Source organism: Camelus dromedarius, chromosome 12, assembly GCF_036321535.1.
Source record: "Camelus dromedarius isolate mCamDro1 chromosome 12, mCamDro1.pat, whole genome shotgun sequence".
In the NCBI taxonomy this organism is placed as follows: domain Eukaryota; kingdom Metazoa; phylum Chordata; class Mammalia; order Artiodactyla; family Camelidae; genus Camelus; species Camelus dromedarius.
The window spans coordinates 16777205-17044962 of record NC_087447.1 but is presented as its reverse complement, the minus strand read 5'-3'; the positions used below and the strand labels follow the sequence as shown (position 1 = coordinate 17044962).

Sequence of the window (267758 nt, the reverse complement as noted above, 5' to 3'; positions counted from 1 at the left end):
ACACTCTCTGTGGGCTGGCAGATCTGGACGTGGGCAGGAAAGGGATTCCCCATCCCCCAACCCACTTCCTTCTCCCAAGCTCCCCTTTCAGAGAAGTCTGTCCTCCTCTCTTGGGGGAAAAGTGAGAGGAGAACATTTCCAGTATTCTTTCCTCCTGGGGTTGGAACATTCCTTTCCTCATTGCAGCTAAGGGAGGAGATACTCGCCCCTTGCAGACATGCCATCCTGCCCTTTCCAGGATCCTTTGGAGGAAAGGCTGCTGGAACCAGCCAGGCAGGGTAGTAGTGTTTGTAAATTTGGGGGCCATGTAGGCCTGGTTCTACAGGCAGCTCCTACACTTACTGCTGTGCCCTTGACAAACTTCTTTCCCTGAGTTTCTCCTCCTTTAAAACAGGGTCTTTGTGGGGGGAGGGTATAGCTCAGTGGTAGAGCGCATGCTCAGCATGCACGAGGTCCTGGGTTCAATCCCCAGTACCTCCATTAAAAAAAAAAATAAACAAACAAATAATTACCTCCCCCTCCCATAAGTAAATTAAAAATTTTAAAATAAGATAAAACAGGGTTGTTGTGAGAATTGAATGTGACAGTGTAGCTCTGTTTGCAGGTATAATCATCAAATAATGTACATGGGAAGAAAAGTCCTCCAGCCCTCAGGCAGGGCGGGGCGGGGCTCACACCGGGCTTGGGACAGATCTCACTGCATTGGGGATGGAGTGACTAATGTGTAGGCAGATGTAGGACAAGGCCTTGGGGGAGAAAAGGCCCAGAATGGCCAAGAGAGACTGGGAAGACAGCTGTAAGAGGCCACTGTGGAGGCAGCTGGGAGGGAGTGTGGAAGGGGACCTGAGCCTGGGGTGTTCCCACAGCGGGGTTGGGAGGAGGGAAAGGAGGCAGGGAAAAGGGAAAGAGCCAGAGAAGGAGCAGCAAGAAGAAGGAGGATGTTCTGTTACAACACCCTCATCACCCCGCCCCCCATCAGAAGCACTGGGTTCTTCCCTCTCTAGCCTGGAAGCAACATGGGGTGCCAGTTGGCAAGGCTTATTGTGTCTCAGGTTAAAAGGTGAATAAGAAGTCAGGCCTCTGAAAGGCAGCCCCTGGGTGCTGGGGCAGTAGCATCCTGGCATCAGGACTTTCTGGGTCCAGTCTCTGGTGGGCCAAGCCTTTTCCTACACTTGGCTCCTGTTTTCCCATCTGCAGAATACCGGGGTTGAACCAATTTGCACACAGATTTAACTAAAACTAAAGCTTCATGAAACAATACTTTATTACATGTGTCTATACTGATCTTTTCTGTTGTGCATTATTAAAAAATGCTGGTTGTAACCCCTAGCTGATTGTGTGGCCCACTAATGAGTCATGCCCCTTGCTCTGAACACTGAACCCAACTCATCTGGAAGGTTCCTTCCTGCTCTGGCAGCCTGCAGTTCTGTTCCATTTCCTCTGGCCTCATGACCCCCGTCAGCCAAGCCTTTGTGGTTTTCTTCCTTATATCTTCAAACAGTAATCTCATATGCAGATGGAGGCTGGACTGAAGGCACTGCTTCGACTGCCCTCCCCACTCCGTGGGAGGTCCTGGCTGGTCCACTGTCTTGGCTGGGCGCTGCCTGCTCTGCCTTGAGTGCCGAGGTGTCCGTGGGTGGGGAGGGGCCCTGCGCCATGGAAAAAGGAGTGGAGTTGGGTGTCATCCGTGCTCCCCTCCCTACCCCACCCGACGGTTACCTGGGCTGGAGGACACCAGTCTTCTCTCTGGAGAAGTTGTTGGGAAGTGGAGCCTGGCTCCCAATTTGAATTCTAGACTCTTTCTGTGGCCCACCCTCTTCACCCTGTCTCCCCTCACACTGAACCCCTCCCTGGGCTGGTCCAGGAGCCACCATCGTGGGAGCTGCTGATGGATGAAAAGAGCTTTGGCAATGATGGACCTGGGTTCAAACCCCAGCTCCATCTCTGCCTGGCTGTGTGGCCTTGGGAAAGTTCCCTAACGTCTCTGAGCCTGTTTCTTCAACTAAAGTTTAGAGGTAGTAACACCCATCTCGGAAGATAAACAAAGGCAAGATGAGAGGTACAGAGTGCCTTGTATTGGTGCCTGGCATGAGGCAGGTGCTCAGGAAAACTCAGTCCTTTAAATCCCAAGGCCAAGCTTAGAACACAGTACACGACAGGGCATTGTTTCAACCCTAATTTTTTGGAATCCATTTAAAAATTCATCCTCCCTCGGGGCACGTTTTACTCCAATATGTTCTCATAAAATAATTTGGTTTGTTCGTCAAAACAGCCACCCAGGGAGCAGGGCGGGGCAGGCATGAGGCTTCCACAATCACAGAGCATGAGAACTTGCTAGTGAGCACCAGAGCCGGGCAGCTGAGCGCAGTCTCCACGTGCTGTTTGCTGTCCCCCTGCTGTCACCCACTACCAAAGCTGCAGAACGTCGTCTTTGCGGGTTGTCTTCAGAGCCTACAGCACTTTCTTTTGGTGCCCAACCCCACCTGATGATAATTATTGAGAGATCCATATCTTGGCTCCTATCCAAATTATTATGGAGCCAGGCACGAGGGCACCTCTGTGTTCAGAGATGGCTGTTCTGGGGCAGTGCTTCCCAGAATGTGAAAAGCCGTTCCTCTGGGGGCTCCTGTGTGCATTGGCTCTCAGTCGCTGTTGACACTGGGGCTCTGACAGCCGAGGTGACTTGCCCAAGTGCACACAGCTCCAACAGCAGAGGCTAGGAGCCCTTCACAAGGCGGCCTTACACAGCTGGGGCTTGGCACTGCCTGGGAAAACCTCTGGCCCCCCTGCCTCATGCTCCTGGCCAACTCCAGCTGCCCTCTGCTCTGTTTTGCCAATAATTTGAAGACTCTCCTCCCATGGCAGAGGTTGGCACTTGAACCTTGGAGCTTGCTTTGGGAACCCATGGGGCTGGCTTGTGGCTCAGTAGAGGTTGTGAAATTTCTCAGATTCTGAGGTTGTAAGTGCTGCTTTATGCTTACAAACTGGGTAATGTCTCTGGGCCTCAGTTTCCCTGTCTATATGTGAGGGGCAGTGCCAGATGGACCCTTTCCAAAGAACCTGTCCTCGCAGAGGGCAGTACGGCTGGGCAAGAGTTCAGGACTGGGTTCCATCCTTATTCTGCCACCGCCTTGCTGCTTGCTTTGTGACCTTGGTTGAGTTCCCTCCTCTCTCTGAGCCTCTCTGAGCCTGTCTGGTCTCATCTCAAAAGACAGCAAAGATATCCTTGCTTTGCTGAGGTCACAGAGGGGAAACTACTTTGCAAAGCTCAAAGGCCACAGATTTATAGAATTGTATCCTTATCCATGTAGTGGTTCTCAGGCTGGTGGGCCCAGAAGAGGGACACTCAGTTCTGCAGAAAAGCATGTGGGAAGGACTGAGCCACAGGTGCCGGGCTGCCAAGCTGTGCCAGGTAGCAAGCCCTTGGCAGGGAAATATGCTTCCATTACTCACTTCAGCATAGCCGGGTCCACAGCCTAGGCATGATTCTTGGGAGGTTTCCCTGGGCTCTGGCTCCTTCTGAGTCCCCAAGAGTCTCCCTGCCCCGGACTCTAGCCTGGTGTTCCCTGGGGCTCATTCTGGGAGTTGGGGTGTCAGGGTGCCTCCCCCCGCAGGACCAGCCCTGCCGTGCCAGTTCCGGCAGCCTGCCTGCCGGCAGCTGGTATTCTGTTGCACTGTGTACAGTGAGGTCCAGATTAGACAGTGAGCTCATCGCAACATGAATGGGGCCACTAGGACGGTGGCACTGGGGCTGAAGATCTGACTTCGGGATATCACTGGGGATCTCCCTGGACCCTCTCCCTCCCTCTCTCTGTCTCTTACCCTCTGTGTCTCTCAGGCTCTCTCTCTCCCCTCATCCCATGCACACACCAACACCCTCTCTTGGAGCTTGCTGGGGATTGTCATGGCAACCCTCCAGCAAAATTATCAAAACACTTTTATGCTGACAATCATACCAGACCAAGTGCTAATTCTGAGGCAGGAGCAGTTGGTAGGATGCTGAAGCCACGGGCTTTGTGTGGAGGGCTTGCTCTGGGGTAAAGTAGACAGGAGCAAGAGGTGAGGGTGGGGCCAGGAGGGAGGACCACTGGGAAAGGCTCTGTCACTTGCCTACCACAGCTGCCTTCTCCCCACCCCTGTGCCACATTAACATTTGCATTCCATCTCCACACACCTGGATTCATGTACACACATGTACGTACACACACAGACAGACACACAAGTGGACGAGTGGTAGCTGAGCCAAATACACCCAAAGTACAGATTGACCAAAATAGCAACATCTGGAATAACCATGACCTCATTCAACACTTGGAGGCCTGAGATCCACTCTGGGGAGACTTCTGGGTGAGCACAGGGACACAGCTGGCTGACCCAGGCTTCTAGCTGGCAGTAGGTCTGTACCAGGGCAGCAAAACAGCCATAGGAAGGGACCTGACCCTCTTGTCAGGAAGCAGAGAAGGACCGTGAACAGAACTGCCCTGACCTGGTTCTTCCCGCCTTGCTGTGCAGTCTCCATGGCTGGCTGCCTCTCTGTATCCCGGAACAGACTCGGCATCCCTGCTCCCTTCTAACCCAGGCCAGGGTACCACAGGCTCCCTTGGAAACAAAGCCCTGCTAATAGCTCAAGAACTGGTGGTTGCTATTTTTAAACCCTGGCTCTGCCCAGAAGCCAACGTGTGGGTGAGGATGATGGAGGAGGTGGTGGCACAAGCCCCTCCCCCGTCTGCTGCCATCTTCTGCCCCATCTGCTCCCCCAGCAGCCCCCTCCAGGGAGGCGAGCCTTCCCCCGCAGCCTCAGCCCGGGCTGCTTGCCACTCTCTGGCCCAAGAGGAAGCATCGACTTCCTGCAAATGGGTCCCCTCATCCACACATCCTTCCAAAGATTCTGGAATATTAGAGCTGGAGGAGCCCCCAACAAATCAGAGTCTAGGCTCCTCACTTCAAAGATGGGGGAAACTTCCAAAGAGTAGAAGCAGTGGGTTCAAGACCACAGGGTACATCAATGATGGAGCTGTTACTGCAACCTGGTTGTCTGACTTTAGCCACCTCAAAGGGACGATGAGATGGGCTATTACAAACAATGAGCACTGAATTCTGAGTCAGGCAGACCTGGCTTGAGTGCTGGCTTTAGCACTTAGCACCAAGAGTGACCCTGGTAGGTTCCAAAGCACCCTCAGTCCTCATCTGTAAAATGGGGTGAGGGGAGGATCCCCTTCAAAAGATGCCGTGAGGATGATTTAAGTGAGGCATGTGCAGAGCACTGTTGGCACCACACCAGGCACATAGCAGGTGTTCTATCTATGTCTTTCCTCTGCAGTCCCAGGGCTAAAGGCCTGCTGAGAAGAGGGACCATCCTGCATCCCCTTTAATGGACACCCCCTGCCCGAGTTGTCCTAGCCTATCCTGGAAAAGCTGACATCAACCCTGCAGGCAACCTAGCCTATCCTGGAAAAGTTGACATTAACCCTGCAAACTCAGCAAGGCCCAGAGGGCAATGAGAACCAGGCCCCCAGGTCCCGGGTGGGCCGCCAGGGTCCATCCTCCCATTCTGCCCACCCCTCCTGGACACAGGCCATTCTCACTGGCTCCCTCGCCCTCTGCACCCTACAGAGGGGAAGGCCCTGGCCCTTCAGCCTTTGGAGAAAGGCAGATGTAGGGGTGGGGGGTTTTGCTGAAGGAGGCTGATATCCTGACACCCGTAGGACCACCTTCAGGCACCAGCAGTGACACCCCACACAGCAGACATTGCTTACAGTTGCTTAGACATTGCCTGGTCTTGACTTCCTCTTTTACTTAGTGAGTCAGGCAGGGAGGATTAGCTGCCCAAAGTCCCCAGTGCCTTCTGGAGCAGGAGCCCCCCTGTGCCTTTCCTGACATCCCAACCATGCTGGGGGTGGTGGTTGGGTAGGTTTGGGCAGGAGGGAATAAAAACAAAAGGAACATGTTTTCATGCTTAAGACGTGCTTTGCATACACTGATCATTTGCATACAGCAAGGTATTACTCACGCTTTCAGGTGCAGACACTGAGTCTCAGAGCACATGACCAGCCCAAGGTCACAGAATGGGCCCGTGGTGGAGGAGGGTTAGAATAGGTCTGTGTTCTCCTAACCTGACAGCCGCCCTTGGCTGACTCCTGCAGGTGGGTCATTTGAAAAGGCCACCTAGGATTGGAGCTGGTCCCAGAGATATCCTGACAGAGGGAGCCATGTGTGGGGAAGGTCAGCGGTGAGACTGGGGAGCTTGACTGTCTCTCCCACCCTCCCTTGCCTCTTCCTGGAGGCCCCTTGTGAGCCCAGGACTTCCAGACAGAGCAGAAGCGAGGGGAGCTAACTCGGGACCCTTGCTGTGAAGCACAGGCCTCCTTTCCCACCTTCACCTCCCTGAGCTGGAGAAGGGGAGCCCCCCATCCAGGGAAGCTGAGACCTCAGATCCTCCCATCCGTGGCCCGCGAATTTGGGGCCCGGAGGAGCCGTGTGTGTTGGGAAGGAAGCTCTGGTGGAAGTGGTCCCATCGCTGGCTGCCAGGGCTGTGGGAGCAGGGATGGGGCTGGGAGGAGGGAGGCTGTCTGCAACTCAGCAACCATGAGCTCCTGGTGTGTGGGCACTGGCCTGGCTGCTGGGGAAAGGCAGAGTCTGCCAGGAAGGCAGACCCCACTGACAAGAACAAACAAATGAGAAGGCCTTGCAGAGAGTGGGACAGAGCAACCGAGAGGGAACCTTGAGCAGAGTGGCCGGGGAAGGCTGCTCTGAGGGGGCAGCAGTGGAGCTGAGACCTCTACAGTGCAGGGAGACGGGTGGCTTGGTCCAGGCCTTGCAGTGAGTTCAGGTGGAACCAGACTAGGACCTGTCTCTTGACTCCCACTCTACTCATCTCCCTCGTTCTAGAAACATCCTTCTCTTGGATTCTGACATGTTCTCCTGGTTTCTGTCTTGCCCTGTTGGACATTGCTTCTCTGAGTCCTTGACTGGTGGCTGGTCCCAGCCCTTCTCTTCCACCCCCTGCCCCATCTACACCCTGCCGACTCCCACACCAGCCCCTCCCTCCCTCACCTCTCCTCTAAGTTCCAGTGTCCTGCTGGACCTATCCACTCCGATGTCTAATGGTTCCCTTGTTTAGGACGATGCTAAGCCAATTAATAGAGACTCCAAATTAAGAGTAGTTTGCGAATATTCAGTTGGTGACTCTCACACATGATAGCTCCAAGGGAAGTGTTTCGGGTTGATAGAGAGCTCGGTTCTGCAGGGTCATTAAGGGACCAGACTGACTGCGGCACTGCTGTCTTTCACACGAAGCCTCAGGGGCTCTCTGGTCATTCCTCTCCCAGCCAGTGTGAGGGGGAAGAACGTGGAAGTCCTGGACAAGAATTTCCTCTTAAGCAAGTGAGACAGAAGCTTTTGACTTCTGCTTACATTCCAGATGAGAGCTTAGACATGTGGCCCCACCGAGCTCCAAGGGGAGCGGGGAAGTATGGCCCACCTGGGTGCACAGCTAGCAGTCTCCGCTGCCATCTGCCCTCTAGAACGGTGAGGACTGCCTGCCCTGGTGGTGGAGGGGGTTCTCTCGGGGTGGCCCCCTCATCCTGTGTCTCCCTGGCCCCTGGCTCTGCCCTTGGCAAATTCCTCCTTGTCTGTGGCTCTCCACTGCCGCCCAGCAGGGAGCTGAAAGTCTGTCCTCCTCAGGTACTTATTTAGGCTGGAACAATCATGGGCTTTTGAAGTCTGGCCTTGCGATTTTGTTGGTAATAACAATTCCTTCAAAAATGTAGTAGGTTTCTGGTCTTTCTGCTTCTAATCCATTCCATACGCAATAACCACACCCAAAGTTCCTTTCTTGATGTAGTTATTAAGTCTGTCTGTCACCCAACACATCTCTTTCTCTCTCATTGTAAATGAAAGTTACCCTAAGGACATCTGAAACAGTAGACTTGGATGACAAGGCAATACCCCTAATATAATACTTTGCCATAAGGTTGATTCCTTTGTTTGGCTTAATGTTTGGCCTAATAGGCCCTGAGAACGGCTCTGAGCCAAGATGGTCTGATCTGCTCTTTGGATAAAACCAGTTGGTTTTTCCGACCCTGAGGACAGTAATTTTCTATATTATCTCCTTTCCCCCCTCCCCCATCTCTTCCTGCAAACTAGCCAGTCTCTTCTTGTACTATCTTGCTAAAGACAGCATCGAGCAGCCAGCATATACAAATGTTTTTGGCTCTTTCCAACCATTCCTCTAGAATTGGAGGCTCAAGTAGACATGTGGTCTGCCTTCCAAATTATCACAGGTAATTTTTTAATAAATGTTTTGTTACAGCGTATAACAAGGGTCACCAGTTTTCCATTCTCCCATATTTGTTTCCTTGTTGCTCACCACCTGTTCGCTAAGCCATTGCCACAGGTTTTAGCATTTTTATACATAGCAACTTCCCATGCCAATTTTGGTATCACAGTATTGCTAAGCTGCTGTTAAAAGGCACTCCAAAATACAGTGGCCTTAGGATTATAGAAATTAATTTTTCTCTCACATAATATAGTTCTGATATGATCATTTCAGGCCTCACCCCGGTGGGTAGTAGATTTTGATGGATAACCCCCAGACTCCACAGTGGTCCTCCCTTCCCAACCTTCTCTTCCCCACCACATCCCCCTGTCAATCACTGGCACCACCATCTAACATTTGGTCTAGCCAAATATGTAGATGTCAACCTTGATTTCTACCACCCTCCCCTCCACACCCCTTGCTTCCCCTACCCCCACCATCGAATCCGTCAGCCAGTCCTCTCAATTCTGTCTTCATACAAATCCCAGATCTGACCATTTCCCTACACATCTCTGTTTTCTTCACTCTAATCCAAGTCATCAGTGTCTTATCTCTGGGGATAATGTAACGATCTTCTAAGTGGGCTCCCTTCTCCTTCCCCCAACCTTTTTCTCATTATTCTCCACCTAGCAGCCAGAGTGAGCTTTTAAAAACATAAATTGGAGCATGTAGCTCCCCTGCTCAAAACCCTCCAGTGCCTTACCATTGCCCTTAGGGTAAAATGCTGTCTCCTTAACATGGCCACGAAGGCCTTCCTTTACTGTCCCTACTTCTCACGCCCCTTGCTCTCTCTGCTTTAGCCTCATGGCCTTTTTGCTGTTCCTGGAATAAGCCAAGCTCCTTCCTGCTTCAGTGCCTTTGTGCGACATTCATTCTGCCCTAAACGTTCATCCTCCCACGTGTCGCCCACTGGGTCCTTTGTCCTCCACAGGGCAGACAGTTCAGTGGCATGGATAATCATGAAGGCTGACAGCTAAATCACATCTGTTTGAATCTCAGCTCTGCTGCTTAATAACTGTGTGGTCTGGGGCAAGTTGCTTAGCTTCTCTGTGCCTTGGTTTTCCCATCTGTAAATGGGTATGATAAAAAGTACTTGTTATCCAGGCTAAGAGGATTAAATAAAATAGTGAACACATTAAATGAGTTAATGCATAAAAAGTACTCAAGAGCATGGCATATATTAAGCAGTTAGTAGTACTATTATTGTCCTTCAGGGGGTGCCTTAAATATTACCCACTCTGAAGAACCTTTCCTGGCTGCCACTTTTCTTTGTGCCTCCATTTGCTCGTATGTAAAATTGGGAGAATACGAATTACTTCCCAGGGCTGTTACAAAGATTAAGTGGGATAATATATGTAAAACAAAGCTCACTGCCTGGCTTGGAGTAAAGCTCTCCAGATGGTAGTTATCATTATTGTTGTTGTTTTTAGTGCCATATCTAAGTGTTATTCTTCTGAGCATGAATGGGGGTGCCCGAGGGACTTGGAGGGTGCGGGTAGTGAGGAGACAGAGGAGACAATTAGGGAAGAGAACTGGAATGGGATAATCCGGTGTTTGTATTCGTGTGTGTGTGTGTGTGTGTGTGTGTGTGTGTGTGTGTGTGTGTGTGTGTGTGTGTGTCTGGTGAGAGGGGTGGCATGGATCCAGAGAAGAAATCCAGCCCTTCCTCCGACTCACTTTTGGGGAGCCGGGAGCCCTGGCTCTCCCTGCGGCATTGGAGCCTGGGAGATGCCTCCGCCCCGCGCGCTCAGCGCAGAACCCGCGGCAGAATAACCAAGCGCCTTGATTGTGTGCCTCTGGGGTTAGGAGGCGGGAGAGGGGTCCTGCGCCCCCGCGGCCACCACAGTTGGTCCAAACTTGGGGATCCCAAGGCCGACAGGATCTCTGCCCCTGGGCCGCCCCGCGCCCGTTCTCCGCCGCGTGCTCCAGGGCCTCGGATGCTCCCGGAACCCCCGCGGGCGGGGCCTGCCTTCCGGAGCCGGGTTGGCGGGCGGCGCTGGGGAAAGGGCCGCTACTTTCCCAGAGTGGCGGGGCGACGTCAGGCGGAAGGGCGCGGGGCGCGCACGCTTTAAATGGCATTCGCTGTCATCCGAGCTCGCAGCCGTGTGGGCAGGAGCCGGCTATATAAGCGGCGGGTCTGGCCGCCGCGGGGCAGACGGCGACAGCAGCGGCGGAGAGCGCCTGGTAGTGTAGCGGAGCAGCGCCCCCGGAGCCCCACGTCCCCCGACGGGCCCGCCCGCCCGCCCCAGGAGCACCGACCCGGGCCCGCGAGGGCCGCCACCGCTCCGCAGCAGATTTGGATCCCCCGCCCGGCGAGCCCCAGGCTGCTGCCTCCCGGGGCGCCCCGGCGCAGCGGCCGCCCCCGGAGAGCCCCGCCACCCCACCGCCTGGCCCCGAAGACGCCGGCAGCGCCATGGCGGCCGCCAAGCCCGGTGAGCTGATGGGCATCTGCTCCAGCTACCAGGCGGTGATGCCGCACTTCGTGTGCCTGGCCGACGAGTTCCCGCAGCCCGTGCGGCCCGCCAAGCTGTCCAAGGGCAAGGGCCGGCTGCGGCGGCCGCGCCAGTCCCGCTTCAAGACGCAGCCGGTGACCTTCGACGAGATCCAGGAGGTGGAGGAGGAGGGAGTGTCCCCCATGGAGGAGGAGAAGGCCAAGAAGTCGTTCCTGCAGAGCCTGGAGTGCCTGCGCCGCAGCACGCAGAGCCTGTCGCTGCAGAGGGAGCAGCTCAGCAGCTGCAAACTGAGGAACAGCCTGGACTCCAGCGACTCCGACTCGGCCCTGTGAGAGGCGCCGCCCGCAGCGGGACTCGCGCGCCCCCGCAGCCCCCCGGGGACCAGCGTGCGAAGGCCAAGGGGGCCTGCGCCCCGCACCACCGGGGCCCCAGAGTACAGGGGGCCGCCGTCTCACGAGCGCTTGGACCCTCGCCCGGCTGCGAACTGGTCCAGGCGCACCGCGCCACGCTCGCCTGGGGCCGGAGCGCGCGCCCGGGCGCCAGGGAAGGGGGGCCGCTTTTTTTGCCCTTGTAAATGTTTATTTTTTACCTCTTCCCAGTACGAACTCTGCTGTGAGTGTGTGCAGGGAGGCGCGCCCGCGCTGAGTCGCCCGAGGTCACCAGGGCTTCCCGGAGAGCCACTCCACGCCCTTGTCTGATGGTTTGCAACTCCGATTTTGCACATCGCTCCACCGTGCCCCCCAGCGCACACCCGTTCACACTCACGCCGACACACTCTCGCTGAACACTTTTATAATTGTTAGGCGCGTGCGGCCAATGGGACTTGGGGCGCAGCGCAGCTGCTGCTGTGGCCGGAGGATTGATATTTATTTTTGCATTGCGATAGCTGACAGCGTTTATTTAACGATCTTTTTACCTGGGTATGTCTGTGAGGCTCCCGAAAGGAGACAAATAAAGTCAATATATTTGCACAGTGCATTTCTCAAGGCTCTTGACTTCTTGAACTTTCGGGGCCCAGGATCCCTAGACTGGGGGAGAAGGGGGAGGGATTAGCTGGAACGGGGGCTGGGAATCCCCGGGTGGAGGTAACTCCACAAGCTTCGGTCACCGGAACGAGGTCGCGTCCCCGGTGCCCGAGTCCATTACCCGCCTCCCCAAGTGGATACACCCGGCCCAGAGCGCTCCTGCCTCCCGGGTCTGTTTCCCATTGCCGGTGTCTAGGATTGAGTGAAGCAGCTAGCGAGACAAAGGTTGGTTATGTGAGGACAGAGAGCGCCTGCCAGGGTGCAGTTGGCCTCTCAGGGAGACCGGGGTCTGGGTCATCTCCCCGCACCCACCGGGAAAACTCCACTCACTCTGCACCCTTTCCAGGTGGCGGGTGGGGAGATGCCCGAGCCAGCAACAGGAGACCCAGGCGGGGATATATAGGTGGCGGGATCCGAGGGAGGGCTGGGAGCCCGCGAGAGTCTGGGTGCGCACACCAAGTCGCGTGCAGGTGAGGGCCCCATGTCCCCGCGCTGACTCAGCATAGTTCCCGGTGCCCCTAAGCTAGGGGAGCCAACAGTGGCAGTTTCGATTTTTTGGTCCTTTTCTCCAGCTCTTCTCTTTGCCCTCTTCAAGGTTCCACAAGGAATCTGTCTTTGGTCAGATCCTGAAGGGCGCTTGGGTACCACGGAGTCTCCCTGTCCCCCAAACCCCGCCCCCTCGCGTCTGTTTACAGATGAAAAAACAAACCTATCGGAGAGGGAGAGGTCACATGAAGAGTAACAGCTGCTCAGACAGCTCTCCTGACTCTGCGTCTAGTGCTCCTTCAGTCTCAAGACTGTCTTTCCAGTGCTTTCCAGCAGCTGCCCGCATCCCTCCCTGTCTACACCCCAAATCCTCTGGGCTGGCAGTATAAGAGTGTCACCTGGCAGCAGGAGGTGATCCAGGTAATAACATTTGGTTGGCATGTCCCCACACTTGGGTCCCCCACCCATCCCACCCCTCCTGGATCACTCCAGAGTTGAATCACCAGGACCAGGCTTTCCTCTGAGTAGTTCAGAGAGACAAGCAGGGTTTGGGTGCTCTTCCTACCCCTCTCTCTTCAGGTCGCCGTGTGTCTGTGCTCGGGTGCCCCCTGGTGGTGGGGGGCTGGTACTCAGCTCAGCCCAGCCCCGCGGGGCATCAGTATTGCCTTGCACTTCACAGCGCACCTCTTTGTAGCCCTGGGCTCTGCAGAAAAGGAGAAGGAGGAGGAAACAAAACAAAGAAAAAAGTGGAACCCACAGGGCCTGAAAGAATGTCCTCCAGGCTGGCTCAGAGAGAGGCGACCAGGCTCAGGGCCTTGGGGACTGTAGTCTTTGGTGCTGTCCTATCTCCTGGGAACACAGTGGCCACTGCAGTCAGTCCCCAGCAACAGTCAGTTCATTGTGTTGGGGGCACGTGACCAAGGCACTTAACTGCAAAGGCCTTAGCATGTGAGGCAGCTGCAGGTGGATGCTTGGATTCCAGTCTGCAGTGGCCACGGCTAGGCTGATTTGAGCTCCTTGGGGTAGGAGGAGGGTGGCTGAGGCTCAGAACTCCCTCCCTGCACCTTCTCCCTATTCTCTTCCTCATCCTGCCCCTCTCCATCTCATCTTATATCTTTAGCAGTAGCTCCTGTTTCTACTCTTCAAGAGCCAATGCCCCAAACCTTCCCCTGGGTTTCACACCCTTCAGGCCTGAGATCCTAGCTGGGGATCCCTCTCTGGGCACCACGCCCCTGCCAGAACTCTTCTCCCTGCTAGAGAGCCTCTTCTCCTGTTCGCCGCCTTCAGCCTCTACCCCAGCTGGTGGCTTACCTGAAGGGTCTCCTCGAGTACCCTGGCCAGTATCTGGGGGTATTGTGGGGACCACATCTGATCACTCCAGTTCTTGCTCAGCTGCTGGCAGGTTCCAGCACCCTGTAGGTGCTTCTGAAAAGTTGATTGGGTTAAAATGAGTAAGGGGGCAGTGAGGAATATTGATGCTCATCTTTCCCACTTCCTGGTTTGTTTTTAAATTGTTCTAATATTTTATTACCTGAGAAATATTGGTTCATTATCATAAAAACAAGTTACTCATACTCCTTCCACCCTGAGATTAATATGTCAACCTTTTGGAGGTTATTCCTATATTATATGTGTGTGCATGTATATGTCTATGTGTGTATGTATATTTTTTTTATACAAAATGGGTTTATACTCTAAATACTATTTTTAAGCTATTTTTCTTTCTGACTTGGGTTTGTATTTATTATCAGTATGTATTGATCTACATAATGATTTTTATAAAATTCTATTAAATAGATCCTCCACATTTAATGAAGCTTATGTCCCACTCTTTGGTATAAAAGTGATGTCCTCTTTGTCCCAGCTTCTTAGTTTTGCCTATAACTGACAGTTAGTTCTAAAAATTGAATTCAGGAAGAAGTTTGGAAGGGATAGCGACATGGAGAGAGGCTGAGGGAGGGAGAGATCGGGATGCTGTAGTGTTAGAGGGAGCAGGCTGGATCTGGGGTGCTGTGGTCCCTGGGCTGCGCTGGGGCACTCTCCTGTTCCAGACATCTCTGCCCTATACAGGGAGATGGAGGGGAGACAGGGAGGGCTCCTCTGAGATCCCTGTGGAACTTCTGGGACTTGGCTCCTCCCTGTGGCTTGAAGGCTATCCAAAGCAGCACGCAGCTCCAAGGAGGTGGCGAGGCTGGGCTGGGCTGGGGTGGGAGGCCAAATAATGGGAGAGGAGGAAAGAAAGGGAAAGAGATGGACTGAGGGAGCAAGAGAGCATGAGAACTAGAATGATGGGAAGGAATGAGGCCCTCAGGGAGACAGAGAAACTCAGAGACATGGAAAGATGGGGATATACAGAATCAGGAGCTAGAAAATGACAAGAGACTGAGAAGAACAAGGCCCACCCTCGGAGAGAGACAGAAAAAGAGAGAGAAGGGGACCCACAGGGAGTAGCCAGGAGGGGAGGCAAGATAGAAAGTACTCTGGAGAATGGGCATTAGAGGAGAGGGAAATCTGGGTGAGAGCAGCTCTCTGGAGCTGCAGAGCTGGCGCGTGCTGGGGTGGCTGGAAGCCTGCCCAGCTGTCTGGATTTACAAGCTTGTCCGAGGAGACGCCTCCTTCCTTCTCTTCCCCACCTCGGCCTTAGCCCACAGTCCTAGCCTGGGCAACAAGTTTTCAAACAAGCTGGAGTCCAGAGGAGGTAGCACTGGACTCCAGCACTGACTGGCAGCCTCTTCTAAACATTCCTCCTTGGCCCTGGGGGAGATATTTATCAGGGTGTTTCTTGGACTCATTTAAAAGCCAGGTTGGCCTCTGCCGTCCGCTGTGTGCCAATCCTGGTTCCACTTGGTGTGGAGTTGAGATAGAAGGGCTGTCTGTGATCCCAGGGAATCCTGGTCAGTTGTGAACTTGGGAGTCCTCCCTCAGGGAGCACATTTGGAGTAGCCCATAGACCCACTGGGTGCTGGCAACATGGGGAAAGGATAAAGACCACCATTTGGTGAGCACCATCTGTGGGTATTCTACTTTCATCCTGAGAACATTTCTCAGGCGTTTTACAGATAAACTGAGGATCAGAGAGGTTAAGTTTCTTGCCCAGTGTCACACAGCTAGTCAGTAGTGAGCTGGGTTGCAATGTGTATTTTCTTTTCTATTCCAAAGCCTGTGCTCTTTCTAGAAAATCCCCAAATTCTTACTGTACCCCTTTTGGTACCCATGAGAATGGGCCTTGCAGACCTCCGGTTACAGGGGGTGTAACTGACCAGGCCAGTGCAGCTCTGGCTTTGCAATCCATCCCCTTCCTTGGCTCAGGCTGTGCCTCCCACCCCGCCCAGGCTTCTCCCCACTAACTGTGTACAAGGCTGGGATTCTAAGGCAGAACTGTTCTTAGGAGACACAAGGCTTTCTTGTTGGTGGACTTCGGCTTGAGGATTTCCCGATGGCTCTGCTGAAGCTTTCTTAGACTGCAGGGATGTCCACGGACCCCTTCCTTCCCTCTCTCTTTCTCTCAGGATCCCTCTTGACTCACAGCCTGCTGGCTGGCTTCCCCAGCCTTCTCTGGCTCCCTCTCTTATTTCCTTTCACACAGGCCCACGTCCTTATGAAATCCCTGCACACTTAATCCCATCTTGGCGTCTGCTTCTCAGAGAACCCGGGCTAGCACCGCCTTCCCTCTCCTGGCAGCTTCATGGTGCTGCCCTGCATCTTCCTCAGGCCCCCACTGGCACAGGAGAGGATGGCTGGCATTATTTTAGAGCAAACCGTAGGGGACATGGCAAAGTTTATGAAACAAATATGTGTTGTGAGGGTCTGCTGGCCCTGAGTTTCTGGATAGGGAACAGCATGCTGCAGCCTGCGTGTATATACAGAGAAAGAGGGTGATGGGCTCCCATGGGGACAGTCCTCTCAGCCTATCCTCAGGGCCATGTGACTCACGTAGCAGCCACCTGCCCATTCAGCTCCCAGGCCCACAGTGGAGACTGCAAATTGTCCACCAGCATTGATTTTCCCCTTCCTCCAGGGCACAGCCAGACTCTGTGTCCCAGATGCTCTTGCACGTAGGTCTGTCAGTGCGGAAAATTTTTGCCAGTGGCATATATTGGGAAGAGAAGCATGTTTCTCCCAGGCCTTGGCCTTAATGTGTCCCCCATGCTCTCTGTCCCCTTCCCACAAGTGGGAACATGGCTGTTCTTGCAACCCAGTGATTGAGCCAACAAGGCCGATGGCCTCAGGGATGGCAGAGAAATAAGATGGGAGGACCCCAGGCCCCTGAATGACCTTGTGGAACCAAGCAGCCTGCCTGTCTGGAATGATCATTGTGGTCTGTTATCTTCTTCAAGCCACTGAATCATTATTGGGTTTCTTTATTATAGCAGGCTTCCCTTATCCTAAATAAACAAAAATTCATGCTGGCATTGGGGGGCTGTCCTAACAAAACCTCTGCGACATAAGGCATTGGATTAGCGATTTTGCTGCATGGGAGGAGGGTATAAATATTGAAGGCTAGAAAGTTAGAGACCCTTGTTATACTGTGGAAAAGCATTTAGTAAAACCATTTTTATGACACTTTGGAAGGCTGATCATGTATTGACCAAGCCCTTAGCTCTAGGAGAAGTGGTTGGAAAGAAAGAGCTGGAATGTTTGTGTACATTGGCTGCTCTCTGTGGCTTTTAGCAAATTATTACAGGAAAGACAGGAGTGATGGGAAGGAATAGGGAATTCCTAGAAACGTGGGGCCTATAGAGATGAGAGCCACCCGTCTTCTACTCACATGGAAGGAGATCAGGTGTGGAGGCTCAGAGCCTTTCTTGAAGGACTTTCCAGCAAGCCCAGCACAGGATCCAGCCCTGGAGCAAGGTTAGACCCAGGGTATCATTTGCCCACTCCAACTCATTGTTGGAGAATCCACGTTTCCCTCTCCTTCCCTCCATTGGCCACCCAACATAGCCCAAATTAAAGTGAGAGGGCTGGGCCAGAGCAGGAAACAGTGAAACCAAACAGGCTTCATAACTATGATGAGAAAACATCTTTGGGTGTGATTCTTGGCCCCTAGAACTAGCTAGAAGCACCTCGACCAGAAGTTTATTGAGGGCATTGCCAAGGCAAGTAGGAACTGGTCAGCGATTAGGATTGTTTGAGCCCCAGGAAACCTCAAAGGAAGCCAGATTATTTCACACCTGCTTCAGATGTAGCCACAGAGGATGATGGGGAAAAGAGAATCTTCCAGAACCAGGTTGGCCAGATTAGCCTCCTCTGCCAGAGCATGTCCTCAAGGTTCATGCCAGCAGAATGTGCCTCCCTCTGCACCAGCAACTTCTGAGTTTTTCCCTTCTTCCGTTTTTCACATGGGAGTTTATACTGTGGTTTTCCGATTCCTGTCCACCACTGATTTGGGTTGGGGGTGCAGCTGATGTTGGGGGACACATATGAATTGTCTTGCAGTTTATGTCACTGAACCGTGAGGAGCCATGTGTGGCTCTGGAGAGGATTTCCTTTCCCCCAGGTATCCTGCACTTTGATCTGGAAGTGTAACCAGGTGAAGTCTGGGATCGACTTCCTTGGAGAGGGTGTGAGGGTGTCCTGTTGTGGGAAGGAGGAGCACAGGGATCTCTGGATGCCAGTCGGGCAGGCTGCAGTGGAGACTGCTAATAGCCCAGTGATATTCACTTTCTGCATCTTCCTCGGCACAGGACCAGGCTGCATTTTCCCTCCTGCACCATGATTAAGGCTGTGTTCTAAGTTCTCTGGAACGAGCAAGCTAGCGATGGGTGTCACACTGGGCCTGGGCCTTAAGACCAGGCCACGTCATCCCTCATGTTCTTCCCTGAAGACAAATGTGGGCCTGCCTTTGACCAAATGTGAGGGCAGTGCTGGGGATCTCAGAACACTGAGCTGCCTGTGCAGGTGGGATGTGAACTCTAGATGGGCCATTCGCTGAAAGAGAAATGAACTCCCATCTTCCTTAAGCCACTGCCTTCCTGCTGCGTCTCTGTATTAACCCAGTGAATACAGCGGCCTTTCCCTCAGTCCACAGCAGAGCAACGGGGCACTCTCCACTAACCTGACCCAGAGCAGGTTTTCCCACAACAGGAAAATGTCCCATCCTCCCCACCGGGGTAGAGACATCAGACTTCTACCTGAGATGTGCTCAGAGGTCAAAGGTGGGGGTGGTCAGGACCTGGATACGCCGGACACTAGCCCCAGCTCTGCTCCTGGCCCTATGGCCTTCAGCAAATCCATGAGAGCCCTCCCAGATTTAATTAATTGTTAAAGTTTATAAAAGACCCGAAGCCCCTTAGAGCGCTGGAGCCTTAGAATCCTCGCCCTGGGGGACATGCAGGCAGGCAGTGTGTGCAGAGATCAGACCTTCAACCCTATTCTGTACAGATGAGATGGAAGCACAGAGGGACAAGGCAGAGTCTTCTCCAAGACAACAGTGCCTCCACCCCACTCCTCTCTCCCAGCCTTGGGGAGAGTCTTAGAAACTCTGGGCTGGGCTATGCTGTGCTGAATAATCCAATCCATGCCAAACCCAAAATAACAGCCTGAGAGCCAACCAACTGCAGGCTGGGACCTAGCCAATGTGCCATTGCCCCACGGCCCTGCTCCTGCCCCCACCAGGAGCTGTCCTGGACCAGTTGGTTGGCCTTTAGGAAAACTCTGACCTTCCCTCTGATCTTGTGCAGAGAAGTCTGACTGAGCTATCCCCTGCCCCCATTGCTCTGAATGTGTGAGATATTCCAGGAGTGGCCAGACTCCATGAGCCTATTACTCCCAAATCCATGGCCCAGAGAACCCATTTGATTGGCTGTTATATGTGTTCTAAGGTTTATTGGTCAGCTGTTCCTTGGTCTGCTGTAGAATGTAATCCCATAGGGAGCTGCTGGGCACACTGAAGCTGCTTTGGACCATCAGTGAGTAGCCCATGTGTGGTACCAGAACTTGCTGAGCCCTACCCTAAGTACTGTGGGGGGCAAGACCCCTGGCCCTAAAGAAGCCTGATGGGGACACACACACACACACACACACTGTCACACACACACACACAGGGGCATATTTATAAAACAGTTCAGGATGAGGAAGAAGCTCTCAATTTGAGTTGGGGTAAAGGTTGGGGTTTAAATTCTGACTCTGGCTCTGAGTCATCTAGGTTGCATCCGGCTTCAAAAATGTAGCACAGAGTAGGCATGGCTCATATCACAAAGACATTAGTTACTGTTTATAAAGAAGACATCTGAGAAGGGTTGAGTGGCTCAGTGATGCCATCAAGGACCCAGATTCAAAAAGGATATCATAGACAGGGAATACAACCAGACCCAGCTCAGTGAAAGGCTGGATTTGAGAATCAGAAAGCCACCAGGAGCTAAGCCACTCTCTCCATTTCCAGGGATAAAAAGCCAGGTGTCTGCCAGGGGCTTGGCAGTAAAGATGAGTAAGGCTTAGAAAAAAGAAAGGACCCAGATTCTGACCATGTCTGACCATGTTCTCTGTCATCCTTGACAATGTCTCTCCCCTGCTCCCCCACCCTCACCTCATGGTTACAAGATGGCTGCCACAGCACCAGCATCACATCAGCTTCCCATCATGAGGAATGGGGCTGGCAAACAAAGAAGGCTTCACCTGGGAGCTCTTGGTGTCATAAAACAATAATAAGCATTTATTATCTCCCATGAGTTCTCTGGTCAGTGTTTGGGAGAAACTTGGCTGGGTGGTTTTGACGTGGAGTCACTTATGAGGTTGCAGTCTGACATTAGCTGGGGCTGTGGCCATATGAAGTCTTGCTGTTGCCTGGAAGCCTCAGTTCCTCTTTATGTGGTCCTTTCTAGAGGGCTTCTTGAGTGTCCTTATGACATGGTGGCTGGCTTTCACCAGAGTGCGTGATCCATTTGATCCAGTATGGGAGAAAATTATACAAGGGCATGAATCCCAGCAGAAGAGGATCATTGGGAACCATCCCATCTTGGAGCCTTCCTACCATATAAGTCTTCTCTGTTTTTTAAAGTTCTTGCCGTATTTACAAAGTAATTCATTGCAGCATATTTTGCATCAGTAAAGGCTGGAAACTATCAGCAATAGAGTTAAATAAATTGTGATTCATCTGTTAAGAATGGAATAGTATGAAGCAGTAAAAAATAAAGATCAAGTTATGTACTGATATGGAAAAGTCCTTAAGGTACATTTTTATATGAAAGAAAGCAAATTTAAGAGCAGTGTGCTTATTAGGGAAACTAAATGATTGTATAGGCATAGAGTATCTTTGGAATGATAGTCTACGAGGTTGGATAATGCTGCTCAGTCAGCCCTCTTGCAGAGATAGGGAAGTAGATGCCTCAGTCAGTTAACTGGCTGTCTAAGCAGTCTTCAGATAATTGAAAACCTGAATGAGCTGGGCTCAGTAGCCTGGGTAAAATGATCCCATGTCCCCATGAGGCCAGAGGACAAAGGCTAAATTGCAGGTACTACAGGGGAGCCTTAGTTTCTCTTGGCTGGATCTGCTATATGTTTCTCCTCAATTGGGAAGAGAGAACTGGAGACTTGGAAATGGGGGTGTAGGATCTTTTTGTGTATTTCATATTATGCAGACAATGCTCAAATTACATAGAGGATGCTGCCTCCACTCCTCTTTCTTCTTAGCAGAACCAAAAGCTTTGGAAGACTCTCAGCGAAGATGGAGCAACAGATACTGGATTTACTTTCCTGTCTGAAATAGCCAAAAAAAAAAAATCAGACAAAATATATATGAAACAACAATTTTCAAGTCACTGGACATCAGACAATTAAGGACAGTGATTCTTGAGATAGGAAATAAATCATGTGAGCTCTGGATTATTGTCTTGAAAGGGTTTCAGGACTGCAGCTCAGGAAGGAGGACCCAGGTGGAGCCTGGCAGGCTCCCTGAGAAGAAGAGAATTGAGAAGAGGGAGCTGAGTGCCCGGGCAGACCCAGGCCGCTGGAGTTTGCAAGGCAGAGTGCTGGAGAGGAAATAGCTGTGGAAGCAATGAGTTCCAGACACCTGCAGAGGGTCTCCCTCCAGGATTCAGCAGAGCACTGGTCAGGGAATGCATGTGAGGCTGGGGAAAGAAACACCCAAAAAGGATTAGAAGATACCCTACCTGGTGCTCACACAAGGCTGAGAATAACACCTCTTCCCATTAGCCAGACCAGAAAACCTCATAATTCACAGGGCATTAGGAAGAGTACTCAGAAGGGGCTTGCCTCAGTAGTAGGGATAAAATACTAGACTAAATACAGCTCTGGTCCTGTGTAACAAATCCCAAAGACCCAAAAGGATACTTCAAATATCCAGTGATCCGTATTTTACTGAATGCTTTTAGGAAGAACGGAGGGGAATGTTAAATGTCTTTTTGGCATCTATGGAGATGACCATTATTTTTTTCCTCTCTAGATGAATGAATAAAATCAATTATACTAATAGATTTGCTAATATTAAACCATCTTTAAAATCCAGGAGAGTTTTCCTATGTCAGTGTTATGTATTGCTCTTTTAATATGCAACTCGATTCTGTTAGATAGTGTATTTAGGTATTTTGCATTGTTTTTCACAAAGGATACTGGGCTGCAATTTTCTCTTTTGGGGGGCTACCTGAAAATGATAACTCTTGACATAGTTCTCTATTTCCTTGATAGAAATTACCTGTTTATGTATTTTTCTGTCTTTCGGATCAATTTTGATATATTACCTTTACTTAGGAAATGATCCACTTCATCTGTGTTTTCAGGTTCATTCACATTATGTGGAACAGATTATTCTCATGTAAGTCTCTTCATCTCTCCCATGTCTGTGGAATTCCCCCTCATCATTTCAGGTTGTGTGTATTTGCATTCACCTACCTTTTGCTTTTAGGTTTTTCCCCCTCAAAGAACCAGCTTTGGAGTTTATATATTAGTTACATAATATTTTCTATTATAACTTTTATTAATGTCTGCTTTTATCTCGAGTAGTTCTTCCTTTCCTCATTTTTCAATTTACTGTCTAATTTTTCGAGTTGGAAGTTAATTTTTTTCCACTCTTTTTTTCAGATATAGATATTAAGGCTATAAATTTTGGGGGTTTTTTGGGTGAGAGGGTAATTAGATTTATTTATTCATTTAGTTTTTTTTTTTTTTTTAACGGAGGTACTGGGGCTTGAACCCAGGACCTTGTGCATGCTAAGCTTACACTCTACCACTGAGCTATACCCTCCCTGCCAAAGGCTATGAATTCTCCTGCAACTACTCCTGTAACCATATTTCATTTTCACTTTTATGGAAATACTGCAGTTTTAGTTTGTATTTCCTTTTTGACTTGAGTTGCTTAAATACCAGTTTAAAATATTGTTCCAAGCAGAGAAATGTATATTTTTTCAGATTTAGTTATTAGTTTCTTTTTCTTTAATTTCACTGTGGCCGGATGTTTTCTATAGTATTTCTCTTTTTGGGAAGTTGCTGAGATTTTTCTCTGTGACCTTGTGAAAGCTCCACAGTCACATGAAAGTACAGTGTGTTTACTATTTTCATATGTCACTTTTGCCCAATAAATTATAATGTTAATATCTTCTGTGTCCGTGATACAAATAGGTATTCACTGTAATCTGTTCCCATATTCTACCTGGAGACAGGATTAGACTGCATTTACCAAACCTCCTTATAGACAGGCATGCCCATGAGACTGAGTTCTGTCCAACGAATGTAGGTAGAAGTGTGTGCCATTTCTACACCTAGGTCTTATGACTGCAGATACTCCTCTCACACATATCCTACTTTCTACTTGCTGGTTGAAACCTAGGTACGGTGGTGGCTCGGCTTCTGATGAAGACATAGCCTTAGATATGGTGGACTAGGTACTTGGAAGGAACCTGTCAGCCTGGAATGCTTACCTCTTTCTCTTTCTCTCTTTCACACACACATACACACACACACACAGAGTCAACAATCCTTACCCTAATGAATATCAAAATTGGCACCGATAAGGTGCTCCTGTAACTGAACCTAGTGGGCAGGAAGCGGGCGGCAGGAACACAGATGTTGTAGTGTTTCAGGCTGGAAACCTGGGGCCTCTTTGTCAAATAATAGGTGAAACCGTTTCCCGCAATGGTCTGAAAGGCACTTCAAGGCTATAACTGAAGAAGTTGGGAAGAGCTGAAAAGTTATGAATATTGGCTGCTCCTTTTTACTTTTAGCAAGATATTCAAAAAAAAAGAGATGACCTCCACACCTACGACCAGATTTCAAGCAAAGATGAAAGGGAATAGTGTCTAGAAATGAAGGGGCTTCACATGGTTGAAAAGACATCTACTTCTGTCTCCCAAACAACAGGAGATCTGACAGTTACAACTCAGAGCCTTTCTCAGACTGTTAAGCAAAACGTTTGTTCAAGGCATGCAGCCCCAAGGCAAGGATCAGACTAAGGGTGTGGCTTCTCAGGAAAGCCTCTTATTTCAGTAGGACTCCAAAAAGCTGCCATTAATGTGAGGGAAGAGGTGTGGCTGGAGCAGGGAAGCAAAGAAATGAAGCCAACTGAGAATTATGTGAGAAAGGAGCATCAAGTGTGGTTACTGGCTTATGAAATGACTGGAAGCAAATAGACTTTGATCTCTAATAAGTTTTCCAGAGAATTGTTTTTCCAAAGAGACCATAAAAGCCCATAATTGTTTGGGCCCCAAAACAGCCCTCAAGGAAGACATATTTTCTGACACCCACTGAGATGAGGGCAGAAGACAAGGAAGAACGTTCTAGAGGGCTAAACCAGAGAGACAGAGCATTCACTGGCAGGGCAGGGGTCTTCACAATTCCTGCCCTGGGACTACTGTGCGTTGCCCATGCTCTGTCTTCTGAGTCGGGGTCTTTATTGTGGTCTTGCTTTCTCTGTTTCATTATTGCCTACTGGTCAGGTGGGTGGGACAAAAGAATTGTCTTTTAGCTCACAGTTCCTCTGACCACAAGGAACCACCTCTGAATCTAGTGGAGAGGTCTGCATATCACTAAGAAATCACCAGCACAGTAACTGGATGGACTTTGGTGCATCCCCCACGGAGAAGGATTGAGTGTGTCCCTACTCACGGGCGAGTGAGCGTACAGAGGGATGGACTTTGGTACAGACTGATAGTGATCCCCTGAGATCTCTTCTCTCCATTTTCCTAGGCATGAAGCTGGACCACTACCAGCTCACCCCACTCCTTGGATTTAGGTTTATCCAGTAACAAATTTTCTCAAATAAATGTGAGTGCAGGTAATGCATGCCACTCATGGACCCAGGCCTGAGATTCAGGGCATGCCAGCTCCACCATCACTTGTCCCTCCTGCCAGGAGCAACCTGGATATGGCGGTAACTTGGATTCTACTAAGCAGATGTCGCTGCAGTCTCAGGGGATGATGGAACCACAACTTGGAAGGAATTTGGGTCCCTGAACTATTGAGTGAGCAGAGCTGGCTACTGTCCTGGATGGTCACAGGAGAGAAAGATAAAGTCGTTTCTTCTTTCAGGTACTGTGGTGTGAGTGTCTGGTGTTCAGCAGACCTGCCTTACTTTATGCACTGTCCTTGCTTATCTGCCCCTGAGACCCACCAACAGAGATGAACTCCAGTCTCCTGCTTCTCCTGTGCTCTATAATTAGTCCTGGTGAATGTAGCTGCTGGGTTATCTGCCGCACAGATATTCATAATAGTTATAGCTGCATTTAAGTGGCACCCTGTTACATAACACAACTCCTTTTCATTTCATTTAATCCTTTGGCCTGAATTGCACTTGGCTTGATTACAGAATAATGACTTCTGCTAATCATCATCATTATTATTTATTTGACTGGTATGTGTTTGTCTTTTGGTTTCCACCTCTTTGTATTAGGTATATCTCTTGCATACAGTGAAGAGTTGGTTTTTATTTTAGTTTGAGATTTAATCTAAAACCTATATATACTTTAAAAATTAGTTAAATACAGACCTATAACTAGTAAAGAGATTGAATCAGTAATCAAAAACCTCCCAATAAAGAAAAGTCTTGGGCCAGATGACTTCACTGGTGAGTTCTACCAAACATTTAAAGAGGAATTAACACTAATACTCAGAATCTCCAAAAATTAGAAAAGGAGGGAACACAACTTAACTCATTCAATGAGGCCAGTTTTACCCCAATACCAAAGCCAGACAAAGACACCACAAGAGAAGAAAACTATAGACCAATGTCTCTTAAGAATATATATGCAAAAATCCTCAACAAAATGCCAGCAAACTGAATCCAACGGCCTATTAAAAGGATTATACACCGTGACCAAATGAGATTTATCCCAGGAATACAAAGTGGTTCCACAAATCTAACACCTTTTCATGATAAAAACACTCAGCAACTAGGAGTGAAAAAGAACTTCCTCACCATGATAAAGGACATTTATGAAAAGCCCACAGCTCCTGTGATGGTGTGACTCATGCTTCCCCTAAGATGAGGGACAAGACAAGGATGCCCGCTTTTGTCGCTGCCATTCAACATTGCACTGGGAGTTCCAGCCAGAGCAATTGAAATTCTTCCTTAGGAAGGCTTCTTCTTTCTCTCTAGTGTTTACCTTCATAATTATAGCATTATACAGAACACTTAGTTCTCTACTTGATTAGAGTATCTCTCAGTGTCCCAGAATGAACAAAGAAAAATTGGCAGATTTCTCCACCTTCCCATCCTTTTCCTCAGTGTAATGCCGGATCATCTCTACACATGTTCATCTCTGTATTATTACATATTACTGTATTCAGTGTATTCAATTTACTGCTATTATTTGATTTCTCAGCTTACAATGATATTCTTTAGCTCCTAGCTCTTATAGGCAGGGCCATCAAAGAACATACTCTAATCTCATCCTCTTTCCACTGCCCCCCCCCCCCCCGCCATTTTTATCAGCTATGTCGTTTCTACACTGTCATAGCATATACGAATTTACATTCAGGTGTCCACATTTCTTTCTGTCTCTGCTCTACATTTAAATATATTCAATACTTGCTCATGGTCCTTTTGCTGTGGCTTCCTTGGTCACCCCCTTGGTGATCTGCAACTTGTTCTCTGGTGGTTTTCTCAAGATGGGTTCATGGGAACAATACTCCCTGAGTTCTTACGTGTCTAAAAATATTTGGAACTTTTACACTTGAGGAACAGCTTGACAGCATATAAAATCCTTGGCGTACACTTTTTTCCTTAAATATCCTATGAGTATTGTGCCACTGTTCTGGCATTAAAAATTGCTGGGACTAGCCTGATTTTATCCCTTAATGAATGACCTGATTTGTTTTGGGGACTGTCTGCTCAAAGGATATTTTCTTTATCTTTAAAGTCCCAAAATTTTATTAAGAGAGCTTTGGAATTTTCTGTTCTAGGTCGACTTTCTCTGGTACACATAGTACTTGTTATGTAAACTCAAATCTTTTATTTCAAGAAAGTTTCCTTCAATTCTATTTTTAAGTATTTGTTGTATTTCATTGTTTTGTTTTTCTTGTCTTGAGACTCCAATTATGTGTATGTTGGCTCTCTTTTGTCTTTTTTATATATTTATCATTTTCTCTCTAGTCTGAAAAAACACTTTCTACATCTGGTCTCATTCTGTTCACTTCCCTTGTTTATATCCTCCATCTCTACACTGTGTTGTGTCTAGGTCCTCCTTCCAATTGCTTCCTCTTTTCTGAAATTATTTTTTCTTATACTTCTGCCCTCAGTTCTTCTGGTCTCATTTCATCCCCTCCTGACATCTTGCCATCTCTTCACTGAGTTGTTATATGTCTGCTTTGTGGTCTTCCTCCACAGAGGCACTTGTTTGGTTAAGATTTGTTAAGTCATAAAACAATATTTGGTCAAATTTTTCATCTCTTCCATGTAACACTATTTTTTCTGGCCAGTGTTCTTTATTGGTAGGTTTAATGACCTTTCCCACCCTTTTCTGGAAGGATCTTTGAATTGATTCCATGCTAACTCAGTTTTTTAAAATTACATGTCATGGAATGAGTTGGATTTTCATGCCCCAGCTATTTGTAGAAAGTTCTTTCAAGGGGTGTAATTTTGCTGGCTCTTTCTGAGATTTGCTGTCACTAGGCTATTGTGCTATTTTTGCCGCATATTAGTTGCCTCACCCCACTTCCCACCACCCACAATGAAGCTTCTCCATCTCTACTCTATGCTTCTCAGATCTGTAGCTTGTGCTGAATACAAGGGATCCAGGTTTATTATTCTAGAGCAGTGGTTCTCAACGAGGGGCAATTTTACACCTCAGGGGATACTTAGCAATGTCTGGAGACATTTTTGGTTTTCAGAATTTGGAGTGGGGGTTGATGCTACTGGTATCCAGTGGGTCAGATCGAAGGATGCTGCTAGATATCTTACAATGCACCAGCCCATACAACAAAGAATTAGGTACCCCAAATGTCAGTAGTGCTGGGGTTGAGAAGCTCTTCTTTAAAATGAGCCCTCAACTAAATGTTAAGTTTTTTTTTTTTTTTTTTTTGCTGTACTTTTGAAATTGGCCAGTCTTGGGCTGACTTGCTATTCAGCTGTCCCCCAGCCCCCCAGCAAGCCATAACTGATGCACTTCATACCTTTTGTGTGAAATCTTTGCTTTTGCTAGTCTTTTAATATTTTTGAGTCTGTGGTTAATAGAGTCTGCATTATTTCTTCTGTTTACCTTTTTGCTTTTGAACATCCAGGAAATGAAGAGGGAATTTGCTTCTTTCTGTTTCTGCATTCATACCAAAAAAATCTCTGGGTGGATGCTTTAATCTAAAACTTCAGCTTGAGGTGTTTCAGTTTAACCAGAGAATGTGAATTCAGGCTTCAATACCACTGACAGCCTGTTTGGGATTATGAAATCTCAGGGAAAATCCCTTTCCCCTCAACTCAGTGATAAGATTTCTTCTAGATTTTAGTGGTGATGGTAAGTGGTGGGTTTTGCCTTTAGTTTCTCCCTAACCTGATGGAGAGGCCATTGGAGATCCAGCTTTGTGTGAGGCTGGGATCTTCCGTCCGTGCCCCACCTTGGGTGGGCTCTGGGAGTTCACTCTTAATGTTTCTCATCTCTATCCATCCATGAGAACCAAAGCCAAGGTGCACATGATTTGGCAAACGCTCTCAAGGTGGAAGGCAGCCTCCTGCCCTGCCTTCCTCTCTAGGTGTCTGTTTTCACTTATTTTTTGTTTCCTGAGCGTTCCATACTTTCTTGCGGGACTGTTGATTAACTTTTTTAAATTCTTATTTTAACCAGCTTTTTTAGTTGCTTTCAGCATAAAAGTCAGTTAGCAGATCTAGTCCATTGTATTTCCCCAAACAGAATCTCTTTCCTTACCTCTCTAAACCTCTATTTCCTCATCCCTGTGGGATGAGGGAATAATAACAGAGGTTATATAAGAACTTTCTGTGAGGATTAGTGAGGTAATATATGTAAACCACCCAGAACAGCGATGGCAGATAGCAGGTGCCCAGAAAATGTCCGTTTTTCCCCTTCTTTTCTTCCCAGTCCCTTCCAGTCTCTCCTTCCCCACTCTCTGTGGTAGGAGAGAGTCCTGGGGCAGGGAATCTCTGGTCCCCAGCAGGCCTTGCTAACCCACAGATCCTGCCAGGACTACCTCCTGCCCACACCTCCACTTCCTGGCACCAGTCCTCAGGGGCCAGCTCTTTAGCCTCACAGAGCTTTCACTGTTTCCTCTTGTTGTTTCCTCCCGAGCTGGAAAAGGGCCAGAAAAAATGTTTCTGGCTGTCGGCACCCTTCCCTGCCAGCCGGAAACCACTCTGTCTACAGAGGCATAGTCCTCTGGGAAGGTTTGCCAACTCTACAGATCTGGCCTCATATCTCTCTCTCTCTCCTTCCCTCTGCCCCTGCCCCACCCCAAACCAGGCATGGAGGGAGGGTTGATTTTTTGATAGCTGTCAATTTTCAAATAGTTTCAGATTTAGAGGGGAAAAAATGTACAAAAATAGTACAAAGAACTTCTGTATATCCTTAACCTTGATTCCCCAAATGTTCACATTTTACATCATTTTCTTTATCATATTTTCTGTCTGTCTGTCTGTCTGTCTGTCTGTCTGTCTATCCATCCATATATACACACACACACACACATCAGTAATATTATTATTTTCTGGACCATCTGAGAGATAGTTGCAAATATGAAGCCTTTACTCCTTAGTAACCGTTAATGTGTATTCCTAAGAATAAGGACTTTGTCTTTCACATCCACAGTCCAATTGTCGAATTCAGGTGATTAATATAAATATAAATAGAAATTACTAATATAGATATAAATATAAATACAATAATGTAACCCATAGACACTCATAGTTTCTTAGTTGTCCCAATAATGTCCTTCATAGCAAAAAAAAAAAAAAAATTATTTTCCTACTTCAGGATTCTATCCAGGACCACATGTTGCACTTAGCTATCAGGTCTCTAATCTGGAACAGTCCCACAATCTGCCTTTGTCTTTTGTAATCTTAGCATCTTTGAAGAAGACAAAGCAATTATTTTTGTAGAATGTCCCTAAATTGAAGTTTGTCTGCTGTTTCTTCACAATTAAATTCAGGCTATGCAAATTCAGGTTTGGCAGAAATGCCCCAGAAGTGATGTTGTGTCCTTCTCTGTGCCTCAATTCAGGAGGCACATGACATCAGTTTGTCGCATCACTGGTTATGTTAACTTTAATCTCTTGGTTAAGCTGGTGTCTGCCAGGTTTTTGGTCTTCTTTTTTACTATAAAGATGTGCTATTCCTCATTGTAATTAACAGGTATTTTGAGAGTATGTACATACCCTATTCCTCATCAAATTTTCACCCAGTGGTTTTAGCATCCATTGACATTTCTTGCCTGAATCAGTTATTACTGTGATATTTGCCAATGGGTGATTTAAAAAAACCTCCATCATTTCTTCTATATTCATTAGTTGGCTTTCTAACATAACAAAGAATTTTCCTCCACCCTCCATTTATTTATTTGTATATTTATTTATACCAACATGGACTCATGAATTCCTGTTTTATTCAATACCTTATAATTGTCACTATCATTATTTATATGGAGGCCCAAATTGTCCCAGACTTGGCCAGTGGGAGCCCAGGAGCATTTTAACTGTTCCTCCTGTATCTAGGAACAGGGCCTGTGTTTGTTTTGCTCACTGCACATCCTAGCTCCTTGCTAACATATTTTTTTTAAAATGAATGAGAGAATCCTTATCTAAAGGGTCAGTAATAACAGTGTAACTATCATAGGGTTTTTGCAAGAAGTAAATGAGCTTAGAACACCAGTTATATTAATAGCAATACTTATCCCCCCCTTAACTATGGGCCAGGTTCTGTTCTAAAACTTTGAGATATATTAATTCATTATACTGATCCCATGAGGTAAGTAATGTTATTTCCGTATTTCACAGAAGAGGAGATTGAGGCTGAGAGAGATGGAGCATCTTGCCCAAGATCACAGAGGCAATATGCAGCAGACCCAAGATTCAAAACCAGGTTTGCCTGCTCCACAGCCTGCATTCTGACCACTCTGCCATATTGCCCTCTTTCCATCTCGTGAGAGTGAGACGATAAATTAATGAGCATGCAATAGGAAAGGTCTGGAGAGATTGAGGATGAAAAGACATCCAGAGAGACCAGCATGAGGGAGGACACACAGATGGCAGAGTGCAAGGCATCAAGATCCAAACCCCTGAATAGCCCTCCCCACCTAGTTCCCCAGGCATCATCTCATTGACCTGAGCTGTCCTCTCCGAGCCTCGCCCTTCCAATCTCTGTGCTGCCTTCTACCAGTCCTGCTACCCCTGCCTTCCCTCCGCCAGGCACTACTTCACTCTGCCAGCAGCTCTGGGTCATAGCTGTCACCAGTGTTCCTTGTCAGTTAGCCCCTGCCACTGGTCCATGACTTTGACCATTAACCCTCTGCTTCTTAGCATTGATCACTTCTTCCTTTCTTTCTTTTCCTTCTTTTTTTTTTCTTTACTGAAATATAGTTCATTTACAATGTTGTGTTGATTTCTGGTATACAGCATAGTGATTCAATCATACATATATATATTCTTTTTCATTATATGTTATTACAGTAAAGTGAATATAGTTCCCTGTGCTATACATTAGGACCTTGTTGTTTATCTGTTTTATATATAGTAGTGTGTATCTATAAATCCCAAACTCCTAATTTGTCCCTCCCTTTGGTAACCATAAGTTTGTTTCCTATGTCTGTGAGTCTCTTTCTGTTTTGTAATTAAATTCACTTGTATCTTTTTTTTTAGATTCCACATATAAGTGATATCATATGATATTTGTCCTTCTCTGTCTGACTTCACTTAGTATGATAATCTGTAGATCTATCCATGTTGCTGCAAATGGCATTATTTCATTCTTTTAATAGCTGAGTAGTATTCCATTATGTGTGTAGATCGATTGATCTATCTGTCTGTCTGTCTGTCTATCTATCTATCTATCTATCTATCTATCTATTTTCCACATTTTCTTTATCCAGTCATCTGTCTATGGACATTTAGGTTGTTTCCATGTCTTGGCTATTGTAAATAGTGCTGCTGTGAACACTGGGATACGTGTATCTTCAAATTAGAGTTTTCTCTGGATATATGCCCAGGAGTGGGATTGCTGGAGCATATGGTAACTCTATTTTTAGTTTTTTAAGGAGCCTCCGTACTGTTTTCCATAACGGCTTCACCAAATTACATTTCTACCAACTGCGTAGGAGGGTTCCCTTTTCTCCATATGCTCTCCAGCATTTATTGTTTATGGACTTTTTAATGATGACCATTCTGACCAGTGTGAGGTGATAATACCTCATTGTAGTTTTGATTTGCATTTCTCTGATAATTGGTGATATTGAGCATCTTTTCATGTGCCTGTTGACCATCTGTATGGCTTCTTTAGAGAAATGTCTATTTAGGTCTTCTACCATTCTTTGATTGGGTTGTTTGTTTTTTGTTATTGAGCTGTATGAGCTATTTGTATATTTTGGATATTGCCATTTCAGAGCTATTTATTTGATTATGTCTGTCTACCTGGTAGACTCTGAGCTCCATAAGAACAGACATCACGTCTGCTTTTGTTGCCACCATATCCCGTGGGGCAGTCTGGCACATAGTAGGCACTCAGTAAGTCTTTGTTGAATATATGAATGACTTTTGCCCTTTACTTTCTCACCCACTGTTTCACTGACTTTTCCCCAGGGTTTTGCAACAGAGCGTCCTCAGCTCTAAGGAACGAGGGTGCTCTTGATGGTTCAGAGAAGAAAAGGGCCTGTTTCCAGAATCCCACACCAGGCAAGGAGCAGAGCTAGCACCCAGGCTCATTCCACCTTTGTGACTTGTGTCCCCCACTGCCCTTGACCCCAGTGTCCATGTTCCCAACTCCATGGAAATAGCTCTGGACTTCTGGAAACCCATGCAGAAGGACTCTGGGCAGTAGCTAGTTCTTGGGAAAATGAAGTCATTTATACTCCTAATACATGGTTTTGAAATTTACACGATTGAGGTGTTTTTGGTGATTCACACCAATGCCAGGAACGGCCGTAAAACGCATCTCAAACTGTCGGCTGTGTTTGGCTGTGCAGTCCTGCAGGTGACCAGAAGAGACCTTTCTGGGAAGATTGTCTTATGCCTCCCAGGAGGTCTGGACCCACCTGGTAGTAGTAGGCGTCATCGCTAAACCCAGCAGATTAGGCGTATACCCTGACACAGGTGATTTGCTGTCACTGACAGGCACAAGAAAAGAGTTTCTGCAGTAGGTTTACTGGTAAGGCTAAGTACAGACTGAGTATAAATGAAAAGGAAAAGTTCGCATGTAACCCAAGTAACAAGCCAGGACCAGGGGAGAACACCCAGGAGCAGGGTTTTTCTGCATCAGAATCATTTGGGAGCTGGTTAAATGCAGACACCTCAATAATGCTAAATCACAACCTCTAAGCAGATTTTTTATCTTTTTTTTTTTATTAGCACCCATCCACTCAAAGTGATGTTGATAACACTGGACTTTGAGATCTAATGTCTTAGAGAAAAGACTGCACAATGTGACCTGGCATGAGACACAGCCAGTGCCAAATATATGGGCATAGACACAGATTTTATGAGATAATCCAACACTATCCCAGGCAGCTAAGTAATTGTCATATGTGTTCTGTGCACAAAATGAGTCTGAGTGGTAGGTTTAATGTGTCTGTGTTCCATTTATGGATTCCATATGCATGTATCATAGAGATTTTTTTTAAAAATGTAGATGCCTTGTGCTTTGGTTGGTTTTGATATATATGCTGGAAAAGAAACCTCAGTATATATAATAATAGTTTGCAAAGTAATGATGCTCAATCAAATACCATCCCCATGTTATTAATAGTTTAAAGTTACTTTGGTCTGCCTTCAACCTCTGCAGTGGACGAGAGTAAGGCAATTTGATTGCACTTGATATAAAAGGGAGCTCCCAGATCAGGAAATTAAAGAGAAACATCTAATTAAAGGGAAAATGCAGAGAGATTGAAGTGGTTTCGATGACAGTTGAGGGAGCTGTTCTTGAGTCCTCAAAAGAATGAGGTCCTAAGGATAATTCACTCCCCAGGTTTTCCTTGAATTAGGCAATATCACAACATTCAGTATTTCTTCATTTATTAAATGCAAACTCCTATCCCAGAACTTTCTATCTTTTTTTCCTCCAGGAGATGTATAGGATCATTACAACATGGGGGATTCGAGGGAGCCGAAGTGCCAAGATAATAACCTGAATGAAAGCTCCATGAAGGCAGAGAAGTTTGTCTCCATTGTTCACTGTGGTGTCCCCAGAACTGAGAACAATACCTGGCAAACGGTAAGTGTTCAATACATGTTTGTGCGATGGCCATTATGAGATTCCACAAGGCAAAAAGAGAAGGAGACTTACAGCTCAAGATACACGCCTTTGAATTTAGAGTGAGGATCACATTGGTAGGCTGACTTCCTGTGGCAGCCAGCTATATTAGAGTCCTCTAGCTGTGGGACATTAATGTGATGGCCGGGTTGGTTCCTTATGAAGACTCCAAGGGAGAATCCATTCCATGCCCCTCTCCTAGTTTCTGGTGGCTTCCAGAAATCCTTGGAGTCCCTTGGCTTGTAGACATCTATCTCTATGAGAATACAAATAAACTTTCATTTCTGTTAATGGCAAGCTAAATAATTTGGATAAATCCTCCTACTGGTGACAACTTAAAAAGCTGGGTGAAATATACATTCATTTTGTTAAAATCATTAAAAAGTTGACAAGATGAGGATGAAGTATTGGACCAAAATCTAGAATGTGAAAACTCAGAGAAGTAAGCCCCTCACTCAAAACTATCTTTGCAGTGAGATCATTTGGTAATCTAACAGAATTGGTTACAAAACCGGTAACTCTTTTCCTTTAAGTTGGAACCTCAAATATCTATAACTTCAGGACAAGGGTGAACTTGAAGTAAATCAGCCCTTGAGCAGACTTGCAACTCAGATTTGCTGCACTGGAGCGCCCAGGGACTCTCAGTCCTTGAACTCAGTTAGGGTAGTCCCTGACTGTTAATGCTTCCAGGTGCCCAGCAGAAGAACCTGACCTAATGCAAGCAGGCCTCGGTGCAGTAAGCCGGGCTGGATCCCACACCTCCTCTCAGCTCCCTCCTCCCTTTTAGTGTCACCCTGTGGTTCTAAGGCCAAGCCTCACCCTGACCCATGGGCTGATGCTTCATGGGACCTGTTTTGCTTGCCAGGAGAAACAAGGAGTCCTGGGAGCACACACAAAGGTAGTGTTGGAGAGGAGGGTACTGATGCTACAAATAAAACTTAAAGCAGCCACTGGCCAAACCCCTCAAAGGTACCTCCTTCCACTAGGGTCTTCTAAATAAGGGCCTTCGTAGCAACAGGTTGGCAGGTGTCAGTTCTTAAAAAGGTAACCTTTTCAGCCAGCACCTGCATTTAATAGGGAAGATACGCAGATTTTGAGAGAAGTTAAGAGAGAGTTCAACACAAAGCAAGGTGAGCAAGGTGAAGCTTGCTGATTGAACAATGACTGTGCACCAGGCCCTGGGCTGTTTCCACGCCCTGGATGTTATCTCATGGAGTCCTCCCCAAGACTTTTCAGTTCTGTTTTATTCCCATTTTACAGAGGGGGAAACAGAGGCTCAGAGATTTGGCATGACCTTCCCAAGACCCCACTGTGAACAGACAGTGGCCTTGCCATTGGAGCTTAGGGGTGTGTGATGCAGAAGGCGTGCCTGGGCCTGGGAAGTTAGGGGTCCAGCTAACCATCTAAGTGTACTGTCTGCTGATATTAGTTACATTCACAGTGTGCATCCATCCCTATGCTCTATCTCTAGAAATTTTTTCATTTTCCTAAACTGAAACTGTCCCTATTAAACACTAACTTCCCATTCCTCCCTCACCCCCAGGCCCTGGCAACCACTATCCTACTTTCTGTATCTATGAATCTGACTAGTTGTAGGAACTTCATAGCAGAGGAATCATGTAGTATTTGTCCTTCTGTGACTGGCTTGTTTCACCCGGCATAATGTCTGCAAGGTTTATCCATGCCGTAGCCGGTGTCAGCATTTTCTTCCTTTTTAAGGCTGGATGTCTGTATATACTACGTTTCTTTATCCATTTACCTGTCAGTGGACACTCGGGTTGCTTCTATTAGTCTTTGAGTGTCTAGAGGACCAGGGTTGGGTCTCCCAGCAGAGCCTGGCACACAGTAGGTAATATCAGACTTTGGGATTTGTAGAGATGTTCTCCTGGAGCTTGAGCACAGAAGGTGAGAGAGGCCACCATCATCCCGGGGAGGACGCCAGGGAAACACAAGACAGAAGTGAGTGAGAGCAGCTTTCCAACTGGTTCCTCTGCCTCCACTCTTAGCCCTCCAGTCCCTCCTCCCGACTGCAGCTAGTGCAAAGATGACTGTGTCAATCCATTTTCAGAACCTTCAGTGGCTCCCTAATTATCCTCAGGATAAAGTCCAGGCTTTTTTATGATAGTCCATAAAACCATGACAGCCCCATCCCGTCTCCATTTTCATCTCATAGCACTCCTCACACTGGCTGAATTCAACTTCTGAGTCATAAAACATATCAAGTGCAGGTCCACGCAACTCTGCTTGCCGAAACACTCTTGCTGGGGCTAACTCCTCTTCCTCTTTCAGAGTCAAAGTCTGCTATTTGAATCCTTGCCTCACTGGGTGAGAGATAAATGACGGAAGTGTATTTTCAACTGCAAGTAACAGGAGACTTAGTATACAGTGGTTAATTGGGAAGAATTGTTTGTTGATTGGCATCACAAGAAGTCTAGGGTTGGTTAATCCTGTGGCTCAGAGATGGCATCCAGCCCCACGGTCACACACTTCTGTGATGCTTGAATACTTTGAATGAGCAGATATTACTTTTATAATGGTAAACAACAATAAGAATCGGTAAATAATCCTCACACTGTGTCTTTCTGACCCCGTCAGGGTCAAGGGTGCTTCCCACGATGATAAATCACTGATGTTCCTATCTTAGAAATCGGTTTCTCAAACCCCACATGAAGGTGAAGACCAGACCCTGGGTTTGGTGACTCCATGGAGTCACTGTCTCTCTGAGTGTGGCAGGCAGAATCATGTCCTCCCCCGCCCACCGGCACACACCCAGGGTGTCTGCGTTCCAATCTGCAAGGCCTGTAAATAATGTTACGTTACATAGCCAGGGGGAATTACGGTTGCAGATGGAACTAAGGTTGCTAATCAGCTGACTTTACGGAGAACAGTCTGGGTTATCTAGGTGTGCCCAGTGTAATCTCAAGAGTCCTGACTTGGGGGAAGAGGGAGGCAGAAGAATGAGAACCAAAGAGATGGCATTGTGAGAAAGACTTGATTGGCCATAGCTGGCTTTGAAGGTGGTGGAAGGGACCACAAGCCAAGAAATATGGGCCCTTCTAGAAGCTGCAAAGTACAAAGAAATGGATTTTCCCTTAGAGCCTCCAGAAGGGAATGCAGCTCTGCCGACACCTTGAGCCTAGCCTAGTGAGCCTTCTTTCAGACTTGTGAACTCTAAAATAATACATGTGTGTGGTTTTAAGCCAGCAGTAACTTACTACAGCGGCGACAGGAACTGAGTATCCTGAGCATCCTGCCGAAGGAACTCCCAAAAGTTGTTTGGAGACGTTTCTCTGAATCTAACCCCAGTCTCTGGTTGTGGAGTCAGAATGACCTGGGTTGGAATCTTGACCTCACCACTCCCCAGCTTTGTGACTTTGAGCAAGTCACTCATCTCTCTGAGCCTCCTTTTTCTCATCTGTAAGGTGGGGAGGATAATACCTTCAGGGTTGTTGTGGGTAGCAGACGACATCATTTTTGTATGGTGTGTAGGATATGCTCCATATATAATGGGCATATATGTCACTGGGTGGGAAGAGTCCTCTCTTTACTTGCCTCTAGGAAGCCCAGCTTAAGTCAATCGAGGCCTGCCCTTGGCCTGCCATCTCGTCTAATGTTTTTGTAAGGCCTCCATGAAGCACGGTTAGAAGACATAAATCTCAACGTAGTACAAGTTCATACAGGTCACTGTGTGAGTGATAGAGGCTCTCCTGAGATGCTGGCAGTGTGGAGAGGGCAAGGGGCGCAGAAGCTCCCTCCTGGGCTTCCCGCTGTCAAGGTCCCGTCTGGCCATGCCCACAGGTGGATTTTGTTCCCTCCCAAGTAGAGAGGCACCATATCCCCCATTGCCCCGGCCTTCTGAGGTGGGGAGAACTTGTTTTTCTCTCCTGCTTGAGACAATGGTCACTAGCATTGCTGAAACACCTCATCTACTTAATGTCTCAAAAACCTGCATGAAAAGGATGAAACTTCCTGATGGAAAAGGTGGAGTTTTTAGCAATAAAAGGGCAACTGCTCTTCTCTGGGCTCCGTGCCCCTCCCGTTCTCCAGCGCCAACTGGTCCGGTAAGGAGTTTTCATGCCTTTAATTACTGGGCACACCTTCAGCCCTGAGTGGGAGAGACTGAGATTTGGGGTTTCAATAGGAAAGCCTTTTGGTTCTAATTACTGTTGTTATTATCATTTCTGGGTAAGAAATGTTTATAGTTGTTGTCCTTAAATCTGGGTAGGGGGCCAGGCAGGAGCCCTCAAGAGCAGGTTCTGGGTGCTTTATATCTGGCCAAAGTAAGATCACTTGTGGTTTCTCTTTCATCCAAACCTAATGCAGACTGAAGTTTGGTGAGACACAGGCATTCTCATAAGGGCTGGGGACTGGAGGCCTGGTGGTTTGTGGCAGTTTTGGCCTTTTATTACTGGGAAAAAAACTGCAGGCACTCAGGAAGCCTAATGTGTCCTGTGTTTGATCTCCATGTTGGTATAAAGAAGTCATTTTTCAGAACATTCTCACTTATCCCCTCAAATGTAAGTCTCTGTCATGGCGAGTTGAGACCACTCCAAGTTGATGTCCTCTCTTTTAAAATCCATATGCTTTGTTTCTAATTAAAAAGGAAATATTTTTCTCAGTGGAGAGAATATAAAAATACAGAAAAATAGAAAGAACAACAACAAAAATCAATGTGCCACTTTTGTTAACAGTTTGCTCTTTTCTTCTTCCAGTTTTTCTTGATATTAATAGTGGCCTTATTAGTTAATTGTTAATTAATTAGTAAGGTTAATTAACTGATAATATATGAAAATATGTATTAATGTTAACCTTATGGTACATGTACTATCTTATGAGCTTTCTTCACTTAAAATGGTGCTGTAGCAGGATGCCTCCTGGTGTTTAGAATTACATGGCCTGTCTCATGTGGTCTTGGGAGGCAGGGTGGTGCTGCCTGGGCAGTGACCTGCTAGCCCAAGAGAAGTGGGAGGACAGATTGGCATGGATTTTCCTGATTATATGCCTGTTTCAAAATGTTAAATGTTATAGAAATGTGTAACTTAGATGAACAAAATCCTGGTAACCCTGAACCTCAGAAACAATCTCCACTACTTAGTATATGTTATTTCCAGATTTATCTACCCAATTACAACAATCTACAAGGATATAGAAAAATATTATTTAATCAGAAATATGATCTTCCTGTCTAGAGAACTGTGCAACTTCCATCTCGTGATAAATCTCACCTCGACAACACACATAAATCTCTCTTTCGTCTTAATGCCTCCTTAGAATTCGATTGTTTGGCTATACCATAATGTATTCATTTCATCCCCTGCCAACCACATTTGTGTTTTAGAAATTTTTTCTTCACATAATGTTGTAATGGATACTCTTTACACCTGAACCTTTTTGCACAAGTGTGGGATTTCTGTTCGAGGAATTCTTACCAGTGGTTTGTGAATTTGAGATTTGAATATAACTGCCAAACTGCCACTTAGAAAGGTTGGAGGAATTTGTGCTTTCATTAGCTGTCTGTTTTTGCTGCCCCTTTATCATCATAGAATATTATCAATCTTTTAAAAAATGTTGCCAATTGGATGATTTTTGTGATTGAATTACTATGGTTTTCTTAGCATTTCTTTTCTAATTAGTGAAGTTAGGGTGAACATCTTTTAATAGGCATATTGGGTACTTTCATTTACTCCTCTGAGATCATGTATCTGTGTCCTTTGAATAAGAACTTTGAGTCCTTTGTTTTTTAGGGATGATAATCCTTTGCTTGTGGTTTGTTGTAAATATTGCTGTTGTCTGTTATTTGATTCTTTTGTTTTATGAGCATCTATTAATCACAGCTAGTAGTTTTTGAGTGTTTACCAAGTACTATTTACTAAGAAAATTGCTCCACATGAATTATCTCATTCAATTCTTTCAACAAATTGTTGAGGTCGGTACTGTTATTATCACCCCCATTTAACAGGTGAAGAAATTGAGGCTCAGAGGTTGAAGTCACCTAGAGAGGAGAGGGTGGAGCTGGGATTTGAACCCAGGCCCCACTGCATGGCTTCCTTTACAGAACATCTTCTAGGAGGTTATTTAACCTCCGGAGACGTGAACCCTGAGATGGGATCTGAGTGCAGTTTATTTGGGATGTGATCCCAGGAAAGGGTGAGGGGGTGGGGAAATGAGATGAGGATGGAAGGACACCAACCCAGACTGCATTAAGGAGCAAGTCACCGCCATGGGTAACTGGCCTCAATCAGGCGGGGGACCTTGGGGAGCCTGGGTAGCACATCACATAGACCCCATGAGGGGCAACAGGCAGGGTATTTATCATCGATTCCCTGTAGCACTGGCCAAGGTCAGGTCCTAGAGTACATTAACTCCCTGCCACTTCTGACCTGCCCCGAACAGTTTCCCCTAGGTCTGGAGGGAAGCCCCAGGCAGAGCAGTACAGATGCATGCTGTGTGAAGCCGTGAGTCAGGGGGTATGGAGTACGGGCAGGAGAAGAAGGATCTGCCACAGTAGCCAAGTTTATCTCTTTTTTGTTTAAATAGGGGTATTTTGATGAATGCTTACAATGAAGGAAAGTTCTTTTCTCCCCAGGCACCATTATGTACACCCTCCCAATTTTAGCCATCTCCTCCTTCCTCTCACCCCACGTCCGCAGTATTACATGGGAAGGAATTCATCTTTCTTGCTCTTACTCTGGGAACTTTGCCTTCCGGGGTCCAGGAGACCAGCCTAGCAGCTAGGCTCTGGGGACCCTTTGCTGACGAGCCTCTCCCAAGATGTCTTGGCCAAATGCCCAGGCGGGGAAGGGTGCAGCCTTGGTGCCTGTGGCCGCAGCTGGTTTAGATCAAGATTTTGAAGGAGGGAGGCTGGCTTTTCTCTGCCCCAGCCCCTCTCCCTTCCAGCACACCGTCACTATCTTCTTTCTACTTTTTACCTCCAGTCAAAATGTTCTCCCTAAAAAGGAACTGAAAGAAGAGGGCCAGTTTCTGGGTCTTGGTCTGTGTGTGACTTTGAAGGTTTGGAGTGGCCAGAATCCATGTGATGGGAAAACTTTCGTTAACGCTGGTGACATAGTCAGGTCACTGGGGCAGAAGGCGGGACCGTCAGTGGGCCTAAGGGGTCTCCAACACCCCCCTTTCTAATTCACAGGGTGACAGAGCCTGAGCTCCACCCGGCATGGCAGTAGCGAGGGAGCTGTGGATGGTGGGCAGCACCCTTGGCTGCCCTGTTCTTCGCCTTCATCTTCCCAGGGCCACCCCTCGCACTCTCCTCTCCCACCCTTGTGACCACTTCCCCCTGTTTCTAAACTTTTCTCCATGCAATTTATCACCACTGTAAACTACTGGCTTTCCTTATTCAGGCGTGTGTGTGTGTGTGTGTGTGTGTGTGTGTGTGAGAGAGAGAGAGAGAGATTCTCACATGGAGGAGGGAGTAGAGATGTGTCTTCTGAGAACGCGCATCCCCAGTGCTCAGGACTGGACCAGGCATGCAGTAGCCTGAATTCTCTACTGGGGGCCTGGGAGCCAGGGGTCTGGGTCTCTGGTCTGAACTCAGCCACGGGGTTGCTGGTGGACCTGGAAGTCCCTCCTGTCATGGTCAGGTCTCCCTGGAGCCAACTCTGAGGAGGAGCTACGAGCAGGGCCACAACCAGGGAGCTACGAGCAGGGCCACAACCAGGGAGTGATGCAGGATCCACCACCCAGGACAGGAGGGAAGAAAGCAGGGGTAGGTGGCAGAACAATGGGCATAGCCCACCACCTGCCAGGTCACTCCGAGGGTGGGTGGCCTTACAGTGCTGTCTAAGGGGGGACTAAGGAGCAGGCCTTCACCCACTTCGTCCATCAGTCAGCCTGTGGGTGCAGCTGCCCAGGAAGGAGCTGGACGCTGGGAAGAGGCCCTCTTCAGCTGAGGAGCTCCCCAAAGAGGGCTGACCGTGAGGGGTGGAGCAGTCCCTCAATGTGGGGTCTGAGGGGGCAGCATCCACCCACAATCTCTGGTGCCCAGATTGGCCCATCCCTCAGTGGGGATGATTGCACCTCCTCTTCCCCAAGCACTCAAGGGACTTGAGAAGGCAACCGGAAGCAGAGCACAGGTTAAAAGTTCTGTAATAAAAGTGTGCCAGGGAAAATACAATCCCTACTTGGAATTAATTAGAGAGAAATGGGAGGCCAAGTTTGAATTAGAAACTAGTCTTAAAAAAAGAGAGAGAGAGGATTTCATTGCTTTCATTTAATTCACTCATCTAGAAATATCTATCGAGCACCTTCTACGTGCTGGGAACAGGAGATACAGTCCTCACCTTCATGAGTGTACATTTTAGTTGGGGAGACAGATAATCACCAAATCAGTGTACAGGATCCGTTAGGGTGTTGGTCATCACTATGGAGAAGCTAGAAGAGTGACAGGGGCTGGGGGACTATTTCAGACGCTGAGGCAGAGAGGCCGCTCTGAGATCTGAGCACAGGGAGGGAGGAGCCATGAGCCGGTGTGAGGAGGAGCTAGTGCGAACAGGTCAGTGCTCAGGGCTTCCTGGCGGGAGGGAAGGCATGGCAGCACTTTGGACTGAGATCACGAGGGGACTCGAGGGGACGTGTGTACCTCTTTAAGGAACATGCTGAGTAGATGGAAGTATCATGCCTGAGTCACTTTAAGTCACCCATTCAGTGTGGTTCTTAAAGATAATCACGAGGGCCCTGGTGAGGGGCAGGGAGAATCAGACTGGGTTTGGATTTCAGCTTCTTAACGCACTGACTATGGCTTGGGCGATTCTGTAACCTCATGGAGCCTCAGTTTCCTCACCTGTGAAACTAATAAGAAGAAAGAACACAAATCACCAGTGTCAGGAATAAAAGAGTGGGCATCACTAGAGACCCTGTGGACGTTAAATGAGGAAGAGAATACTATGAACAGTGTTATGCTGGTATAATGAAAATTTAGATACAAAAATTTCTCTGAAAGACATAAATGGATTCAAGACGAGAAAGAAAATTTTAACAGCCTTTAATCAATAGAAGAAATTTTTTTAAAAATCTGATTCTCCGCCTGTTTCTGGCACATGGTAGGTGTCCAGTACACATGGCCATTATCATGTGCTTACTCCAAACAGTGACGCAAATATTTCATCATCTTCAGAAACACTTTACATTATAAGGGGAAAAAAAACCCAAAAACTCTGTATAGCTTTGCCATTAAACTCTCTCCTCCATCTACTTCTGCCCCTACTGGCCCCAAAAGACATTATCGGCTTTATTTACTAGACTTGATACTAAAGACTTTTACTTGTTACTAAAAATATGTTACTTGCTTGCCTTGGGAGAAGATGCCCAGATGAACGTACTGGGGGCTTAGACCACCTGTAAGTACAAACAAGAGGTTTGGGTGTGCAGAAGCCAGAAGCATAGGTTATGCACCGCTCCTGCAACTCTCCATGTACTTGACAATGACCTAGCAAGGCTCTGTATTCAGGGATGCTGCCGAGACACAACACTGCAGCCAGACTCTGAATAAATTAGCAATGACCAGAGTTAGTGGTGTCCAAAAGGACAATTCTTTGTTGATCTTGCCAAGATATTCATTTCAAAGAAGGCGCTGGCTCCCTTAGGAGGCCTTTCCTGTCGGTCATGTGCCTGCCCTCACAGGACTGTGTTGCACAATTGGCTTTCCAAGCAGAGGTCAGGTCCTGTCCCTTTCCTGTCATAGCCTTGCCCAACTGAGGGAAATTGTTCCAGGCCTGGGCCACAGGACTTAGATGTGGAAAGCAGGTGACATGTGTCTGCTGGGCTGAATAGAGGCTGGTGGGAAGTGGCAGGGCCTCCTATGGGACCACCTGGTGCCAGGCCCCCAGAGGGGTGGCCCTGGGCAGGTACAGTGAGGGTGGGGTGAGAGCCTTCAGATCACAACCTGGGGGAAACCCAAAGCTGGGGTCCACAGACCTTCAAATCAGAGAGAAACTCAAAGTACTGCAGGGTTGCCAGGGACCTGTTCAGTTTTATCCAATTTCCCATTTGTGAGATGGGGAGACAGGCCCCAGGGAGAGAAAGGGAGTTAGCCACTTTGGCACAATGAGTTCTTTCCAGCTTCCTCCAGAGAGCCCTCAGCCAAGCTAGTGGGAGTTGTCCTCATGTAGAGGGTGAGCCTGGATTGAGAACGTGAAACAGTGTAGTGAGAGGCTGGCTTTCCCACGGAGTCCTGTGCAAAGTGGGGAGGGGCTGTGTGCAGAGATTCCCCGAGCACAGCATGGCCCCAGGGGGCCTGGGCTTTCCCCAGCCCTGCACTTCCCATTGGCTGGTCGTCACAAAGCCTGCAATGCCACGGTCCACATGCCTTTTCAGGAGCTTCTCTGCTGCTCTGTTTCAAATGCAACCTCCTAGGGGAACCGAACATGCCCAGACTCTTTTTGAATTCTGGTTGTGCCATCAACATCCTTTTCCCCTTTTTTTCCTGTGGGCAGCAGCAATCAGGTGGGCCCTGCCTCTGCCTACCTCCCAGGGTGGTTTGAAGGATCACTCAAGATAATGGCAGGCAAAGTGCTTTGAGAACTGAAGTGCAGCGCCTGCCTAAGAGGTGATTGGAGTTAATGATTTATGCCTGGAGGCTGTGTTTCTTGGCAGGAAGCTGGCAGAAGGGAAGGAGACCAAAATGAGATGGGAAAGCCAGAAGCCAGCAGCCGAGTTTCCCAGGAGACCCACCTGGACAATTTCCTTAGGCTGGGTCTGCCACAGGGGCCTTGATTTCCAGCTTCACCTACACACCCAGCAGCCTCTCCCCTTTCTGTTTATTTCACAAACCAGGCCCCAGCCTGGCACTGGCCTCAATATTGAGAACAGGGTTAGGAGCAAAGCCAGGCTCAGCAACTGCCCTCCAGGTGGGGCCTGGCAGAGAGGCACACGGCAGACAGGAAATAGAAACACAAATCGTATCTGAGCATCCCAGTTATTGTCATTGCTGTGAATGTCCAGCTGCCTCCTCAGCATCTCCCCTTGGATGTCTGAAGTCACCTCTAACTTAACTTGTCTGAAGCCAAGCATTTCATTTCACTCTCCCCCAATCTAATTAAATGACATCTACTGGGTTGCTAAAGCCAGAGGCATTTTTATTTCTCCCCCTCTCACAGTCATCAACGACTTCAGCAAGCCCTGTCATTTCTATCACTTCTCTTCAGGAAGTCCTTCTTTTACCGTCAACGCTGCCAGCCTTCAGGTGACAGCATCTCTCATCCCAATCACTGCACACTCTCCTAATCAGTCTCCCTGCTGCCTCTCCCTCCCATCTTACCTCATCTACCCTTTATTCAAAGCAAAATACGGTCCTCACACATAAATTGGATCCCATCAACCCTCCTGCTTATAACTTTTACCTGGCTTCCTGGTGCTTTCTGAATAAGATCTATGCCTCCCTGACCCTGGTCGTGAATCCCTTTGTGACCTGGCCCTGGCCCACCTCACAGACCTTATTGGTCTCCCCTCTCTGCTCCCTCACAGAGCTCCAGCCACTCATTGTGGCCTTTCATTGGTGACAATGCTGAGCTCTTGCTGACCTCAGGGCCTTTGCACTTGCTGTTTCCTCTGCCTAGAAAAGCCCTTTCTCTAGAGCTTCACTGGGCTGGTTCCTTCTCTTTCTGTGGGATCAGTCTGAATGCCACCTCTTCAGGTAGGTGATGCAGACCCCTCCCTGCCCTTCTTTCCACCAATTGCATCCCAGCCCTGTTTGCTTCCATCACATGGATGTTGCAGTTGTCATCCCTCATTCCTTTGCCTGCTTGTTAGTTGGTTGTCTCTCCCACGAGTGAAGGGACCTTGTCTGGATGATTTGCTGGGCAAATCCCATGGTCAGCATGTGACATTCCCCCTATAAACTTCTGTTAACTATACAAAGGAATATATTCCCTCACCGCTCCCATCCCAGAAGAGGTAAATAAGTTCTAGTGATACCTCCACCACAAGAACTGGCATGGTCTGGGCACTGCAGGACCTGGGACCCTGTTCCCTCTCTCTAGTGTCCTGGTCCCCTACGTTCTTCTTTAAGAAAAGCTGTGTAATGGATTCTTGATTGCCCCCCCCCACTCCGTCACTGCTGTAGGGGCACACACATCAGGATTTGCATACATTTATTCATGCATGCATGCATTTATTCTGAATTTCCTGAGAACCTGGAGTCACAAGACCTTGGCCTAGGTGTGACCTCTGCCACCATCCCACAGTGTGGTTTTGATCAGAGATCTCTGTCCGAATCTGGGTTTAGTTTGCTCCTGTGCCAAAGGAGAGATGAGGGGTGGACCTGATTGGCCAACTTACTGACTCCAGCAGAAGGAGCTTGGTATGCAGCCCAGGTGGACTACAGGATGCCTGATCCCCAGCTGAGTGAAACCTGATTCTCGGCCTCACTCCCAGCAAGGAGACGACTTTTGATTTCCTGCTGGCCAGTGGTTGGTGTCCAGCCCAAGCCGGTATTTGGGAATGGAGGGAAGTGAGACAGGAAGTAAAATCTGGGTCAACAGTCCATCCAGCCTCCCCCACTCCACCACCCACATTCCCAGGCTCGCTCTGCCTTCCTCTGAACTGAGCTTCCTCGCAGACCACAGAGGTGGCCCAGGTCCCGTTTGGTATCTGTCCCGATCTGTGGGAGGATGGGGACCACAGGGCAGGAGGCCCAGCCAACTTCCCGAAAAAGGCTCACATCTCTTCCCAAGTAAACAGAATCCAAATAATCCAGCATTTTGAAGTTCAAGGCCAAGGCGAGGCGGAGGTCCCAACAGAAGTGGGTCTAAGGCTGGGATATGGCGGGAACAATGATGTACATTTGGCAGGCGGAGAAGATTTTTCCTTTCTGGCTCTTCAGGCGGATGCTTCTTCCCGCCACCTCCTGCAGGGAATTTCCTTGGGCCAGGGACCTGCAGACCCTGGAAGAATATGCATGGAAACCAGTTTCCCTGGTTTCTGTATGTGGGTCAGATCTGCATCACCACTCTGATCCCAACAAAACAAAACAGGATGGATGAATTCCCCTCATGTTCTAGCATCAAGCAAGAGTTTTCCATACTGTGAAATCCTTTCTCCTACAGATTTGGTCTTCTCACTAGAAAGTTTCTTCCCCCTTTCAAGGACAGTGGTTTATGAAACTAATTCATACTAAGGTGTGAGTGACTCTCTGCTGGCTCTCACCTGCCCTGTGTATTTGACTATGAACTCCTAGAGTACAGGGGTTGTTTTACTGCTCTTCTTAGTTCTGGTGCCAAGTACGAGGCTTGGTACAAAGCTAGTGCTGTGTGTGTAACAGTAAAGACGACAGCAATAGCAATAATAAATAACAACAGCTAACAATTACTGGGTGTTTTCTAAATGCCACACAATCTGGTAAGGGCTTTACATATGTTACCTTATCTCATCTTCACCCCACGTGCTAGGTACTGTTCTTATTCCCATTTTACAGAGGAGGAAACTGAGGCTCGAGGAGGTTAAATAACTTATCCAGAATTTAAAGTGGTGGACCTAGGGTTCAAATCAAGGCAGTCTGTCTCCAAAATGCACACTCTTACCCAACAAGCTAGGTAAGTTTGAACCAAGTTTTTTGTTTGTCTATTTTCTAACTTTATTTATTTATTAATTATTGAGTGAACCAAGGTTAATTGGGCTCTCTCTAACAGTTTTTCTTTAATAACATTTAACGACCACCCCCCCAAATGTGAATTTTAGGCTTGTTCATAGGCTTTCATGGGTGGGTGGGGTGGGATGTTTTTCCCAGGAAGTCCCCAAATCCCGGAAGTCAGAGCAATTCAGGAGAGGACTGGAAGGGGCTCTCTCCTGCTCCCACCTGAATGGTGAAAATCCAGGAGCCCCTGGGATGCCCAGCTTCAGGGCGGGCCTGGAAGAGGCTCAGGCAAGCCAAGCCTTTGTTGGAGGGCAAGGAAATTCACTCTGGGTTTGTTCTAAGCCCCCGTTTTCAGGAGTTGCCTCTTCCCACGGCTTCATGGTTTCCTTGGGCTCACTCAGCGCATGTGTTCAATCATGCCTCTACTGGTCTGTCTACCCCACCAGGCCATCTGGTTCACCAGAGGATCCCCAGGCAGGGACACGGGACCTAGCTCACAGTAAGTCCTCAGAAAGTGGCAGCTATTTTGGGAGTTGGCCCTGGAGTCTAGCGTTTCCTCCCATTCCTACCCTCTCTAGAGCCCCGAAGCCTCGAAGAAGGTCCTAACCAGGATGGTCTTCACCTAGACCTCTCGTTGAAAGGGGAGCCTGCAGAGATGCAGCTGCAGAGATGCACATGCCTATAGAGGCTGCCACCAGGCCCTGAGGCACAGCCTCCAGGCCTATCTCCATCACCTGGTTCCTGGCTCCTCTCCTCTAGGAAGCCCTCCCTGGTGAGCCCCACCCACATGCCCTGCTTCTGCCAGTGGGCTTCCAGGAGGTTCTGGGTGGCCACACATACCTTGTGCACTCCTGCTCTGCAGAGAAGACAGGAGAGAAAGACAGGCTTCCTTAGGGCTCAGAACGGGGCTTTCAGTTCGAGATCACCGTTCCTCTCCTCCTCTCCCTCTTTTCCACACAGAGGCTCTCCCATTTATTCTTTCCCTCTCCCTCTCTTTTTCTTCCTTCTTTTCTCTTCTTGCCTTTTTCTCTTCTTCCTTCCAACCCCCTCTATTTCCTGAGCTCCCAACCACTCTTCCCTACCAAGCCTCCTATTGCTCTGGTCCCCCAGGCAGCCATAGGGCAGGCGGGCCATTGCCCCTAGGCTGGTCCTCACTGGGCTATGACTGGTGACTCACAAATCTGGCTTTTGGGGGTACTGCTCTAAGGTTGGATTTAGCCAAAAGTCAGGAGACTTCTAGCAGGTTCTGGGGTGGGCAGGCTGCAGGCCTTGCCATTAGTCCTCGAGTCTCAGCACGGGACTCAGGTTCATTTGGCTCTGCCATTAGCCGGCTTTGGGTCTTGGACAAGTCACTTTACCTCTCTGCTCCTCAGCTTCCTCATTTTCCACATGGCAAGAATCCCTGCCTTGCAGCCACGCCATGAGAGTTCACAGAAGATGAGCAGAAAACCTGGCAGGGAGTGGCACTGGGTGATGGTGGGTGGCTCCTTGGCTCAGGGCTGACAGGCAGCCGAGCCCATCCACACCCAGCCCTCCCCTCCCCCACCTCTCTTCTGGCTCAGGCTTGGCCAGATGGTGGGAGCAGGGAAATGCAGCCGAGCTGCACGCTTCTGGTCTATTTTGAGACTCCTCCTGTTTCCTTTACTGCCTGGGGCCATGCAGTGGCTGCGGGTCTCTGCTCACAGGATGGGCTCTGAGTTAGACCTTGTCCTTCCTCTGTTCCTCATTCCCAGCCCTGCCCTTCCTTGAGGCCTGGGCCCAGTGAGCCCCACATCCTGGCTCCCAGCTGAGGCACCGCAGCCTCTCCCAGCAAGGGCAGAGTTCAGGTGGCCAAAGGGGGTTGTGGAGGAGGGCGGAGGTGCTGGGCACTTGTCTGCAATATTGAGAAAGGAGAGAGCTGGAATTGACCCTTCGTTGCCCTGGCCCAGCCCTTGCTGGCCCAGACCCCACTTCTGCAAGCCTTGCCTTCCATAGCTGTAGCATCCTTGGTCGCCTGGCAACGGCCATCATTGCTGGGGTTGGGGGTTGAGGGTTGGGTGGAGTCATCTGCATTCCACACACAGCTTCCTTCAGAGCCACCTCGGGGTCCCGCAGGAAAACACTGCACCCCACCCCCCACCCCCGAATGCTGGCCTGGCCCAGAGGTCAGGCAGTCCTCTGGCTTGCAGCCCAGCTCATCTGAATTCCAGGCCAGTGGGGGGAAGCAGAGGCTCCACATCCCTCAGTCACCTTGCCAGAAACCTAGGCGCCACCTTTGCCTCCTCTCCCACCCTTCCTCCTCCCTGCACAGACCTCTGACCCCAGCGTGCCTGGTTTTGAGTCTCACATCCCTCACCTACTGGATCTGTGACCTTTCACCTCTTGCTGCCTCAGTTTACTCATCTGTGAAATAGAGCTAAGGAGAGTCCCTGCTTCATAGGCCTGTGGGGAAGAGATATTGAGTTAATACTAGTAAAGGGCATAGGACAGGGCCTGGCACGTAGCAATTGCTCAGTAAATTGCAGCTCCTATTAGCTGATTGGTCAACAAAGTCTGCCCAATTCTTTTACATCACTTTCATTTCCCCTATTGCTGCCCTAGTCCAGCCTCTCCTTTAGGGCTGCCAAACCCTTACCTATCCCACTGAAGCCAGGGGCATCCCTGAAAATAAAAAGTCTGATTAGCATTGCAGGATTTTAGAATTAGATAGGTTGATTCATTCATCCCCCAAATATTTGAGGGTCTGCTGTGCGCTATAGCAGTAACCAAAACAAGGCAGGAAGCTAATGTTCTAGTGGGTTCAAGTCCCAGCCCTACAACTGTGTGGAGTTGGGCAAGTTCCTAACCTCTTAGAGCCTCAATTTTGTCATCTGCAAAATGGGATCATGGAGAACCTGCCTCCTACGTTTGCTGTGAGTGTTAAGCAGGACATTGTTGCAGAATACACAGCCCTACAAACACAGCTTCTGAAATATTTTCTAAGTGGTAGCTCTGGAATCAGGACAGTAAGGATGGTGTCATTCCATCCCTCAGAACCTCCCAAGGTTCATGCTGGACTCAGGCCTGGCATTCAAGACCCTCCATGATCTGGTCCCAGTAGATGGCCCCCCAACCCCCAACTGCCCTGTCTCCAACATGATACTCATGATACTGTCCCCATGATACTCGGGCCACCCCAGCCATCTCTCCACTTCTCAGGCAACTGGGACCTTTCACACCCCTTGCCTTTGTTCTCCTTTTTTGGAATTTTCCCCTCCCTCCCCTTCTTTTCTTAACCACTCCCTCCTCCTTTCAAGGCAGCCCCAGTTACATGCCGCTGGCTGCTCGGTAAGATCTTTCCAGCCTCTCAGACAGGAATCCCTCCTGGATCTGGGCTCTCCCCGCCAGGGGTTCTCGCCCCCAGTACATCCCTTCCCATGGGGTATCATTACTGTGCAGCCACAGGTCTGTCCCCTCAGCCCCTGGGCAGGAATGTGCCACATTTACCTGGTGCCCCCAGAGCCTGGCGCTGACTTGGCATGTTGTGGGCACTCACTGACACTTGATGAAGGCGTGCATGGCTGATGAGACACCTCTGATGATCAACCTGTTTTCCCAAGTGGAAGGCGGGACCAGTGTTAGAGGTCCATGCACCACTGGATGGGAGAGACCTTGACCATCCCCACTGCCAGCGTAGCAGATATGACCGGAGGGTCACGACTAGTATAATGGAATGTGTTAGCTAGCGGAGACTACAAAGTGCATGACGGAGCAAACACAGTGGAAGTTTATTTCTCACTCACATGAGTCTGAGATGAATGTTCCTGGTCTGCGTGTTGCTTTCCTGTATACAGTGATTTGGGGATCCAGGCTCCCTCCATCTGGAGGCCTCCCCCCCATTATTTAGGTCCTGTCATCTGCATCCAGTGAGTAGCAAGAGAAAGTGAGAATGTGGAGGAGGTACAGCTACTCTTAAAAGCCTTGGCTCAGGGTTGGTACATGTTGCTTCTACTTGTATCTCATTGCCTAAAACTCCATTCCACAGCCACACCTGAGAGCAAGGGAGGTGGGAAATGGAGTCTAGCGTGTGCCCTGGAAGAAGGGGAGAATGCAGATTTGGGTGAACCCTGACCACCTCTGTCAACACAGCCACCCATCGAATTCCGCTTTTCTAGCACCTATGTGTGTGTGGAGACCACAGGGCCGACCCCCAGGCCACGGTGAAGGGATTTGGGCTATTAGCCTGGCTGTCCCCCCGATGCCAGACCATCCTGGTCTAGAATAACCTGAGCAATTCATGGGTTACAGCCCCACTCCATGGTGTGTTGGGCAGATGGAGATGGAGAGGCTGACCATTGGTCAGGGCAGGGATAGGGGTAGCTCAGGGAAGCCCATGGGAGTTTGGAGGGTGGCTCTAGGTCAAACACTCTTGCTGGGGGCCCCAGGACTCTCAGGCTTCTGGGCAGGGTTTTACAGCCATAGGAGTCCAGACCCCAGCAGACTGCCACTCTCCTTCCTTGGTCAGGAATAGGCTGGGCTGGGCCCTGAGTAATGTCCCGGCCTCTCAGATGGTCACATCTGCTTAGAGGACAAATATCTGTGGCCCCAGCACCATCCAGTGAGCTAAGACTGGGCCTGGCCAAGAGCACTCAGCTGCAGTTCGAAAGGCCCTTTGGAAGCCAAGCCTCCCTCTCCCCCAGCACTTTTAGCCATAAGACGCAGAAGCCAGACCCCTGGCCAAACCCTGCGGGGTGAACAGTGTCGCTCGGCCAGAACACCAGGCACCCTGGCCTGTCGGTTCCTCGGCTCCCTGCCCTGCCTCCTGCTCACTCCAATGCTGTCCCTTCTCAACCGGTCCCACGCCAAGGTCAAGGATCTCAGGAAAGCCGAGAACAGAAATTTCCTATTGACCATCTAGTCCAGTGGTTCTCAGCAGGGATGCTTGGAACTTGGAAACATTCTGGATTACTGCAGTGACAGGAGCGCACTGGGCAAGGGTGCTGCGGATTCCGGACCGGCAGGGACTGTCCTGCACCTCACACAGCCCCTCCACGCCCCGCTGCACGTGCCTGTAGGGCAGTGCTTCCCCAGCCTGGACACACAGGCCCTGAATACACAGATCCCTGAGCTCCACCCAGTTCCTGGTTCATCAGGTCTGTGATGGGCCAAAGGATGTATGTTCCTAACAGCTCCCCCATGATGCTGATCCTGCCGGTCCGGGGACCACACTTTGAGAACCACGACTGTAGGGGGAAAATCTGTTTTTAAGAATCTGAGCTTGGAATGTCACTCTGTTTAACATCTAAATACAAAGCGCTTTTTGCGTTTTTATATTCATTTAATTTTTCTGGATTGCAACCACCAGATAAATTAATCTCTTTTGCACCGCTCAGAACTTTACCAGGAGTTTTCCACCGTCTCAGAAAATATAGTCCTCCCTGGCAATGCCACTGGAGGTATCCGAGTCGCTGATTTAACGCTCTGTGGCAGTCTGCGTTTGCAGCTGGGACGTTCGAGGTGATCTCTCAAATACGTGTCTTTGATATGTAGATATACCATTATTCAAATAGTTTTGAAATGGCCACGATTTTGGTATAAAATATTTTCCTTTTATTTCTCCCTTATATCAGCATTAAAGCAGTGTGTGTGTGTGTGTGTGTGTGTGTGTGTGTGTGTGTGTATTTCAGTTTGGTGAGTGGATAGTTTCTTGTTCCTAAGAATTTCATTTTGGGAGGTAAAGGGGATGTTACTAAATATTTATTATAAAAGGGGGCATTGTATTAGTCGGAGCTGAGGCCGCTGATTTTGTCCAGCTCCTACCATGGACAGAGTAAAATACACCCCAGACAGAGGGAGTGACATGGGCATGGTGGCACTGGGAGCCCCCGCCCCAGCCCTGACTTCTCGTTCTGTACTCTGTCCAGGCAGAGGAGAATGAAGTCCCTTAAGAGCTTGCTGTGCACTGGGCACGGCGCCAGGTATTTTAGGGGATGCGAGTGGCTGTCATTAAGTCCCCTTGTTCAGTGAGGACTCTGCACTCAGAAAGGTTAGGTGACCCTCTGTGGCTGTTAAATTGTGGCATTGGGATTCCAACCTGAGGCTCTGATGCCACAGCCTCTCAGAAGGCTGCTCTGCCTCCAAGTTGAAGGACAGCGTCTTCAGTTATTGCTCCTTTTACCGTGCAGTTGACACTTAGCACATGTTGAGGACACACCTGATATCTAGGGTGACAGCTGTCAACAGAACTGATTCAGTGTCTGTCCTCAGGGAGCTTGCTTCTGGTGGAGAAGACAGAGTGTAGATGGTTCATTGCCATGTAGGTGTTCTAAGAAGGTGTAGCGGACAAGGAGAGTATGTCCCTGGGAACATGACCTGACCTGGGAGGGAGGGCAGAGGGGCTGGGACAGGGAGAGGGAGGGCCAGTAGGAGTTGGTAAGTGAGGAGCAGGAAGGAGAGAGTTCTGCACCCAAGGAGATGGTGCTGGGTGAGTGGCAAGGAACTCAGTGCCTTTAAGAGGAAGGAGGCCAGGGAATTTGGAGCCCAGAGAGCGGGAGAGAGAATGAAATAGGAGAGGTGGCTGGACCATTCCTCACAGGAACAGACAGCCATGGGAAGAGGTTGGTCTTTATCCTAAAAACAATGGGAAACCATGTGCTAGGGATGAATTGTGCCCCCACCGCCAAAAGAAGCTGTAATTCCCAGTACCTGTGAATGTGACTTTATTTGGAAACAGGCTCTTTGCAGATGATTGAGTTAAAATGAAGTCATTCGGATGATTCTTAATCCAATATAACTCATACCCTTATAAAAAGGGGAAATTTGGGCACAGAGACAGACACAGAGGAAAGACCTCGTAGAGACACAGGGACAGCCATCTATAAGCCAAGGAATGCCCAGGGCTACTGGAGGCCTGAGAAGAGGCTCTGGGGGAACCAGCCCTGCCCACACCTGGTCTCAAGAATGGTGAGACAATAAACTTCTGTCGTGGAACTCATCCCCCAACCCCTGACTCCAGCTTGTGGTTCTTTGTTTAGAAGCCCCAGGAAACTGACACACCATGGATGGCTTTTAGCAGAGGACTAACATGACTAGATTAGGTGTCTTGGGATGGTCATGCTTGATGTGGTACAGAGAATGGACCCCAGGGACATCAGTGGCTGCAGGGAGACCTGTCAAGAGGAGATTGTCACGTTCTGGTGACACTTATTGGTAGGTTGGTGTGGCTGGGACAGATGGAGATGACAAAAGTGGACAGATAGGGGAGGTGTTCAGAAGACAGAGTTATAGGGCACATCATGGATGAATCCTAGGATGCCGGCTTCTGCTAAGGAGTGGACGGCAGTGCCCGTCCCTGAGATGGGGGACAGCTGGGCCAGGTTTCAGGGTGAAGATCATGAGTTTGTGTCTAAATTTGAGGTGTTTTAAGGCCTCCAGTGGAGCTCCAGGTTCTGTCCCTCAGGGAAGTTTGGACTGACGGTAGAGTTTAGGCCCTCATTCCAGATGATTCCAGAAGCCCCTGCACTGGGGACTCAGCTAGGGCAGCTTTGATGGACCTCAGTAGGGGAGACTCAAGTCCTCAACAGAGGTTCTCAGCCTTGGCTTCGCATTATACTCATGTGGGAAGATTTTAAAATCCCAATGTCCAGGCCATATCCCAGACCATTAAACTGGAATCTCTCGGGGTGGGACCCAGGTGTCAGGGGGATTTTGGTTGAAGTTTATCTTTTTTAGCTAAACAGAGTGCGCCATGTTGCTAGTCTGGCTGAACTATTTTTGGAAACCCCTGGTGTCAGTTTCTTTTGGGCTGTGGGAGTTCCAGAGAAGATTCTTCCAGTTTCCTGCTAGGCTGGGGTTGGGTGGGAGGGGTAGGGTTGGAGGATGGTTGCCCAACTGCAAGGAATGAGAAAGGGATCTGGGACTCCACCTGCTTTTCTACAAACTTCCAACCAACCCCGTTATTTCAGGAACCTCTTTCTCCCAGAGATCCTGGGAGCTGGCAAGTCCTGATCCTGGGGGATTCTGCCATGCCAATCAGGTTAATTCTCTGCTTTTCCCCAAGTGCTGGCTTAGGATCCAGCTTTCGGGGGTCTGCTAAGTCAGCTGCAGCCTGTTTGGCTGCCTACCAGCTGCAAACTTTCGTGCCCTTTCCCCTTCTCCTGTCCTCCCTATCCTTGTGGTTTTATGGCTTAAAGACTATCCTTTGACTATCATTTCAATGAGGTTTGGGGAAGAATCAAAAGTAGATAGATGTGTTTAAGCTTCACCCAGCGAAGAAATGAGATACAGATGACCTGTTACCAGTGGATCATCAGGAAGTCTTTTGGCTGCGTGTCATAGGAACCCCAAGAAACAGTGGCTAAAACAAATGTGTTTTTTATCCCACACAGGAGGATAGACTTAGCAGCTGAAGATTTTGATTCCTAGGCTCAACAGTGCTGGTGGCTGCTGCTGTTGGCCTTGCCTTGAGGGAGAATGTCTCCCTTCTCCAGCACCTATGAAGGAAGGTGGGGGGACAGGCAAGGGAGAAGGGGCGGGGACTGTGTGCTGAGTTAACCACCCAGTGGTGTCTCTCTCTCACTCACCAGTCATCAGCTTTGCATGGTGGTTAAAAGCATGGCATTTGGAGTTAGGCAAACCTTGGTTTACATCCCAGCTCTGCAGGAATTTAACTGTTGTGAGCCTCAAATCCCCCATCCATGAAAAGGGGATGTCAGTAGGCCTCACTGCACAGGGGATTGTGATGGTCGAAGGAGACAACATATATAAACAGTTTAGCCTGGAATTGTCACAGGGCGGGGACTAAATAAATGCACGTGCCCCTCAAAATCCTCACCATCGTGTACAAACATAAGCCTAGTTAGAACTGGCTTGCCACAGCCATTGAATCCTCCACTTGACCCTAGGAAGGAAGCACAGTCGGCCCTCCATATCTGTGGTTCTGAGTCCACAGATACAAGGGCTGACTGTACTACACCATTTTATACAAGGGACTTGAGCATCCTCAGATTTTGATATCGGCAGGGGGACCTGGACCCAAACTCCTGCAGATACTGAGGGATGACTATACTATCAGCCCATTTCACAGATGAAGAGGCCGAGGCACAGAGAGTTTAAGAAAATCGAGCCTGGATTCAAACCCAGGCAGTGTGATTCTGCAGCTTGTCCTTACAACCTCTAACTAAGCTGCCTCCTCAAGATATAGTAGCCATTATTATTATTATTCAAACATTAGCTAATCACTTGTTTTGTACCAGGTCCTGTCCTGGGCACCGGGGTCACAATGACGTGTAAGAGACAGTGCCTGCAGTCAACAGCTCCCAGTCTTGTGGTGGAGACAGAAACAAACAAACACATAATACTGAGCCATGCGAACACCAGGAACCATTTACCAGCAGAAAAAATTGGCGAATAATACTCATTATGGGATGCAAAATGAAACCACAACCAAGAATTGTGCTTGCGTTCAGGAACGTAGCAAGATGCCCAAGCCCTGGGTGCTGATTTGTTTCGAAGTTTCCCCACAGGGTTTTCCCAGCAGTTTCTGTGCAGTCTTTTGCTACTAACAGCAACAGGCACCCCAGGTTTAAAAAAAGTGGAGGAGAAATATAAAAATTATTAAAATTGGGGAATAAGATTCTGGGGTGAGACTGTGTGGAGAGAATGGAAGTGGATGCCTGGCCTGCTGTGACCTGCTGGTGGCCGAGCCTAGCCTCAGGTTGTCCATCTGTTCCGTGGAGATTCACTTGTGCATCCTGTATTATTCACGGAAGGAGGAGATCCTGCCCACCCACCTTCAGAGCTGACTTATAAATATGAGCTGTAAGAGGACAGATGGGAGGGCTAATAGTAACGGAGGTTCGGCCTCTGCCTTAGAATCATGGCTGAGGTGGGAGGGAGGGGTGAGCATGAGTGTGTGTGTGTGTGGGGGGGGTTGAGGGCCTTTTCCCCCAGCACCTCATCACCCCACTGTAACCCAGTGACAGGTCCTCTCAGAGCCAGAATGGCTTTTCCCAGTATTGAGGGCTCGGGAAGGGGCCTTGATGGCAGCTGATCAGGGAGAAGGAAATGGGTTTGCAATTATCGCCTTTGTTTTGTCTTATTTCTTTTATTTACAGACAAAGGAGGTAGGGAAAGCAGTTGTCCCTGCTCCTATGTCCCTGCCTCTTGGTCCTTGCTCCTGGGACAAAGTGACACAGACTCTTCTCCCTTCTGTGTCCTGTGGCCCCAGACCACCTGGGGGTGTTTTCTGGTGAGGGCAGGAGAGGTGGGAGTGTGTTGGGGCTGAGCCTCCCCACACTGCTCTGGGCTTGAAGACTCATCCTTTTAGATTCCGCCCCCCAACCCCCACTCAACCACCTTGGCCTGCCTACACCCAAGTAGAGTACACAGGACCCCAGAGATGACTCCCTCTTTGGAAGAAGTTGCACCCCCAGATGGTTTTCATGGAAAGCTTATGACGTGAGGGTCTCTCTGGCTTGTTTATAACTAGTCCTGACACGGGTGGGCCAAAGTCGTCCCTGGGGCCAACCCACGGTTTTACCACTCACTTCCCAAGAGACTAGGCTTTGGGAACTGCCTGTGACTCTGGAAGCTCTAGTCAGGCGATGGCTCCCCAAGGGCCACCGCCCCTTTACTCGGGTGGGCGGGGCTCTCCCAGGCCCTAACTGGCATCTGGCAAAGGGCAGTTTGGGAATCTACCTCCCGTGGGTCTGAATGCTGTGTGACGTCAGGCAAGATATTCAACCTCTCTGAGCCTCAGAGTCCTTACTGGTAAAAAGGGGATGATCATCTTACCTGGAGGAATTTTTGTCATGGAGATTAAATGAGATAATATGCAAAAGGCACCTGGTGGAGGAGCTACTCCAAAAAAGGGCATGGTTGCTTTGGCCATCCTGGGGGCTGGAGGGTCTGGATAGGATGAGATATGGTCCCACTGGGAGCTGGGAAGGAGAAGTTGAAGCCCTGTAGAGGTATCAGGAGGCCACAGCTGCATTGGTGATGTTTTATTGCTTAAGCTAGGTTGTGTACACAGGTCATACCTTCTGGTTCATGTGAATTATTTCATAATAAACATTTTTTTAATATGGCAGGTTATTACGTTTTGCAGAAAAGTAATTCAGGGACTAAAAACCTGCTTTTAAAAAGAGTGAGAAAGAAGAGAAAAATTAAAATACAGCATGATGCTCTGGGTTTCAGTGAAGAAGGAACTTCTCAGGGCCTTTTCAGGCATTGCCAGCTTCTCCCTGCTGATTTTCCAACTGCCCTTCAGGTTTGCAGGAGCTCTGACCCTGACTGCTGCCTGTGGGCTGTGGGTCTGGGCTCTGCCGGGGGTACTTTTTAACCAGGAGGTGGTGGGTGCCTCACCCTGGAAGAACCTCACCCCAGGCCCTCAACCTGCAGCAGGGAGCTCCTCCCTTCTGGAGAGAAAAAGGTGAGGGTTCCTGGGAGAGGCTTGAATCAGGGTCTCCAGAACCAGCCACTCAGGATCTTGAGCAAAGACTGCCTAGCTCCCTGCAACCTCTGGTTCTTATTGATGCTGAGGACCAGAGATGGGGCTAAGCTGTAGGCAGGAAGCGAAACTAAGGCCAGGAGTTCTCAGGAGTGAGTCAAGTGCAGAAAGGAGTGTCCCAGGCAGCTCAAGGCAAGTGCACAGAAACTTGGACCCAAGAGAACCCACAGCAGAAGGTCCATCAGGGGAGGGGCATGGATCGGGTTGTTCTGGGCCAAGCTCTTTTTCTTGGTATCTGGCCATCCATGTGCCTCCCTTGGCACCCCCTAGCCAACCATGAACCGCAAGATTAAGTGGTGAGCAAAGCGGTTTTGCCAGCCTGTTCTGGACTTCAAGCATAGGCTGATCCCTACCGCCACCCAGGGCTTTCTGGGCCAAGCTGAGGTCCTGCGCCCTCCTAGTAAAAGCCATTCTGCCACTCACCAGGGAGTGCTCACAGCTGTTTTCCTGTTCATTCTCAGCACAGCCCTGTGATGCAGGAATGATGTCTCTCTTCTTCGTTAGAATAATGAGGCTCTGGGAACAGAGGGGGCTTGCCCAATGTTACAGAGCAGGGAAATGACCCCAGGGTCTTCCCCTCCCTTCACCTGATCCCATCCCCTGAGATGTATTGGAATCTTGCTCTTCAAAGTGTGGTCCAAATCAAGGGCATTGGCAGCATGTGGGAGCTGGTTAGAAATGCAGCATTTCAGGCCCCTTCCTGGACCCCCAAACCAGAATCTACATTTTAGCAAGAACTCTGGTAACTTGCAAGCGCTCTACAGTTGGAGAAGCACTGCTTTAGAGAAGTTCTTCCTCCTAAAGATGATGCACCTTTTCAACAGGGAGAGGATACCGACTTCAACAAGGTGGACCCCTAACAAAGGATGTTTGGATACTCTCAGCAGATCTATTTTATAGGGGCATCTCGTGGTGATGAGGGTGGCCTTGTCTTCAAAGACCCTTCCCTGCTCGCCCACCGCTTCTCCTCCGTGCCAGTCTGCCCTGTGCTTTTCACTTCCCAGCAAGCGCACCCCCAGCCCTCCATTGTACACGACAGCTGGAGAGGGGGTGGGGGTAGCTGTTTCAATGGCTGCCTCCCCAAGACTCCCAATCTTTTCCTGTCCCCAGCTCCCCGCCTGGTGAGGCTGATTGTCCCATTCAGCACCCCCTCCCCACATTGGCTGATGGGCTTTCAAACCCCCTTAGCTGCCTAATTACCGCTGATCAGGGGCTGCACGTGCAGGCTTCTGTGAATAAGTGATTCTGCAATTACTGCTGGCACCCAGCCTGCCTCGTGTGGGGGTGGGGAGGGTTCTGAGGACAAAGGGGTTTCATTGCAAGGAGGGGGGCCCTGAGGGCAGCACTGGGCTTTGTTCTGCTCCTGAGTTTGTGGGCTCGGGAGGCAGATCCCCTGTGATGAGACCTGGCTGATGGAGGGAGCCACAGCTTAGGAGTGGACCTGTTAATGCAAAAGCAGTTTTTGTGCATTGAGTGTGTTCTCGGCCAGGGTCTGTGCTCCGTGCTTTGCCAACTAGATTTCACTAGTGACCAATTCATCTTGATTTCCCCGGGGACATTCCTAGTTTTAACGTGTCCCCAGAACCCATCCACCCCGACCACCATTTCCGGGCACGTGGTCACACTCCATCTAATCCTCTCAACCTACTAGAAGAGACAGCAAACAGATCCATTAACCCCATTTTACAGATGGAGAAACCAAAGTTCAGAGAGGTTGAAGATTTTTGCCCCTGGCCAAACAGCTGCTAAGTGGCAGAAGCTGGATTTAGACCCAGGTCTATTGGATTCCAAAGATTTACAGTGCAAGCGCTCTGCCCAAATGCTAAAGTGCAGGGGAGGGCAGGCCCTTGGGCCCAAGTTTGCAGTGTTCCCCCAACCCCATCTTTTTCTTTGAAATCCTGACCTAGGCTCATGCCCCCACCCCCGCCACCTTCCCCTGGCTGCCCATAAAGTCTCCAGCCTTTTTCTGTACAGACTGTCTCTCCCAGATCCTAGGACTGGACCAGGCTCAGGAGGGATGTGCAGAGCCAGGACCTGACTAGACCCGTAGAGGCAGGGTGCTCAGAGGAAGGGGCAGAACTCTGGCCTTGGAGTCTGGGTGATCTAGGCCTGGACCTGCCACCAAAGTGCAGCATGGGAGGCCCAGGTTTCCTTGTCAGGGAGAGAGGATTTGGCTTGAATGCAGGTAGGCAGAGGCCCCTTCCAACTCTGGCTGCCAGCTGGATGTGGCTCATGGGAGGGGCTGAGAGTCAGTGTGCCTGGCTTTGCAGCCTGAGCTGACTGTGTGACCTTGGGCAAGTTACCTGACTCCTAGAAGGCCCTTGGTAAATGGATACTAGTGTTGCCCACCTCTTTAAGGTCTTAAAGAGATAGTGCATGGAAAGTACGATGTTGGTGGAAATAATAGCTAGTTGTTGCTATTATTGTTATTATCATTTTTAGTGATCTCCTCCTCCCTGGGGTTGGGGACTCAAGCTAACCCCCACAGTGCCCCACCCCACCCCCAGGCTGCATCCAGGGTTCTGGTAGGCCTGGCTGATATTTGAGCCAATGAGAGCTGAGGGGAGAAACGACACTACCCCAGGGCCTAAAATAGAGACAAAGCCGACTCCAAAGCCAGGCTTTCCAGGACAGTTTTGCCCATACAAGGACAGAGTCGTTGCCACCTGGCAGCCCCTCGAGGCAGGGAGCTGCAGGGCAGACTGCCTCGGGCCTGCTCTGGGTTTTGCCAGATCTGCCTGGGGCCGCCCCAGAGTGTCACAGGCTTCTTCTCCCTCAGATGGATGGCTCTCTGGGGACTGAGTTTTACTGGAAATCAGTTTGAGAGAAGCAGCCCCTGGCTCCAGGCCCCTCTCCCGGCCAGACATGCCATAGCCTGGACCAGAAAGAGGCCCGAAGGCCCGATATGTCCCAGATGCCCCTTTTGGATATGGAGTTGGAGCCACTGCTTCTGGGGAGTGCCTGGGCAAAAGCTGGGGCTTCAAGATCTCCCCTAGAAACAGACTTCCAGGCAGCTGTGCAGTTGGGGGGCCACCTAGGTCCTCTTTTCTGTCCCAGATGAAGCTGGTCCCTCAAACCAACTCCTTGTTTCTTTACAGAGACAAAGCCTTGGATTCAGTTCAAGAAAGGGCACTTGAGTGTAATGGGAAACACAGCACCTGAACCGTGCCTCTGCCATGCAGGAGCTATGTGACCTTGGGCTAGGCACTCAACCTCTCTGAGCCTCAGGTTTGTCTTCTGGTAAATGTGGATTACAATGTGTGCCTTGCCAGTTTGCAGTGAGGATTCAATGAAACAATAGCAGGATGGAGTGATCAAGCCCAGAGCTGGTGCACAGTAGGCCTGTGCACACTCATCTTTATTCCTTTGGTCACAAGACGATGTGGGCGTGAGTTTGGAGGGTGCAGTGAAATCTGTCTCGACTTCTGGAAACAGTGCACAGGGTTCAGTTCTCCCTCAGGGTGGGTCAGGCACCTGAGTGTAGGAAGAAGGTTCTTGCATGGACAGCATCCACCCAGCACTGGGTACATGGGGCACCAGTCTAGCCTGGAGGAGGATATGTTGGCTGATTCTGCAGTCCAGTTTCCAGGCTTCTGTCTCATTGTCCTCATCAACCTGGACATGCTAATGCTTCAGTGCCCAAAGAGTACCTCCCAGATGCTTCTCACACCCAGGATGATTCATCCTCTGCAGCTGCCATTTACTCCAGGCCGTAAGCAGATGCTCAGTGACTGCTTTTGGTGGTGATGGGGCTGGGGACCCTGACCATGGTGGGAATGAGTCCCTTCCTCCCTGCAGAAAGCTAAGAGGTGGCCCAGCAGCTACAGGCAGCATGGCCCAGGGGTGGGGCCTGGACTGTAGGGCTCTGTTCATGCTCTGCTCAGTGGGCAGCTCACCTCTCAGGGACCTCCTGGAGCCGTCAGGGCAGAGAGCAGTGTCAGGAGACCTGATCAGCAGACCATCCTTATTCTGTCACTGCGATGAGCAGAACCCATCGAAGCCTTGTTTTTCTCATCGGTAAACAGGAAGTTTGTTGAGACAGTGAGTGCAGGCACTGGGAAGGTGGACTCAGGGCTAGCCGCATGAGTTGTAAGTGTAGACCTCCCACATGTGACCCCTGTCCACCTGGGCAAGTTATTTAGCTTTTTTGGGCCACTGAGTACCCTAGTGGTATAGCACCTGTCTCTTAGTTTTGCTGCTTCAAATGGTCTGAAGCACCTGGTCACACTGCAGGACACCTCCCAGGGACCTGTATCAGTGAGTTCCATCTTCCTAACAACTCCAGAAATAGGTGCTAGTATCAGCTCCCATTTACAGATGAGGAAACTGAGGTCCAAGGTCACATGGGTTAAAAGTGTCAGGGCCAGGATTCAAAGCCAAAGGGTTTGGCTCCAGAGCCCACATGCTCACCAAATAAATGTTAGCTTTTATTATTATTGCTGTTGTGTTATTAAAATTAAGCACAGTGCAACAACGTCCTACTCTCTAGCACAGGGAACTAGAGTCAATATCCTGTAATAACCTATAATGAAAAGGAATATGAAAAGGAGTACATATGTATAACTGAAACATTATGCTGTGCACCAGAAGTTAACACAACCCTGTAAACTGACTATACTTCAATTTAAAAAACTATTTAAAAAAGAGAAAAAAATTAAGCAAAGTACCTGATGCTCCAATAAATACAAGTTTCTGTTGTTACTGAAGAGGACCAGAGTGACGCAGTCTTAGTGTCCCCAGGCCTTTGCTCCCCCAGCTGCTGGGGAGGATTCTGACGTTTCTCCCCTTCCCCACCCACACAAGAGGGTCTCCGCATACCTGGGTCTAGGCTAGGACTTGGAGGAGAAGGATGAGGGGAGCCAGGAGGGGAGCGCCAGAGAATCAAGGTGTGAAACAAAATTGGGGGAAGACAAAACTGCAGTAAAAGTGTTATGCAGAACTGATGAGTCAGTTCCTCTCAAGCACCCTTTAAGAAATGTGAGTTAAAAAAAAAAACTATTAAGTTAATTGTGAACCATTGAATTGTGCCATTTGAACCCAATACCACTTAGAGACTGAGCCATGTGGTCCCGCTGTCAGCAGGGTTATGTTTGATGCTGAGGGAAAATATACACCTGGGCTTCAGGGGAAGCTTTAGGTGCTTAGGGAGATGAAGGAAGGGGGCTGACCTTGGATGCCTGCAAACCACCCTTGTGTCTTGACACTGTCATGAATGCCTTCTTCCTTGGTGAGATTACCCACTCCCTTCCCTTGTTCTACAGCCTTCTGAGGTCTAGGGGAGCTCAGGCGCCTCCTGGGGACAGTGCACATGAAGCTGCATCCCAGTGAGTTCTGAGGCCAAGCCCCTCTCCAGGAGCCCCTGCTGGGCAATCAGGGCTGGAGTCCAGGGCCGCTGTGGGGAGCGCGGACCCGCCAATGTCTAGGTCAAAGGCCCAAAGAGCCCTTGTTTTTAACACTCTGGTGCAGCCAAGAGGGAAAACTGTTAGAGACAAAAGCCACTGGGCCAGTGCAGGGTGCATAAGTGGTCAAGGGAGCAGACAACAGAGCTGACCACTAAGGCCAGTGCACCGCATCCCCAGTGGAGGGCCAAAAGGTCTTGTAGGGTTGATGTGCTGAAATGGGCTGAGTGATGGGATGGTGTTTTAAAAGCGAATCTACTAATCTATTTCTGTCAATTGTAAAATAAACCATTGACTTTATCCTAGCTCTTTGGGGGGATTAAAAAAAAAGTGCTGCCTTTTTTGTGTCGTATCAACTAGGTGGCCTAGTCAGATATCCTGACTATTAAAATGTGAATAAATTATGCATCTTGGAATCAAGGGACTCTGGTTGCTCACAAATAAGACATCCCTGTTACTCTACATGGACGGGTCACTTTCACCAGCTCTCAGCTCTCAACTTTCTCTGTCTTTCCGGGTCATGAAAATCTTCTCTTACTAAGTGATGCTTAATATGAGACAGAGCTGCCTGCTTCCAGCTGTTTGGTGATGGAAGAACCAGACCAAGGGGACTGATAGGTAAATGAGAGATAACAAAACATCCTCTGGTTCATTCATTCAACAGATATTTACTGATCACTTAATATGTGCAGGCACTTCTCTTGGAGCTGGAGATACAGGGATGAACGTCCCCGAAGTAGAGTGGACATACTTAGCTCAAGTTTTTTGGAGGGGACTTATTATATGACTGGCAAAGTTTAAATCAACCCCTCTCACATGTAAGTGGATAATGTGAAAGGAAGAATCTCCCTTCTCTCTTGAGCTCTCTGCTGTGTGGTTCTGCCGTGTTCACGTGTAACTTGCTGGCAGGTCACAAGCCACACGGTGATGGTGCTCTGGAGTCGTTGATTGCACGGAGTCCAAAATGAAATGGTGATGAAAGCTAGGAGCAATGGATTTAATTTGTTATCTAAACCCAGAACCCTTTCTATGTCACCTGAGAAGTGATCTGGGCTAGAAAATGGCAAAAACAAACTGGACAAAAAGAAGAGGGAACAAGAGGTACGAACAACTGAGGGAGGTTTTGCTGACAGGAAAGTCAGGATTGAGGAGTCTGCTCTGTATTTTTAACAAGAATCTGTAAACATGTCCATGTAAGTTACCTCTAGCCTTAGTCGGTGAGTGACTCAAGTTGGGTAAATTGCGTGATGGAAAAACTGGGAAATAAAAGTCCAAATAAGTCAAAATATTGTGTTGCCCTCAGGGCCTGTAATCTGGGTCTCTTCCAATCCTTCCACCCTTTGGAGAAAGGAACACAGGAATCCCCTCCACCTCCCTGTCCTCGCCCCTATGTGATTTGACCTCCTAAGGATCTCTCAGACAGGTTCACATCTCCTCATCTCCCCTGCTGCCTGTTTAGTCCCTGCTGCCTTCACCTCTTCCCTGGACATCTGCTCAACTGGCTTCTTTGTGGCTGCCCTCCCCCTCCCCCATCAACTAGGCCAAATCCCCCGTCGCTGGCTCTGACGCTGGCGCTTCTTCATAGCACTTATTGTGGTCCTAACTGTGGATTTATTACTGAGCTTGTTTAAGGAATGACTGCCTCCCCCACTTCATCCCAGCATCCTTGAGTGCAGGGACTGAATCTGTTTTTCCTCATCATTCTGTCCCCTGCACTTAGCACAGAGTGAGATAGGAGTTTGAAACGTGTTTTGACCAAGACTTTGTAAACATACCCATATAAGTTAGCTGTGTCCTTACACTTACCCTCGATCTCTTCTTATCCTTAGCCATGGAAAGTGATCAATAAATATTTGTTGAATGAATAGATAAGTGAAGAAATGAGTTTTAAACATAAAAAGGGGTAAATAAATTTTTACATGCTTGAAATCAGATTTTCTCCCCCCCCCCAAAACAAATTCTGCAGCAATAATTCAAGACTGTCCATTTAGAGGCACATATTGGCCTGTTCAGAGCCCACATGTGGGAGGTGGAGACCCTCATAAACCCTGGGTGTATGTGTGTTTGTGAGGTTAAAAGAGTATTCCCTCGGGAGTGTAAAAAGAGGAAGGCTGAAGATTCTGTCTCAGTACCTATTAAGATACAAATACATCCAACTGAGAGCCCTAGACCCTTATACTAAGTAGAAACCTAAATATTTGTGTAATGAGTGCAAATGTGAGGAAATTATCACCCTGGTGCTGATGCTGTGAAAGGATGCAGGAGAAAAGGTAAGTGTCTCCCTTACGGCCTTTCTCTCTTCATCTTACCGAAGTCTTCTCTTGGATGATCCTGTGGGCTCCTGCAAGGAGGTGATGGTCCAGGCAGTGGTTAGTGGGGCTGGTGTTTGATTCTCCCCACCCTTCCTACCTCCTTTGTGCTCAGCCTTACAAAAAGACCTGGTGCTGGCTAAATGTGGAAAAACAGGCTCTCTTAGAAAGTCTTTTTGGGAATATAAATTAGATCAACATTTTTACAGGGCAGTTTAGCAATGTCTGTCAAAAATTTAAAGACATGTATCTTTGATGGTGGCAAATTCCCTTCTAGGACTCTATACTGTGGATATACTTGAACTTGCGTGCAGAGATGGATATATAAAGATGTCCACTGCAGTATTATTTATGCTAGCAAGAAATCAGAACAATGAAATGTCGAACAATAGGAAAATGGCCTAATATATTGTGCAGCCATACTGTGGAATATTAGGAAGTTGCAAGATGGCTTTCTCCATATCATACTCTTGGTTCGTCCCAGCTTAAGAACATTCCTTCTCATTGTCTATTTTTGAGCCCACCTCCTCCTCTCAGCAACAAAGAATTATCTGGCCCCAAATGTCAATAATGCAGAGATTGAGAAACCTTAGGTTAGAATGGTGCCTGGAGCAGAGGAAACATTGACTATGTATGTGGTAAATGAACAGAGGCTGAGACATAGTAGGTGCTCAGTAAATAATTGTTAAATGATTGAAGGAAAGCAAGTAAGGTAGGTCCACATGCTTCATTAAGAAAAGAAGTTCAGGATACACTGTAAAAAACAAAGTTAAAAACAGTGTGCATATTACTGTCACTTTGGGGTTAAAAACAGACACAAACAAACTAATATGCTTGTGTAGGCATAGGACATTTATGTAAAAGAACATATTTTAAGCCTTCATAATGGTTAACTCCATGAGTGGGACAGAGTTTGGAGTGGAGAGTAAAGGAAAACACTGGCTTTTCATTTCATAATTTTTGAGCTGTTTTAATTTTATATTATGAGCACAGTGATTCTAGAACCACCACCACCACCACCACCACCACCACCAAACCCAGTTTAATTTTAAAAAGCAAAACCCAAAGTGAAGTCACAGGACCGCCTGGTCCACCTTGGTTGCAACAAGACTTGGATGTCAAAAGCGAATGATCCATCTCGGTCAGTAACAGCTGGATGTAAGATTTTACAGCCTGTAGCTGTTCAGAGCCTGTGAACCACCCCTGGCTCCGAACTCACCTCTGTAGGTCTTCATATCAACCCGAAGAAGAAGGCCTCTCTGTCAGCATTTTTACTGCTGAGGGAACTGAGGCCCAAAGAATTTAATACCTTGCTGAGGGGGAGAGAGCAGAAAAGTACCCTTTTTGCTTTGACCCTATGCTTGCTGGTTGGGGAGGGGGCATGTAATAGTTAGCTATTGCTGTGAAACAAAATATCCCCAAACTGTATCTTAAGATAACAAGCATTTAATATCTCACAGTTTCTAAAGATCAGGGTTTCAGGACTAGCTTAGCAGGTGATGCTGGTTCAGGATTTCTCAGGAGGCTACTATCAAGTTGTGGGCAGGGGCTGCCATCATCTGAAGGCTAGACTTGGGGGAATCCACCTCCAGGCTCATTGTATGGTCATTGGAGGCCTTGAGTCCTCAATGGCTCTTAGCCAGAGACCCCAGTTCCTCCCTATATGGACCATAGACTGCCTGAATGTCATTATGACATGTCACCTGGCTTCCCCCAAGATGATGAGCAGAGAGAGAGAAACACAAGATAGAAGCCACAGTCTTTGATAACCTAATCTCAGAAGTGACATGCCATCATTTCTGCCATATTGTATTGGTCACACTACAGTGTGGGAGGGGACCACAGAAAGGTGTGACTACCAGGAAGTGGAATCATTGTGGGACATCTTGGAGGCTGGTGACCATAGGGCAGCTCCTGGTAGAGCCTTACTCTGAAAGCCCAGACTGCATCTTTGGGTGGCCCCTGGGGCAGATGGCTAGGAGGACCCTCTTGGAGGGGTCCTATGGTACAGTGGGAGGCACTGTTGGAGAGACACCTGGGCGGAAGGAAAGGTGGGGGCCTGGGCCTCCAGAGCACTTCCCTGACTTGGGCTCCTGCTCCAACCCCAAAAAATCACAGGCAAATCATTGTATCGCTTGGTCCTCAGTACCCTCCACCCAGAGTCAGTGATGACTCTCCTGGCTTCCACCTTCTCTCCTCTGAGGGATGTGGTGATACAAATGCATGGGGCACCCAGGACCCAGTGGGCACCATCAGTGCCATAATCACAGGCATGAGCGAACTGCTCTGGACACATGGTCTCACCAAGCAGGCCATGTGATAGGTGCTTGGTAAGCACTTGGTGATGGGCTAAACACTCCTTTTCTAAACACACGGATTGAATGTTTACTGCGTAGCCAGGTCCTTTGGTAGGGCACGATGTATGCATTATGTCAGTGTTCGTCCCCAACACACATGATAAGGTTGGTAACAACAGTAGCCCCATTTTGCAGATGGAAAACCGAGCCTGGGAAGGTTAAGTACATTGCCCAAAGTCACACAGGACTTTCACTCAGATCAGCCCGGCTCCAAAGCCTCTGGTCTTGCCTCCAGTGTGGCACTGCCTCCCGCCCACCCTCCTTCCGTGGGAAACAGGGCTCTCTGATGGGAAGGACACGAACCTGGGACCTGGAAGACGCCTTATATAGGCCTCCAAGTCCTCCGTTCCTCACTAAAGAGGTGGAGAAGGTGCAGTTCTCAGATAAGAAGCAACTTCCCTCCTTGAGTGGGGAGCAGAGCCAGACCCAAAACCTCCTGAGAGCCAGACTAGCGGTCTTTCACTTCTGTCTGGAGCCCAGTCCTCATACCAGATCATGCAGAAATAATTTTGCAACAAGCATGAGACTGGGGTCACTTTCAAGGTTGGAGCTAATTCCCGAAAGGGTGGCATGCTAGAAAGAGCCTGGGCTATGCAAGAGGCAAATCTGTGTTAAAATCCCACTACTCTGTCCTTGGGCAAGTATTTAGCCTTTTTGAGCCTCCATTTTCATATCTGTAAAATAGGGAAGTCACACTCATTTTCTAAGTTCATTGTGAGTATTAAACGAAACACCAACAGTAAAAATACCTGGTATGTGGTAAGTATCAAATCACATTCATTTCTTTGTTTCCTTTGGTCTTTTTTTTTTTTTATCATATTATAGAAGCTCCAACTCTCCCTCCAATAAAAATGTTCTTTGAGTTGAAACAAGAACCCTCAGTCTAGCCTGCTAGGTTTTTTTCTCTGTGTGACCATAACATCCCCAAACACCCCTTCCAAATGATGAAGACCTCTGCAGCATTGATGGGGACTTTCTCTACTGTGCTTGGATTAAAGCCAGGCCTGAAGTCCCCAGGAAAATGGGGCCCTGATTAATTTCAGCCAACTGCCCCTCTGGTGGACCGGGTCAGGGGAGGCTCCTGCAGTATTTCTGGAGTGGAAAAATCCCAGGTTGCTGGAGGATGGCTGTGACAGTACTGCTGGCCAGCTGGGTCACTGGGGGCAGACCTGGAAGGTGGTTTGGTTCTAGCACTGAGGTTCCTTGGGGAGGAGCTGCTTCTGTCCTAGCTGAGCTGGGGGAGGGGGCACGGGAGAGCAGACATTCTAGAGTCACTCAGCTAGTCCCCAGCGGGATTGGAAAGGATCCTAAATCCTCTTCTAGCTACTTTGACCTGAGGTTTGAGAGGAAATCAGGCCCATGTATCGCTTGCTCACTCACAGATGTCTTATTTACTAGAACCAGAAAAGGATAGTGCCCATTCCAGTGGGGAGGCTGGCTCCAGGCAAAGGAGGGCAATTCTCAGGAACTGAAGGGTGGGTGGGCCAGGCCTTGAAGGTCCTTTCCAATCCTGAAAATACAGAGCTCTGGGATGTGGGACTTTCCTGGAGATCAAGTAGGCAAGCATGGGTTTCATAGACACACCTGCTGCCACATTTCTGGGGGAGAAGCCAGGCCAAGAGCCCAGACCCAGGGTGGTTAGTGGGAAGAGCACTGGACAGGGAGTCAGAGCTCTGACCGACCTTGTGACTCCGGGCAAACCACTTCCCTCTCTGAGCCTCAGTTTCCCCACTCATGAGAAGGGGGGGGGCATTCTCTTTCAGAGACCCCTCCAGCTCTGAAAATCTCTGATTCATTTCTGGGGTTTTTGCCTCATCCTTGGTAAACTGGAGATCTGCCAAGGTACAAGTATTTATAGAGCCCTTGGCATCTTGTCAGCTGAGGTGGGAGAAAAAAGTAATTTCACAGCCAGCCTCTGCCCTCCTGGAGCTCATCAAGGACGCTCAGATATACTCAGGCTCACATACAGAAGTGGCGATGTACCCCATGGAAGTACCTATCTACAAGGGACGAGAGGAAGGGAAATCAAGGTGGTCTGGGCTGGTCCAGGAAAGCTTCCTGGAGGAGGGAGAATTTGAGCCAGGCCTGGTAAGATGCGCAGAATTCACTGAAAGGTTAAAAGAAGGGACCAGGGTGTCTCATGCAAGGCCTGGTCAAAAGTCAGGGCTTATACATACAGCCGTGTGGGATGTGCACTGCTCAGCTCCAGGAGGCACCCTTGGCATGTGGCCCATGTGGCTAGCACTGCCCGTGTACAACCTATGTGGCCTAATGCAGAGTCCCTGGAGCAGATGCTGGGATAGATGTCTCCCAGGGCCATAGGAGCGGGGAAGAGTAGCACCTGGGCTGCCCATGTGCCCCTTGGACTGTGAAGTGGTACTATTCTCCTGGCCTTGGGGTATCAGCTCTGCTCATTCTCTGAATGAGGCTCGAAGTGTCAGGAAAAGAGATCAGGTTTGGATGCTTCCTCCCCTGCTTTGTGGGATCCTGAGTAAGTGGTAACCTCTCCAGGCCTTGGTTTCCTCCTTGAAAGTGAGCATCATAAGAATTCTACCCTCCTGGGCTGTTGAGGAGATGAAAGAGGATCATGTATGTGAAGTGTCTAGCCCTGGGCTTGATAAATGACGCAAATTATGATGACTGGCCTGGAGGACAGAGGGAGAGAGGATGGGTGGAGTGGGTTCTGGAAGCTGCTGGCTGCTGAAGAGGGGAGGGGTTGGGGTGAGCAGCCTCGTGATTGGGCTGGGCACGCGCCCAGCCAAGAAGCAATGATTCTGCCAGAAACTTTTAGATGGCTTCCAGGGCACCAGCAGGGTCTCCTGGGAGAACTGTTTTAGGAAAAATGTTTTGTGAAGAACATTGGAACCAGGGACTCAGGGGACCAGAGTTCTTTTCCTTGCCCACCAGGGACCTTGGGCCACTCCCTGAGTCTGGGCCTTTGTCTGTCCCCGACTCCTATTAGGGGAAGGAACCTCACCGTGGCTGCACACCTTGGATTCCCTGAGCACTGCGCACCCCAGGTCCAGTTAAGGAGACTGAGGATGCAGGTACCTAGGAGAGGCTGATCTTCCCAGGGATTGTCACGACTCCAGGCAGACAGCTCAGCCAGACTGGGATGTGAACTGACAGCAGTGGAGTCTCTAACAGAAGTGTTAGCTTCGCCCTGCTCACACCAGCTTTGCAGACACAGGGCTGGGTAGCACAAGGCCCCAAATCACTCCAGCCCCACTCAGTTTGCCCTCCTGACCCAGGAGTCTATGGCAGTCAGAACAGATGCTTCTCCCATGGGCTTGGACTCAGCCCAGGCTCAACTTCTCTCCCTGGCCTGTGCAGCCAGAGGTTGAGGGGAGGACTTTGCCTGGTGGGGGACACCAGCACCCTCAGTCCTCTGAGATCCATTATAGAAGGGTTTCCAGGCTTGGGGACAGGATAATAATAAAAATAATACTAGTAACTATTTTTTTTTAATTTTTGGAGGGGAAGTAATTAGGTTTTTATTTATTTTAATGGCGGTACTGGGGATTGAACTCAGGACCTCATGCATGCTAAGCATGAGCTCTACCACTGAGCTATGCCCTCTACCAGTAACTAATTATTTTTAATAAAACAACTTTTATCGAAATATGATACAGATCGTAAAATTCACCCTTTAAAAGTGTACAAGTCAGGGGTTTTAAGTATATTCACAAAGTTGTGTAACCATCACCATGATCTAATCCCAGAATATTTCCATCTCTCCAAAAAGAAATTTGTATCCATTAACGGTCACTCTCCTTTTTGCCTCCCACCTCGCCCCTGGTAACCACTTATTTGCTTTCTGTCCCCATGAATTCTGTCCATTTCACAAGAATGGAATCATACAGTATGTGGCCTTTTATGATTGGTGTCTTCCACTTAGCAGCATAGTGTTTGCAAGGTTCGTCCATGTTGTTGCACATACCAGTACTTCACCCCCTTTTTTTTTTGAACAATAGTCCATTATATGGATAGACCACATTTGTTTATCCATTCATCAGTTGATGCACTGGGTTGCTTCCTCTTTTTGGCTATGATGAATGATAGTGTTATGAACATTTGTGTATAAGTTTTTATCCTCACATACGTATTAAATTCTCTAGGGTATATAACTAGGAGTGGAACTGTTGGGTCATATGATGACTCTAAGCTTAACTTTTTGAGGAGCTACCGGACTGTTTTCCAAAGTGGCTTCACCATTTTATAATCCAGTCAGGAATGTATGAGAGTTCTAGTCTGTCCACATCCTCATCCTCATTCTTGCCTCACTAACAGGTGTTATTATCTGTCTTTTTTTATTCTATCCATCTTTGTGAGTATAAATTGGTATCTCATTGTGGTTTTGATTTTCATTTCCCTAAAACTAATGATGCTGAACATTTTTATGTGTTTATCTGCCATTTTAATGTCTTCTTTGGAGAAATACCTATTCAAGTCATTTGCCCACTTAAAAAATTGAGTTATTTTTCTTTTGTAATTGAGCTGTAAAGTCTTTCTATATTCTAAATATTAGACTCTTAGCAGGTGTATGATTTGCAAATATTTTCTCCCAATCTGAAGGCAGTTTTTTCACTTTCTTGATAGTACCCTATGATAGCACAGGCTTTAATTTTGACAAAGTCCAATAAAATTTTTTCCTTTTGTTACCTCTACATTTAGTGCTGTATGTAAGATACCATGCAAGATACCAAACCTAATCCAAGTTTATAAAGATTTACTTCTATGTTTTCTTCTAAGAGGTTTATAGTTTTAACACTTACATTTTGGCATCTGACTCATTTGGGGTAAATTTTTGCATATCATATAAGTTAGGGGTCCAGTTTCACCCTTTTATATGTGTATATCCAATTGTTCCATATCATTTATTGAAAAGACTGTTCTTGCCTCATTGAATTGTCTTGACACACTTGTTGAAAATCAATTGACCATAAATGCCAGAGTTTATTGTTGGACCCTAAATTCTATTCCACTGATCTATATGTCTACCTTTATTCTGATACCACACTGTCTTGATTACTGCAGCTTTTTAGTAAACTTTAAAATTGGGAAGTGGGTCCTCTATCTTTATTTTCTTTTTCAACATCGTTTTGACTATGTGAGGTTCCTTGCATTCCCAAAAGAGTTTTAGGATCGGCTTGTCAATTTCTGGGGGAAAAAAAAAAAGGGTGAGGGACAGCTGGAATTTTGGTAAGAATTGTGTTGAACCTGTAGTTCAATTTGGGGATTGTTGTCATCTTAACAATTTGTCTTCCAACCTGTGAACAAGAAACATCTCTCCATTTATTTAGGTCTTTTTTACACTTCTTTCAGTGAGGTTTTGTAGCTTTCAGTGTATGAGTCTTAAACTTCTTTTGTTAAATTTATTCCTAGGTATTTTATTCTTATATATTGCAAAATCAATTGTGTAACTGTTTTCTTAATATCATTTTTGAATTGGTCATTGCTAGTGTAGAAATACCATTGATTTTTGTATATTTATCTTGTATCCTGAAACCTTGCTGAATTCATTTATTAGCTCTAGTAGTTTGTGTGTATGTGCACATGCACATGCACACATGCATTTTCCTTAGATTTTCTATATGTACTATTATATCATCTCCAAATACAGACAGTTTTGCTGCTGCTGCTTCTTTTTTAAAAATAATATGGATGCCTTTTATTTCTTTTTCTTACTTAATTGTCTTGGCAAGAACCTCTAGTACAATGATGAATAGAAATGATGGGAAAAGACATCCTTTTTTTGTTCCTGATCTTGGGAGGAAAGCTTTCAGTCTTTCACCATTAAGAATGATGTTTAGTGGGGGAGGATATAGTTCAGTGGTAGAGTGTATGCCTAGCATGCACAAGGTCCTGGGTTCGATCTCCAATACCTCCATTAAATAAGTAAATAAATAAATAAAACCTAATTACCCCCCAAAAAAGTATACAGTGCTATATGTCAATTATATCTCAGTAAAACTGGAAGAAAAAAATAAAAATAAAAATTTAAAACAGAAATATTTAAAAAAAAGAATGATGTTTACCATGGTTTTTTTTTTTTTATATAGATGCCTTCTATCAGGTCCAGAAGTTAGTTTCCCTTCTATTCCTAGTTTATTGAATGTTTTTCTTTTTTTCTCATGAAAGGGCATTGCAATCTGTCAAATGCTTTTTCTGTTTCTGTTGAGATAATCACGTGGTTTTGTCCTTTATTATATTAATATGGTGTATTACATTGATTTTTAGGTGGTAACCCAAGGTTGCATTTCTGGGATAAATTCTACTTGGTCATGGTATATAATTCTTTTTATATGTTGCTGGATTCTTTTTATATGTTGCTAGTATTTTGTTTAGGATTTTTTCTTCTATATTCTTAAGGGATATTGGTTTGTAGTTGTTTTTTTTTTTTCCTTGTGCTGTTTCTGGTCTTAGTATCAGGGTAATATTGAATGCATATGATGAGTTGAGAAGTGTTCCTACTTTTCTCTATTTTGGAAGAGTTTGTTTTGATTCTTCATTATATATTTAGTATAATTTACCAGTGAAGACATCTGGGCCTGGGCTTTTTTCTTTGTGGGAAGTTTTTGATTACTAATTCAGTCTCTTTATTTATTATAGATCTATTCAGATTTTCTGTTTCTTCTTGAGTCAATTTTTGGTAGTTTGTCTTTCTAGGTATTTGTCCTTTAAGTTATCTACTTTGTTGGCATACAGTGGTTTACAGTATTCCCTTATAATTTTGTTGCCGTTTCAAAGAATCAACTTTTAGTTTTGTTGATTTTCTCTATTCTTTTTCTAGTTTCCTTTCATTTCTTTCTGCTCTAGTTTTTATTATCTCTTTCCACCTGCTTGCATTGGGTTTAATTTGCTCTTCTTTTTCCAATTTCTTAAGGTGGAAAGCGGGGTTATTTATTTGACATCTTTCTCCTTTTATAATACATGTGTTTACAGCCATAAATTTCCCTCTAAGCACTGCTTTAGTTGAATTATGTAAGTTTTGGTATGCTATGTATTCATTTTTATTAATCTCAAAGCATTTCTAATTTTCCTTGTGAGTTCTTCTTTAATCCATTGGTTATTTAAGAGTGTGCTGTTTAATTTCCACATATTTGTGGATTTCTCAAATTTTCTTCTGCTGTTGGTTTCCAATTTATTTCATTGTATTTAGAGAACATACTTTGTATGACTTAAATAATTTTAAATTTATTGAGACTTGTCTTATGGCCTAAAGTATGGTCCATCCTGGAGAATGTCCCATGTGGGCTTGAAAAGAACATGTGTTCTGCTATTGTTGGGTGGAAAGTGCTACAGATGTCTGTTAGACCTGGTTGGTTAGACCTGGTTCAAATCTTCTATTCCATTGCTGATCATCTGCCTAGTTGTTTTATCCATCATTCAAAGTTGGTAGCAAATTCCAGCTATTATTGCTGGATTGTCTGTTTCTCCCTTCATTTTTGTCATTTTTTGCTTCATGTATTTTGGGACTCTGTCAACAGATGCATATATGTGTATAATTGCTATGTCTTCATGATGGGTTTATCCTGTTATCATTATAAAATAGACTTCTTGATCTCCAATAACAATTTTGTCTTAAAGTCTATTTTGTCTTATTTTGGTTTGGCCACTCCAGCTTTCTTTTAGGTACTCTTTCTATGGTATATCTGCTTCCATCCTTTTACTTTCAGCCTATTTGTATTTTTGATTCTAAAGTGTGTCTTTATAGACAGCATAGAGTTGGATCATGGTTTTTATCTTTTGAATGTTTAGTTCATTTACATTATTTTAATTACCAAGAAGGTAGTGTTTACATTTGCCATTTTGCTATTTGTTCTCTATGTGTCTTATATATTTTTCTTTCTATATTCCTCCATTACTGCCTTCTTTTGTGTTAGATAAATATTTTCTGGCATACAATTGTAATGTTCTTCTTGTTTCTTTTATTACATATCTTAGTTTTTTCCTTAGTGGTTGTCCTGGGGATTACAGTGAACACCTTAACTTAAAACAATCTTGTTTGGATTAATACCAACTTAATGTCAATCGTTTACAAACTTTTGCTACAAAATAATTTCATTACCGCCTCCCTCCTTTCTACTATTATTGTCATACAGCTTACATCTTTATACATTATAAGACCATCAATTGTTTTATAATTATTGCTTTGTATAGTAGTCTTTTAAATGAGATAGTTCAAGAAAAGTTGTACATTTTTTTTAAAACCTTGATATTGTTTTTATATTTACCCAGGTGGTTGCTGCTGCTCTATATCCTCATGTGGGTTTGTGCCACTACTGGCTAGTGCCCTTTCATTTCAGCCTAAAGTGTTCACTTTAGTATTTATTTTAGGGCAGGTCTGTTGGCAATGAATTTTATTTTGTTTTCAATTTAGGAATGTATTAATTTCTTCTTCATTTCTGAAGGATAGTTTGGTTAGGTATAGAATCCATGTTCAACTGTCTTTTTCTTTCAGTGTTTTAATATGTCATTCCCTTGCCTTTCGACCTTCATAGTTTCTGATGAGACACTAACTACTAATCTTATTGAGGATCCTTTGTATATGGGAGTTATCTTTTATTGTTTATAACAGTCTTCCTTTGTCTTTTGACCATTTGACTATATGTCTAGGTGTGGAACTCTTTTACTTTGTCTTACTCTGAACTTGAGCTTCTAAGATGTGCGGATTAATGTTTTTCATCAAATTTGGGTATTTTTGGACTATTATTTCTTCAAATATTCTTTTTGTCTCTTTGTCTCTCTTCTCTCCTCTTGGACACCCATTATGCATATATTGACATATTTTATGATGTTCCTCAGGTCTCCGAAGCTCTGTTCAGTTTTCTTCATTCTTTTTTTTCTCTGCTAATCAAACTGGATAATCTCAATTGATCTGTTCTCCTGATTACTTTGTCAGATCAAATCTACTGTTGAGCTCCTTTCATTTCAGTTATTGTGTTTTTTTTTTCTTTTTTTGAGAGTTATGTTTTATTTGGTGGACATTTCTGAGGACTTGAACACCTCAAGCCCAGGATGACAGCTTCTCAGATCGCTCTGCAGGACTGCTCTTCAGTTATTGTGTTTTCTACTTCAGAATTCCAATTTGGCATAGATAGATAGATAAATAGATAGATAGAAAGAAGGAATTTCTATCTCCTTATTTGGTGAGACATTGTTCTCATACTTGCTTTTAGTTCTTTATAGTTGGCTTCCTTTAGTTCTGTGACCATATTTATAATAGCTGATTTAATGTCTTTGTCTAGTGCTATGGTCTGAATGTTTATGTTTCCCCAGAATTCATATGTTGAAATCCTAATGCTCACAGTGATGACATTAGGAGATGGAGCTTTTGAAAGCTGCTTAGGTCATGAGGGTAGAGCCCTCATGAATGGGATTATCACTCTCATAAAAGAAGCCCAAGAGAACTCTCTCTCCCCTTCTACCATTTAAGGCTACAACAAAAAGTCTACAACCTGGCTGGCATCTTGATCATGAAATTCCAGCTTCCAGAACTACAAGAAATAAATGTTTGTTGTTTATAAGCTAGTCAGTGGATGGTATTTTGTTATAACAGCCTAAACAGACTAAGGCATCTAATCCAACATCTGGGCTTCCTTAAGGAGAGTTCTTATTGATTGCTTTTTGTTCCTTTAGGCCATACTTTCCTGTTTCTCAGCGTCTTATGAAAATCAGATTCTGTCCCCTCACTAGGGTTTATTATTGTTGCTGTCTGTTTCCTTAGTGACTTTCTGGACCAATTCTGTAAAGTCTGTATTCTTTATCATGTGTGGCCCCTGAAGCCTCTGCTTATTAGCCTGCTGGTCAGCTAGTGATTGGACAAAGATTCCCTTAAATGTCTAGGTCCAATAAATCTCTCAGCCTTTGCCAAAGGGCTCTATAAACTTGTATTGGAGCATTCGTTCAGTGCTCTGGCAGAGAGTTTAAAACCTGGTCTTAGACTTCGCTTCCTTCTTGTGCAGAGGCTCAAAGTCAGCTAGAAGAAAGAGGTTAGGACCTCTAAGGTCTTCCCTGAGTGAGCTAACAGCCCTAGATTCTAAGGGTTGTATTGGCACTTTTCTTAGTCCCCTATGGACCTGCCATTCCTGTTTTTACTTTTAAGCTTCTGGCTCTGAGTGGGACTGAGAGAAGGGGGAATAAAAGGGGATGGAAAAGGAACTACATTTGATAAGCACTTATTGTGTGCCAGGCTCTCACTATAAACCTCTTTACCTGATTCTTATAAGAACTCAGTTGGAACATTTACTTTACAAATTAAAAAAAAATCACTAGGATTCAGAAAGGTGAAGAAGTACGCCCAAGGACACAAAGCTGATTAGATGATGAAGACGTTTTCTGTTTCCAAAGCCCATGCCCAGGGTTTCTCAATCATGAGATGATTTGAGGTAGTATATAGACAATCATTCAATAACTTTAATTGCATGTTTGTATGCATAATTTGTACCCCTAACCATGACTGCATGCTTAGGCAAGGCATAAATCAATATTTAACTTTAAAAAGTTAGTCATTCTAAAAATTATTATTAAGTAAGATATGGTTCATGTGGTATGTTGTCAGGGCAAAAGCTGAGAACGATGGAAGTTGGCATGACACCACATACTACCCATAAGCCCTCCATTCTGACATTGGGAGTCAGGGCTGGGATGGGTGAGAAGGGTTGTCAGTACACTGTACAGCAGAATTTTCTACGATAATGGAAATGTTCTATTAGCTGTGCTGTCCAATATGGCAGCCACCAACCACATTAAGCACTTGAAATTTGGCAAGACTGAAAAATTAAATGAAAAAATCGTAAAAAAAAAAAGACTGAGAAAATTAAATCTTTAATTGTATTCAGTTTTAATTAATTTAATTTGAGTTTAAACAGCCATATGTGATTAGTTGTGCTGGCCAATTCAGTCACAGGCCAAATTCATCGCAGCTGCTCCAGAAGTCATCCTTCACTGAGTGGAAAGTGTGGCTCAAAACAGGTCTTACCCAGGGGCAGCAGACATGGGTTCTACCCCGAACTCCTGGACTATGTGTAGGTGCAGCCTCACCTGAGGAACTTAGCCTTTCTGTGCCTCAGTTTCTACATCTGTAAAAACAGGAATGCTAATGCCTGCCCGACACATCTCATAGGCTTGTGATGAGGGTCATGTGGAATAACACAGGAAAGAATGTTCCTACACCATAAAGTTGTAGAGAAATGAAAGAATTTGTTTAAAAAATATTTTTTGGAATGGATGAGTCCTTGGGGACAAGTGTGTTCAGGCTGGGCCAGGGTGTGGAGATGTGGTATGAGTGAATTGGGGGTAATGGAATGCAGCATAGCCTTGACTGCGGCTGTTCCTGTCTGCCACACAGCCTGGGGCTCAATGCGGCTGTCGGCTCTTCCAGACTAAGTGACCATGTGATCCCTGAAGGCCTCAGGGAACTGATTCTGACCTGAGGCCAGGTCCACACACAGTCCTGATCTCCCCCTCAGATTTACCCCTCCTGCGGTTTCCTCAATTCAGTAAATGACAACTCAGTCTTTCCAGTTGCTCAGGCCAAGGACCTGCATCATCCTTAATGCTTTTCTTCTCCTCCCACCCCATGTCTGACCAAGCAGCAAATCCTGTGGGCTTGACTTCTACCCAGAATCCACCTGCTTCTCAGCATCCTCACACCCTGAGCCATGTTATCGGCACCTCACCCTGGGATTATGCAGTGTCCTCCTATCTGGTCCCACCCTTGACCCTCTACAACATCATCTTTTCCACATTATAATTAGAGAAATCCTTTTACGTGCTATATTAGATTGAGTCTTCCTCAAAACCCTGCAAAGACTCCTTGCCACACTAGGGGAAGCCAAGACTTGTCCAGTGGCCTACAGAGCCCACCTGTTCCGTCGCTGACCTCATCCCCAAATACTCCACTCCAGCCATCTGGCCTCTTGCTGGTTCTTGAACACACTCAGCCTCAGGGCCTTTGCACATACTGTTCCCTCTTCCTGGGATTCTCTCCTACAGGATATCCTCATGGCTCACCCTCCAGGACTCTGCTCAAATGTCACATTATCAGAGAAGCTTTCTGTGTACACCTGACATAAAGCAGTCGTCTCCCACCTTGCACACCCACCTACTTGTGACAGTGCCTGGCGCATAGTTGGTGCTAAGTCATGCTTGTTGGACAGGTGACATTCTGGGCAGATGGGGTCACTGGCAGCTTTGCAGTGCAGCAGCACTGGATTGAGCAATGGACTTGCTGTGTGATTTGGATGAGCTGCTCATCTTCTTTGGACTTCAGATGCCTGACCTGCACAATGAGGCCAAAATAAGGGACTCAACAATCTTGAAGATTCCTCTCAAGTTCACAGAGTCCGTGACCTTAAGCTCCTTAGAGCCCTGTGATTCTACCTGCATGATTGCCCAATGGCTTGGTGAGGTAGCCCTTTAGAGGAGTGCTAGACATTGGACTTGCCCGGGGACCACTTAGGAAGAAGGATGAAGTCTAAGCTGGGGCCTCTGGGGCAGGGATGGAAAAACAAAGGGACGACTTCTGCAGAACAGGGGCCTCTTGGAAGTGGCTACATTGGCCTGGGTTCATTTCAGACAGTCAAACCAGGGTCCCCTGGGCCTCATTTGTTTATGTTTTTGTTCTTTTTATATATACTAAGGGGCTCCTCCTGGTCTTGCTTGGTGGCATTGTGGCCTGCCTTGCTCCTCCTGGTCTTTCAAAGTCTAGCCCTGCCCCTTACTTTTCTTGCTTCCCAAGCCATTTCTGTGGGATTCTGTGGCTCCATGCATTTGGGGAGTCCTGACCCAACCATTATTTGGGGAGCCCTGATATGACCATTTCTTCCTCCTCTTCACCAGGAAGCCTCCTATCCCCACCTCCCCCTCAGACCCCAAATTGCACAGCCTCCCCTCCTCCTCCTGTTTCTCAAGGACACAGGCACCAGGGAGCCAAGGCCCCCTCCTTCCATCCCTTCCCTCCGGTCTCTGAGCCCCAGAAGGGGCCGCCTGCTGCTTGGCTATTTTTATCCCCGGAGCTTTCTCAAGGAGAAAGCAGCATGGTCCCTGAGCCAAAGCACAGGGCTGTGTCCCTGTGGAAAACCTCCCCTCATGGGGAAGGAATCCAGGGGAATTTTTGGGTCCTGGCTTAGAGCCTTTGATTTTTGTGTGTTCCTCACTCATTTATCAAGGTTTCAGTTGTTGATGTGTTGTTATTTTTTATAGGCCTGAAGGCAACACCAGATTATGAATCAGGTTTGGATATCGACCTATGTGCAGCTGTGATCAGCCTGGGGTTTGGGTTTTTCTTTTCTTTTCTTTTTTTTTTTTTTAAGTGCTTATCTCATGTGTGTCAATAGCAGAATGGAAACAGCGTGGTGTAATGGAAAACAGGCCAGCCTAGAGGCAGGAGTGGGGGTGTGGGGGCAGAACTAACATGTATTGAACACCCACTAGCACCAAACTCCATTCTTGATGCTTACAAGTCCCCAGGAAAAACGGACAATTTGTGTCCAAGTTTTATACACGGGGATACTGCAACTCAGAGAGGTTAGGGAAATTGCCCAAGGTCTTCCACGTGAAGGAGCAGGGATTAACACCCAGAATTTGAGAAGCACCTGGCTGCTCAGTTTCCCTCCACCTGGGTTTAAGTCTCAGCCCTGCCACATGGTGGCTGTGTGACTCGAGGCAAGTGGCTTCCCTTGTAAAGTGGGAGTTGTAATACTGGCCTTGTGGGCATTGGAGAGAATTCAGTGAGAAGAAGACAAAGGCTGGCTTGTCATCCCCCTGCCCCCCCACCCCCATTCCTTCTGTGGAAGCTTCTGGGTCATGCCAGTTCCTGAAAAGCCAGGTGTCTGTATGGCTTCCCTAAGCAAGTCTGTGGAGGTTCCTGCCCCTTGTTGTCCTTGTCCTTGGAGTTTCCCTTCTCTGTGGCCTTAGAGCTTCTGAGGTCTGGATGGTAGCAACCTTTGAAGATGCCTATTTTTACCGAGAGGAAAAGTATCTGGAGAGAAACAAAGGGAAGCCTCGGGTTCCTTGGGTTCGAATCTCAGCTTGCCACGTGTTGGTTCACGTCCTCTGAGAGGCAGACGCCAAAATGGGATTCAAAATGCAACAGATTAATTGGAGGAAGCACCTGTGAAGGATAACTGGCAGGAGCAGGAGGAGGCGGGAGGAGGTAGGACAGCCTTCAGACTGCGGTCCTGGTAAAGAAGAAAGAAGGAAGGTGGACTGAGGCAGGAAGAATCTTATTACTCTGCAACACAATTCCAAAAAAGCCTCAGCCCAGTGGATGGGGAGTCCTTGAGCCAAAGTAGGCTGAAGAAGGAATGCCACGTCTCCTCGGAATGGGAACCCCTGCCAGGGCCATCAGTGCCTGGGTGCATCCTGGAGGGAGCAGGAAGGCTGCCTCAGTGAGAATGCAATGCTGGTCCAGGTCCAGGGGGTACATAGAGGGGCTGTCAGTCCATTTAGCTCCCCCGGAAGGAGAGCCAGGTGGTTCATTTTTGCCACGTTGGCTTACTGAGTAGGCAACCTTGGGAGACAGACTCAAGCTGTAAAATGGGGACAGTAATAAGATTATCTGGGTCTCGGGGTTTGCTTCCGTTTTCTGTTGCTCTGTAACACATCATCCCCTGAACTTAGGGGCTTAAAACCATAGCAATGTAATATTTCTCATGGTTCTGTGAGTCAGTGGGGCTCAGTCGGGGGGCTGGAATGTGGGACATGACGTCTCCTCCTCCAGGCTCTCTCTCCATGTGGCTTCTCATCCCTCTGTAGCCTGGACTGAGCCCCTTTACAGCATGGCGGCTGGCTTCCAAGGGCAAACGCTCCAAGAGGACAAGCCCCAGGGCCCAAGCACTTGTCAAGCCTCTGCTTGCATCGTGCTTTCTAATGTCCCATTGGCTGACGCAGGACACGTGGCCAAGCCGAGTCAGCGTCGGAGGGGACTACACAGGAGTATTCACAGTGGCCACCAGTGTTACGGCTGCCACAGGGCTGTGGGAGCGACTTGTGATAATGTTGCTCAGGGCTCAGTACGGCATCTGGCGTGCCTCCACCTGTGTGCCCAGTACACGGAGACTGGCATGATGAAGCCGCTCTCTGAAAGGCTCTGGGGTGAAGGAGCCCTCTCTGGCTCTGAGGACTTAGCAGAGTGGGCTGATGGGGCAGGGGGCCACTTAGGCCTTGTCCCTACCCAAGAATTTCTAGGAAGAAGGGGATAGGTGGAGACCAACTTGGTAGATTCTGGGTTTGGGGAAAGACCCAGGTCAACAGAAGCCCAAGGTCAACAGAAGCCCAATAAGTCAGAGCGGGCCTCCCAGGGGATAAGGAGACTTCCTGCCAAGAAAATTCCCGGTGGGAAGGAACTGGCAAACGTGGTGTAACGGGAAGAAAATGTTTTGTGGAAACCCCTAGGTCTCCTGGGTGAGAGTGAAAGGGGTCAGCTCCTTGCAGAACATTCCTTGTCATGACTTCAGTCTTGGGAGTCTGGCGAGTGCACAGTTGACCTCAGTAAATCCAGATTGAGAGAATGAATGTTTAAATGCTCAGGTGGAGGAGTGGGTTAGTGGATAACTGGACAGAATTTGGGAGAGGCTCAAATTTATATTCTTAATTCTCTCAAGCCTCTTTCCTCATGTCTCCTCACAGATGAGAAACTGCTGCCCAGAGATACTTAATAGCTTACCGCCACAGTTTGTAAGGCACAGAGCTGGGACTCGAACTTGTGACTTGACCCCCCCAGACCCTTGACAACAACTCTACATATAGGTCACAGTGCACCACCTGTATGCCATTCAGAGAAAGGGACATTTCAGGGGATCACAGCAAACAGGTCCAGACCACAAGGAGATGAGTTCAGTGCCTGCCAAAGCCAGACAGCCCCGCCCCAGGGAGCCAGGCCACCAGTCACCCCATGGCTGCTGGCTCCCGCCTGTTCCCCCAGCACACCCAGGGCCAAGGGCATTCGGTCTCCCTCCCAGGACCAGGGATCCCCGAGAGGGCCCCTCAGCTTTGAAGTGTGGGTGACAAGAGTAGATAGCATCCATGGATAAGGAAACAAGATCCTTTTCTTTGTGCCCTAAGCAGTACCCTGAGTCCTGGGCAGGGGGAGAGGAGGGTGGCGGGAACAAACTCCTCTTTGACAACCGAAGCAGGAAGACCTTGGGGAAAAGCAAACAGAAAGAGCCCAGAAAAGACTGATTTAACTGAGCCACCACAGCTCTGGCACAGAGAACAGCTCATTCATATTTGAAGAGGTATTGAATGCTGGCAGCATACTAAGTGCTGGAAGGAAGGGAGCCGCTGACATCAAAATGGATGGAGGCAAAGTAAAGATGGAGAAGCCAGAGAAGAAGGCATTGGCAGGAGGGGTGGGTGGCAGGAGGCTGGGGAGGGAGCAAACGGGAGGGTGAAGGGAGCAGTGAAGGCAGCGGGGCCGTGGGTTGTAATCAGGCTTCCCCAACAGACCCACTTTGTTCACCTTGGAATATGATTCTCCATCTTTGGGGGATGAAAGTCTGGTCCTTATCATCCTTTTAACATCAAATGTACCTGCAGATCAAATTTGAGATGTGATGAGAGGTCCTCTGAGGCCCATCCACAGCCCCTTTAAAGACTGTTTCTTTATGAGTGGCATTCATCCCCGTGGTCCATCCCAAAGACTCTGGGTCAGTGAGGCAGAGATGGAGCTTGGCACTGGTCTGGGGGAAAGCTTTCCAGGTGAATGCAATGTGGCCCCTGGTTGAGAATGTTGTCCCGGAGCTCCAGGAACCCCAGATGAATACCTCGGACTTTGAAGGAGCAAAGGTGGTCTACTCTAGCATTGAGAACAAGTAGATCTGAGCCAGGAATGTACCTCACACAGCCCAAGGTGTCACAACTGGTTTGGGAACCCCCAGCCAGCTCCACAAGGCAGTTAGTCACTCACATACCAGCTCCAGAAGATCTGTACTGTCTTCCCATCACGCTCAAAAGAAAAGCCAAAGTCCTTATCAAGGTTCACAAAACCTTGAGAGATCCTTTGCTCAAATACAGCAAATGCATGTTCTCACCCCAGGGCCTTTGCACTCGCTCTGCCCTTTGCCTGGAGCTATTGCCCCAGAGATCCATGTGGACTCTCCTTTACTTCTTACGGGCTTTTGCCTAACTAACGTATCTAAATAGCATTCCCTCTTGCTCTCAATCCCCCGTCCAACTTCGGTTTCCTTTACAGCACGTACCCGACTATATTTGTTTCTATACGTTGTTCATTTTGTGATACCTGCTTTAGAAGGTAAATGACAAGAGGGATGCCCCTGTTTTGTTGCCTTCTATGTCACCAGTGCCACGAACGATGTCTAGCACATGGCAGTTGCTCATGAAATATTTGTTGAATGAACGAGTAATGATAATTCACTCCTCTCTGTTGTCCCACAGGACACAGATGTCATTTTCAAATTTGGTTAAAAACTCCCTGGAACAGAGAGCTGCTTTTTAAGATCTGTTTTCCCGTGTAAACAGTAAACAAGTAAACAAAAAGCAGCTTCTTGGCACCTACTGTATGCTCAGCCGCCAGAGGCTAAAGGGAAGTACAAGCAAAGAGTTTGTCTCTCTTTTCAAGGTCGTTACAATCATGTTGGGAATGAGTTCCAAGGTCAGAGGACACCTAGGTGGACAATGGCTCAGAATCTCGAAGGATAGCTGTGGAGCTCTGAGGGGCTGGAGTAGTCAGGGAGGCTTTCTGGAGGAAGGAACACCTGCAGTGCCCTTTGGGTAACTGCTGGGTAATAAGGCCTGCTGGGTAACTGGTTGGAAGAAGAATGTTCCCCAGAGGGCAATCTGGTGATAACCTTCCTCACGTCCTGCCAGAGACAGATGGGTTGAGTTTGCCATAGCCACCAGACCGCGACACTGTGGCATTCCTCCTCCTCCGGCTCCCCACTCCAGATCATCTCATACAACCTGGAGACCAGGCCAGACCTCATGGGATCATTAAGGCCCTGCTGCCGAGGCTGGGAAATCCAGAAACGCACGCTAGGCCTGGATTCAGACACACCTAGAGTCAGGCCAGTGCAAGCAGTGTGAACTTGAGCAATGCTGAGGAAAACTTGTTGGGACTTAGTTTCCCCATCTGTAAAATGGGGCCAAGGATACTTTCCTCACTGGATTGCCGAGAGGCCCAGTACCTGGAACTCTGGATCTTTGTCCGCGAAAAGAGCCCATCATTACAGACTCCTAGGTTCTGGCAGCAGGTGTACATAGACCGGGGTTTTCTCAGGTAGCCCCAACTCGGGTCTCAGTTTCCCTACTGTTTAGCTCTCGGAGGCGATAGGGGACCCTTTGCAGTCTCTTCTCCCTCCTGCCTTACCTCTGTGCTTGCCAGGCTCTTCTTTCCCAGGTGAATTGGCATGTAACCAAGCGGCTACTTAAAATTCCAGGGGCTGAAATCAAGGGAGCAAGGGTGATACCAAAAGGGGGGTGGGGGTGGGGGCTGAGGGCAGCTGAAACTCTGCCTTTTCCTCTCCTCCCACTGCCTACTTCCATGCTTTCCCCACCAAGAAAGAGGATCCAGGGGCCTTCTAAATTGGGCCAAGCCAGACACTGGACTTGGAATCTTGCTCTGCTGTTGGAACAGAGATGCCAGAAAGAGCTGGGGAGGAGGGCGGAGTGGAGGGAGGAAACAAAAGCGCTCAGCAAATCTGGATTCTCATCCTACCCCTGAGGTTTTATAGTTGTGCGACATTGCCTAAGGCATCCAACTTCTCTGCGCCCGGGGTCATATCTAAAAGATCCTGGGAGCACGGTTGCCGCGCTGAGTTGGATGGGGCTCGTCGGGATCCGGCAGTCAGCGCGAGCTCGGTCCCCAGCCTTCCGCGGGCACGCGCCACGCGGGCAGGGCGCTGGCTGCTCTGGGAGGGGGGTCCAGTTCTTTGCCCACCTTTCTTCCGTCCTCTCACTTGCGCTTTCTCTGCGTCTGCCCTGAGTTTTCCGCACCAGGAAGGAAAATAAGGGTTTGGCGACCCCTTTTGGCGAAGCCATGCTACAGTTGTGGTGGTCGGAGCCCCTGCACTCTGCAGGAGAGGTGAGCCAGATGTGGGAAACGGCGGAGACTGGGGGGAAAGTGGGGTTTTCTCTGGGCAAGTCTTTGTTCCAGCATCAGCAGGCACCTGGTGACTGCAATCGATTGATTCCTTCATTCCCATCCTTAGTCACTCACTGAATAGTTACAGATAATTGTCAACAAACACTAACCAAGAACCTCTGTGTACCTTGGAACTAAGGCAGAAGCTGAGAAACCTACAATCCAGAAGGGGACCCAGACTTTAGATAACTGCATTGTTTTATTCCTTCATTCGTTCATTGGTTCATTCATTCATTCGTCCCCTTGTTCCTTCATTCAGAAACGTTGTTGAGCTCCCTATGGGCTAAGCACCATTCTTTGCATTTGAGAAACATCAGTAAACCAGACAATGGAAGCCCTTTGCTCTCGTGGAGTTTTGGAAGGGAGGATGCATATAATAGTTAAGTGTAGAGTGCATGTGAAGGAGAAAAGTGCAATAAGACGTGAAAGGTAGAAAGGGAGAGGGGAACTGCAGTGTGCTGGGGGTGGGAAGAGGTTGCTGGTTGAAGCAGTAGTTATAGTCGGCCTCAGGGAGAAGGGGAGATTTGAGCAAAGACTTGAAGGAGGTAAGGGAGTGAGCTGAGCAGGTATCTGGGGGCAGAGTGGTCTAGGCATCGGGGCCCAGCTACAGCAAAGGCCTCAAAGCACTGCCTGACTGCTGTGCTGTATACTGTAGGCATGCACAAAGAGCATGGGGGTGTAGGGTTGGGCCCCTAAACCTGCCTAAGGAGTCAGGGAGGAAGATTCCTTGGAGGAGGTGACATGCACACGTAGACTTGGAGGACTGCCAAGTGGGTAGGTCTGCAAAAAGGGCTCTCTGAGTGGAGGGAACAGCATGTGCAAAAGCCTGGAGGAATGAGAGATCACGGTGTGTGGGAGGACTTACAGGAGGTTCAGTGCTTGGGGGCTGTTGAGGGGGGAGAGAGGTGCAAGAATGAGACTAGGGAGTACTTGTGAGTGAACGTTCTAGAGGTCTGGTATGCCACAGGAAAGAGTTTGGATTCAGAGGTTGCAGACTGATGGCCGGAGGGCGGAAATCAATAGGTAAAACCAGACTGTTGGGTGGTGCTGGCCCTTTGTTTGTTTAACTTGAAGCCATATAAGAGGATATGCAGGCTTTTGTTCACTGACATCCTCCCCAATCTTCCCCTTTGCCTTAGCCAATTTTGCACATCTGTTATGGTTTATGTCCTTGAAGGTGTTTGAGTTTATAACCCCTGTGAGGTGAAGAGGAATCACTGAGGGATCTTGAGCAAAGGAAAGTTGTGATCAGACTTTTCCATGGGAAAGCGTATTCTGGAGCTCCTTGAAGTCAGGGAACTGTCCCTTTATTTTGAGAGTCTCAGGGTCTAACACAGTGCTCGGTACATAATAGGCACCTGCTGAATTGTTTTTATTTTTTATTTTTTGCATTTCGAATTCTAATTTTTTTATTGACGTGTAGTCAGTTTTCAATGTTGTGTCAATTTCTGGTGCACAGCACAATGTTTCAGTCATACATGAACATACATATATTTGTTTTCATATTCTTTTTCACCATAAGCTACTACAAGATATCGAATATAGTTCCCTGTGCTGTACAGTATAAACTTGTTTATCATAGTTGTGTTTTTAAATGAACAGGGAGCAAATAAATGACAGGAGATGGGCTGTCCGTGCAGGCCAGGCTGGGGGATATGGGAGGTCCTAACTCTCTCGGGGAAGTGCCTGCCCACTGCTCATGCTTCCTCTCGGTGTGCAGTCTATGAGGGCAGCATCTCGCCGAGAGTAATCCAGAATCACCTGCCATGTTTGTTCTAAAATGCAGACTCCTCGGCCCAATTATAGACCTGATGAATCTGGATCCCATGGTGGAGCCCAGGCCTCCGCATTTCAAACAAGCACCCACTGAAGCTGGAGGACAGTCACAAGGCAGGGTGTTCTCCAATCATAGGCTGCTCTTGGCCTTGCTTCTGTTTCCTGACCTCAGGGAAGGCCGACCAGGAGCTCCAAATGCCTGGCGCTCATTCACACACGCCTTTCCCATCATCCTTTGTGAGGGAGCTTTCATGACCTCCTGCTTTAACAAGGAGAAACTGAAGACCAGAGAGACTGGGTGGGTTTGCTCTCTATGCAGTCAGGTAGGGCTGTGGGGAGTGGGACCAGCCCTCCAGGGCTTCCTCGTCAAGTTGTCCCTCCTGCCATAGGCTAACCCACCGCAGCCTTCTCAACTGTGGCCTCCCCAGAAACGGGCAAGGTTAGCAGCTCGTTTGTGCTTTAATTGAGATTCACTTGCTCCAGTGGTTCTCAGACATTGCTAAGTATTCAGATCACCTGGTGGGCCTGAGCCACTACCCCGGCGCAGGTCCTCGCCCACCTCCAAGAGCCTCTTTATAAGCTCTCCAGGTGATGCCACTGCCTCCAAAGTGTGGGAACCGCCGCTCCAAAGTGCAGTTCTCCCAGATGTGGGAATTGCTCAGCCTCTCTAATGGTGCAAAGAAAAGCCATTTTATTCTCAAATTTTTGAGGAATCTCCATACTGTTTTCCATAGTGGCTGCATCAATTTACATTCCACTTCTGGGTATTTATCCAAAGGAAATAAAAACACGAATTCATAAAGATACATGCACCCCAACAAACAAAAAAACCAAAATAAATGAACGAACCAAATCAAACCAACACAAACATGTAGATACAGTGAACAGAGTAGCTGTTACCAGAGGGGAAGCGGGGACAGGGGCAGGTAACTGGGTAAAGAGGGTCAACTGTACAGTGACAGGTGGAAACCAAACTTTTGGAGGTGAGCATGCTGTAGTGTGTACAGAGTTGACATATAATGTTGCACACATGAAGCTTACATCATATTATAAACCAATGGTACCTTAATTAATAGTAAATAAATAAATTAAAAAATTTATTTTTAGAAAGAAAGGCCATTTCAGGTAATTGAGAACTTCTGGGGAGATTCCCTTGGAAAGGACAAGGCGGAGCTTCTTGTTGCCCTTAAAACCACCTGTGTTTAAAAGCAGAGCCCGAAGCAAGCTCAGTGAGAGGAGGAGGGCGGTGGAGAGGTCTTTGAGCTCCAACGGTTAGGAACAACTTAAGGATTTTGGACCAGAGAAGAAATGAGTGAAAACATGGACAGAGGTAAGTGCAGGGTGGCCAGGTCAGGAGCCTTGGAGGTGGGATAAGAGGGGGATTCAGGCCAAACAATGCCTGGGCTTCACCTGGGCTCCTGCAGGGCAGGACTAACGACGGACTTATGAGTCTTCTGGATCCCTGAAAGTGAATGCCAAGCTCTGAGGGTATCTGTGTCCTTCCAGTGAGAGGCTTCACAGAGGGATGGTTAAGAGGACGGTGGGGCCTGGGGTTCACAGACTTGGGTTTCAAGCTCCCCTTTCCCATCCTACTTGTGTGAACTTGTGTGATTCACTTCCTGCTTTTGAGCCTCTGTTTTCTCATCTGTAAAGTAAGGCTAATGGTGATACCCTCCTGATAGAGCCATTTTGAGGATTAAATCAGGTGGTGCGTACAAAGAACCTAGACCAGAGCCTGGCTCGAGGCAGTGCCCAGTCAGTGTTAGTTGTTGAAAATGTTGTGGTTTCCGTCTGTGACCTCCAGATAGCTTACATCATCCATACTCATTCTGGATATATTGGGGGAATGTGTTAAATTCAACAGCAGGTCATAAATTATGCCCTCATTTTCCCCATCTGAGAGTTGGGGATAATCCTTCCCTCCTAGCAGCTAGGATTAAATGAAAATGAAGCTGCATGTAGACGAGGCTGCTGGGCCGTCTCTGGGCTCAATCATTAGGTAAGTGACCCGGGTGGAAAATGCTGGTCTAGTATTTACACCCAGAGTCTGGCCAGCATGTATATACAGCATGGGTGTAGCTGTGTTCCAGTAAAACTGGATTTACAAAAAGATGAAGTGGGCCCCTATTCTATAACTATACTAAATTCTCTTGTAGAGTTTCTGTTAATTCTTTTATGTCTTCTAGGTAGACAGTAGTAATCTGTGGATAGCAAGAATCTAAATCCCTACTTTTAACTCTAATTTCTTTCCTTGCCTAATATTTCTGGCTGAGATGTCTGGAACAATGTTAGCTATTTCCAGCAACAATGAGTGGCCTTATTTCCCATTTATGAATTCAAACCCTTCAGTTTTTTGATTGAGTCGGAGGCTGGCTTTTTGGCTAAGAGACTTCTTAGGTTAAAGAAGTGCCTGGTTCTGAGATGCTGTTTCTATAGAAGGCCCCTGAGTGTGGCTTGGGAAGTAGATGGTTGAAGGGTGAGAGATATTGAAACCAAAGGTTTAGCCAAGAAGACTTTCTAGAAAGTTTCTTCAGCCTCTCTTTCCAGGTCACTTATTTTCTCTTGAGCTGTATCTAATATGCTATTAAATTCTTCCATTGAGATTTCATTTGTCATTGTATTTTAACATCTAGAATCTCTTATCATCTTTAAATCTGTCATTTTAATAACTTCAGTTTTTGTCAACTTTCAGGCTTAGGTTTTATCTCCTTAAACAGAAAAGCAACTATTTTAAAATCTGCCCCTAGTACCTCAAGTCCAATTGGTCTTTGTTGCCTGTGCTGGTTTTAACTCATACTATTTACTCATGTGTCTGGATTTTCTCTGTGCTGGACACTGTATTTGAAAAACAATCCTTTTGAGAAATCTACAATCTAAGGTAACTGCTTCCAGATTTGTTTGCTCCTGCTCAGGGACTTTGAGTCTCCAACAGTACAGGATGACAATATTGTTGGATGAGTTAATCCAGCTTCAAAACTTGAGACTTCCTGGGCATTATGTGATGTGAAGCCAAGCTACAGTCTGTGCAAGGACTGGTTTTCTGCCAATTCACTCTTCTTCCCACGAGTTATGAGCTAAAGTGGGAGATCTTAGATTTAAATCCTGGTTCTATTGTGGAACACTAGAACTTACTTGTCTTCATTGAGCTTCAGTTTAACCTCTAATTGAGGTAAGTATCTTCTTATCTTGCATGAGTAACTGATGCCCAGACAGGGGAGATAATTCTTCCAACATCCTACAATTGGTAAGTGGTGACTAAAAAACAGAATCGAAGCTTCTTGAGGCTTCTTTTACCTGACTTTTCAGTTTTGCAACTTGTATTTAGGGGTTTATATCCCCAGACACCTTGCTTCCCATGCACATAAAGAAGACTTGACAATGTTTCTCATAATTACTACATTGAGAAGGAAAAATCTGAATTAGGTTGGAGTACTGAGACAGCAGGGGAGGCTGGAGCATGGCAAAGGGAAAGAAGGCCAGAGGGCAAGACAGAGCTAGAAGGGCTTGTAAGGAGCTAGGAAAAGTGAGAGTAGAAGTACCTGGTATAAACGGTATACCCAGGTGCTGGCATCCCAGATGGACAGGAGACCTTGTTCCTCGTTCATTTCCCATGTTCACTCCCCATTCCCAGTTCCTACTGTTTAAGATCTGTCTTTCAGCTCTTATGAGAGGGCACCAGTGGGCTGGTTCTGAGACACTGCTTCTGTAGAAGGCCCCTGAGTGTGTCTTGGGAGGTAGATGGCTGAAGGATGAGAAATATTGAAACCAAGGGTATAGCCAAGAAGACTTGAGGAGAGGGTCCGTGTATCCCAACCAGACAACTTAGGGCTGAGATTTAAGGACATTATGGCCTTTGTGGAACAACGTCATTCACAATAGACTTTTCCTATAGAAAAGACAAGTCTTGGCAGAGGTCTAACTTCTAAGTTCCCCCTAGTCTCTCTGCACACTCGCTTCCTTATCAGAAAATATATTTACCAGGAAAACACACTTTTTGCAGTTACTTGGCTTGGCCCTATTTTCTGGCCCATAAGCCTGCCTGGAGAGGTCCTCATTCCAACTGCTTCCAGCCTCCTTCCTCCAATGGCCTATTGGGCTACACTGGCCTCCAGCTTCCCTACTGCATCCTGATCCCTGTTTCCTCTGAACCTGGAGTCCCCGGCTGAGGGCTGGGTGGATGGGGCAGAGTAGTGGGACCTTGTTAACAGCAAGGACTTCCAGGGTAAGAAGTCCAAGGGAATCCCTAATCTAGCCTGAACTGGTAGAACTGCTTAAATTCTGGGCCTGTGTGCTTGTCTACAGAGCTGTCACATCTTTGATTTAGTTATTAAGGTGAAATAGAAGAAACACATTTCATATGTGACAGCCCAGCCCTGGGAGAAGGCAGAAGTGCCCTGGTGATAGCTTCTTGCCCAAAGAAGGGAGGTCATCTCTGCCATCTCGGCCCCTCCCACCAGCACTCATCAAGACCAACAGGGATGATGCGTACCACCTTTTGGAAGGCAAAACCAAAAGAATCCTACTTGACCCTTGAACTATCCTTCTGTGTTATCCAAGTTTCTGGAAGAACAGTGTGACCTACTTACTCCCAGAGTTGAGAGCCCCATTGAAATTACCCTCTTCTAGGGGAGGGAGCTTGGGCCAGAGTGAAGCTTTTGCTTGTGGAACAAAGTGTTGGTCCAAGAATAAGAGCTTTTATTTGTTCAATTTCTTTCTAAATAGTTATGTTTCTAATACTGGTGAGTGAGGTTCTTTATATCCCTGTTGATGAAAGTTTGGCATCCTAACTCAGGACACGGTACACCTCTGTCCTGTGGCTTTATCTGGCTGTTGCTCCATCTTTCATAACTTAGAGTCTTCAGTCATGGTTCATTTCTTCACTAACTCGGCCACATCGTTGTGGTGTGCCTCTCCCGCTAATTACCTATGTGCCAGGCACCAGGCTAAGGATATGATGACAAAGGCTGACCTGGGCAGATACTGAACGAGTAACAAAATTAAGTGTCATTACAGAGAAGTACAAGTTGCTATGGGAACATCTCAAGCAACTAAAGATGGTTTGGAGAGGTTGGGCTGAGTGCCCAGTACTTTGAAGTACTGGTGCCACAAACCTATAAAAGAAGTAACAAGGTTTTGTATATTGGGGATGGGGGATGTGTAATGTAGAAAAAGAACTTAGAAGATGACGTTTGTTGGGAAGTGCATGAGTCTAGATTTTTAAAAAAAGCTCTCAGTGTCTGGGGATATGAGGATTGTCATAATGAATTAGAAGCAGCTGTTAGCCTAAAATTTTCTTACCTTCTGGCTTCTTGTTATCTGATTTTTTTTTTTTCCTTGAGACCTTAAAAAGATGTTTCTTAGGTCTTATTCAGCATTTTGACTTTTTTTCAGACAGAAGGTAAGTCTGAAGAGAGGTTCTCAAAATACAGTTCTAGGAGCTTGTCAGAACTGCAGATTCTCAAGCCCCCACCCCAGACCTACTGAAACAAAATCTGGTGATGAGGACTAGCCATTTGTGTCCCAACAAACCCTCTAAATGATTCTGGTGGACTTTAAAGTTCGAGAACCATGGCTCTCACCCATGGTTACCAGTGATGCAAGTCCAAGGTGGCTGTCACAGTGAGCAGGTGAAAGGCATTCACAGGAAGTGATACGAAGCAGGGGACTGGAAGGACTGAGCTTTGAACATCTGGTAAGGCCAACTTGGGGAAAAAAGGCAAAAAGTAGGGCTGACATTCTGGAACAGCAGTTGGGAACCTTTTTCTGTGTCGGGCCAGATAGTAAATATATTAGGCCTCGTGAGCCACGTGGGCTGCGTCACAACTATTCAACTCTGCTGCTGTTGTACAAAAGCAGTCATAGATAATACAGAAACAAGCAAACACAGCTGTGTTCCAATAAAACTTTATTTACAAAAACAAATGGAAGGCTAGTTTGCCCTTGGGCGGTAGTTTTCTTACCCCTATTCTAAAAGAATGACAGGTCTTGCTTATTTTGTTTTTGTTTTTGTTTTTGTTTTTTTTGTTGTTTTTAGCAGCAGAATCCCTTTCTCACTTAGAACTCTATGAAGCAGGAATTGCTGTGGTTGAAGAATCCACAACCTACCTGTTCAGTTCCCCCCTTTTTCTCAAAGTAGCCCCTAAGGCTCTTCCTCAGAGCACGTGTTAATGACACGAGGACGGTGCTCCAGTGCGTGGGCTGGGGGCCACCTAGGCATTGCCCTTGAATGAGTAGGCAGCTCTTCCTGAACTAGTTTGGGCCTACAGCCAAGGCCTGGCGGGAGGAGGGACCAGTGACCAGCCTGAGCTCAGGCCTGGACCTGAGGCTCAGGGAGTCTCCTCTGCTGCAGTGGAACGTCTCTCTTTCTCTGCAGGTTCTAGCCAGCCAGATGAGGCCCATATGAGTATCCAGAGCAGGAGTAACCCATCAGACATCCCCCACATGTCTGACGGCCAGGTGTGGGACCAGGCCTTCAGGAACCATAGCATCCACACCTGTCTGATGGAGATGGTGCTGTCCTTGCAGCAGGCCGTGGCGGATCACATCACGCAGCTGGCGACCAGGCACCAGCAGCAGGACCTGGTGCCAGAGGAGCAGGGGCACAATCAGCCCATCTGGGGGCAGGAAGCCCTCCTGGGTCGCTTAATGTTCCAGATGGTCAACCACCTACAATTTGGGGCCACCGGAGGCCAGAAATTCCAACCACCTTGCCCTTCTGAGGACTCTAAGGGTGATGTCAGAAGTAGGGAACAGGCCCAAGTATCCAAGCAGATTTACAAGATATTTTACCAACTGACTAATTTTGAAGATACATCTATCAACTATGTCCTGTCCAACCGTGGGGTTGAAACCTCTGCTTTATACCACGGCAGCTTCCAGGACTACAACACCTACCAAGGAAACAAATACCATGAGGACAAGAACACTTCGGTGAGGATGGGGGACATATTCGAGGGCCCCCATCTCTAGGATTTATTCAGTCCTGTGCCGAGTCCTGTGCCCTCTCACTGACTCTTCCCAGCCCCATGAAGTAGGCACTGTTGTCTCCTTATATGTAAGGGCAGGGGATGGGCACAGAAACAAGGTGATGTGGCCAAGAAAGCTGACGAGCTGGGTCAGTCATTGGGGAAATGAATATGAATAATGTTTCCAAGATCACAAAGGGGATGCCTGCTTAAAGTGGCAGGGAGGGTGTTTTAAAGTCTGAATCTGTGGTGGTCAGGGCGTGGGGCAGGGGGGCTCCAGGATGGAGGAACAGCATGTGTGAATGCTTTAAGGTGGGAAGAGCTTGGGGTGACTGGGAAAGGAGGTCCTTGTGGCCAGAGTAGAGACAGTGCTGGAACAAGAGGTATGGGTGGAGTTAGGCCATTGTGAGGCATTAGGATGTTATCCTAAGGATGACGGGGATCAACAGAAGGCTTTCCAGCAAGGGAGTTTCACAACAGCTCTCCAGCCAGCGGGCGGAGGACCACACTAGTCACACCTTTCCTTCTGTAACCACCTAAGTGATATGTGGCCAGTGGCCGTCTGCTTTTCTGGGGGCCAAGTGAGTCAGGCATCTCCACTGGCCTCTGAAGGATCATACCTCTTCCAGTAACTTGAAGGGCACTTCCATGGAAGTGGAAATAGCAGAGGTGGATACAGGCAGGGCCTGTGGTGGTTAAGGACCCAGGCTCTGGGGCCAGGCAGGTGAAATTCTGCCCATCACCAAGGTCACATGGTTAGTAATTTATTCAACCTTTCTGAGCTTCACTCTCTTTAAGCAGAGATCATTATAGAACTTTTTCTTAGGAGAATTAAGGCAATATACATGAAGCACTTAATCTAGCTTCTGAAACATAGTAAGAACTCAGTGAATGATAGCTGGTACGTAATGTAACTATTATTTTTATCTACATGGCTCTAAAGGGGGAGATTGGCAAGCCATAAGATACTGTGTTTGTGGAAATTTTTCTAACATTAAAGTTGTCAAACATGGATTGCATTGCTTCATGGAGCAGTGAGATCTCCATCTGAGCTAAGCTAGCATGAGTACTTGGGCCATTTTTAAAGGGGTCAGCAAGGGCAGGGCAAGAGAACTGAGATTAGATTCCATCCATCTCCAGGGCTTCATCAACCTTGGTACCAGTGAGAACAAGCTCTGTACTGATCTGCTAACTGAAAGGGTAAGCCATGTTCAGGGCTGTGCTGGGACCCACCTTCAGGCGTGAGCCCTCCAGAATGTTCTTTGGCATGCGGTATATACAGGAATAAGACTTAGAAGTTTGGGAAAGGGAGTGAGGAAATAGCTTCTAGAATAGCACGTCTAGCCTCCTGGCTGGCCTTGCTGTGTTAGGAAGTGTTCTCTGGGTGGGTATATGGTGGGTAAGCTGCCAAGGGAGCCTCTGGCCCAAATGTAGAGTTTGGGGGGGTGGTTGTCAAACACTTCCCTGTGATCATCTATTTGTGTAATCTTTGACAAGAATGAATTGAAGGCTTCTTTCATTAGGGAGCATGTGGCATGTACACCCGTTTCCCTCCGGGAGGCCCCGTGTTGTAGGGCAAACACCCATGTGCATCCTAGGAATGAGATGAAGCCTCTTGGGCTTCCCTGGTCTGGTTGTCCTCATGCTCTATTTGTCCACAGTTGAGTCGGAGTGACATGAACTACATTGATGATGACCTTCTGCAATATTCTGATTGGAGAGGGCAGCCATTGTAAGTAGCTTCCAGATTGTGGTCTCCTGGTCCACAGGCACCTGTCCTCATCCAAGGAAGGACTCAAGGTGCCAGATTCTCTGTTCACTGCCTACCTACCTATTTCTTTGGGTAATGATTTCTAGAAAATGCCTAAAACAAAATACCATCGGAGGCAGGCTGGAGTAGTAGAAAGTGCACTGCCCTATAATTCAAAAGGCTCGAGTTCTTGTCCAAAGTCTCACAGTTAATGTCTGTGTCAGCTGGGGAGTTGAGAGCCTCAGTCCCCTGTAAGCTCTGTAAAAGGAGGTTGGACGCTTTGCTCTGTCAAAAAGACTGAAGTCTAGACTGTGAAAGACGAAAGCCCACGGGCCTGAGAACCACACGGTCTTTCTGAGTCTGTCCACAGCCTGCGGGAAGAAGTGGCCCAGTTCCTGACCTACTACTGTAAGGCACCGGCCCCCCTTGATCCGGAAAATGTGAGTATTTCCAGCCTTCCTGCCACCCCGGTGGAGGACTGTGTTCTTGGAGGCCTCTCTGCATTTCTAGTGGAGCCCCTCAGAGTCAGGGCGGAGGGAAGGCCATGGGTCCTGGAGGGGAGACTGCTTATGTCTGTCCTCCCAGGGGGAGGGAGACAGGAGAACTACCCTTTCCATGGGGACTGGTTTTCGACTTCTGCCTTCTGTGTATCTTCTTCAGGTGGTTGTTCTAAACGGCTGCTCCTCTGTCTTCTCCGCACTGGCCACGGTTCTGTGTGATCCAGGTGGTAAGTCAGTGGGCTCTGCTCTCCCTCAGGAGTGGCAGCACCTGGGCAGGAGCACCGGGGCACTGGCCTTATGGGAGAAGAGCATCTTGACTCCAGGCCTTTCCCCTAAAGTGCTGGCGTGCCTTCTGCCCTGGTTAGAACGTCTTACCCCTATTTATATAGGAACAAGGGATTTAGATTCCCATTTAATAGTAACTTGGGACAATCCTCAAGGAGATCTGCCCCAGGAATGGTGACAATGGGAGCCAACTCATAGTGTTGGACTTTTGATCTCAACTCTAAAGCAGAGAACCCTGGTAACCTGGCTTAAACTATACAGATTTTCTGTCTCCTCAAAACAAAAAACCTGAAAACTGAGCTCTAGACCAAACAAGGCTTGAGAGATCTGTTCTTAACAATGCCTCTTAACAACCTGAAACAAAACCCTCAGATCTTCATGTGCCTGCTGCATGGGCGGCTTGTTACCGAGATGGCCAGTTTCACTCAAAGGAGTGGGTCCTTGATTCGCTCATCATTGAGGCTGAGTGGATGGGGAGGAAAGGACCCATCGGCTCACCAGGCCTGTGAGATCACGTGAGCCACGCAGAGCAATAAGAGCCCTCCCTGTGCTTGAACCTCAGCCTCCAGTGTTGACCCGGAGCTGACAAGGCTTGCCGGATGACCCGGGCTCTACCTTCTAGCAAGCCTGGCTTGAGTCCCTGGATTCCAAGTCACTTCCAGCAATATTCATCCCTTTTCTCCTTTAGTGTGCCCACAAAGAGGAAACTTGAGTTTTGTTCCCCAAATCATGTTTATAAGAATGGATAACTTTAATAGAGCCCTGCCCCAAGGCATTCATCTCTAAGTAGGAGGGATTACCCAGCCCACCTTCTCTGAGGGTTGTGTTGCTGCTGGTCCCGGGGGTCCTGGCAGGTTCTGACTAGGAGACCCTGCACTGACAACTTGGTCTCTCTGTGCTTTCAGAGGCCTTTCTGGTCCCCACTCCCACCTATAGTGACTTCGTCTTTAGTGCCCACCTGTATGCGAAGGTTGATCTAGTTCCTGTCGACCTGGAGAGTCAGGTCAGTACAGGTTCCCTTCCCCTGCTCAGCCCATCTAGGTGATGGAATGTTCTAGGGGCATTTCAAAGGTGTAGGGGACCTTGCTTTCCTCCCATATAAGTGATGATGGGAGAAGGTTGGAGAAATCAAGACAAAGAAGGCATGTGGGACTAGTGCCCTGGATATGAAGGTAAAGGATTGTTTGGGGTTTACAGGAATGAGGAATCAAGGCTTGGGAGCTTCCAGGTAGGCAATTCTCAGGTAGTGTTTATCTTCCAGGTCAGTGATGCAAACACACATCCATTCCAGCTCACCGTGGACAAGTTGGAGCAAGCCCTGCTCAATGCTAAGCTTGAGGTAAGGAGGGAACCACGTCTTCAGGGTAAGCACTGCTGCCCGTGAAAGGCCTTGAGTACTGAGACTCCTGTATTACAACTTGTTGACCTAGACAGTGTGGGCTCCTTCTGCAAAAGAGGCAGTGCCCCAGGGGCATGTCCCCCTAGGAGCCCTGAGCCCCATCTATGGCAGCACCCAGAGATTCTGCCTGATCCCCACTCTGTGGACAATGTGATAGTAGCTCCTGCAGGATCCCACCCAAGCCTTGATTAGGTGTCCGGTACTGGGTGTCCTGGTGTCCGGTACTGGGTGTCCTGACCTGATCCTTTTCTGAACTTGATGTAGATGTGAAGGATTCGTGTTCACTTGGTTCTGTTCGGTTCTTTTTAGGGGAAAAAGGTCCGAGGCCTTGTGCTAATCAACCCTCAGAATCCTCTGGGACACATCTACTCCCAAGACTCACTGATGGAATATCTGGAATTTGCCAAGAAGTATGAGTTCCACCCCTTGAGACAAGATGAAGTCCCTAAAAAGGGTTCCCTCTCACTTATAGTCAAGAAGTCAAAACCAGAAATAATATACCCTAAATATCCTTACTTTGTACTTTGTAAAGTTATGTACAACTAGTGGAAATTGAAATGAAAAGCACCCACATGCTGACTATTTCAACCAAACCCTTTTGCCGTTTCCTTTCTGGCCTTTGCCCACGTGCCCATATCTGCATAACAGTCATCACATAGTTCTGCTGCTTCTCCACTTCTTGCAGCATAAGTACTTTCTCCCAGCATCCATTTCCCAAACTACTTGGCCTGAGGTGCCAAGGAGGATAGACTCTTAGACCTTGTGGGGTGAAGACATGTCCCTGTAGAACTTTCATGGCCCATTCCTAAGAACATGTTAACATCAGTTCTCTCTGGAGTCTGAAAATAGCCCTCTTAGGGTAGACAGTCTTCCATTTTCTGGAAGAAACACACTTATTCAAACTTCATAACTATCTAGATCAGTTAAAGGCAGAACATGGGGACAAGAGGAAGAATGCTGGATGCCGTGGGCCGGAATTTGACAGAAGTAGGTTCACAATCCAGCTCTAGCACCAGCTAATTGCGGGAATTAACTTTATTTCTCAGAAACTTAGTTTCTTCATCTGTGAGTTGGAGGGAACGGTCCTGCTTCAGAGGGCTGCTGGGAGAATAAAGATGATGTACATGAGCCCTTAGCCCCCTGAATATCACTATTCAAATCAGGCCCTGAGTGGAAGCTCCTGACTGGACCAGACGAAAATTCCCTGGGATGCCCAGCCCCTTCCCGTTGGTCTCTGCTTGATGGTTGAAGGGTTAGGGAGATGTTCTCACGCATGTCTTTTAGGTCCTACTCCTTCCTAGTACCCTCAAGTCAGGGTGAAAGGTCCTCTCTGGTGAACAACCCTCTTCTACCTTACCATGCCTTTTGGAAGGGTTGGGTGTGCTGCCGGGGCAGTAGGAGTATCTGATCTGTGTCCAGAGAAGACCATAAAAGGAAGCAAGAGAAGATTAGAGAGATCCTAGATATTGTTCTCCCCCTTTCGTCTAACCTGCAGGCACAGCCTACACGTGATTATAGATGAGATTTACATGCTGTCTGTGTTTGATGAGTCCATCACATTCCGTAGTGTTCTGAGCATGGAGAGGTGAGTTGGTCTCAGCTGGAGTTGGGAATGAGAACCATGAAGTTTCTGCTTTTGAGTTCATGTGCTATAAACTTAATTTGCTACGTGCTAGAAACTGAACTAACAGCCACCAGCCACCACGAGTGTGAAAGTGACCAAAACATCGGCTTTCCCTTCAAGCGTCTTCTCTAAATGCCATTTTGTACACAAGATAACTATAGGGAAAGGCAGAAAGTGCACTGTCAAAGGTCAGGATAAATCCCTACAGAAGGTCAGGGTAGGAGCTTCTTGATAAGCAGTGTACAGGGAAACAAAGGAAATAGGGCAGAGCTTTCTTAAGGGTGGTATTTGGTCCTAGGATAGGATTCAGCAGCCAAAGCAAGGGAAGTGCATGCTTGGAAGAAGGAACAGACTCACCAAAGGTGGGGCAGTAAGAAACAGGTGGATACATCTTAGAAGTGGTGGGCGGCCCTCATGTGTGAAGAGCCAGTTGCTGAGAAGGTGGCTTTGGAGCAGCTTTAGGAAGACCACAAGCCAGGCTGAGGGTCCCAGGCATCAGTGGGCACTTGAGAGCTGTCCCATCTAGTTCCACAAGGATACCTTTTGTTGACTTCCTGGCTTAAGTGGGGCAACTGTTTTCTTGAATGTTGGGTCCCATAGGCCCTCCTGTCTAGGAAGGACCTCCAGTCCACTTTCATCTTCCCCTCATAGACCCCACATCTTCATCCTTCAAATACTCCTGCATGATCTTGTTTGTCCTTTCTCCTCTCCAGCTTGCCTGACCCCAACAAGACACATATGATCTGGGGCACCAGTAAGGTGAGCCCCAGCTGCCTGTCCTTGGGTAGGGAAGGAAGTGGCGCTGGGAGCAGAAGGCAGACCAACCAGGTATTCCTTTCCCTACTTCTCTTCTAGGATTTCGGCATCTCTGGCTTCCGCTTTGGCACTCTGTACACCCATAACAAGGAGGTGGCCTTGGCCATGAGCTCTTTTGGCTACCTTCATGGCATCTCTGGCATCACCCAGTACAAGCTGCATCGGCTGCTCCAGGACAGAGGTACGGAGCTCCATTCCAGGCCAGGCCTCATGGCTGGAGGATTTAAATTAAAAGCTGGGATATAATGAAACAAACAAAAGTAATCAGGTAATCAGGTTTGGAAAACCATTTGCTTTTAGCTTTGGCTGGGAAACGGGTAGATAGGAGAAATCCAACTGGATGCCTCCCTGCATGGTGCTAGGCCCTTTGCTATTTGGTAGAAACCAGATTCCCAACCTCTTGAACACTGGTTCTCAACCTTGGGTGCACACGGGAGTTACCTGGAGGGTTTAAATATTGATGTGTGAGCTCCATCCCAAAGATTCCAAATTAAGATGTCTGGGGATACAACCTGGGCATTGCCTTTCAGAAACCCCAGGTGGATCTAATATGATGTCAGTGCTGAGAACAGTTGGGATAAGATCATCCCCCAGGACGTCTGGGTTCCTCAAAGTCCATTTGTGAGGCTCTCAGGCAGGAAGTAAGGGAGCTATGAGTCCCTGCTACTTGCTCAGTTGACAACAGCAGCATCAACCCTGTTTAGGGGATACCCCGATTTAATTGCCCCAGGGTGTAAACTCAACAGAACATTCCTATTCAAATACTGAGAAGCCCAGAGTCTCCATCAAATCTATAGGTAAGAAGTGGGTGTGTTGAGTATGGAAGCCGTTGACTCAAATATAATATAGTCAGGCTTGGATGGAACCAGAAGGCATGCAGCCCAGGTAGGGAGCATTTGGTAAGGAACCCTCTGGCAGGTCTCAGCCCTGAGATCTGTGACAGCCCTCTTCCTCCACCCATCCAGAATGGATTGACAATGTGTACCTGCCCACTAACCACTCCCGGCTGCAGGAGGCTCACAGGTTCATCACTAATGAACTGAAGTCATCGAAGATCCCTTTTCTCAGCCATGGCTCTGGCCTCTATGTCTGGATCAGCTTGAGAAAGGTGAGCTCTGGGAGTGAAGACAGGTGTTCTTGAGATGATGTGCTTGGTGGGACTTGGGCTCAGCTCTGTGCCTCTGTCCTCCCTAGTACCTGGACCCATGCACATTTGAGGAAGAGTTGCTCCTCCATCGCCGCTTCCTGGACAAAAAGCTGATATTGTCCTGTGGCAAGACCTTTATGTGTAAGGAGCCTGGCTGGTTCCGCCTCGTCTTTGCAGCTACACCTCTCCTGCTAAAACACGGTGAGTGGAGCTGACCTCTCAATCCTGCATCCTTCAGAGATGCCCCAGCCACCCCTCTACAACCCAATAGTGGAGTCTTCTTTTTCTGCCTTTAGCGGCCTATAGCTCCAGCCCTTCTAGGCCCTCTGTTTCACTTTCATATCTTTAAGCTCCTTTGTAAACAGGAATTGATAGGCACTTGAGGTATGTTACCCCTTCTAGGTGTCTGTTGTGTGTCTACCTTGAAGTAGGGCATTGGGACTAAGCCAGCATGAAATGGAGCTCTGCCCTGTGGGGCTTGTGGTCTCCTAGGTGAGACAGACAGGTATGTGACATAGACGTCCCTGTATGTTATGCTATGGAGTTTAGATTCTCCTCTGAAGGTTATAGAAACATGACAGTCATTTTATCTATTGCATCTCAACACATGCAGAACACTGTTCTACCTCCTGGGCACATAGCAATGAATAAGAGAACATTTATGTTACACAGATATCTTTTAGGCTAATGTGGAGAACAGACTGAGTGAAGGGCCACTAGAGGCAGGTAGACAATGGTGAGGCCAAGGCCATAAGCCAGGTTACAGGATTTGATGAGCCATGAAGGTATCTGGTGGGCAGGTGCTGTGATAATGAAACCAAAAAGAGCCATTGGGCATGCAGCAGGTAGACTTGGACATCTATCCCAAGGAAGGGAGGGCTCAAGTTCAGCATCCCTGAATGAGAGGTTCTCTGGTGGTCTGCTGTGACTTGGGTATATCTGGGGCCAATCTGCAAACCCACTCAGTATTCCTCTCTGTCCCCCTTTGGACCCTCTAGCCATGCAAAGGTTCTATACGGTGCTAGTGGAGCAGGAGCAGGATTGGGTAGTGAAGCAACTGGAGGATGCAATAAACCAGGAAGTGGAGGACCTCCCAGCCAGTGACGCCAGCCAGTCTTACTCTCGGGAAGTCATACTAACCTCGGGTCTGGAAGGCTGTTGTTCTGACCTGGGACTGTGACTGAACAAACAGCGGGCTCCAGGAATGGGCTCATTTGACTCTCATCATCAGCCTCCTTAAGCTGAACATCTGTCATTTTTTGGAAGCTTTGCATCTTTTTAGTCTTTGCTAGCCATTGTGCATGGGCAAAATGTTTTTATGGGGATTCAGGTGGGAAAGCCCAGAGAGAAATAAAGGGAGCTCTCTGGGTCCCTATTTAGATGAGTTTGTTTTTATATTCGATATCTAATAAATTCCATATTCTCTTAAATTTCAGGCCTGTTTTATTTTCTTCATTAGCTGCATAGTATCCATCCACTATATGGGTAAATGGATTTATTTAACAGGCTCCCTACTGATAGACATTTAGGTTATTTCCAGTCTTTTGTAATGACAAACCCTGCTCCTACAAATATATATGGCATACTTGTATGATTATGTTCAGAGGATAAGCCCCATCAACACTGGCAACTCAACCTTTAAAATTAGTGGATAAAAATGCCACATTAAACTTCTTTTGCTTCTCGAACATATTTGATTGGGTTTTATTTGGTTCTCCCTGAAACTATTCCAGATGGTTCTCGCTTATTCTCATGACAGACTATATTTCATCTGTTCCCACGGAAAAATATAGCTCCCCTTAAGAGCAACTTTAAGTGTAGACAAAGCGGATAATGGGGTTGAGCTGGAAGATGCTTACTTGGTTTGATGCTGTGGCCAATAAAATAAAACAAGAGGGAAAGAATCAGAAATTTGGGGAGAGAGGGACTCTTCACATAATAATCTTATTATCCTATAGAAATAACCTCAATGTAGCTTTGGTGAAACGAAACAGCTGCTTGCTCTTGAGAGAAGTCCATCTTTAAGAGTCTAGGGTTGTGGGTGCAAATGATGGAAGTCTGTACATCAGGATTGCTGGTGGGAACCGTTATCCCACCAGTCTCACGCTGCTTTTGCTACTTCTCCTTGATCCCTCATAATACTTTTTCTGCCTCAGTCTGGATTACGCACAGCCTCTCTGGTGATCCTTCATGGCTGAGGCTCTTGGAAATCATCACTCTCTCATAAAACCTGAAAAGATAGAGAAGTCTGTGCTTCAATAATGAACACTGGGCACACCAAGGTCATTCTTCTCACCAAGCTGCTGTGTAGGCGTGTTTTATTTCTCATTCACATTCTTTATATATCACCTTTTGGGAGCTAGATGATTTGGGGGGAGGTCCTTTTAATTTTTAAATTCTAAAGCAGGTTATATGTGAAGAGTACTTTCTGGAGCAGGTCAGAGAGGAAGGGAAAATGCAGTGTCCCAGAGGATCCCTACACAGTCACACCTACCGTACACATGGGTGGCTAAGTGGCAGGGTAGGGGTGTAATTCCAAATGTTCCTGCTTCCAAATGTGAGTTCTTTCCATTCTTGCCTTTTCAAAAGGCTTTTAAGATGAATCTCTGGTGATAAGCCTGAGGTCTTCCATTTTCATCTCTTGCTCAGCAAAGCCATTGCACATGTGAGCTTCAGTCTGAGCACTGATGCTGTGAAATGGGCAGAGCAGGGACTAGCACCATTTTATAGCTGATGAAAGAGCAGTTTCGCCCTCTGATGGCTTCAATCAGTCACTTGGGTTTGTGACCACCCTCCCTCTCTTGGGCAGGTTTGCAGCGTACCAACAAATCCTGATTCCTCAAGATTTATTACACCAGACAAGTTTCTTTAGAAATCGACTTGACTACTAGACACAGAAAGGTAATTCACTGGATGCGTGAGGGAGCACATGCGAGCAGAAGAGAAGGGAAAGATAGGAACCAGAGATGCTCTTGGGATCTCTGTTATGGGAGCTCACAGACAGTTTCATGGGCATTGTCCTGGGAGGAAGAGAGGATACCTTCCATGGAAGGGACAGGCCATTTCTCTCTTCTGTTCCACTCAAGATTCAAGTGGTTGATTGGGGAAAAGTGAATATTTTCCTATCCAGGAACACAGAATCTCCCTGCATTTATTTAGGTCTTTAATATCTCTCAGCAAGGTCTCGTAGCTTTCAGTGTACAGGTCTTAGACACATCTTATAAATTTACCACTATATTATGCCTTGCATGTTATTTTATTTTATTTTATTTTATTTTTGGAAAATGCAATTTAAAACATTTTATAATAGTAAAGGAAATCCATACTCATAATAGCAAATTCAGGAAATAAAGCAAAGCAATAAAATTAAAATTAGTTATGATCCTACTGCTAGCAGGTATATTGTTACAATGTTGTTATAGTGTTAATGTTTTAATTTATGTACCTGTATTTTGTGTTACATAGCATATTGCACATTCAAATTTGTATCTCTTTTCACATAACTTTATACGTGAACACTTCCCAATGACATTAAATATTTTTGAAGTCATGAATTATGATTAGCACATAATAGTCCATTACATGGATATTTTAATGTTATTTTATGTTATGCCTTTCATGTTATTTTAAATGAATAGATTATTAATTTCCTTTAAGTTTGTTGTGGCTGATGTATTTGTATCTTTTATCTGTCAAGAACTTTAAAGGCTCAAGGTTCTACCCTACCTGCAAAATAACAGGTTTCATGGATGCTGGCAGAAAGCATGCAAATGCTGGGTCAGAGACAAAGGCCAGTTTATTACTCACAGCAATAGCAATAAATCAGTATGAGCTTTTGGTTCCCCAAATCCTGATTCCTATAAGGCGGAGTGAAGAGGACAAAGTGAGGCCTGCACATCCAATAGGGTGTGTAGCAGAGAGGACACCCAAGCTTAAGGAACCCAATTCCTTTAAAATGAGCAGTAAACCTGCCTGAACTTTGGCCTTAAGGGAAACATTATCTTTACTATACTGAGTAGTAAACAAACCTACCGTTTGCTCTGGAGACAAACAGTATCACTGTCATCCAGGGTTGATCACTGTACATCTATGTATATATACACACATGTACACATATACTTATATGTATATATACACATGTGTATAATCCTGTATAGCTCAGAACAAAGGCAGTCAGGGTCCCTGCTTCCAGGGCAGGCAGAAACATGAAAGACCCAGGAAGAATCATCTCCTGGTAGTATCTTGTGACCTTGCTAAATTCACTTATTAGTCCTACTAGTTTTGGGGAGATTTCATTGAATTTTCAGTGTATACAACCATGTTATCTGTGAATGAAGATGATTTTCCTTCTTTCTTTTCATATTTATGTCTCTTATTTTTCTATTGCATGACCTAGAACCTCAAGTGCAATGTTGAATAAAAGAAGACATTCTTCTCTTGTTCTCAATCTCAGCAGGATTGTGCTCAGTCTCCCACTCTTAAGTATAATGTTACTGGAACTATTTTTCATACTGCCCTTTACCAGGTAGAAGAATTTCCTTCAATTCCTAGTTTGTGGAGAGTTTTACTATGAATGCGGGTTCAGTTTTTGTCAGCTGTTTTTACCTGTACCTCTAGAGATAATATAATTCTCTTAAGTATTAATGTGGTAAATTATACTGATTTTTAAAAAAATGTTAAATCAACATCATACTCCTGCAAGAAGCCCCATATAGCCATGTTGTATCATCTTTTTTTATATTGTTGGATTTGGCTTGATATTAAGAATTTGCATCATATTTTCATGAAGGATATTCTGCTATAGCTTTCTTTTCTGTAGTGCATTGTTGCTTTTGGCATCTGGGTAATAGTGACCTCATAAATATTTTGGGAAGTGTTTTCCTTCTCAACTTTCTCAAAGTTTGTGTCAAATTGATTTTAAAAAAATCTTTAAATGTTTGGTAAAATTCACGAGTAAAGCCATCTGTACCTGGAGTTTTTCTTTGTCAGAAGATTTTTACTTCTGTTTTCAATTTCAGATATAGGGCTATTCACATTTTCTATTTCTGATGTCACTTTTGGCTATTTGTGTCTTTTAAAAAAATTTGTCCATTTCATCTAATTATTGACATAAAAATTTGTATAACATTCCCTTATTATCTCTTTAATACCTATAGGTTCTATAATATTATCTCCTTTTTCTTTTCTGATATTGAAATAAATTTTTTGATCAGTTCATGTAAATGTTTTTCAATTGTATTAATCTTTTCAAAGACCCAGCTTTTAGTTTCATTGATTTTTCTGTTTGTTTCTCTTCTGTTTCATTTCTATTCTTACCTTTATTTCCTTTTATTAACTTTGTGTTTAATTTGTTCTTTTTCTAGCTTTTTTAATGCGGATGATTACACCAATGGTTTTAAGCTGTTTTTTGCCAAATGGAAGCATTTAAAGCTATTGATTTCTTTCTAAGCATTGCTTTATCTACATCCCATAAATTTTGATAAGTTGGGTTTTTATGATCACTCTACTTTCCCTTGTGATTTCTTTTTTAGCTGCAATTCATTTAGCAAATATTTAGTTTTAAAATATTTAGGGATTATTCAGCTGTCTTTGTTAATGTTACTTTAGTTCTATTGTGACTAGAAAGCATAAACTACAATTTCAGTCCTTTGAAACTGAGACCTTTTTAGGACCAACTATATGGTCTGTTTTGGTCAATGTTTCATGTGCACTTAAAGTATATTCTGCAGTTATTGGGTCTGATGTTCTATAAATGTCAATTAAGTTAAATTGTTTTATAATGTTTAAGTCTTCTGCCCTTGCTGTCATTTGATCTATTCTATTACTAAAATAGAGGCAGTAAATTTTCCTACTGTAATTATTGATTTGTCTATTTCCTCCTTTTGTTCTGTCAGTTTTTGATTCATGTATTTTGAAGTTTTGTTACTAGGGGTACAAACATTTAAAATTGTCATCCTGATGAATTGATCATTTTGTCATTATGAAATGTCCTTTTAAATTTTGGTAATTCTTTTTGTTTTGAAGTCTATGTCAGATATTGAATGCTTCAGCTATCTTATTCTTTTTTTTTTTTTTTTTTGAATGTATGTGTCAAAATACATATAAAATTTACCATCTTAACTATTTTGGGGGGTACAGTTCAGTGGTATTAAATACATTAACACTGTTGTGCAGCCTTCACCACCATCCATCCCCATTACTCTTTTTCATCTTGTAAAACTGAAAATCTGTGCCTGTTAAATAATAACTTCTCATTATCCCCTTTCCTAGCTCCTGACAACCACCATTATACTTTCTGTCCCTATGATTTTTGACTATTCTAACTACCTCATATAAGTGGAATCATACAGTATTTGTCTTTTTGTGACTGGCTTATTTCATTTAGCATAATGTCCTTGGAGTTCATCCATGTTATAGATGTGTCAGAATTCCTTCTTTTTTAAGGCTGAATAATATTTCATTGTATGTATATACAACATTTTGCTTATCCATTCATCTGTTGATGGACACTTGGGTTGCCTCCACATTTTAGCTATAGATAATAATGCTGCTAAGAACATAGGTGAACAAATTTCTCTTCAAGACTCTGCTTTCAATTCTTTTGTGAATATACCCAGAAGTTCAATTGCTGGGTCGTATGGTAATTCTATTTTTAACTTTTTGAGGCACCACCATAATGTTTTCCACAGTAGCTGTACCATTTTACATTCCCACCAACAGTATACAAGGGTTTCAATATCTCCACGTCCTTGCCAACATTTTTTTGCTGCTTTTGGATCATAGCCATCTTCTTATTATTTGCATGGTATTTTTTTTTCTAGTTTTACTTTTAAGTTTAGTTTTTCATTTAACAGGTTTCTTGCAAAAACGTATACTTAATCTTACTATTTTATCCAGCCTGATGATCTTTTAACAGGTCCTTAGTCATGACATTGAATGTAATTATTGGTATGGTTGGATTTAAGTCAATTATCTTGTTTTCTATTTGTGCCATCTGCTCTTTGTTCATTTTTTTCCTTTCTGCCTGCCTTTAGAATTAATCAAGCATTTTTTAGTATTCCATTTGATTGCCTCTTTTGGCTTCGTAGTTATACCTTTTGATTTTTTAAAACATTGTTTGCTCTGGAGATTACAATATATATATCCAATGCCCTCAGTGAGAATTCCACAGTCTACATCATCATCATCATGTTTTATTTATAAAGATTCATGACCCAAACCCTGCTTCTCTCGCCAGCCTTTCTCCCAAACCCTGCAAGCTCCAGCGGTATTAGGTTTATTGCAGTTTGTTAATGTTCCACAGTGACTCTAACCTGGAAGGCCCTTATCAAGGCCCTTCCTTCTGTTTCCAACACCTCACCTTCCAGCCAGCTGATTAGGACTCTGCCATGACTTCCTAAGTGTTGAGGGTGAATGAATGTGTGTGTAGGACTTCGTATGTGGGGCGTGTGTGTGTGTGTGTGTGTGTGTGTGTGTGTGGCGGGGGTTAAATCTCCTGCTGCAAGCTTCCATGCGCCCAGTAATCTTTCTTATGTGTCCTCACGGTCTGCCTCCCCGGTGACCTGTGCAGGCCCACTGTTTGTTTTGCTCATCATTGTTATCACAGCACTTAGTAGAGATCTTGCACAAGTCAGGCACTCAATAAGACTACTTATCTGAATTAAACAGAATGATATGTCTTAAATGGAGAAAACTGGCTTATTTTACATCACACAGAGGGCCAAAAAGTCGTGAGAGCTGCTCAAGGTCACGACGTTAGTGGCAAGGCCAAAGTGAAGACAAGAAGTGGAGTGATCTGAAGACAGCCAAGTCTTCCCAGCCGTACCTGTATGGGCGGATCCTGCTTATTTCTTTTCTTGGGAAAAGGAGACTTCCTACTCAAGGCTCTGCGCGGGCCTGGGACCTGGGTAGTCTAACTCACTGCCAAAATCGCGGAATGTGGCAGAGTTCAACAAATGTTCTGCAGAAACAAAGGAGGAGAAATTACAAACTCGGGTCAAAAACTTTCATAGGGGAAGGATGTTTTAAGGATGCCCTCGCCTTAATCCGAAAAGGCTTATCCATGGGCTACAAGCCGGCAAAAGTTTGCTCAGAAACCTCAGTGACTCGGCCTTACAACGGGGAAATTAAGGCTGAGAGGAAGAGGGAGGCGCCCCCACGTGCCAGGGATGGGAAGGCGGCCTGTGCACTCAGGCCGTAGAGCGCTGAGGTGGCAGCGGGCGGCCCGCCCCTTCCTGGCTGCCCTCTGACCCCGAGCCCCTTCCCCGGCTTCCCCTCCCGCTTGGGCGGCCAGTGGCTGGGGACCCGGCACAGGGAGGGAGGATCGGGGAAGCCCCGACTCCGCGGAGGGGCTGCGTGGGCACCGCCTGCGCGCAGACACACCCGGGCGCCCCACGGCCTGGAGTTGGCGAACTGCGCCCGGAACCGTCCGAGGAGCCAGACCGGGAAGGCCCCGCGGTCCGAGTGCAGCTGCCTGGGCCCGGGTGCCCCGCGCACAGCGCCGGCGGCCGAGTCCAGGCGAGGGCTCGACACAGAACGCGCGTCCCCGGAGCGCCGGCGCCGGCTCCTCCAGCTCCGCAAGTAGGTGCGATCCCCGCTCTGCGGAGCAGGTCCTGCGGGGTCTCGCCTGCCCGGGCTCGAGGCCTCTCTGCAGAAGCCCCGGCCCTTCCGTCTCGGAAGCCCTCGGCCCGGACTCGCACTTCCTCCTCTCGAAGACCTGAAGCCAGCGCCCGCGAGGCGCCCGCCGCCCTGCAGAGGCCTTGCGCTTCGCCGCCCGCCCAGTCCGCCCTCTTGCGGATCGCCGAGGCCTGGCCGCGCGGGTGCCGGGCTGTGGGCTCCCGGCGCCCGGCTGGATGCCCCGACCCCGCCCTTCGTCCCCATACAGCGCGCGGAGCCCGAGCCCGGTCAGCCCCCACCTCCACCCCGCCGCCGCCCCGCTGTCCTTCCGCGAGCCTCTCCGAGGGGAGGCTCCGGAGAGCCCGGTCAGCAAGGGTGGGGAGGGGCAGAAAAGATTTCGTGGAACAAAATTTAACCGAGGGAGCCCCCTGGGTTTCCAGGCCGTTGGTTGGTCCCCCATCATTTTGTATGTGGGGCTTGTGCATCAGGATTGGGGAAGTCGGCGAGGAGTTATGATATAATAACATAGTTTACTGAACTTTGGCCATGAGCCAGAATTGTTCTCAGTGATTTACACTAACTCACATATTTATGTCCTCACTGCTACCCTGTGAGGTAGTTACAGTTATACCCACTGTGCGGATGAGGAAACTGGCTTAGTAAGTGGAGGACTTGACATCCACGGACAGGATGAGACCAGCCCCATGCCTCCCGCACTTCAGGGGTAAGGGTGGGAACTTGGACTCTGCCTGGGGTCCCTGCACTCGGGGAGACCCCACCTCCCTCCCCTCAGTCCCCACCCATCACCTGCTCCAGAACAGCGGATAATCTGGTCCTATTCTTTACCCCTTTTACATCCATCACCACAAGACCCCTGGACTTGAGGCTCTTTCTGTTTTAAGTCAGAAAATTTTAACTTGGCTTCTTGAAATTGTGGTCAGCAAGAATGGAAAAGAATGCTGGCGACTGTTTAGGCTGCAGAATGAAACACTTCCACAAAAGTAAAACAAGCTAAAGCATCTATTAAAGTCATATAAAAGTAGCGAGTGCAGCTCCCCCCTCCCCCCACGCTGTAGCGCCTTAGTAGAGTTTATGCCTTGAAGTGGTTGCACACATGGTTACAACTAGTAAGGGACACAGGAAGAGATAGATTTATAAACTTACAGGAAGGGCCAGGTAAAGGAGGGGGAAGACCCCAGGAGTCCCAATTCATTTTTGATATTTGGTGGGAAAGCCCTTGATCAGATCAGACGTTGAGTGCTTTTGTCTTTTTGCAGATGTTCACCCTTCCTCAGAAGGAATCCAGGAAGCCTACCACCTGTCCGGGTTCAGTCTCCACACGGGGCCTGCACAGTATCTATGGGGATGGTCTGGAAAGAGAAGCCGCCAGAAAACCAGACCAGAAGCTGCTCTATGGCGTGGGTGATCCCACCGCCATGTTCTCCTCCGACAGTCCCCACTTGTCCTCTAGAGGAAGCATCATTAAATGGTTCTGGGATTCAGCTGAGGAGGGCTACCGGACCTACCACATGGATGAGTATGATGAGGATAAGAACCCTGGCGTGAGTGAAGCCCCCATCCCCACTGGGACCCAAGAGAGCACTGCGGTTGGTGGTGGTGGTAGGGGTGTGTGTGCCCTACCTTGACCAATAATAGGGCAGCACCTAGCTTGCAATTGTCAGGTTGGAGTTATGGTCCTCTGACCTCCAAGAGGACATCTGATGGAGCTCAAAGAGGCCCCAGTTTATTACGTGGATCAGAAAACGACCCATTTATAATTTAGGGGACTTTGATTTGTGAGGGAGAAATTCAAGAACCATGGAATGCTCTTATATGGATTCTGATCCACAGCTCGTCAACTATTCCACTTTAGAGCTGGGACAGAACTAAGGTTCCGGTCACAGCTGTTTCACTTACGGGTTGTGTGTTTTTGAGCTAATTACTTAACCTCTGTAAATCTCAGTTCATCTCTGAAATGGAATAAAACCTTCTCTATAGAACTGTCACAACTAAATGAGAGCAGGTATACAAGTTATTAGTACAGTACTTCCCTGCAGAGCATTCAGTAAGTGGTCGTTGCTGTTACTATTAATGTCACCTTCCCCAATTATTACAACTTATTACTGGTAATACCTTCAGAGGGCAGAGAGTCATGAATAACCTGGTAAGAATCTTTTATTTGTTGAGTGGTACCAAGGACTGGCACTGTTCTAGGTGCCCAGGTTACAGCAGTGTACAAAAATAAAATTCCTGCCCTCGTGGAAATTATAGTCTAGTGGGGGAGACAGACAGTGAACAGACATAATATGTATACTATGTGGTGATAAGTGCTGTAGGGAAAAATAAAGCAGGGTTGGGGGAGGGTATAGCTCAAGTGGTAGAGTGCATACTTAGCATGCACAAGGTCCTGGGTTCAATCCCCAGTACCTCCTCTAAAAATAAATTAATAAATAAACCTCGTTACCTCCCTCCATCCACAAAAAAAATTAAGAAAAAAAGAGAGGGAGAGAAAAATAAAGTAATAGGATAGAGACTGTTGCTATTTTTTGTGAGGTGGTCACAGAAGGACACTCTAATATGGTGACATTGGAGCAGAGACCTGAAAAAAGTGAGGGATTGTGTTATCTCTTGCTGTGTAACAAAACACCTCAGATCTTAGCTGCTTAAACAAACAATTCGCATTTTCTGCTGTTAAGGAGTCTGGGTGGGAATTTAATCTGAAGATCTTCTGTGAAGGTGCACTGAAGTCAGGGCTGTGCTCTCATCTGAAGGCTTGGCGGGCGGGGGGATGGTCTACTTCAAACTCACTTACACAGTTGTTGGCAGGCCTTAGTCCCTCACCACATGGTCTCCTCCATCGGGCTGCCTCATGATACGGCAGCTGGCTTCCCCTAAGGCAAGTAATCCAAGAGAGAAAGAGAGAATGAGAGGTCACGCGTGCCCAAGATGGAATCCACAGACTCTTTTAACCTAGTTTTGGAAGTGACAGCCCATCACTTCTGCAGATTCTGTCCATTAGAAGCAGGTCACTAGGTCCACTCACACTTAGGGAGAAGGGGTTATACAAGGGTGTGAATACCAGGAGGTGGAGGGCACTGGGGACCAACTCAGAGCCTGGGTAGTACTGAGAGTGAGCACTGTGGGTATCTGGGGGAAGGGCATTCCTGACAGAGGGAACAGCCAATGCAAAAGCCTCAGGGCAGAACTGTACTTGATGAATTCAAGGGACAGCAAAGGGGCTGCTGGCTGGAGACCAGCATGAGGTCGGAAAGGTAATGGGGGCAGGGTGGTAATAAATCTGTAGCCTCACATAGGACATGGTGAGGCTTCTGATTTTAGACTAAGTGGGATTGAAAGTGTTCAAAGGAAGAGCAGTATGATCTGATTTCTCTTTTTAAAAAGGTGACTGGGACTGCTGTGTGGAGATTAGACTCCGGGAGGGTCGGGGTGAGGGAGTGAGCAGGAAAGGAAGGAGGGAAGCTATTACGATAATGTAGACAAGAAGTGCTGGCGGCTTGGGCCAGGGCCCTAGCAGCGGAGGGGGAAAAGGGGTTGGACTGTGCACGTATGCCGCTCAGGTAGGAGTGGCAGGATCTGCAGATGGACTGCTTATGGGTTGAGGATCCTATAAGTTTGCTCCCCAGGACGTGAAGGGACATTGCCTTTTATTTGTCATAGCCTGAGTTCATTCAAGTTCTACTTCTCCATCCTTTCTCCTTCTTCATCCTTGCCAATAACTGAGGGGTCAGGAATTAGCTGTGTGTGAGTCTCTCTGGGGACTCTGTAAGGGGCAGTTTGAGTTGTGCCTTTCCCCATCCCTGGCCTATGAGAATAATGCCTTATGAGGGGGGACCGGGATGCTGTATGAGGCTGCCTGGGTCTCACCCGGGGAGCGTTTCCACCAGCACAGGGCTTCTTGCTCTGCGCTCACCCTTGTTCCTGTTCCTGCCAGAACGCCAATTTACATATACGTTCTTTTATCCAATAAATATGTATTGAGTCCCACTGATGCTCTTGAGAGATATAGTGTTGTCTTAGGAGTGTACCTGGCCTTCAGGGACCTACCCATCTAGTAGGGGTGACAAATCCTGTATGTTAGTTCCTGTGACCTGGGACAGAAACTGACCACTGCTCTAACAGGGTACAGATAAAGCACTTTGGGATCCAGAAGAAGAAAAGATCCTTTGCAGGTGGGATTTTGAGGAAGGCTTCCTGGAAGAGATGGCATTTGAACAGAGCTTTAGAAATGGGAAGATGGCATCAGGGAGCTACGTGGAGGGCACAGCTTGAGCAAAGGCCAGGAGGGGTGGTGGGCAGGGTGGGATTGCAGAGAGCTCTGCTCTGCTGCCTCGCGATGCTCCTCAGGCCTTCCACTGGCCATTTCTGCCGCGCTCACATGGCTCCATACCTCTCACCTCCAGGGCATCATTAACCTGGGCACCAGTGAGAACAAACTCTGCTTTGACCTGCTGTCCAGGAGGGTAAGTCCCGGTGCACCTCTGGGTGGCATCCCCAGCTCCGAGGGGCTGTCTTGTCTGGAATTCCCCAGAATACTTCCCCCACAAAAGCCTCCTGCTGGCCTCAGCGGCCCTGGCCCCAGAGTCAGAGACCCAGGTTCCAGATATACCTTGGGGACCACTTCCTCTGCCCTCTTGGCCGAGTCACTTCCCTACTCTGATCTGACTTCTTCATCTCTTCTGGCTCTTCCCCTCCTCAGTCTCTCCTGCCGACTGGGTCCCTGCTCTCAGAGGAAATAAATACTAGGTGATGTGTTGTCAGTATTTAACAACTGGCCCTGGGGGTGGGTGGGCCCTGATCTGTGGCTTTTGCCAATCCCCATAGTGTAAATACCCACTGTGCGGCCAGTTTCAGCCTGTGCTGTGACATCACTGCACTCAGAGCTGGGAGAGAGGTGCGGGGGCACCATAGTGCAGGGTTCCCACCATCCGGACACACAGACCAAGAGACCCTCCAGAGCTCAGATGATAGCAAACTGGAGTAACATAAGCAGGAGCAATATTATTTGAGTACTTTCCACCTTTGTTTTTAATATGGTAAGTTACCTATAGTTTATATAATTTAATGTTTGAAAATGGCTGGTTTTTACCAGTTTGCAAAATTCCTCAAACTTTAATAATCAGATTTCTTTATTTTATTTATTTTTTTAAATTGAAGGATAGTTGCTGTACAATATTATATAAGTTACAGGCATCCAATATAGCGGTTCACAATTTTTTAAAAGGTTATTCTCCATTTACAGTTATTATAAAATACTGGCAGTACTCCCCGTGTTATACAATATAGCCTTGCCCTTATTTTATACCTAATAATTTGTGCCCCTTAACCCCCTGTCCTTATGTTGCCCCCTCCCTCCCCGCCAACTCACAGACATAGAGAATACTCAGGTTTCTTCAGCTGCTGTGAGCCTCCTATAGCAAAACACGAAACTGCCTGATAAATGTGTCTCTCAAGGCCTAGGAGTCAGCGTTTGGGACTAGTGAGAGCCGTTGCTTAACCCAAAGGAACATATTTCCGAAGGGGAACAATCTAAGCTTCAAGGGGAGAGGGACACAGGGAGTGGGCTCGAAAAGCCTGTTCTTCCCAAAGTCAGTCCCCGACTCCAAGGCAGCTCAGCGCTGTCAGTAGAAATAAAATGTGAGCCACGTATAAATTTAAAAATTTTCTACAAATAAGAAGAAACTGGTGGAATTCATTTTAATAATGGATTTTATTTAGCCCAGTGTATCTAAAATATGGTCATTTCAACATGTAATCAATATAGAAATGATTAATATTTTACATAGTTCTTTCATATCAAGTCTTCAAAATCCAGTGTCTCATTCAGACTAGTCACACATAAGTGTCGAGTAGCCACGTGTGGCCAGCATATTGGACAGTGCAGCTCTCAGTGACGAAGGGGAAAGGGAAAAGGCTGCAGTTATGACCATGTGGCTGATTCCCTTTCTTCTTTTGGTCCCACTGCCCAAAGCTCCGATCTTTCCTTGACTTTGTGTGTGTGATGCCCTGGGAGTCACTAACTCAGCCCCTGGCCAGGGTGGGGATGGTGTGGAAATGGCCACATTTTCCAAAGTATGAGGTTGAGCTGAGCCTGAAGGAAGACAATGCCCTGAGTCTCTCTAGAACTTAGAGCCAAGACAGAGGGGAGGGCACCTGAGTCTGGGACTCCATTGTCACTCATGGAGGAGCTGAATGGTGCAATCTCCTACCACTGCCTCCACAAATCCACCCGTCTGGTTTTTTGGGTGGCCATGCTGTATAAAGAGCACTAGACTAGGGGTCAAAGATTCTTTTGTCTTAGCTCTGCCACTTGCTAGTGCTGTAACATTGGCTGAGGCCTCTCACATTTTTAAGCCTCATCTGCAAAATGGGCATGAGAATGCTGTTCCTGTGCTGCCTCTGTCTCCGATGAGCAGACCAAGCCCTTGGCTTTAGAGGCCCCAGAGCTGCGTGGATGTGGGTGACAGTGCCGGTCCCCACTGTGAGGGCATGTGGCCCTCAGCCCTGCGTTGCCCTCTCTGTCCCCAGCTGAGTCACAGCGACATGCTGAGGGTGGAGCCGTCCCTGCTGCAGTACCCTGACTGGAGGGGACATCTGTTGTAAGTAGTTGCTGTTCTCAGCCCCCGGGCGGTTTTTCTCCCCAAGAGACATATGGCAACATCTGGAGACATTTTTGGTTGTTATAACTGGGAGGGGGGTATTACTGGCTTTTATTGGGTAGAAGCCAGGAATGCTATTAAACCTCCTATAATGCCCAGGACAGTGCCCCCACCACGAAGGATTATCTGGCCCAAAACATCAATAGTGGCAGGTTGAGAAAGCCTGGGCCAGGCTGAGGGCCTAGTCCTGAAGAGCTGGTGGGCGTGGGGTCTTCTGGAGCATCTGCAGAGAACTGGTGCCTCTGGCCCATCTGACCCCCCTTAGGAGCTCCCTGGCTTGGTCTCTGAGTCTGAGGCATGGAGAGGGACTTCTGGTGAGGAGTCTTTGTCTCCAGTTTCTTAGTAGCTTTGGAGGAGCCAGAATCAGCCTAGGGGGAGCTGGCTGAGGCCTTTGCCTGCTGGTAAGATTAAGAAACTAATAAAAGTTTATATTTATTGAGCACCTACTAGGGTCCAGATGCTGTCCTAAGGGTTTAGTGACAGAGCAGAACTTGATTCCAAGAGTGGTTCCAAAGCACATGTTCTTTGAGTAATTAGGATGGTGGGCCCTTGAGTCAAACCACTCCAGCAAATGACCTAATGCCTTCAAGCCTCAGTTTCTTTGTCTGTACAATGGGGATAATGATAATAGTAGTTGCATCATAGGGGTTTCATGAAGATGAAATGAGGAAAATTCTCTAAATAACACCTGCATAAGGTAAATACTTAGTAAATATTAGCAGTAACTGTGATAATAGTTATTGTTATATAATTATTGTATTTTTTTATTATTATTACTACTACTATTAGCTAGATCTGTATAGAGTGTTATTTTTGATATTCCTGAAGTCTGCTGATTAGGTGGGGTTGGGCGTCCTAGAACTACTGGAATCAAAGTGTCAATGCGAGTGCGTGGTGCTGGGGCCAGGGAGAGAGGTGGGTACCGTGGGGACAAATACTGATCTCATTCCCCTTGTGGGAAACAGAGAAGGGTAATGGTAGCCTCCTGAAGGTTCACCAAAGGAGCTTTGGGATGGGCGGATGGGGGCTTGGAGACCCACTAACAAGCCCTGCCCATGTGTCTATCTTATCTCCAGCCTCCGGGAGGAAGTGGCCAGCTTCCTGTCTTTCTACTGCAAGAGCCCTGCACCCCTTAAACCAGAGAATGTGAGTGGCCCCCTCCCTGGCTCTTTCCTGCTCTTCTGCCCCCTCCTTAACTTTTGGCCCGCCAGGGGTTTTGGCTGGTCACTTAGTTTTGATTTGGAATTAAGAATGCCCACTTGGAATAAGTGGAATTAGGAACACCACATCCCTTCTTCCCCCCTCATCCTAGGTATTTAGAGTTTGGGTATAATTTCTGCCCTGCTTTGGTGTGCGGCCCCTCTTTGCTTTCACACCTTCAGGCAGGACTCTCTGAGTGACCAGCTCCCTCTTCCTTGCTCAGTTGATCTAGAGCAGGGTCCCCATGAATGAGTCACACAGACAGACTTGGCTGTTAGTCAGGAGGGGCTGTGGCTTTGCTGTGACCATGCCCCAGAGGGCACCCACCGAGTTGGGACCTGGCTCTCCCTCTGTGCCTCCTGGGATAGAGGCTGAGGCCCTTGTGCCCTCCTGAGACAGATTCATCTTTGCCCCATGGATGTGTCCCCCTCAGGTGGTTGTTCTGAATGGCTGTGCCTCTCTCTTCTCTGCTCTGGCCACAGTGCTGTGTGAGGTGGGGGGTAAGTACATTGCCCACTCAGTACCGGGGGCTGCCCTGTGCCTGCACTGTCGCCGGCTGCCTGTTCTTGAGGGCTGCGTCAGAATGCTTTTGCTAGAATAGACTGTTAGACCCCAGGGGGCCTAAATAAGTGGCTGAACAAGACACCAGGGCTTGGCAGTGCCGAGGGAAGTCAAGGTGACGCCAGGGTTCTGGGACGACCTTGGCTTTTCCTTCATGCTCACAGTTGGCTGTCATATCCTTACGTGACAGTGCGTCCTCAAGCAGGAAGAAAGGAAGATTGTGCTTTGCCTGTCTCTTTTTTATTGGGAGGGAGGAGATGGGGCTACCCTTTCCCAGGAGAGTCCCTGCAGACCTCCCGCTGCATCTTACGGGCCAGAATTGACTCAGAGACCCATTCCCAAAGCTGTCCCGGGTGAAGGGGAAGAGAACCCTCGTTGGCTTGCACCAAACTTGGTTCATCCCCTGGGGCTGGGGAAGGCCTGCCCTCCTTGGACTTACTGCTGGTCATAGCTGGAAAACCTGGGGCTCTCTCCTCAAGGAAGCAAACTGAAGTGGCTGTTGAGTGGCCGGCCAGCAGTGCCTGCTGCGAGACCCGCTGTTGCCTCCGGAACGTATCGACCATGGTCATGGGCAGGGGGTGCTGGTGGCCAGGAGCAGAGGTTCACTCACACTAACTTAACTAATAACCATAATATTAGTAACATTTATTGACCACATACTACATTTCAAGCGCCAGCCTAAGGCTTTATGCATAGTCTGTCATTTAATCTGGGTGAGGTAGGTGCTATGCTATCCCATTTAACAGATGAGGAGATTAAGACCCAGGGAGCTAAATTACTTGTCAAAATCACACAGAGAGGTAATAGCCAGGTTTTGAACCACAGAAGGAAGAGTCATTGTTTGGATTTAATAGGCAACTTCCTACCCATTCTAGAACATTCGAGAGTGGGTTCAGCAGCACACTCTGTCACTGGGGTATGCAGTCTCCCCTCTTTTCTCATACAGGCCTCTCTCTGGACCTTCCTCAGCTCTGTGTGGCCCAGGGTTGCTGGCCCAGCTCTAACTCCACATGTCCTTTGTGTTTCAGTGCACGTTCTCATCTCACAGGGGTCTGTGCTGCTTCCAGCACAGTCTTAAGAGAGAGAGATAACATGGTGGGTTTCTGGCCAGCCAGTGCATGGGCTCCTGGGGTCACTGGTCTACCTCTGGTCCAATCCCTGGGGCCAGGGGAGGGAACATGTCCCACCAAGGCTGCCCCTTCTGGAGCGTGAATGGGGTGGATGGTGCTGAAGGGAAAGTTGGGAAGAGAGGGCAATTTGACGGATGTGTCCTTTTCCGAAGGAGTGCGTTTACGTCTGCGTTAGCGCAGACCTGGGACTTGTCTCATCAGTACCCATCCCCGCCCCATCCACAGCGAGAGTCTTCTGTATGATATACCACCCCCTCCACCTAACGTCTCAGCTTTTCTTTCCATATCCCCAGGGAGGGAGAATTCACGCCCCCTGAGGCGGCACGTTCTGTCTCTGGGCAGTTCTATGTGTTGTCGAGTTTTTCTATTTGTCCAGCCCAGACCATCACCCTGCAGCTTCAACTTGCGGACCCCAGCCTGTGCTAGGAGTGACCCAGCATGCTGAGTGCTTCCTGGGCATCTAAGCTTCGGTTTCCTCACCTGTGAAGTTAGGATAATAATAGTACTTACTCCACTGAGTGATTGTGAGGATCAAATGAGATAAACACAAATAAACATTTAGCACAGATCCCCGCATGTAGTAAGAGCTCAATAAGTGTTAACTACTAATTATTAGAAAAGAAACTGATCTCAGTGGATCTAAAGCTTTAGAAAGAGTTTTGGGAGTTGAGAGAGGGAGCGTGTTCCTCAGATGTTCCCCAAGGATACAGGAGGCTTGGAGAGGGTTGGGGCCAGTGGACAGGGGTCTGGGCATTCCAGCCAGAGGGTGACAGGCCCTGGCCCACTCCTGCCCCCAGAGGCTTTCCTGATCCCTGCCCCTTACTACGGAGCCATCACGCAGCACGTGTATCTCTATGGCAACGTCCGACTGGTCTGTGTCTATCTGGATAGTGAGGTAAGAGTTCCTGGGATCCCAGGTAGAACCCGGCCTTTCTTGAAGTCCAAGACTTCCCTGCATCTGAATTGGTGGGTGGACGAGAGAGGTAGTCCACGCTGAGGGCTCTGGGGGTTATGGCTGAAAGGAGACTGGAGCCTTCTGTTGGCCACAGCTGCACTTGCCTGGGTTCCCTGGGGGCTCTTGACCTTCCATCTCTGAGATCCCTAGGGTCAATGCAGAAGCCAAGGGCAGCCCAGGGAGACCACACCGCAATGGTGGGGTGAGAGTGTGTTAGAGCAGACCCTGGACCCCAGTTGGAGGACTTCAGGAGGCTCCTCCTAAAACCTAAGAACAATGAGGATTTCCCTGCTGTGATGCAGTGGGTGGCAGTGAGAGGGAGTAACGCCACCTGTGTTTTTCAGACACTGTTCTAAAGGAGATGGCAGGGGGAGGAGAGGCCCCCAGAGTTTGGGTCTGGTTGGGAGTGGTCACTGAATTTGGCTGGTGGATTTTGTGGATCTTTTTCCAGGTCACTGGGTTGGAGACACACCCATTCCAGCTCACAGTGGATAAGCTGGAGATGGCCCTGCAAGGAGCTATTTCTGAGGTCTGGGGATCAAATTAAACCGAAGGCTGGAAGTGGGTGGGTCCGAGCGGGGCATGGACCCCACTTCCTGTGGCTGATCCCCTCCCAGTGGGGTTGGCAGTCTGTGATGGGGATGGGGGGTAGGGTGGTAGCATGGAACCATTCTGGGGTCAAGCAGGAGCCCGCTCATGGAGGGTCTTCTCACTAGAGACAGACTCTGAGACTCCCAGGGTACAAAGACTCAACCAGGGAGCTTGATTAAAAATACTGCTCCCCACTTCACCTGGTTCTCATTCAGCCAGTCAAGTGTAGAGCTTCGAAGTCTGTGTTTCAGCAGTCTCTCTGGTGATTTGAGGAGGTGGTCCCCTCCCTTTGAGGGGATCTGAGGCCTCCTGAAGAAAGGCAGAGACCTGCAGCCCTCCAGCAGTTCCTTCCCAGTCCACTTTTCAAAAATCTATTAATCCAATTTTCTTTTTTCACCTTGGTCATAAAAGCCATACATACCCATTGTGGAAATTTTAATAGCACAATCCCCACCCACAATCGTACCAACAAAGGCAACCTCTACTGGCGTTTGGGCATATTTCCCCCTGAGCTTTGTTCTCTGCATTTGTTTTCTTTCAAAGCTGCCGTGATGCTGCAGATACAACTCTTTGCCCTTGTTTGTTTCTTGCTGGGTGGTGAACCCATTTCTCTGGGACCCTGCCCGGCGCCCATCACATCCCATGGGACCGTGTGGCTCTGGCCTTCGGGAGGAGCTGAGGGTCTCCTGCCTTACTGATGGTTTCAGGGTGTGAAGGTCAAAGGCCTCATCCTCATCAATCCTCAGAATCCTCTGGGTGACATCTACTCCCCAGGAGAGCTGCGGGAGTACCTGGAATTTGCCAAGAGGTGAGGCGCCCCACACTCACCCCACAAAATGTGTGACTGATCAGGGTTCTGGTGTGGGTTTTGGGGGGGTCCTGCCACCTCTTCACCCCACGTGAATTTCTACCTGCTTTGGCTCCTCCGGGCAGTGGGGTGGGGAGGTGGGGGTTGGGGGGTGCTGGTTCTCTCTCTCTTTAAAACAGCGGCTGTCAGTTACTGCCCGCTCTAGGGGCCAGGCCCCCTGCTGAGCACCCTGCCTGCTCCATCTCATGTAATCCTCCCAGGGACCCTATTAGGTGCTGAGACTGTCCTCATCCTCAGTGTACTGAGCCTAGAGTGAGGCAGACGTGAACCTGGGTCTGGCTGTACTCACCTGTCTTGCACTTAACTGTGCCCCTCCATGAAGGTGCCTGAGGACACTGTCACCCCCCTCCCAGTGCTTCAAAAGCCCCACTATCTTTTGCTTTGTCTGTGCGGCTTCTTGTTTGTTTGAAGAAAGTAAACAAAATAAGGGTGTTCCTCAAAAACAAGTTTGGTAACCCTGGGCTAGACAGTGGTCCTGGATCTGATTCACTGCTGTCCCACCCCAGGGGGATGCATTTGGCCTGTAAACCAAGCTCTCTCCTCCCCACCACCTGCCCTCCAGGCATGCGCTGCACGTGATGGTGGATGAGGTCTACATGCTGTCCGTGTTTGAGGAGTCAGTTGGGTACCGCAGTGTCCTGAGCCTGGAAGGGTGAGCTGACTGCCAGCCCCCTGGGTCCCCTGTGGTGCCCAGGCCCCTCTGAGGCTCAGCCCACAGGGCATGGCTTGCCCCAGGGTGATTCCTCTTCTGTCCAGCTGATCCCACTGTCCTCAGATCCCTTAAGGAGAAGATGGGAGGCTGGGCTAGTCAGTGGTTTTCAAATTGTTCCGTGGGGTTTCTGAGAGCTCCAGGGAGGGGGCTTGGGATTCCCTGAGGGAGGGCTGCAAGGAGAGGAAATGGGCCTCCTTTGCTGTTCCTTCATCTCCAGAGTAGCTCCATTTTCATTCATTCATTCATTTGCTCATTCATTCAGCAAATATTTCTGGGGCTCCCTGCATGTGCCAAGCCCTTTTGGCTATTTGAGCTTTTTCATTAGATTTAGTTTGAGCCAAGACGGTGTGGCCAAAACACCATCAGGGACACTTGGACCGGATCACCTGTAAAGCCTGCACCTCTGGCATTCAGGGATGCTGACAGTTCTGATACTCTGACCTTTCAGCCCTGCCAAGTCCTTCCCTTGGTTCCTCCAGCCAGTACCCACAAAGCTCTGCCAGGTGGATGGCGTGTGGGTTGTTACTCCCATTCGCTTATGGATTAGGAGAGAGAGACACAGAGAAACAGGAACTTGTCATCTACTCTGAGTCAGACACTGTGCTGTACTGGGGCTACATCAGTGAACAAGAAAGACACAGGCCCTTCTTAGGTGGAACTTGTATTTCTAGCCAGGAAGGAAAAAAAAAAAACCATTTAAGCAGCTAGGTAGACAGCTAGTCATTTGATTATGGCCAGATAGATGCTAAAAAGGAGACAGCTGGGAGCCAGGAAAGGCTCTGCTTGGGGTCCCTGATTGACTTGGTCAACTAGGTTGTGGTCAGGAGACCTGTTTGAGGAAGTGACATTTGAACTATGCTCTACATCATGGATCAGCAAGTATTTTTGGACCAGATGGCAAATATTTTAGGCTTTATGGGTCATAGGGTTGCTCACTCAACTCTGCCGTGATAGCATGAAGTCCTCCCGGGACAGTAGGTACATGGAGGAGCGTGCTGTGCTCCCATAAAGCTTTATTTATGAGAATGGGCAGCGGGCTGGATTTGGGCTGCAGGCTGTAGTTTGCTGACCCCTGCTCTAAAGGATGTGTGGGAACTGGTGATTGAAGAGATGAAACCAGCTTCATCCATCCATCTCCTTATTTGTTCAACCAAACCTGTGAGCTCCCGCGGTTCTGTGTTGCCTCTCGTCCCACGCTGTGCTCTCCGCAGGCTGCCCGACCCCCAGAAGACCCATGTGATGTGGGCAACCAGCAAGGTGGGTTCCTGGCTGGCCTTCAGGGTGTCAGGGAGGTGGGAGGGCAGAGAGGTGGGTGGAACCGGCTTCCTCCTTGAGGGCTGGCCACCTCCCAGGGTGCCTTTCTCCTGCAGGACTTTGGGATGTCTGGGCTCCGCTTCGGCACGCTGTACACAGAAAACCAGGACGTGGCCACTGCGGTGGCCTCCCTCTGCCGCTATCACGGCCTCAGTGGCTTTGTTCAGTACCAGATGGCACAGCTGCTCCGGGACCGTGGTGACTGCCAGGGTGGGGGAGGGTTGTGGTCAGTCTGGGACTGGCCAGGGATCATGGATGCTTCTCCCATGAGATGAATTTAGGGTGATGTTTGAGAATGCTGGCTCTGGGCCCAGAGGGGGTTCATACGCCACTCAGTCACTTCCTGGCTATGTGGCCTAGTCCTTTACTTCCCAGAGCCTCAGTTTCCTCATCTGCAAAATAGGGATCTTAATGGCACCTGTCTTGTAGGGTTAGTGTGATTTGTCATTCAGTTAGAATAGCACCTGGCATATAATAGGCACTTAATCACTGCGAACTCATTACTGTTAGCTGTGAGCACTTGAAAAGGAGTATAAGCTACTAAGGGAAGATTGTTATACTGGAAGTGTCTCTCTATGCAGATCTGTTCCTGTGTTCAGATAGTGAGTTTAGATAGCAAAGATTACCTGTAATTGCCACCATTCATTGAGCCCTACAAGATGCTCTCAATGCATCGTCTCATTTGTCTCTTCTCAGAATCCGAGGAAGCAGGTGTCCCTATATTTTCCCCCATTAGATGAAGAAAATGAGGACCAGGTACTACAAATCTGCTATCATAGCTAAATTTAAAAAGATAGTGATAGCATCAAATGTTGGTCAGGAGCAGCTGGAACTCTCAACACTGCTGGTAGGAATGTAAGATGGAACAGCCACTAAACAATTTGGCAGTTGCTTAAAAAGTTAAACACACACTTACCAAATGGCCCACAATCCCACTCCTGGATATTTGCTCTTATGGTCACACAAAAGCCTCTCCATGAATGTTTATAGCTGCTTTATTCATAATCACCCCAAACTGGAAACAACCAAAATGTCCTTACACAGATGAATGGAGAAACAAACTGTGGTTCATCCCCACAGTGGAATACCACTCTGCAATAAAGTCCACGGGAACACGTCTATCTCAGAGGCATCCTGCTGAGTGAAAGAAGCCAGCCTCAAAAGATTACATTACTGAATGATTCCACTTACATGACATTCTGGAAAAGGCAAAACTACAGTGATGGACAACAGGCTAGTGGTTGTAGGGAAGGGGAAGATGTGACTTTAAACAGCACAAGGTGTTCTCTGGGGTGAGGGAAGCGGTCAGTATCCCTGTCGTGGGGGGTTCCAGGAATCTATACATGTGTTAAAATTCATCGAACTGGACAGTGAAAACAAAGGTCAATTTAAAAAATGGGAATCAGGGAGCTAACTTACCTAAGGTCACACGCCTTATCAGCGGCCACCCTGGGATCTGAGACTCGATGTGACTCGTTAAGTGTCACTCTGTAAGTGGGTTTGCCTTTGGTTAGGGTCTGCATCCTGCACCACGCTGAATATCCCCATTGCCCCCGGTCAACCAGCTATAGGAGGGGCTCACCCAGTCCTGGCAGCTCATGGCCTTTTTCTTTTCAGCATTTAGACTCTCGGGACAGAGTGGAGGGTTGGTGGGAGATTTATCTTTTGGCTTTCCTTTCACCCACACAGACTGGATCAACCAAGTGTACCTGCCAGAAAACCACGCCCGGCTCAAGGCCGCCCACACCTATGTCTCTGAAGAGCTCCGGGCCCTGGGGGTCCCCTTCCTGAGCCATGGGGCCGGCTTCTTCATCTGGGTCGACTTGAGGAAGGTAACACAGGTGGTGATGCAGGTGGGGAGGTGGTTGAAGTTCCCTCCAGCAGGCGAGGGGGAGGGGTGTCTCATCTGCACCCTGGGCTCTCCCCCCACCTCAGTTCCTGCCGGAGGCCACCTTTGAGGAGGAGAGGCTGCTCTGGCGCCGCTTTTTGGAGAACAAGGTGCTGCTGTCCTTTGGCAAAGCCTTCGAGTGCAAAGAGCCTGGCTGGTTCCGCTTGGTCTTCTCCGATAAGGCCCACCGGCTTCGCCTGGGTGAGCGGTCTCACCTCCTAATTGTGTCCCTCATTCTGCCCTCCCTCTCTGGCTCCACCTGGGGCCCCAACGTGCTCGTCCCCAGCCATCCGCCATCAGTGCTGATGGGCCCTCACTTCCCCTTCCCAGGGATGCAGAGGATCCGGCAGGTGCTTGAGGGCAAATCCCAGGTGGCAGAGGACCCCCCTTCCTGCCAGACCCAGGAGCCCAGGGGCCCGCACAGGTGAGCTGGTCGTTGCCTCTTGGCCGCAGGGCCTGGCAGCCACTGTGAAGACTGATGGTGGATAAGCCGTTTGCCAGGCTGATGACCCTTCTTGGCCTTGCCCTTGAAGAAGAACTGCTCCTGGCCTCTCCTGGTGGCAGTATGAGATACTCCTTAAGTTGTGGTTCCACCTGGTCCACCCCCCACCACCCAACTATTAAACTAAACTGGGAGAAACTGGAAGGCTCTGCTGTGAGTCATTTATGGAACAGAGGAGTCGTGACTGCGCTGAACCACATCCCCCAGGGACATGGAAACAAACAACCTGTACCTTCTTTTGATGGCACCTTCATTCTTCTTTGTTGCCAGGGAAACACATCAAAGGAACAGTATGTGTAAGACAGAGTTGCCCCCAAAGGAAAAAGGAGTGATAATTTCTAAAGTACAAGGAAAAAGGATTTAATTCTATGTGTTTATGGTTATTCTCCCCGCACATAGGATGTGTGGGCCCACAGTGCACCTGGGACCTGGGACCTGGGACCTGGGACCGGCCTGCACTTGGGACGAGGTGAACAGGACCCCGGTGGGAGGCAGGAGGGCCATCTCTGTCTCAGGGATGCTCTGCTCCTGGGAAGGAGCTGCCTTCACTGCTGATCCCGAACCAGAGTGACCTAGCCATGACTGTCGGGGGAGATAATGGGGGCCTGAACCAGACTGTGGGGACAAGCTGACCCAGGCTAGCCTTTCACCCTAAGCATGAAGGGCTGCCCACCCCATCCCCAGGGGTGCTTTAGTTCAGAGTTCAAATGAGCTTTCTGAACCGACCTTAAAGCTGTGTGCCGAGGACGCTTCTCTGGTGCCGACACTCCTGTTTGGAAAAACTCTCTCTTTCCGTACTCTTTTAAGAGCATGTCGGTGGAATCTGTTTACTTTCTAAACACATACGGTTTAGGATTGGTTTTACTCTTTCTTTCTGCCTTTCTTTCATTCATTCCTCTCCCCTGCCTTTCTTGAATACCTTATAGGTGCCCAACACTGTGCTGGGCAACTTACATGAGTCATTTCTAACTCTCACCACCCTAGGAAGCTGACAGTATTATCCCTCATTTTCGAGATGAGCAAACTGAGCCTCAGATAAATGGAATGATGTTCCCAAAGGAACACACCTCAAGAGTATGAGAGCCAGGCTTCAAAGCCAGGTTGGTTTGGTTCAAAATCCTGTGCTCTTTGCACTCTGCCAAACCAGGTCCCAAAAGGTTCTTTGACTTTTCCAGTCCCGAGAACCAGGCTTCATGTTGTCATTGTCGCACTCTTAAATACTTTTCAATGTCATTGGCTAAGTAGCACTCGTTTCTACTCCTACTTCCAGGAGATGCTGGTGCTAAGATTTGTTTTACTGGAATGTCTGCGGCTTTTACAGAGGGTCAGAATACAAAAAATAGAACGGCCATGTTGAAAGCCCTCTACATCCTCTCCAGAGACCTTTGAGAGGACGTTGCCCCTGAAAGGACTCATGTGATGAATTCCATTTAGAATTCTCAGAAGAATGACTCCTAGTTCTTCCTTAGAGGGAATCCAAGCTGGCTTCCCAGCAGAGGCTGATTGGGACCAGGAATCTGGGCCTGAACTGAGGCCATCTGTTTGGGGAGAGCTGGCTTGTGCTCTGCTGAATGGATGTGCGCCATGTGGCTCCCTTTCTGGAGCGCGGACTAGATGTATCCTATGCCTGTCCACATCTTCCCCGCTCTCCTTTCTGCTCTGCCCATTACTGCAGCCAGCCAGCTGTGTGTGCGTGGAGCCTGATGGAGGAACCCTAAGAGAGTTAACACTTCTGGGTGATGCTTCAGCAATGGGGGAGGGGAACCAGTGAGAAAGTATCCCTCTTCTCCGTGCATGTGGACACTGTCTCAGTAGACAGCCCTGACATCCTGCACGGCTCCTCAAAGAGACCCTAACAGGACTGAGCTGCAGGGGTCCACAGGAGTAGCCGGCCCTACAGCACACCCCTGGGTTGCCCTCTCTTTTCTCCAGGTTTACTCGTTCCAATCTTCTCACCTTTCCCTAAGGCTGCTTCTCAGAGTAACTACCTGCACTCAAGTCTTTCTCTCTCTGGGAACCAAGCGAGACAGAGTATAAATGATTGGTAAACAACATCCACCATGTATTTGTTCTCTGAATTCAAGCTATTTTTCCCAACAACCCTGAGACGCAGGTCTAGGTTTGCGTACCAAAGTGATTGGATGCTTACTTAGTGATTTCTGTGAATCCTTGCAAGAATCTTCAATTATAAGGAAAAATGTTTTACATAGAAAAATATTTCTTTTTTTTTTTCTATCAATGAGAATTCCTGAGTTTAATTATACTGCTTAAGACTTTCTTGTTTACAAATGACCCCAAATGGTAGAAATAGCTGTATTTAAACCAAAGGGGGCAGTTATCAATTGAACATAACCAGGAGTGGGAAGGACAGATGTTCCAAGCACGGCTCTGACCTGGAGTTCAAATGATGCCATCCGATTTTGTGCCCTCTCTTTCTTATTTCCTCTCTGTGGCTTCATTTTCAAACATGCTCCATTTAGGTGGTGGCAAGATGGCTTCCAGACAGCTCCAAGTTACGTGGCGCTTGCGCAGAACCTGTAGGGTATTAGCAGGATAAACACCCTTTCTTCTCTAGCGTTCATGTCTCTCCTGCCATAGGAGGCCAGCTGGCCTTAATCATCTGCCCACCCATGGGAACCCAGGTTCCATCCGTCTGTCACTTTGCCATCCCTAGTGTGTTGGCTTTTCCCCTTCAAGCCTTTTCCCTCATGGTCTCAATATGGCTACAGAAAGTCCAAACATCACCTCCCCACAACTTCCAGAGACAGAAAAGAGAATATGTTTTTCTGTTGCTTCCTTTTCATTTTATTTCATTCATTTATTCACTCATTCATTTAAAAAAATACTTGTTAAGCCTAAGATTTGTAGAAGTTCTTTATATATCTAGAAATGAGTATTTATTTTGCCAGATACTCTTAATATATTAACATTCATACATTATCAGTTTCTTTATCCTCCTCCTGAACATGGAAATGAGCCTAGAACATTAAACTCTTGCTCCTTTGTTTTCCTTTCCTGTGGCCAGTATTGTAGTTAATGCTTGCCTCTTCTTTTGTTGTTGTTTTTCTCTTCTTTTTCTCTTTCCTCTGGAAATTGTGCTTGGAAAAGTCATGACAACCCCAGTTTGGGTGAAGACCTGCTCAAATAGAACTTACAGCCCTGATGCGAACATTTCTAATAACAGTTCTGTTACCCAACTCTCAATAGGATATTTAATGTTTGACAGCATGTTTTCTCAGACTTCGTCACCCCAAAGTCAAAATATAGGGCATTTGTTTTCACCTAAAGAGTCTGAAAAAGAATTCATAAGAAATGGAGAATAGTAGTTGTCCATGAGGTATGGAAACTGGGAGGACGGGAAACAAGGACGAGTGAGAATTTTTACTGTTTCTTTCGCTTTTTTTGTTTCCCTGGGTTTTTAATGCTTTTTGTTTTTTAAACCACATAAATGTCACACATAGTTAAAAAAAAACTGAATTAAAAAAAAAATATTTAGGGAAAGTCCCTAGGAGAGTTACAAATACCATCCAGGTCTTGTACTGGTCTCAGACATCTTTTGAGCTTCTGCTAAAACATTGTATTCTATTAATTTTAAAAATTGAGGTTAAGTTTAACTACAGTGAATTGGACAGTTCTTTTTTTTTTTTTAAATTGAAGTATAGTTGATTTACAGTGTTGTATTTCTCATGTACAGCATAGTGATTCAGTTATACAAATATATTCTTTTTCATTATAGGTTATTACAAACTATTGAATATAGTTCCCTGTGCTATACAGTAGGACCTTGTTGTTTATTTTGTATATATGTAATTTATATCTGCTAATCCCAAACTCCTAATTTATCCCTCCCCCCACCACCTTCCCCTTTGGTAACCATACGTTTGTTTTCTATGTCTGTGTGTCTGTTTCTGTTTTGTAAATAATTCTATTTGTGTCATTTTTTTAGATGAGTTGGACAGATCTTAATTTTAAGATTCAATGGCTTTGACAAGTGTGTACATCCATGTAACCAATACCCCCATCAAGGTGGAGAACACTTCCATTACTGCAGAAAGTTCCTTCAAGCTCCTGTTCAAGTCTCTCATCCCCTAGAGGCAACCGCTGTTCTCATTTCTAGCTCCACACATAAAATTTCCCAATGAAAAGAATCATATCGTTGTTCACTTTTGTGTCTGGCTATTTTGTTCAGCGTAATGTTTTAAGATTCATTTACTTTGTTGTATGTATCAGTAGTTCCTCCTTTTCTTTTTTTCCTCTATGTAGTAATAGCCCTCCTTTCCCTCCTGATATTGGTAACTTTTGCCCTCTCTGCTTCTCTTTGTGGGGATGAATGCCCAGTTTTTAGTCACCAAATTTATTTTTATTTTTATAGTTTTATACAGTCAGTCTTTGTTTTGCTTTACCCACGAGTTTGTCAATTTCATTAGTTCTTTACTTCATCTCAGTACTTTCTTCTGGTTTTAATATTCTTTTCCCTCAAATACATCATTTAAGAAATTCTGTTAGGAAGGGTTTATAGGTGGTAAATTCCTTCTATTAATGTTTGTCTGAAACTATGTTTCTTTTTTCTTATTCTTGAGAGATGGTTTCACTAGCTATACAATTGTACAGTAACTGCTAGCTTCTCTTGGCACTTTTACTATTATCTTAAGACTTCTGTTTTTTGTTTTAGTTGAGAAGTCTGCTCTTAGTTTTATTGTCCATTCATTACAGGTGATCGTCTCTGTCCAGTAATGGAAAATTCTTAGCGACTGTCTCCTTGGATACTGCTTCTCTGCATTTTCTCTGTCCCCTCCTTCTGGATATATGCTGGGGTTTCTTCCTTTATGCTACCTCTCTTTCAGTTTCCTGGTACTATATTCTATTTCCTTGTTTCCTCTTGAATTTCCATTCTGGGTAATTTATTCAGATCTATATCTCAGTTTATTAATTGTGTCTAATCTATGGTTTAACTTATGCATTTAGTTTTTAATCTCAACTTTTATATGCAGTACCTTTTCAATCTCCTTGGTCTTTTGGGAAAAAAATCATCTTATTTCTTTCTAATGTTCACAGTTCCATCTTTGACGTCTTTGAGCACCATAAACACTTGTTTTATACCTGTTTCTCGTAGTCTAATTATGTGTAGTTCCGTAGTTTCTATTTCTGCTGTTTGAAGTTTCTGCTGACTGGTTTATTTTCTATGTGCTTTGTAATTCCAGATTGTGAGTTTACGTTTGTCAGGGTTTTATCTGTCAGAATCCTGGGCAGCTTTGTATTGAGGGTGTGATCCTCCAGAGGGGATTTATGTTGGTAACGCTTCCAGTTACTCTTTGGGTGTGGAGCTGCCTGGACCATGCTGGTAATATTCATTCACATCCCACCTTGTAAAGTTTGATGGTAAAGATTCTCAGCAGAGACTCTTCTGTTTCCACTCTTTGGACAAGACAGACAAGTTTTTTTGTTACTGACGCTGAGCAATTTTTTTCCAGTCTTCCATCCCAGTATCCTAGCTTTACAGGAGCTTGTCCCCTTCTTTGCATCTTGTATGCCCAAGCTGTAGCTTCAACATTCAATTTTCTCACTTCAGCTTCATTTCTGGTTCTTTGTATATTTTCTTTCCTTTTTTTTTTTGTGAGCTCAGTATCTATCTGAGAAAGTGCTCATTACATTTGCTCTGATATTGATAGGTGTTTTCTGGTCCACCAGGCTGCCTGCCAGTGTTGTTTAAGCTGAGTCAACTTAGATACCACAGAACAATTCTTTCACGGAGTCATTTTCGTCAGAGAATATAACCTTTCTCCATTCTTACAAACCGCTACCACTTAAAGGAAGTGATAAATCTGGGATTCAGCTCCATATTAGCAATTTCTCCTCATTGTAAGCTCACTTTCAAAAAAGTGGCTAACGATGCCACTTCCCTTAAAAGCCACACCCTTTCTGACACCCACTTCCACTCCTCCTGACTCTCTGGGTAAGTGGGACTGTGTGTTCTTCACTTTGTCCTGTACCTTCACTGTGAGTAATGAAATCTGTCCTCTTCTAACTGCCAACTACTGGGACTTTTCTACCTTCTCAGAGACTTCAGGTCCTGGCCCACAGTTTTCTTTCTCACTCTTCTCTGTGGTCACTCTCAGCTGCTCTAGCATCATGTGGCTTCTAATATCACAGCTTCTATATTTTCTCACCTCCAGTTCTTGACATGGTTTCTACCTTTCGAAATGTAGTCGCACCACTTTAGCCATGCTGGATTAAAAAACGCTTGGTCTTTCTGATTGCTTCTCCTTCTTTCTCACATTTGGGCCTTTGCACATGATGTTTTTTTTCCTCTGCCTGGAATGCTTCTTCACCTCTCTATTTGTCAAAATCCAAAATATCCTCCAGGACCACCAGATATCAACTCTTGCATGAAGTCTTCCTACATCTTTCCAACCGGATGTGATCACTTCCTCTGTTGAACCCTGTAGCATTTTGTTTATGCTCTCTTAGGACACTCTGCTTCTTCTGCTTTGGCTAGTCTTACTTGTGCATTTGTCTTCTTTCTATTGGGCTCCTCCCAGCATCTGGGCCCCCTTTATTCATTCAAAAACTACTCATTGAGTACTTCCTATGTGCCAGGCCCTATGCTTGTTTCGGGTTATAAAAAGTGAGTAAGACAGGCAGGCTCTTCAGAGGCTATGTCTAACACAGGTCTTTAACACAGGAAGTTCTCATTTAATGAAAAAAAATGAATAATTAATTAGAAACATTTTTAATAAGAGAAAGACAAAGAAGAGTGAACATATCCTCCACTTATCCATTTCACAAATGTGGTATATGTGTGCTAAATTTCATATCATTTTGGGGGGATGTGGATTTGGAGAGCGAGCAAATACTCTCTTAGATGTGAGGAAACAGAATGTGTGTTTCCCGTCTCCAGAATATTCTCGTCCCAATCTCTCTGGATCTGTGACAAGCAGGCATCAACTCACAAGAATATTCTTGGAATCACAGTTGCTGCTGGAAGCCCCACTGGGTCTCTAGACTCAGAATCATCTTCATGAATATTTAAGCTCTAAGTGACAACTTCCACCAGATGGTGCTAAGGTTCAGCTGCGACCAGATGGATTGGTTTCTGCAGCCAGTATCTGTAAACTGCATAGGCTCAGTGGGATCATTTCATTGACTTAATAACATCACTCTGCATTTTGATCGAATGTTTTAGACTCCACTTACCATCTTATGACAGGGGTTTTGCTGTGCATGTAGAAGGCTAGATCATGTAAATTATACAGAAAGAAACAAAATAAAAGTGAAAGTTTTTCTCCCCCATTTCTAACTCCACAATTAATTCCTCTAAAAGTGTTTATTGCTTTTTGGATTCTTTCCAGAAAAAGTTACATATATGCCTGAATCTAAGTGTCTAACATATAGTCTCTCCTTTATTTCTGTATATATTTTTTTATTACATAAAAGGGATCATACTTGTCTACTGTTTTAAACCATTCTTTCGTATTAACTCGTCTTTGAGCTATTTCTGTACCAACATAGATATGCATTCTCTCATTGTTACATTCTAATCATAATTTATTTTGATTAATATACACTTTCCCAAAGTTTATTTTGGTTGTTTCCAGGTTTTTCCTATTATTAGAAACAATACTGTAATGAACATTTTTGATAAACTTGTTGAGAATATTTATAGGGTAAACTCCATAGAGAGGGATTGTTGGGGAAAGTTACTGGAATTTTACATTTAAGGAATGCTGTCAAATTGCCCTTCAGAAATACTGCACGCTCATCAATACTGATTATAATAAAGCGTTTACACTATTTTCAGTTTTATAAGTGAAGCGTGGTGCCTCACTGTTTCGGTCTGTAGTTTCTTTAATTACGAATGGGGCTGCAGGTTTTTGAATTTCGCTGTGGAGCCTGAGCTTCGCCCACCTACCTGGGAGAAGCCCTAAGCGGTGCCCTGACTCCTCCTGTCCAGCAGGGGGCGCGGGTCCCCGTCGCTCCCGCATGCGCAGTGCGCTCGATGTCAGACGTCCGCCGAGCCCAGTCGCCGGCCCCGCGCTCCCGGCTCGCTCCCGCAGACCCCGCGCCGGCGGCGGCCGCCGGCAGCTCCGCGAGATTCCCGCTGGGTGGCTGTGGCCCGCGCCCCGCGGCATGAGCAGGTGACCAAGCGCGGGGCCCAGCGGGAGGCAGCCGTGGCCGAGGTAAGCGCGGCGCGGAAGGGCTGGGAGGGCCCGGGCGCGGGCTCGGGCCTCCCCGGGCCGCGGCGGAGTCGGGCCCCGACCGCCCGGGAAGCGCGGGCCGCGCCGAGTCCGACCCTCCTCCCTCCGGGGCCACTCACGGTGATTTCCCGCTTTGCGGGCGCTTTGATTTCCGCAGTGCCTTTTCCTTGGTCACCTGGCCCGCCCCGCGCTTTGGTTTCCCACCTGTCTCCCTATCTCTGCGCCGCACCTTTCCGTTCTCCTGGGATCTTGTGGCTTCCTCTTCCCCAAGGGCCCACCCTCTGCCCTGGCCGCTCTCCGTCGCCAGCTTGTTCCTGCGAGCTCTGGGGCTTTGCTTCCTCCCACGGGAATTTCTCGAGCTCTGGGCTCTGCCGTGGCCAGTGGCATCCCGTGGAGTGCCGGATGCCCCGGGTAGGACTCGATGCACTGGTGGAGAAGGTGGCCAACGGTGTCCTGGCTATGAGCTCGAAGTTCAGAGGCACCTGAAGTTGTACTACTGGCGGGGGAGCCAGATACGTGTATACAGTTTTGAGGTTAAAATTGTTTGGTGTAATTTATTGGAAAGTGCTAATTGAAAAGGGTCCTTGACTTACTTGTCTGAAGATGTCGTGAGATAGAAATATGTCAATTTAAATTCTTCTCCTAAGGCAACTGAGTGCCCTAAGGACTTAAACTGGACTCGGTTTGTAAATTTCAGAGCTCCAAGGCTGTTTACGGTAATAAAATATATGACTCAATTTCCATCACTCTTCACTTCCGCTGACTTAACCCTTCTGGTTGCATATGCTGGTATGAATGGATAGATTTGCATCTATCAAGTTATGCTGGCTAATTGAGGAATGAAAAAGGTGTATCTAATTCAGGCTTTTAAGGGTAATTAGGGGAGGCAGCTTCACTTGGGGGTTAAGAGCTCAGGCTCCAGAGCCAGACTGCCATTCTCCAAGTCCTAGCATTGGCGTTTTCCAGCCATTTGACATTGGGCAAGTTATTTAGCCTTCCTGTTACACTTTCCTTATCTGTAAAATGAAGATAATAATAGCTTGTCACATGGCACTGTTAGGAAGATTAAATGATTTAACAAAGAAGTTAAAACCGATCCTGGCATGTAGTATGTCCTCAGCAAAGTTTAGTTATTAGTTCCTTTATTATGTGCATTGCATTCATTATAGTATAATTCCCACAGAAGGGCACGGGTTTTTATTTTTTAAATTAGAAACAATTTTTTTTAGGGGAAGTTAGCCATGATATAACTTTAATTATAAAGTTTAATTATAAAGAATCCTATCAGGTAAGGCAATGAATTGCAGATTTTCCTGCTTTTGCCAATATTGGGTTCCTTTGTTTTCAGGAACAGTTGAGTAAATTTCCAGCGGCCCCAAGAGTTCAGCTGTGAGGGCTTCTCTAAAAAGATTGAGAAGACAAGAGACTGTGACTGAAAACATTGGACTAAATATTTGGATTGGAAATAGCCTGAAGCGCTGAGGAAAGGCTATTCAGGCAAAGTTTAGGAATAAATAATTCCAGGAACAGAAAATGCAGATCATCCCGATAGTACAGTGGGGCTAAAAGATTTTTCCAGTGATTCAGTGCTTGACATCTAGCCAGCTGATTCCAGTGTATTTTGCAGGGACAGGTTTGATGTGCTTCAAGGAGGCTAAAGTTTGTCAGGTTTGTTGTGGAATTCTTGTTCTGATCCAGGTTGTGGTATTGTAGGGAACAAACATTCATTTGTAGAAGATTCCTTTTGGTTTGTCCTCTTCGGGGAAACTCAGTGTTAGGGGAGAAGAGGGTGGAGAGAGCATGGGGTACAGAAAATTCTGTCTGTGGAATTACCTAGCCATTTCCCCCACCTTTGGAAACTAGTTCAAGAAAGAAAATAATCATAGTTCATCACCATGTAATTACTCAAAACTTGAACCTTGACCAGTGCATGCCTTGATGGACCTGGGAAGGATAGAGACACTCCTTCATTCAGCAGACATTTATGTTTCTATGAAACGTGTTCTAAACATGGTATTAGATCCTAGGAACATTGAGCAGAGGCGTAAAAACTGACTGTGAAAATGACAACCAGTAGGAGAGACAGACTTGCAATTACTTAACCAATTAATACAACCTGGCAAGTGCTGTAGTGAAGCCTCTTAAAGGTGGGAGGGTACTCACCAAGAAGGTTCTCTGTCTCTAAAGCACCACATGTTACAGGGTCCTCTTTCATTTAAGACTTTCCCCTCATTTCTTTTATTAAGAGTTTTTATTTCACCTCCAGTGCCCTCCATCTCTCTCAGCTATTTGGCACAGACTTATAGGAGCTCCTTAGCCGGTGTAGGCAAACTTCAGAAATGTGAGTTTGTATCCTTGGGAGTAGCCACCCATGGGACCATGTGGACCAGCAGGAGCTGGAGGAACACACGTGGAAATGAATATTGAGGGTGTCAGACCAAGAGGGGAGGGATAGTGGTGGACCATGGAGCCAAATGGGAGAGACTCTGGGGAACATCCTCTTGTGGTTCAGGATTTAATGCTCTGATAAGGACAAGGTCCTGATGTGCTGCTGGGCAGGCTCCTGGAAGCTTGGACATGACAGTGATGCCATCGCTTCTCAACTGGGGGCCATTTTGCCTCCCCAGGGGATATTTGGCAATGTCTGGATATATTTTAGTTGTCATAATGAGGGGTTGCTTCTGGCTTCTATTGGGTAGAGACCAGGGATGCTACTAAACCTTCTACATTGCACAGAACAGCTCCCCACAAAAAAGAATTATCTGGCCCAAAATGTCAGTATTGCCGAGGTTGAGAAGCCCTGGTCTGGAGTAAATGAGGTGTAGGTGCCAGAGCTGTGTTGGCAGCATACCGAGGAAGGGATCAGAAGGTTCAGGGAGGTGGAGGTTTGAAACAGATTTACTGTTTGAGGCCAGAGGTGCACCTCCTGCCTGTGTTCCTGGAAGAGTGTCGTTCTCCCTTCCCTCTGGTAGTACGGAATCCCAGAGAGGGGACCAACATCTTTGAGAAGCTCAATGTTGGTTCTCCTCTGTAGGCCAGGGTTGACTTTATGAGGTATGACCCAGGAACTGGGTTCCCAAGGCTCAGTGAGGATGATAGGATTCTTAAACAGCAGAGGCCAGAAGGTGGCACCAACCATCAGAGGCAAGGTAGATGCAATATCCATAATAGGCAGTGAAGCCTGACTTGAAACTGGTGTGTCCGGACCCACTGTGTTGCTCATAGAGCCTGGCATTCCTGTAGACAGTATAGGTGGGCAGCCAGCGAGGGTATTGCTTCACTTGTAGAATCAGAAACAAAATCAAGAGCTGGCAAGTAGAAGGCTGGTGTCAGCTGCTGCAGTGGAAAAATCACTATTACCTAGTGATGTTTAGATGTGAGCCAGCTCGCAGACCTGTTTTGCATGGATTGAGGGAGAGGCTGGATCTCTTTGAAGAAGAACTTTGCAGTGTCCCTGAAAGTACAGACAGATCTTCCCCAAGTCCTTCCTCAAGGTCTTTGTCAGACTAGTGGTACATCAAGGAAAGGATAATACCCAGGGCTGTTACATACAGGGTCTGAGCTGATCATAATCCAGACAACCCTTGAGCAGTAGTGGATGGGAGTTGGCAGATAAATGCCCTGGCCTCTCATCCTTCTGAGGGAGGTGGTGTAGTCAGCGTGGTTCTTCAGAAGATTCGTAAAGAGCCCCTGTTACCCAACTTAATAACAAACTCTTGTTGGCTTTCCCTGGTTCCCCATCTCTCTTCTTGCTCTGTTCTCTAGCTCCTGAGTAAAACTACCAGCCCTGCATCCTTGTCCCTGGTTCTTTTATTGGAGGGGTAGGAGTGTGTAGTCATGGGGAGCCCAAGCTGTGACAGGTACGAAGCAAAATGTGATGCCTAGGACTCTAACATAGTGGGTGTCAGCCTTGCTTCTTTCCAGCCTTTCTGCTGCCCACTCGGGACTGGGAAGCCAGGTCCTACTCCTACCCTCGGAGTTACGGTGGCTCCAGGTCCCGCCAGCACTTGGTGTTGTTTGAAGCTTGTATTTCCCCATGCTGAGGGGTAGAAGATGTCTCATTGTGGGTTTACCTTCCCTGTCCATTAATTAGGCTAAACATCTTTTCAGGTATATGTACCATTTTTGTTTCCTCCTCAGTGAAATTCCTGTTTAAGTCTTTTGTCTAGTTTTCTATTTTTTTGTTTGTTTTAGATATTTTTGTTTGCTTCTCATTACTTTGTGGCAGTTCTTCTGGTGGCTAGTCCTTATTGGTTATAATTATTGCAAATATCTTCTTCGTAGCTTGTCTTTTTACTTCCTTATAATGTCTTTTGATGAACAAAAATCCTTAATTGTAACACTGAATTTATCATTTTATCTTTTTATGATTTGCACTTTTTGCATTTTATTTTGGAAATGATTCTGCCTGAAAGTCATAGATATTCTCTGTTGTGTTCTAAATATCTTATGGTTTTGCCTGTTACATACAGCTTTTTAGTCTACCTTGAATAGATTTCCTCCCCTCTGGCTGCTTTTTATATTTTTCTTTGGCTTTCTTTTTGGTGGCTTTACTTTGACATATTTAGTTGGTTTTATATAACTATCTATCTGTCTCTCTATATATAGTGCTTAGAGTTGAGCATCTTAAATCTGTGCATTGATATCTTTCATTATGTTTGGAAAAACTTAACAGAAGACAGCTGTATTCTCATGTCTACTTCAGTCTTTGCATTATGTAGCCTCTGGAAACTGAAAGTGAAAAAATAATGTCAGCATTATTATAAAAATAGTTCAGATCCTTTGAAAGGGTCTTGGGGACCCCCAAGAGTCCCCAGACCATATTTTGAGAACCACCAGTCTAAGATTTTTGGTATTAATGTTATACTAGGCTCCTAAAAGTAGATTAAGGAATGTTCTTTTTTCTGAGCTCTGGAGTAATTTGTGTGAAATTAGAATTAACTGTTTCTTGAATGTTTGGTGGAACTTGGAGAATCTTTTGGACTTGGGATTTTTCTTTATAGGAAGAGTTTTTAAACTTTCGATTCAGTTTCTTTAATATTATAGAATTATCCAGGTTTGCTATTTCTCCTTGAGGCTGTTTTGATAAGGTATATTTTTAAAGAATTTTTCCATTTCATTAAAATTTTCAATATATTGGTATAAGTTCATTGATACCATCTTATCTTTTAAATACATTTAGTTATGGTCTCCTTTCATTCTAGATATTTCTTTGTGCTTTTTTCCCTCTTGATTAACCTTACCAGAATTATGTCAAATGTCAATTTTATTAGGTTTTTAAAAAAAAGTTTTAGCTCTGTTGAACTATTTGTTTTTTAATTAATTAATTTCTGTGTTTTTATTTATTACTTAATTCCTTCTATTCTCTTTGGATTTATTTTGTTGTAATGTCTTTTTTATAGTAAATCTGAAATTTTGAAAGTTTGTAAAGCTAATACATGGGTACTATTATTGTTCCCTTAACCCCTGTTTTGTTATGTGTGAAAACAGTATTTTTCAAACTGTGGATGGTCAATTATTGGATGGTATAATTCCTCTGGTAGGTTATGGCCAGTATTTTTAAAAAGCGATAGGATAACAAAGTAGAAGAATACAGTGTTCATCACGTGTTCTGTGGCTAATACTATGTACTAAGGTTAAACATTGTTTTGTGAAACTTACGTCAAATACATACACATCTGTGTTTGTATTTGGTCACAATAGAAAATGTTTTCTTATTGTAGGTTTTAGTAAAAAAAAAAAAAGTTTGAAAGCCACTGTGTTCAAAATAGTTTGTCTAACATTAGTAAAGATTTCAAACCTGGCTGCACAAAATAAACACATGAGGGACTTGCTAATTGACAGATTCTGTGACATTATTTTAGACCTATTAATACAATCCTCCAGTGCTGGGACCAAGCACTCAGTTTCAACAAGCTCTCCCTGTGCGATTCTTACCATTTGGGTGTTTGAGAAGCACTGATTAAGGATGTAAACAGACCTTTAGAGCCTGTTGGGAAGTTCTGATATGGGACATGTGGAGAGTGCAGCTCCTTGAATGCATTTGTCCCAAGACTTCCATGGTTCTCACTCCCAGAGGGACACATAGAATGGCAAGAAAGCCATTAGGGTGGGCCTGGCAGTAGTTGGGCTTGGGGTCAGACCGGGAGCATCCTGCTCTTGTTAGAATGACAGAGAAAGTGAAATAGCTCTGGTGCCTGCATTTCTGTCCTGAAATCAATTAGCATATATTGAATGGCTGATGTATATACCCCAAAGATGATCATCTTTAAGCTTAAAATGTATGAACTTTCATACAGTATTCCATGACGAGCACATTTCTTGATATGTTCCAGATCATGGTCTCAGAGAGATACAGGTTAAAATTATTTATTACTATTCAGCACATTGTACCCAAAAAGTTGATAATGATTGCAACATTCAAGGCTTGACAAGACCCTACTGGCTAGGTAGAAAGTAGTTTTACAAAGTGGGCATAACTGGGGAAAACTCTGTTAAGCCAAAGTGAAAATGGTTAATAAACCCTAAGGTGGTCTATGAGCTTTTCAGTTATTTCTCTTTATACTAATAGCTTTTCTGAAAGATCAGTGAGTAGAATGAGAGCATTCTAAAGTTGGGATTTTGACACGTGGAATGCTGAAGTCGCTTGTTGCAGTAACAAGTCTGTGACATAATGCAGCCACCCCTCCCCACGAGGTATCTGGGCATCAGATGTGGGGGGCTTGTTTGGTCAGGATCTTAATTTGTGGTCTGCAGGGGAACTCTGCACTTTCAGCTGAGAACTAAGAATTTTCTTTGTATCAGTCAATGATGCTTATTGGCTGTTTCTTTTATCTATTACTATGTAGCAAACCACCTCAAAACTTACAACAGCAGCAATCATGTATTTGCTCAGGATTCTGCCATCTGTGCAGAGCCTGGTGGGGATCGTTCATGTCTGCTCCACATAGTCTCCTCTAGGGTCTTCCTGAGGTTCCCTTCACCCTGGAGCTCAGCTTCCTCACCACGTGGCAGCCAGCCTCCAGGAGAACAAAGGCAGCAGCCGCAGGTCTTGGAAGGCCTGGGCTCCAAAGTCCCAGAAGCTCACTTATGCTGCATTCCCTTGGTCAAAGGAAGGCACAAAGCTAGTCCAAATTTAGGAGGAAGGGAAATAGATTCCATCTTTTGCTTGGAAAAGTGGTTGCATGTTCACCATTGGGAAGAACTGCCACCATTAAGTCTTTAGAAATGGATCTACCACACTGGCCTTTCTTTCCCCCTCCCTTCTCCTCTGCTTCCCTCACCCTCACTTCTTTCTTCATTTCTTCCTTCCGTCTAAATGTGCCAGCTATCCCTTTATTATCAAACATCAGTGTGTATTTTATTGAAGGTTAAAGATTAATCTTCTTCTCTAATACCCCTTGGTCCTTTCTTGGTATTTTCCTAGTGGTATTTTTTACATTTTGTATTTTGTCCTGGTTTTGTCTGTCTCATTAGCATCTTGATTCCTCTTAGGTAGGCCTTTGGTTTCTTCTTTGTTTCCTTCACAGCACATGGTAGGCGCTCTACAAGGGCTGAATGAATGAATGAATGAAAGCAGGCTTTGGAACAACCAAGCATCAGTTTGTCTGATGAAGCTTCAGTTGTTAGGCAAGTGTTTAAAACCAAAATGAAACAAGTGTCTTCAGCTGTTCCGCTTTTGATTTTTCTTGCTTGGTCAGCGCCCCTCTTCCCTGGTCCCACACATTTACCAGCTTATGCTTTCAGAGAATATGTATTTATAGGTTATACTTACATTTTTACATTATATAACAACATTTTTGTTAAGTACTATATGTAGTATTAAATACTAAATGTAGCGTATAGCATATACTCATGTACAAAAAGTATTTTGGTATTTATTTTATTTATAAGAAGGGTCAGAAATCCCTTTTCATTATTTCATCAGACCACTTCAGGGAAAGAAATAGGTATATGCAAAGTCAAGCAGCCCCTTCCAGTGTCATTTGCCACCCTGAAAACTTCATTGTTCTCACTCCTCCCGGTACCCAGGAGAGTGAGGAGGAGGCTGTGTGTGTCATTATGTGTGCGTCAGTCAAGTACAACATCCGGGGTCCTGCCCTCATCCCGAGAATGAAGACCAAGCACCGCATCTACTACATCACCCTCTTCTCCATTGTGCTGCTGGGCCTCATCGCCACGGGCATGTTTCAGTTCTGGCCGCACTCCATCGAGTCGTCGAGCGACTGGAGCGTGGAGAAGCGCAGCGTCCGCGACGTGCCGGTGGTGCGGCTGCCGGCCGACAGCCCCCTCCCCGAGCGCGGGGACCTCAGCTGCAGAATGCACACGTGTTTCGACGTCTACCGCTGCGGCTTCAACCCGAAGAACAAGATCAAGGTGTACATCTACTCTCTGAAAAAGTACGTGGACGACGTTGGAGTCCCAGTCAGCAGCACCATCTCCCGGGAGTACAACGAGCTGCTCACGGCCATCTCAGACAGCGACTACTACACCGACGACATCACCCGCGCCTGCCTCTTCGTCCCGTCCATAGACGTGCTCAACCAGAACACGCTCCGCATTAAGGAGACGGCGCAGGCGCTGGCCCAGCTCTCCAGGTATCTAGCAAGCCTCCCGGGAACCAAAGGGCAGGAGGGGGAGAGGGAGTGCTTCTCCTCCTGAGCTGGTTTCCAGCCCCTGTCTCTCTTCTCAGGAGGGATTGCCTTGTAGGAGGAGGCTTGTAGGCTGCCTCGTAGGTGCTGGGAGCACCTGGCCTCCTGACCACGAGCAGCCGCGGTGGGTTCCCCGCTTCCTAACTAACGTTTAAAAGCTAAGGATGGCTTCCCATACTTTCCCCTTTAAATTTGAGTACTTTTCCTCGTTCTTTGTTACTTTTATAATACACATTCACTGTAAAAAGACTGAAAATACAGGTGAACAAAAAGAAGAATGAATTCAAAAATTCATTTCATAAACCTGCCTCTAAGAGATAATCATTAATCTTTTAATATTGTTTTAAGTCATTTTTTGTATAAAAAAATACATAGGCATATAAAATGGATAAAGATTTACTATATAGCACAAGAAATTATAATCAATATCTTGTAATAAACTATAATGAAAAAGATTGAAAAAAAAGATATGCACATATATATGTATAACTGAATCACTTTGCTATACACCGGAGATAAGCACAATATTGTAAATCAACTATACTTCAATTAAAATATATATATATATACACATAGGCATGAATGTATACATTCTTGTATAGATGTTTATATATATATGCATGTGTATATATACGTTTTTCTCAAGAATGGGAATCACACAGCAAAACATGTTTTGCTGCCTTTTCCCCTTAATATAGCATGAATAGATTTCAAAAAAATTCATATTTATATATCAATTCTATATAATTTTAAGGGTTATATAGTATTCCATTTTGCATACATTCCGTTATGTATTTAACTGGCCTTCTGTGTTTTATTTCTGTTTTGTTTCTTTAACCAGATGGTAAGCATTCAGATAGTTTTCAGGTATTTATTATTGTAAGCAGTTCTGCAGTGGTCAGGCTTGAAGTACACATCTACCCAGTTTTCCCTTCAAGGAGCCAGCCCTGTGCCTGATGCACTGTTGGGACGTCCAGGCATTCACTCTGCATACCTGCAGAGAAGTGGCCTAATATGGGCTGGAGATACTTGCTGCTTGTCATCCAGGAGCTTACTTGTCTTTGTTTCTTCATAGTTGACTTGTGAATTCTCCTACATTTTGAATCTCTTAATAGGTGGGATCGAGGTACAAATCATCTGCTGTTCAACATGTTGCCAGGAGGCCCCCCAGATTACAACACGGCTCTGGATGTCCCCAGAGACAGGTAGGTGTATTTGAGGTTGTCCTTGTGATGAGTTTCTGAGGATTCAGTAAACTCAGACCCTTTTGTTCGTGTGGAATCGTTTTCCTACGCCCACCGGGACGTACTGTGGAATCAGAATTGTTTGTTAAAGTGGAAAATTGTCTGAGGCCTTTCCCTCCTCAAGATGTAGAAGCATTGGGGCCTGCCTCAATCTGTTGTGGGAAGCCAATTAGAGCTTTGGTTCTAGCGGAGCACCTTAAAAAGCGATCTTGTTTCCTTGGTCTGGGTTTTGCTCTCCTGAGTGCAGCACCCCAGCCCCCAAGGCCTTGTTCATCGCTGGGATGTGTCAGGGCTCTCGCACTGCAGGGCATCTGCGGGCAGTAGAGCTAACGGAGGGAGGGGGTGTGGATGTGTGAAGGGATACCTGGAGCCTGTGAGGTCGGGGAAGTGAGGGCGCTCTGATTAGCACTGACTTTGTTGTTTCAGGCAGTGATCTTCTTTCCTTCCCTCCTAATAAAACTTCCAAACAGGCAGATGTGCTGTGGGGTGGCCATGATTGCACGATTGTGATTCTGAGTTCATTTACTTACTGTCTTTATCGGCCCTCCTGTGCACTGACCGCACCACTCTGGCTGGAGGCCTCCTGGAAAACTCAGGAGGGAGGCGCTGCTTACGGTTCCTCTCCTCATACTTGGTTCAAGGCTCTGACAAGAGCAGAAAGCTTGGGCCCAACATCAGGGTCCTGGGCAATATGCAAAGTAGAGGATTATTCTTAAGTGTATGTATGAGCTCGTTAATAACCAACTTTATTACAGTTGATGTTTAACTCTTGAAATTATTGTTACAGAAAAAGGTGAGAGAACAGCCTGAGGCCAGCTGTGTTCTCAATTGATTAGAAGCCAACATTGTCATGTATGAAGATCTACACTTAGTACCACTTTTCCCAGAAGATTAAATCTAAGCCCTCTTTGCTTTAAGTGATTATCTAGAGTCAGTGTTGAGTTTCTATCTGGAAATACAATTATCACTGGAAGAGACATACACCCAGGACCATTCCTCAGCTTTGGTGTAGAAACCAATTTGGACGGTAGAGGGCAGTCAGGTCACACAAATTCTGCACAAACCAGCTGAACACAAGGATATCCCTGGTTTGGCTTTCAGCCCCCGTATTCCTGAGTGGGCTACTGTTTTATGCATTTGGTTGTTCTGGGAAAGTGAAATACTTCAGAGGATAGAGAAGGGAAGGGAAAGAGCTGTTAGGAATGCAATGTCTTCACCTGCTGTTCTGGGTTTGTTTTGAGAAGAGCTTATTTCTGTTTGGGACATTTCACTTTTTGCTGACATTTTGGTATATGTATCTGCATGGGAGAAGGATTTTATTTTTATCAAGTGCACATGTTAAATGAGGTTTCATTTCTCTGCAGGAAAGTGTCAAGTAGTCAGGAGAGAGTTTAAGTTCTTGCTGGTGCTTAGGTGTTAAGGATCAGGAAGGTTAAATCGTTTTCCCTATGCTTGTATTTTTGTAAGTGATTATAGGCAATCCTATAGCAAGTAATGAATCACCGTATAGTCCTCCTTTATCTTTGCATATGGGAAATTTCATTTTGAAGCCTAGGTGGTCTTCTGGTTGGGGTAAGGAATAGTAGATTTGCTTGTTAATTTTTCTTATCCTTTGTTCTTGCTCCTGGATTTAGAGAAGGCAAGAACCATGAGTGTAGAATGGTTTTAGCAGGAGCTGCATACCTGACTATTCAGAAATTTGAAAATACGCTAGATTAGACTGTTTCTAAGATTCCCTTCAAGTCTAAAGTCGTAGGTGTGATTATTTAAGAATTATTTGACTTGGGGATATGCAAGGAAAGGTCAGCTCAGTGAGTGTATCTTTTATACTGTTTAAATCTATTTCAAATCCTGCTCTGGTTTTACTCCCTTACGGAGAGGTAATCACCATTCTCAAATACTGTTTATTTTTCTAGTCTTTATTTGATGGATTTATAGTCGAACACACACACACACACACACACACACACACACACATATATATACACGTACCCATTTTATTTTAATTTAAATGAGAGCAAATTATACCTTTTCAGTGCCCAGCTTTGCTGATCTTTGTTTCCTTTACTCAACTTTGTTTTCTCACCAGGTTGTGTAATTTAACCTTAGCTTTTTATTATCCTTTTTTGTGAATACCCCTCATAAATGTCTACTTTTGTGTGAGTGTATATTTATTTATTTTAACTTGTTATGGAAAATCTTTAACCTACATAAAGGAAGTGAGACTAGCTCAGTGAGCTCCACGTACCCACTGTCCAGCTTTGGTAATTGTCAACTCAGTTCATCTGTACTCCTCTCACTCCCTCCAGGCCCCGCAGATTATCTAGAAGGAAATTCTAGGTGTTATATCTTTACATCTGTAAATATTTTCACTTGAGACTCTGCGTGATAAGAGCTTTTTAAGAAACATAACAAAAATACTATTTCATACCTAAAAAAATTAATAGTAATTCTTTAATATCACCAGATATTCACCAAATATCTAGCCATTGATCAAATTTGCTGGTCTCATAAATTTTTTTTACACTTATTTTTTAAATTGTTTGTTTGTGTCAGTAAACAAATGAGGATAACCAATCGAATTGGTCAGCTTTTTTTCCCCCCAAAATCTGAAGCTTGAGGCTTTATTTTTTTTCCACTATGGATTATTGCAGAATATTGAATATAGCTCTCAGAACTTGGAGCTTTATATTTAAGGAATTTGCAGGCCTGATTACTTGCGTAGTTTAAAAGGAAGCAAAAGATACACTTGCAGGCGAACTATATTTAGATTCTGTGAATCCTCGGATGGGAGGAGGAGAGCTGTGAGAGCATCTGGGGAAGACCTGAGGTAGGGATGGTGGAGTCCACGAGGCCGTGAGGAGGAGGGCTCCATGACGGAGATGTCCCAGAGTCAGCAAGTCCCCAAAAGTGCTGAAGATGCTGGTGGACACTTGGACTGATAGAGCACTTGACCTAGTATGAGTGTGGTCATTGTGGTCATCACAGCCATACTTTCTTAGCTGAGAATTTTCTATTCAGTCTCTTGCAGCTTTGAAACTGATCTCTGATTTGGGGAGACATAATGGGAAAACAGAATGTGCTGCTCAGAAATTCACTTTTCAGTCAATGTAAAACATGTGTTCTGTAAAGCAAGGGATGCATACAGTTTTTCTGCATTATAATGTTAGGGAAACCCTGGCAGAAGAAGATACAGTGACTTAGAGCCGAGGTCTGTCAGCAGCAGGGTGGGTGTGAGGCTTGTTTGACCGATTGCAGTGGTGGCTCCTTCTGAGATCACGGACGAGATGGCACATGTGTGATATGCAACCTGCTTCGGGTGACATGCTTTCCCACTGCTGGTGCTTAACCCCCTCCCTAACCCCGCTGGGGCTCCAGGGACAGAGTAACAGTAAAAGTTGGTATCGTGTACACCCGCTTCCTTTCTCACCGCATATGCGCACTCCTGCCTCTGGGGCGGGGGTGCATTTACCTCATCAGCCACTACCCTGGCTTACCTGGACTGCCTGGTGCGTGTATATTGGATCCAGGTTTGCTTCTCTGCACATAGGTTGGGGGGGCCCATGCAGTCTGCTTGCCATCATGCTCATGGAACCTACCCAAATTCATGTCGGGTGGATTCATTGCTGAATGCTAATCAGGAAAAATAAGACCGTATGTTGGTACTAAGGCTAGTCATTAAGTTTTACAGAGCGGACTGGCAGCTGGAGAGTTTTTGAGCCTGCACATTACCTCCCTAAGCAATTCTTGGTTTCATAAAGCTTAAACAAACAGATTGGGATTTGCAGGGGTGGTATGAAAATCTTTGAACTTAAACTGGTCATGTTAGGAGGGAATGTGGGCTGTCATCAGGACAGGGAGGGGATTGGTAGCAATCAATATTGCAGAAAATGGGGTTTTTGCATTCAGACATTTTGGCTCAGACTGAGGAGTGCGTGCAACTGGCAAAACTCAGTCCCAGTAAGAGACTTGATGGGCTTGGGGCCCTGGGGACAGAATAACTGTAAAAGTTGGTGCGATATACACCTGCCTCCTTTCTGATGAGGTGTCATTGTACTACTTGCTGGATCCAATCAAAAGAGTGCGTTCATGGCTTTCTAATTAAGGAGAATAAGAGCTTGTGCATGCAGACGGCAAGAGAAGGACTAAAGGTCCAGTTCTGGGTTCTGCTTCCTGAATGGGGAATTGGGGTAAGAAGACTGGGTAGCTGGAATGGATGGTGAGAACTGCTGGAAGCTACACAATTCACACATAACTCTGGGGTGACAGTGGAAAGAACTGCCTGGGGCGGGAACTCTAGAGAGACCGGGGCATATGCGGTGTGAGATGTGATCCTGCACCATCACCAGTGCTCCCTTTGCCCATTGTCCCCTGAGATTCTAGTCAGTGGGTCGGTAAGGGACTGCCCAGCCAGTCTTCCCGTGCAGACCTGTTATATTCCTGTTACTGTAAGTGTGTTTTAGAAGAGAGGTGAACGAGATCCGAATCAGAGGAGCTATTCGTAGGGTGTCCTCCTGGCTGTGATGTTCTTTACAACAGGGAGAGTAAGGAAAGACTACTTGGACCTCAGAGGAAGGCTGGTGACTCAGGAGTAGGAAGGAGCTAGTGTCCAGGAGATGTGATTGTGTAGCATTTAGCACAGTGTCTATAGAAAAGTGTCTTGGGAAACATTAGCTGTGGTTGATATAATTAGAAATATTCAATTACCCCTTTCCACAGAGCTTATCAGAATGAAGACCTTTTTTTCTTTCTCATCATTTGACAAAATTCTTTGCTTTCAGGGCTCTGTTGGCTGGAGGTGGATTTTCTACTTGGACTTACCGGCAAGGCTACGATGTCAGCATTCCTGTCTACAGTCCACTGTCCGCTGAGGTGGACCTTCCAGAGAAAGGACCAGGGTAAGGGACATTCAGTGCAGCCAGGTGTGCTGGGAGATGCCGGCGAGGGCCAGCAGGGCAGGTACCACAGCAGTCAAAGCCTCGATTACAGGCCAGGGCCCTGGAGTCTGCTGTCTCTCCTGCCCACCTCAATCCTGTTTGTCCTTCAGTTCTCTCTCACGCTTAGTAAATTTGCTGCCTCCCAAGCTTCCCGAGCCAGAAGTCTGTGTGGTGTCTTTAACTCCTTCCTCTCCCTTACTACCTGTATCAAAAGAATAAGTCCTCCTGATTCTACATCCTAAGTATTTTTGAGACGTGTCTACTTCTCCGTCTCTCTGCATCCACCTGCACCAGGTTACGGTCCTCTCTCTTTGGGTTGCTGAAAAGGCTTCCTCCATGGTTTCTGCTTCTAGTCTTGCTGCCCTCCAGTCTGATTGTTGGCATCACATTGTACTTAGAAGCTCAGACTCCTTAAAATGTCTTTCAAGACCCTAGACCACATGACCACTGTCTCTATCTCTAGCTTTTTTTTTCCTTTTAGTTCTTAGAACAACTTTGGTCTCAGTTTTTTGGGCTGTGAACACTTTGCAGTGTCTGGAAATCTTTTTCCTCATTTTCATCAGACATGACCTGCTAGTCCTGTAGGTTTAACTTGAATACCACTTAGTTGGGGGCACACTTTCTAGCCCCTGGAATGGCACTCCTAGTGTACCTTCATGCCCTTGTAATTACACTTAAGCCTTCTCTGCTTTGGATTGTGGATTTTGTAAGCTGTGGCCAGGTCTATTTTTGAACTGCTGTGTTCTCTTTGCTTGGCACATAATTGGCTCATATTTCTGAATTATGAGTGAGGAAGTGAAAAGGGCTGGTGGCGTGGATTTGCAGGGCATTTTTTCTTTTTCTTCTCTTTTCCTTTCTTTCTCCTTCTCCTCCTCCTCCTTCTCCTTCTTCTTCTCCTCCTCCTTCTCCTTCTCCTCCCTCTCCTCCCTCTCCTCCCTCTCCTCCCTCTCCTCCCTCTCCTCCCTCTCCTCCTTCTCCTCCTTCTCCTCCTTCTCCTCCTTCTCCTCCTCCTTCGCTGTAGTCTAAAAAATTGTGTTAATTCATGGTGAGAATCTTAATGAGCTTTAAGCAAACATTATAATAGCAGTCTTTACTTCTGTGACAAGTGCTCATGCATGAAGGTGACTGATTTGTATATTGCCACACTAGAAATGTTATACATACTGGATGAGATCTAAAAACCCACACATAGCATTTGGTGTCAGACATGAGTCTCAAGGAAACAGTTTGCTCACAGAACATTAGAACTATTCTTGAAGCATCCCAGACTTCCCCTTAGAAACCTTTATGGATTCTTCAAGAAGTAGGAGAACTTTTCCAAAGAGAAGATGTTTCACTCCTGTGCCTATGTTCTCCCTTGTGGCCAGGACCAAATTCTGGAACTTCCTTTAGGCAGAGCAAATGTTCATAGACAATGTATAAATCCCAGGTGAACTTCAAAAATTTTTTCCTGCCAACATGCAAGTGCAAAGAAAGACCAAACTTGTTGCTTAGGTCATCATCCTCTGTTAGTGGACTCCCAAAATTGACTTAATTTATTTTAATTGAGATGTAGTTCATATACCATGAAAGTCATTCTTTCAAAGTATACAATTCAGTGTTTTTGGTATATTCACAAAACTGTACAATTGTCATCTAATCACTGCTATCTAATTCCAGAACGTTTTCAGCACCCCCAAAATAAACCCAATACCTCTTAGCAGGCACTCTCTGTCCCTGCCCCCAAACTTTACCACCCCTCTGCCGACAACAACAGCTACTAATCTGCTTTCTGTCTCTATGGATTTGCCCATTCTGGACATTTTCTATAAATGTAGTCATACAATACGTGACCTTTTGTCTCTGCCTTCTTTCACTTAGCATAATGGTTCAAATTTTATCCATTTTGTAGAATAGAACCAATACTTCATTCCTTCTTTGGCTTAATAATATTTTCTCATATGGATGTACCACATTTTGTTTGTCCATTCTTCAGTTGGGAGACATTGGGTTATTCTGTTTTTTAGCCATTATGAATAATGCTTCTGTAAACATTCATGTACAAGTTTTTGTGTAAATATACTTTCAGTTCCCTTGGGTACATACTAAGGAGTAGAATTGCTGAGTCATATGTTCACTCTGTGTTTAACTTTTTGAGAAACTGCCAGAATGTTTTTGAAAGCTGCTGCACCATTTTACATTTTTACCAGCAATGTATAAGGGTTCCAATATCTTCATATCCTTGTCAACACTTATTATTGTCTTTTATTCTACCCACCCTAGTGGATGTGGAGCAGAATCACTGTGGTTTTGATTTGCATTTCTCTAATTAATAGTGTTGAGTATCTTTTCGTGTGCTTATTGGCCATGAAAATTTATATACCCACTTTGGAGAAATGTCTATTCAAATCATTTGCCCATTTTTAAATTGGGATGTGTTTTTATTGTTGACTTGTAAGAATTCTTTTATATATTTTAGATACTAGATTCTTATTAGATATATGATTTGCAGATATCTTCTCCCATTCTGTAGGCTGTCTTTTCACTTTTTTGATAATGTCTGATGCACAAATGTTTCTAATTTTGATAAAGTCCAATTTGTCTATTTTTCCTTTGGTTGCTTGCATTTTTGGTGTTATTCTTAAGAAACCATTGTCTGCACCTGTGTTTTCTTCTAAGCATTTTTATAGTTTTAGCTCTTATATTTTGGTTTTTTATCTATTTTGAGTTAATTTTTGTGTATGGTATGAGGTACGGGTCCAACTTCATTCTTTTACTTGTGGATATTCAGTTCTCTTAGCCATACTAGTTGAAAAGACTATTCTTTTCCCAATTGAATGATCATGGCACATTGTTGAAAATCAACTGGCCATAGATATATGGGTTTATTTCTGAACTCTCAGTTCTATTCCATTGGTGTATATGTCTGTCCTAGTGCCACTACCACACTGTCTTGATCACTATAGTTTTGAATTACTTCAAAAGGTAATTCAAGGTCCCTTGCATTTTAACTGCTTTTTAAAATAGGGCAACTTGCATGCTACAGATTTAATGGGATCCCTATCAAATTACCTATGACATTTTTCACAGAACTGAAACAAATAATCTTATTATTTATATGGAACCACAGAAGACCCAGAATTGCTAAAGCAGTCCTAAGGAAATAGAACAAAGCTGGAGGCATAACCCTTCTAGACTTCAGACAATATTACAAAACCACAGTAATCATTCTGTCTTTTTTGGGGGGGTGGGGGGGAGGTGTAATTAGGTTTATCTATTTATTTATTACTTTTGGTGGAGGTACTGGGGATTGAACCCAGGACCTTGTGCATGCTAGGCATGCACTGTACCACTGAGCTACACACTTCCCCCTGAGTTACAGTAATCAAACAGCATGGTATTGACACAAAAACAGACATATGGATCAATGGAACAGAATATTGAGAGCCCAGAAATAAATCCCCACACCTACAGTCAATTAATCTTCAACAAAGGAGGTAAGAATATACTGTGGAGAAAAGACAGTCTCTTCAGCAAGTGGTGTTGGGAAAACTGTACAGCTGTCTGTAAATCAATAAAGTTAGAGCACTCGCTCACACCTTACACAAAAATAAACTCAAAATGGCTTAAAGACTTAAATGTAACACATGACACCATAAAACTCCCAGAAGAGAACACAGGCAAAACATTCTCTGACATAAATCGTAGCAATGTGTTCTGAGGTCCGTCTCCCAAGGCAATAGAAATAAAAGTAAAAATAAACAGATAGGATCTAATCAAACTTATAAACTTCTGCACAGCAAAGGGAAACCATAAACAAAATGAAAAGACAACCTACGGACTAGAAGAAAATATTTGCAGCAATGCAACCAACAAGGGATTAATTTCCAAAATAAACAGCTCATACAGCTTAATATCAAAAAACTAAACAACTCAATCAAAAAATGGGAAGAAGACCTAAACAGACATTTCTCCAAAAACATACAGATGGCCAATAGGCACACTAAAAGATGCTCAGCATTGCTAAGTATCAGAGAAATACAAATCAAAACTATAATGAGGTACCACCTTACACCAGTCAGAATGGCCATCATTAAAAAGTCCATAAACAATAAATACTGAAGAGGGTGTGGAAAAAAGGGAACCCTCCTGCACAGTTGGTAGGAATGTACAATGGTGAAGCCACTGTGGAGAACAGTATGGAGGTTCCTTTAAAAACTAAAAGTAGAGTTACCATATTATCTGGCAGTCCCACTCCTGGCCATATATCTGGAAAAGATGAAAACTCTGATTCAAAAAGATAATGAACCCCAGTGTTCATAGCAGCACTATTTACAATAGCCAAGGCATGGAAGCAACCTAAGTGTCCATCAGCGGATGACTGGATAAAGAAGATATGGTATACACATACAATGGAATATTACTCAGCCATGAAAAAGAGTGAAACAATGCCATTTGCAGCAACATGGTTGGACTTAGAGATTATCCTACTAAGTGAAGTAAGTCAGATAGGGTAAGACAAATATGTGATACCACTTATATGTGGAATCTATAAAGTGATACAAGTGAACTTATTTACAAAACAGAAATAGACTCACAGACATAGAAAACAAACTTACGGTTACCAAAGGGGAAAGGAGGCGAGAGGGATAAATTAAGAGCTTCGGATTAACAGAGGTACACTACTATATGTAAAATAGATAAACAAGGATTTATAACATAGCACAGGAAACTACTTTCAATATCTTGTAATAACCTATAATGGAAAAGAATCTGAAAAAGTATAAATATATATATATTATATATACTTTTATATATAAAAGTATAAATATATATATATAATTGAATCACTTTGCAGTACACCAGAAACTAGCACAATATTGTAAATATATACTTCAAATAAACTTTTAAAAAAATAAATAGGACATTTTGAATAAGTACAAATAAATAATAATCTAAACTGCCTTGTTCTTGTACAACAACAAAACTGGAACAGATTTACAAATTAAACGCAAACAAATCTACAAAACTAATAACGTTCAGGTTAACATAATGTCGTTGGTGAGGCTTTTTCTTTGTGACTGAATTGTGTCTTCATTACAGGATTTTGGGGTTTGCATGCTGGGTGGTGACGTACTTCTTCCCTGCCACTTCTGCTGTTTGAGCCACTAGGAAGCTTCCCTTTATATAGTCTACTGTGACATTATTTCTCTTCCTCTGGTACAGGTACATGATTTATATTTTTTCCCTAACATTTCTTACAAAAATCTTCAAGCAGATAGCAAAGGTAAAAAATTTTTATGGTGCACACCAGTATGCCCATCACTTAGGTTTTACCCCTAACGTTTTACTGTACTTGCCTCACATGATTTACACTTTAAGTCTTCCTTCTCTTCCTATTGGCCCATCAAATATGAACTTGAACAATGAAAACAATGAAAAATTTTTAGCAGCATACATCATTAAATATGAGAAAAAATATGCCTATGCTAATTTTTTGATCATCGCCAAGATGAAAATACAAAAATAAATCTATAAAGAATTTGCAGACTGGAAAAACTGATACAGTTCAATGCCACGTTTTGGGACTGGATTTCCATAAGTTGAGAAAGGATGATCTGTGCAAGCCCAGCTGGTACCCTTTGGGGCAGTACGAGTTTCAGTCATGTACCTAGGATCTTAATTTGGCCTGTTTGTGCAGCACTGCACATGAAGACGCTAATGAATAGAGAAAAGTCAGTTGAAATTGAATACAAGTTTACTCCTCTGCTTGCTGCTTCTGTGAGCATTTACTTTAAACAAATTGTGTGATTTTAAATAGGTTTTTTTTTTTTAACCTTTTTTCTTTTTCTTTTCTTTTTCTATTGTTCTGGAGATTACTTAATTCAGTGTGGTTCCATCCACTTCAGTTCAAATCACACTTTTGTTGCAGGCCTATTTGGACCAAGTGTGGCCAGGCTGGTGGTTCTCAACAGGGAGAGGGGTTGATTTTGCCCCTCTTTGGGGACCTCTGGCCATCCTTGCAGCCGTTCTGACTAGCATGACTGAGGGCATGTGTCGGGGTCGCTAAGCCCACTCCAGTTTTGATGATGTGCCACAGGACTCAGTATGTAGACGTACTCGTGGCTGTGATTTATTACAGCAAAAGGATGTAAAGCACAGTCCGCAGAGGGGAGAGGCGCACGGGGTGAAGTCTGGGGAAGCCAGGGGCAAGCTTCCAAGGGTGCTCGTCCCTCGACGTCACACAGGAGGGGCGTCGGTACCCCAGCAACAGGGTGCAACAACACGTGTGAAATGTTGCCCGCCAGGGGAGCTCGTTAGAGACTCAGCACCCAGGGGTTTTATTGGGAGTTAGTCATGTGGGCTGTCTCTGCTCGGCACGTGCCATAATTCCAGACTTCCAGAAGGAAAGCAGTACTCAGCATAAACCCTACTCTTTGTACAGTTTGGGCCCAGTGAGCCACTCTTATCAGTTCTCCTCCAAAATTGAAGTTCCCACACACCAGCCGAGGGCCAGCCTTCCAAAGAAGAGAGTGTCAGGCCTGCTGTGTTAACTCTGTGGTGTGCAGGGTACTCTGGCATCTAGTGTGTGGAGGCCGGTCATGCTGCTAAACCTCTACGATGCACAGGACATCCCCTCAGCAAAGAATTACGGGGTCCAAATGTCAGCAGTGCTGTGGCCGAGCTGGCCTGAGCGAGACGGGGAGCAGGGGAGTCTGGCCCCACAGGCTGGCTCAGCTGCTCTGGGCTTCTTTCTTAAGGCTGCTTGCACCTAACTCTCTTTATCATCCAATCTCTGGGGTGTAGTCTAGCTCTTATATTGGTTTAGGACTCTCACCGCCCTTCAGATTGAATCCAGGGAAAAAAACATGCCAAAAGCAAAAGACTCAGTGAAAACAAAATGGAGTGGTTGGCTTTATTCCTTTGATAACTATGTAAGTTTCAAAAGCTAAAGCTCTAAATGTTCTTAGAAACAGTGAACAGTACATATGTGTAAATTTAAAAAATACGTACAATATATTGTGTATATGTATTTACATGCAATATATTGTATATGTGCAGTCAAGTTGTGACAGTTCTACCTAATAAAACTAGAAAATGAAAAGAAAACAAAATGAAGGAGAATAAATCATTCTGAACAGTAAACATTATTTTCAAGGAATAGTTTCAGAGATTTACAAGCTGCTCTATCGGTGGTGTTTTCTTGGTAACTTAATCTCTAATCTTTATGTATAAACTAGATAGAAACTAAGATTTTTAGATCATTTCAGGTCACAGTTGATTTCTGAAGTTCTGAGTTTCGGCAGCTAGAGAGAAGAACCGTCCATCTTCAAGGGCTGCAGAAGGATGCTGAATGCGCTATGGCATGGCCCTCCCTCTGCTGGCCAAGAGGTGGATTCTACAGCCCGACTTGGACCCACCTCTCTGTTTCCCCACCCGCTTGCAGTTTGACCCAGCAGTTGTGGTGTTGCTTTTATAAACAACACTTCTCTCCCTCTGGAAAAAGAAAAGAAAAGGAAAAAGAAAGCAAAGACAGGCCCCAGACTCATCACCCTTTGCAGGGACTTGGGAGGAGGCAGTATGGGTGACCCCGTGGCAACATTTGGGATCTGTTGCTCTTTGTGAGAGTTGCTTTTGAAGGGAATTCCCACATCTCTTGAGGGCTGCATAGAGTAGCAAGAGCTTTGTTTTTATTTTTATTTTAAATCTTTCTCAGTATTTTTCAATGGGAAGCTAAGGGTTGTTGCTATTGATAGCTTCTTCTCACAGCTGTGTTGGCCTCAGCTGGAATTCTTGTCATGTTCTCTCTAAAAGGAACTAAATTGGGAGTTTACAGCTGTTACTATTGAGGGAGACTTCGAGTTCTCAGCATGATTTTACTTAAGCTTCGATATCAGCACTGCTGGGAGGAAACATGAAAGTCATAGCTGGTAATTTTAGTCCTTGAAAGAAAAACAAATTCATCTTAAATTTTTATTTGCTTAAAACTAAAATGGGCCTCCCCCATCAACCAACCATCTGCCAGATTGGGGAAAGCCAGCGTGTAAGCAGGGGGAACATTTTTAGACTCTTGTTCACATCTGCACACTTGTATAGGAAATGGCGTTGTGGTCGGGTGGGGACCAGTGAGCCTGGTGACTGAGTGTCTAAAATAGAACCATGTTTCTTAACAGTGAAATCTAACCCACACTTTCTTTACTCAAGAGCTTCTTTGAGCACCATGTGTGTTAGCATATGTATTTATTTCTCTGTCTGTATACATGGATCTCTCTCTCTATGTTTATTGAAAACTATGCATTCGTATTGGTATCTCCAATTCCAAACAACACCACAGGGGCATTCTGGTTTTCCCTCTTTATATATCTGTAAATCCCTTCTCTGGCAGTGAGAAATCCAGCTCCCATTACCCTCAGTATCTTTACTTTTTGGTCGACCCTCTTGCCCCCTTCCCTGCACAGATGCCCTCCCCACCCTGACTCCTGCATCCCCACATTGTGCTCCTGCTGCTGTCTCCCGCTCGCACCCCAGTGCACATACCCTCCTCCCCCTTCTTGGGTTCTGACAGCCCACATTGGAGGGATGCTCCTGCTGCCATCACCTTCCCCACCACCCTTTTCAGCCTGCCCAGGCTCTGACACTCTCCTGGCTACCCAGATGTCTTCCTAACCTCACTCGGTCTCCAGCATCCTGTGCTGCATTGCCATAGCTACCCCTACCCGTACCCCTTCCCCTAGTTCAGAAACATTATTCACTCTTTTAGGGATCTCATACCTGTGCCAGGCCACCTCCTTGCTTGTCTCCCAAATAGAAGCTCTCCCCCTACTAGGCCTTCAACACTCTGTGGACCATCTCTGTCCCACCCCATGCAGAAACACCCTCTTCCCTCCAGGACTCCAGCACTCCACAGCCTCCTGAATAGACACCCTCTTGTATCCCCACATGTCTATTCTTAGTGTCTACTTCATTTATTTCTACTCTGACCTTTATGATTTCTTTCCTTCTACTAACTTTGGGTTTTGTTTATTCTTCTTTCTCTAGTTGCTTTAGGTGTAAAGTTAGGTTGTTTATTTGAGATTTTTCTTGTTTCCTGAGGTAAGTTTTTATCGCTATAAACTTCCCTCTGAGAACTGCTTTTGCTGCACCCCATAGGTTTTGAATCATCATGTTTTCATTTTCATTTGTCCCTAGGTATTTTTTGATTTCTTCAGTCATACATTGGTTGTTTAGTAGCATATTGTTTAGCCTCCAAGCATTTGTGTTTTTTGCAGGTTTTTTTCTTATAGTTGATTTCTAATCTCATAGCATTGTGGTCAGAAAAGATGCTTGATAAGATTTCAGTTTTCTTAAGTTTACCAAGGCTTACTTTGTGGCCCAGCATGTGATCTATCCTGGAGAATGTTCTGTGTGCACTTGGAAGAATGTGTATTCTGCTGCTTTCAGATGGACTGCTCTATAAATATTGATCAAGTCTATCTGATCTAATGTGTCATTTAAGGCCTGTATTTCCTTATTGATTTTCTGTCTGGATGATCCATGGATGTAAGTGGGTGTTAAGGTCCCACACCACTACTGTGTTGCTGTCTATTTCTCCTTTTATGCCTGTTAACAGTTGCCTTATATATTGAGGTGCTCCAATGTTGGGTATATATGTATTTACAACTGTTATATCTTTTTCTTGGATTGATCCCTTGCATTATGTAGCGTCCTTCTTTGTGTCTTCTGACAGCCTTTATTTCAAAGTCTATTTTGTCTGAGATAAATATTGCTACTCCAGCTTTCTTTTGGTTTCCATTTGCATGGAATACCCTTTTGCATCCCTTCACTTTGTCTATATGTCTCTCTAGATCTGAAGTGGGTCTCTTGTAGACAGCATATATACAGGTCTTGTTTTTGTATCCATTCAGCCAACCAACATTTCTATTCTCATTCTAGACAGCCTTTTCTTACATAGAAAGTCTCCAGAAAAATCACAGAAAAACTCTGTGCTCTATGACATCCACCGTAGAACCATTGTCTTAAGAATTGGAAAGACCTCTTTAGAGACCATTTAGCTCTAACTTAGTGTATGACTTTTTACTATAACTTCTTAATGAAAAGTTTTCTGATTTATGATTTAAAAAAAAAACTCACCACAAGACAGTTCATTTCACTTTCAAACAGCTTTAAGCATTAAGGCAGTTTCCATGCCTATCTTGAGAGTTTGACTGTAGCTCCTTTGCCTGTTGAAGCAGCTAAGCACTCCGAGAGTGCTCCCTATATGTGATCTTTCCATCAAAAGTCATCCCTCTGAAAATTAATGCTTTTACAGAAGAAAATTTATTGAGGCTCAGGGCTAGGAGTAGAATCCAAGAGTCTGTTTCAGTGACTAGAAGGAATGCTTTTGGCTATAAATATTCAGCGTTTTGTTCAATAAAAGGTAATTTGGGAGAAGTTGCCCAGGATGAGAGGAACCAGTCTTGTACTGGTCTCCCTGCTGGGCTGCTCTTCCGTGTCTCCCTTGCGTCTGCTTGCCTCTGCCCTGCGCTCTGGGTCTGCACTGCCGTCAAGGGCAGCTCTCTCAAATGGAACTTTCAGAGAGGAGATGATCTATATTTGTGCTGTCGGGTGCCCACTGGCCACCAGTTGCTGTTGGGCATGTGAAATGTGGCTAATATGACTGAGGAACGGGATTTTAAGTTTTAATCAGTTTAAATGGCCTCATGTGGCTTCTTGCTGTTGGACAGTGACATTCTAGGGAGTCAGCTTGTCCCTTTCTTTCCTTCCTGTGGTGTGGGCAGTACCCTTTGCTTTTAGTTCAGCTGTAGAAAGAAATTATCAAAAGAAACAGTTCTGAGGATTTTAGAGCAGTCTGGCTGCATTGCTGTGTTTGCTGGAGTTGAGCTGAGCTGCTGGCGAGGTGAGCGTTCCCCTTCTCACTCCTCGCTCTGTGTGTTTTGGACATGAAGCTTAATGCTCGGGAAAGATGACGATGTACTCAGAGAATGATTATTCTTTGGCCGTGGGTGTGTGCATAAAGTTTTCTCCAGCTAAAACCTCCAAGTAAGTCTGAGAAACTAAAGAAAAATAAAACAATTACCCTTTCTTTCTTTCTTTCCAAAGCAAGAAGAAAAAGGAGAGGGGGCGGTTCAGACTGTAGGCTATTGGTCCTTTCTTATGCATAGCTTCCTATTAGCTTCCCTGGTGGCACTTCCTAGAGATGCACACCTTCAGTGTTGTCCCTGGTTGGTACCAGTTGGAGGTGGATTTAAGTGAGTAGAGCTCCTTGGTCTGATGGCGGTGTCATTTCTTCTAGAACCTGCTTTATATTATTCCTTTCTTTGACAGTGAGTCCTGCTGGTCCCTCAGCCTAAGTAGCGTTTATGCCCTGTAACCTCTTTGCCTTATGGGAATCTTGTCAGCCAAGAGGGGATTACTTATGTCTGGTCTCCCCAGAATCTTCCCCTTGACTCCTGGCTCACTAACTTTGTGTTCATGTTTTGTCTCTCGTGGAGCTAACTGGCGCTAGACCCTTGGAAGTCCTTTCATCACTCCATTTTCTTTTAAGCATCTATGATATCCAGATGTTCCATCCTTTGGTGAAGATAGTTTTTTCCACTTGTTCTCAACTACCAGTTTGGTCTTCCTGAGTCCATATGGCCTTGACGGTGGGGGCTGTCTTCCCTGGAGCTCCCCTACAGCATAGGGGTGCTGGGCAACAGCCGGAAGCAGTGTCTCACGTCTTCTCCTTTCACGGCCAGTGCTGCCCATCAAGTTCCTGTGATCTCCTGTTTGAAGGCTGCAGCCTGCTCTCAGGTCCTTTTCAGAGCAGAGAACTCGGATCTAACTAATGATAACATTTGATGTTTTTCTAAATAATCAACCAGTCATTCAGTTTCTCTCTTTACACACACACACGCACACACACACATGCACACATTTAAAGTATGCTCCCCAAGCTTGGCATGTTATAAGCATTTCCTCAAAACATTAAGAGCTTTTCCCAAATGAAATCTTTAATGCTTGCATGATATTTTTCAGCACGTGAATGAGTCATACATTACTTTCTTAGAGTATAGAATATTGTAAATACTCAACAATGCTACAGAGTGTAATTTCCCCAAAAGTCAAGGATGTGAATGAAGACGGGTGAAAAAACACTTGTTGCTGTAAGTTTAATATCAGAGTTGGCCTCACCTTGATTGACACACCGGCTGCCACCTCCAGGTCATTCATTTCCTCCTTCCTAGGCCGCGCCAGTACTTCCTCCTGTCATCACAGACGGCTCTCCATCCTGAGTACAGAGAGGACCTGGAAGCGCTCCAGGCCAAGCACGGAGAGTCAGTGTTGGTCCTGGACAAGTGCACCAACCTCTCCGAGGGTGGCCTGGCCGTGCGAAAGCGCTGCCACAAGCACCAGGTCTTCGACTACCCCCAGGTGCTGCAGGTGAGTGTCCTCCCTTACGCCTCTCGAGGCTCGCAGAGGTCATGACCACCAGGTGAAACTGACCCCAGCCCACAGGATGGTTTCCCACATGCAGCTCCCTGGGCTCCCCAAGGGGAGAAGAAAACTCGGTACTGCTCTTTCCTGGAGCCGCGTGACCTTCAGGTCCTTCAGTGACTGTGCACTGTTTGTGCAAAGCTGCTTGGCATACGGGTGTTCCCACTGCTTTCAAATATTCATCTTCAAAAACACACATCTGATAGATTTGCAAAGAAGCCACATAGACATAGCAAGCAGATGTATTTTGCTTGTATCCTTGTATTCATAATCCAGCCCAGAGAACTTTCCTTCTCTAAGGTGACAGCTTGTATCCTCTGACTGTGCTAGCCCGCAAGGCCATGCTCAGCTTTGCCTGGGAGTGGAAGGTTTTTATTTTTTGTTACTGTCTTGTCTTTTGGTGTTTCTGCTGCCCTCAGCACATCCTGCTGGTATCATGGGAGTGGCAGAGCTTCATAACCACAGGCAGGGCAGTCCTTTCGGGCGTGTGTTATAAGCAGGATATTTGACACCTCTCGGGCCTGGAGGCCAGGAATACAGAAGTTGAGTTTTATTCACTTAAATATTTAAAACACAGACAGGTTAGTTCAAGGAGAAATATCAAGGAGCTGGTGTGATTTTTTTTTTTTCCAAATCTCCAAAGAGAACTGGCCCATGCTGAGATTGTTAAAATACTTTCTCTTAAAAAGTGCTGCGTCTCCTCTGGAATGTCTGACTGATAACAGTGGTGATGTGAGTAGGAGTATTTATAGTAACCTTTGTCTAGACAGGAAGAATGGTTATCAGCACGTGTGTCCACATCTGGATGCCGACTCTTCGGGCTGGCAGAGCTGTCCACCTGCACCTCCGGGCGCCATGACTGATTCCCTCTCTCCAGTTTTGCTGCTTTCACAGTGATCCCGGGAGGAACGTGGCATCTTGAGTTTCTTCATATATTTTTTTCTGAACTGTCCTTTTCTCTAGCTTTAATGATTAAACAATGTTTTTGTCTTTGAATTTTTTTTTTCTCCTGAAGAGGCAAAAACTGGGAGAAACTGAGGGTTAAAGACAGGGTCTTGTCTCATTCCCGTTGACTTACTGCAACTGCTTTTTTCTCTGGTATACCTCTCATCTTCCCAAATGTTGTCCACATCGAGTGGGCATGAGGGAGTGAACAGGGAAGACATATTTTGAGATTTTGCTTTTTGTTCAATTGATTGTTTCTAAATACAGCATATCTGTCTTAATGTGTTTTCAAAGGCATTGCATTCATGAAATGAATGTATTTTATACATGAAGCACACTGCTAGGTGCGTGGGGAGTAGAAAGATGAGGGGCGATTTGATGATTTCTGTTTGCGGGTCCTCTAGAGAGCCCGATGTGCCAGACAAAATAATTCTATTACAAGGTAGGCGGAGGTAAGCACTCTAAGTAGTGTGTGGCCACAGTGTGTGTACCCCGCACGCTGGGGCTAAAAGAAACCAGTCCCTGGGAAGTCACACTGTTGAGTGTCCCAAGGAAGATGTGGACATTTTCAGAATGCCAACAGTGGAGGCACTGAGGTGACGCTGAAGAGTGGAAATATGGAAGACTGCAACCACTGAAGCTTTTCGGTATTACTGGCGTGAGCTGTTCTCTTTCTGCATTTTTGTGTCAGGATGCCTCGGTATTGCTTGGCTTCAGCCCTCGGGAGAACTTCGTGGTCTGCAGGGATCAGAGTGAGTGGATCAGCGAAGCTGGTTTCTAATCCCCTCCCTGTGTCTGTGTTCCCACAGGAGGCTACTTTCTGTGTGGTCCTTCGCGGAGCTCGGCTGGGCCAGGCGGTGCTGAGTGACGTGTTACGGGCCGGCTGTGTCCCAGTTATCATTGCTGACTCCTATGTTTTGCCTTTCTCTGAAGTTCTTGACTGGAAGAGGTGGGTGTTACCTTCTGATAAACTTTACACCAGGGGTTCTGCATGTACTAGATTTTAAAAGTCCCCCAAACAATTGTAATGCATTCTTAGATTTGAGACCTGCTCCTTTAGATCATTTTCCATCAGGAGAGTTAGTGCAGTGGTCTGGACCAGAGCTGGGCCAACTGAGGACTTTGGGCCAAATATGGCAGGCTTCCGGTTTTTGTAAAGTTTTATTGAAACACGGCAAACCCATTCATTTACGTATTATTTGTGACTGTGGTTTTTTTTTGTTTGTTTGTTTTTTTTGCTATGGTGACAGCATGTAGTTTGTATGACAGAGATTACATGGTCCACAAAACCCCAAATAGTTACTATCTGGCCCTTTACTTGGCCCAGAGCAGTGGTTCTCAGCTATGACTGTGAAGTATACTCACTGGAAAACTAAAAAGCATGCCTGGGCTTGGTCCTCAGGAGTTTTAAAGCTCCCCAGGCAATTCTGATTTGTAGCCACAGTTGAGAACCACTGGTGTAGAGTCTGCTGGATTTGCATAAAATACTAGCTGGAGGAGGGGGACCTGCACACGGTGAAAGCTTAGATACACTCCCAGCGTACGGATAGACAACACGTAGGTTCTGCGTGGTTGTGGCTCTCGGTGCTGTACTTAAAAGAATAGTCTTGTGTTGTTTCATTTCCCTGGGACCTTGGAGGTGAAAGATTTTTGAAAATGAGTTCCTTTTGTACGTACCTCTCAGGCTTGTTTTTACCTCAAATGCTTAATTACTTTCTCCCCTCCCACCTTTTCCAATATTTCTGTCCAAGTCTGGTTACCACAGATATTTGAACAATGTAAGTAGCATTCATTCATGTAGACACTCATTCATCTCACATTTATTGGAAAGCCTGCTGTGAGTAACAGAGGCCCTACTCTTAAGCAGGCTGGCGTCCGGTGGGGAAGACAGAGCAACAGTTACAGCACTGTGTGATGAATGCTCTAACGGATGCACGGGGGGAGGCGATGGAAGCCCGGAGCAGGCAAGGAGCCTGACCCAGCCTGGAAGAGGCGGGTGTGTGACTCTGTGTCTTGGAGAAGTGAGGAGCCACCTCCAGTCACTTCCTTATCGGTGGAAACATGTGTTGAGTGCCCCTTCTTTGCCAGTTACTGTGTGGGGTATGAGGATACAAAGATGACCAAGGTCAGACCTTGCCTCCAGGAAGCTCTCGGTCTGGTGGGGGAAGACAGACAAGTCAGCCGGCAATGACCAGATACAGTGCTGAGATGCAGCCCTGGCTGGCTGGGATGCTAGGAGAGGGAGGAGGAGACGTGCCGTGGCCGCGGCTGTGGGGTTGGGGAGAGCTTCTCGGGGCAGTGACCTGAGCTGAGTCTGGAAAGATACTCATTCCTGTGAGGATCTAAACCTGCTTGGGTAGTTGTAATTAGGATGAGTGGTAGAAGGGCTCTGGATTTGAAGCCAGAAGGCTGAGGTTCAGGTAACCAGCTCTATTACCGGCTAGCTTTGTGATCTTAGCAAATCATTTAATCTTTTTTGAGCCTCAGTTTTCCCACCTATATGGTAGAGATCACTTACTTATTTAACAACTATTTGTTAAGTGCTGTGTGTGCTAGGCAGTATGCCTGGTGCCCAGGATTTGCTGGTGAATGGAACCAGGTGTGGTTTCCATCCTAATGGACTAGGGTAGTGGGCAGAGGGGGTTGCAGATTTTCATAAATTAACTTGTACAAATAAAATGACAAACTCTGCTAAATCCATGAAGAGTGAGTCACCATTTGGTCCTCTCTCCCTCACCCCTGGTCTCTAATCACTTCCCCTCGTCTCTTTTCTCTGTCCCCAACTCTTACCATCCTCGCCTGGCCTGGGCGAGGGGCTCCAGCTGTTCTCCCGGCTCCCACTCTTGCTTTCTTACTTTGTTCTAACACTTTAGGCAGAATGATCCTGTTGGAACATAACCAGGTCATGCCATGCTTTGCCTAAAACCTTCTGTGACTTCCTGTCTCAGTGAAAGCCAAGTCCTTCAATGGCCTGTGAGGCCCCAGACACCCTGCTGTGGCCCTCCCTTCCCTGTTGCTCTCCCGTCGGGTATCCTTATGGCTCTCTCACCCCCTGGCCTTCCTTGCCTGGTTTGCTCACCCTTGTATTACCAGGACCTAGCGTGTAATAGGGGCTTCATAAATAAATGCTGAATAAATGAATGGACTGGGGAGTACAGCTAAAGAAGAAAAGTCATTGCTAACTCAGAGCAGGCAGTGAAGAGTGAAGAAGAGTATACCAGGTAGGCAGATTTGCACATGCAAAGTTCCTGTGGTCGGGCAGAGTGTGGTGTGTGCAGTGAGAGGGTGCCAGTGTGGCTGGAGCACAGTGAGGAATGCACAAAGGATGGAAGATGCAAGGAGTGGCAAGTGGGTAGTGAGAGATGGAGATGGTAGGAGCTCCTCTGAGGTGGTCAGCCCAGAGAAAGGGGAAGGGAAGAGGGACTACTTATCTCAGGGACTGTGGGGCTGAGGGGGGGTTGGGGTGCCTTTGCTTCTGCTGGTGAGAATTAAACAAGACATGTATGTAGCAGTGCTTTGTGGAAAGGGCTGGACATCAATTGCTTTGTTATTGTCTCCAGAGCATCTGTGGTTGTGCCAGAAGAAAAGATGTCAGATGTGTACAGTATCCTACAGAGCATCCCCCAAAGGCAGATTGAAGAAATGCAGAGACAGGTAAGCAGCGAGGCAGCCCTGTGGAGAGGTGATGTAGGGGCTGTGAAAGGGTGGCCCTGACTGCTTGGATACAGAGCAACAGCTGCTGAGTGCAGGAGTGGCATTTATTTCCTCCAGTCTATCAACCAACCAGACTTCAAAGAGGAAACAGTTAGAGAGTCGCATCAGGTAAGGTTTGGAATAATAACTATCAGGTTTAAAACCGCTCCTGAGGCAAGCCTGCGGAGATTTTAGGGTCCTACCGTAGCAGTGTGGTAGGATGCAGAGCTGCACCCCTCTGGAAGGTGGTGGTTCTGGTGACTGAGCCAGCCGTGGAAGCCAGGACGTTTCAGGGTGATGCTTCCGAGGAGCTCTGACCTGGAGAATGTCGTTGGATGTGCTGGCCTGGGTTCCCGTTCAGCGGCCCTTGTGGTTAAGTGGTGCCCTCCTCTCCCCGGAACAGATACCACTCTCCTGCCTCCCTTTCCAGGTCTCTGGGCCACCTTCTGACGCCCCTTTTCCTGGGCTGCTCTCCACTGTCTAAGCCCCCGCTGGGGGTCCCATCTGGTCCTACTGCCCTTTCTCTCTCCGGGAAGAAACTTAGTTGGGCTTAAATGTGAAACAAGTTGAAAAATTTAAAAAGACTATCCCATTATCTGTCCTGTGCATGTTGTTTCTATTTTTTTTTTTAGTAGATTTTAAAAAGTTTTTATTTTTATCAAAATTGTCTATGTAGGCAATGAGCAGAAGAGGAGGTTTGGAGGGCTCTTAGCACTGAGGACATAGCTGCCCTGTGCACCCCATGTCTTATTTGGCCCCCTCAATCTCTAGGCTGATTTTCTAATTCACTAAAACTCAGATGAGGTCAGCAGTTAAGTGACAACGGGGAAACCCGAAACTTAAACACGCGTATGCTGTGAAAAAACGGTGGGGAGGCTAACCTCAACCTGGGATTTGTTCTAAAATCAGAACACCAGAATGTTTTACAGATGAGGTGACTGAGCTCCAGAGAAGGCAGTGCCATGGCCAAGGGTACAGAGTTAGTAACCCACCAAGCTGGCGTTTGACACAGGCAGTCAGGGGTCAGAACCTACAGACTTGATTATTGTGTGTCCTGCCATCTCTTTGGTTTAAGGGGCTTGGTACCAAAATAAAGAGGTGGACTGACCACATCCACGAAATTCCACTCCCTTCTAAAACCCTAAAATGACAGTTAAGGAAAATTTTTAGAAATTAAGGCGTAATCCCTCCAAGATAAAGAGAATGAGAGGAGAGATGACAGCAGCAAACGTGGGAGCAGGAAAGCAGAAGGAGAGATGGTTGCTGACGCTGCCGGTCAAGAGAGCCGTGTCCTAAGCCAGCGGAGAGAAACCAGAGTTCTGCTGCAGAAACCCTTCCTCCCCTGCCCCGGGGAGGTAAAGTTGGGGCTCAAAGCAGGAGGACAGACTGAAAATGTATTGAAGAAGCAGTTGGACGCCCAGATCAGCCCCCCCGCCCCTGGCCCGCTCCAGATTCTTGATTAAACCTGTGGTTCTTATAACTGGTGTAGAAGAAGATGCTCCTTTAAGGGCCCTGATGTTTGTGCTCTTCATGTTTCTTTTTATGGTGTCTTGATTTGTTAATGTAATTAAAAAGAGAATCATCTGCTAAATCAACGATTATCTTTTACTAGATTTAGTCTAAATAGCTAAGAAAATATTGGGGAGGTAAAAATGAGCAAATTCTGTCCAGTTACCTTCTCTACCCTGCCACCTTCGTGTTGGAAGGAGAATCTTGGTTTTCGGAGCAGAGCACCCACAGCCAGCTCACAGAATGCCCTCGTGCCCTGGGAGCTTGGCTCAGGAACCACAGGCTGAGATGGGCTTGGCCGGTCTTTTCGATGGCAGGCTCAGAAGCAGAGAACTGTTGAGATGGACTGACTAAAGGTTATTTAAAACAGTGTATCTGCAGGTTATTTGGGTTCAAAGAGACACACGTGGAGTCAGGAGACTTGGGTTTGAGCCCTGGGTCTGTCCCTATTAATTGTGCGACCATGACAAGTTACCAAAGTCCTTGGACTTTCCTTTCCTCATTTATGAAATCAAGGGGTTGGCCTGACAATCTCTCATGTTCCATTTATCTGTTAAAAAAATGCTATGAAACTCTTGTTCTTGACAATGTCAATAATTAAATGGTCACCGCTTTCCATGACCACTTCCAGTCTTGAGGACTGTTTACCTCTTCCGTTGGTGGTGAACACTGTACATCATGTCAACCTGCAACAGAAAGGTGGTCTTGGCACTTTCTCCCTCCCTTTCTAAATCTCCCTTCTGCTCACCGATGCTGCTTTTCTCTGTGCTACTTGCAGACCTTCTAATGCACTCCACTGCTGTGCCCCATTTTGTCCTGCTCCCCTTTCTCCGAATATTCTGTGTTCCAGAAGTGACCTCTTTTCTTCTCCCAACCTCAGATTTCTAGACTGGACTGACCTCAACTAGAGGTGAGATTATCTGGCTGAAGTAATTTCCAGATAGATACAAAGGATGACTAAGTTCAACCACCAGATGCCGATAGGACACCTGTCTCCCAAATTGTGACAACCAGAAATATCCCTAAACATTGCCAGATGTCCCCTGTGGGGCAAAACTGCTGTGATAGAGAACCGCTTTCCTATTGATAATTAATGTCTCGTCTCTCTAAGATTAGAGACAGTTCTTTTGCTCTGTAGGACACTTTCCAGAGTATGCTTGTCATTTTGCCTTCCATATACACTCCACTGATTTAATCTGACCCTGGCAGGAGTAACTGAAAAAATAGCACACGCCTCTGGAAAGTTTTTGCACCTTAGTGAATTCTATTTGGGGAGGTCAAATTTGAGTCTTTTTGTAAGGCAGGCATAAACTTTTAGGGGAAAACCTATTTCATCAGTAGTTGATACTTTAGAAGATATGCTGGCGACTGAGGAGGAGCTGGGACCCAGGAACAGAGGGCCTGGTTTTCTTGCTGAACAAGTCAGAACCATCTCACAGAGCTGCATGGCCAGTTGCAGCCAGCAGAGGTCTCCATCCACTTTTAAGTGACTAATTTTCCTTTTGCGTGTTTAACTGTTTCCAAGAAATCCTAAGTACCACAAGCTACCCTGACGTCGTCCTCGGGGCCACTCTCTAGAGACCCACTCTTTCCTGTACTTAACACAGAATTTTGCTCTCCTTAGATGGAATAGAGCCAAAGTTTCTGAACTGACCGCAGAGATACGAGGTGGGATCTTGGTGTTGAAGGCACTGTAGTAACCTCTTGCAGCTTAGAGTTCAGGGTCAGAAAGGCTGTAATCTGATCGGTGAATACATGGTGAAAGTCCTTGTTGTGACTTGGGAGTTAGGATGCACCAAGAGAGAAGGATATTCTCCCTGACAAGGAAACATCTTTAGGTTTTCCTCCTGACCTTAGTTTAGATGTGATAGTGAAGCAGCCACAAAGTTAAATGCAGGCCTGGAACCTGATGTAAGAGCTAAGATTTTTGAAGTACAATCTGGGTCTGTGTCCTCTACCCCTGAAGGCCACCGACGAGCAGTTCCCGCATATGTGACATTGGATGAGCTGGGGTGGCTTATAGGGTTTTTGGTTAAGTTAAAAATCAGTCCCTTTAATTAGTAAAGGTTAATAGTTATAGCAGTACAGAGTCAACTTCTCAGTCAGCCTTTTATTGTCCTATGAGCTAAATTGACAAGTTAATTAATTTAGTAAAGCCCTAATTATGTTTTTCTTTTTCCCCCAAGGGGAGGTGATGAGAGACAAGAAATCTGTGACCCCCACTCACAAAGGCCTAACAGTCGTCTTGGGAATATGTGGCTCCAAACACAAAAAAAGTTTCGAAGATGGTGCAGGTTTTCTAAAGTACACTAAGGGTCTGAAGTGGGAGGGAGGAGGAATGGGCTAAAGTTGTCAGGGACAGATTTATTGGAGGGGTAGCATTTGATGCAGGCCTTATAGATGGAGAGTCCCGTCAACCAGCTTTCTCACACTGGAAACCAGGAAGAAGTATGCCACTAAATATTTTTCTGTAGTCAGATGGGCATTCACACCCCCAGTCTGCCTTGAATCACAATGAAAAAGAAAGCAATCTGGGCTGTCGGAAGGCTGAACAGACACTGAACTGTATAGTTAGAAATGTTTGTGTGGACAGGGAGGAAGGTGTAAATGGATCCCCGGTTTATCTGCTGAGTGGAGTTCCCAAACATTCTTTTATTGGTCAGTGGCTCCACCAGCAGTGACCTCTAACCCCAGCCACACTAGGAGGTGGAAGTCAGGAGCCTGCCTTGCCTTTGAACTCTTCTTTGTACTCAATTGACTAGGAGCCTTTGAGGTGGCAGGAACATTCAGCATCTTCTTTGCTCTCTCTCCTTTACCGCTTCAGTAAGTTAAAATGTCAGTTTCTTTTCGGTGTATTACACCAACTCATCTCAATTTGCCTTCACATTTTCCTACTAGGCATACCAAATATTTGTGCTGCAGAGGAGTACTTGAAGATACAATGGGCTGATTAGGAGAAAGAACACTTCTATTTAAGAAAATAAAACCCCAGGCCTGTGGTACCCTCACCTAGCAGGACTGCAGTTAGACCCAGCTGTGATGGAGGAGAGAACAGAGGACACCACTGAACAGCACGTGTATGCGTGTCCACCAAAGTTCATGTACTTTATTCAGATGAGAGCCCCTGCTGGGAGCCTCTTATTTTATCTTGTTTACACAGGATTTCAGCACATCAAGTTATCTGCTTTCCATAGCCATAGTGGTTTAGAAGTCACAGATTTGAAGGAGAGAAAGACTCCAAATGAGGGTCTCTGAGATGGGTCATCTGCCAGTCAGGCGTGAACAGAGAAGATGGAAAAGCTACTTTAAAAATAGAACTCCTGGCACTTTGGATACATGGCAGACAGCTGTGCGGGCTTCACAGTATCCTGGGTGTGTCATTGTAAGATGGCAGAATTCCTTGGTTCAAAGATGTATGCACATGTTTATTTTTCATATTTTGGATTTCTGGCATCCAAATGAGTCTTACTGTCACTTTGAACAATTGAATGTAGTTTCTGTTTCTTCCCCTTGAAGCTCTTATGGATAGGGCATCTTAAAATTGAGGAAATACAGAAACGGCTCTTCTTGGTGATACCCTGCAATCTTTAAGTGAAGGTTTAAATTTTGCTTAGCATATATATATTTTTTTAAATACTGACTTTCATGTAATATATTTTATAAAATTTTCTGTCTACAATATTTGGTTTTATTTTTTTGGAAGTGTTTTGTGATTCACTTAAAGGTGTAAACCCTCAGATGTCTAGAAGTATCAGCGGCCCAAATGGATGTGTTCTCTGAGGGTTCCCTGTGCTGGGGGCTTGACTGTTGCGCCCACTGATGGTTATATAGCAGTCCGTGTCTGTTTCTCCCTCCCTCCTCTACCCTCAGGACACACACTTTACAAAGCAGACTCTTTAAATAGAGTAGTGAGATAGGCAGAAGAGTAATCTCAATTTTTTACTGTGAGGAAACTAAGGAAAAGCGACGTAAGGTGATCCTCCCAAGACTGCACCATACGTAAGGGACAGACAGGGAACACACTCTGTTTTGCTGGCCACTACTTTATTCAAGTCATAGGGCTGTGTGGCCTGGATTGAGCTGAAAATCAGGATAAGCTTCCCAATAATTCAGGCTAACTGCCTGCTGGATAGTCTTCCCGAAGAAGTGGTTGCTCGAGACATTTAGGACTGGATGCATCCCTGGAAATATATTATGAAGAATGTGGGAAAGAGTTTCACTTCTAATTTCCAGAGTCGATATTGTAATGTGTCTGTCATCCTTATCCATCCCCCCCACTGTAAAACTGAAAAAAATTTTAATATACATAAACTGAACTCTCAGGACTTTTCAAAAATGCCAGGTATTCCCTGTCTCCCCTCTGCCTCTGACTCTCCAGTCCCCGCATGCTGCTCCAACTCTGTTTCCCAATCTCTGCTCTCGTACTTGCCCTAAGAAAAGCTACCGGATCACTTACCCTTCAACAAAACACACTGACCTGGTCCCTGGAGTTCTTCCTGTGAAACAGACAGCCATGGTTCTGGTTCAAAGCCAGGCCCTTTGGCCAGTACAAGAGCCTTGGGGATGAGTTGATCACTTTACAGGGTATTCTGAATTTCATCATTTTGTTTCAATAGCACTGTATACTCTGAGTTTTCCTGAATGTATAAATCCATATTGTGAAGGAGACCAGTCAATGTATGTTTAAAGCAGGATGAAAATAAGGACTCATTTAATTGGAACTCTTAAGGAAGAGCATTTTTGTGTGTTCAACTTTTTTTTTCCAACTTTAGTATTAAGAACCTTATTGGAAAAAGACTTTTGCCAAGTATCTGATGGGAAGCCAAGAAAAGCATTTTAATAGAACTGTCTCAAATTTATAGTGCACTAGGGCCTGTAAATAAATTTCCCTGTCTTTAAGGTTTGGGCTGATTTGCAGTTATTTTGTATAGCTTCTGAGATTTAAATCCTCGCGGTCCAGATGGAAAGACCATAAAGCTGCTTTCCTTGGCAGCCTTGGCATACCTTGTCCATGGCAGGCATCATGAGCAGGAGATTGAACTCTGTCTGTAAATGCTCACTGATCGTATTGTGATGCCCATTTTAATTGGTTTAGTGACTTTTCCTAGAGCAGCCCACCTAAATATTCTCTAAATCCAGGAGAATTGGAGTCCTTGATTTCATAATGCAACCAGTCAAATAAATATATATTAAGTACCTGCTTTGTTCATGGAATTGTGCAGGCATATTGAGGGAAATTTTTTTAAAGGAGGGGGCACAGATCCTGTGCATAAGAAAGGCCCTCAGGGTGCTGGGGAGAGTACTTTCGGTAATACATGAATGAAGAGGCCAGAAGTGCTGTCAGTTGTACTGTGGAGAGTTAGGAATGGATCAGGAGGCGAAAGGAGGCATCACGATTGGTTGACCTCGAATAGGAAAGAGCCGATGCTCCATGAGGCACTGCCCGCCGCCCGGAGGCCGGCGTCTGTGGGGAGACTCGGTAGGCAAGAGGGAGCAGCCCGAGGTGGGACTTGCAGTGCTAGCAGCAGAGAACTAGGTAATTGGAAGGGAGGGAAGGTCAGTGACAAGTGGAGAGTAATGAAAAGATGTGTGATGAAAGGGAAAAGCAGGCTCAATTAAGGAGATTTAAGGAAAAAAATCAAAGAGCTAGAAGGGACCTTAGAAATTATTCAACCCTTTCCTCATATTTTATAAGTGACATGTGAGCCCTCGAGTTCAAGTGATCCTGAGAATGAATTGTTAGGGCTAGAGTTGAGCTTGCTTGGAACCCAGCTCTCCTGACTCCAGCTGATGGTGTTTTTTGGGGGCTGGAATGGGGAAGGGGGCACTGTATACTGTAATATTTTCCAAACTGAGGGTCATGATAGGAGATCGTGAAGTCAATTCAGTGGGTCCTGACTGGCATTTTATGTTTTAAGAATGAATGCTAGCAGAAAGGGAAGTATCGGCATATTACATAGCAAGGGTAAACATTTCCTGAAACCTTTGTTTCTGTTACATATATGTATGTGTGGTGAGTTGTGGTATAACATGTATGTATGTGTACAGTGTGGATCCCAGTCCAGAAAGTTTGAAATATGTTAGTAGTGGAAAGCATATGGGCTTTTGAGTTGGGGAGACCTGAATTCACATCCCAAGCTGTGCTGTCTTTCTACCAGCTTTGTGAGTGTGGGCAAGTTACCTAACTTTTCCAAGCTTCACATTCTCTTATCTCAGACCTGGGGATAATTGTGCAATAGAGTAGTTGTGTTGATGACATGAAGCGTCTAGATGTGGTCTGCCGGCGCCATGCGGCAGCCCTCTGAGAGCGCTCCACCCGGGTCTGTGCTTGGACACTGGAAGGAGCCTCCTGGTGTGGAGCTTGGTCTCCAGGAACCACAATGACTTACCAGCATGGATGTATTATGCATTTGCTTCTGGGCTTGGAAACTTGAAACAGAACTTAATCCTGTGGGTCTGGTGTACTTTCTACATCTTGGCATGGAGGGAGGTTCACCTCTCTATTTTTCTGTTAGGATCCGAATGGCTTATTAAAATCAGTGGTTCTCTAGCTGGCCTTAAAAAAAAAAATTCATTGGCACATTTGGATAAAGTACTAGTACTTTTTCCCCTTTCCAGTGAGAAAAAATTTTATACTGAGTCCTTCCCCCTCCTTGTAATGTATTCTCTGCAAAATCATTATTTTATTCATTTTTTTAAACTGGAAGATTAAAAAATATACTTAATGGGGGAGGGTATAGCTGAGTGGTAGAGTGAGCGCTTAGCATACAGGAGGTCCTGGGTTCAATCCTCAGTACTTCCGTTAAAATAAACAAACCTAATTACCCTCCCAACTCCCCCCACCCCAATTTTATATATTATACATATATTTAAATTTTAAAAATAAACTTGAAAAGTCAAAATGAGAATTGACATTTGGGTGGTGAACAGTTGAAGAACTGGAGTTTTACCGGGTATGAACTAAAAATAAAGGAAATTTTTCTGACTCCAAGAGGCCCGGCCAGATCTCTTTTAGAAATAGCTGTCGTTCAGCGCCCACCGAAAGGAGAACGTGTTCTATCCCAGGCTTTTCCCGCTGCTCTGCTGCTAGCCTCTTCCTCGCTCCTCCCGCTGCCTCTGCCGCCCTTCCCCCGTTCCTTCCTAGCCAGCTCCATCCCGTGTTTGAAACCCCCCTGCAGAGCTGGGACGAGAGCTTCATCCCCAGATCATTTGGGCCAGGGGCTAAAACACTGCCATAAATCTGCAGCTCATTTTAATGCCACGTTAAAACAGTGTGAGCGGCTGGTTTCCGTGGCCCCTGCCCTCTTTCTTTATGGGCTCCTTTGGCTCTTCTTTATAAAGAGGCCCCGCGGAGTCATTTTAAAGTTCTTATCAGTTTGCTGACAGCTATATGGGCCTTTCTGCCGAGTCCAGGAGCTCAGGCAGGCGTGTGAAACTTCTGATATTAAAATTGAAGAAAAATGCCAGGCAGAAGGGATTGCGTGGCGCGGCGGTGATCTGGAGGGAAAGGACTAGCGAGATAATTAACCTCTGCAGGTCCGGAACCGTACATCTGTGGAGTCATTTCTCCTGGCCGGTGGGGGCAGGGCAGAAGGGGTTAGGCCGGGGCTTTTATTTTTATGCCCTGGTTAGAAAGGCCGTTCTGCTGGCACTTTGTGCTTTCAGGCTTTCAGGCTCCAGCAAGCGAGTTGGGCAGCCCTGAAGTTCTAGCGGAGCCAGGTTTACAATGTTTTTGTTTTTTCCTTAAGTCCGTCTGACTGGCTAGACCTCTGCTCGCACGTCTCTGCCAGCCCCTCCTCGCCGTCTCTCTGTCCGCCGGCCGTAGCATCGCTGTTATCAAATTTAGAAGGACTTTCATCAGTCTGCTTCGCTGCCCCTTTTAGACCAGATTGCTAACCCCCAGTAATCCTCCCAGAGTGCTTCATGGAAGCGCCAGGCCCTCTATAAATGTCAGCCCACAGAGCTTGGCCCTTTTTACCCTCTAGTTACAGAGAAGTGGACTGGAAGCTGCTCCTCCCTCTCCTCCACCACTTTTCCTTTCTCTCTAGCAGCAGACAGCTGAGGGGAAGGAAAAACCATTACCTGGATCAAGGCCAGTGGCTTGATGGAGCTTCAGAATCTCTGGCATCTCCTGACCAGAATGTTTTTCCAGGCATTTCAGAAAGTGCATCCTCACCCTCTTCTCCTTTTAGCTTTCCAGCCTTGATTGCCAAGGGGCTGGCTGGGTGCAGCAGGCCCTCAGAATCTCCTTCATCTCTCTCTGCTCTTCTCCTAACTGAAGCTTTTAGGAAGAGGGTAGTAGAGATAAGCGAAATCCAACAGACATACATTTTTAACTGCTTGGCACCTTTTTGGCACAAGTGCATTATTTTTCCTTTTTCAGATAGTTTTGGACATGAGCACTTTTGCAAGTGTGTTTAATTTAAAATAGCCATTTGACTTGAGGTTGATGCAAAAGCAAGGAATTTTTGTAGTAAGTTACTCAAATTATATAGCTGTTAATCTAGATGATTTTCATTGAGCAAACAAAAAAAAATTACTGGTTTGTTCTATTATTCATGTAGCTCCTGTGGGGAGAGTAATTAGATATAAAAACCAAATGAGCAATAAAGCAAAATAAAATGCTCCAAACTCCAAAGCAACAGAACTGCTTCTTTATACATTTCTGATAAATTTATATCCTGTAATTAGCTAAGAAGTTTACTGAACTGCATGTTATTGCTTATGGTACAGTTTTAATAAACTTATTAAAATATTTAACAAATAATAATATATTGGAAGTAAGTATGTTGTATTCAGTATATTGGAAGTTCTCCATAAATACACGATTATGAACAGCCTCCATTATACAGCCTTTCAAGGGGTGTGGGTATGTGGAATGGTCAGTTTCCTCTTTGGGCTCTGGTTGGAGAGCTGTCTCTAAAGTTAACCATGGGTTAATCCCTTGTAATGAGTCCCCAATATGGGGTATTACTTCAGGAAATGGCTTCTCTAGTAAAAGTGTTAAATATTAATTTGCAGCCTATATAGGGATTGTCTGACTCTTTGGGGCTGGTTTCCCACAGGGTGCAACTATTGGTGAAGCATTTCTGAGAAATAATTGCTCATTACAGGAAACACAATACGGGTTTTGTGAATTCATTATATACCTACTTAGAAAAATATCTAGGTTTATTTACAAAACAAGAACTTGTAAAATATCAAGTGTTGATATGTTTGATAAAAAGTCACTATTGTCAACTCTTCAGTAAGGGTCAAACTGATCCATTGGCTTTTGGTCTATATTTATAAATACCTATAGGTTATCATATATTTTTATATATTATTCTGTCTCCCTCAGCATTGAAGAGGTTGAGAGAATTTGGAGGTGCAGAATTATTTTCAGTTTCATGATGTCGTTAATCTTATAATTTCATGCTACTGTTCTTGGGAATGTGAGATAACAATCATGTATTTTTATTTCATTTAATTTCACTTAAAGACTTAATACTTAATCAGACCAGGACTGGTACACAAGTAGCTCCATGTAAATCATTTCTGGCAGTGCAGTTCTCTCTCTCCTTGTAACTCAAAGACTAATTTGTTGTATTTAAATATGTACTTATTTCCCATTTTGATAAGACTTTAATAGGAGGAGAGCAGGTCACTTGTTATCTTTCAGAGTCCAGTAGTTTTTATTAAAAGGAGCAAGTAATTTGTCTTCACATACTTGAAGTTGGTATATGTATTGAAGTTTTTTTAATTTTCAGGTAATTTGGCCAGGTCTATTCATATATCATTTGTATTTTAATGATACATGAATAAGATCATCTTTTTGAAAGACCTTTGAGTTTTTCTTTTGAAAAACTGCAGTTTGAGTCTGCGGACTGAGGGTTGAGTCCTCTGAATCCTCTCAGTCAAATTCTTAATTGCTTTCTGGGGTAGAGAATGGGGACCTGGATTTCTCTTGAGAGTCCTTGCCGTGATGAACCTCAGTTATTCTTAGTCACAGGTGTGTGTCATCCTTCAGGTACAAAAGGACAGGGGGAGAAACAGAACCACTGACATAGCAAGTGGAGCTGTTTCAAACTTCTCCCTCTGTTCAGAGTCCCAATTTGGGGAACATACATTGGGGTTTCTGCTCAGGATCCACAGGAGTGCTTGTCTTAATGACACGCAATCAGAAGAAGGAGCTTCCCAGCCACAGACAACTTATGGGGGCTCATGTGCCTCTGGTCAGGTGTAACAGTGATAAACACTGTGGGACGAGCACTACTCTCAGTTTTTCTTTCTCTGGGAATGTGTGGGGACAGTGGAAAGGGCTCCCTTGTGACCTGACTGCTGAGTTAGTTAGTATCCATAGTGAGAAAAAAAGAACCTGCCAAGGAGCAGCTCCTCAGCCTTCTCTGAAATCGTTACTACACGGGAAGCAGAGTGGAGGAGGGAACGTTGCCCTGATGTGGAATGATACGGGGTGAAACGAGCCTTCAGATTCTGTCCTTAGTCCCTTCACATGCTGTGTTTGTGTGTGTGTCTTAATTAAAAGGGGCCAGCCTTTCAAGTGTGCCTGTTGGAGTGAGACTTGTTTCATATTTGCCTTCTCTAATCAAACAAACTTGGGCTCTTTTTCTGCTGGTTTAGCACAGCAAACATGGGTAGTCTCACCCCGGGCAGATTCCTTTACAACTAGTTGACCCAAGTCGTGCTCTTATTTGTTTATTTTCGATGACAGATCCTGATTAAAGGTTTCCAATCCACCTTTTAGCTAGTCCATGGAAGCGACCAGGAGAGAGAGAGTCAGCTGCTAATCACTAAAGAAGCTCCCTGATCTGACCTAAGGAAACAGTGGGATTCTGAGGTGTAGATAACTCAGAAAATGGGGCACAGCAGAAATGAGTCTCTAGTCTCTTTGCTGAGAAGGTTTGACCAAACACAATTTTATTGGTCAGTGGCTCCTGCTTTAGTAACCTTTCACCCCCATGGCTCTCGGAGGTGCGAGCTGCTGGCCAGCCTTGCCTTTGAACTCCTCATGGCTCCTGCCACCTCAAAGGCTCCCAGTCAGAAGCTTGTGTTTTGCTTGGGATCTCTCCTCACAGCAGGGTGTCAGAGTTGGGAAAACTGATCCACCCTTAGAACATTGACATATTTGAAGGTGATACCCCTGAGACTTGAAACCTATGGCTTTCTATTTCAGGAGCTGCCTGTCATATGTCAAGAAACATGACTCTGGCTACCCCCTTGTCCTCTATCCCTCCTTGCTTCCCTTAGGACAGGAGTCATAACATTTGAGCATACCCTACAAGCGTTCACCAAGTCCTCCCAGCTTCCAAGCTCTTTACCCCCTTTTCTTCTGACTTGCCCCAAGTAGCATCTGTTTTGCAAGAATTTTTCTTTAAAAAATAAGGCTAAAGCATGCAAGTCAAGCCATTTTTGGTGTCTGGGTGCTTAATTAATGGTAAAGGTGGTATCGTGAAAGTATGACCAGGCTTACATGTTCAGTCCTAATGCTTCCAGCCTAGGTGAGCCCTACTTTTAAGATAGCCCAGCCGCAACCTTCTTGTCTTCTTGATCCATTCTACCTTCTGGAAAAAATAGGTCTTGCCAGAAAAGACAGAAAAAGAAATAGCATGGATTGCTCTCCCACATCTACTTGGCTTCCAGCCTAAGGAACAGAAGTGAAAGCTTTGGTGTTGAGAGGCAAATCCAGGGACCCATGGATATTAGATGACTTCAATATAGCTTCTTTGGCAAGAAATCAAACTCTTATTCTAAGAATATTGAGTAGAAAATGCCTTCTTCTTATGATGCCTTTAGCTTAGGGAAAAAAAAAGGAGCAAATGATCTCCACTGAGTTCCTCTGCTTTTCTAGAATTCAAATAGAATATTACGATAATCCTTAGCAGCAAGTTCACCCTGGCAGGGTCTTTTTCTGCCTCAGAGTAAAGATTGAGTTTTTAGCAGGTACCCAGGTATCAGAAGAGCAAGTCTGGTTTTACCGCTGTCTTATTCGGTGGTCATGAGCTTATGTTTTCCAATTGGCCAATGGATGGGGAGAATTAACATTTACGTTCACTCCTGTGTCAGGCACTGTTTTAGGAAATTCCTCATGAAAACCTGATGAGGTAATTGTTATTCTTCTCATTTTTATAAAGGAGGAAGGTGAACCTTAGAGGCCGATAGATGGCCTGAGGTTACAGAGCTTAAATGGCAGGTTTGGGATTGGGAAGAATTTGTGGCATATGATTAAAAAGTTCACCTTTCTCACCTTTTCTCCAGGGCATTTGCTTTTTACACTAAGTATGTCTTTTGGGACATTACTGTATTAATGATGGTTTATAGCTTGCTTCTCCTTTCCTTCATTTTCTGTTTTCTACCTAATTGCAAATTTACTTCTCCCATTCTAAATCCCATGGCAAGACCTAGAGAAAGAAAGGGATTTGAAATCCCCATTCTTTACTTGCCTCTCTTTGTCCCATGTGCTGGTTCTTCCTCTGTATCCTTTCTCTGATGATAACAGGTTTTAAAACTCTTTATGGGAATCAGCCATGTTACATGATGCTATGTGAGCTTATAAAGAGCCTGTAAAGACATAATTCGCCTTTGAAAAAAAACGCCTTGTCTAATTGAAAACTCTTGTGAACATAACTGTGAGCACACCCTTTTGCCATCAGAAAGTGTTGTCTTGGACCTCATCATTCAGACCTCTTCCTGACGTTTTTGTGATTCTTAAGGAATATGTGCTGGAGCCATTTTCTTTGGTAACCAACTGGTGGAATTAACTGCATGTTAATTCTTTAATCGCTCTCCATCAATATAAATTCTGAGACTGGAGATGAACAAAAGAAAATCTTTGCTTCGAAATGGATGACATGTGCTTACATATGGGCTTCTGGGAATTTTCCATCCAGCTCTGTTTGAGAAGAGGATTTGAGTACTGGTCCAGGTACTTGCTTATTTTCCTAACCTTTCAGTGACTCATGGTTTTAGACGTAAGAATAAAGTCTAGAACCCCTAGAAATAAGCTACACAAAGGGGAATTTGTTGTGTAGTCAGCTCTTCATATGGGGCTGGTGCTGCTGCGGGTGTTGACAGTTCTTCAGCAGTTGTTGGGAGCATGCTAGGGAGACATGGCTTGGAAGACTGTGCAAAGACTTCTTCATCTCAGCGCCAGGAAAAGAGGATTACATTGGGGGAAGTTAAGAGATGGTTAACAAAAATGCTAGGAGAGGAGAAAGCCAGATTTAAAGGAGTAAGTACTCTGCAGCCAGCCAAGGGGAAAGGCTGTGAGCAAGCTCTCAAAGTCCTGAAAAGGATGAGAAGGAGAAGAAAGGGCCCATTTTGTATGGCAGAGTTTTATAACCATAGTTGTTAATATTAAGATGATTTTACTTTTCTTTTCACTATCTATGTGGCAGCCGGGTAGACACTGCTTTAAACAAGACCAAATAATAACAAACCTACTGTGGATTCTGAATTCTAACATATTTTTAGAAGGCTGGGAATATGGGATAAGGTAAAAATAAAACTGAGATTAAATCCCAGGAGAGCTTAATTCCTAGCAAGAATTATCAGGCTCTAGATGAGATTCTAGAAGAGCAAAAATTTGTTCATTAGGTGTAACACATCAGATCTTACACTGGTCAGTGGCGGCATTTAAAATTTAAAACGGTTCTCTGCTGTTCCCCTGGAGCAACATAGCTTAAAATGGAAACCCTACTGAGTAAGCCAAGTCTAGTCCTGCTTTGCTGCTGCTGCTGGAAAAATGAGACATGGAGGATGGTGGTCTAGTGCCTTAGTCTGTTCCAACTTCCCAAGACACTTGGGCCTTACTCTAGAGGAACTGCAGGACACCTGTGTAAAGAAGCTATGAGAACCCACGGAAACCCACTGCCCCAAATCTGTAGTATTTATGGGCCGATTTTTTTTAATCCTTGCTCTTAAGTAGTGACTAGTAAATTTTGCTTTGTAGTGTGGGCCATCAAAGAGTGTTTAGTCTAGTTGGGAAGATAAATTTTTTCCTCCCGTGAAATAACAGTGGGGCAGAGAATAGATGCTAACTTTTGTGTAAAAGTTGTCGGGTGGATTAGAAAAGCAGGAACTCAGTATTGTTTCAAGGAGGAGATGAACCTTGAAGTTCAGATAAGATTTTTTTTTTAATTAATTTTATTTTTCAGAGCAGTTTTAGGTTCACTGCAAAATTGAGCAGAATGGAGAGAGAGTTCCTATATACCTTCTGTCCCCACAGATACACAACATCCCCCACTAACAAGTGTACCACGGTGGTTCATTTGTTACAGTTGAACCTACACTAGCACCTCATTCTCTCTCAAAGTCCATAGTTTACATCAGGGTTCACTCTTGGTGTTGTACATTCTTTGGGCTTCAGCAAATGTATAATTACATGTTTCCTCCATGTCACTATTCCTAATTTAGTTCCATTGTGGTCTGAGAGCAGACATCATAGGATTTCTGTTCTTTCATATTTGTTCAAGTATGTTTTATGGCCCAGAATGTAGTCTGTCTTGGTGAATGTTACACGTGAGCTTGAGAAGAACGTATAATCTACTGTTGTTGGATGAAATAGTCTATAGATGTCAATTATTTGCTGCTGTTAAGTTCAGCTATGTCCTTACTGATTTTCTGCTTCCTGGATCTGTCCACTTCTGATAGAAGGGTGTTGAAATCTCTAGCTCTAATAGTGGAATCATCTGTTTCTCCTTGAAGTTCAGTCTCCCTGAAGTTCTGTTTCATGTGTTATGATGTTCTTTTGTTGGTTGCATATACATTGAGGATTGTTACATCTTCTTGGAGTATTGACCTCTGTCATTATGTAATGCCACTCTTTATGCCTGATAATTTTCGTTTTTCTGAAGTCTGCTCTGTCTGAAATTGATACAGCTACTCCCACTGTCTTTGGATTAGTGTCAGCATGCCATATCTTTCTCCATCCCTTTACTTTTAATTTATATGTGTCTTTATATTTAAAGTGGGTTTCTTATAGATAATGTATAGTTGGGTCTTGTTTTTATATATACACATATATTAATTGAAGTATAGTTGATTTATAGTGTGTTTAGTTTCGAGTGTAGAGCCAAGTGATTGAGTTATGTGTTGTGTATGTGTGTATATGGGTTTTTCAGATTCTTTTCCATTGTAACTTATAAGATACTGTGCTATACAGTAGGACCTTGTTGTTTATTTTATATGTAGTAGCGTGTATCTGTTAATCCCAAACCCCCTAAAAATACAAACTGAATGCAGCAGCGTATAAAAAGGGATAGTGTAACTAAATGAGATCAGGAATATAAGATTGGTTTAACATTAAACATTTAATCAATGTGCATTATCACATTAACAAAATGAAGGAGAAAACCCATCTGATCATTTCATAAAGGTAGGAAAAATCATTTGATAAAATTCAGCAACCATTTTTGAGGAAAAACTCCCAGCTGAATCAAGAATTGAAAGGAGCACCTGTAATCTGATACAGGATATTTATGAAAATCCTATAGCTGACCTTATACTTACTGGTTAAGTATTGAAAGCTTTCCCCTAAGATTGGGATCATGGCAAGGATGTCCACTCTAACCACGTGCACTCATTCTGCTACTGAAGATACTTGACAGTGAGAAGAAAAATAAAGAAAAGGCATACAAATTGGAAAAGAAAAAAGAATGCTGTCTTCATTTGGAGATGACAGGGTTGTGTATTCAGAAAAGCCAAAGGAATCTACAAATTGCTGAACTAATAAGTGATTTTAGCAAGGTTAGAATACAAACTGTTTGGCTCTAAAGAAAATGCAAATTTTGTCTGAATTTTGGCTGAAACACTTTGTCCAGTTTTTTTCTTGTAGGACAGGTGGTGATCTGGAGTGGCGGTCTTTTGCAACCTTCTACAGTATAATTAGAGGTGGAACCAAACTTTTGACTTTATTATGTGTATTTTTCAATTATCTCCCTTCCTGGATTCTGTAATTACTTTGCATATTTCTATCTGATTCTCTTGAGTCTTCCAGATGTAAAAATCCTATCAAGTGTAAATAATGATTGCTTTTGTGTTTACAGAAATGAAGTCCATATTATGGTCTTCACACAAGAGGACAATATCAGGGGGATATGTAGCTGAATGTAGAGGAAGACTCCACTGACCATAGCTAGAGAAGTCAGAGTTTATATGTCTCAACTCACATTAAAAGAAATCCAAAGGTAGGTGGTCCAGGGCAGGTGCAGTGATTCAGTGAAGCCGTCAGAGAAGCAGGCTTCTTTTCTCTCTCTGCTCCATCGCATTCAGCATGCTGGCTTTTTCTTTTCAATTACAATACATCTGCTTCAGGTCCAACCAGTCATGTCTGCATTCCAGGCAAGCAGAAGGGAAAAGGCCAAGGAAAAAAGACTAACTTTTTAGTTAGAAAAGCTTTCATCCCCAGGGACTGCACCAGTACTGTGTCCCACGGGCATCCATTGCTGCTAAAGAGGCTGGGAAATATAGTCTTTTAACTTGGCTTTGTTAGTGAAGATGAGGAAGGTAATGGATGTTGGCAAGACAACTAATGTCTATCATGAGGACTAAGAATAATTGAGACTGTAAGAAGTTGGCGGTAATGGGATGACTTTTGCCACTAATTCAGTGTGTATTTGTGAGTGTGTGTGTGTAAAAGATCTCACTGGGTATTGCTGGGATATGAGTTTTTGCTTTTGTTTTGTTTATTTAAAAATTATTTTATAGCTGGCTACTTTACTGAACTTTCTTTTCAGCTCTGGTAGGTTTTTAGTTGATTCTCGAGGGCATTCTTAATAGCCGATCATGGAAAGCTCTTGGACTGTTTTTCAAGTTCCTTTCTTTTTCTGTTTCCTTATTAATCACTTCTACTAGTTTTTCTTAGGTTTTTTTCATTTTTTTCCCAAATTATCAAATTGGATACTTACTTTATTTTTGGACAATAATGCTGTGTGTATATTAGAATGACGTTAAAATATGAGACTAGAAGCAATTGAAATATAGAAATACTTGAGGCCTCAGTAGATTTCACCTCTTAAGATTTTTAATAAAAACTGGCTAGATGCTTTTTCTCTTTTTAATAGATGAGATATGTTATCAGGCTTCAAGTTAACATTTAAGGCAAATGTCAGATTTTTTATTTAGTGAAATTATTAATGAGGAAAGAAAATGTTTTAATATTTCCATCAGCCACAAATCTCCATAGGCTTAAGGATTTTAATAAAATGCCATGCTGTATGTACACAGACTAGGTTAAAAAAATGTAATACCCAGTGAATACATAAAGAACACTAAAAATAGTGTGCTAAATTCTTTGATACTCCCTCCTCCAGGGGATGGAGTTTAATTATCTGCCCTTTGAATGTGGAACCAACATAGTGTGACTTGCTTCTAATGAATAGATTATGGAATAGTACAGATTATGGGATAGTGACTTTTCAGAGGAGAAGCCTGGCAGGCCCCTTCTTAACCAGGTGCTCATGGTTAACTTCCCTTGTAATAAGTCATGTTGAGATTGTGTGTCTCCTGATACGAAGTGAAGAGAAGGGCATGCCATCTGCGGAGTATTCTCCAAAATCCATAAGCTCGGTCTAATAATTAGAAAACATCAGACCAACCCAAAAGAGGGACATTCTACAGAATTTCTGACCAGCACCAGGCAAAAGCATCAAGGGCACGAAGTACAAGGAAGACGAGGAGCTGCCGCAGGCGGGAGGGGACAGGAGGAGTGACAGCTAAATGCAGTGCTGTGTCCTGGATTAGATCCTGGAACAGGAAAATGACCTTAGAAGAAAACTGGGAAAATCCAAAGAGATAAAAAAAGAAAATCTGTAGTCTAGTGAATAGAATTAACTAAATGTTGATATCTTAGTTCTGATCGTGGTACCGTGGAGATGCAAGGTGTTAACGTTAGGAGGAGCAGGCAAGGGTATTTGGGAACTCTGTACTACCAGTACAACTATTCTCTAAGTCTAAAATTATTTCAAAATGAAAGGTTAAAAAGTAAGTGATTACAAGTTTGCATGGTAAAGAAATAAAAAAATTTACACCTACCAAAAACTTGTGAAATGAACTCTGCTACTGTCATGTGAACAGATGTTTGTGGCTTTGTGGAAAGTTCCAGTGAGCGTGATGTATGCGGGCTCCTCAAGTGCTGTGTTCAAGTAATTGAGATGGTGGGAAAACTGCGCTGGATGATGGAGAAGTGCCTGGGCGGGTATCAGGGACTCCGGGTGGAGGAGGCGTGTGGGGAGGGTGCGTAAAGTAGCTTCATGAGTATGGAGTGAAAACAAGAGCGCTCAGATTTTATGGAGTAAGGTGTGTTCAGTGTAGTTAAATTAACAAAATAAATATTGTAAGTAAAGAAAAATGGAGTGCTGATAAATTCCAGGTATATTAACCTTTTTTGCTTTAGAAATCTCTATTTTAAAGAAGGTAAATCCTATGTATTATTGTTTGTTGACTCATTGAGTAAAGGTGTGTCAACTGTTTGTGAACTTCCTCTTCTCCTCTAGAAAAATCAGCAACATGGGCTGAGTACCTTTCTGTAAAACCTTCATCCCGTGAGAAATGCCCCGAGGGGTTTTGTTGGTCTTTCTTTCTCTGTCTCATTTTAAGTGTGTTGTCTTGAGCTCTTATGTTTATAAAAATGGAGTGAGCAAAAGAATAAACAAAACCAGTCTTGCAGTGATTCTCAACTAGGAATCGGGATGCTGGGATTCGTATTTGACTTCACCATGGGGCGTTTTCACCTGCCAGGTTGAGATTGTGAGAGCCAGTCTCTGCTGCCTCTGGGCTGTCATGAGGTTACCCGCGAAGAGCACTGGGCTCCCTGCTCCGGCCCTCTCACCTGGACAGGAAGGTAGCCGGGACAGGAACCAGTGTAACCCTGCAGAGCTGGCTGCATAAGAGGCTTTGGGGCAACAGAAGGAATGCTCAGTGGTTCCATTTGTCACAGGAAGCAAATGAAAAGGAGATGATCAGCCTGTGGTGCGATGGTGTTTGGAAAGACTTGGAATCCCTTTGGAAGTTTTCAGATTCATCTTCAGACACAGCTTTGAAAAATTAATCCTTGCGGCATGGAAATATTTTCCAGCCCTTCACCTGAGATAAATGGTTCTGTCAGTGTTGGTGATGGAGAGAAAACCTCCTGTACTCAGATCTCTTGAATCTCTCAGGTTGCTCAGAGGCAGAAGTGCTTTCGCATCTTTAACAGTGCGGCTGTTTCTTGAACTTCCTGAGGGAGAAGGTGAATGCTTTATTTAATCTGTCTGGGTTCTCTGCACTTACTCAGCCTGTTTTGTTGTTTTTCATTAATTTTGGAAAATTCTTAGCTATTATTTCTTTAAACATATCTGTTGTCTTGTTTCCTACCCCTGCTTTTGGGACTCCAATTACAGGTACTTAGGACGTTTGATATGGTCCTAAGTTCTTGGATGCTCTGTTCTGTTTTCTTTTACTCTTTTTTCTCTTCGAATTTAGGTTTGGATAATTTTCTTTTTCTTTTTTCCAGTTCACTGCAGTATTTCTTTCCTCTGCTACATCTAGCGTGCTGATAAGCCAATTGAAGGAATAATATATTATGCTCTTTATTTCTAGCATTTTCATTTGGCTCTTTTTAATAGTGTCCATCTCTCTACTGAATACTCCCATCTATTCATGCAAGTTGTCCACCTTTTTCACAAGATTCTTTAACATTTTGTTTATAGTTATGTCCCCATCTGATAGCTCCAATGTCTTGGTCATCTTTGGTCTGGTCCTGCTGACGGCTTTCTGTTATGACAGTGGATTGCTTTCTCCTGTATTTTGTTTCTGTTAAACTCTGATTAAATGATGGACATGGTGTGTTAGAAAAACAGGAGACTTAAAATAAATGTCATGTCCGGAAATGGGCAGACCTCTTCTTCTGTGAGCCATTAACCTGGGAGGTTGACTCAATCTAGTGTGTAATTGGGGTGGGTTTGGATTTTTCTGAAGCTCAAGTTACCGTCAGTGCCAAAGACTTCAGGTGCTGCCAGTGGTTACCTGCTGCTCCCTTGTTCTTAACGTGGGGCCCAAAGTACTGGGGTTTTTCTCGTTGTCCCAGCCTCACCCTCCACTTCCAGCAGGCCCTGCCAGCTGTGCTACACAGGAGGCCTTGCTCCCATCAGTGGTAGACTTGCATTGCTTGTATGTGGTGCCAGGCTCGTGGTGGGGCAGTAGGATTCTGTTCCCCTGGTCCAGCCTCAGTCTGGCAGGCTTGTTCACTGGGCCTTGGAGGTGGAATTGCGCAGCGTTCCTGTTGCCCCTCCGTGGCAGCTGTGGTCTTCCCCTTATCTGTGGAGGTCTGAGGTTGGATGGGGTTTCCTGATCCTCCCTTAGTGGTAGCTGATCTCTGTATCGGTGGAGGAGCCTGACCTGAGCAAGTTTGCCTGCTTGTCCTTCAGGGCAGGTGACTTTTGCTTCTGCTTCTCCCACCAGGGCAGTGTCCCTTTGTCTAGATTGCTGGTGGGACAGTGTCCTGCCCCTCCCTCGGGAGCAGACGGCTTTTGCGTTGCCCTCCCCTGCAGCGGTGGTCTTCTGGGAGCTGGGAGGGTTGGTTCCTTTCTGGGCAGGCTGCCTTTCTCTTCTCCCAGGGGCAGGGCATCTGCGTCCGGACATTCGGGGTGGCAGGGTTTCCTGCTCCTTCCCCAGCAGGTGGAGGTTTTGCTTTGGATGAAGGAAGATCCAAGAAACAGGCAGGGTTTTCTACCTGTGTTCTGCTGAGGGGGGCTCTCTTTGTTTTCTTCCCTGCCCCAGTCTTTCCCCAAGAACCTCCAGCAGAAAAGAACTTGCAAGTGAGTGCAGACTCTGCTTCTGTCTAGAACTTTCAAACTGCCCCACCAGCCCGCACTCAGTTTTAAGAATTTGTTAAAATTGTAGCTGTTTTCTTTGGCTGCTTTGTCAGCAGCCACCTCTGCTTTCTGTGTTCTTCCAAAGCTGGAGTGATCTGAGTGTCCCAGCACTCCTGGAGGAGCTTGTCACTCTTTGAAATTTGATTTTCCTGATTGCCTTATGACCGCAGCTCTCTGGTGGGCCCAAGACAAGTTATGGTATGAGAGTGTCAGCTGGGGTCTTTCCTCATTGCTGTGGTGGCTCCCATGTTCTCTTGTGGCTCTCTGCATCCTAAGCAGAAGCAGATCCTTTATGTTGTGGCCAACCAGTGGGTTGGGGGTGAGGAAATAGAGCAGTATTTGGGCACCCACTGATCCACAGTTACCTGTCATTGTCAGGTGTCAGGACAGTGTTACCTCTTGGGACTTGGGACAGAGGCGTAGCAGGCTGGTTTATTGTTTTGTTTCATTTTGTGGTTTTCATTAGGAAAGTTCTATGATAAACAAAAACGAAGCCCATCGACCTGGGTCACGTTCAGGAGGCTGTGATGAAAAGGGCAGTGCAGAGCTGGCTGCTGATGCAAGGGCGCTGGGAGCTGTCGTTGTGCCTTGAGGTGCGGATGCTCTTGGACTGCTCTGGGGTCCTGGAGTTCTTAGATGTAATCTTTGCACTGTGAGATGTCCTGTCCACTTCTGCGTGGCAGACCTACATGGCGTAGACTTAACAACCGTTTCTCTCTCCGGCAACACTCATAATGTAAGAGGCACTCGTCGTCCCGTTTCTGCCTTGTTCTTTCACCCAGAAACAAATTTCCCCTCAAATCCAGTTCCCTCATCTCTTACCTTTTAAAATTCTGTATACAGGATGTGATCATTATTATTAAATGATGGTTTTTCCCCCTTTAACCTGATGGGTTGGTACTTAGAAGATTTGGAAAGTTGGGTGAGATGCGTGTGGTGCCTAGGAGGGAGGCGGATTCATTCTGTCAGCGGGTGTTTGCCTGCCCACTCTGACAGGCACTGTGCTGGAGGCTGGGGGGTCCGTGGTGAGCAGGAGCAGATGTATTCTCACCCTTGTGGTTTCCAGAGAAGTGCTGTCCTCTTCCTCGGGAGCTTAGAGGTTCAGGTAGAAGGGACATGTTACTGGTTGCTGTGCTTTTCAGTATGAAGTTCCGTCACAGTCGGATTTGATGTATTTTTGTGATACCTAACTCTCATCTCTGACTGGTTGAATTTCTTTACTGGCTTCAAGAATTGAGATGAAGGGAGCATAATGCTGGGATCCCATTCTGTCGCTCCTTTTCCCCTTCCTCCAATCCCAACCCAGAACAGCGTTGGATGCGTTCTAACATTAAGTGACAGGGCACCTGCGGGAACGGGGTGGGTGCAAATGTTGAGGAGAGAGTTACCATTTTCTGATTGTCTGTTCTCCACCATCCCTGAGTGAGGAGCTTTACAAACCGTCTCCTGGATCTTCAGCTCCAGGAGACAGGTGGTGTGGTCTCCATCTCATAGGTTCAAGAAACAGGGAGGTTAAGTAGCTTAAAATTGTTCAAGATGCCCGTCAGCCTGGCTCTTTCCACCGTACCACATGGGCTTCCTTTAAACACTTGTTATTGCTAATCCTGTTGGCTTTATATTACTGAAGATCAAAGAAGTTAAACCAAAGTAGCAGTTTCAATTTGGAGTACTTATTTGCTTATGACAGTTTCAAGTTGGCCCAGTTCTTGCCATTTGCTTTGTGATTCTCACGTTTGAAAGCATCATCAGAACTTTTTAGTTCTTATGCTTTGAAACCTGCATGTTTTACAAAATTACTGTGATATCTGTTCATGAAGAAAGGCTGAATGCTTCATTCAGGGTTATAATTGCTATGACCAGTTCACATGCAACTTACCTCTCAGCTGTGTGGATCCCCAGTGTAGAGTGGCGGGGGAGTCTGCAGAGCTGCCGAAGAATCAGATAGAGATAAGTGTGACCCATGTTTTAGGGGGAAAAAACCGAAAACATGATAAGCATTTGCATTTGCTCCCTGGGTGGGAACAGTGGTGCTTTCATGCATTGCCAGCATAGCTGAAATCTCCTTCCTCTGTACTGAAAAGTGGCTGACGCTGAGTCCTGGAGGGGCGGTAAATTATGCCTTCCAAACACTTGAGGGTGTTAACGAGGCCCTGCAGAAATTATTAAGCCTGAGAAGTTCACCTATCCTCAGGCTGAGACACTTGAGAAAGCTGAGACACTGGCAAAGCTTGCTTCCTTTCTGAGAGAACTACAATTTGGTGGACAGGCTGAGATGATTTGAGACATTCTAAATCAGAAGCTCTGTCCTGCAGTTGTGCCTTTGGCTGGTATTCTGGGTGGATTTGCTACCAGTCGTTGTTTTCTATAAATCCCAAATGCTGCTGTCTCCGCTGTGGTTAAATGTGAACATGCAGCTTTGGAATGCTTAAGTTTGAATGTGGTATGATTTAAAATAAAAGAACATGATGAGGGACCCATTTGGGTAGAAAAAGAGGTTAAATATTTAAGCTGTGTGTGTTTCTCTGTGGGCTCACGCTCCTTTGTGAATTTTCACCCTTCCAGTTCCTTGGTAGAGGACCATTTCCTAAAACATACTGAGTGCTTCGTACTCTAGAACAGGGTAGGAAAAGGTCTGACTTCAAAGTTAGGAATCATGGGTTTGCGCTGTGACTTTGCCTCTTAACAGCTTTGTATCTCAATTTCCTCACATACAAAATGAAACTTGTATCTGCCCCCCAAATAAGTGACAAACTGGTTATAAAGAGCAAATGAGACCATGGGTACAAAAGTGCTTTGCAACAGGCAAAACATTCTAACACTTGCAAGGAAACTAATTAAGAAATGCCAGTTTTTACACCCACTGAATTCACAGTCTAGCAGGAGAGAGAAAAGCGATCATCTGAAATAACAGGGAAGCAATTACAGGGCTGTGTATACCAGACCCACCCTATAAGGTAAAGGCTATACATGCTGAGGGATTTCGTAGTAAGGGAAGATTGTTGATATTGAGGGGATCAGTAAAGGTTTTACAGAGAAGGTAGATTCTTTAGGTTTCATAAACTTTAGGTATTTTGGCTGGATGATGGGAGGGAAAGCAGCACCATGACTGAGCAGGAGTGAGGTTGGAGTGAGTGGAGTGTATCTAAGAAGCAGCAGCAGGCAGCCAGCAGGCCCCCAGGCCGTACCCAGATGGCAAACCACAGGACAGCTTAAGTCACATGCCCTTGGAAGCTGAATCTGCTTCTGATTTTCTTTGCGTAGGAGAAATTCGCATCGTGATGCTTTGCATTCTTCTTATTGTTAGTGGAGACAATAGTCATCACATAACTCAGAAGTTATCCCAGGCATTAACTAATGAATAGAGGACTTGCCCAGGAAACAGAACCAAAGTCAGCAAGTCTAGACTCGAAAGTGTCTTCTTCCTCCACCTATTTTTGGTTGTGCTTCCAGTTTCTCATGCTCAACTTTGATATTTTTGTTCCCTTGTGTAAATCCTAATAGCCTCTGATTTTGATTGGACATATAGGCTGAGTGAAACTGGAGAGGACAACTACACTAGCATCCTGCTTTCATTAGGAATTGAGTTTAAACTATGCTTGGGTAAGACACCTTGTCTTCTTTCAGAAGATTACATTGGACTGTGACGGAGCAGCTGGTTTGGGAGTAACCCTCCTGTCAATAAAATAAAAAGAAGTTTAGAAATTTGCTAAAATATTTTGATGAGACAACAATTTAGAGGCACAGGAGAGCAACCCATGCAGTCAGTACTTGAGGGACAGACAATTCCTGAGAGACAGGAGCACACGGAAGGCAGCTACCTGTTCACTCTGGCTCCTTCCCTGCAGGCACTTCCTAATTCACAGCCCAGGGTACAGGGTCTTAGCAGAAAGCAGTCGCACAGGGCTGAGAGGCTGGAGTTGGGGCTTCCAAAGTATCTGGGATTTGAAGGACAAAACCCCAGGGAAATGGAAACCACAGGGAAGTGAGCAAAAAATGGGCATGCTATCTTCCCTTAAGGTGCTTGCCAACTCCTAAAGTGCACACGATCAGAGCAAGACTCCGAGAACCCCTACAGAAGAAAGCAGCTGGGAGTCTTAGCAAGCTGTGTGGCTATTTCAGCAACGGTACATAGTGCAGGCGAGGTAAAGGTCGGTGTTTAAGGCTGGCCAATGAGGGGCGGGGTTGAGGGGAGAGAAACTGTTAAACAAGTGAAAATGGGAGAATTTGCTGCCAGCTGACCTGCAGCTAGCTAGCTAGATAAATTCTTCAAGCAACAGGAAGATAATTTGAGACGGAGGTTCAGATGTACATGAAGGATTGAAGAATGCCAGAAAGGGTAAAGATATGGTAAATATAAATAAAGATTTACTTTTAAAAGCAATAATAATGATGTGAGATTTAAAATATACAGAAGAAAAATATTTGACACTAATAGCATAACGGATGGGAGAGGATAAATGAAGTTTCTTGTAATTTTGGTAAGTTGCAAAATTACTAATTTGAAGTATAATATAATAGATTAGTGATGCTTACTTTAATTGCTAGGATAGCCACTAAAAGAATATTAAAAAACGAATTAAGCAAACTAATGAAGAAAAAACCCCATGGAATAGTAATAAAATTTGATCAATCCTAAAGGCAAGAAAGAAAGGAGAGATAAAAGAAAAAGAACAGATGAAACAAATAGAATGAGTATACACTTAAACTCAACCGCATCAGAAATTACATTAAATGTAAATGGACTGTATGTACAATTGGAAGCCAAAGATTTTTAAAACATTAAAATCCATTTATATCCTCTTTATAAAGAGACAATCTTGAGACAAGCTTTGAGTGCACAAATTTGAAAGTAAAAGTTTTGAAATAAACACATATACATACATGCACACATATACAGGCAGAGAAAATCAAATCAAGGATATAGAATATTTAAATAGTACTAGTAATCAACTTACTCTGCTTGACAATTGTAAAACATTACATTCAGCAACTGCAAGATACTCTTTTTTTTTTTAAGTTCACGTAGATCATTTACAAAAATAAGCAGTGTGCTGGGCCATAAATCAAGTTTAAATAAATTATAAAGTTTTGAAATAACATGTATGTTCTCTGACTACAGAGAACAATTAAAGTAGAAGTCAGTAACAGAAAGATAGAAAATCCCAAAATGTTTGGAAATTAAAGTTATGTTTCTAAATGACCCATACATCAAAGAATGTATCAAAGTAGAAATTTAAAAAAATTTTTATCTAAATTTTAATGAAAATGATAAATAAATATGTGAGATGCATTTAAAGTAGTGCATAGAAGTAGATTTATAGCTTTACACTGCATGTATTTAAAAAGAAGAAAGATTGAAATATCTAAACTTCAATCTCAAGAAACTAAATGCAAGATGAATTAAAGTCCCTAAAACAGAAGAAAATAAAAATAAGAGCAGAAAGGAACAACATAGAAAAAAATGTAAGATAAAGGAAATCAACAAAAGCAAACATTGCTTTTTTAAAAAAATATTAATAAAATTGATAAACATCTAGTAAGACTGAGCAAGTTCAAAGAGAAAACAGATTATCAATGTCAGGAATGAAAAAGGGTGTATTACTACAGATTCTATAGGCATTTAATAGACATTAACATATGTTTAGTCCAGTAAATTTAACAATTTTGATAAAATGAACATATTTGTTGAAAAATACTACCTACAAAACAGACATGGAAATATGCACAATCTTATGTCTATGAAAGAAAATTAATTCATGATTTAAAACCTTTACACACCAAAAAAAAAAAAAAAAAACAACAACAAACAAAAAAAAAACCAAACCACCTCAAAACATCTAGCCCAGATGGCCTTTTTGAATTCTAAATCTTTGAAGGAAGAAATAAAATTCTCATAAAATTTCTCAAGGAATAGCTGGACCTAGAGATTATCATATTAAGTGAAGTAAATCAGAGAAAGACAATATATGATATCATTATATATGGAATCTTAAAAAAAAAATACAAATGAACTTATTTACAAACCAGAAACAGGTTTATAGACATAGAACACAAACTATGGTTACCAAAGGGGGAAGGCGTGGGGGAGGGAGGGATAAATTAGGGGTTTGGGATTAATACATATACACTACTATATATACTATAAATAAACAACAAGGACCTACTGTATAGCACAGGGAACTGTTTTCAATATCTTATAATCTATAATGGAAAAGAATCTGAAGAAGCATATATATGTATATGTATAACTAAATCACTTTGCTGTACATTTGAAATTAATCCAACATTGTAAATCAGCTATACCTCAATGAAAAGTTTTACAAAAATTTTCTCAAGGAACAGAAATTTTTCAGCTTATTTTATGGGGCCAACCAGCATAACTTGACACTAAAATCTGATTTTAATATTACTGTGTTGAGCAAAAGAAGTCAGACACAAAAGAGTCAATACTGTTTGATTCCATTAATATGAGATTCAGTAGTGGGCTTAAAAGAAACCAGAATAATGATTACTCTCAGAGGGTGAGATACTGACTGGTAGGCTGTGTAAGGGAATCTCCTGGGGGGCTGGAATGTTCTCTATCTTTATCTGGGTAGTAGTTATAAGATTATGTACATATGTAAAAATTAATTGAGTTATACCCTGAAGATGTGTGTACTTTGTTTTATATGTATATTAAAAAAAAGACTATAAACTTGCTCTGGTAAAACACAATGATATTTTCATTACCACGCAGTTTCTTGTATATCTGAATTGAATCCAATGTGCATTTCACTTGCTCGCCTTCTAGTTTGACTGCCTTGGGTAAATGCCCACTTCTGACGGAGCTGACTTGAACAGCAGGGAGCCTTTGCCTCAGGCTGCTTACTCTCTAGGAGTAAGGAAATTACCCAGCCCCAGAATTGCCTGTGATGAGCACCTGCTTCTTCCACTGGCTGGCTCGCTTCATACATTGTGGTTTTCTTCACAGGCACGGTGGTTCTGGGAAGCGTACTTCCATTCAATCAAAGCCATTGCCCTGGCCACCTTGCAGATCATCAATGACCGGATCTATCCGTATGCTGCCATCTCCTATGAAGAATGGAACGACCCCCCTGCCGTGGTAAGTGAATTCCGGTGCTCGCCACGCCAGCCACAGGCCTGCTGTCAGGATGGGACAGTGGAAAATGTACTGAGTTTTAAATTCGAGCTTTCTAAGATGAGAGTGTGCTGTAATACTTGGAGTCCGATAGGACCAGCTTACATCTGAAATGATGACAAAGGTCAGAAACACTGAAGCAGCAGCTTCCAGTTTGTTTTGAATGTGCTCAGGGAGACAGGACACTTATTGATGGCAGAAATAAACAGGGAGACCTGGGTCTTGTTGGACATGGAAGACTTCCTGATGACTTCTGCAGTTACAGTGCTTTGAACTCTTGAAAAGATTGTAAGCAGCTTAATAGCTTATTCTTGTGCCAGGGACTGTGCTAAGTGCTTTACATGGATTATGTTAGTTAACATCTCAAAAACCGCAGTGCGGAAAATCATCAGCACAAGTGATCTAGGGGCAATGTGGGTTGTTCAGGACTGGGGCTGAGGCCCCTGCGTATTTCTAGCAGCAAGGTGGGGTGGTTAGAAGCTGCTCTCAGGGCTTGGTCCTTGCTTGAGGGAGTCATGAGATACCCGTGACTTCCTCAAGCATCCTAGGGAGTGTGGCACTGGCCATGCCTTCCTCACGGAAAGTGCCTGAAGCTTTGGGGCTGGCAGTTACTGCTTCCCAGCTTCTCGGGAGCACACCTGCCGTGGCTTCCACGTGAGAGATGTGGACTCCTCTCCACTGAATCATTGCCAGCCGTCCTTGTCCCCTGATAATACTTTTCTCTGGATCACACTGTGTGCTGCTGCCTGGTTAATCTTCACGTAGGGCCCTCCCTCCCTACATCTTTTATTAGGTGGTTACTGTGGGGCAGGCACTCCACCAGGTGCTGAGAAAGCAGAAAAAGAAGCCAGGGCCTGCCCTCAAAGGAACTCTCCACTAACTGGGAAGCCAGCAAGTGAGGCAGCAGTCGTGTGAAAAGTCCTGTAATAAAGTGGTCCGCGGACTGCGGACTGCGGACTGCGGAGGGAGCACCCGTCAGGCTGCGCTCCTGGGTGGGAGGGGTCAGGACGCTTCCCAGAGCGGGGGTGCCTGAGAGGAAGTAAATACACACTTACAGTAAAATCAGAACAACAGCAAACACCTTTCTGTTCTGCTTGAGGTAGAGTTTCCTTCTGTCCATCTCCTCCCTTGAATCTGTTACCAAAGGTTACCTTCCAGAATGTTTCTAATCCTTATATAAACATAACTATATAATTTTAGAACACAAATGGGATCATATTACACATATTCTACATCTTTCCTTTTTTACTTTAATAACAGATCATGGACTTCCCTTTCATTCTATATAGGTATATTTCAGTTTTAAGGATGGCTGTATGGTATTCCATCGTTCAGATGTATCTTACATGCAGATCATGCAGATCTGTTATTGATAGAGATTTAGGTTGCTTTTTGATCTATTATTGATAGAGATTTAGATTGCTTTTTCTCCCCCCTATTTTCAAACAGTAACACAAGGGACATCCTTTCATATGTTTTTGCACATAAATGTGTAAATATATCTATAGAATTCTAGCTGACAAATTGCTGAAAGGATAAACACATTTTGAATGTTGATAGATATTAACACATTGCCCTTTCAAAAGACTATTACAGTTTCCTAATTCCACCAATAACATTTTGGTTATTCTGGTTCTCCATGCTTTCAGTAACCCTGAGTACTTGGATTTTTGCTCATCTGATCTTACATGTGTGTATTTTTCAAGTGGAAGGTTGATTATCTCTTTATCAGTTTCTCCCAGAATACAAATGTAAATCCTATTTGTATTTTGATTGGTCACATTGAATTTTTAGATTGTTTTAGGCATTTATTCAGTCAGTAGGTATTTACTGATTGCCTGCTATGTTCCAGGCAGTGTTCTTGGTTCTTGAAATGTGTCAGTCAACAAAGCAGAGAAAAATCCATGCCTTTGGGGAATTTTCATTGCAGTAGATCTTGCTACCCCGAAGCAAGATTTGTCTTTCTAGTAGAATTTTAGTTTTCTTTGTATGGGTCCTTCACAAGTCCTGAAAATTTTTTTCTTAGGCATTTTATCTTTCTTATGTTCTGATAAAGGAATATATACTTTCTGACATCATGGTTTCTGACTGGTTACTTTTGTATGAATACATATTTTGGCTTTTGTATATACATTTTGTAATACTGTTTTACTGAATTCTATAATTGTTTCATCTTTTTAAAGTTGATTTCTCTGTGTCTTCTAGTTACAGTCATACCTAATGCGAATTTTGCTTCCTTTTTCCAATATCTGAACCTTTTATTACATTTTATATAATTACCTTGGTTAGTACTTCCAGAACCATGTTAAATTATGATCTGAGTGTTAAAAAAGAAAGGTAGGTATCATTTAGTCAGAGAAAGGGAGAAGGGGTCTATCAGAAGGACCAGCAGATTCAGAGATCAGAGGGACAAGAGAGCGTGGTGGTTTAGAGAACTTCGAGGGGGTCAGTGTGGCAGGAGTGAAGGAGGCTTGTGAGGGAGAGACAGAAGGTGAAGCCTGCAGAGGGCCCAGATCATGAAATACCTGGTACCTTATGGACAGTGTTGGAATGTTACCTGTGAGCAGTAGGAAACCACTGAAGCATTGACACAGGAGCAATGCGGTGAGCTTGTGTTTCTGATCAGTCTGACATCAGTAGTGGGACAAGACTGGAGGCAGGAGACTATTTCAGGAATCCAGATGAGAATTAATAGAGGACAAATTTGAGCCGTATCAGGGAGAATTACTATTCTAACTGGCCAGTAGGGGAGTTTAGGAAGAGTGAGGAATATGGTGTAGTTTATCCAGATGCGGAATGTGGGTACATGAGGGTTGTGGGCGAGGGCGGTGTTGGGGTCCAAACTCAGTCTGACTGCAGGACCTAGTCCAGCCCCAGTCTGCCTTTCCGGGAGCTCTCGATTTCTGGCAACCCAGCTTTGACCTCCCTGTGCCTTTGTGAGTGTGGGTCTTTCACTGAGATGCCCTTCTTCCCCACCACCTCCAGTCGTCCATATTTTATCCAGATTTCAGGGGTCTGCTCGTATATACCTTCCTCCATGAGGTTTTCCTGGACCCCCTAAGCAGGAAGTAATCTTTCTTCCTTGTTATTCTGAAAGCATATTATCTGTGTCTTTCCTATCATATAACATGTTTTAACATGCATAGAAGTATAATTTCCTGTAAAGTTTTAAGCTTCTTAAGGGAACTTCTGAGTTATCTTGGTATTCCTCGTAATATCTGGGACAATGTAATTCAGATAGGAGGTCCTTGATACATAAAGAAAGGAAAGAGGGAGGGAAGGAGGAAGACTGGAATCCCAGACTTGAGCCATCCAAAGCCTACTCACACGCTGTTGTAACAGCCGTTGTTTTATTTGACCTTCACCCTGTTGGGAAGGTGGGGAAAGTGGTAGATTCTTTCTTATCTATAGAGCAGTGAGGCTCACAGAGCCTGATGACTTGTCTGAGGTCATATGATGGGCAAGTGGTGTAAACAAGCAAGAGCCTAGGTCTTGGACTTGCAGATGATCTTGAAGTGCTTATGGAGTTTTATGTGAGCCATTGAGCCTCCTCTGGATTGAAATATTCCCACTATTCCAAGCATATGGTACACGCTAGAGATAAAGAATATCAATGTGTCCCTCTGCAGGGGAATTCATACAGGTGAGATGGTCATGACCCAGCTGGAAAACGTGGAAACAGGGACTTTATTCTGTACTGTTCATCTAAAGCTCTAAGGAAAGTGTGTAAGAATAAATGGTGGGAATTTTGGTCTCTGTATTTCATAAGAATATAGACTAGGAGAAAATAGTATATGAAATTCTGTAGTTTTGAAATGGATATATTTTAATTTAGAACAAAATGCTCAAAGTGCCGGACTCATAATTTGGGAAAGAACATAAATGAGAAGTATTTTAAGAAGCATAGATCTGGATATGCAACTGGAAAATATATTCTATATTTTTTCCTTTAGCTCTTTCTTAAATAATCCTTTTTAGGGAAATTCAGTATTTACCACATTTCTAGGTGCTCAGGTGGTGAGAACCTTGATTTAAAGCTGTGGATTGTACATTTCTGCGTCTTCAGTGAAAGCAACTAACAGGAGGCCTGAGTGACACTGATTTATTTATAGTTAACTTCCCCCCTCCCCTTCAGAAATATTTAACCTACTCTAGATGTGACTACTATGAGCCCAACCTGCAGGGGAGTCTCCCCTCTAGATTCCATCACATTTACAATATCCGTCACCCCAAGGTGGGAGGAGGTGTGGACCTTGGTTAGTAAATCAAAAGATGGTCTGTTTTTTTCAAAGATCTGCTGTCAGGGCCTCCAGCTGTGCACTGAGCTTGCTCAGACTGACAAGGAGGGGTGAAAGTAAAGAGCCCTATTTTGGCCAGGTGCCACTACCATAGTTTAATGTTAAAAAAAAAAAAATGGCCTATTTGTGTGGATGATGAAGACAGCGAGGGGTGGCCTTGCAGAGACCAGGTGTTGGTGTCAGCAACTGCTTTGCCATTCCTGTCTGTAGCCAGAGAGGAGGCCGATTACATTATCCACGTTGGGCCACACTCTCAAAACTTGAAAAAGCTTGGCAAAGTAATTCTGGAGCATAATTTTAAAGTAGCAAATCTGTCTGGTCTGGAGAGATTGGCCCTTTGTTTTGAATCTTCTCTTTGGAAGGAATTTCTCACCAAATGAAGGTTCTTTATGAGGTGGTGACACATTTGCTTTTATCATTAATGTTCTTAGCTCCTCACGTCAAGGATGCCTGCATTTTACTGCCTTTTTGGTCTCTCTGTGCTTTCATCTTTCTCCCTTTTTTGCAGATATCAGCAATACTTTATCATCTCCCCAAATACTCCACACCTGTATCACTTTTAAGCTCTGTGTCATTTCTGGTCTTGCCCCTTGGCAGGCCTCGTCCCTACGTCTGGGCATAGCCTGTGTGTCTGGGGAGCTCCTTGGACCCCCGCCCCCGCCTGACTTCTGGCTCTCTCCCAACGTGATCATGTCTGGAGGACAGAGACCGAGGCAAATGGGCATTAAATGTGATGCAGGGATGGAATGGGCCAGGAATGTAAATTTTTGGATTCTGCATGTGTCAACAAAACCATATCTGCTCAGTGACAATTTTTTAAAAACTAAATGTAATATAGTCCTAAAATCATGTTGTAGAGTGAATATTTTCCCATGTTATTTTTCTATGATGTGAGTTGAAAGATTATGCTCCACCTTATCAATATGTCCTAATTTTAGTTACCCAGTCCTTTTTGACAGGTTTTTTTTTCAGATTTACTCTCAGAGATAACACTAGTAAAGATAACCCAGATTTTTTTCTTTAAATGCATTGACCATGCCAGACCTAGAACAGAAAGGGGAGATAGCAAGGCTTCCATGGCTGTTGACAAAAATTGATGAGAAAAATGAGGAAATGACCTAAAGTGGATTGTTATACTCAGCATAGGAATGAGATTGAAAACAAGAGCTTGTTCCTATGAAATCTAGCCAGAGTAGCAACTTATCTGCAAGCAAGGCCATAGAGGAGGATTATTTACTTACCTCGACATCCCGTAAGCCTCAGTCTAAGTCCAGCTTTTGAAGATAGGAAGGGAAGGATCGAGAGGTGGGAGTATCATGTGAGAGCACTTACTTGATTGGCAGTTATCACCCCTGAGGAACAGGGATCAGAGCTATGGGTACAATGCAGCAGAGCTTGCTGGAGCCTCTAGTTCTTAGGGAAGTGGTTCTCCAATGTTAGTACACACCAGAAGCTCCTGAAAGGCTCGAGAAAACACAGATGGCTGCTGCTCCCCCGACCAGTTTCAGATTGAGTAGGTCTGTATGGGGTTCTAATTTGCGTCTCTAGCAAGTTCCCGAGTGGTGTTGAGGCTGCTGGTCCAGGGACCCTACTTTCATGTGGGATCGATTCACTGTGTGTGTCCTGACTCACTGCCCAGAGAAGGCTCTCCCTCTCTCCCCATCCAGTTCCTCTTCTGGACCCTGGGGCTTGGATTAGAAGTATCCAGAGACTGGCTTCAGCCCACATCTGTCTCAGCTACATGGAGAACTCAGGGCTGCCGGTACTTAGATATCCAGATAGCAGCCATCATTCACAAAGGTTGTGGTTGTACAAGCCGCTGAAAATATCACTCAGCTGTAAATACTAACAAGCAGTAAATCACTCTGCAGGCCGAGGAAGCACCAGCTCAGATGCACAGAGCAGATCTCTGAGTTGAAAAGATAGCCAGTTAACAGCCTGCTTAGCTCAACACCGTGCCCTTTAACTTCCAGGTTGTGGAATGTTTCTCTGGAATTTGAAAGTCTCCCTGGTCCCCCAGGAGGCCTTCTTGGCTTATTCCCCCCTTCTTCCTCCCACTGCTTAGATATACCTGAAGTATGTATGGAATTTAGAAATTTTAGCTTGAAGTAAGTTTAAGCCTTCTGAAGTCTTTTGTTTTTAAAGGTGCCATATTTACAAGATCCCGGTTGCACGGGTGGTCTACTCTACCGTCCTCAATTCCAAACCTTTCCTTGAGTAGCCTGTGCCATTGAATTGTTTTGTATCTGTAGTTGCTTCTGTGGAAACAAGCCTGAAAGTCTCAGGTCATCGGTAGCCAGGGAATAAAGAAAGCAGAGTTGGGTCTGTGGATGGAGAGATGCAGGAAGATCCAAAGAGCTGGGTCTGGTCTTTGGGTCTTGGCCCCAAGTCAAGGACTTGGCCAGTTCTGATAGTCAGAAAATGGAAAAGATGAGCTCGCAAGTCAGATGCCTGTGGGGAGGATAAGTGAGGAACATGGAGAGACAAACTTGGGAGTGTTGCGAAGAGGATCATGTTGATCAGAGCCTCATTCCTGGTCAAGAGAGACTAGGATACCAGTGTGACACACCCCTGCACCGCAGCTCCAGTGGTGGTGGTGGGAAAACCACATGCATTGTTTCCCTGGATGCAGTCCCACCTCTGTTGCTTTTGCAGAGTTCGCTCTTATGGCTCTGGCTCTCAAGAGGCAACACCTGACTGCTTCCTCATGTCACACGGAGGAGGGCAGTGAATAGAACAATTTCTCAGAGTCTCTGGGAGCTTGATCTGGCGGCGGATTAATTGAGAACATACTGAGCGTTTTGGCAAAGTCATCCTTCATGTGCCAGCTGTCACTTACTAGCACCTCAAATTCCCTTTCCCCTTGTTTCAGGGGCCGCTTTCATTCTCCCTTGAGTCTGCTTAAGTGATTCAGCAGCAGAGGTGACCAGGAAAAGGAGTTGTTGGGTATCACAATATCAGGATAACGAATCCTGTTTTCATTTCTGATATCCTATTGTAATTACATGCCTACCAATTAATTAGTGTTTGACTATAATTTCCTAGTAAAAGGGTTATTACAGCTGCAGAGTAGAAAAATTTCTACATTGCTCCAGCTGGAGGTTGATTCTTGATTTTTGGTTCTCTTTTGTATCTCAGCCGTATTTCTTAATTTTGTATTTAAAAAATGGTATGGCTTAACATGTGTATGGTTTAAAAATTCAAGTAGTAAAATAAAGTATGTAACTAAAATTAAGTCCTGTTCCCAAGGGACAACTGATTTCAAGTCTTTTAGCTTTCCTCTGAGACTTATTTTCCTGTCTCCTGATAAAATGCTGGTAGTGCTATTTTTTGATGTCTCAATCATAGGCATTATCTTTTTACTTCCTTCGAGTTTGAGTTAGGGCTTCGTTTCCTGTTCTCCCTTCTTCCTACCCATTTTTCTCCTCCCATCTGACCAGTGGGGCGATGTCACCATTTTTCATTAAAGCGGTGTTTATTGTTGCAATATTAGGACTATGTAAATATTGCTTCCAATTGAACCAAGAAGTAAATGATGATTACCTGATTATACTTCCTTTCTTGTATAACTTTATTTTCCAGGGAGTGGATATATAACTGCCTTTATTTTCCCTCTTAGCTTTTCATGTTCCTATCATTGCTTTTTACTAAATTCTCCAACAAAAGACTGAAATGGTCAAGGATTTCCTCCCTCCTTCCCCCTTTCTTTCTCCCTTTCTCTCTCTTCCTTCCCCTCCCTCCCATCCATCCCCTTCTCTGTAGCCCTGCACTTCAGCTCCAGTGTGGATTGATTGCTCCTCGGTCTCCTGTATGGTGCTCATCCTGAATCCTCTGTTCACCAAGATTCTCAGAAAGTCCCCTTTTTTCTCTTCTTTGTTGGATTCTTTGTTTCCAAGTTTTATCATCTTCCTCTTTTTTTGGTTTATTTTTTCCAAAAGCTTCCCAAGAAAAGAAACTATTGAGACATAAATGTGTTGTCACCTTGCATGTCTGAAAACATATTTATTCTATTTCACATTGAGTAAGAGTTGGGCTAGTGCAGAATTCTAGTTGAGGTGGGTTTTCTTCAGAAATTTGAAAGCATTGTTCCATTGTCCTCTAAGCTTCCCGTTTTAATCTCAAAGAGTGAGATGTCATTCTCATTCCTGCACCTTCTATGTGAAAATGTTTATCTTCCTGGGAAATTCTTGTTCTGAAACTTTGATGATATGCCTTGGTATGAGTGTTTTTTTGTTCACTGGATGCTGATTTGGGCCCTTTATAAGGAAATAGCCATCAAATTCTGATAAATTTTCATGTTTTATATTTTTCTTTTTTTCCTGCTTTCTCTTTTTCCTCTTTATGGAACTTGGGTTACCTAGATGATGAATGTGCTAGGTTGATCCTCATTCTTCTTATCTTTTCTGTCCTATTTGTCATTTCTCTCTGTTTTAATGGACCTTTTATTTTATGAGATACTTTCTCAATTTTATCTTTTAACTTTTCTTTTGATTTTAAAAATTTTGTTCACTTTTCATTTCTAAGAGTTCTTTCTTGACTTCTAGTTAATCTTTATAGCTTCCTATTTTTTGTTTTAAGGATGTACTTTCTCTCTCTGAGGATGTTTATGGGTTTTTCATTTTTTTTAGCTCCCTATATTATTTATTTCCTTTGAATTCCTTTTTCAGTTCTTTAATTTCTATCTCTCATATTGAAGCTTTCTTTAAATACCTGATGTTTCTTAGCAGTCTACTCTTGCTTTAAGAGTGAGGCACTGAAAGCTGATTAGAAGCTCTGTGTACATGGCAGGCTTGTCAACTTATGGACTTTACTATGGTTAAGAGGATGCGGACCTGATTATTTGTCCTAGTGTTGATATTCATGGGTTATTTCTGTTGGATTGGTTCCCTGATCCAGAGAATAATGTTTCTGCCCTTGGGAGTGGGGAGAGGATGGATAATAAGTCTGGGCTGCACGCGTTTGCGAGCTGAATGAGGGAAGGATACGGGTTCTAATCCTTCATTTGATAGATGATTGCTCTATTCGGTGTGGTACCTCACCCTGCCTTCTGTGTTCGTGTCGCTGAGTGTGGGATTTAATTCATTTCCTCTAGAGGATAAACCTCCCTTCTCTGCTAAGGTGATGGGAGGAAGTGGGGACAGGGAGAGGGCTGGCCTGCCTGTGCATGTAGGTTTCAGGGATCTTGGAGCCAAACTGTTCCTTCTTCCTGTTTTGAGAGTCCCTCCTTCCTGAAACCTCGGACCTCCAATTTCTGAGTCTTCTTATCATCATCCTTGGAAGGCTTAGCTTTTATGCTTTGCTAGGTAGTTTATGTTCCTGTATCTGCCTTTTGTTTGCTTCAACAGACCGAAAAATTTCTATAGTTTTTTAATTTTAATTTTTTATTTTGACATACTTTCAGACTTAAAGACCCCAAAATAGTACAACTTCTGTACACCCTTTGCCCATATTCCTCAGATGTTAATATTTAACCACACTTCCTTTATTATTTCTCTCTGTGTGTGTATTCATATTTATATATTTTTTCCTGAACCATTTGGAAGTTGCAGATATGATACACCTTTATATTTCTCATAGAATCACAGTACAGTTACCAAAATCATTTGGAAATAAGCAGTGATCCAGTATTATTAATAATATCTATAGACCTTACTTAGATTTTGCTAATTAGTCTCATAATGTCCATTATAGCAAAAGAAGATTCCAGACCATTTATTGCATTCCATTTTCATGTCTCTTTAGTCTGCTTTTGTCTGGAACAGTTTCTTAGTCTTTCTTTGTCCTACATGTCATTGGCTTTTTTGAAGGCAACATGTCAGTTATTTTGGAAGATTTGCCTTGATTTTGATTTGTCTTATGCTTTTTGCATCAAATTAGGCATTCCACTTCAAATTATTGAAATTCAAATTGTGCATCTTTGACAGGAATATCACAAAACTAATGTTGGTTCTCAGTGTATCATGTGGAGGACACATGATGTCAGTGTGTCCCATTAGTGGTGATGATAAGTTCAGTCACAGGTTTCTGCTGGATTTCTCCAATGTGAACTGACTTTTCTTTTAACGTGTCTTGCGGGAAATGCTTTGAGACTGTGTAAATACCCTGTTACTCCTCAAACTTTCACCCACTAGTTTTAGCATCCACTGATGATTTCTTACCTAAATCAGTTGTTACAATGGTTGCCAAATGGTGATTTTCTAAGTCCCATTTTCTGTCTGCCTTGGAGAGTGATTTTTCTTCTTTAACCTTAAGGTTCATGTCTTTAATCAGTGTTCAAAAATTCTCAGTCATTTTCTCTTTGAATATTACGTATCTGTCATTCTCACTAATCTTTCCTCTTGCTATCCTATTAAATACAAGTTAGACTTCTTTCATTCTGTTTTGTCTCTCAGGTTTAGGGTTTTTCACCTCATGTTTTCCACATTTTTATCTCTTTCTGCTGCATGCTGGATAATTTTTTCACGTCTGTTCTTTTTTTTTTTTTTAAACATTTTTTATTGATTTATAATCATTTTACAATGTTGTGTCAAATTCCAGTGTAGAGCACAATTTTTCAGTTATACATGAACACATATATATTCATTGTCATATTTTTTTCTCTGTGAGCTACCATAAGATCTTATATATATTTCCCTGTACTATACAGTATAATCTTGTTTATCTAGTCTACAATTTTGAAATCCCAGTCTATCTCTTCCCACCTCCTGCCCCCTTGGCAACCACAAGTTTGTATTCTATGTCTGTGAGTCTATTTCTGTTTTGTATTTATGCTTTTTTTTTTTTTTTTTTTTTTTTAGATTCCACATATGAGAGTGATCGCATATGGTATTTTTCTTTCTCTTTCTGGCTTACTTCACTTAGAATGACATTCTCCAGGAGCATCCATGTTGCTGCAAATGGTGTTATGTTGTTGGTTTTTGTGGCTGAATAGTATTCCATTGTATAAGTATACCACATCTTCTTTTTTCAGTCATCTGTTGATGGACATCTAGGCTGCTTCCATGTCTTGGCTATTGTAAATAGTGCTGCTACGAACATTGGGGTGCAGGTGTCTTTTTGAAGTAGGGTTCCTTCTGGATATATGCCCAGGAGTGGGATTCCTGGGTCATGTGGTAAGTCTATCCCTAGTCTTTTGAGGAATCTCCATACTGTTTTCCACAGTGGCTGTACCAAACTGCATTCCCACCAGCAGTGAAGGAGGGTTCCCTTTTCTCCACAGCCTCTCCAGTATTTGTCATTTGTGGGTTTTCGAATGATGGCCATTCTGACTGGTGTGAGGTGATACCTCATTGTAGTTTTGATTTGCATTTCTCTGATAATTAGTGATATTGAGCATTTTTTCATGTGCTTATTGATCATTTGTTTGTCTTCCTTGGAGAATTGCTTGTTTAGATCTTCTGCCCATTTTTGGATTGGGTTGTTTATTTTTTTCTTATTGAGTCATATGAGCTGCTTATGTATTCTGGAGATCAAGCGTTTGTCGGTTTCATTTGCAAAAATTTTTTCCCATCCCGTAGGTTGTCTTTTTGTTTTGCTTATGGTTTCCTTTGCTGTGCAGAAGCTTGTAAGTTTCATTAGGTCCCATTTGTTTATTCTTGCTTGTATTTCTATTGCTTGAGTAGACTGTTCTAGGAGAACATTTTTGAGATGTATGTCAGATAATGTTTTGCCTATATTTTCCTCTAGGAGGTTTATTGTATCTTGTCTTATGTTTAAGTCTTTGATCCATTTTGAGTTGATTTTTGTGTATGGTGCAAGGGAGTGCTCTAGCTTCATTGATTTACATGCTGCTGTCCAGTTTTCCCAACACCATTTGCTGAAGAGACTGTCTTTATTCCATTGTATATTCTTGCTTCCTTTGTCGAAGATTAGTTGACCAAAAGTTTGTGGGTTCATTTCTGGGCTCTCTAGTCTGTTCCATTGGTCTATATGTCTGTTTTTGTACCAATACCATGCTGTCTTGATGACTGTAGCTCTGTAGTATTGTCTGAAGTCTGGGAGAGTTATTCCTCCAGCCTCTTTCTTTCTCTTCAGTAAAGCTTTGGCAATTCTAGGTCTTTGATGGTTCCATATAAATTTTATTATGATTTGTTCTAGTTCTGTGAAATATGTCCTGGGTAATTTGATAGGGACTGTATTAAATCTGTAGATTGCCTTGGGCAGTGTGACCATTTTAACAATATTGATTCTTCCAATCCAAGAACATGGGATAGCTTTCCATTTTTTAAAGTCTTCTTTAATTTCCTTCATCAATGGTTTATAGTTTTCTGTGTATAATTCTTTCACCTCCTTGGTTAGATTTCTTAATTATTTTTCAAATCTGTCTTCCTGGTCTTTTTTTTTTTTTAAGTGTTTTTTTTTTCCCTTATGTTTTCACTTCATTCTTTTATATCTTTATTCGAGGATGTACTTTATATTCTCCAATTATCCAATTTTGCAGTGATCTTATCATTTATCTACTACCTGTTGCTCTTGTTACATTGTTTCCTTATGTGTTTTATAGTTTTGGAATGTGAGTTCATCTTCAGTAAGGTTTTCTGTGGAAATCTTTGCCTCCTAGGGTAAGGGGGGATTTCTCCAGAGAGTTTATTCTTGTTTTTTTGCTTCTGCCATGTGTTCTAGAAGTATCGCAGATATAAATCACTTTTTAACATTAATTTTTCAGTGGGAGGTTTCCATACTGTATAAGGAGAGTCCATTTAAACACCAAACCTCATGGTTACCAGGGGGGAAAGCGGGTGGGAAGGGATAGACTGGGGGTTCAAGATTTGCAGATGCTGACTACTGTGTGTGGGCTAGATAGACAAGTTTATACTGTGTAGCACAGGGAACTATATTCAGTATCCTATGGTAACCTATAGTGGGGAAGAATATGGAAAGGAATATACGTATGTATATGTGTGATTGAAACATTATGCTGTACACCAGAAACTGACGCAACATTGTAAACTGGTGATCTTTCAGTAAAAAGCAAAAAAGTAAAAAAACACACCAAACCTCTCTGAGGGGTAGCCTCTGTTGAAAGCACCCCCAGCCCAAACTCAGGCTGAAAAAGATAAATGTTTTTCTGTTGTCTCCACATATGAGAGGGTGACTTTCTGGACCACCTATTTGCTGACTGTGCAGCTGGTAAGGATTCTGGAGTATGTGTAAGTCTCACTGCTAGCTCCCTGACTTCTGTGCCCAGCACCACGTCCCTCTTCCAACAGGTATGTGGAAGCCCCAGCCTCTGCATCGCTAAGCCCAGCAACAGCCTCCACCCCACTGAAGAACTGCGGTGCCAGCCAGCTCCTGTGCCCTCAGCAAGCACTTGCCATTTTCTCTCCATTTCTGGTCCCTGGCAACTTCCCATTCCCTGAACATTTAAAAAGATTTTTCGTTGTATTTTATCCCACACTTCTTTGTGTCGTCTAGCAAGAGACTCCATCCGGTTCACCTCCCCACATGTATTGAACTCTTGTTCACTGTTGTCTCCTTGCCTGTTCTTTTAGCCCTGCAGGTTCATGCGTCACCCCCTCCACCTCCTTTTTTCCCCCCACGAGGAAGCAGAGATAAAACATAGCAGACAAAACACATACCTTACTGGAATTCCAGAGAAACTAAGAATTAAGAAATGACTACATTTTAGGGGTTGTTCTCCCCACTTTGTGTCAACTTTAATGGTGGTGTTACACTCCCGTCAGCTCAAAACTATACATAAGGTTTGGCTTCTTGGTCATAAGTGTGTTGGTGCTTTGAGCTTGGATGCCACAGCTTAACTTAATTTTTCCCAAGAGTCTCTGTTTACCACGCTAGTGAAGTCTTCCTCCACACCATAGTGGACCTCTAAAATACACTCAGTAGGCCGCCAGCAAACGTTTTTATGCCCAGCCGGAGAATGAGCCTCTTTTCCAAACTGAGTATTTCAGGTGTGGGATAGTCAGAGGAAATTGTGGATTTGTTTCACCTCTCATGAGAAGTAGTAGGTTCTCACCATGAACATTCTTGAACACTGGATTATAGATCAGTCTTGTTCGTTTGAATCAGGTAAGTTACTAGTCTTTTCTTTGAAGCACTTCTTTTAACTGTTTTCAGTATTAAGTAACAGATCCAGGGATGAGAAGTGTGTGTTTAAAGACCGTGTCTAAGAATAATCCGATCTTTTGCTATTAAACAGATAAACTGTTACTTTTAACATAATAAAATTATGAACCGATAAAATCAATGATGTTATATATTACATTTGCCCCTACTTTATTGTATTCACCATTTAATTGATTAGACAGTGCCTTAAACCATCTTACCATAGATATATTTAGTGAGATTTATTACTTGCAGACTGATATAGCTCATGAATTATTAAAAACATCATCATATGGAACCCGTGCTTTCCTCATTCCAAGTTCTTTTAATATGGCTTATGTTGAGCCATTTAACTGGCTTCTGTCCATCCCACTGATGGAAGCCGCAGCCAGACTGAGGGCTCTTATAAATGATTGGCTTCCTTTCCAAGCAGGAGGAGGATGAAATGTCAACTTTTTCCTCCACTACCTGAAAAGCAATCAGTGGCAACCCTTCCTGCTCTTCTTGACAGTAGTTTGGCTGTTATAGACGGGCGGGCGGGCATCTAGCCAAATGTGAATTTCACTGCTGTATAAAGAAGAAAGTTAAGTAGCTAAAACTCAGATAGTAGCTGGAATTTTCAGAGAGGCATTCAGATGGGTTTAACCTGTGAGCCTTCAGTAAGCTAACTATAGCTCAAAAATTCCTGAACTGCACATTTTAATCCCTTCTTTCCTGGTGATGATCCGAGTAACTTGAGGTTACTTACTGAATCTCTCTTTGCAGGAATTTGCTCATCTGCAGGACTGGGTTTAGGGATAATGATAACGTCAGAAGAACAGTGCAGTTAGCGACTGATTGCCAATTACTAATCAAGGCCACTGGAAAGGACATTTTAGAATCCAACCTGAGTTCAAGACCATTTATTAGCTTGACATTTTGCTTTCTTATCCCCTTGAAATTTATTATCCTTATCTGTAAAATGGGGATATTGCTTATCTCATCGGATTATTCTGAAATATTAATGAAATAATATATGTGGAAGCATTTTGTAAGTGGTGTGGCACTCTAAAAAGTAAAGCGGTGTTAGTGTAAGGCTGCTAGTGTAAAGCTTTATCACGTGGAAACGTGTATCCTAGAGTTAGATGGGACCCTAGAGGGGAAAATTTAAGTTTACAGAGGGTAGTTTTTTGTACCCAGATAGGTTCTGTTGTGTATTTTCTGTCATTTAATCCTTACAACCCAGGAGTAATATTCTGTTGGCTCCATTAAGATCTACCTGCCCATCACCCTAGTTTATAAATGAGGAAATGGGGATCTGCAGAAGTGTGATGGCCTGTCTATTGCAGATTCTCAGTCCATCATTCCCTCTGTTGTAATACACTGCCATATTTCACAGTAATTGTTTTTATCTTGCACACAGACGACCCCCAAATTAAATAGGAAGTACAATAGCACATAATTAGATTGACAGTGTAAATATAGAAAGGGTTCTGTCACTGGCTTTATGCTGGATTAAATATGACCTTCCCAACTGAAATACTGAATGAACTATTACAAAGCCTATTGCTAAGCTGGCATGAAAGTAAGATATTTGTTGACCTTAAACAAAGTGAAACTAGGTGCCCTGGGAGGTAAGTGGTGGCCAAAGCTGGCTTTTGCTACAGAGATTTTGCAGGGACTGGTGACCTGGAGCCTCCTACCTGGTAATTGTCTAAAGTAGGGGACAGGGGAGCTGGATTGAAAGCCTGTGGCCTGTGCAAGTTGGAGAATATATCAAGAGCTTCCTGGATGAAGCCAGGGAAGTAAATGACAGCATCTTCAGTGAGAGGGTAAAGAAGAAGAAGTCTATATTCACCCTGGTTGTTGAGAATTGCATGCATAAGCCACCTTCACATGGTTTGTGGTGTAAGTTCGGACTACAAGTGTGGTCTGAATAAACCTTAAGAGGAGAATTTCATTGAAAGTGGCCCTGAGTTCATAGGGACCAGCAGAAGTAGACAGAGATTCTCTCTGGAGGAACTCATCTTCAATCTATGTCTCAAATAATTCTTACGAATAAAATGTCTATGGAAAATGAGCAGCTGACAGTTAAAAACCACAAACCTGTAAAGAAATAAGGCAGTATCATGAGTGAGAACCAGCAGAAACACAGCTGCAAGGACTTCAGATTATTAGATTAGGTTAGATTATTAGATTCAAATAAATTATTCCGGATATAGCCCAAAGGGTCAAGGAGATGGAAAATATGAAAGAGCAGTGAAGTGATGTGGAGAACTGAGGAACAAGGTCCAGCATATGTCTAATCAGAGTTCCAGAAGGAGGAGAAAGAGAGAATGGAAAGAGGCCCTTTTGAAAGAATAATAGTGGAGAATTTTCCAGAATTATCAACTGACACCAGACCTCAGATCCAGGAAGACCAGCAAACCACAGCAGGAGAGTCATAATGAAACTGCAGTGCACCAAAGGAAAAGAAGATCTTCAGTCCATCCAGAGGAAAAAGACAGAGACCAACAGTGAAAATATTTGGCTTGCTGAGTTGGTCTTTGTGGCTCAGTTTCTTTGGACGTACGAGTTACAGTACCTGTTCCTCCAGTCCATCCAAATGTGGTTAGACTGATTCCAACGCCACCATATGGAAAACTTATTTATGAACAAATTATTGAAAGTACATTGTAGGAATTTTAAGTTAATAATTTGCTATCTTCCTTAGTTAAGTCTGTAGCACTAAGAGGATTTCTAGCCTTTGATTTTCCTCATCTTCCATCTGTCTGTTTAATGTAAAGTCAGTGAGATTTAGCCATCAATGTTATCCAGTGTTTTTCAGTTATTTTTTATAGATGGATGAATGAAAGACATAATGCAGCAAGTAGACTTCAGGCTTGTCCCCGAATCTCTTCTCTTTCAATGTAAGAGAGCCTGCTGGGGGACATCCTTAGGTCTCTCTAGTTCTCCGGTTTCCCAAGTCAGTGCACGCCCAGTGGAGTGTTGGGCTGCAAAGTGAAGCTGGAGAGGTTTAATGGTTAAGGCAACATGGGCCACATTACTGATTGCTCCTTTCAGATCTCCCAGCAGCCATTAACATAAATATCATCTCACCATTTTGGACAGGGGACACCACCCTTGTGCACGTTAGTAATATGATGCTAATGCTTAACCCTTTCATGGTTCTCTCAGCTTCAAAGGCCTTGCCCTCTATCCATTGATAGGGAGTCTGTCTGAACCCAGAGGAAGAATGAAAGGGTTAACGCCGTTTGGTTTTGCCCTTTGACCACTTCAGGATGAGAGGCATGATGAAATACTTTTCAAAGTCTTCAGTGGAAACACATCATGCATAATTGGAGCAAAAAAGAATAAATCAAAGCTTTCCCCTCCCCCCTTTTAGTCTGGTAATTCATAATTGAAACCACATTGATGTAAGGGTTGATAACTTCAAAACAACCAAGAAAACTGCCCTTTCTGTCAAGGTAGGGATAGGTGAGGCTACTCGTAACCAGGGGCTCAAAAGCTTCTGTGTAACAAGCCTGTCCTCTCCTCTTTTCCTCTCTCCTCTGACGTCTCACTTTTCTGCTCAGGCAAAATACCTTCATTTAAATCAAACATGGGTTGACTCAAATATCTGCTTAGTTCTCTTCTTGTCACATGAAGTTATACACAGTGACATCTTTAAAAAAATCTCTGATATGGTGAGTAATAGGGATTCAATTTTGAATCATGCTGCTTTGAGCTTGATTTCTCCTGTCTGGAATTTGGTTGGTTTAGGTTGAAAGAGTCCTGCAGTTGGAATGGAATGTGGTTTTCCTCGAGGTTGATTTTCTAATCCTCAAGTAGTTCCAGCAAGAACATTTCAGAATGTTTAGCAAAGGTCGTGTACTTCCTGGCTTCCTCCGCTTTCTGTATGGTGAGTAACCTTGGCCGGAATGGTTTCAGCTTGGCTCATATAGGACTCACGCAGGAAGCAAAATGGGACTGCAGGAAGGGCCCAGACAACTTCTTCTGTGTGAGATTGCCAAAGGTATGCCGAGTTAGTTGAGTTCGAATCCCTTTCCTGAAGGAGAAGACCCCTTTGAACTGGCGGTTCACTTTCAGCCTGGTCTCCCAGGGCCTCTCCTTCGGGGAACCCTGACCCCTGAACCCACAGCTCCCTCTTGCTGGTCTGTTCACTACTAGTTCATTTGCCAGGGCTTCCCAGAATAAGCGAAGTGATGTGAAAGAACTTCTGGAAAGCGGGCGTGATGATGGGACAGCTGCCGTGGCTCTGGCAGATTTCTCGTTGCAGCTTCCATAGTAGATATTTGCTGTAGGAGTGAGGAGCGAAGCAGAAGCGTGGATGTGGGATGAATGAGGCATTTGGGCTCAGTGCTGATGCACACTCTCCTCTCGGTATCTCCTCCCACCTCCAGCGAGCAGCTCTTCTGAGTGTACCTGAAAGGTGCGCTGAGAGCCGAGGTGCCGAAGGTGCAGCCACAGTAGCTGGGCTTCGTCTTTTCTGCGAGTCCCTGTTGCCGGGTGCCTGGTTTCATGGCCTGTCTTGCCATGATGGAGATTTAATCAGGCAACGGATTTAATTGCCAGCGTTGTTTGCCTTTTCCCTGGCAGAAGTCAGAGCCTTGAGTAAATTATGGAGGTTTAAATTCACTTGATTTCCTGCAGAAAGTGAGGTCAGGAGGTCGCAGACTGTAGACACTCTTTGGTCAGCCAGCAGGGGGTCAGTTCTTAGAGGCATTTCAGAGGTGACTAAATGCCGTTTTTGAAATGTCCCCCAATCAGTGTTTTTCTCTGGGGGTTGGTTTGTTGACCTTACCCCAGTGGAGTGGAGCGTCTGCGGGAAGGCACACACCCCGGCGAAGGCTGCCTTCTCCACGCTGTCATGGGCTCCACAGGGACGTGGGCTCATGTCTGGGGAGGGAAGGCAGACGGCACAGAGGCCCGGCGGCAGGTCAGCATTTCCCGTTTCTGACCTCCTGAATAGAGCATCAGGGTAGCCACGTTAATGCATCAGTAAAGCAATACTCAGCAAAAGAAAGTTTCAAAAGAAATCAGCAAAAATTAATCACAAGACTCCCCGAGAAACTTTTGTCATACGGGCTTTTCATGACGTGGCTTTAACCCGCCTGAATCTGAGCTTCCCCATCTCTACTCTCCTTCCTTCCGCCCCCAGCCCTGAGCCCCGGGGGGCTCTGTCCCTGTAGCACGTGCTGCTCAGTTTGCCCTTTGGCTTCTTTGGCCAGTGGCCTCCCACTCAGCCTCGAAGACTGCTCGAGGGTCCCTCCTCACCTCCTCCAGGGAGATGCAGGTGACACTGTGGACCTTCATGTGCCCACTGGACTTTGGGACCTTGTTTTAGTCCTTGTTATTTGCATTACAATGTATCTTTTTACCTAGCTGTCTTCTCTACCAGATGATGAGCATTTTGAGGGGAAGGAATTTGTGTGTCTTGGCATCTTTACCACTGTTCTAGGCTTGTGGTTTGTGCTCAGATGTTGGCTGAATGAGCGAGCACCAGAAATCATACTGGTGGGAATGATTGCTGAGCTGCTAATGCCACTGTTTTAGCAGACAAGAATATGAATTGGAGCGAGCCAAAAGTTTTTTTGTGTCTGCTTTAAACTACCGTTCATGGAGGCCTGTGTTGAGCCCTCTGCTAGGGGCTTGTGTGCATAATCTCATTTCATCGTCATCACCCTAGGAGGTGGGCACCACCATGCCTCCATTTCATAGGTGAGGACTCTCATACCCACGGAAGGAGCCTCACACACCACAAAACTAGTAAATGGAATGGCAGCACCCCAATTCAAACTCCGAGTTAAATATCCTAACCCTACACTTCTTCAGACTACTTCCTTAGCACACTAGGAGTGTTAGTAAGTACTTTAAAATGAATGAACGCAGTTGAAAATCATTTCAGAGCTCCTGATGTCGCTCATTTGAGTGCGCATTAACTGTTCACACTGGCACACAAAGAGAACGGGAGGAACGGGACCCGGACCGTTTGGGTTTAACGTGCTCATTTCTGAACAAGTTTTGTTGAGCAGCACCAAGCCCCGTGCTGGGGACTGGGCGTTAACAACAGCTGTGGCTCCTGACTTCATGGAGCTTTCGTGATAGTTAACATAAGGAGTAGGAAGGAAAAGAGAAAAGCCTAAAAGAAAACCGGTGTATTTGCAGAGGAAGAAGCAGAGGTAGAGAATCCAGGTAAACCAGGACCTCAAGGCATGATAAGGTAAAGGCAGAGAGGAAAATAATTTCAATTTAAAATCTTGATGCTAGGAGATACTTCACGATTGCTGAGCCTACTCACACCCCACTTTTGAGACCCTCAGAAAGTAAATCCCGGAGAAATTGCTGTTCCCACAGGATCATCTGTTGGCTACGATTGATCAAATGTTTGTACCTGTCAGGCACTTGCATATCTTACTTATTTACTTTCATTCACAGCCTCTAGATTGTTAAGGAATAGTAAGTGCAATGTTAATAGTTAAGTAATTATTGTAGTAAGTAATACTGCCTAGAAAAGTAGTAGTAGTGTCGTCATCTTATAGATACAGAAACGGTAGTGCCAGAGAGGTTAAGCGGTTTGCCCAGGTCACACAGCTGACGGCTGGTAAGTGAAAGAACCTGGGTTCAGGTTAAGGATGTGTGATTTCAAAACTGACCCCAAACATGCTGACTCACTTTTCGCGGTCATTCACATCAATCCTGGTGGTATATCCTACAGTAAAATGTCAAGCTTGTAACACAGTAAGTATATGCTCAGCAGCCCCCGTGTTGCCTTCGTGTTCATCTCAACGTCTGTATTTTATGGGAAAGCACTGACAAGGTTTTGGAGCTCGTTACGCCCTGTTACATGTCCTGTCTCCCTGTATGCTGCCTTTTCTGCTTCTCCGGTCTCCAAGCCCGATTTGGTATGCAAGTGAGTAGAGTGGAAAAATTGAACAGCGAGTCGAGTTACTGCCCGCTTCCCACCCAGCCGTTCCTCCGTCTCCTCCCCTGTCCCATCACCATCCACTTCCCGAATGGAGCTGGCATGTGGGATGAGACCAGATCTGTTGTCTTGCCAGGGACTCCGTTCCTTCTCCCTGGCAGCGCTGTGAAATCGGAGCTGTGATGCCTTTCAGGGGTGCCTCGGTTTAGGTTCCAAGGGATTCATCTTCTGAAACCAAACTTTGCATCTCTCAGGGAATTTTCCTCTCCTTTTAATGCCGTAGAGGCGTGCAACTCTGCTGGCATTCCCCACTTCTCCCGAAGAACAGACCTTATTTTGTTGGAGGTTTAATAGTTTTTCCTTCTGTGTTCGAGGTGTATTTACCTTTTTAAATTTATGTGCTCCCTTTGTGTCAGTGTTATATATTTGGTGTGTTTTTATTCCATGTATTCTCTGAAATCATAGTTTTGGGGTGGGCTCTTACTTGCCCAGATTTGATTATCAAAGATAAAGAAAATCTTCAGCATTTTTGTCTCAGGGAAGAGCTAGAATCAGTAAACTGGGAGTTTCCCATAGTCCCAGTTTCTAGAGACTATAAAATGGTGATGCTTACCCCGGACTCTGAGTAGGAGGGCATGAGGAGGGGCCACGAACCACCACCACCCTGGGGTTCTGGAGTCTGAAGGCCTGGGCTCTTTCCCACCTCTGTCACTCACAGGTTATATAACCTTGAACATCATTCACTATTTCTTCCCTCCCTTCTGGACTGGAAAAGTAAATGATTAGACACCATTCACTGTTTCTAATCCTGTAGTTTCATCATCTGTAAAATGAGAAGAATAGCTAGCTGTCTTGGGGTTGTCACGAGGCTCAAATGAGATAATATATGTAAAACACAGTGCCTAACACTTAGTAAGTACTCATAAATCTTTTGATTATTTCAACATCACACATTCAATTATCTTGCACACTTCTTTTAAAGAATCTTTTTTTGTTGTTTCTTTTCTATTTAAAATGGTGGTTTTCAAGCATAAGGGTATTGTGTCGGAAGGAGTAGAGGAGTGGGTTGGGTGGTGGTGGCAGGGAGACCATGAACCTTGGGGATTATTGTGACTTAAGCACAGGGCTACTTCCTGACTTCAGTTTCCACATAAGTCAAGAAGCTGTGAAGAGTAAGACTGGAGTGGGAAACAAAAAGGTGTTCCTACAAAGGTCATCAGCTGCTAAGGTACAAATACGAAAATTCAGGCACCTTCCTAAGACGACAGTTTAATGCCAAAGCGTGATGTCATGGAAACAGAAAGTCAGCATTAAGAAAATAGCCTTTCCTATTGTGTCTCTTGATTGTGAAATCTAATTATGGCCTGTTGTGGACATTTTGGCTTTAATATCCTGATTACATGAGAACTCCAGGAATCCCATAAGTTCCCACCCCATGTGTATTCCATGTGTTTGTGTACATTTCCTGTCCCACACTGTTACATCTGGCAAACAGCTGTTGTCATCATGTGGCGATGGGTGTCCATCAGTGATACAGATAAGGTTGATACGGGTGGAGGGGAACCTTGGAAATCCCAGAGGATGAAAGACTCTAGGGAGTATCAGCAGCCAGAATAACAGACAGGACATTTCATATTCAGCCTCCTTCTGGCAGAGATGGAGTTAGGTGCTGGGCTTTTCGCACAATAACATATAAGTGTAAATGTAATTAATGCCCCTGAATTGTACACTTAAAGATAGTTAAAATGGCAAATTTCACATTATGTGTTACCACAGTTTTTAAAATTTAACAACAGAATATACCCCAAGTCATTATATACTTTATGTACATTGTATAGTATAGGAATTATATCTCAATAAAGCTGATTAAAAATAGAAGAATGTTTTAACAGTCTTTGCCTGTTCTCGGTACAAAAATATTTTTGCTTACATTGCTGCATTGAAAATTACTTGATATTTTAAAGGTAGCAAAGACATTAAATTTTCTTGATTACTTTTTAAACTTTATTTTGAAAAAATTTAAACTTATAGAGAAGTTGTGAGAATTATACAGTGAACTCACATGCCCATCACCTAGATCCACATATTTTATTTACTCTCACTCTTTTTTCCCAGTGTTCAGAAGTGATGTGCTTTACTGTGGTTTTTGTTTCATTTTTTTTTATTGTTTAATTTTTAAAAATCTTTTAAAAATTCAATGTACTGATATGTATTTGGCCCTTTGAGTCTAAAAATTTGCATCTCATATCTTCTGTTCTGAACACTTAATTTCTTTGGTAGTTTTGTTTCTTTCATGTTCTATGTTTTCTTTTTCAGGAGCCACCTATTAGATGGATGTTGGACCTCCTGGATTTTCTCATCTTTTCTGTCCTGTTTTTCATCTCTCTTGGTTCACTGGACTAGAATATGCTATCTTTATCTTTCATTCTTGCCTTTTAAAAAAATTCTAAGGTAGCATATTTTTAATTTTCAAGTGTTCTTTCCTGTTATTTGATAGATCTTTTAAAATAAAAATAGCAATTTATTCTTATTTCATGGATGAAAAATTCTTCTTTCTCTGAGGATATAATTTGTTGTTGATGTTTTCATATCCTTCTGCTTCTTTTATTGTCTCTGTTTCCTGAGTTCCTGTTTTTCTCTTTGTTCATTTGCTTTCTCTTGTTCATGCTGAAGATGTTCTTGAAATGTCTGATTCTAGGATCTGTCTATTATTAAGAGGGAAGCACTAAAAACCTGATCAGAAGTTCTTTGTTTAAGGGAGTGTGTTGTCCAGAGGACTTTACTGTAAGATGGAGCTTCACTGTAAGATGGCGGAGCTTCACTGGAAGATGGTGGGACTGCACTGGAAGATGATGGGGCTTCACTGTTAGATGATGGAGCTTCACTGGAAGATGATGGAGTGGCATGTGAACCACATGGCTGCCAGTGTTTTGGGAACTGGAGGGGGAAGAAGGCCATAAAGCTCATCATTCAAAAGATAGCCTTTAAATGCATTTCCCTCTCATCTGTGCCTATGTTTCCACATCTAGAGTTTCAGTTTCCTCAGAGAATAAACCTCCCTTCTCTAGCTCAGGCGTGGAAGGAGAATAGTTTTCTGGCTGAGTGGGCAGGTGTCAGGAAAGGCTTGTGCCCTGGGTCTGTCACTGCTTCTTACACATATTTTAACCGGTCCTCCTGTTTTCAACCCCATCTTCTTACCTCGCAAGGTCCCTCCCAGCGTGCTTACTGAACCTTCATGGGGTAACATTTGGGACCTGTTTGCCTTGTTGCCTCCCTGCTTTTATACTTGGGTTTCAACTCTCACTCTCCTGCTGTGTCCCCACATCTCTGGGCCTTGACAGTTGTTCAGAAACATGTTCACGCTGCTCATCAGCTGCTGTCTCTGTTCTCATTTCATTGTCCGGGTTGATTTATATCTTGTATCTATTAACTGCCTCTTCAGGTGGGGTTGGGGGAAAACGGAGATAAATACACATGTTTAATCTGCCATGTTTAACTAGAAATCTCTTCTCAGCTGTGGAAATTCTCTGTTCCTTATTCAATAGTATCAATCAATCAAAGAGAGTCAGTACAAGTTTGAGGAGGGGAAGATTTGAACAGTTGTTTAGCTCTTGGATTGGTCGTGGTAAAAGCCACCAAACCCCCCATGTTCGCATTTAGAGATGATGCTGGGCAGGAGGTCCGCCTCGTTGTTACTAGGTCCTTCTCTGACCCACATTAATCTGTTCTGTTGCAGAAGTGGGGCAGTGTGAGCAACCCACTCTTCCTCCCACTGATCCCCCCACAGTCGCAAGGTTTCACAGCCATCGTCCTCACCTACGACCGAGTGGAGAGTCTCTTCCGGGTCATCACTGAAGTGTCCAAGGTGCCTAGTCTATCCAAGCTGCTAGTCGTCTGGAATAATCAGAATAAAAACCCTCCAGAAGGTAAGAAGAGTGGGGAGATGTATGCTCAGGAAAGGTCTGGTTTGGGGCCAATTTTGAATGGCCAGAATATTTGCGTCCCTTGTTTTAAATGAATTTTCCTACTTTGGCAACCGTAATGCCATTTCCGAGGCAGCGTGACCCCAGTTTTCTCAGTTGTCTCATTCTTGTTCTGGGGTGGCCCGTTTAACTCTGAGCCCGTGGCATGCTCTGTAGCCACCAGTGTTTGAGGGCTTAGGAATCAATAGGATCAAAGGCCATCAGCCTTGGGAAAACAGATCTCAGCCTCCTTCAGCCATGTCAGCTGATCTGTTTACATGAAAACTCAGTTTAAAAGGCATTAGTTTTCTCCTTCCTTATCTCGGCTCCGATACTGTGCCCTTCTTCAAAAAGGATGGCCTCACCTCTGATGGGGAAAGTCAGCAAAGCGTGCCCTCCCCAGGCTTGAATCAGTCCCTGAAAGTGAGTTCCCACTGGTTCATCCTGGATCACTTTGTTCCTTGCCTTGGCCACCCCTGTAATCTGTTGGCTGGCAGCTAGGGTTGAGGACTGTTTGATTAATTGGATTTGTTTTTAATTCAGGACGCATAGAGTGCGTTCCACCTGCATTTCGTTTCTCATTCAGACCGTCTATTACTGATCCTAATCCCAGGGACTTCAAAGCTCCTGCCCTTTATAGCCTATTAAAGCCAGGAAGTTTCTGATGGATTAGAGCAAGGAATGAGTTTGAAGTTTGTAATGTGCACCACTATCACCGATAAGGTCTAGTTTATTGCCTGACAGTAGTATCTGCACTTTTTATGGCTGTTCCCTTTTAATTGGCTATACTGAAGTCGGGATAGTCAACCCTGGAAACTCCCAGTAGTAGGTCCATAGTCTAGGCTGGGAGAAGAACATACTTCTGTCTGCGAGGCAGCTCAGAATTTAAATGCCCTCCTGAGACACTTAAAAACTCTTATTTGGTGGGACTTCTGGTTCTCTGAGAGAATCAATATTTTCTTTTTAGATTGAGGGAGTCACAGTTTAGTAAACAAAGTAGTTATTTTAAATGAAGGCCTATATTATGCCCTAAAACACACAGCTTTTTAAAATTATTATTAACTATCTTTATGCTTAGTTTTTTTCCTCCCAACATCTAGTTTTCCGAATTTTTGTTTTGTTTTGCTTATTTGACTCTGAGTAAAGGAGAAAGAAAGGGAGAGAAGAAAAAGGAAGGTGTTGGCACCAGGCACCATCTAAGCAGGAGGGCAGAAGAGACTGACAGAAGGGAAGGAAAGCGGGGGGGGGGGGGGACAAAAAGGAGCAGTGCAGGGAGGGTCGTCGGAGACCCAGTTCACGGCCCCTCGCCTTTCCCCAAGTGAGGTGGATTGGAGGTCCTGCCTTGCTGATTCTCCCCTCATTTGGAAAGGAGGGGTTGTGTTTTCAGAAGGAAGGCCGTGGGTCCCTCTTGTACCTTGCTGCACATGCTCCTGCAGGCCGAGGCCACCAGCTTTCAGAGGGAGCTCCCCACCCCCGCCCCCAGCCTCCTGCCAGACAGGCAGAGTTCTGGGGCTAAATGCAAAGGAGACTTCTCCTTAGAAGCCTTGATTAGGCACTCTGGGCTTAAGGTGAATTACTCACTGTGAATCTGAGTCACTTCTTTGGGGCAAGTGTCACTGCAGACTATGAGAAAGCAGAACTCTTTTTCTTCCTCCTTGGTCTAAACCCCTATACTGGTGTAACTAAAAACAAGAGAACAAACCTAGGTTTTGGAGCTGGGTGTTCAGTTTTCATTTTTGGTACACCCTACTAAAGTATAGTGGTTAATTTTATGACCAAGAGTTTAGTTTATTTTTGAAATATTTTGGCTCTAGGGAGGAAAGAGAGCCCACAACTGATGAGGCCCAAATTTTGACACGTTTAGAGACTGGACCAGCTTTTTTCTAACAGTGATTTTCAGGTCAGGGCTCTGGCTCTGGCGATGTAGTTGTTTGGGGGAGAATGTGAACCATGTTTAATCTTCTGTGGGATGTTTGTTCAGTTGGTAAACGGGGCTGTCAGTTCTGGCCCTCACGCCAGCAGAGACATCTGATTTTTCATGTACAGCATTAGTAACATATATATTTTTTAAAAAGCAAGTCCAAGGCTTTGAAATATTAGAGGCAAAAGTGATGTTTTTCACTTTCTCTACATTTACTAAAATAAATATTGTGGTTAACATGTCTGCTGCTGGGAGGATTAGTGTAGGCAGAAATCCCCCCCCCCCCCGCCTTTTTCACTCCAACCCAACCAAATATTTTTTTTCTTTTTGGTTACATTTAAGCCCAAATTGCTGGGCTTGAAGTCTAAGTAAATACTTAGACTAGGCAATAGAAATTTCCAGCGAGCTTTCATCACGTTGGTTTTGAGCTCTGTCAGAAGAAAAGGCAAGCCACTGCCCTCCTCCTCCCCAGCTCTTCAATTTCCAAACTTGATGGATATAGAGGTTGTTTGGCTTGGCCCCTGGCCTCACTCTGAAGGAAGCTGTCACATTGTACGTTTTAGATAGGTTTAACTCAAGTCTTCTGTTTTAACTGATTTCAGTTTTAAATTTGAATTGATCTCAGGACCATGGGCCACCCCCTGAGCCCTGCCCCAGCTTCAGAGTATGACTTTCATGGTTCTTAGTAGGTGAGATGGGATTGCTGAGCATCCAAGATGGTCAACTCAGAAGAGGAAACAGAAGTAGAAGCAGCAGCTCCCTTCCTTCTGAACTGAATTCTGGGACTGTGGAGAGTGAGGGTCATGGGGACCTGCTGTACCCCAAGCAGCTCAGGCACTCCTGGAGTGAGCTCAAGATTTTTATGGAGATAATCTGATTGTTTATTTTGAGGATCTGTGGTTGTGTTTGTGACAGTGATCTCCAGGATGGCCTTGGGGTCATGGTCAGTCAACCTGAACATTTTGTAGTACCTTTGCCAAGCTGGGGAAGAATTCTCTTTGCTCATGTCTCTCTTGGCATCCAACTTGGAGAAAACCATTAATCAATACATATTTTTAAAAAATCCTTAACACAGGGAGTTCTTTTTCTCCTTCAAGCTGGAATAAAGTTCAAAACTGTAAAGGTCAGCTGGCTCAGCTGTTTGTTTTTCATAAATTCGGCAATGTTTTTGAGAAATCTAATTTTCCAGACTGCTTTGTGTGAATGGAAGGTGACATTTCTGTTTTGCAAGGTACAAATTCACTGATGAGACACAAGCTACAATTCATGCTGTTCCATATAGAATTTAAAGGATTAAGGAAAAAGACACCCCATCTGGGCTAAGCAATGGAGTAAGAGCCTGAAGATTTCTAGCTATGAACCCTTTCCTTCTGCGTCCTAAGGAGTCACCTCATATTCTTTTGTCTGTACCTCTTCAGGTTGTCAGAGAAGTGAAAGTTCCTAAGACTTCACAAGAATCCGTTTGTGAAGATGAGAATGATGCCATGTGATTATAACTGAGTATCGTATACCTTTTCTATCCGAGTAATAGGCACTGCGCTAAGTGTGTCACACATCAGGTATTGTCTCTAGTCCCTGTGACACACCTGCAGGAAAGCGGTTATCATCCCCATCTTACAAAAGTGAAACTCAGATTAGTTGAGTAATTTGCCTCAATCACAGAACTGCAAAATGGCAGAGCCAGAAATAAACACAGACCTGTCTGGATCCAAAGCTCATGCCTGTGCACTGGGCCCACTGGATCTATTCAAGTTGCCATTTAGTGGGAGGGAAATCATCGTGCTTCATCAGTTCTCTGCTTGGGATTATGTGGATGAACCAGGTCCTTATCAGGGGCTCAGGGAAAGGCAGAAAAGTAAATCTATTCTTTGGAAAATACTAATGGAAAGGGAAAGAAAGCTGTCTTCTGTCTCACCTGTATTTTTCCTTTTTATCTCGTGCTCCTGTCCTACTTTTAAAAACAGAATCAAAATCCCATATCAGAATTATCTGCTTTAGGGCAGGGAGTAATTACAATGCATATTCTTTGATTGCTGCCCTCTTATCCCTGTCTTCCACAGAAGGAATACTAAAGCCTTAGAAAATGGTAGTTCCCTTTTTTAGAGGCTTATTTTATTTGAAAATGTGAAAACAAGAAACTGGGAATTCCATTTGGAATCCTGTCTTGTGGTAATGATGGTTTGTAGACAGCTGGACTGTTGAGATGACGACGCCTTTTGCCAAACCTGACTGGCTATCAAGGCCCAACTCAGAACAGGGGAAGGTAATCACTTTTCCAAAACAGCCATGATTCATTCTGCATTTCCATCTGCACCTCATATCATCCTCTTTGGCCTTCATCACTCTCTAAAACTTCCCCAACAAGGACTTTACGGAGGCAAGTTAGTTCTTTATGGACATCGTCCCGAGTAATTTGCGGGGTATATGAGGGCGAAGAATGTGGAATGCTGTCTGTTGAACATGGTGTGCACACTCCCCAAGTGAAAGTCTTGGTCTCCTTCAGGGTGGAGGAGTCTACGCTTAACGCAAGCAGCAAGCCTGTTTTCTGTACTTATTGCAGAAAGAGGGGCCGTTTGTTGCTTTGTGAAATTAACATGGCAGAAGTTCCATGTTCTTTTGTTTCATTAGTATGTTAGGTTTTCATAGTTCTAGAGGATTAATGGCAGGATTCTGTTCATCTGGAAGTGGTCATTAAAGATACAAACTAAGGACATGCCACTGGATCATCAGAGTAATGTACCAGACCTAACATGTACCGCTTTGCCACCACTGCCTAAGATTCAAAAGCATCCTTTGGTCTGTAAATAGACGCAGATTTTCGAGGAAAAGTTCAGCTGCGTTTGGTGGGCGCCTCCCACGTGCCGGGGTCTGTGCTGCTGCACATTCATGTTCATTCTTACACCTCCCCTGTGAAGATAGTGTTACTAGTCCATGTTCATCATCGAAGAAACAGGTTTAGTGATTGGCTTGTTCACGATCACATGGCTGGTAAGGGATACACCTGAGATTTGAAGCTCTTTCCAAAGAGTGTTCTTTCTATGAAATGTTACTGCCTTATACAGTCCTAGGACCTCAGAGGCATCTTACTCAGTCTCTAAAGTTAGTACAGTTCAAGTAAAAAGGCACATTGTGTTGCTGAAGGCCTTTCGTTCCGTCAGAAAATTCTTACTTATTTTCAGTCTAAGTCAATTTCCCTGTAACTTTCACCTAACCTTTGGTCACGATTCTAACCAGAGAGAACAATTACCTTCTCGTCTGATAATCCTCCTGATATCCCTTGTGTATTAGGCAAGGTCTGGGTGTGAGACGAACCACATAGTAACTTGAACAGGGGAAGTTTAATATAAAGAACTATTAACTAGGAATAGGAGATTGGTGACTAACTGATAAAAGAGTTCCAAAGACCCCAGGAAATAAATCTGCTGAGCCCCTTCCTCATCTGGGTCTGAGTTTCAGACCGGATTGGAGAGAGTGTGGCTGTAGCCCACTGCGTAGTGAAGTTTCTCAGGTGCCACAGACCAAGACTAGCAAGCAAGAAACCAGCCTCACCCTTGGATACCCGTGGAATTCAGCAGGAAGCTGGCCAGGGTGTGTAACTGGACTTGCTGGGCTTCGGTTCTCTCGGAACCACCCATGAGGAGAAGCTCGGCTGAGCTGTTGCTGAGGGGTCTGCAGAACCTGCTGGGAAGCTGCCTGCGGAGGTGCTGTTGGACTCACTGGGGGGCATGGTGGGGTGTTTACAGAACCTGCTGGGAAGCTGCCCTTGGGGGTGCCACTGAAACTTGCTGGAGAGAAGTGCCACCAACTCCCTGCCTGCTGGTCAAGTACCAAAGAAGCAAGTAAAAATGGCACACCAGAACCAGGAAGAAAAGCCCCTTTCCTCCCAAACTGTCCCTCCAGCGCCGTCTACTGACAAGGCTCTACATGGTGCCAGATGGCAAAGGGGGAAATGGTTACAGGGTCTGGTTCCAGTGTCACCAACAGGGCAATGAAGGGTGAATTTGAAGCTGAGAGACAGTACGTCGGCACGTCTAGTTTCTTTGAGCACTCTGTAGAAATCCTGGATTCAAGTACCTGCGCTAGCATAACTCCTCATGAACTATCTTCCAGTTTGTTGGTACTTCTCTGCTATTGTGATACCCAAATCTGTATTCAAGGCCTAGTACAGAGGTTCCCAAAGTGCAGTCCAGGGACCCCTGAACATCCCTGAGGTCCTTTCAGATGGCCTTTCAGGTGAGGTTAAAATTCTTTTCATAATAACGCTGAGTCGCTTCCCTTTCCCACTCTCGTTCTCTCACAGTGTGCAGTGGAGGTTTCCACAGGCTGCACGGCATCGATGGAATGTGTAGCTCGTGTGGTCTTGGTTTTACATTTTCCTTCGTTTTAATTTAGAACACAGTAAACTGTGTGTGTGTGTGTGTGTGTGTGTCCCACATAAATAAAACCTCTTTGGGCTCCTCAGCAGTTTTTAAGAGTAATTTAAGACTACAAAGGAGTTGTCACACCAAGAAGTTCAAGAACTACTTGTCTAATAGGTAGAGCTATAAATTCCTTCACTTTAGATAATACCGTTTATTCATGTTTTATAAGGATTTGGAGATTTATGACAGGGATTTATTTTTATCTATCTGGCAGGGGGAATGGGAATGGGAAGCAAACAAGAAAAAGGATGACTGCTGGAGAACCTTATTTAACTTCATTGTTTTGTTCCAGATTTAGAGAAACATGTGATTTTCAAGCTGCAATAGATGGTGCAAGTCCTACTTGGCCTTTGATACTAAACAGCTTCAGATTCAAATACTAGCTTATCATTTATTTGCCAGCCAACTTACTTAACCTCTCTGAGCCTTGTAAATCCCATTTTGTAAATAACTTCTGTCCCATAGGGTTGTCATGCCCCATAGGATTGAATGACATTACATCTGTGAAGTGTTGCTTAATGAAAGTCTCCTTCTCTGTCTCTGCTTATTCTTACCCTGAGAGGAAGGGACTTGCCTACGAACCCCGTGGATGATGCCAAGTTAGATCTCTGGTCTCTCAGTCCCATGTCCGTCCAGTTATTCCAAAGATACTTGCTGACTATGTAATTCTGGGCCAGGAATGGAACTACAATTAACTATAGATTTATTATTGATTAAAAGGCAGTGACCCATAGCATCACTTCCTTGGTCTCCAGTTTAGTCCTTTTCCAAACATGCTTCTTTTGGAGTTGGCCACTTTTTGGGGCTCTGGGCTTTTTTTAGACTCTGGGCTTGTTTAGAACCGTGAATATCTTCCTTAATTACAAGGCCTCTCGCTTGCACAGGCCTCTTCCAAGATCCTTGGAACATCCCAATGCTTTGTTATATGGTAAATTATGCAGAAATAAGATATTTTATCTGCAGCCTGTTAGGACAGGCTTTTTCCCTCCCGGTTTTTCCTCTGTCCTACTTCTCCTTAAGTATGGTGACTTTGGAGTGGCCTCAGGCATTTTTGGGCCTCAAGACGCACAAAAACTCGATCTTCCCACAATTCCGCGATGGGCTTTTGGAAGCAGAACGATTCCTTTTCTACTCTCATTTGACAAATCATGCGTGAAGAGCAAACTGCCCTCTCTGTAAAGAAGCCTGAGTTCTGCGGACATGGGTCCTGTACCGAAGAAGTATTAATTTCATGCTCTGCTAAATGCAACATTTTAAAATAAGGAACCTGAGGTTGGATTGCTTCAATCATTTCAAAGTAGAATGGGGAAAAATGTAAAGCAAGTCATGAGCTGGTGTTTCTTGTATACCAGAAAATCCCACGTAATTGGACCTAGACATTTGATATCTACTTTGTAAATTGGTCCTGATGAGAAACCAAACCCAGTGAGTCGAAGAGTGGGGCCGTCGAGGGGGTGAAGTGCTAAGTTAGGAAAGCTAAAGTCATTCAGGGCCACAGTCTTGTCGGGGGTGGGTTTGGAGGCACTGGCAGCTGTGGGTGATGGCGTGGTGGAGGTGGGTACCTGGGGACGGACGTCTTCATCTTCAGCACGTGTACTTCCCAGCAGAGCTTCAGCAGGTTTGGGGCTGGGGTGCACCTACCTGAAAGGATTTTGCATAAGTGGTAGAGTCCTGATGTTCAAGCCATGGGCCTGAGAATGAGGCAGTCCTCTTGTCATTGTGACTGTCATCAAGTCATTATGCTCCTCTGTCTCTCAGTTGTGAGTTGAAGCCAATTTGTGGATTCTGGTTCAGACAGTATTGAGAATTGTTAGTGTTGTAAGGATGTAGAGAGGATAGAAATATGGATAATATAAAATATTATAAAAATGCATTTGTAAGAACTTCCCCTTGAACAGCTGTACGTGTGGATTTAATGAGAGCCATGGGTGTAGGTTGATTCTTCCATCTCATTTGTGATACAATGCCTTCACCAGTTTCTCTCCTCACAAAAGTTACACGAGTAATAAATGCCTTATTTTTTCTTTTTCCAGATTCTCTCTGGCCCAAAATCCGAGTTCCGCTGAAAGTTGTGAGAACGGCTGAAAACAAGCTGAGTAACCGTTTCTTCCCGTATGATGAAATCCAGACAGAGGCCGTCCTGGCCATTGACGACGACATCATCATGCTGACGTCTGATGAGCTGCAGTTCGGCTACGAGGTAGGGAGGCTTCAGGCGGCACGTTCACACGCCTGCCGTTTACGGCCTGTTACCGCTTGCCTTTCCCAGTAAAGAGGATTATGTTTCCTTCTCTGAAGTCATGATTTCTAAATCCTGCTAGAGTCCAAAAGCCGTGCCCAGGAGTGTGGGTTATGAAGCTGTTTTTTTAAAACTTTGGGGAAACCCTATTCCACAGTGACAACTGTGCCCTCCATCAGTTTGGGGAACTCCCAAGGAGAGTCCCAGGGGACATTTTCAAAAGCGCGTCCATAGCGTTTAACAAGCACTTAATTGATGTCTCCTTGAATAGCACTTCCCCGGCTCAAGCAGCTGGCCACGGCAACAATGAAAACATCAATACGCGAAGAAGCTGGCGACACTGACAAACAGAAAGCAGACCCTGCTGATGGCTTTCTTTCTGAGTTTTAAGTGGAGAGGCTGGTTGCCTGTCTTTGGGGAGAAACACTGTCTACCACCGTTCATTCAATGCGGCTGATGGATTAGGCTGGGTTCAAGGGTTAAGTATGGAGACCAGGAAAGGTCTCCCCGGGGGAAAGTGCCAGAGCCGAGGCCTGGTGAAAAGCAATAGGAATTGATGAGCCTGTCAGGGAGGATGTACCCGAGATGCATGATGGCGACAGGCAGAGGCCTGCGGCTGCAGGGGGATAACAGTGGTATCAAGGCCCAAGCAAAACAGAGTGTGGAAATCAATTAGCTACAGCCGCACAGGGGAAAGTGGGGAAATTTGTCCTCTGTAGTCATCCTGCCTTTGGGAGAGAGGTAACCATCTTCTTTAGCTGACTCAGGATTCGTTCAATTTAAGGTTCTGAGAAATCATGACATTTTATTTAATGAAGCCATATTTGGTACATGTATTTTTTATAAAAATTTATCTTCTAACCCTTAAATTAAAGTGGATTTTAAGGGGAAGAAATAGAAATTCCCCTACCACCACCACCACCACAAATTAAAAGTGCAAGTTTTCCTAGGTTTTTAATATAATATATATATTTATACATCAACTTGAGTGTAGAAGAAATTATTGTGAAGTTGGCTGATATGTGATACCCTGGTCCATATATCGATACTGGTCAGTAAAAGGCATGAGAGTAGCTAATAAAACATACACTCATCTTTCTGGATTTATTTCTATTCATAGAAATGTCTTTTATATCATCACATCTAGAGTGTTGGATGATTTTTAGCATATTATCATTCCCATTTTTTAAAACAAATTACCTACTTATTTCTGTAACCAACTCATGGCAAAAGACTAGTTTTTTTCTGCCAGTGTTTTCACTCTCCGTTGCATGTAATGGTTTCAAACTATACCCATGTGTTTATTTTTGTGGTAAAAGGGAACATTCTGAATGATGTGGTCAAGATAGAGTGCTGCCTCTTTGATACTTTCAATTGATCTAAATGAAGTCTAATAACAGAAAGGTAGACTAGATGAATTCTTTTCAACTTTGGGTTGAAACCTTGAGATTTCATGACTGTTAAAACCTGGGATCTGTTTCAACCTTGAATTTGTTTCAAGCAAAAGAAAAAAATGTGTTGATGAGAGGAAGTGCAAAACCCAGAGGGAATGAGCTTGAATCTTCACCTCTTTCCTCTGATGCCCTGTGTTTATTCCACATTACCTCTAGGGAAGTAATTGCACATCAGAGGAGCAGGGAGGCAGGGAATCATCTCCATCAATGGGAATCTTTTCCAGATGCTGTGGAAGGGACAACTTTCCTAACTACCGTCGTATGCACCTTACTATGTTCCTGTCAATTTACAGGGTGTTTACATACATTACTTATGATCTGTTCCCAAACCTGCAAGGCAGTTATTGTTTTTCTCATTCCTTACTGAGGCTAAGCAAGGTTACATAACTTGCCTACATTCACACAGCTAAATAAGTGGAGGAGTTGGGATTTAAATCCGAGTCTGTGTGACTCTGTACTGTCTCCCCTGAGGATTTTACCCTGTCAGAGGCTACTGGTCCTCAGAACCATCACCGTATCACTCATCCACCGCTAAATCACTTTGATGCTAAGAAAAACAAATGCATTTCTCAGGCATCTCTACCACTGGTGCTTTAAGGCAACTTTGTGAAGTTATTTCTTGCATAGTAATTAATATTATGAACAAAGTTAGGATGGCTCTGGGCCCAAATTTCTACTCTGTCACCATGGACAACTTATTTAATATCTCTTGGTTGTAGTTTATTCTTCAATAAAATGGCACAAACAACACGTACTTCGTTGGGTCATCGTGTCCCTTAGGTAAGATAGTGTAGTGCCACCAGCTGGACAGTGCTCAGTAAGTGCACGTTCTGGGTGGTGGGCAGCGTGCTCTGCACTTTACGAGATGCCACTGCTCCCACAACTACTGCTGATTCCACTGGTGATTCCACTGCGATTCGTGAGGAAGGTTGGCTGTTGTTTTCATCACTCAAAAGGGACACTTCTCTTCTGAAGAGGGTACCTGGTTTTGTGTTGAGTCGGAAGACAGAAGATGATGGTGCTCCTAAAATTATGTTTTTTATGCCAAAGTTGAGGATTATGTTCATGCAGGCTTGACCGATTAAGTGAATAAACAAATCAGTTAACATAAATGTGTGTCTTGGGGAGTTACGTTGGAACCCAGAGCTGCTGGTTTGTCACAGTTGTCACGGTGTATGAAGATTATATCTATCTTGATTGCTGTTCACCCTTCAGCACTCAGCTCAAACAGTTGCTAACTCAAAGAAGCTTTCAGAGTCTCCAGATTGGAGCACTCTGCCTCTTTGTAAGCACACAATTAACTGTGAAGTGTGTTGTTTAGTGTCTGCTTTTCTTCTAGAATGTAAGCCCTGTAAGGCCAAGAACCATGTCTTGCTGTCTTGCTGATTGCCGTATCCTCTGTGCCTAACCCAGTTCAGTCCATTCAGCAGTTACTCAGTAATATTTGATGGCTGAATAAATCACGACTACCAGCATGCGTGTTTTCACATAGGAGACAGGTTACTCTGGCCTGCATGCCTTTCTGCTTTACTGGGGTTCATAATCTGAATACAGACATTGTAGAAAACAGTTTGAGTTCAGAATGTTAAACGTCAGTCTACCATGTGACCCTTCCATTCTCCCATGGAGATCTACCCTAGAGAAATAGGAGCATATGGAATACACAAATACTTGTACACTAAGACAGGTATTTGTATTTGTGCTTGTCACTTTTATTTGTAATAGTCAAAAACTGGAGGAAAAAAATGTGTCAAAAGTTGAGTGAATAAACTAATTGTGGTGTATCCATACAATAGATTACTACTCAGTAATAAGTAAATGAGCTATTGATACATACAACAACATGGATGTATTTAAAAATAGATATGCCAAGTGAGTGAAGCAAGATGAAATAGATAACATAGTTTATGATTCATTTATAGAAAATACAAACTAATCTCTAGCGATCGAAAGATCAGTGGTTGCCTGGAAAAGGGGTGGGGGAGGGTCAAGGGGCAGGAGGGGAGAATAACAAAGGAGCACAAAAAACTTTTAGGGGAAATGGATATGTTCACTATCTTAATTGGGATGATGGTTTTAGTGGTGTGTACAAATGTCAAACACACCAAATTATACACTTTAAATAGGTTCAGTTTATCTTATGTTGACTGTATTTCCAAAAAGCTGTAAAAAAAAATGTATTTATACTCTTGGAATAGTATAAAAAATGAAGTGCTTGAAAAATGTAATGAAATGTGTGCCAGATAAGTTCATTGAAAACTACAAAACATTGCTGAGAGAAATTGAAGAATAACATCATAAATGGAAAGATGTATCATACATCTGGATTCAAAGACTCACTATTATTAAGGTGTAAGTTCTCCCCCAAACTGATATATAGATTCAAAGCAGGCCTGGTCAAAATCCCAGAAGGCTTTTAAAAAATTGAAATTGACAAACTAGTTCTAAAATTGAAATGGAAACACAATGGACCTGAAAAAGCCAAAGTAATTTTGAGGAAGAAGGATAAAATTGCGGACTGCCTTATTTTAAGACTTTTATAAATCTACACTAATGGAGACATTGTGGTATTGGTGTAAACTTAGGCATATAGACCAATGAAATAGAATAAAGAGTCCAGAAATAGACCACACATATGTAGTCAATCAGTTTTCGATAAAAGAGCCAAGTCACTTCAATAGAGATGGGACAAGATTTTCACTAAATATTACTGGAGCAATTTGATATCCATATGCAATTCAGAATGGATCCTAGTCTTAAATGCAGGAACTAAAATGATAAAACTTCTTAAAGAAAATAATGGAGAAAATCCTAGTGTACCTGAGCTAAGCAGTGATTTTTTTTTAAATAGGAGACAAATAGCAAGATTTATAAAAGAAAGCAAAATGGATAAGTTGGACTTCATCAAAATTAACACTTTAAAAAGACACTTCTGAGAAAATAAAAAGGCAGGTCATAGATGGGAAAAAATATTTTCAAAATATATAACAATGTCTCACATTTCTATAATAAGAAAACAAGTCAGTTAAAGATGTGCAAAAGATTTAAGCGATTACTTTAAAAAAGAAGATACAGAGATGTAAACTAACATGAAAACACTCTCCACTTCATAGGCATTACGGCAATTCTAAAGTAAAAAGCGCAATGAGTTACCACTGTATACCCACGAGAATGACTAAGGACTAATGGCTGCTACGTTCTTGCTTCTGCAGGTTGGTCAGGGGCCCACAGTTGGTATTTACGACTTTCTTCTTATGCTGCCCACCCCACTGCCCTCTGTCTCAGCCAGCACTCTTGCATGTTCATTTCAGACCCAGCTTCTTTAATGGCTCTAGTGCTACTCAGACTTTCTGTTTCTTCTTGTGTTAGTTTTGGTAAGTTGTGTTTTTCAGGGGATCTGTTCATTTCATCTAAATTGTAAAATACATTGCTTTAAATCGTCTGTAATATTATCTTACTGTTTAAAGTCTATAGGATTTGGAATGATGTGCTCTTTTTCATTCCTGATATTGATGATTTTTGTTTTTTCTTGATCAGCCTTGTTAGAGGTATATCAATGTCATAATCTTTGCAAAGAGTCAACTTTTGATTTTGTTGATTTTTCTTTAGTGTATATTTATTTTGTATTTCATTAAATATTCTTTTCTTGATTAATTTCTTCCCTGACTTTGTTGAGTTTAAGTTGCTGTTACTTTTCTAACCTTTTGATTTGATAACTTAGATCATTGATCTCAATATTTTTCTAATATATGCACTTAAAGCTGTAGAGTTTTCCTTAATTACTACTTTAGGTACCTTCTCAAGTTTTGATTTGTCTTATTTTTATTATCCTTAAATTTAAAATATTTTCTAATATCTATTGTAATGTCTTCTTTGACCTATAGTTATATAAAAGTATAGTGCTTACTTTTGTCAGTTTTTAAGGTTATCTTTTTCTTTTTGATTTCTGATTTGATTCCACTGTGGTCAGAAAATATATTCCATATGATTTCATTATGTTGTAATTTATTGAGACTGTATGGCTCAGTAAAAGGTCTTTTTAGTAAATGTTCCATGTGCCTCTAGAAAGGTATGATCTTACTAGTTCGGTTATGTAAGGTTAGTTACACTGATATTTTTAATATAACCAAAACATCACCTTGCTTGTTCTTCTCTAAAATAGACATCTTCATTTCTGGTTTGGTTTTGTGTATGTGTGTGTATGGCCTTTATCATTTCTATAGTTTTTAAATGCATTATCCTAGTTCAAATAAAAAATGGTTTAAATACAGTATGTAATATGTGAGAATCAAAGAGAAACCATGCAGCAGACCTTTCTTATTGTGGCTCCAAAGAATTTTTAGAGAAAACCGGAGAGACAGAGGCATCTCCCCATGTGGGAATTTTTCAGAAAGGGGCAGCCAGCAGTCCTCCAATGTCTAAGGTGATTTTTCTGGTCCTGCCTGGAGCCAGAAGAATAGACCGAATGACTTCCTAAAATCCCTCCGGTGTAACAAATCTAAGGCATCAGAAGGCAGGCAAGTGTGTAAGGTGTGGTTGCATGTGGAAAAGTGTCAAAGTTCTCTGCATAAAAGTCCTTCTCTTTCCTGTGAAGCCCAGAGAGGCTGCATGTGTGAGGATCCAGGGATATTCGGAGGGGATGGCCAGTAGCGTGTTAGGCGTGGGAGGGAGGGCACAGCAGTTGCCTTCGCTGGAGGAGAATGTGGTGACCCGAGGCCTGTTTTGATCATGGTTCTGCTGACACCTCTTCTGAGGCCTGACACGTAGGCTCAGGCACCAGAGTCCCAGCATGTGTTTCACAGACAAGAGGGCATTTTAAGGTGGTGCTTTTATAAGAGGATTGAAAGCATTGCCTTACAGAGATCGTTTTAAAGTAACAGGCTCCATGGCTTGCTTAAGGGACATCGTACACATAGGGAATGTTAATACTGTGTACTGGGGTCCACAAACAAGGCCGCTGCACTAGATGTGACCCACCCCAGCTTCCCTGCCCATCTGGCTGAGAGGATCCAAATCTCCACAAGCCTGTTAACCATTCATAGCACCCCAGTCGGAAAGCTCTATTTTAAAGAAACCTGGTGGCAGAATTTGAAGGGACCTTAGAGATCATCCTGTCACTTCATGCTTTACTGCTGAGAGAACTGAGGTGTGAAGAGGTTAAGTTACTTCTCCAAGGTGTTAAGTGTACATTGAATATAACCCTTTGAGGGGCACTCTAGCAAGTTCTTGGGAACGAAAGGCCAGACCCTGTAGGAAAGCCTTTTTTTCTTCCAGTGTCTGTGACTTGAGCACAGACATTTGGATTTAAGACCTGATGCCTGAGTATCGTTATTTATTTAATTGGAAGAAAACACTGGGGTCATTTGCCTGTTTAAATGGGTCATATTCCCTGTTGGAAGGCAAAGAGCTTTGGGAAATGTTGCACTCCCTCTCCAGCCCCAAAATCAGGAGTGAAAGAATGATCTTCTCTGGCCTTGCGTGTTTCTGACTTGTTTGACAAGCTCTAGTGAGCTACCAGATGTGGAAATTCTTTTCAGCCTGGGATAATTTATTTATCTGTTTATGTATTTTATCAGGGAAGTATCTATTGATAGTTCTTGATACTCATTTGCAAGGAGCTCCTGGGGGAACAGTAGCAGTGTATAGTCTTACTTAAATATTTGATTTCCCCCACGCCTCCCAAGTCTGTCTGCTTTTATTTCAGTCTTAAAAAGCTGGGAAATAAAATGCAACTTGTTCCTCCTCCCCTCCCCCGCCTTTTAAGAGAGGCAGTTTAAAACATGTGGCAGAAAATGAGCCATGCAGACTTGGCTGGATGTATGAACCCGTGAATTTATTTTTCCTTTCATACTTTGATCCTCATTTCCACCCATAAAAATTATTGGTAGCACTTAAGTGTTGAACATTTTTCACCTGAGAGATGTGAAACACTCTTGGCTAATAATGCTGGTTATAAAGTCAGTCCTTCGTGTGGGGATGGGAATTGACTCGGAGCGACTGTGTGGTGTTAGTGCACAAAACACTCATGCCTTCTTTTCACTGCCTGGGTGTCCCGCAGGTGGTGGCGACTAGTTAAACCTCGTGGGTGCTAATAAATTATGAGAATTTATTTGGATTATTTTGCTCACGATTCCCCAAGGTAATGACAAGTACATACTTGTGAAGAATCATGAGAAGACAGCAAAATAGTACGGAATACCCCACTTTTTTTTTTCCACGAGAATGTAAAACCATCTCTGAGTGGGTTTTCCTGATGTAGGAAGCACCAAGAGGAAAGGCACCTATGTTAGAACAAGCAGGGGACGTGTGGTCACATGGAGGGGTCATCGCAGACTGATGTGACGAGGGCGGGACTTGTGTTCAGGTTGATATTGGAAGGAAGCTAGGTGGGCTTGGCCACATAGGGCTGGCTGATAGACAGGTTAAGAGGTCAGCTGAAATGCTGAAAGCAGTGAAGAGATAGTGTAGGTTTGTAAAGAGGTGTGTGGTCCAGGCAGTCAGATCACAGGATGAATTAAAGATGACAGACTGAAGACAGGGCAAGCCAGTAGATAATGGTAGTGGAAAATCTATAGACTTAATGTTAATCTGGATTGAAGAACCAAGGAGAAGGAAAAGACAGGCTTAGCCATAGCTCAGATTTAATTGGTGAGGGAGCCTGGCTACTTGGAGAATTCTGGAGCTGAGGCTCTATATAACAGTTACATTTTAAGCTGAATTAGTAAAGTTTATAGCTGTCTGTATATTCAGCCAGGGAGAGTGGGAGAGGTGATACACTGTGTGATTCTAAATAAACTATCCCACTCTTCCTCTTCTCACTGGGAGAGCAGAAGGATGGAAACCGCCTATCATAGAATCGGACTTCATAATAACCTCTTTTAAAAGCTAGTGGATAACTTTCTAAAGAAGGCTCTCTCTGTCCTTCTGTTTGTCCCTCTCTGAGCTGTCTGCCAGTGAAAGTGCCACAAGTACCTGGTCTTGGACGGGGTCTCAGGATTGTTTGTCATAAGCCTTGTGGTTATGATCCTTCTGCTAGGGAATTAACTGCTTTCTTCCCTAGACACAAGCCCCAGAGTCCTAAAACTGAAGCTGTGCTCAGGGTTGTTGGGAATCCGGGGAGGGTTTTCTTGCTGGTCACGGAACCATCTGTCTCACCCTGCCGTGCGTGGGCCCTACGGCAGGCTTATACCCTTTGCGTTCATCTAGGCCACCGAGAAACTGGGTTCTTACAGCCAAGAGTAATAAAAATGCAGCGTTCCTAAAGCAGGGCCCCAAAATGCAAGAGGCATCCCTGTAGCAGAAAGCCTCTTTATTGGAAGTGTCTCAGCTTTCAGTGAGAACCAGTGCTGCAGACTTCCATTCCTTGACCTCTTGGGCCTTCATGTAGTCTGACCTAGTGGCTGCCTGGAGAGACTGGGAATTCAGGTGTTTCCTTCTCGTCTCTGGATGACGGACGGTTGCAGCATTGTGCCCTGGGGCCAGCAGTGGAGTCAGTCCCCGTGGCTGCTGGTGGACAGCAGGCACTGGGAGTCCCAGTGAGCCGGGCCCTTCTTGCACAAAACCAAACCTTGCCAGGGCGGTTCTGGGTCAGCATTTGTGCCGGGTCTGTGCTAAAGCTTTACAGTAGCTAGAACCCTTTTGCCAAAGCTGAGCTTTTTGAAAACCAAAAAATGTTTAGGACTTGCCGTGTGCCTTCTTCACTTAGTATCTGAAGAAGCTGATGGCTGGCAGCTCTTTTCGAGCCTGGCGTGTTACATCTGAGCGAATGACAGTTCCCCTCTGAGTCCCTTTCCTGGCTGGCCACCATACACATCAGTATGGAAGGACGTCTGTCTATCTTTACCTCTGTGTTTTCACTTTTCTTAAGTACAGGAAGAGTTGCCTTTATTGAGACTTGTCTTCAGAAGAGGGAGTGGGCCAGACACTCATCCTGTGAGTGTCCCTGCCCATGAGGTATAGTCAGAGCACCCTCACAGGAGACATGCGCCAGGCTGTGGTCGGAGGGGAGTCCTTTCTAGAGAATTCCCACCTGGGGGTCGTCTCCACAGCGCTTCAGGCGCCCTGTTTTCAGCCTCTAGGAGGACTGACTCCTCTGTCGGATCTGTCCTTTCTCCAGCTTGCATTGATTTACTCCCCCAAGGCTCACGGGACCTGGGGGGAGAACGGTTCACTTGTGCCGCTGCTGAGCGGGGGCTGCTGAAAGCTGACCCCAGGCCGTAGGCCGGAGCCCACGGAGGTGCTGAGAGAAGCCGCAGTCAGGTTTGACCTCACAGAGCTTTTCTAAAGCACCCAGTCACCGTCGGAGAATAAGTCAAACAAATATTAAGGGAAGGAAATCGAATATGTCTGCTGAACATTGAAATAACATCTGACGGTTTAAAAAAGCACCCAGTTGGGAATTACAATACAGTGACACTTTTTCCTTCCCCACTGAGCGAATTAAAACAGCAAGCCCAGAACATGTTTGCCTAGCCATTCATGCAACAGCCAGGCGGGGACTCGGGCTCCCTGCCCCAAAGAGGAGGGCGTGTGCTGCCCGCTGGCACAGCCGACCCTGGATGGGCGTCTCGTCCTCACAGACTCCTATCCCACGGAAGTCCGGTGAGTTGGTTTTGCTCTTTTCTACAAGCGCTGATTTTGTGTCAGGCTCTGCTGGTGAGGAAAGAGCTCTCCTGATCTCTCCACTCCTAGCCCTGTGTCCCCGCCACGCCTCACCGTCTTTCCTGTCTGCAGCCCCGGCGGGCCCACCTGGCTCTGTAGGTTCCGGGCCTCCAGGACTAATGCTTAGAATGTGGGATAGTTATTTTTAAGAGGTGTTGGTACACTTGATGGTTTAAAGAATGCGTACTTCCCCTTCCCCTACTCAAAAGGAGATAACTACCATGATATTCCAGCCCTGAGAGGATCCATATGTTTGCGGGCTATTGTTCTAAAACCTTCATGTTGTCTCTTAGGGATTGATTACAGGCTTTGGCCTCTCCAGGAATCCAGAGCTTCAGGATTTGGTTTATGATTTGGGGATAGGGGGAATTTGTCTTGCACGGGCTGCTTATCTGCCTTGATTTTGATAGAGATGCTTAAAAGAGGCGTGCGCGCAGGACTTGGCACCGGACCAGGGGAAATGAAAGCTGCGGCAGCATCCCAGCGCTGAGCTCCTCCAGCAGCTCTCAGGAGGGCAGCGCCTGCAGCTTTCCGAGCAGAACTCTGATGTGATTCCCAAATGTGAAGCCGCACCGTTCGTTGCCAGTCGTAAAACTGCACACACAATTGCGAGTTTGAGACAGTGGTTGGTGGTTGCTATTGCATTAGACATGGTGAGTCCCCATTTTGGACAAATAGAAAGAAAATTTTAAAGCATCAAAGTAGTCCCCTGCCCTTAGAAATGTCACAGCTGGGAGAATGAATCTCAAGAAAGCAAGGTGAACTATCAGTGTGATATTAAATTATAGCTCACCTCTTAGATCCGATTTGTTTCTTGGTGCTCAAAAATTGGTGGGTAGGATTCACACTCTTCATGATTGCAGTATGTTTGCTACTGTCTCTTGGCTGATTTAGATCAAGAGTTGGCAACCATTAAAAATAAAATTTCTAGGTTCCCATCCAGTCGTTGGGTTGGATTGGAGGTATGAGGGGTGGGGCAGAGGTCCTGATCACATGATGACACTCTGCTCCTGGAAGGGGAAGGAAGGGGCTAACTTCTTACAACCCAGGCCACTAATTACATCCATGGCATAGATCTGGGGCTGGGTTGAAAAACTCCCCTTTAGTGCAGTCCATACAGACAGGATTGTGTCTGCCTGGTTTACTACTATATGCTTAGCACTCGACACATAGCAGGTACTCAATACATGTTTATTGACTGGATGAGTGAACTTAATGTGATTGAACATTGACTTTCTTATATATAGTTTCTACAAGTGAAATTATTAGGAGTTTTTCAAAGTTAAATGATTCTGTACTTTATATTCAGAGGGAGAAATCTGGTCTTCTCCTTGCTGGCCTGCTAAACAGAGAGCAAAGAGTAAACTTATACTAATTAACTGAAATTGAATCATGGACTTAAATGTAAAACAAAACTATGAAACTTTCGGAAAACAACTTAAGGAGAAAAATCTTCAGGATTTAGGGCTAGACAAAGAGAAGTGTGGTTCATAAAAGGAAAAACTGATAAATTGGACCTCATCAAAATTTAACACTTTTGCTCTGTGAAAGACTTTGTGAAGAGGATTAAAACACAAGCTACAGACTAAGAGAAAATATTTGTGAATGACATATCCAACAAAGGACTAAGCCTCTAGAATTTACAAAGAACTCTCAGAATTCAACAGTAGAAGACAACCAGTTAGAAAATGGGCAAGGGACATGAGCAGTTATTTCACTGAAGAGGATATACAGATGGCAATCAGCACATGGAAAGATGTTTGACATTGTTAACCATTAAGAAAATGCAAATTAACACCATAATTATATATCACTATACACCTCTCAGAATGGCTAAAATAAAAAAAAAAATAGTGACAAAAGCAAATGCTGGTGAAGAGGCAGAGAAACTGAATCTCTCTTCCATTACTGTTACGGAATGGTACAGCCACTCCAGAAAAACAGTTTTGGCAATTTCTTATAAAAGTAAACATGCAACTACCATATGACTCATCAGTTGCACACTTGGGCATTTATCCAGAGTCAGGAACATTTATGCCCACACAAAAATCTATACATGAATGTTTGTAGCAGCTTCATTTGTACTGCCAAAAATGAATCAGTCCAGATATCCTTCAGGGGGAGAATGATTAAACAAACTGTGGTACATCCACACCATGGAATACTACTCAGCAATGAAAAGGACCGAACTATTGATACACAGAACAACTTAGATGAGTGTCTGGGGAATTATGCTGTGTGAAAAATGCTAATCCCAAAAGGTTACCTACTGTATGATTCCACTGACTTATAGCCTTCTTGAAATTGCAAAATGGTAGAAATGGAGAACAGCAGTTGTCAGAGGGAACCTGGATGGGGAGGGTCTATAAAAAGTCAACATTAGGGACCCTTGTGGAGATGGAAATTCTCTGTATCTTGACTGTATCCATGTTGGTATCGTGTTGTCTTATCACAGTATAGTTTTGCAAGATGTTACCATTGGGGGAAACTGAGTAAAGAGCACAAAATATCTCTCTGCATTATTTCTTAACAACTACTTTTGAATCTACAACTGTCTCAAAAAAAATGTTTAATTTAAAAAATACTGAGAGCTCAGTAGGTATCTAAGAGTTGAATGAGTAGATGAATTAATAAATAGGAACACTCAAACCTCTCCATCCCTAAATTATGACTTCAGCTTGCTGTGGGATTGTCTTTCTAGAACTTCATATCAGGATTAATATTTTTAAGGTAGGTGGAACATCTTTGGATTTTTAAAGAAATGCTGTTGAGGGCATCATCTGTTTTGATAGTTTGGACTTTATTCTAGTTTTTGCCTTTTAGTGTAAGCTATCCCAATTGATTTTTGGGGGGAAATAAATGGGATATAAATAAGTGATTTAAAAGAGTTCTTCTACTTCTTTTTTTTTTTAACTTTTTATTGAAATATAGTCAGTTTACAATGTTGTGTCAGTTTCTGGTGTACAGCATAATGCTTCAGTCATACGTGAACATACGTATATTCATTTTCATATTCTTTTTCAACATAAGTTACTACAAGATATTGAATACAGTCCCCTGTGCTATACAGTATAAACTTGTTTATCTATTTTATATTTATTAGTTAGTATCTGCAAATCTTGAACTCCCAATTTATCCCTTCTCACCCCTTCCTCCTCTCCCCTGATAACCGTAAGTTTGTTTTCTATGTCTGTGGGTCTGTTTCTGTTTTGTAAATAAGTTCATTTGTCTTTTTTTTTTTTAGATTCCACATATACATGATATCATATGGTATTTGTCTTTCTCTTTCTGGCTTACTTCACTTAGAATGACTATCTCCAGGTGTATCTGTGTTGCTGCAAGTGGCATTATTTTATTATTTTTTATGGCTGAGTAATATTCCATTGTATAAATATACCACAACTTCTTTATCAAGTCATCTGTTGATGGACATTTAGGTTGTTTCCATGTCTTGGCTATTGTAAATAGTGCTGCTATGAACATTGGGGTGCATGTGTCTTTTTGAATTAAGGTTCCCTCTGGATATATGCCCAGGAGTGGGATTGCTGGATCATATGGTAAGTCTAGTTTTAATCTATTGAGGAATCTCCATACTGTTTTCCATAACTGCTGCACCAAACTATATTCCTACCAACAGTGTAGGAGGGTTCCCTTTTCTCCACACCCTCTCCAGCATTTACCCATTTGTGGACTTTTGAATAATGGCCATTCTGACTGGTGTGAGATGATTGTAGTTTTGATTTGCATTTATCTGATACTCAGCGATATTGAACATTTTTTTCACAAGCCTATTGCCCATTTGTATGTCTTCATTGGGGAATTGCTTGTTTAGGTTTTCTGCCCATTTTTGGATTGGGTTGTTTTTATTATTATTATTATTAACTTGTATGAGCTGTTTATATATTCTAGAAATTAAGCCCTTGTCAGTCTCATCTTTTGCAAATATTTTCTCCCATTCTGTAGGTTGTCTTTTTGTTTTGCTTATGGTTTCCTTTGCTGTGCAAAAGCTTATGAGTTTAATTAGGTTGCATTTGTTTATTTTTGCTTTTATTTCTTTGGCCTGGGTAGACTGCCCTAGAAGAACATTGCTAAGATTTATGTCAGATAATGTTTTGCCTATGTTTTCTTCTGGGAGATTTATTGTGTCTTTTCTTATGTTTAACTCTTTAAGCCATTTTGAATTTATTTTTGTGTATGGTGTGAGGGAGTATTCTAACTTCATTGATTTACATGCAGCTGTCCAGTTTTCCCAACACCATTTGGTAAAGAGATTGTCTTTACTCCATTGTATGTTCTTGCCTCCTTTGTCAAAGATTAATTGACCAAAAGTTTGTGGGTTCATTTCTGGGCTCTCTATTCTGTTCCATTGATCCATATGTCTGTTTTTGTGCCAATATTGTGCTGTTCTGATTAACTCTGTAGTATTGTCTGAAGTCTGGGAGGGTTATTCTTTCAGCTTCATTCTTTTTCTTCAGTATTGCTTTGGGAATTCTGGGTCTTTTGTGATTCCATATAAATTTTAGGGTTATTTGTTCTAGTTCTGTGAAAAATGTCCTGGGTAATTTGATAGGGATCACATGAAATCTGTAGATTGCTTTGGGTAGTATGGCCATTTTAATAATATTAATTCTTCCAATCCAAGAACATGGGATATCTTTCCGTTTCTTTAAGTCATCTTTAATTTCTTTTGTCAATGTTTTGTAGTTCTCTGCGTATACATCTTTCACTTCCTTGGCCAGATTTATTCCTAAGTATTTTCTTTTTTTGGATGCTATCGTAAAAGGGATTGTTTCTTTATTTTCCTTTTCTGATATTTCATTGTTAGTATAAAGAAATGCAACTGATTTCTGTATGTTAATTTTGTATCCTGCTACCTTGCCAAAGTCTTCTATTAGTTATAGTAGTTTTTGCATGGAGTCTTTAGGGTTTTCTACATATAGTATCATGTCATCCGCATATAATGACAATTTTACCTCTTCTCTTCCAATTTGGATTCCTTTTATTTCTTTTTCTTGTCTAATTGCTATGGCTGGGACTGCCAATACTGTATTGAATAGAAGTGTTGAGAGTGATTGCATCCTTGTCTTGTTCCAGATTTTAGCAGGAAGGCTTTCAACTTTTCAGCATGGACTATTATGCTGGCTGTAGGTTCGTCATAAATAGTTTTTATTACGTTGAGATATGTTCCCTCTATACCCACTTTGGTTATATATTTTATCATAAATGGGTGTTGAATTTTAATGAATGTTTTTCTGCATCTGTTGATATGATCTTCTGTTGTCCTTTCTCTTGTTGATGTGGTATATCATGCTGATTGATTTCTGTATGTTGAACCATCCTTGTGTCCCTGGGATGAATCCAACTTGATCGTGGTGTATAATCTTTTTTATGTGTTATTGGATTCTGTTTGCTAATGTTTTGTTGAGCCTCTGCTTCTTGATTCTCCACTTGGTGATTATGGGATTTAAGCACACATATAGGACACTATGATGAATTAACTCATTAAAGAGTCATTTTGGAACCACATTTATGCTTTGAAGTCAGCCAGGATTGCAGTTTGTGGTCGATGCCATTTCCTCCCTTTGCACAGTTAGAAGAAAATAAATCTGGCCAGTTCTGCAATAGCATCCATGACTGCAAGTGATAGGAGTCACGGGGCAGTGACTTGAAGTAGGGAGAGTTACTTCCTCCCTGCTCGACAGAGCTGTTATCTTTGGTCCCTGGTCAGTTAAATCCAGCCTCACCAAGATCAACTTGAATTTTCAAGGCTCAGGAATGGTTATTTAGAAAAGTTAAAGTCTCTGTTTCTGCCTCATGCAGGATTTAAAGAGAATAGCCATTTGGCTTATGATCACTCTTCTTCTTTTAGCTTCATTAAACGATCCTCTGGGATCAGACTTCGAAATAGTATGACCCCCACTGGAGTTGAGGTTATGGAAATAAAAATGATTTCACGTTTAGAGGGTCTTAAGGAGCGCAAAATTAGAAAGCTCATGACCCAATCCTGACCTGTCTCTTCCTTGTTCCATCCTCTCAAACTCACGTCTCCCCTTCCTTTCTTTATTATCTCTCAAGAGATTCATTGCTTCATGAAAAATAGTAGTTGAGTTGAGTCTTTTGTTCAGCTTGTTTTTGCTTGTACTTCCTTCTCTGTCCCAGAGTCTCACAGATTACAGGATTTCAGAAGGCCCTTGGATGTCCTATGTGGAATCTCACTAGTTTGCTGCACAGCTGACGGAGTTCCTTTCAACAGTGTGAGCACGTGGCTTTCTCTGTTTAATGAAAGAGCCTTTGGCTTTTAGAAGATGAGTCCTGAGGGGAGCAAAAGATTCTGTTGTTTTCCCCACCGCCTCTCCCTACCCTGTTCTGTTCTCTCTCGGGTCATTCCATCTGCATGTGCGACTCATACCGTCTCTGCCCCCAGCTGCACACGGCTGAGCATACTGACACTGAGTGTGGTTTTAGACACCATCATCTGCCTTCTTTGTTTGACAGCTGAAGAACTGAGCTTGGGGAGAGGAGGTGCTTTTTAGAGTCAGAAGAGCAGGAAATCAGGTGACTTCATGAGCAGAGGGATGGCCTGGGAGTCAGGTGTGTAACCTCGGGACAGCTGCTTCCTCTCCAGCCTTCAGTTTTCTCAGTTGTCTAATGAGGGAACTGTATTGATTGACCCCTGCTTGCCAGGTGACCTCTGTGGCTGCAGACTCCCGAATTAGCGTGGGCAGGGGCTCAGCCTGCTGAAGTGTGTCTTCGCCTCACCATGCACAGAAGGCCTGTGGTCATGCTATCTGCTGAGATGGTGATGTCTCTCCAGTGGTGCCTTCCTAATGGTGGTGCCCGGTGAAAGGTTTCATCGCACACACTCCTCTACCAGCTACAGCCAACCCCGCTCTGTCTCCACCTTCATCACTGCCCCAGGCCTGAGGAAAGAACTTGAGAGGAATGGGGATCTTGTCTCTCAGCCCAGGCACTGACCTCCAGCCAGACTAGGGCAAATAGGATTGCTGCCAAAACCCCAGAAACCATCCCATGATACCAGTTTTCCTGTTTAGCTTATTTTAAGCAGAACCCTGCCTTGTGTTGGAAAGTTCTCTCGGGCAGACTGGAGTGATCCAACAGGTAAATCTTAATGCATAACCCAGCATGTACATGTGTTTGTCAGAGCCAGTCAGCACTAGGGCACCCCAGGTGACAGCTGCAGGGTTCCCTTGCTCTGGATGCCCAATGTTAGCAGTTAATTGTGTCCCAGGCGTGGGCAGAGGCTCTTTGGCTTTTTGCAAAGCACTCCCCTGACAAAAGCTACCAACCACCATTGTAATTAAAAACATGAGCTGAAAACGAGGCCAATCAGTCCCTCCACTCCACTTCATTTCAGGAAATTCCAAATATAAAAGGTGAGCTTTGTTCCCAGAGGGCTGAGAATGAATCCGATAACTGGCTCCTCTGTGGAAACCAGCTAGAAATTGGAACCCAGCCAGCTACCCCTTTCCCATCTGGGCAACATGCAAGACAACCCTGAAGGGAAGGAGGGCCACTCATTCAAAGGCATCTGCAAGTTGGGTTCCATCTGCAAGTGGCTGACCTGGGCATGTGGCCACAGGGTATGGCCTGGGTCACAACATTCTGTTCCACAGTGATGGGTAGGGATTGACAAAGCCCAGGGGGTGTGTGCCAGGAGAGAAATGAACCCTGGCCCAGTTTGGGGGTACCTTGAGTCCACATTCCCCCCATTTATCTCACCACTTCTTACTCCCTCTCTTGGCTCATGAGTCCTGTACATATGGCATCCCTCTCACCAGTAGCACTACCCCTGTGGAACTATGCCTTTGAAAGTGTGAGGACTGTAGCAGCCACTTCAGAGTTACTTTCCTCCCGGAGCTGGCCCGTGATCGCCTGTCGGGTATCCCAGATGGGCGCCACCTGTTGTTACACCTACCCCCTCCACCCCCCAGCCCCCACCTCCGTCTGTTTCCTGAATCTGCCTGTGGTTAGCACACACCCTGAGTTTAAAATGCACTCTCTAAGCCGGCTTAGAATATAGTGCATTATCCTCTTTTCAGGAACGTTTATTGGGTACCCATATGTGTATGGCATTTTAAACAAAGCTGAATAAGGCAGGCCATGCTATTTAGAAACTTACAACTTGCAACTGGTCACAGTTGCTGAGTTAGTTTCCTTGGGAATAGGTTAGTGAGAAAAAAGATATAAGATCTTAGCCCTAAAATTGCATTAGAGGTCATTTAATCCAACTCCTCATTTTGCAAATGGCAGAATGAAAGCAGAGTAATTTGAATAGGTTGTTGAACAACTCATCAGTGGCAGAGCTAGTCCTGGATCTGCTTTAGCTGTGTCCCCCTGGTGCACTTTCTATAGGCGGTAATATGGGCTGTCTTCTGCGCCTTTTAAACAAAGGTAGAAGATCTTAGTTTGATCTTCTAGTGATGAGAAGCCACAAAAGACCTCAGGAAGCTTTGAAAAGGGAGAGAGAGGAAGAAAAAAAAAGAATAGATAGTTAACTCTGAAAACAGCCAAGTGAGCACAGTTGAGAGTCCAGAAAGGAGGCTATTTCCATAATCCAGGTAAGAGGTGGTTGGGACCAAGACTATAAAAGTTAGAATGGAAGGAAACAGAGGATGATGTTATGTTGTTACAGTCTCTGAGTGGTGATGTGGAATAGGCCCCAAATGTAAGGACTGTTTGAATTATTGCTAAGCCCCTACCCAAAGCATAGAGTTTATTATAACAGACGTGGACTTCTGTCTTCAAAGATGTGTGCAATTAAAAATAATTGGCACTGTATCTGGAGGATTTCGATAAAATAGACAAACAATTGAGTAATGGCTTTGTGATTTGAACACTGCTGTGGGAGCACTATTGCTAGAAGTACAGGGATGCAATGTGAAGTTTCAGATGCCCGCACTACAGTATGTAGAGGCATCTGTTAGTAATGACAGAAGGCTGACCCCAGAGCATTTCCCTGAAGTAAGAAAGAAAAAGGTTGAACTGGAGTGGGAGGTGGGTAGCGATGAGGAGAGGGAGGTCGAAGTTGAGTTCTCGCTCTTCTGGCTGGGAACATGCTTTACTATATACATAATCGACTTCGTACTACTCTGGGGCTCGATTAGAGAGGGCCCATCCCCTTCTGTTCCACTCCGTTTTGATCCTGTAGTCAGCTGCAGAGTTATAGATGAAGTGACAAGGATGGTATCTTGATTGCATCCAGCTGCCTGGAGTAAGTCAAGGGCAGAGAGGCCCCGCCTGAGGAACTGCACTCACTGACAGCTCCAAAGGCATCTGAAACTCATGACCCCTCTGATGCTTTCCGACCAGCGTAGTCTAGCGTTCTGTGACCCAGTGTTACCAGCTTGTCTCTCTGGAGAGAAGACTGGAAAGTGGCTTCAGCTAACTGCAAGCGGACTGAAATTCCAACAGCATTCAACCCTAAAATGGAGCCATGATTATTATTATTACTGCAAATAGGGGCTTGAAAAGAACACTTTGGGAAAGTGATTTGAATTTGTTTTGCATGGACTAAGAGCGCTGTTGATGCAAGTTAAATACAGGGGATGGAGGGAGAGGGTGCAGCTTCCATCCAGCAGAGGTGCCAACTGAGTGGATGCCCCCCGCCCCGCCCCTTTACCTCCACCTTGCCCATTGCTGGTGCTGAGTATAGTTACTTGCGCCTGGAGCCCTTCACAAATCTCCTTAATTCCATTGAAGTGAATTGTGGTCTTGGTGTGACATGAACAGGCAGGTGCTCAGTGCTGAGCGGAGGGACCTGGCCATGCACTTGATGGGGTCTGCCAGGCCCACAGGCCAGACTGAAGTTATGACCCACAGCCTGTGTTGTTGCTCTGAGCTCTGTAAAACTGTAATAGTATCATATTATTTTAATCTGCTGAAATACAAGCCGGGCAGGAGGGAGCACAGCAGCAGCATTACACATCTGAGGGAGTGTCTGACATGGACTCGTTTGTCTGCAGCTATTATGATGATGCCTGTGGCCGATTAACTCTGTTGGTTACAACATGGTGTTAATGAGGCCAAGATTGTGGGTTGGAGAAGCCTGTTAGGTGAGCTGGTTCCGCACAAAGGAAACCTCTTTTCACAGCTCCAGACCATGCTCAAGACCCAGGTCAGACATCCCATAAAAGCCTGTAGATGATCACAGGGACCGGGCAAGATAGTGTAATGGCTCAGCAAATGTCCCTTTACCCGCTCCCGGAAAAGCGATTTAAAACATGTGCTTTAGTGATGGTGAATTATTACCATGATCTTCTCACACAAAGGATATCACATTATTATTGATGGTAACTGGTGATCAGCGCTGTTGCGGACTTCCTTTCTGAGTTAAGGGGTATGCTAGGTCTGGCTGTGACGAAAGGAGGAAGGACCTTTAGTTCCCTTCTTCCACACTCGGCTTTTTGCCTGCGGAGATTTTGTCCGTTCTCACATTCAGCAAGCGTGCGAGGATGCTGTCGTGACGGCATTGCGCTCTGTGCTTGGGTTACCACAGTAAATGAGACGGTCTCTGTCCACATGGAGTCTGAACGCTATGGGAGGAAGAGAGAGAATAAACAAGTAGCCAATGAATAACCGAAGCAATTTCAAGAAATGAAAGTTTTTTGAAGAAAACCACAGAGTGGGGGTGAAGAGTGGCAGGTTGGGGGGTGGCATTTACCTTGGGTGGGAAGGTCTGGAAAGGCCCCTCAAAGTAGGTGATGCTGAAGCAGAGGTCTGACTGATGAGCAGGAGCTGCCTTTTGAAGAGCTGGGGAAACGTTCCAGTTAGAAGAAACAGTAGGCGCAGAGGGCTCAAGGTCTAGTCACAGTTAAAGCGCAGGGAGGCCACTGACTTGTGGGAGGACGTGGTAAGAGAGCGGCTGGGGGGTAGGAAGGCCCTGTAGAACATGCTAAGGAGTTTAGTTATTACTTTCAGTCAATAGGAAGCCATTTTTTTGTTTTGTTTTAGGGGTAGAACATTTTTTAAAGATTCGGGGGGAGTGTTATAGATTGAACATATCTAAAAATGATATGTTGAAATCCTGACTTTAGTAACCTTATTTAGAAACAGGGTCTTTCCAGAGATAATCAAGTTAAAATGAGGTCATTAGAGTGGGCCCTCAATCCAGTCGGACTGGTGTCATTATAAAAGGGAGAAATTTGGACACAGGGATACACACAGAGGGAAGAAGGCTATGTGAAGACAGGTTTGCAGTGATGCAGCTACAAGCCAAGAAACACCAGAGATGGCCAGCCAGCTGCCAGAAGCTGGGAAGAGGCCAGGAAGGATCCTTCCCTTCTAGGATGGCCCTACCAACACCTTGATTTCGTAGTTCTGGATTTCCGTTGTTTTAAGCCAGTTTGTGTTACTTTTTACAGCAGCCCCAGCAAACTAAAAAAGGGAGAGTACTAGCACACTGGCTCCGTCTTTGGGAGAGCAATGGAGCATCCTCCCTGGACTCAGTGACACTTGGGTGTTAGGGAAACTTCTGGTTGCTGTAGCACATGACCATATCACATATGTATATAATTAAAAAGTGTATAATGAAAATACATATAAATAATAGGATGGGGCCCACTGATTGAATTACTCTGTACAGAAATACCCTAATACTCTCTTAAGAATGGTCCTTCTAGGGATGCTCTGTAAATGATGGTTTGGAAGCAAGGAAATAAGGTGGAAGCCTCTTACAGTAATCTAGTAATCTACAGTAATCTAGTAATGATGGTGGTTTGAGCTCAAGAGAGTGGTTGTAGAGAAGGTAAGAAGTAGTCTGAAGCAGAGCCAGCAGGACTTGCTGATGGAGTGGATGTGGGGAAAGAGGGAAAGGAAGGACGGACTCTGAGCTTTTTGGCTTCAGCATCTGGGTAGATGACTGATTGAGATGGAAAAGACTGGGAGGATGGCTTTTCTGGGGAGATGGAATCAAGAGTTACGCTTTGGACATGTTAAGTTTGAGATGCCTATGGTTTATCCAGTTGAAAGTATTAAGTAAGTAGTTGTTTGTCTCAGAAACGTTAAGGGCCAAACATAAATTTAGCAGTCATCAGAGTACAGATGATATTTAAAGAGATTGAAACTAGGTGTTACTTAAGAGGTAGAGTTCAAGGAAGAGAACAGGGCCCAGTCGGGAACCCTGTTGTCTAGTGATCGGCTCAAGGATGACTCATGGTGCTGAGAGGCGGCACCCTGACAGCTGGTAAATTGTCAGTACTCCCTAATGGTTCATGGTTTAGAGGTTAAACTAAATTATACGGAAATGCATAGGGAAAGGTAATGAAAGTATCCCACCTCTGCTATACCAAGTCCTGTTTAACAAAACTGTATCTAAGCACCTTTCCAGATACGGAAATCAAGTTTTTGTTTTCAATATGTTACAGATTATAGAAACAGACACATTCGCTATACTTGAGACTTCCCAAAGGTCATAAGAGTGGCTTTGTGCTCCAGATATATAGATTTTATTTTTTTTGAAACAAAGACTTTGTAAGTTTTCACAATCATGAAAACTTAATATAAATCAGGGTTCTATTTACTCTTCATTTGTGCATTCATTAAAAGTAGAACTTATTTCATTAATCATATGTTAAGAGATTACCTACCTTGGCCCAATTCAAGAAGCTATTATTCTGCATTACTTGAAATTTCCAAGCAAGTACAGGGAAGTTTTGGAGGAAATTAGAATCAACATCTATCTTTGAATATCGGCAGAACTAGCACCTGTTGGATTGAATGCTTCCAAGGCCCGTTCTGATCTTAGTTTGTGAAGATTTGAACCTAGGGACTCTTACCGATACAGTTTAAAGAACTTAGCGCTGTGCTTGGTTGTTGTCCGAAATGTTGATGTGTTTCTGTCCTCAGGTCTGGCGGGAATTTCCTGATCGGTTGGTGGGTTACCCGGGTCGCCTGCATCTCTGGGACCATGAGATGAATAAGTGGAAGTATGAGTCTGAGTGGACCAATGAGGTGTCCATGGTGCTCACGGGGGCTGCTTTTTATCACAAGGTAAGGCGGGAGCAGACTGGGGGCAAGTAGGTCAGAGTTGACAAAATCGAGAGTATGATCTCGTTTTATTTGGCATAACTTAATTTTTGCTGTGAAAAATGTTCTACTCACAGGGCTTAGAAAGGCCATGTTGTGTGATACTTTTGAAAAATAAAGTTAGATTTTTCTAATTATGAAAATATTAAATGCTCATAATAGAAAATATGACAAATTAAGAATAAGTTTTATTGTATAAGAAAAGTGACTTGTAGTCCTATCACTTAGAGATAAACTATTATTATTGTTAAGATTTTTTTCCGATTTGCCTTTTATTTATTTACTTTTTCACACAGACACTTGTAAATATTCTCATTAGCTTACTTTTTGCATATATTGTGAAATTATGTTGTTAACATTTCTTTATAAACAACTTCCTAATATAATTGCTGATATACCATTATATTCTGTAAATCATGTATAACTGTTTCTTTATCATTGTATATTTAGATTGTTTCTAATTTTTTTGGTAGGTAATGCTTTATATCAAATGCTTAAATAATGATCAGTATCCATTTTCATAACTGTTTATACTTATGATCATTATGATAGGTTCCTAGAAGTAGAATTATGAACATTTTGGGGAGGTTTTGAGATATCTATCTATCTATCTATCTATCTATCTATCTATCTATCTATCTATCAGTTGTTTTCAGTATTGTTTGTGCCAGTTTACATTCTCACCAGCAAAATATAAAACTATCTTACCATACCCTCCCTGGCATGAAATATGTGAAAAAAAAAAATCAAACTTAGCTATTTTGATAAGTGAAAATGGATCTTACTGTTTTCACTTTGCTTTGTCACTAGTGAGGTTGAAATTCCTTTTGTGTATTCTTTAGCCTTTTGTATTTCCTCTCTTCTGAGAATTGTCACTTCGTGTTTTTCACTCTGTTTATTATGGGAGAAACAGAAGGGTATGCATTGGACTTTAGAATATTCTGTTTGGTGGCAGATTGCTCCCTGGGCGTGTGTGGCTTAATCAAACAGTAATAACTTGTCAATTGTCAGCAGTGGCATAAGGAACTGATGTCAGGAGAAAGATCTGTCCAGCCCAGCCCAGTTCATTTAACTTTGCTGTGTTTATATTGATCATTTCTTGCCATCTCAGCACTGCTGCCCTCATATTTTTCAGGGCTCTAGATCCAGAAAGGGGTTTTTGTTATTAGCAAAAAATAAATAAGATTTATAATTCTTGTAGTTTATGGTAGTAGATTGATAATAGCTTTTTTTCTCACAAATTTCTATACTATTTCATACATGTAGATTATGGTAGTCTCAAAATTGCATTTTTGTTTTGCTTTTAAAAGTACGTCTTTGTGGGGGGAGGGAGAGGGTATAGCTCAAGTGGTAGAGTACGTGCTTAGCATGCACCAAGGTCCTGGATTCAATCCCCAGTTCCTCCTCTAAAAATAAATAAATAAATAAACCTAATTACCTTTCCCCCCCCAAAATAATAAAAAATTAAATGCAGCTTTAGAACACATTTTTTTTAAAATCGGCACTTGGTAACATTAAAAAAAGAAGCACATCTTTGCAATGTCAGTCCACCATTAATTTATCTCTGCTTCTATTTGCAATCTGTGCAAAGAATACAGAAAACAGGATTGAGCATTGTGACTCAAGGGGAAGGATTTATTAGAGATCAGTACTGGGGTGCCTTAATATTTATTAAGCACATGATACAGTAACCAGTCCAAACTGCCTGCACCTTAGAAGGGCTTCACACTGTACTGCTCCTCTGCTCACAACAGGTGATTTTTAAAAGGATGACAGTATTAGAGACGCTTGGTCACGGGACCAAAAGCATTCTAATTTGCCCTTTCTGTTGATTCAGCCTTAAGACTAGTCTTACATGAGAAAGTTTGTCCCCATGCCATGGCTAAGTTGCCCTTTGTACATCAGCCACAGGGAACTGCTGCTATTTGAATGTCTTTTTTTTTTTTTCCTTCCCTGACAGTATTTTAATTACCTGTATACCTACAAGATGCCTGGGGACATCAAGAACTGGGTGGATGCTCATATGAATTGTGAAGACATTGCCATGAATTTCCTGGTGGCTAATGTCACGGGGAAAGCTGTCATCAAGGTGAGAGGAATCCTTGGCCAGCTCTGCCACTAACTTGCTTTGTGATCCTGGGCACATTTCTGTTTCTCTGAGTCTGAGAAGTTCTCATAACTATAAATGAAGCTTTGGGATAGATGAACTTTAAGCTCCCTTTTGCTTTAAGATTCTAAGATTGATGCTGTCACATTGTAAAACTGGAGCTAGGCTTTGATGATTTAAGCATATTTTATTTTTTTATACAGTTTCTTTAGTTACAATTTTTAACCTCCAGTATCAGAGATAAAGGCTACGATGGTCAGTCTACAAATTGTGTTTTTTTAAAAAATGTAATTTTATTCTCAAAGCTGATTTGGAATCTAGTCCTGTTAGTTAAAGAATGAAGTTTACATCTTTCTTAAGTTAGCCGATTTTTTTATTGACATTGAGAAAATAGTACACTTTGTACAATTATAACTGTAGTGTCCTAAACATTGTTTTAAGACGGTGGTTACCAGTTTTTAGCAGTACCTTTCCCATGACATAAAAGCGAGAGTATGTAAAGATCACGTGGGGCTTTTGTATCTAATAGATCTCTATTCCTGAAGTGTTGATTTTGCTCAAATCAGATCCCTAAACATGTAGAAAGAGTACACTTGACCTTTTTTTTCCTTCTGGGTTAGAATTCCGTATGTGAAAATGGGCAATGCTTCTAGGCCAGATTCCTATACCGGAAGCTTATGTTGGAAGCATCGTGTGGTATCCTGACCCAAATGAGTCCTCATGCTATTAATTGATGGGAGAGGCCAGATTAAACCAAAGTGACCAAGAAAGTGGAAAAGCCAATCTGTCCAGACTTGACCCAGTCTTTACCCCATCCTCCAGCTCTAAGTAACTCAGTGAACAGCTCACTGCTTTAAGGAAAATTAAAGAATGTAAATTGCAAAACTAGGTTTAAAAGAACTCCCCTTCGCTCCAGATTTGCTTTTCAACATATGCTGCAAGGTGTTCTTAGCTGTGTCTGCTTATTCTGGACAATAATTCCTGGTGTCTGTGTGCTTCTTAGCCTGTGGCCTTAGTTATCTAGCTTTCTTCTCCTCCCATCCCTCTATTGTTTACTTATCGTCACTAGGTTAGGACAGCAGCCTCCCCTGAGTTTGCTAGAAAAATATTGGAAGTTTAAGGTGTGGGAGGGTGGTGGAGAGTCAGGGAAATAGATTCAGACGTTGAGGGACCATTGGATTTTTTTTCCTGACTCAAGGGATTGCAGAATAACCTGGCATCTTCAAGAGCATGGTGCTGCTCATAGCATTTGCCATGGAGCTGGAAGCAGGAGAAAAAGTGCCTGTTGGAACGAAGGTTACGGTGAAAGTTATGGGAAGCTGTATTTCATCGCCCTTATGGCTGCAAGAACAAATGGTGTTTATACAAGAACCTTGGCAGTGAGAAAACAGTCATTAAACAGGAATTAAGGAGCTTGTCATCACCACTTCTTTCCAGTTACAGAAGGCAAAAGCCTCCAAGCCTTTTTTATTGGGCCCTTGTGAGTTCTGCTGTTGGCCGAGCCAGACAGAGTTGAATGGAGGAATGGTGAGGTGTGTGTGCATGTGTGCGCACGTTTGTGTGTGTGCGTGGAGAGGGAGCAGACATCTCAGCTTACAGAACAGAGGCGTGCAGAGTGGTGTCACAAGCATGAGTTTATTGTCCTTGGCACTGACAGCCAGGTATATTTTTGTGCTCCTCTGGCAGGTAACACCACGGAAGAAATTCAAGTGTCCCGAGTGCACGGCCATTGATGGGCTTTCACTAGACCAGACGCACATGGTGGAGAGGTGAGTGAGCCTCCGACCAAAAGTCTACCCTCACCCCTGTTCCCCATTTCCTGCCTTGGGCCTGTTTATGGGACTTTGTTGGAGATATAAGGACAGCAGCTGGTAGCCATAGTCACCTCCTTTTGCTCGTGGGAACTGGGTTAGTTCAAGCCCAGGTCACCCAAAGAATTAATTTGGAATGCTACTCATTCAATTTGTAATGGCTGGAAGGGTCTTAAAAATATAGCTGGCCGTAAGCTCCAAAAGCCAGATTCTCCATGTGGACTGAGCACTTAACCATCCACAGTCATTCGAGTGGAAGCTAGTTAATTCCAAGGAAATACTGGATTACTTTTCAGGGTAATAGCTCCATGTTACAGTAAAAGTTTGATTAGAGAGAATTCAACCAAACTCACCAGAGACAAATTATGTTTGCTGACACTATTAAAACACCTGCCAAGAACAGAATTGAAAGTATGGCTCTTTACGTTACAGAGAGAGAAGCAGGGCCGCTCTGAAATACTCCCTTTATATTGAGTCAGTCAGTTACTCAATAAGCCCACCTCTGTATGGATGTAATACAGGGCCTTGTAGGTGAGTGTAAGAGAAGTAGGACATGTCTGTCTTCCTTTGGGATCTTTATAATCTTAGAGTAGTCCTGGTAGTTCTCACTTGTATCCTGAAGGTCCCCAAGCTTTGAATCTTCTGAATCAAACTTAATTCTTCCAAAAGGCAGCCCCTTACACAAGACAGTGACTCTGACATCCAGTAGCACTATTGTCAAGGGACCAAAATTCACTCAGAGAACGTTATGGGAGCCTTGTAGAATGAGATATCTGGTTCAAGTTTCCACATGTCTCATGTGCATCTGCTTGTAACCTTCACTTCTGAAATTTGTCAGCCATAGCAAAGTCCTTCAAGCCTGGAGGATTTTCTTGTACAGCAAGTTGTTTCAGTTGGCCCGGATTCTTCCATAATACTTTACTCCTTCTTACTCTCTAATTAATCTCTTTATCTCTTTCATATACAAATATCTTACCCAAATGACATGACTTTCACCAACTGTCAATGTGAAATAATATATTATTGTGATTTTTGGAAATATCTGTCACTGGTGTCAAGTATTACCCAGTCCAGGGCGGTGACATTAGCTGTCATAGCTCATTTGGAAGAAACTCCAGTTGTAGATCTAATAGAGCACATGAAATTGTTGTTTAAACCTATGACATTCTGTGTTTGGGGAGAATTTCATAGCATTAAGCAATTGGTTATTGATTGGACTAATTTAAAATAGTGGGCTTAAATGGTCCAAGAAGGAGTTATATAAGGGAAGTTGACCTGATAATGGTCTTAAAGTTCATGGTAACGCTAAACAACTCCTCTGTAGCACCACTGAGATCATAACAAAGGCAGTGAGAAAGAGTTAAGTTAGATATAATTATTATTATAAAACACTGAAGAAAGTAACTAAGGGAAATGTTGAAGCTTCCTCTTGGGAAGAGGCTTTTAAAAATAGAATAGGCAACTGCCCAGATGCTGTTAGGCTTGATCATATCAGAGTCTATAATGAATAATAACACATGTGTATATCTATTTACATAATGTGTGTAGAAAACTTAATCCAAAGCTATGTGTGGTAAGTGTCGTAAGGAAGGCTCGAAATGTTACAACTGATCAGAGAAAGAGAAGTGGCTTCTTGCTAGGTTGATTATTAGAAATCATTCTGTAAAAGAGATGGCACTTGAAGTGAGCCTTCAAAGGTCACTAGGACTCCAACCAATGAAACTCTGGGCAAGAAGAGGTGATCCTAGGCGGGGGAAACTGGATGGTCAAAGGTGCATTTGGCAAGCAGTCGAGATATCCAGTCTGGCTAGAGCACAGGATTCTGGCCACCAAGAGCCCTGGATGTCAATTTAAGGAGCCTGAGATTTTTATTCCAGGCTCTGGTAAGCCATAGGAGGTTTTTGAATAGAGGAGTAGCTTGATCAAAGTATTGTTTTGAGATTGATTTGGAAGCAGTACATAGAATGGAATGAAGGTGAAGAGATTCAAGAAAGAAAAACAGCTGGAAGGGTTGAACTAAGCTGAGTGTGGAAAGGAAGGGTTGAACTAAATTGCAAGAGACTTTCCCCCAGAGGAAGATGTGCTAGCACTTGATTTCCAACTGCATAGGCACGGGGAGGTTGTGGAGAAGGAGTTGACTGAGACAGTCAAGAAGAATGAGTACCTTTAACAGTGTAAATAGTATAAGTAGGCGGGATGCTAATTAGGGGTGAGGGGGGATGAATGTTGTACCTTTAACAGTATGATTAATGAGCCCAGGAGGAGATTTTAATCGTGGATGAAGTTGGAGAGCAATCAGGAGGGTGAGTTTTGGGTCTTGCCCTCTTGATATGCAGATGTAGATACAGAACAAGCAATTGGAAATACGGAACTAGAACTTTAGAAAGAAGATTAAGACAAAGATGGATATTTGGAAGCCATCTACCCAGAGATGGCAACAGAAGAAAAACCAAAGCCAGAAATCTTGAGAAATTCGACATTTAGGAGACAGTACGCATCACTGAAAACAGAGAAGCAGCCCCTGGTGAAGCCAGGAAAGAACCCGGGTCTCCAATGCTCAGCAGCAAGGGAGGAGTAAGGAACATGCAGACCAGGACACAGTCTTTGAATTAAATGATCACTGGTGACTTTGGAAAAAACAACATCACAGAGTGATGAGGTGAAGGGCTATAGAGTGTGAGCTGTTAGGTAGTTAGGAGGTAGAGTCAGTGAATGTAGGCTATGCTTTTGAGAAATTTGATAGCAAACAGAAGGAACTCAATCTTGAAGTTAGTAAGAAACTTGGAGCAAAACTATTTGGATTAAAATTGAATCCCTGAATTATTAAATAAGGCACTTAGATTGGGAGGGAGGAAGACGTGATTTAAGCCATCTTGGGTAGACCAAGAGGTGGAGTTACAACCGCAGAATCATTCATCTGTCTTATTTTTTAAATAGTTCCCTTTGCAAAATCCACATTTTGTACAAAACAGTGAGAGGAGTTTAACCACTCTGCAAGTTATGGCCGTGTGTTGAGTTTTGTGGTTCAGTAAGCTCGTTTATTCTTATATTTGGGGTCTGGGATCAGAAATCTCAGTTGTGGAGGAGAGTGGCTTTTACTACCCAGCACCCATTTCCAGGATCTACTGTTACTTCTTTGAACCAGAAGAATTTGTAACTTCATTTTAGCCAATAGCTTTACCAAGGTCAGGACAATATGGCAGACAGATGGTGTTGATTTAAGAAAACGAACATTGTATTTTGATTCAGGCCAATCTTTGTTCAAATTATGAGTTAGCGACTTATTAACTGTCTGACTTAAGGAAATTGACTTACCTTATCCTGAACTTCCAATCTTTTCATCTCCTAAAATAGATACATTAAATATCTGTCATATTGTAGTATCCATTCATGGGTTCAACAAATATTTATTGAGCATCTCTGTACCAAACACTGGGTTATATGCTGGGGATGAAAGAAGTAATAATACATAAAAGCCTATACCACGGTGCTTCCCAGTTTCCTCAGCACTGGTCCTAAAGGTTACTTTAGGTAACTGTATGTGTTTGAAAGGAAAACAGAAAACCATTAGTCCTTTTTCTCCCAGACACTTCCGGCACTTCAAAGAGACGCTGGCAGTCCTTGGACTCTCTGTGCTTGATTAGAAAACCAACCCAGGGGAACAGTTGACACGGTAGCTCAGGTGGGCCACCCGTAACCAGCCAAACTCATCATCTACCCTGACCTGTTCCCCAGCCCAGATCCCCTGCATGAAAAGAAAGTAGGAAACACTGTCAGTACCTGGCGGGAGAGTTAAGGACCTTCCTCGTTCAGCGTGGGTCAGCCGCTTCTCCAGGGCAAGCTGTGTGGAGAGAGAAGGACTCGCCAACCTGGGTCAGCCAGGGGCAGCTGTCAACAAGTCAGGCTGGCCTGAGCCCCAGTGGCCTCTTGCCTGTGGCTGGGCCCTGTTGGGTGAGCTGGTTACAGAGGAGACACTGTCCTCAGTGCTCCCCAGGGGACCTCTGCCAAGAGCCATGATTCTTGTTTTATATGTGCTGGTCAGTACCTGTGCTGGCATGGCTGGGCGTTGCTGGCCAGACTCTACAAGCATAATAACTGGAAAACTAGAAGAATCTGTACATGTTTATAGAACAACTGTCAAAAGTAAGACCTTGGAGAGATTGGACTTTGTCTGCCACTGCCTTGACCCCATAATTTAAAGAGAGGAAAGCTGTTCTCCAGTGCTTGCTTCATACCACTTTGTTAAAAATCCTCAGTCTTTTCTCCAGTCTCCTATTAATTTGGAACCTAGGACTACCACCTCCTGAGTCTCAAAAGACTACCGACAGGAGGGAAATTCAGTGACCTGCAGGTTATGGAAGAGTGTGACAGAAAGAGCAAAGTTCTGTTGCCCGTGGAAGCCTGGGTTCGAAACCCAGCTCCACCACTGTCCAGTTCAGGGTCCTTGGGCAAGTCTCTTAGCCCTAATTTCTCAAACCATAACAGGAAGTTACTAGACACCACCCCCTCAGCATATAGAGGAGGACTCTTTAAGGAATCAGTGAGATCATGTATGTAAATTATCTGGCACACAGTTGTTAATTTCCAGCTCCTCCCTTGGGACCCAGAATTTTGTTAATAAATAAATCTGTATCATCTCATAATAATGAAGACTTTAGCCTCGGGAGCCAGAATGCCTGGGTTTGGCTCTGCCTCTTACTAGTTATTTGGCTTTGGTCCTGTCTCTTAGCCATAGAGAGTGTTGTGTCTCTGTCTTCCCAGTGTAGAATGGAAGAACAGAAGGACCTACCTCTAGGGTGGCTGTGAGGTTGAAGTGGGTTATTAATACATGGGAAGCGCTTTGACACAGCCTGAACATATAACAAGTATTAGTTGCTGTTGATTTGTGGTGGTGGGCACAGTGATGTTATTAGCCAGAAGAGCTCAAAATGACACAGTAACACATTTTGACCAAGAGAATGAGCAAGAGAAAAGAATTGATGACTGGCTTCTTTATTAATAGTTTTCTTGCTGAAGCTCAAAGGACTTAAGTAAAAGCTGTTGATTAAAATAATTTGAAACAAGACACAGTATCTCTGAGGACAGAAGAGCCTTCTGGTTTGTGTCTTGAAATTCAGCCCCTTCTTGGTAAACAGCTCAGCCTCTGATTAGCTCGTTCCTGTAGCTCTCAGGTGATGTGGGCCTGACTGAGGAGAGAGTACTGACCTCTCTGAAATCCATCCTTGAGCTCCCCTTAACTTCAAAAGCGGTTTTTACGGGTTTGTTTTCCCCTCTGGTCTGCTGCTGAAGTGTCCTCATTACCCAGCTGTCACACTCAGTTGGCCTGATTGACCAGAGCTGTTTCCCGCCAGCGTGTCTGACCCCTGCCTCTGAGGAAGGGGGCTGCTCACTGGGCTGCGAGGGGTGGGGCCGGGGTGAGGAGACCCAGCTCCCCTCCTCCAGCAGCACCAGCCATTCTGTCACCAGGGCACTTGTTGCTGCTGGTTCTAAGCTGTGAAAGTAAAGCTGTGAAAGTGGTCCTGCGTGAACTTCAGCTTCCGTAGAAGAGCTTATGGAAGTTGACTGGCAATTCCCAGAGCTTATGGTTGCCACTCACAGGCCCTCAACAGACGTCAGCTGAATGACTGAAGTGTTTGTGGTTTGAAATTGAGGTCCACTGCCCCAGTATCTTCTTCTTTACCTCTTCCCTCACCCGAGGTGTAAGACCCTCCCCTCTGCCTTTTAAATTTGAGGAAGCTGAAGCTCAGATCCAAGTGGCTTTTTCCTTTCAACCCTTTCCTTCTCTTTAGCTGGGAGAGATGGGGTTAAGGATTGTTGGCAGCTAATCCACCTTGGTTTGAGGCCTGCTCTGGTGCAGAGCTGGAAGAATGAGTGGAATTTGAGGGGGAGGGGAAGAATCCTCTGACCTGCAAGCCCCTGGCCTCCAAACAGCATCCAGGTTCCCTTTCTCCCACTGAACCCCCAGATCACTTCCTTTGTCCACGCCCTCCCAGCCTTTTCAAGAACCTGGGTGCACCATGGGTTGGTTCCTTGTGCGTCTTCTGTTGATGCTGAACACTCCGTATGTGCTCTCATCTCTCAGCCTCTTGAACATTTTCTCTTTTCTCCACCCTCCCCCTCTCATCTGGTCCACGGCTCTCCCTGCTCCCCAAACCTCACAGGTCCGAGTGCATCAACAAGTTTGCTTCAGTCTTCGGGACAATGCCTCTGAAGGTGGTGGAGCACCGCGCTGACCCCGTCCTGTACAAGGACGACTTTCCTGAGAAACTGAAGAGCTTCCCCAACATCGGCAGCTTATGAAACATGCCCCTGTTGGAGGGCTAAATGCCAATCCTGGACAGAGGAAGAGAGTGCAGGCCCCCTCTCTGACACCCGGATTTTAGAGTGGGAGATTGGCATAGCCCCACCAGGCCTGCTTTCCTAAGAGCAGGAGCCTGGAGAGAGCATCTGAGCACCTCGAGCCGTGCATCCTCTGTGCTAGAGTTTCTGATGCTCTCATCAGGTTCTCTCTGAAAACGCCAGATGGAAGCCTTGTGGCCGGCTCCAGGGTGAGGCCAGCCCAGGCGTCCTTTGTTTGCAGGTGCACTGTAACAGTCTGAAAGGAGACTTCGCAGGCTGTAAGACCGCCGAGAAGAGAAACCTCCCAGCCCATTTTAGATTTTGGGAATCATGTAAGAGTTACCTGTTTCTTACTTTTCCTTATTTAAATCAGTAAATTCTTTGGAGGAAAAGCCAAGCCCAGAATTTGGTCCAAAATCCAAACACCTTAGCAGCATTTGATACGCACCTTGGGACCTGGGGCTCTGGCCTCACGCAGAGGAAGAGCCCCAGCTGCTAAGTTGGGATCCTATCAGTTCCACGAACTATTCCTTATTGGTTTGGCTTTTTGATATGATTAAAACTATTTTTTATTCCATTTCCTACTCTGTCTTAAATATTGATTATGAAACTGTCTTTCTTTGTGTGTGTATTTAACTCCATCTTTTGGCCTCAACTCCAGTCTCCTGCCCATGTCTGGGAAGACACACAGCCAGGAGGAGTATCTGGGTCCTGGGCATCCAGCAGAGGATGAGCCCCAGACTAGGAGAAGATGTGTCCCCAAACCTCCAAAGGGATCTATTTGCTTCCTGATTAAATCCAGTGGATCTTTTTACAAACGTTCTTGGGGAAGAACAGAGGGCCTCTCATAGCCGTATACTGAGTTGCTGTGGCCAGTACCATGTTGTAAAAGTTGAGGGAGCTGTGACCCTCACCCCAAGGGGATGCCAAAATTTCCCTCATTCTTTTGGTATAAACCTAACATTAGCCAGGGAGGTTCTGGCCAATGTTAAATGCTGCTGTAACAACTGCTTTGCAATAGTTGCCAGTATATTTAAGTCATTAAATTTCAGCATTTAGTAATACTGCACATGTGTGAATTATACCTCTTTAAGCCCCGCTGATGAACAAATCTACTCTGGCAAACATTAGACGTTACGGATTCGAAACAGATTTATCTGGCTCTAGTATTAAGATTAGCCAGTTTGGGCTTTAACCATAACATATGTCCCCAGAACACAAAATACATAACAGTTTGCTTGGAATATGGATATAATTGCTGAAACCTAGTTGTGTGCCGGTCGAAGTAACTCATT

At 44.9% G+C, this 267758-nt stretch overlaps 4 protein-coding genes and 1 long non-coding RNA gene across 17 annotated transcripts; 4 read left to right on the top strand and 1 right to left on the bottom strand.

Moving 5' to 3' along the window:
* The first annotated feature begins 10368 nt into the window (after positions 1 to 10368).
* Positions 10369 to 11748, top strand: C12H11orf96 (chromosome 12 C11orf96 homolog). The gene has a single exon (XM_011000607.3). The coding sequence runs from the start codon at positions 10731 to 10733 to the stop codon at positions 11100 to 11102; it is 372 nt and encodes a 123-aa protein (XP_010998909.2). The 5' UTR covers positions 10369 to 10730; the 3' UTR covers positions 11103 to 11748.
* A 12883-nt stretch (positions 11749 to 24631) lies between these two features.
* Positions 24632 to 107784, top strand: LOC105106836 (probable inactive 1-aminocyclopropane-1-carboxylate synthase-like protein 2). Of its 4 annotated transcripts, none has more exons than XM_064492419.1 (16): positions 24632 to 24761; positions 33938 to 34086; positions 96497 to 97053; positions 98229 to 98288; positions 98750 to 98820; positions 99209 to 99278; positions 99499 to 99565; positions 100529 to 100626; positions 100885 to 100962; positions 101332 to 101432; positions 102518 to 102607; positions 103360 to 103405; positions 103502 to 103643; positions 104428 to 104570; positions 104657 to 104810; positions 107419 to 107784. In XM_064492419.1, the coding sequence occupies exons 3-16, from the start codon at positions 96523 to 96525 to the stop codon at positions 107442 to 107444; spliced, it is 1677 nt and encodes a 558-aa protein (XP_064348489.1). In that variant the 5' UTR covers positions 24632 to 24761; positions 33938 to 34086; positions 96497 to 96522; the 3' UTR covers positions 107445 to 107784. The 4 variants fall into 4 exon arrangements, with proteins under 4 accessions (XP_064348489.1, XP_031315619.2, XP_064348488.1 ...); XM_031459759.2 differs by lacking the exon at positions 107419 to 107784 and adding an exon at positions 105608 to 106109; XM_064492418.1 differs by lacking the exons at positions 98229 to 98288; positions 107419 to 107784 and adding an exon at positions 105608 to 106109.
* Positions 106410 to 113065, bottom strand: LOC116155318 (uncharacterized). Its single transcript, XR_004139196.2, has 3 exons — positions 112992 to 113065; positions 112435 to 112569; positions 106410 to 106839 (listed from the first exon to the last, which is right to left on the bottom strand). It is a non-coding gene; the product is annotated as an uncharacterized LOC116155318 (long non-coding RNA).
* ACCS (1-aminocyclopropane-1-carboxylate synthase homolog (inactive)) lies at positions 112837 to 129767 on the top strand. 10 transcript variants are annotated; one of them, XM_064492420.1, is made up of 15 exons: positions 112837 to 113189; positions 114503 to 114787; positions 117647 to 117706; positions 119772 to 119842; positions 120979 to 121048; positions 121536 to 121602; positions 123591 to 123688; positions 124200 to 124277; positions 125047 to 125147; positions 125770 to 125859; positions 127131 to 127176; positions 127290 to 127431; positions 128923 to 129065; positions 129169 to 129322; positions 129452 to 129767. In XM_064492420.1, exons 2-15 carry the CDS (start codon positions 114503 to 114505, stop codon positions 129547 to 129549), a joined length of 1503 nt encoding a protein of 500 aa, XP_064348490.1. In that variant the 5' UTR covers positions 112837 to 113189; the 3' UTR covers positions 129550 to 129767. The 10 variants fall into 10 exon arrangements, 9 of the variants coding, with proteins under 9 accessions (XP_064348490.1, XP_064348491.1, XP_064348494.1 ...); XM_064492421.1 differs by having other exon boundaries at positions 112837 to 113193; XM_031459763.2 differs by lacking the exon at positions 112837 to 113189 and adding an exon at positions 113287 to 113512.
* Positions 129768 to 137634: 7867 nt separating this feature from the next.
* EXT2 (exostosin glycosyltransferase 2) lies at positions 137635 to 267040 on the top strand. The gene is made up of 14 exons (XM_031459755.2): positions 137635 to 137800; positions 145850 to 146415; positions 147585 to 147674; positions 152495 to 152611; positions 164857 to 165052; positions 166861 to 167000; positions 169612 to 169705; positions 199073 to 199204; positions 224241 to 224430; positions 232842 to 233008; positions 256027 to 256170; positions 258167 to 258295; positions 260000 to 260082; positions 266286 to 267040. The coding sequence occupies exons 2-14, from the start codon at positions 145880 to 145882 to the stop codon at positions 266422 to 266424; spliced, it is 2157 nt and encodes a 718-aa protein (XP_031315615.1). The 5' UTR covers positions 137635 to 137800; positions 145850 to 145879; the 3' UTR covers positions 266425 to 267040.
* The last annotated feature ends 718 nt before the right edge of the window (positions 267041 to 267758 follow it).

Coding starts and splice junctions, on each gene's coding strand:
- LOC105106836 (XM_031459759.2), top strand. CDS start 96,523: ATGAGTATCCAGAGCAGGAGTAACCCATCAGACATCCCCCACATGTCT. Junction 101,433..102,517: donor TATCTGGAATTTGCCAAGAA/GTATGAGTTCCA, acceptor TCTAACCTGCAG/GCACAGCCTACACGTGATTA. Junction 103,406..103,501: donor TGATCTGGGGCACCAGTAAG/GTGAGCCCCAGC, acceptor CTTCTCTTCTAG/GATTTCGGCATCTCTGGCTT.
- EXT2 (XM_031459755.2), top strand. CDS start 145,880: ATGTGTGCGTCAGTCAAGTACAACATCCGGGGTCCTGCCCTCATCCCG. Junction 147,675..152,494: donor CTGGATGTCCCCAGAGACAG/GTAGGTGTATTT, acceptor CTTTGCTTTCAG/GGCTCTGTTGGCTGGAGGTG. Junction 169,706..199,072: donor TTGAAGAAATGCAGAGACAG/GTAAGCAGCGAG, acceptor TTTTCTTCACAG/GCACGGTGGTTCTGGGAAGC.
- C12H11orf96 (XM_011000607.3), top strand. CDS start 10,731: ATGGCGGCCGCCAAGCCCGGTGAGCTGATGGGCATCTGCTCCAGCTAC.
- ACCS (XM_031459763.2), top strand. CDS start 113,462: ATGCCCCGACCCCGCCCTTCGTCCCCATACAGCGCGCGGAGCCCGAGC. Junction 129,066..129,168: donor TCTGGGTCGACTTGAGGAAG/GTAACACAGGTG, acceptor CCCCCACCTCAG/TTCCTGCCGGAGGCCACCTT. Junction 129,323..129,451: donor GGCCCACCGGCTTCGCCTGG/GTGAGCGGTCTC, acceptor TCCCCTTCCCAG/GGATGCAGAGGATCCGGCAG.